Raw genomic sequence first — 288,358 nt, forward strand, 5'->3', positions numbered from 1 at the left:
GAAGCTTATGCCATTGCTGAAGACTTTGTGGTTTAGAAGGGTTAAATAAATTGTGCAAGGTTCATCATTGTTTGAGCAGGAGCAGAGATTAAAACCTAGCCTGACTTGACTTCAAAGCCTATTTTTTATTTTATTTATTTATTTTATGATGTCCTCCCATAAGCTTCTGATCTCTGATTTAGAACCATGCTGGGCTCTTTTCATGATTTAGGGATCAATAACAGTAGCTTTCCAAGCAATGTTGTCTGTTTATTGGTAATGTTCCTAGCTATAAAATACTTCGACATTTGTATTGCTGGAAGTGCTGGCAAAAGAAAAGGATGCAAAATGGTAGAGATCTGTTTTCTCTCTGTTTCCAGGTGAGGCAGAGATGGGTATCTCTTCCCCCAGAGATTTGAGCTCCCCCTTTGTGGTGTTGAGTTGTCATTGGCAAACCAGGACTGTTTCCCTTGTACCTAGCGAGACTATATGAAGGTTCTCACCATGGTAATGTGAGTGATAATGATGTGTGTCATCTCCAGGCATAAGTAGGTGAAGGCAGATGTTTCTTCTTATCCCTATTCTTTTTTTGTACAACAGGTAGATACAGAAGATTCAGTAAGGACCTTTGAATCCATAAGTGATGTTGAAGTCATAAGGGAGCCTGGGTCCCAAATCACTGCTGGAAGAGAGGAGAGCTACCTGCCATCAGAAATGTCCATTTGGACTTTGCATGAGTGAATGATAAAGTTCTATTGCATTAAGCTTCTGATATTTGGGGGCTTACGTGTTATAGCAGCTTGCATTATCTTAACTAATACACCAGGGAAGTCTCCACACTTATCCCACCATTTTCCCTGCTTCCATCATTTGGGTTCTGGTACTCCTCCCATGGCCAAAATCTTGAAGACTTACTTCTCTGCCTGTCCTTCCTGGCCAGGATCATAGGAATTAAATGCTCTACTTTGCAGGACCTTGATCTGATTATCTTTGTGAATCATCTTTAGCTCCATCATTTATAGCATGTGCTCTGACGATGGGATGTAATCTGAGCCTCTTTGTTCTTGTGAAGGAAGCCACTAAAGAATGGAAAAAGGCCTTTTTGTGGCAACAATGGAAAACTTAGTGGCACCTCTTTTTATATATAGCTATGCACTTGTACAACTCTTTTATGCTTTTCTCAAGCTTCAAGCCTCACAAAAGCTTTGTGACATAGGACAGGCAGCTTTATTATCTCTAATGGGCAGTTGAAGAAAATGAAGCGCCCAGAGCTTTAGTCATCCTGGACTAGAAACCCAGACTTGTGTCTCCAGTCCACTGTCCTTTTGGCTCCTCTCTGACACCCCGGTGTCTATGTCAGGAGTCGGAATTATCACAGAATTTACCAAACCACATTATAACAGGCTAGGAATCAGTAACTTAAAGAAATCAGTAATTTCTCAATAATTTCTATGAAGTTGCCTTCCTGTGGACTAATTTTACATGTTAGTTCCCCAAGCTTTATTATCCTATCACAGGGCTGCGGTGTACAGCTGGGTAGACTGATCACTCTGTAACCATATCTGGCAGCTAATGGATGATACAAATGCCACGGGGTACAGGTAAGGGTTTTGGCACATTTCCTTCTGCTTCAAGACTATGAAGCTAGCAAGTTTTCCAAATTCTGATGCCCACCATTTCTTCCTGCATGCCCATTTTCCTTATTTCTAGATTCTCTCTGGATGCCTGCCATGAAGTCTTATGCAAATGTTCTTTTCTTGGTTTGCCTGTCTAACAAGATTGGTCTTCCTTTCTCTGCTGGTCTTTCTTCCTTGTAGGTACCATTTCTTTTCAATGCCTTCTCATTCTCACCTTTCGTATGAACTTCAAGATGATTGTCCAAACTATGGAGATCTGGGTTCTCAGTAGTCTTCACACAAGCTGCACCTCATCACTGTTTTCTGTCACATAGCTCCCTCATGTGGAGTGCCTTTCCTGATCCCACCCACTCACCTGAGCCCTGCTGAAGCATTCCCTTCTACATTCAGGCTTCCCCCAGCCCTTCTCCTCTTCCTCTCCCCTCCACACTGCCAGGGGGTGCCATGGAAGAGCCCTGGAGTGGGAATCAGAAGCCCTGGGTCCTAGCATGACACTTCCATGGACCCTGTGACCCTGGGCAAGTCACTGAGCTCTTCTGAGCCTCAATCTCCATTTCTGCACAATGCAGGCATTTGGCTAATGACCTCTAGGTTTCTTTCCAGACAACAATTCTCCAAATTGGGCTTAAATTAGACTGATGGGATCCAACCAAGTTTTTGGCGCATGCTCTATTTAGTTCCCCACAAACACCAGAGCATGTTCAGAAAGTCTTGGACCATTTCCTGACAGTAAGTACCTAAGGGTCCAAATCAATTCAAATCTTTGGAGAATAATTAAGTCATGCCTTTATTCTTTCATTAGCATACACTTACTGATTATATTAATTATCCATTGCTGCACATTGCCTTAGAATTTAGTGGCTTAATAAAACAGACATTTCCTATTGCATAGTTTCTGTGGTCAGGGATCTGCGTGTGGCATAGCTGGGTTCCCTGGCTCAGTGTATCTACCAGGTGAAAATCAAAGTGTTATCCTGGACTGCAATCAAATCAAGGCTTTAATGGGTAGAGGTTTGTTCCAAGTTTATTTATGTGACTGTTGGCAGATTCAGTTTCTCATAGGCCTTATAGGTCTGATGGCCTCAGTTCCTTGTTGGGTGTTGGCCAGAGGATTCTCTCTGTCCCTTGACACATGAGATTTGCCATAGGGCAGTTCACAGTACTGCAGTTTGCTTCTTTGGAGCAAGGAGGCAGTAAGAGCTGGAGAGAAAGAACAAGACAGAAGTCACAGGCTCTTATAACCTCATCTCAGAAGTGACCTCCTATCACTTTTGCGATATATTCTGTTTATAAATGGAGGCCAATAAATAGCTGTCTAGCCTGACCAGGCAGTGGCACAGTAGATAGGGCATTGGCCTGGGATGCAGAAGACCCAATTTCAAAACCCCGAGGTCGCAGACTTGAGCGCAAGCTCATCCAGCATGAGTGTGGGGTCGCCAGCTTGAATGTGGAATCACGGTTCAGGAAAGGCATCCCACATGGTAGCTCCCTTGAGCCCAAATGTCCCTGGCTTAAACCCAGGGTCGCTGGCTTGAGCCCAAGGTCACTGGCGTGAGCAAGGGGTCACTGGCTCAGCTGGAGCTGCCCATTCAAGGCACATATGAGAAAGCAATAAATGAACAACTAAGGTGCCACAATGAAGAATTGATGCTTCTCATTTCTCTCCCTTTCTATCTGTCCCTGTCTGTTGCTTTCATTCTCACTCTCCCTCAAAAAAAAAAAAAATCTGTCTGTTTTTCCCATTTACTTGTGAACTAATTGAAAAATCAGACACACAGGTGAAGCAGATGGGAGGCCCAAAATGCAGACATCTGTTGCTTAGTGTTGGTTTTCTGTGAATGAAATCAGTTATTTTGCACAAAAGTGCTACAGGAGCCCTTTTCCAGTAATTTGAAGTGGGAAAAAATTATTATGCATTACAAATCAACCCCAAACCTGTAACTAACTGAACACACATTAAAATGCCAATATGTAAAGAACTGACTGTCATATCACGTGGTAAAATGCTTAAAACATTGCTTCCTTAATGCCACATACTTAGTATGTTTGCTATCGAGCGGTTGCTTTGTCTAGTCCTGTCTTTCTTATGCCAGCAGTGTCCTTGCCTCGGCTGGCACTCCAGAGCACTGAAGATAATTTGTGCATACTTCTGAGCCATCTACACATGATTAGCTCTAAATGGCAATTGTATTAGGAGTGAAACTTGAGATGTTTCCCCCACGCTCTTTTGTTAAAAAGGTTGTATTGATTTCTTAAGGAATAAATGTAATTTTTGCACACAACATTCATTTAACTGAAGATGCTTAGGTGAAGTTTGGGTATTAAAAACTAAGGGGAATTTTCCCTAGGAAACATTAGCTGAGGACCTATTCTATGTGCTATACCTGTTTGTTTTTTTGTTTGTTTTTTGTAAATAGCTGCTGTTAGACCATGTGATTTACCTCTGTGGGCAACCAAGCTCTAAAGTTCTGTGCTCTAGAATTAGTCAGACTTATCTGTGGAGTCGCAGATTGTGCTGGGTAACTGTGGGCTTTCCCTGAAGGGAAACATTGAAAACACTTCCTCCATGGGAAACATTTCTATTATGTTGAAAACATATGGCAAGACCAGAGCACAACATGCGATCTTGGAGGGTTGGCCATCCCCCAAGAAAAAGGAAAGTGGAGGGGCAGGAAAACGCTTTCCAGCTCCTCAGTGAGAGTCAGTCTATTTTCCTTCCCCAAGAGGTGCTGAGAGAGACCAGGAAGAATTGGTTGAGTTTGGGAGATATGACCCTCAGCACAAACCATGCAATGTGCTTTTTCACACTTTACACACATGAATCTAACAATGGCATCACAAGTCAAGTGCTATCATGATTGCCTTTACAGTGGCAGAAACTGAGACTTCGAGAGATTAAGCAACACATCAAAGGAACAAGAACATAAAGCTGATACATTTGAGACTTGAACCCGGGGCCTGCCCCATATTGAAGCCTGTGTTCCTCACCACACAGTGGTGATCCCTTACTGTTTGCGTGTTTAACTACTGACAGGAACCGAAGTGGAATGTTGCTGAATTCACACATAGTAATCTGGTGAATTTTGACAAATTTAAGTGGTAAAAATTTTTATCCATGTTTCTGGGGTTCATTTTGTTCCTGTCTTTGTTCCAGATAGCAGTTCTTCTCCTTTGCTTAAGTTATGTTCAGCAGTGGCTGGATCGTGTCAGGTTTTGACAGGAATGTTTAACTTAAAAACTTTAGAGATTATCCCTCTTTCCTCTCCCTCCGATTGCCTCTGTACTCTGTAGCCAGAATTATGTTCTCAAATGCAAAATCAATCTTGTCCTTTCCTGCTTAAAACCTTGTAACGACATACCATTACTTACAAGAGAAATCCCATGATCCTTAACCAAGCATTGACTTTATATTTTCATCCCTGCTTTGCTCTCCAGCCTCATTTCTCATTTCCATTCCAGAAAAAGATTGAACCATTTTAATCTGCAGCTGGCATAGTCTCTCTATGAAAGAGGATGTGGAACACCAAGAGTTTTGACTGAATGATTTAGTAAGCATATAACCATAGAATCAGAGATTGCCTAAAGGCCTCATATACATCGGCAACCTACCCCCTTTAACTGCCCTGAAGGACCCCAAATACATTTATAATGAGTTGTTGTTAAGACTGTTTCTTAAACACCCAGAATCCTCAGTCATCAGTCTTAAATTAAGGTTGTCATTGGGTTTAGAGGCAAACAGAGGCTCCTAACAAAACATTGGCTTGTGCGTTTGGCCAATCAAGTGGGAAAGATGACTGTTATTGCAGGATTCTGAACAGTTTGGGAAGGAAGGAAACTGAGGACGGATAGCTGGAACCAAAATAAGGGTCATCTCCTCAATGGGGCGAGACAAGAGAGATGGAAAATCAGCTTCACTTTATCTGTAACCTGACGTTGGAGGTCCCTTGCTCCCTCGGGCAACCCACAGGCTGGGTAGGGCTAGGACACTGTCCCTTAGGGTTGATTTGCAGCCTAAAGTAGCCTTGCCACTTCATAGACAGCTTGTTAAATCAGTCCCCAAACCCAATAAGAAAATTCCTGCCGGGCGTGGTGGCGCGCGCCTGTAGTCCCAGCTACTCGGGAGGCTGAGGCAGGAGGATCGCTTGAGCCCAGGAGTTCTGGGCTGTAGTGCGCTATGCCGATCGGGTGTCCGCACTAAGTTCGGCATCAATATGGTGACCTCCCGGGAGCGGGGGACCACCAGGTTGCCTAAGGAGGGGTGAACCGGCCCAGGTCGGAAAATTCCTGATAAGAGGAAACTAATGTGAGCATGTATTGAATGTTGCCACTAACAGGACCTTTTTGTGTGTCCTGATGTGTAATTCAGATGTTTATAGTCTGCAAACCCTTATATGTGAGCCCATTTTAATGATACTGGAGAGCAAAAAAGAAAAAGAAAATTAGAGTCATTCAAGGCTTTCCTGAGATCAATGCCATAATTGTATTTTAGACCCTTCAGGTATTAATCTTCTGCTTTGTTTCAGAAAAGCAATTCCATTTTCCTGGCATGGTCTCTTAGAAGTAATGCTCCTTTTGCATGGCTCTTTGGAAAATTTTCCCTTGAGGGAGAGAGAAAGGCAGGCTTTTTCCTTTTTCACTTCCTTTGCTCCTACAGCATTTCTCTCTTCTAAATGGAATGTTTATTGATGCTCTAAAAAGTCTATGCATAGAGAAAAGGCAGATGTGAAAATATTTTATAATAACGAACAGCTTGAATGTAAGCTGTTTTCAGTGCTTTCTGACACTCCTTGCTTTCCGTATTTTATTTAACAAATATCATTGTGTTTATCATCTAAAAATAATATTTTGCTAAAATAATATAATCCTAATGGTATTTGTTGAACACTTGTTATGAGCTAATGATTGTTCTAAGCACTTGATATGAATTGACTAATTTAAATCTCACTCGAATTCTGTGAGATAGGTACTGTTTACACATTAGGACTCCAGTGCCTAGAGAGTTTGAAAGCTTTGCCCATAGGCTCACAACTAATAAAGCAGAACTGAAATTTGATCCTAGGCAATCTCATCCCAGCAATTGCTTGTTCAACCAGTACACTCTATCTGGCTGAATCCTTGCATACCTTATACCTGGAAGGTTGTAAAAAAATAGGCACAATTGGTAACTAGACTGCGTTGAATACTGTTCCTCCAGAAATCATGTTCTCTTGGAACCTTGGAATGTGACCTTGTTTGGAAAGAGGATCTTTGCAGATACAATTAGATGAGATCATACTAGATTAAGGTCAGCCCTATAAATGTCCTTATAAGGAGAGGGAGATTTGGTAACAGAGACATACACGGAGCGAAGCTGGCCAAGTGAACATGGGGGCAGAAATGGAGCGATGCAGCTGCAAGCCAAGGAATGCCAGGGACTGCTGGCACACGCCAGAAGCTAGGAAGAGGCGAGGAAGGATTCTCAGAGGAAACATGGCCCTGTTGACACTTGGATTTTCACGTTTCTAACCTCTATAACTGTGACAGAATAAATTTCTGATGATTGAAGCTACCCAATTTGTGATAATTTATTACAGCAGGACTAGGAAACTAATGTAGCACCCTTGAAAGTCTCATAGGAAGGTAGGGGAAATGGATAAAGAAATAAATAATGAAAAATGATATGATAACATCTACAAAAATAAATATATAAAATGTGTATATTGTCTATCCATTATGACAATTGTATGTGTGTGTATCTATCTATCTATCTATCTATCTATCTATCTATCTATCTGTATATATATGCAATTGTGTATAAATATACTGCTTACAAAAATTAGGGGATATTTCAAAATGGATATGAGTGATAAAATATCCCCTAATTTTTGTGAGCAGTATATATATCCATCATGATAATTTTAGATTGATTGAAGAACCAATACAATGTGGTGACAAAGAGCAAAATATACTGCCTAAGTTTGAATCTTGACTATGATCCCTTGGCAAATTACTTTACCTCCTTATGCCCTGCTTTCCTCATCCATAAAATATTGATAGTTTTCAGGTACCTTTGACATTCGTGGTTTTATTTTATTCTCATAGCAGCCTTTAAAGGTGGGTACATGGTGCAAATATCATCATTCTCATTCTGCAAACATTGCCTAGTGTTTCACAGCTAGTACCCGATGGCTGGATCTAACTCTGTGACCTCTGTGACAGTGGTCTTCACTGTGCTTTGTTTCAGGTTTCTTACCCATAAAATAACGATCATGATGCTGATGATAATGATGGCTAGGGATGCTGCTGTTGTTGATGATGATGGTGATGGTAATGATGATGGTGGTGATGCTTCTGCTGCTGATGGTGATGGTGGTGATGATGATGGTGCTTCTGTTCATGGTGATGGTGGTGATGATGTTGATGCTTCTCCTGCTGATGGTGATAGTGGCAATGATGATGGTTATCACGCACTAAAGGCCTGCTTCATGCTAGGCTCTCTGATGGGAAACCATTATTCTTCTCCATTTTACAGGAGAATAAAGTGAGGTTGTGAAAGAAATTTGCCCAAGTTCTTCATTCCTGTGATCTGGCCAAATTGATGTGAATGTAATTTGTAAACTGTACTGCTCTATACCGTATTAGTTATAAATAGCAAACTCTCCCTGATAACTTCCACTGGCTCTGGTCATGCCAACTTAAGTTTTTCAATATTTAAATAAAACAAAATGTGTCCTTTCTGTCTGACGTCAGAGTGAGACAATTAAACCCCTATTGTCCCCTTTTACCAAAGAAGTGTGTTCAGACTCTCTCTAGATATGCTTTTCACTTTTGGCCTTTTTGATATTTAGATGATGATTTAAAATTACAATAGTTAGCCTGACCAGGTGGTGGCACAGTGGAGAGAGCATTGGACTGGGATGCAGAAGACCCAGATTCAAAACCCCAAGGTTGCTGACTTGAGTGCGGGCTTACCAGCTTGAGCCCAGTGATGTTGGCTTGAGTGTGTCTATGATCCGATGGTCACTAACTTGAGCCCAAAGGTTCCTGGCTTGAAGCCCAAGGTCGCTGGTTTGAGCCCAAGGTTACTGGCTTGAGCAAGGGGTCATTCGCTCTACTATAGCTCTCCATTCAAGGCACATATGAGATGCAATCAATGAACAACTAAGGTGCCGCAACAAAGAATTGATGCTTCTCATCTCTCTCCCTTCCTGTCTGTCCCTATCTGTTCCTCTCTCAGATTCTCTCTGACTCTCTCTAAATATAAAAAATAAAAATAAAATAAAGTCACAATAATTAAAAGTAGACCATACAGGAATTGACTCCATTCATAGGCAATAGACACTGAATAGTGTTATTATTAATTAAAGGTTGTTAGGAAGGGGAATGAGAACTAATATTTATCGAGTATCCATTAAGAGGCCAATACCAATCAATTTAGTCCTCACCTACAATTTTATGAGATAGATATTCTTATGTCATATTTTATAATATCTTCAGTCCTGGGGCATGAAAGCATTGCCCAAGAACACCCTGAAAATATGAGACAGAGGGATAATTTGACCCCACAAACTGTGCCTTTACAATCATACCACTTGCCTTCCGGAAGAATGGGCAAATAGCCATGTGCATGTTGAATAATTTAAAGGAGAGAAGCTGCCCTTTTAACTTTCTCTACCTGGGATACATGGGAAAAAGCTAATGGTGGTAGTGATAAAGGAACCAGGACAGAATTCAGGGAAATTTGGTTCTTTAAAAAAAAAAATTATTGATTGATTTTACAGAGGGAGGAGGCAGGGGACAGGGAATGAGAAGTAGTTGCTTTATTCTGGCTGTTCATCGGTTGCTTGCTGTATGTGCCAAGCTCAGGGTTTTGAACCGGCAACCTCAGTATTCCAGGTCGGCGCTCGATCCACTGCGCCACCACAGTCCAGGCAGAGACTTTGGTTCTGAACCCAAAGTTAAATGGACATGCTGTGTAATACGGGACATATCATGTTAATGTTCTGGGTCTGGGACCTGTTGAGGTATGATATTAATAGTAAGATATTAGTTAAGCATTAACTTTTAATGGCAATTGTCTGTCAGAAAAATTATCTGGACCCTGGCCAGTTGGCTTAGTGGATAGAATGTCAGCCTGGTGTATGGACATCCTGAGTTCGATTTCCAGTCAGGGCACACAAGAGAAGTGACCATCTGCTTCTCTCTCTTTCCCTCCCCCAGTTCTCTCTCTCTTCCCCTCCCATAGCCATGACTTGATTGGTTTGAACCTCGGCCCCGGGCACTGAACATAGTTCGGTGGGTCTGAGTATCAACCTCAGGCACTAAAAGTAGCTCAATTGATTGAAGCATCAGCCCCAGACAGGGGTTGCTTGGTGGATCCTGGTCCAGGCACATGTGAGAGTTTGTCTATCTCCCCTCTTCTGACTTAAAAAAAATAAGAAAAAGGAAAAAAAATAATCTGAAACCTGGAAATAGACATAGAAAGGATATAGGTGCTCTTTTAATGCAGTGCTGGGCTTTTCACTGTATTGTCTGGGCTGTTTCACCACTCTATAGAGGCAGAGGAGAACTTGGAGAAGTTTTTCCAGTAGAAATACAAATAGTACCCTGGCTGAGTAGCTTGGTTGGTTAGAGCATTGTCTGGAAGCATAGAGGTTGCCGGTTCAATCCCCAGTCAGGGCACATACAGGAGCAGATCGATGTTCCTCTCTTTCTCTCTCTCCCTTACTCTCTCACTAAAATCAATAAACAAACACTTTTTTAAAAAAGAAATACAAATGATTTCTTTCCAAATAAGAGATAACCCCAAACCTAACTGCTTGTGGCCCTGATGCTTATCAACTAGTTTTATATCTAATCCAGGAAATTTATCCTAATCTTCCCTATAAATACTTTCACTTCTCAAATATTTTTTGAGAAATATTGGATTTAGAATTTTATTATTTTTAATCAGTAAGTTAAATATAATTTTTGGCATACATTAAGTTTATATTTGCATCAAAGTCATGATTTTATCTTTTTGAAAATTATGCTTTAAGATTATTTAGATAGAAAGCCTCAAATCTATGACCATTCTGAAATCTCTGTCTTTGCTCTGTTCAAGTGACACAAAAATGAAACGGAAAGTTGAAACTGCTACCTAGTACATAGAGGTCCTCATGCCAGCAAGTTAGTAGGCAAAGAAGTGGGTTATAGCACTAGCTGGGGTCATTGATCCTGACAATCAAGGGGAAATTGAGTTGCTTCTACATAATGTGGGTACAGAAAAATATGCCTAAAATGCAAGAGACCTCCTGGGTTACCTCTCAGAACTCCTGTCTTGGAAGGCCTGTATCTTCTAACAAAAGTCAATGGGAAACTAAAAACAATTCAATCCAGGGAAGACTGCTAATGTCCTAGGCCCTTAAAGATTAGGGTTTTTCAGAACATTCTTTAGAAAATACTAATCTAGTGTAATTCCTTCATTGTTATACACTCAAAACCTGCTTAAGCTTTGACAGCAATTTTTATCAAGCTGAGTAGTAGTATGTTTCTTAGTTCTATCTCTACGTCTCACATGCAAACACTCAATTAGCTCCTTAGTGAGTATTAACTATTCATTATTCACTGAACAAATACTATATTGCTTGAACACCTACTAAAGTGTCAGGCTCAGATATAGACCCTGGGAATATAACAATGAACCTATGTTTCTACTTTCTCACATGAAGCTGTTCTTCAAAGTGTGTATGTGTGTGACAATAACACATACAAGCATTAATTGAATAGTGACAAATGCTATGAAAAATATAAGGCAGGACTGAGAAATAGATTATAGTGGTTGGAATGTACTGGTTTACATAACATGGTCAGAGAAGGCTTCTCAGATAACAAGACATTTGATCAGAGGCTTGAATTAATGAATGCGTAAGCCTTGTATGTATCTAGAGAAAGGGTGGCAAGTACTGTCCACCAGCCAAATCTGGCCTGCCATTCACTTTTGTAAATAAAGTATTATTTAAACACAGTCACACTCATTTATACTGCTCACAAAAATTAGGGGCTATTTTATCGCTTTATATTCATTTTTGAAATATCCCCTAATTTTTGAGCGGTATATTTACATATTATCTATGACTGCTTTTGCACCACAATAGCAGAGTTGAGGAGTTCAGCAGAGACTGTATGGCCTGAAAGCCTAAACAATTTGCTAGCCTATAAATGTTTGACCACTCCTGGTCTAGGGAAGGAGGTTCCATCCAGATAGAGGACACAGCAAATAGAAAGGCCCTGAGGTAGAAGCGTGGTCAGCATGTTTAAACACTAGCCAGTGTGCCTGGAAGGAGACGGGATGACAGAAAGTGGTGGGAAGAGTAGAGGTAAGATCACTTGGCCATGATGAGGACTCTGTAAGTAAGAAGGGAAGCCATTCAAGGTTTAAAGCAAAGTGACATGATATGATTTATGTCTTGAAAATAACTTTCTATCTAGTCTTTCTTTCGTCTCACTCTCTTCTCCACCACCCTCTCCCCAAGTCTTTCGCCATAGAAAGCAAAGATAACTGAAGAAATGATTGAATCTGATAAAGTCTTGACTAGTTTTGATACTTATACATGAAGTGTCTCCTAGCCCATGGTTCTGTCATTTTTGAAGACCTGGAGTCTCTCATGAGACTTCAGTCTGAATCAGGGCTGACCAAGCCATTCATCCCATGACCAGCCCTGGGTCCTATGAGGACAGTGCAATTGCTCCCTTTACAAAGAGCACCCCCAAGCTTTGCTCTCCTCTTTCAAGATTCATTTAACCCATTTATAAATCATTTGTGCTGAACTGATAATATACTTTCAAATGTTGGCTTGTGATCCAAAACATCTAATACACACTAACCTCAGCTTGAAGGAAATATATTACTTATTTTTAAAGTGCATTTGCACCAAAGTAGGAATATTGCATATTTTCTTATGTGGCGGCATGTGTGACCATGTGAAGGTCATTTTCTTTCCTTTAAAAATGGAAATAAACACTTTCTAAATTGAATTCCATTGGTCTTTTATCAATCCTACTATCATCTTGGCCATTCAGTCAATAAGATATTGACTCTATGAAGATGTTCTTAATGCTGTATCACAATTTTGAACTTTTCTCTTAGGCATTTTCAACAGAAATATTCTATTATATGCCCTCCTATACCTATTTGTTTTGTCATCCATGAGGGTAAGTTAGGGTAGGTTAGTAGTACCATGACTTCTTCCATTCCAAGCTTTTATTTTCCTAGACAATGTGGATATAGTGAAAAGCTATAGGAAACAAACAGTGCTGAATATTCAACCTCTAACATGATAGGAACTTTGATGAGATGTTGAACTCATAGAGTTTCGGTTATATATTGATCAAAGGATGGATATTGACTCTTTGTGATCTGGCCACCTTGGATGATTATTAGAATTGAATGTTGTAGACATCAAAACATGTTGATATGTGGAGAGCACTATATGAATATGAAGTTGTGGTGTTAGCTTTAGTTCTGCTTTGTGATCTATGAAGAACATGTATTACTTGAATCATTCAAAGTATACTTAAAAAAACTGAATAGGTGAAAATAAAGAAAAGTTTATAGCAAAGGATGAAAGATTAAAAAAGGATTATCTAGCAGACATATAACATATTTATTCCACAAATTGGCTTCACGTTTAAATTAGGAAAAAAAGAAATTAAAAAACTTTTTCCAAATATATTATTTTTTATTTTCCAAAGCAGTGAATCATGATATGGAATTTTGGGCTGTGTTTTGGTTAGACCTTCTATCAAGTAAGCAAAATGTAAAATGATATTCATTTAATCTTTATTGGGAGTTTTGATTTCAGAATTTGGCAGATCTGTGCAGCAGCACAGAGGAGGACATGAATGCTAATACTGTTTAGAAGGGTTTTAAAAAATCTCCAGCCAGTCTGGCTTGTACGTAGTATCTGCTTTGGGCCAAGCTATTTGAAAATGCCATAAAGTATCTTAAGCCTTAATTGAAAAGTGTTTGAAAGACAAATCCCCTAGGAATCCATTATCTGAAAAATGGTGGCAGTAGTTGTTTACCTCATATCTAGCTGGGTGGGGAAAACTTGCATAATTGTCAACAGGCACAGCATATCCTCCTTCACCAACTTTCTTCCTCATGATAGTAAGACTATTAACTGGGCATTTGAGCTTTGGTAGGCATTGTAGAGAGCCCATGGAAGCATAGCCACTTCTAGAAGCTTTCAATTTCATGAAAACAGGTATTACGTAAATTCTTTGCCTCAGAGCCATGATTTTACTCTTGAACTGTTTTCTTTTAACTACTATTGTGAAAGAAAATGTCCGAAATAAAACTTCCATAACATTTTAGAGGAATTATCTATTTCATCAGAATATGTGGCATTTAGCCTGCCCTGTGGTGGCACAGTGGACAGAGCATCAACCTGGAGTGCTGAGGTTGCTGGTTCAAAACCCTGGGTTTGCCCAGTCAAGGCAAATATAAGAAGCAGAATATGTGGCATTTAAAACCTTTTCCCTGAGATTTTATCTTATTTATATAACCCAAATCAGTACAGTCAAGAGTTTGTTCCACTGAACATAGACTAGAATTAGAGTAAAGCCAAGAATTCCTCTTGCCTTTGCCCACTTAAGTGACTGGCAGATACGTTTAGACATAAATCTTTTAGAATTTTTCTAATGTGGGGACCATGCTCTCCAAAAAAGTACGTGGTACACATGTTGATTAGACATGACCATTTAGCTGAACATCCCCCAGGCACCTCTTCATCTCACCATACACAGAATCAGAGCTCTTTCTTGGTCACTTTGGGGTCAGGCCCATTTGGGGAGGCCCTTTATCTCGATTTTACTGTTTTGCAGTGGAAGAAAGAGAATCAAGGCCAATCAAAAACTTTGCTTATTTATTTGGAAAGGAATGAGCAATAAGACAGAAATAATGTTAAGAAATGGTGCATAACACCTGGCATTAATCTTGCCAGGGTTAGACACTGAAGCTTTTTACCCTGTGGATAACCAAGACTATTTATAATAATAATAATAATAATAATAATAATAATTTTATTATTATTATTTTTATTTTATCAGTATCTACTAGTTATTGAAAATTTACTATGTGCTAGACCCTGAGTTAATGGCTTTCCTTGCATTTTTCTCAGTTTATCCTCCCAAAACCCTATGCAATAGAAACTACTTGGAAAAGTCAGGTAACTTATCCAAGATCACACTTTTGGGAGGTGGCCAAGCTAGTCTTTCTATCATCAAAATTCATGCTTTTAACCATTCTGCAATATTTCTTTCTATGGAAATGAGTTTCTATTTGAATAATTTTAAGAAGCCATGAACATTAACTTATGAATTCACACTTCCTGAAAATATTATGATGTATATCTTTGGTTAAGGAAAATCTATTATGGTCAAGATGAGTTAATTCTATACTTCACTTGCATTCTCAGAATTTTTTTTTCATCTTGGAACTTCATTCCTGATAAAATCCAGTAGGTGGACAGGTGGGCCTTCTGTACTAGATTCTGCTCACAATAACTCCTCATACTTCTACGTCACCATTTCCCTATTTCTACAATGAGGATAACATATGTTATTTTCTTCATGAGGATTCTGTAAGCTACTATTATAAGAATAATAGGATAGCTGTAATAGCTATATAATGCTTCAAGCTTATGAGGCAGACAGAAAACAAAAATTCAAGTTACCATCGTTATCAAATTAGTCACACTGTAGAGCAGAGACAGAAAGAGTCTTAGAGACATTCTGTGGCACACTTAGCTTTATTGAAATTGAACAAATACTTTTTCTTAAATAACCCCTTTTATAGCACATGTAAAATTTAATTTTTTCATTATATTTTTACAGGTTTTATTTTTTTATCCGAGTAAGCAAAAATACGTCTTTTTTTTTTTTTTTTCTTACTTAAAACATGTAGCCAGGATTCAAACCACGTAGCTCTGGTACCAAAAAGGCAACGGGTTATGAAAATCACAGTACAATTTTAAAATTCTTTAAGTTAGTTAAGGATATTTAAAATGATATTCACTTGGATTGACAGTAGAAATCATGGGTCAGTTAACATTAGGACTAGTAGTTACACCTACAATGAGAGCAGAAATGGGAGGAAGTTCAGGCTAATATGAGCTACACCATTCAGAACACAGCATCTCCATAAATACTGTGACCAAGAGGTTGCAATGACTAAGTCACACTTAAGCACTTCACACATAAATATAGTTAAAGCGAAAAAAATATACAGTGCACTACCTTGGAGCTAAAATAAAATGCCATTTGATTTTCTGAGGCTATTCTATCAAATCAATTACACGAGACACAATTTATACCCCAAAATTACATCTAGGAAAGAAATATCATATTAAAATGCACACCCACACAGACAGTAAAGTAGAAATCTGTTGTTTGTGATTGGTGTTTATTTTCTGTTGTTGTTTTTCTGATAAGTAGAAATAATTTATGAGCCACAAAAAGATTTCTCAGGTGAAACACTAATTACAGACATTGTAAAGAACGTATCTCAGGAGGCTTGTTTTAAAAATGAGGCAGTGTTTTCCTGAAAAAGGTTTGGTCCTCGACTCACTATAGGCTAATCACTATGGTCATATGGTAAGCATTTTCTGTGTGTGTATTTGTGTTTTAAGCTAATGTTTAAGTACCAGAATTAGTCAAAACCAGACCAAAAGACAAATTGCCTTCGAGAACTTGACCTTGCATATCATGTCTAATTGATGCATCATCTGAAAGAACAATGCTAAAGACGATGAAGGGAATTATGTTCACGTGATTCTGCAACAACTCAATTTTGTGCAAACATTTTCCTTCATTGCTGTATAACTTATCTTTATTCACGTAGGTGCCAGGAAACCCGCCCCATGTTCCTCCCGCCCCCACCCCCAATTTTCTCCTCTGTCAAAGTGATATAAAGACAATTTCACTGTGTATTTACAAGCACAACACTTAGGCAAGAAGATCCCAGGGTCTGAAGGGCACATCTATTTCTTGTGGACATCTTCATGCCGAATGATCTTGTATGTGATCCAGTAAAATATGTTGAAAATGAGGAAGGCCAATGGGAAGGCAGCTCGAGATATCGTGTCAATCCGTTTTGCCCGGTCCACAAACTTCTTCTTGATGGCATCTGCATCTTTGGGTGGTTGTGGGGTTGGGTTGGCAGGTGTGGTCTTGACAGCTGTTCCATCCTTCACTTGGAGGCAGTGACCCATCCCATAACCACTGAAATTAAAACGACTTTCACGAGTGACATCTTCTTCCTGAGAGAATCAACACAGAAGAAGCACAGATTGGTTGTCAGTCAAATCAGATGGAAGATGCTTAAAGGTCTTCAGAAGTAAGAGGATAAATCACAGTTAACTGGTAGCAGGGGAGGCTTTTGGAATGGGTGATTCACTTTCAAGTTTAATTCAATTATTCATGGAACAGATACAGTTCATTAACTTTTCAGGCTGAGAAATTAAGGGTAAGAATAATGACTTTGTGGTCATTTTAATTAATTAACCCACAAAAACACCTATCTACTGTACCTTGTATTCAGCACCAATTTTCCCCAAATCTAGTGTATTAATCAATAGCTTTGAATAGATTGTTTTAAAATGAAGTCTCTAAATCCCAATAGTAACTAAATCTATGAGGAAGACCATTTGTTCATTTACTCATTCATTCATTCATTTATTCAAAAAAGCATTTACCTCATTTCTGTTGCATACTTGTCCCTGAACTAGGAACTTCTAGTATTGTTGCTCATTAAACAGCCCAGTTCCTCCTATTGACATTGACTTTAATGTTAATGGGATATATATACATTTCTTCTCCAGTCCTCTAGTTCATTTCAGTTATATGGTAGAGATTAAATATTCATTATTTACTATTGGATATTTCTACCATAGCTATTTTCTCTAGTGCCAATTTTTTAAATAAATATATGCTATTTTTCTTTTTTTGTTGTTGTTGTTGTTTGTTTGTTTGTTTGTTTTACAGAGACAGAGAGTGAGTCAGAGAGAGGGATAGACAGGGACAGACAGACAGGAACGGAGAGAGATGAGAAGCATCAATCATTAGTTTTTCATTGCGCATTGCAACACCTTAGTTGTTCATTGATTGCTTTCTCCTATTTTTCTTTTTTTAAAAAATTTTATTCATTGATTTTAGAGAGAGAAAGGTGTGGGGGAGGAGCAGGAAGCATCAACTTGTGGTTGCTTCTTGTATGTGCCTTGACCCGGCAAGTCTGGGGTTTCGAACTGGTAATTTCAGCATTCCAAGTCAACGCTTTATCCAGTGCCACCACAGGTCAGGCCTAGTGTCAATTTGTAACACTGATCCTTTCGATATTTATTTCTACCATATGTAAATGTGTCATTTTAGCTGATGTCAGTGGGATTTTGTATTAATTATTTCTACATGATTTAGATAAGAGACTTAAAGTTGTATTTACTTTTCCAGGTAAAGAGTAAATAGCCTTAGTGGGGACAAATGTATGAAACCTGGGTGTGAGGTAGGTCAAAATGGTGGGGTTGAAAAGGCAGGATTGAATTGACCTGCTTAATAAAACTGTAGTTCTAAATAGCCATTGATTGACTCTTCTGAAACTAGATTACTGCCTTCCACAATATTGTGCCACCCCTTTCAGTAACCAGAGGCACTTCGCTCTTTATCTTGCCAAATAATAATAATGGTTATATTTCCCAGAAAACAAGAAAAAAATGGTGTCAATTTTGTTTCATCAATGTTTACTGCATGTCAGTAGTGCCTTCAGCCACATATAAAAGATATACTGAATGGACTATTAATATAATATGAATGACAGCCCAACTGTAGTCCAAATGACATGCAGGGACAAATGATATCTTGTATATTGAAATGAGTTTTGTAAGGTTTACAGGAGATCCCTGGATAGGTAAGGAAAGTAAGAAGAGTATTTCAGTTAATTACACTTTATCCCCTACAAAATAGGGAGTGAAAGAGCGTGTAGCTTATAGAAGTGCAAGGACTTCCAAATGATTAGTTTAGATTATAGTATATGTGCTCCGGTGGTGACTGCAGAACCCAGAAAGAAAGGTAGATTGACTTCCATGTGGCTTACTTAGCTAAATTAGTACTGAGGTGCCACTTCCCACTTTGGGAGGTATATGTGAGCTAAACATAAGAGGAGAGTCCAATAGAGTTCTTTAAGGCCTTTGGCTTATTGACACTGGCCCCCATAATATAGTACCTCTTGTAAGGCCAACCCCAAACATGGCTGGACAGCTAAATATTGTGTTGCAACCTTACAGTGACTGAAGGGGATTTGAGCTGGAGACATAGCTGATGTGAATAATTGCCAAACATTCCGTGTCACCCTTCACTGTGTTGATCAGATCTCTAGGAAAACCAGGCTAGAACACAGAAGGTTCATTTACCTGACGCATTAGTGGTTCTTATAAATGAATGCATGTGGTGCTACCAATACCAGAATGAATTATAATCTTCAATGAGCCCATTTATATCAGGAAAATCAGGCCAAACCTCTTATAATAAAATAACTGTAAAACTACTCATCTATAAAACCAAAACCATCTACCTACTACTTTTATTTATATGGATTGTCCTCTACAATTTGGTTCCTATTACTAATTAATAATTAGATCTTAACCAGTGTATGAGGGAAGAATAAATGGTGCCAATTAGCTTAGTAAAGAGAAATCCAGACTTGGAACTTGGGTATTTGGGTTCTAGGCCTGGTTCCAAAGGTTATAAGCTATGTTGATCTTAGGCAAGATATTTATTCTTTCAGAGCATCAGGGATCCCATGCCAAACATGTTGAGGCTGGACTAGATCTGTGGGTTTAGCTTTGGCTGCCGAGGAACTTTTATGAGTATATGTATGCTTGCCTCCCCTCTCAACCCCTTCTAGTCCAACTGAATCCAAGTCTCTGAGGAGGATAACTGAGAATCTATATTTTTAAAAATCCAGTGATTCTAAGGGAAGAAGTTGGAAACCAGTAGCCTAGATGAGCTCTAATGTCCAGCTCTAAAATGCTGAACCAATTCTATATTATTGAGTCTAAAATGACTTCTCAAATGGAAACAGTTCCTTAAAATACATTTCCCCATCTGCCTAAATTTACTGTGCTGTTTATTCTTTTCATGTCTGTAGAATCCTGAAAATTGCTGTTCTCACCTCTATAAACATTTAGAAACTCATGATTAAGCATATAATTTGCTGCCTGAGTGAGATAAAATTATTTGAATATCCTTGGGCCCCTGAAGAAATAGAAAGCATAGTTAGCTGGTAACCTGTGTTTAGCACATAACGCAAAGGAAACCTACATACACGCGTCCATATTTCTTTTCAGAATGATTAATTTAATTAGTATAGTCTTTCCTCACATACTGTGAATGGATACCTGAAGAGGTTAACTCACTTCACTATCAGAGCAAGAGGGGAATGATGTCAGGTTAGGTTATAATTATGTTGTCCATTGCCACACACACTGTGGCTGCTTGATAAATATTTGTTTGAATAATGAACAAAAGGCAACCTGCAAAGGGTTTTCTCTGTGCTTGAAAATACTTTCCTCATTCAGTCAACAGTATTTTAAATGATAATTCTTAGCATAGTTACAGCTAATTAAATCAATTCTTTACAATTCTCCACCATAAAAATAAATCTGTCATCGGTGGGAATTATCCATTTACTGTTTCATATGCAGGAGATATGAATGTTAGTTTAAGGGTCTTCTTATTTACCATCATGACTCATTCGATGCCCTTTTAAATGTAGAACCTTAAATTATCCACATAAAAGAGTATGGTTTTGCTTCAGCAAACATAATTGCAATCGATTTGAATATTTGTGTTATAATGAATGACTAATTGACTTTATTGCAGGTTCAAAATAAAATGTTATAGTAATATGTAAAGATTCCTATGTGAGGGCAAAATAGACATGAGCTTCAGTCATGGATAAGCTGAAGCTAAAATAAAGAACAATCTGTAGGCACAGCTTAGTTGAATGTATTCACAGGGAGAGTCAGTTTAGATCCTCTCAGTAAGACTAGAATTTTAGACATATATTATCCGTTCCTTCTAACTAGCCAGGAAATCAGTTAGTTAATTATTGTTGCCGGCCAGCCATCTTCAGTAACTTTGAGCAGAAAATACTTTGAGCTCACTGTTTTGTTATTCACTGATTACATTTTGACAGAAAATGAATCATCCAGTCCAAGTATTACTATGTACAGTTTCTGTGTCCCACTTTGAAATCTTGCCTGCTGTATGAAGCACAGCCATGATCCTATGCAATTTGTTTGAGACTTATTATTTTATCTATTTTATGCATCAATTTTACTTTTTGTAAAAATTTTCTCATTCCTATGTTTGAAATAACTCTTGTCCAGATGTGAAATTAGACCTAAAGCATCACCAGAACTACATTATAGTCAATTGCTTAAGAAAATAGTTTCAATATAATTAAAAAGCATGGTAATTCTAAAAGGAAAGATTTTGGCAGAGCCTATACAGTTTCAGTTAGTGGTCCCTCATCTATTGTGGGAGTTAGATTCCAGAACCCCCCACGATAGGCAAAAATCTGTGAAGTAGGGACCTTATATTTATTTTATATATATATATATTAGGCTTTATAAACCCTCCCTCCATTCTTATAAACCTTTTCAATTTTTTTGGCTAGAAAATACTTATTTTACTGCAAAAATAATTAAAATAATAAATATAGAAAATAACTATATACTGAAAAATCTGGCAATATAGTGAAAAATCTGCAATCCAAAATTAGATATATACAATTTAAAAATCCGCAATACAGTGAGACCACAAAAAGTGAACTGCGATATGGTGGTGAGGAACGACTGTATTCCTTTATGCCCTAGAGAGGAGAAAATAAAAGGACTCATAAAAGCTGGGTGGGGGAAAATTCTTTCCATCACATTTCTCACCCAGATCCTTTGATTGGATTGAGTCTCCCTTTTGTTGGAATAGGAAATTGCTCGGCTGGAACTGAGGATGTAGTGAGCCTCAATCACTGGGAGGACATATCGGGACCTCTAGTACTCCTTAGGACACAGTGTGAGTCCAAACACAGCAGGTTTTCACCAAAAAAGTCTCCTGAGCAAATGGAGGCTGGATGATGCTTAATTGTAGGCTGACAGATTTCTATCACCTGGGCTTGGGGAAGAAGGATGGCTTTGAGAAATACTCAGTACTTGTGGCCTCAATTCCCTCCTCTGAATACAGGGACTTGGGAATAGATATAAAGAATGAATAGATATTATTACAGATTATGACAGTATACTATGCACTTAATTAAAACTATGGTTAGTCCTATCACTAAACCGACGCTGCCAGTAACATACTTATGGGGGAAATTGAGTCTGAGACCAGTTTTGTGGCTTCCCAAAGTTATATTGCTGATGAATATTGAAACTGAGATTCAAATCCAGGTCTGTCACATTCCAAGGGCCTTGGAAGTGTTTGATTTTTATGTACTTGTCCCTATAAAACCCCAAATGACTTCCACTGAAGATTGTGGATGGAGACTCTGACTGAATTTGCTGAACACCAAAGTTGAAATAAATTTTAATATATATAAGCACTTGTTTCTTAATGACATGTGGTAAATGAATTAAAACTATCAAAGCGTCATTTTGGGAAGACAGTAAAACACAATTTTTCTAGAAGAAAAGCATTTCAATCAATCTTCTCTTTTGCAGTGAATCATATAATTATTATTGAATTTTCAAGAAGAAACTTCTGGTATACATTTCTTGAGTACTTGCATTCATGTATTTATATTTACAATTACTATTCATTGGGTGCCAATTATGTGCCAGGAATGGAGTGGAGACGCAGCAGTGAACAGGAAGACAAAGTCTCTGTTCTTACATTCTAGTGAAGAGAACATGCAGTAAGAAGTAAAGAAATTATACACAAACACACACCCACACACAGATATATATGTGTGTGTACACAGGACACTTCCACACACTTACATGCACACGCACAAATAATTATGGATGCTTTGAAGAAAAACAATCAAAGTAAGAGACTTAAGAGAAGTAAGTGGCAGGGAAATGGCTGTTGAGGTTGAGTGGTCAGAAATGGCCTGAGGAGATGCCAGGCACCGTGCCATGTGCTGCGGCTCCATTAGTGAGCAACTAGATCAGACGCTTGCCTTCAATGAGTTTTCAACCTTGAGGTGAAGCCAAAAATAAAGTGATCACATGAATACATAATTAGTAACGATCATAAGGGCTCTGCAAGGAAATTCTAGGGTGCTGTCAGAGCTTGTTAATGGGGGTCCACCTCTCATCTGACAAACAGAAGTTTTTCCTGAGGAAGTGATATTTCATTAGAGATAATGCCACATGAGAAGCATTTGCGAGGTGCGGGCAGGGTTGGGCGATGTCTGAGATGGGAGGGCGCACTGTGGTTGAGTGAAGGTAGGATGGCTCCTGCAATGCAGGGGGTACTGCATAGGGCAGTTTCAGAAATGACCAGGGCTGGATGGTGTAGAGCCTTGCAACCCGTCTGCCCATTTGGAGCTTTATTATAAGAGCCAAAGGAAGGAAAAGATGAATAAAACCTTGTTTTTTTTTGGGGGGGTGGCATAGAGAACTAAATAGAGTATAATATGAGAGATATTCTTGAGAGCTATACAAGGGTTTATTGGCATTCACATGCACCTGAAGTCTCCAAAGTCAGCGAGGTATTACTGCTGAGTTACACGAATCATCTATGATTCCCCTAATCTGAAAAGGACTCTGGGGATACCTACTGGTTTCCAGTATTCATTTCTACTTTTTGCTTTTTGTTACTATTTTTATTTTAAAAATGTATTTATTTGTCAACTTTCTAGATTTTTAAAAAGTGAATTTATTGGGGTGATCTTGGTTAATAAAATTATATAGATGTCAGGTGTACAATTCTAGAGTAGATCATCTGTATATTGTATTGTGTGTTCACCACTCCAAGTCAAGTAGGTAGTTAGGGACTCCACATTTTATAGCTGATTTCCACTCTTATCTTCACCAGAGGGTGAACTCCTGCGAGTGTACCAAAGTCATTTCTGTAGCCCTAGTAGTACAGTGCGGGGCCTTGTGATAGTTATTCAATAACTGTTTGGAATGATCCTCTTGATTCTTAGTAATGGCTCATAAAGGTCATGCTTCTTGTGTGAAAGGAGGGGACATCAATGACCTCCTGGCTGATTTCTGTCTTTCTGCCAACTGCAGCCCTTCGCATGACCCCTGGGCCAGTCTTCCCCAAAGAAGTTCCATCCTATTGCTCTCACTACTGACTCAGTAGCCTTGCATAGAGGAGCAGAAGAAAACATGGAGATAGAGCCTGAAAGGCTTGGGTTCAATTCACATCTTCACTCCCTCCTAGATTTGTGAGTTTAGGACATGCCCTCAAATTTCTTGCTCTTCTATTTCCTTCTCTTCAAAATGAAGAGATTAGCCATTTGGCCATTGTCTGAGTTTGAGTATAGGACTATAATGCTAGCTAGTATATTGCCTTGAGATTAACCTCTAGCTGGCTGATATGTTTTAAGATTTTTCTTCCCAGAGAGTAGACAGCATACTAATAAGGATCTTTTTTTTCTTCCATTGATTTGAGACAGAGAAAGAGGAAGGAAGAAGGAGAGGGAGGGAGAGAAAAAGAGACAGAAGCATCAATTTGTTGTTCTGCTTAGTTGTTCCATTAGTTGTGTATTTATTGGTACTTCTTATATGTTCCCTGACCGGAGATTGAACCCATGACCTTGGCACGTCGGGGCAATGCTCTATTTTCTCAGCTAACTGGCCAAGGCCCAAGTAAGGGTCTTTAAATTTTCCCCCCCAATAGTTTATTTGAGCCAAACTGATGACATATGCCAGGGAGCAAAATCTCAAATTCTCCACAAATAAGAGTGTTAATGTCTTTGTCCTACTCCTGCCCTGATACCTTCTCCCAAGGTTGGCTTCAAGGGCATGCATACTGTGCAGTTGCACGGGGTTCAATGCTTAGAAGATTCCTCTAACTGGTTTAATACTCTGTTGTGGCCATAATGATTTTTGAACAAGGGCTCCATGTTTTCATTTTGTATTGGGCCCCACAAATTTTGAAGTCAACCTTGCTTTCTGCTACAGTGGAATTGATGGAATGCCATTTGCTCATTGCTTCCATTCTTAGATTTAATACTTTCAACAGTTTCTCATCTCCTTAATGACCACTCCCAAGCTCCTTTGTGTGACATTCAAGGACACCTAGGCATTTTTCTTGGGATTTCATGATTTTTGACTCTAGTCAGCTGCTTCCCTTTGCGTAGAATGCTACTCGGCTCTTCACCTGGCAAGCTCCTGCATGTCATGTAAGACTCCGCCCTGCCATCATCCCTTTGGGAATGCCTTTTTTTGACCCTGAGCCTGAGCCATAGGTTTCTCCTCAGCTCCTGTAGCACCTGGTACATACCTCCATGATGGAACCTGCTGTTAAAATCAGCTACTTACATGCCAGCCTCTTTTATGTAACCTTCAAGTGCAGATGCACAGTTTTGTATGTCTTGATAGCCCCTGTACCTAGACCAATACTTCCAGGCTGAAGCTTCCTATGTTGAATATATATATAAAGAAAATTCTTCTTAAATGAATGGTAGAAGAAAGGAGTTTTGCAATATGAAAAATCTTTTTCTTGTTTATTTATTATGTGGCTAATTTTTGTATATTGAATTTATATAATATTAAGGCAAACCTAAACTCAACGATGCCACTCAGGTATTTATGATCTGCGTTTGAAACATTGTCCATTTTTTATGGCCCAGTGTTAAGCTAATGAGCAGCCCAGATAGTGTGATTATATGTACAATTAGATCCACTTCATTAGCACTCTTAGTAAAAAATGCATGCTTCTTTGCAAAGAATATAAATGGACTAGACAAACACTCCAGAATACAAAAAAAAAAATAGTTTTGTCATTTAAGTTTCTATTGGCAAATCAAAATAATAAAGCTAAGTAAATGAAAAGCCAGTATGTATTAGATATATGCAAAGATTCACCAAATAAAGAAGACCTTATCAGTTCTTACCCATAACAAAAGACCTAAGAGTGTTAGTATAACATTAAGGATATCTGAACCATAGGCCATCCATTTGGGTTTGGTGAAGAGAGTAAAATTCCTGTAAATCTATGGTTATCACCAAACATCAGTTTTAAGTCTTGAAATTCTAATTGATGAAATATTTTTCCTCACAAATCTCTTCAAACAAATTAATACCCGTACTGTGGTGCTGTTCGTCATTTAGCTATCATTACATAAAATTTCCTTCATTGCCCCAATCACACATATTAAATGAAGTTAAAATTCTCTTTCTGTTAAAATAAAAAAGCTAGCAGAGCCTCTTATTTGGGACAAAGCTTACCCCAATAACGGGGAAAGTATGTGGGTAAGGGTGGATGAACAAATTTAGCTGCAGTATGATCAGGGATTCAAGCACCGATGTTGCCACAGCCTACAAATACCTTGCAAGGGTTGGGGCATAGGCAGTTGAGTCGGCTACGATTTCTAGTTATCCACCACAACCCATCTTTCTTCTTCCAGTGGTGGATGTTAGCTCAGGGTTGCTTAATTGCAGCACTATTGACATCTGGAACCAGATAATGATTTGTTTTATGGCAGTGGTCCCCAACCCCCGGGCCACGGATGGGTACTGGTCCGCAGAGAAAGAATAAATAACTTACATTATTTCCATTTTATTTATATTTAAGTCTGAACAATGTTTTATTTTTTTAAAATGACCAGATTCCCTCTGTTACATCCGTCTAAGACTCACTCTTGACACTTGGCTTGATCACGTGATACATTTATCTATCCCACCCTAAAGGCTGGTCTGTGAAAATATTTTCTGACATTAAACTGGTCCGTGGCCCAAAAAAGGTTGAGGACCACTGTTTTAGGGAGCTGTGTTGTATATTTCAGGATGTTTAGCAGCATTTCTGGCCTCTACCCACTAGATGCCAGTAGCGTCTCCTGGGGACAAGTTTACTACTACTTAAGAAACTCTGCTTTAGCTGGTCACACATGTGCATGTGGGGAGACTGCATTTTCTAGCCTCCCTGCAACTATGTCAGGCTATGCAACACATTTAGTGTCAGGAAGTCCAATCAGCTCAATCTCCAAACCAGAATCTAGTCACTCCTACCATTACATGCTGGTCTGAGCCACTCGATGGTGACTCATCAAATCATTCCCACCAGAATTATTCTAGTCTTCTACATGGTCCTGTCTTCTAGACCAGTGGTCCCCAACCCCCAGGCCACAGACCAGTACCGGTCCATGGGCCATTTGGTACCAGTTCGCAGAGAAAGAATAAATAAGTTACATTATTTTCATTTTATTTATATTTAAGTCTGAACGATGTTTTATTTTTAAAAAATGACCAGATTCCCTAAGTTACATCTGTCTAAGACTCACTCTTGATGCTTGTCTCGTAAGTTCGACAATTATATTTAAAAATACCACAGTTTTTACGCTGGTTGCATAATTTTATTTTGTGCATTTATCCATCCCACCCTAAAGGCCGGTCCGTGAAAATATTTTCTGACATTAAACCAGTCTGTGGCCCAAAAAAGGTTGGGGACCACTGCTCTAGACCCTCCTTCCCAACAGTAATGTCTGTTCTCAACACAGCTACTAGAGAGATACTGTTAAAATGTGAGTCAAGTCAGATCTTCCTCAGCTCAGAACTCTCTGGTGGCTCTCACCTTCCTCAGTAAAGAGCAACTCCTTGTAGTGTCCCATTTACCTCTCAGACCTCACCTCCTCCTGCTCTCCTTCTAGCCTGGGTGTCAGCAAACATTTTCCTAAAACAGCCAGGTAGTAAATATCTTAGACTTCATAGGCCAGTCTCTGAAGAATACATCTTTTCAATGTAGATTTTGAAACAAATTTTCTAAAGTGAAATGCATACTTTCATTGTACTTTAGACCATACTTTGCCCACAGCACATTTTTAATGGACTGGAAGTGACTATTTAAAAATAATTGTTTGACTTTTGGCTCTAAATCTGTAAAGCTGAAATGTTTTTATTTAACCTGTATTCTTAGAGAGTAGTTTAGAAATCGATTACATCGTTGTGATGTTTCAATTCCTCAAGAGGGAAGCAATGGCTTGCATATGGAAAACTTTTTCAGGTAGCCTCTGTCAATTCTAGTCTATCTAGAATGCTCAGAAGACACACTAAATTCTAAGAAGCATGAAGGTGAACATTTTCCATCTGGAGTATGAGCTGTTCGATTATGAACATTGTTTGCCATCTGTTCAGGTTGCAAAGTGAACATTGAGACTGTACACATCACAGACTGAAGGGGACAGGTGATTAGGGGATAAGCCCACTGCCAAACTAAAAACAGTAATAATGATAGCATGTATTTGCTTTCTGATTTGGATGATCACAACTGCCAAGTTCTCCAGACTATTATTGTTACACAAACACACGCACACACACACACGCACGCACGCACGCAATGTCAAAGAGTGGTTACTGTGTGAGATTATTTATTGTTTACCTGATACCGCCACTCCTGTAGAAGTGTGTGCCTAATGCTGGAAAGAACTACATTTCCCAGAATTCCCTTCTTGATCAGTTCTTCATAAGGGTTTGCCAGTGAGGGGAACTGGGAGATTTAGAAGGTGGAAGAGAAACAGAGGCCGTTATTTTGGGGCATATATGGGGGTCAGATTAGGCTGCTTTGTTAGACACAATAGCATTCCAGACCTTTCTGTGGGACCCCATTTTATGATCTTGCTTTAGCAGCTAGACATAGTGGCTTGTCAGATTTCCCGATCAACACCTGATTTCCACTCAGAGCTTCAGGATGAAGTCCCATCCATGACTACAGCCTTCCATTCCCCCAGTTACTCTAGTATTCATATAAACAGTAATTTCTATATTAAACCCCTTATTCTGGTAGTATGTTTAGTGTCTCTGTTTACCTGACTAAACCCAAAAAGATACAGGTATACAGGTACTTCAGATTTTAAACCACAAAACATTTTAATGCATTATTATAGTTTTCTTTAATTAAAATGTATTGGGCATCATAATGTACCAAGGATTAGAAAGAAATAGAATAAAAAAGTCTTGCCCCTGAAGTCAGTATGGGATTGGGAAGAGTGTCAAGAATATGTAAGCCAGTGGTTCTCAATCAACAGTGATTTTGCCCCTGAGGGAACATGAGGCAATGTTAGAACACATTTTTGGTCATCACAAGGGAGAGGGCCCAGTTGGCATCTTGTGGGTAGAGGCCAGAATAGTACTGCTAAACGTCCTACAATACACAGGACAGTTCCTTTGGAGAAAACAGCTGTGTTAGGCTTGCTTGCTGGTTTCCTGGCTGCAAGCACTTTGCACAATTAATGTGTGAGCTCGTGGCAGAAAGCCACGTGTGTGTCTCTACGAAAAGCTACTGGTGCTTTCCCTCGGCGGCGATTTCCCCAGCTCACTCCCCTGCGACTGCGAGGTGCGGTTCCCTGACTCCCTCAGCCACCACCGCCACCATGAGGGGTGCTTTTCCTCATCCCTTGCCCTCTGCTGCAAAAAGCAGTTTTCCTTTGTTTATCTGCTTGCTTGTCTCTGCGAGCCTCCAATAAATGAGTATGGCCTGACACTTTCGGGCTCTGCAGTTCCTCTACCGTCTGCCCGAATTCAAAGCAAACCTGCCTGGCCTCAACCACCAGCATTCCAGTCCCCCACAACAAAGCATGGGTTATTTCGCCTCAAATGTCAGTGATACTGAAGTTGGGAAATCCTGATACAGACAAATGATTCTAATTAATGTGATGCGTACTATGATAAAGGAATGCACAGGCCACAGGGTAGACAGATTAGAAGCCATGTTATGCTTGAGTAATTAAGGAAAAGCTAGATGACATTCGCTCTGTGATAACATCGTGGAATGCACTGCTTCTGGAAGATCTGCATGAATATTAATTGCACATGTTACAGAAAAGCTTCATTTTGTTCCCCAAGCTTGCATCAGTGCAACTACACAGCAGCTCAGAGGCACTTGCCTGTGCCATTTGGCCGGGAGTCAGTATCTTTTAATCTTCCTGTATCTTAATCAGGGAGGATTTGTTACAAAGGGCAGAATCCTACTCATGGTAGCTTAAATAAATGGGAAGTTTCTTTTAAAAATCACTATAAAAATTATTGTAAGAAAATCTCATGAGTCTCCAAGAATGGGGAAGCCGTGCCCTGCACAGGTAAGAAGCCTGGGCTCTGGACCCGGAACTCCTGCTTTCCCACTTCGGCTCTGCCTCTGGCCAGTATGGGAGCTGGGTAAGTCATTCCCACCTCTACATGCCTGTCTCTTCTGCAGTAAAAATGGAAATAACGGCCCCTTCCTTATAGGAAGGATTTTGGAAGGATTCAGTAAGATAATGCACATTTAAGGGCTTAAAACAGTGTCCGGTATATAGTAGGTATTGGGAAAACAGCTGTGTTAGGCTTGCTCACTTGCACTTTCCCTGATTAGTGCGTGAGCATGTGGCAGGGCCACATGTGTATAGTCTATGTAAGGCTCCAGGTGCTTGTTCTCAGGGACGATCGGGGATTGTCTGCCCACCAGTGCGAGGGGTTGTTTTGCTGTTTGTTTGCCCGTTGCCGTGAGAAGCTGTTTTCCCTGCCTGTCTGCCATTATGAGATTCTATTAAACAGGAATGGCCCAATGATTTCCGGCTCTACAGTTTCTCTACCATCTGCCTGAATCCAACATGAACCTGCCTGGCCTCGGCCGCCGGCATTCCAGTAGGTATTAGTTAGTAATGATCACGATATTGACGATGACATAAGGAGGATTATCTAGCCCAGAAGCTCCAATGAGCAAGTCAGCAACTGAGATTCTTCTCAGTTTCTCAGAGTGTTATTCTCTCCCAGTTCTGCTTTCTTCCTTTCCCCTTCCTTTAGTGACACATGTTCCACCTGGGCCACCTGAGCCTTAATTCTTGGGAACCTTCTCAACTCAAGTCCTTATTGTCATCTAGTTAGAATAACAGAAACTCATTTAAATTCTTGAAAGATATTCTCATTGATATGCCAGTTTATGGACTGTTGTCCTGGGGACACTGGAGAGAAAAAGGGGTAGGGGACAAACAATTAGGACAGGGTGAGGGGCAAGGTGCTCCTCCCAGGGTGGTGAATGTCCCTGAAAGCACACCAAAGAGGATCTGTAGAAGAAACAAGGAAGTCTGGCCTTGAGAACACATGAGCCTGGCTCACATGGAAGGTGTTTTCAAAAGCTTGAAGAGCATTTGTACTAATGGCTTCAAGGTTGCTAGGCAGAAACAACTGGTTCACATTACGGGGAAATACGGTATACCTATATGAGGGAGAACTTTAAACAACTCTGACTGAACATGGAGCACTTAGGAAGGCAATGAATTCTTTGTTACTGGAGATAATCAAGTGTTTAGTTATTTGTTGGAGATGTTGGGTATTATGTAATATATGAGTTCAAGGCAGATAACCATCTATGTACCTTCTAATTGTGTTAGTTTCTGTGTATGAAAATTGCTAAGGGAGAAGTCAAGAAGGGCAAACCACATTGAAGGTGACAACCCAAGTGAAGGCAAGATGCGTCCAATAAACTGTCCTGCTGTGACCCATGTAGATCCTAGACATTTCTAGTCCTTCTAATCTCACTTTGAGAAACCCTCAGCAACAGCTTGGTTCATGTGTGTTTTCTCTTTCATTTATCTTTGACTTGCAAAATATTTTATTCTATTATTTGTAAGGGTGTCATTTGGACAGTAAGTCCCTTGCTGCTGTTATAATTTTGAAGAAAATTCTAGAATAGAGCGTATAAAATATAGGATATAGAATAATACAAATCCTAAAGCAGTAACCTGTAGCCTCACATTATGTAAATAAGTCGGCACTGAATGGATGCCATGTATTTTAGAGATCAACACACCATGCTCGTGGAAGCCTGTATTTATTATATGCAGTTCTGACAGCCTATGCTTTCCAGGCGTCCCCAAAACTACGGCCGGCGGAAGGGGCACCTCTTTCATTGGTAGTCAGTGAGAGGAGCACTGTATGTGCTGGCCCTCCAACAGTCTGAGGGACAGTGAACTGGCCCCCTGTGTAAAAAGTTTGGGGACCCCTGCAAGTTTAAGCCATAGTATCAACATTCCAATAGCTACTTGTTTCTTTTCCCCTTTCTTTCCACTGCTCAGTGTCTGCTGAAAGGAGCTCAGAGTGGAGAGAGTCGATGCTCTTGGCCATCAAACTTTGGTGATCTGGTTATTTCAATAAGCAAAAACTGAGAACTCAGTCAAGAGGATTAGATTTGTGTTTGGTCTTGCCCTTGATCCCTTCCTAGCCCCTTTAAAAAGGCAGGTTAATGTCATGACAAAATCACCCAGATATGACTTGGGCAAGCATTGGGAGGTTTTGAAGGAGAGACAGTGAGACATATCCTGAGGGAAGGAAGAGAGAGCAATGGCCGTCACTTCACTGCTTTCCACAGCTGCAGAACACACGCGGTTTCTCCACGTGAAAAACTATAAAGCTGCTCCCTCTGGCCAGTCTTTATTTCCTTCTGAACTGGAGTGATCCCGGTAAGTTAGGTCTCTCTAATGAATATGGACTGTTAGTTCTGTTTAAAAATTAGCAGTAATTGAAGCAGATGAACTCTGTAAACCATCAGGAGGCACTTTCCTATTGCTTCTCCCAAGGACGTTCAAAGCAGCATAGTGAACCAGAAACAGCCTATGCTTCATTATTCCACCTTATTACCTAGTGTCACAGATCACCTGTCCCCTCGCTCTCTCCTACCTTCCCTGCAACCATTTGTTCATGAGCACTTCAACTATTGCTTCTTGTAAGCAATTCTTGCAAAAAAATAATTAGGAAAAGGCAAATAGGTAACAATGGATAAAATGAAGTGTTGTTTTTCTTTTTTAAATAGAGTATCGTCAGTATATTTCTAAGATTTCACCTTCTCTCTGCTTCATTACTATGCTGACCAGATTTAAGATTTCAGACAGAAACTTGTCTGTAGGCTCAGAGGGAAGATTGATTGCAAATATTGAGCACAATTTGAAAATAATACCAGTACTGTTGACCTAATTGTTGGCTGAGTTTCTAGTTTAGAAAGTGCATGAAGGTACCTAGCATTGGCACTTAATGGGGAGTCTGCCTCATTTTCCTTCTCAAAGATGTCAATGCAGTAGTTATAATCAGAGAAAAGAGGAAACCTATTGTCCTAAGAAGACATATTGTCATAGAAAATAGACTTAAGCCCTGGGTAGGTGGTTCTTTCTTTGCCCCAAGAAGATGGGGCAAGGCAGATGTCATGCCCAGCTGAAAATGACAGCTTCCACACTGCCAGCACAAGTCAATGCATGATGAACCCAAGTCATGGGCACCCCAGGCCTGAGGTCTGGGGAGATGTGGATGTGCACTGGTAAAACAAGGGCAAGGAGCCAGAGCCGGAGCCGGAGCCGGAGCCGGAGCCGGAGCCGGGCTCAGTGAGTTTCAGGCAGGTGCAAGGTATGCCTCCTATTCTTATTGTCATAGCAATCAAATAAGGACCACTTGCTACTATACTGGTGACTTACTTGTAAGGGTATATGAGACAGTTTAAGCCATAGAAGCTTAAGTGGACTTGTTTACCTTACCTGATACACTCCAAAGCACTTTTTTTTTTTTGCCATGACCCAAAATAGAAAACATTTTCCATTACTGACCAGCTCACTTACATACACACACTCCCACCCACATGAATGTCTAACAGAAAGAAAAGTTTCACACAGCGGTATTTACTTTTCCAAAACAGAATGGGCATTCTGATATTTTCTAATTTTTCCTTTTTATTTTTCAAAAAAGCTGGTGGTGAGTCACTGAACTGACTTCATGACCCACAAGTCAATCACACCTCACAATTTGACAACTACCGTGCTTAATGGCCTTGATTGATTTCTTTGCTGTCGGTATTCATTCATCAGATATTTACTGAGCATTTACCATGTGACAGGCATGTGCTAGTCATGGGGAAGTCGGAAGGTGGGGCTTCAAAATACATAGGAGAGTCCTGAGGAACAGTCAGATGTTGTGTTTAAACTCATTGCAGCTCTCATGAGTCATGCTTGAGACAGCGCTGGGAGACGGCTGCTGTATAACGGGCACTGTGCTAGGCCCTGAGGCATCCTGCACTCTTAGCACAAATTACAGCTCCCTCTGGGGGCTCTTTCCTCTCGATTTCAGCCACCGCTGTTTAGCAGTAACCACATTTTTTTGTTTTCTATTTTCCCCTAGATGTCTGCACTTATTACGTTGAATTTTGATAATATAGTTGTGAGTCTCTTGTGCACTAAATAGTGGGCAATTTTTAAAGAGTCAGAGGCCATTTTGTATGAGCACGTGAAGATAAGTTTACACAGAGCTCGGTTCTACCATTCCAGGAGCTAGCCTTTTCTTTTCCCATAGATGTGTGTCTTGGGCTAGAGGACAGATGTCAGTGGGCTGGCTCCTTTAAGAAGAAGTTGCTATCTACGTTTCAGATGCTCCATATGAGAAATGGCATGACTTCTGATGACTTAGTGAGGGCTGGCTTTCTACTTTCAGACCACTAAGCTAGGAGGCCTGAGTAGAACCCACAATTCATTCAGCAAATGATACCTAGTATATACCAGACGATGTGACAGGCTCTTCGGATTGAAAGATGAGTAATAGCCTTTGCCATTAGAAGATTTCTGAGATTTTCTGAGGGTTTTTACAAAAGGTGGAGGGAGAAGAAAGGAAATATTTGATGAGTGTTGGCTGTGTGAAAGGCACTGCTGTTCACACGCATAATCTTGTTTACGCCTAATAGTAATCCCATGAGAAAGGGCTTTAGACCATCCCTTTACAGGTGAAGGAACTAAGACCCAGAGCGATTAGACCATGTCTCCAAGTCACCCTGGCAAATATAGTACCAGCCAGGACTCGAATTCAGTCACCTGGACTCCCGGCTGAGACCTACTTCACTATGTCATGCTTCTCTCCCATCCCTTTGTTTGTATGATTTGAAGAGAAAAGGCATATATATTATATATATATAATATATATATATAATATATAATATATTAAGAGCACAGAAATTCACGTGGCAGACTTATTCCAGAAAAGGGTGCTATAATCTATGAAACATGTTGACAGGGTACTTGGCTAGCATGAAGAAAGCTGGCTTTATGACAGGGATTTTTCTAAGTTTTTTTTTTTTTTAATCACAGAAAGTGTGAAAGAGCATTCGATGGTTCTATAATGAATTGAGGCATCTGAGGTCTGGCAGCCTGAAACTGGCTGTACGACATTTAGCAAACCTCATAAACTCCCTGTGGAGATAGTACTGCCAAGTTCCCTTAATTTGAAGCATTCTGCGCCTTCCAGAATAAAGGCGGATGACTATTTAGAACAATTGTTCTACTATGACACGTGTGTGCGCAGTGGAGTCCTGTGAGCTAAGGTGAAGCCCCTCACCCCAGCACAGCTTCTGCTGGATAGCGTTTCCGGTGGTCGCCCCCTGTGTGTGAACACGGGGCTGAGAGCTCAGTGACAGGCAAGGGTGCTGGGTCGAGTTCCCCTTGGGCTCCCAACCCCAGAAGGAACACCCTGGGCCACTGAAGAGCTAGTGCTGCTCCTCTTAAGAAAAACAACACGACAAGCAGCATGGGAATACATTATTCTGTATGGTGGAAATCTTCCGTAATTAAAAAGGAATTAAATTTACTGGGAAAAAAACAACACAAGCAGCCTAGTGATAGACTTAATGTTTTTCATCAAACGAAAATTAATTTATTGAGCGCGTTAGGGCACTTTTGCGTGCGTCAGTAGTGTGCTTTGTTTTAGACTGCATATTGCAGTATGTGTACATTTTCCAATGGACTGTTTGCAATATGCTCCAGTGCAGCACTTCTCAAGTTGCAGCGTGCTTATGCATCCGTCGCTGCAGGGATTCTGATTTCCTAGGTCTGGGGTGGGGCCCGAGAGTCTGTCTCCAACAAGATCAGGCGCTGCTGCTCACCAAGTGACACTTGCAGCAACAAGGATGTAGAGCAGTGGTTCTCAAACTCAGATGCACATTGAAATCAGCTGGAAGCCTTCAAAAATCAAGACTTCTTGATTTTTTTTTCTAGCTCCAGAAGTATTCTGATTTAATTGGCCTGGGTGGGGCGTGGACTTGAGGAATCTTAAAAAGTCCCCAGATAAGTATAATGTGCAGCCAGAATTGAGAACCTTGCTCTCGCCGGTTACCTTGTGTCTAGAATATGTGAGGACTCATTTCTGGTGTGACTTGTGTTGCTCTTGAATAAATCAAGCAGCAGACAGAGTGAAATGAAGTGGGAATGTTCAATAACTGAGCCTGGTAATGTTTACACCCATGTCAACTTGTTGAAAAGCAATTAAATTATACAGCCAACAAAATTCATAGTTCTGTTACCAGTGCTAAGAACCGGACTTTGGATCCCTTTTATACTCGGCAGTGTAAATAAGAGAAACTCCTATGGAGTAGAAAGCTAACTAACTAAAGAGGGACTTTCTAATTTAAAGGTTTTTCTGGACGGAAGACAATTTGACTTTGGGTGAGGGGTATGCAGCATAATCAAATGTCAAAATAATCTGGAGATGTTTTCTCTGAATATATGTACCCTGATTTATCAATGTCACTGCATTAAATTTAATAATAATAATAAAATTTTAAAAAATAAAACACTGTGGAAAAGAAAAAAAAAAAGGTTTTTCTGGCTATATCCTCTTTTGAGTTATACCAGCTCTAATTAATTACTCCTGCCAGGAGTAATATGTTTGTTCATAAGCAAGTTGTAATTACAAAGCTAAGCTTTTTAAAAATCCCTCACAAAGCTCAGTCCTCTGTGTGCACAGCAGGTCTCTGTCCCTCACATGAGGGTTTCTCAGGCTCGGCGCGCTGGCTGAGGGCCTGTGTCCTGTGCATTGTGGGATGTTGAGTGCGTTCCCAGCCTCCAGCCACTCGATGCCAGTAGAACGCACACCTCCCAACCTCCTTGGCTGAGAGAACCAGAACTGCCTTAAGACAGTGTCAAATGTCCCCAGGGGCAGGGGACAAATAGCCCCTGCCTTAGCTTAAGGAGGTTTTCATGTCACTGACATCACTTTTGTCTTGACTATCTCAGTGTGGGAAGCTGTCCAGGATTTTCTGATGCAAATGACAGGTAATCAGCAAGGTAGGATGAGGCCCTTTTCTGGTGGGCATTGAATGCCACCTTAAAGAGTGCAGTTTTCATTGCCTATTTCATTATTTCTGTTTCACTGATTCATGCTTACAAGAGGAGGTTAGAATAATTTACAGTTAACATTCCAAGACGAAATGAAGTTTACAAGTGCCACAGCTCCAACTGTAACTATGATGGTTAATGTTACCTAGCCCATATTAGAAACATTGCACTATGGAACCACCGCCTCAAGCAGTTTTGTAGCCTTACTCTCCCTTATCTGAAACAGAGCTCTGTACAAAGGGAGCATTCTACAAAACATTCGGTGAACAAATGAATGCTAGCATTGTCCAGCCGCTTAGAGTTATAACTAAGAAAGTGGGGGCCATTTCTTTACACTTCTGAACAGAGCCAGGATCGTTTATTTTCTCAACGGCTACACTTGCTTCTGATCATGATATATCAATTAGGTGGGAACTAACTCCAGCTTCACTTAAATGTTTTGTTTTCAAATGAGCTTGTTACAAACAAGAATAATATTAATAGAAGACAAATTAATACTGTGACTGGGCAAACCCACATCTCTTTAATGTTACGAAAGCACCAGACTTCTCTCTTACTCAGTTTGACTTTTTATGAGCCCAGTTGTGTTGAAATCACTACAGCTTTTTTCACCATAAGAATTCTATAGCAATTAAGAGCTAGCCAGTTAAAGGAGAGGTTTAAGATATCTGCTTCATAGGCTTACCAAGGTCATAATAGAGCTGAAGGACAGGCTTGATTTCAGGCACACAAAGAAGTAGAAAGTATTAAGAGATCTGTCAAGTTGTTTGGGAAACCCAGTAGCCCAAAAATATCTTAGGAAAGCCAGTGGAAGTTGCAATCAATGAAATTCAACTGTTTATCTGTAATTTGGAGAAAGTACTCTTCTGCCTTCAAGGTTGGCACTTGCTGCTCCTAGATCCCTGTGCACACTTTGGAGGCAAAAGGTACCCTGGGGTTTGTTTGGTATTTGGTGAGGAGGCAGTGGATGGGGTTCAGTGGGTCATCAGGCCCCTGGCCCAGGAGGCATTGCACCTTAGTTTGCTTTTGTTCTCTTTAAAAGAACTCCGAGATGAGGATTGGTGTGCAAGGACATAGCTTATTTGGGAGTATCAGAGTGCAGCGAGGGTGTGAGGATGTGCACAGGGCAGGTGGAAAGTCAGTGAGCTGTGTGGATGACCAGTGGATTAATACTGTTGGCAAATAGGGCTCAAATCTCCGAGACTCAGACTCGATCTACCAAGGGGTGTGAGGGCACTGGGTACTAGGCCACCAACCAACCTCCTGTCTCCAACTGGAAGAGGTTCACTCCTGGGGCATTCACTTCCTGGCACTTTGGGCCTGCCTAGAGCATGCATGGAGCAGGCTTGAGTGGTCTGTGGACACTCTCAGATGGTCGCAGGAAACCATTGCTTTGTATGGCAGTCAGGATAATAATGGCTACCAAAGATGCCTGTGTCCTAATCCTTGGCACCTGTGAGTGTGCTATTTAACAGGGCCGAGGGAGTTTGCAGGTGTGGTTAAGTTAAGGAACTAGCTAGAGATGGAGAGAGAGGAGCCAGGGCTACCCAGGTGAGCCCGGATTTAATCACGTGGCTCTGTAAGTGGAGGCTCTTTCTCAGCTGCGGTCAGACGGAGACGACTATGGAAGAGGGGTCGGAGGGTGGCCACGTTACTTGTTTAGAAGAGGGAGAGAGGGCACTGTAAGTCAGGGAGGGTGGGTGCCCTTTAGAAGTTGGAAAAGGCAAGAAATCAGATTCCCTTGGGAACCTTGTTTCAGAAATGAGACAGGTGACTACTGTGTATTGGTTCACTGCAGGCTGAGACCCATTAGCCCAAAAGCTTGCTGCCACCAAACTCAGATCTTACACATCAGGTAATTTTTTAAATGACACAAACAAGCAGATTTTTAACTATCTAGCTGCCTGCTTTGCATACGTTCTGAGACTGTGCCCAGCATCTGCTAGCGGGTGATGGGATAGAGCCTTGTGGTTATAAGCCCCCGAGCCACTGCTCCCCTTCGGAGCTCTCCGAGACAGACACTCCCTGCATGCTGCTGAACAATGTCACCTCGCCAGGTAAGCCCCTCTCTGACACTGTCTTCCCTTCTGGGAGGTAGCGCCTTCCCGTAGCCTCTGGACCATCTCATGCTGTGAGGGACTTCCACGTCATGCCACCCTGCCAAGCCCACCCGACACGGCTTGTGTGTGGCACTGCCTCTGGTGAGTGTACCTTTGTCCTTGACCAGCCCCTGAATCCCAAGAACTTCTATAAAGCCTCCAGAAGGAACATAACCTTGCCGACTCTTTGATTTTTTGCCCAGTGAGGTCCGTATTGGATTTCTGAGCTCCAGAATGGTAGATAATGAGTTTGTCTTTTAAGGAACTAAGGTTGTGGTGTTATAGCAATGATAAGAAGCATTTGTTATTGCAAATGAATTCAAACCACAAAGGCATTTTTGTATTTATGATTGTTCGACAAGCTTTGCTAAGGTCATAGTATGTATCCCAGATTTGGAAAGGTCACTCCAGCAAAATTACAAAAAGCTGATCTAGCGTGTATTCATAATGAGATAATGTATGCCTCTTGGGGGGGAAAGGGCTTTCAGGTAAATATAGACTAATTATACAGTTATAATTTAATTATACAATTAAAAGTGTGTTTAGAAATGCTGAAGCCACATTTTTCTGAGCTTATGCCTCATTTCAATCTGAACCTTTCTATACAAAGTAATATTTCTATAGTTCAATTCTGATTATAGCATCTTTAAAACCTTTTGGTGGCTCCCACTTCATGAGTAACTGAGGTCTTCCTTCCTTTCAGGCCCTGTTGGCACATGTCCCCGCAGCTTGCCAGACCCAATTCTTTATGATTGTCTGAAATCATCACGTTGTTTCTTGCCTCTTGCCTCTGAGTCTTGCATGACTTCCCTCAGCCTGAACACCCTGTGCACTCCTTTCAGCTGTCAGGTTCCCGGTCCTGTGTCAACACCTGGATGAATGGTCAGGTCTCTGGTACAACATAGGGCAGGCGATGCTTCAGCTCTGGTCACCACTGAAGCTTGCACTTGAACCTCTCAGGTAGCACACAGCATTTTGTATGGAAATCATTTCTTTGTGAGCCTGTCTATCCTATTCCCCTGCCCCCCCAAAACCACAGAAAGACTAGTTGATACAAGTTTTTCTTTTCATTTTAACGTTGAATTACCTTTAAAAATGTATAGAAAAAATGGTCTATGTACAAAACTAGAACTTCAGCTAAAGGTAGTAATTAGAGAATTATAAAGGATCATTGATGTGAAAGGCCCAACATAAGTGTTTTATTGAAACAAATAAGCAGGGGCAACTTGTATTGATCACATTTTCATTGATATAGAAAGTGGTCTTTCATTCTTATTCTCCTCCTCTTTACATTATATCTGTTTCTGTAACCTTCCCCTCCACCCCACAGTCCATCACATGAACCATACTTTTGGAGTTTGTTCATCCATTCTGCCCAGCGACACCCTCACCCTTCATGGGCACGTGACCTATGCGGACCCATGGGAGCTCGTGCTCAGAAGTGTCCTATTCTTATTTTTATTTATTTATTTTTACAGGCTCAGAGAGAGAGGGACAGACAGGAACACAGAGAGATGAGAAGCATCAATCATCAGTTTTTCGTTGTGACACCTTAGTTGTTCATTGATTGCTTTCTCATATGTGCCTTGGCCGTGGGCCTTCAGCAGATCGAGCAACCCCTTGTTTAAGCCAGCGACCTTGGGTCCAAGCTGGTGAGCTTTTGCTCAAACCAGATGAGCCCGTGCTCAAGCTGGCGACCTCGGGGTATTGAACCTGGGTCCTCCATATCCCAGTCTGATGCTCTATCCACTGCGCCACTGCCTGGTCAGGCAGAAGTGTCCTATTCTTGCTGCAGTGCTCTGCTGTTGTCATCTTGACAACAAAAATTGTGGGGCCCACATTTTTATTTCACTTGACCTACTGGACCAGTTCTGGAAGCCCCCATTTTGTTCTCGTTTCAAGCTGCTGAGGCTCTAAGAAAGCTCCCATGATCTGGCACATTGATCCCCCTAACAGATTAAACCTCCACCTCAGCTGGACCGTCAAGCTGTTCGGAAAACTGGCCTGCGTTTCTGTATTTCAAACCATTCCCGCTGTTTTCTTCCTTCCTACTCTGTCATTTCCCTATTTACTTTCTGAAAAACAACGTGCTCTCTCTGTGATGGAGAACAATTAGATGCCATCATGTATGGATTCCTTCAACATCCTCCTTGCCCCTCCCAAAAAGTACTGTCTTCTTTCTTCCTTTCTCCTCTCCCCTCAACATTTAAGTGCTCTTCAAGTCTCTCACTAAAAACAAATGTAAAACAAACCATGGTCTGTGTGCCTCCTCAGTCCCTTCTTTTTCTTTTTCTTTTTCTTGGAGAAGGTGGCTATACTCGGTCCTCACTTCCTTCACCCCCTTTCATTACTGTACTCCCTGAAATCTTGTGTCTGCCTCCGTCTCTGTACTTAGCTGATTGTTGCTGAGGTTACCAACATCCTCTGAGTTTCTGAAAGCCGTGGCAACCTCTTCAAACTCTGCATCTTTAGACAACGTGAACTTTCTTCCTGGCTATCTTTCTTCTTCTGGCTTCTGAGTGATCACACACTGCTGGTTTTCTTCTGATCTCCTTGAATGTTCCTTATGTGTTTCCTCGCAGGCTCCTGTCCCCTACCTGTCTTCTGTGTGCTTTCACCTCAGCCGCCTCCCCTTCCCCACCCCACCCCTTCCTTTTCTTCTCAGTCTTTGTATTTCTACCGGGTCATCTCCCCCACATACATAGCTTTAACCTCTATCTGTACCCCGGTGAGTCCTCAATGTGTCTGTCCAGCCACTCTTCTCTCTTGATCTCTGTACCACCTCATGGACACCCTTGCCTCCGTATCTCACATTTTGGTACACTGTACATTGAGCTGGACATCTGCACCTGCCCCAGCCGGTCTTCGTCCCAGGACGCCACATTCCCCTTCCGGATAAAGCCATACTCCTGGGTGTTACTTAACACTTCTTCCTCTTCACACTTTCTGTATTCTATTAGTATATACTCTACTGATATTGCTTTTAACATTTTTTAGAAATCGTTTAATTTCTTAAAATGTTAAGAAATTAACATTCATGCCTACTATTCATGCCTTCATCATCTCTGGCTTTGGTTACCAGAACCTTCTCCTGTTCCTCCTTCCTACCATCCTGTTCTGTTTCTATCATCGTTTGCAGTGTCCAACTCAATTGTTTTTTTGTCCATAATATAAATTTGACCACACTACCCCCCCATTTAAAAAGCCTCAGTTGTCTCTCCATCGCCTTGAGAAGGAAGCCCAGCCTCTTCAGTGTGGTGCAGAGCCTTTCTTTGCCTTCCTCTCAGCCTTTTGTCTTGTTACTCAACTTGGAGGAAGCTCAGGCGTTGACCTGGTGCTTGTATTCATTGGCTTTTTCTAGAAGGCTCCAGGACAAGGATTTGAGTGCAGATGGTTTATCCGGTAGGTGATCTCAGGAGGCACCAGTAGAGGAGTGGGAAAGTGAGGCAAGGAAAGAACATCAATTCAATGTGCCTTGTAAGCAGGTTACAGTGTGGGCGGCTGGGGCTCAGGCCAGTCCCACTGGGAATCACTGGGAGACGGTAAAGAGCATGCCTCAGAGGGACAGGGAAGCTGGAATATTTATTGCCAGCTCCAACTATTATTGGCACTTGGCTGTTCTTGGAGCAGTCTTCAGGATTTTTAGCTTGCACTGCAAATCTGAGCATGCTTCTGGGGCCTGAGAAAGATCCCCTCTTTTTTTCAGCACCAGGGCAGAGCGGAGCTTGTTGTAGGAAGCCATCATTGTATGTGGAAACAATGAATGCCCTGGGGGTATAGGTGCGGCATCCACAGTGTTTACAACTGTGTCCCTTGGGTGTGTTCCCATAGCACTCCTATGGCCTCTCTCACAATGTATGTCACATGTACACAGAAAACGTGTCTGCTTATTAGTCTAACTTTCCCTGAACTAGGTGCATCCCAAGAACCAAATCTATTGTGGGTGGCTTGTAGTAGGTGTGCAGTACATTTGCACTGAGTATATGAATGAACAAATGAATGAATCCAATGAGATAGTCTGAAAAGGTAAGATTGAAGGTTTGGGAAAGAGAAAATTATGAAAAGATGAAAATTAGAGATAGAATAGTATGATCTAGCAGGAAGAAAGGTAGAAAAGAAAATAGTGGGAAATAGCCTGCCATGCCAGGAAGAACTGGAGGGAGACACTGAGAGGACAGGGCTTTTACACACAAGGCTGCTGCTGCAAATCACCTGGCAACTTGCAAAAGAGAATTCCATATCGCAAGCCCTAAAACAATAGTCTGTCATAACACCTAGCAAAATGGAACAACCTTGGAAGAAAAAGACTTTAAAAATATTTCAGGCTCCTATGCCCCTGACAAGCACCAGCCCTCACCTTGGTGATATAGCGAAATCACAGAATACCCAAAACATTTATTTATTCTTGCTGGCATTCACAATTCAATCCAAATTCCTAATCCACACAGGTTTGTTAAAGCCTCATTGAAACCCTTCCACCTTTAAGACAAAAAACAAACACGCCTTTGCCTCCCCGGGGGAAGCAGTTACAACCTCTTCAACATCCTGCTTGCTAAGGCAGCAGTTGTTACCTTAACTAATGATCTATGAAATCTTCTTTAAACACCTTGTGCAAACATGTAGCCGAATATGAAAACATGCTAAAATGACAAAAGAGAACACATACTATTTCACTGTATTCTTCTTGAAAGAGAGAGAAAGGAAAAAAAAACAACACTAAGATTATGGAGTTTTCTTTCCAAGGACAAGGAAAAAGATCTATAGGAATTTCCAGTCTAAAATGTCTTTATAGAGTACCTTCTCTTCTGTTTGTTAACCTTTCAACGGCTGATTTCCCAACATGGAATCACTGTGGTTAAAGTCCTCGATGGGACTATGGGCACATTAGTAGCAAAGATATGAAGTAATCATAGCACTGTTTTTACTGAAAGCCAGACTTTCTTGGACTGGGGCCCACGAATGTGTTTTACCTAGGCCTCCAGCTAATTCTCACGTGCACCAGTTTGGGAAGTTCTGATCTAGAGTAGAAAGATCAAGATGTGGTTTATACGCCAATGCCACTCTGTAGACTGTTGCAGTCTGTACCAGGACAAGTACATTTGATATTGGTTGTTCTCAGTTCCTCTGCTTATTGCTAGTCTAACTAATGAGAATTCTTATATGCATTCTCCCAGAATTAGTAACAAAACCAATATAAAATTCCTACAGCATTCTTTCTGGAATGGATGAAATGGTTGTTTTCTTTAACACTTTTTCTTTTTTTCTTTAACACTAAATATTGTGTGCGCCCGTTCAACCACACATGTTTAGTTGTTAATCCTAAAAATAAGCTTTCATTATGACTCTTCACACCTAAATAGGTGTGATAAAAAGCTTATTTTTTTCTGCCCACATGCAAACATGTTCATCTCCCAGAATCTGGATATTAATTCTGACTCTGAATCTAATGTTTCCCAGATGTTGGCTCTACCTTACTTCATGCATGAAGCTATGCATAGCATCAGCAATCTTAGGTAGGGCTAGTGGTGTGTGCATCCAAATGATTTATGTCTTTACCTAATGAATGAAGCCAATCACATTTAGTTTTTATTCATACTCAATTGAGCGTGAATTGTGAATAAATAAATCAAATTGTCAAAGATAAGCTGCTGGTAGAAGTTGCCATTTTCTGATATAAGGGTAAGACAACTGGCCATCACCACTGGGCACTACCTATATATGACCTGTCAAGGAATTGACTCGACTAGGGAGACACAATTTGCATACAAGAAAATAAGACAATTTCATATTGAGAAGTTTAGCCTAACAATATTATAAACTGGAGGTTTTGCTGCAGGAGCACTGTCAATATTTAGGGCTGGATAATTCTTTGTGGTGGGACTGTCCTATACACTGTAGGATGTTTAGTGGCATTTCTGGCTACCACCAACTCGATGCCAGTAGCACCTTTGCTTATTTGTGACAACCAAACATATCTTACTCCATGTCCCTTGTTGGGCAGAGACAACAAGGTTGAGAACCACTGCTCTAAGCCTTCGGAGAAAACCTTAAGTGAGATTCTCAAAGGTTGACCCAACTTTGATTATAGTTCAATGAGTTCCTCATTTGCTTATATTTGTTTGGTTGATTAGGCTTAGTGGTGGTGACATCTGCATTTCAACAGCCTTTTTTCAAAGTCGGTTTACATTCTAATTGAGTTGAAAGTGTATTTTTTAAATGTTTATTGTATTGACTTTAGAGGGAGAGGTAAGGAGAGAGACAGACAGACAGACAGGAGCATCAATCCGCTCCTGCATGTGCCCCAACCAGGGATTGACCGGGCAACCTCTGCACTTCAGGACAGTGCTTTAACCAACCCAGCCATCCATCCGGTCAGGGCAATTTGGAAGGGTCTTAATGGCTTTTCTACTTTGGAGATAAGTGTGCTCGTACTTAAGATGTTGACAGCCAAAGCCAGAATTTGTGGGAGGTAAAATGAAAGATTTCAGTTTGCCCCTAATTCTTTCTGCTTCTCTTATTTAGACACTGTAGAGTAAAAGCATGAACTCATTATTTCAATTGTGTGATTATAAAAACAGCTGTACATGGGTCACATCTTGCTGTGCAATCTAATTTCTCTTTGTAGAAGAGAGACAAGAGGAGTAAAATAGGGGAGGGGGTATGGAGGCTGCCTATTGCAGCTGTGCTAAGATACTTGGTTTTAATTTGCAGAACATGTTCCTCAATAAATAGAACAAAAGCTTTATGACTCAGTGTCTACTACATACCTTTGTGGTAGAAAAAGTAGGTAGTAAAATGAGCAATCACTAACCATAGAACTTCCATGTGCCAGGGCCTATTGTATGAGCTCTACCCATGGCACTCCTTTTTTTCTCACCACACTACAATGAGTAGTTTTTTCATCCATTTTATAGATGAAAAAACTGAGGCACAGAGAGGTGTGTTTTTTTGTTTTATTTAATAACCTGCCCAGGTCACAGAACCAGTAAATTATAGAGCCTACAGTTGAATGTTTGCAGCTTATCCCCTCATTTTAGGAGGCAAGAACCACAACTCCCAGGATTTCAAGGCATGTCACAGAATACCAGCCTCAGACAAGGTTAATCTGAGACCATGATAAAGTGAAACACAACAACTCCACTTCATAATTTTGTCTAAACGTTGGCAAAAACAAAGTCACTGTGCCAGCTACAAAATACTAGATATCTTTCTTTTGGTTAAAATGAATGCTGCTTACTTATCAATTATAGTTTTGTCCTTAGCCTGTCTTGTCTGCCCCTTTATAGATAAGATTTATTGAGATACCCAGTCATAGATTTTCTCTTGCTTTCTGATAGTGTCTAGTCTAGACCCAACTCCTACTTCCTTCAACTCTCCCTTCAAATCAGCCAGTGTACAGTGGCACCCTCTCTCCGGTTCCTGGGGTGTGCATTCTCCCACACTACAAAGAGTAGTTAACCCAACTTGCTTCACTACATACAGGCTTGGCTCAAGGGCATTGATACCTAGTTGTCCATGTTACAAAGCTAGTAATTTTCTAAATGAGTATCAAAAAGATTCATACTATCTAGAAAATGGGCCAAATACAATGAGGAGAAAACTTACAGGAATAATGTATTAATAATAGAACAAAAGACTTGGGAAATTAATAAGCATCAGCAAGGTCAAAATGAGCCCGTAGTGGAATATGACTACTTAAAAACACTACTGTAATGTAATGCTCTATTAAGAAGCACATATAAAGAGGGGAAATTGCTGCTCTTCTGTGTTGCATGTTGGTCAGGTGACTATCTCTCGTTTTCTGTGACTCATACTTCAAGAGGTTCACTAGCAAACTAGAGGAAGTGTGCTGAGGGGCTGTACGTCATGTCACAGGAAGGACTGGATCTGCTTATCTCAGGATATTTGAGAAGATGTTGTAGTAATATAAGGTTATAGTAATTAAATATATAGAAATATAAAAATATGGAAGATATATAAAAGTAATTAAAATGATATTAAAATAATTATTAAAATTAAATAAAGTTATGCCATTTGGATAGGAATTAATATAGTGGCTTAGTGCCATAACTCTGTAATGTGATAAACAGACTCTGACTTACAAGCAGAGCCCAGTTAGTATGTGTGTGAAGTTATACATAGATAAGAACTGGCTTGGTGTTATTTACATTAACTTTGTAAATTCTTTTTTTTTAATTTATTTTAAAGACTTTATTCATTTTAGACAGGAGAGAGAGAGAGAGAGAAAGAGAGAGAGAGAGAGAGAGAGAGAATGAGAATGAAAGAAGGGAGGAGCAGGAAGCATCAACTCCCATATGTGCCTTGGCCAGGCAAGCCCAGGGTTTTGAACCGGCGACCTCAGCATTCCAGGTCGACGCTTTATCCACTGCGCCACCACAGGTCAGGCTTAACTTTGTAAATTAATGAAAACAAGAACATCTTAAAAGTGGTTTAATGTAAACATTTCAGTAGATTGACATAAAGGGGGTTCCCTGCAAGGAATTCCCAAAGAGGTGGTTTGAGGTGATAATCCTGTAGATTGACACCTGTTAGAAGGTGTTGGCCAGAAAGGGTACTAAAGCTGAGGGGCCCTGTGCTGCAGTAGTCGCCCAGACTCCAACGTTGATGTGGACTGTCTCCACGCCACTCTGAGCTCTGACCAAAGTCAGCCGAGCAGAGCATGCCGACGGGGCCCCCTTAAGCTGTACCCAGGCACGCCAAAAGGATTTGTGAGTAATAAATTGCCTGTGTGATTATTGCAACTAATTTGTGTGTCGGTCGTGTCTTTCCTCTGGTGGCATTTAATAGTAGCATCCTCATAACTGCCTCAAGAGTAGTCTCAAAGAGGCTGCCAGCCCTGCTGATAAGCAGGAGTGTCCCACTGTATGGGGAAGTCGATTCAGGGATGCCTGATCGACGTAGAGCTTGGGCTCTCCTGGGACAGAAGACTGGCCAGCTCACCATCCAGAAGTGGTCGAGGAGATACCTTCAGGATGAGAGGAAGACATTTTTACCCCAAAGGAGGAGGCGTGGCAATCTTAACTGGGGACATTCCAGGACCCCATGATTTTAAATAAGCCACTTTCAGGTGACAATTTGCTCTGAATGGTTGGTTTTTGCCCTTCATCGATGGGGCCTGGTGTCCCCGTTGTTACAGGAAGCTCTAAGACCCTTGGAATGTTGGGAAGGAAATAGTGCAGGGCTTCTGAACCTACCTACCAAATTAATGGACAAGGACATTAAGCTCATCTCCTGGGACATTGCATTGGGGTTTGAGGCTGAAAAAGAAGGTAGTTCATTGTCCTTGTGAGATTATTTCCCTCCAGCAAGTCAATGGAAGGATGACCAGTTGAAAGCAGGGTTCAAGTATTAGTAGGTAAAGTGTCCTAAATAATGCCTCCCCTTACCATTTCAACTTTATATTCACATACAATAAATGAGTAGAAGTGGCACATGTTCTAAAAAGGAACAAATTCGGTTCTATGAGTGCTTGAAAGAGTGGGATTATTTCAGCCTTGTGTAGGATCAGGAAGTTATCTTTTGAGGAATTAATAATTTAGCTAAGATTTAAAGGCTAAACAAGGAGGGGGAGGGGAGAGAAAAATCATGGGAAAAAATGAGTACTGAATTCTTCCTTTCCCAAATTTACCATCATCTGAGATATTTTTATCAGGGCCTCCTTTTCTTCCCCTATTGACTAATCAGGGAAAGGGCCCCATATCTTCTTTCATGGGAGGTAGGAGTCTAAACAGTGTGTTAACATCATTCCTTCTAAAAGGTGGCTTATCATTAGATGGCCACCATCTAATAACCATGTTCCCAAGAAGGCACAATATCTGTTTAGTCACTGAAAACAAAAAAGGGCTATGTGGGCAGCTGGGAATATCTGGAATCAGGCACAATGCCAGAAGTCAGGTCGGTTGTAGCCACATATAGAGGGAAGGAGAGAAAGACATGTTAAGGCTCCAAAGTTGTGGAAAAGTTGTTATAACATCACATGGTGTGAAAATTTATTGGAGCCGAGGACACAACATAAAAATAGGATTTTAGCACGTAGACCTGGGGCATCAGCTTCTAATAAACTGGGTTGGCCCAACCACAGGGATTTGCAAGTTCTGTCAGTGAGAATCTAGACTTAATTGTTTCTGAGAAACTCTGCTTTGATAGAATTGACAGTGACTGCTTTTTAAGACGTAGAAAAGATATTCAAAGCAAATGCACCGAGTTGCGAGTTGCCTGGCCCCTCCTTGAATGAGACCCCATTTCATAACTTGATCATTCAGTAAACAGAGATCATTCAGACACTCTTCCTAGGCAAGTAAGTGTAATCTCAGGTATTTCTCGATAAATATTGTCCTTCAATAAATCTTAATGCCAGTGTCACTTGCAGAAGTCATCTGCTCTTGGTGTTACTCATACCTTCTAGAGAGTCGACCTGTCTTGTATTGTGGAGTCAGTTTCCCAGTGGAAAAAAAATTTTTTTTCAGAGACAGTGAGTCAGAGAGAGGTTTAGACAGGGACAGACAGGAACGAAGAGGTGAGAAGCATCAACCATTAGTTTTTCGTTGCACGCCTTGTGACACCTTAGGTTGTTCATTAATTTCTTTCTCATATGTGCCTTGACTGCAGGCCTTCAGCAGACCGAGTGACCCCTTGCTCAAGCCAGCCACCTTGGGTCCAAGCTGGTGAGCTTTGCTCAAACCAGATGAGCCTGCGCTCAAGCTGGCAACCTCAGGGTCTCGAACCTGGGTCCTCCACATCCCAGTCCGACGCTCTATCCACTGTGCCACTGCCTGGTCAGGCTCTCAGTGGAAAATTAAAGCAGTGACTTTTCCATTGGGAATATTAAACACTTTTAAATGGTGGTTATATATTTTTGTTTGTTTTGGTTTTTTGTTCTTAACTCAGGCCACAACCGATTAGGGTCTCTGAAAATTTAGTAATTCATGGCAAGCTGGGCTAGAACTAGGGCAAGGTAAGGCCTCATGTGCAAAAGTTAAGGAGATACCAAAATCCTATCACTCAACCATTTTAATACAATATTTTAAAAAATCATCATCAATGCAAAAATCCATGGTAAACAAAGTATCTATTTAAAATACAAGTAGGATCTGACACTGCACTTGTGTGTCTTCCTTTAATTGCCTTACCCTAATCTCATCCCTGATGACCAGCATTGAAAACACAGAACAGAAAACATCAGAGTGCATTAGCGGTGTTTCAAGTGTGTGTGTGTGTGTGTGTGTGTGTGTAACAGAATGAGAGAATGGATCCTAATGGGAGATGTAAAACATGTTCTCTGAGCAGCAGCAGTTACAGTCAGGGTCGCGGAAGCCAGAGTGCCCGCATGCAGGGCTGTTGGGCATTTGACTTAACCTCTCGGCTTTAGTTGCCTCATCTGTAAGATGGACATAGGAAACCATCTTCATCGTTGGCAGGGTGACCACTTAATTTATCCAAACAGGGATACTTTTGATAGTGGGAAGTGGCACTAACAGACAGTACAGCTTTGTAATGTTAGTTATTACAAAAAATTAAAAGGATTACCAAGCAATAAAACAGTTACAGATCTTTATCATGCAAAGAGAATGAAACCTTTCAATGATGAACATTCAGATGTTCAACAGCAACACTGCTTAGCCTCTATTTTATTTCACATTCATGGAATTTTCCATGTTTCCTATGATCCTTATCAAGTGGTGGCCTAGTGGCTTCATGGATTAGCATGCCATGCCATGGACCAAAGCTGGTACCCCAAGTGGCCAGCGGGACAGGAGAGTCCCACCACTGACAGAGAACAAGAAAAAAGAATCATTTATCCGCAGCCTCTTGTATCTGAGTGCCCTGCAAGCCCCTTCTCGCTGTCCTAGAAAGTGTCAGTTAGGACCCTGCTTCTGGAAAGAGCCAGGAAAAGAGGCTGGGGATCATGGTGGTGATTTTCTAGACTTCACACATGTTCAAGTGAGAACTTTTGCACTGCGCATGTACACCCCCACCCCAGAAGACTGTTCCGTGACAGAAACCAGATGTACAAAGTGGAGGTCCATCAAACCCATCTAGTATATTTTAATGCAAGTGTTAATAAGTGTATTATTTAAAACGAGTAATCCAGGACAAATGCTGCCTCACACAAGGCATCAGGAAGTAGGCAAACCCAGGTCTTTCCATGGCAAGCTAGGCTGTGTGATCACACTAGTCACACAGTTGTGGGATTAAATCAATTACTGTAAAGGGAAGTGCCTAGAAGAGTGCCTGATGTGTGGTAAACGCAAAAGCAGGGTTAGCTCTTGTTACCATTTTATTTTTCTTACCATGGTTCAGACTCAGAAGACTGGAAAAGCACGAACTTAAAAAGATGCCATTTCCTAAGGGACAAATAATTGGAAATGTCTCCTGCTCTTTTTTCAAAATTCAGTTGTCAATGACAATAACTGTCTTGACTGCAAAGGTCAAGCATGATTTGTTTTGCTCTCCACATGTCTGTCAAGTCTTAACTTTGTCAATTATAAACTTCATATTCTGAACAGTCATTTTGAGATGCACAGTCAAACTCAAGAACATCTCCATATAAAGCATGTAAGTTTGGCCCTTTCAAATACTGTTTATAAGAAAACAGAGCAGTGACTACAACCATATGAATATATGGCTAAGGTCGAATAGAGGAAAAATTGCCATCATGGCTGTCAGGAGTTGGGAAGCCAAGATGGGGTCAGTTTTCTGTATGGATATTGAAGACCCTCCAGGAAAGGTAATGTTAATAGAATGTTGGGTTGATGGTGGAAAAGGTGCTGAAGTCATGAACTAATAAGGAATGTGGCTGGAAGCTGGTACATAACAGCAGTAGCAGGCGAAATCGGTGATGAAGTTGAATGACCTGAACTTCAGAGGCTCCAGTAGAGCTGGGATTGAGGAAGGAGGAAAGTGAGCTGATAGTTCAGGCATCACAACCAGGAGCCAGGAAGATACCTGAGATGGCTGATAGTGGAGGCATTTAAAGGAGACTCCTTAGAGATGCCACATAATTTGTTTGCCAGCTCTAGTGGCATGTCTCATAGGCATCTAAATTTAACAGCATCAAATTATGACTTGAGTTTTACCCCAAATCTGCTTCTGTCACAGTAGTCCCCATCTTAAATAGTGATACTGCCCACCCAGTTACTGAAGCCAAATATCTGAGCCATAGTTTTCTTTTTCTCTTTCCCGCATCCTATGCGTCAGCATGAACTATGGTTTTACCTCCAAAGTATAAACCACTAGAATGTAAGTTTCATCAAAGGATTGTGCTTTGTCCTGCTCAACAGGGTATTTTAAGGATGCCTGGCAGATGATAGGAAGCAAATATTTATGGAATGAATGAATGAATCTTGAATCTGACCACTTGGCTCTGTTCCCATGGCCAGTACCACAGTTGAAGCCACCAACATCTCTCACCTATATTTCTACAACAGCCTCCAAACTGATCCTCTGCTGCTACTCTTGACCTCACAGACTGACTGTGCAATAGCCTGACACTTGCTAAGTTGAAACTAACCAGTGGATTTTTATCAGTTAGAATAAAATTCATACCTTTATACTGGTCTGCAAAGTCCTATATGAACCTGAAATTAGCTATTCCTCCGACCTCATTTTTTTTGAATGTTTATTAAAGCTGCAGACAGTGAAACAAGGAAGGGGCTAGAATAGGGAACCAACCTTATGGGAAGGAAATGTGCCTACACTGGGAAGTTGGGGAAAAGGGGGCCTTGGAGAGAGCTTCAGAGTGTTCGTCCAGGATGTGCTGCCACTGCCCATTGCTCTCCTGGTGGGAAGTCTCACGAGGACCCTTTAAGATTAGAAGATGCATGCCTGTGCGGAGGGGAGGGGGGAAGGGTGGTACAGGAAGGGAAAGACACAGGCATGATCCCTAGATGGAGAGTGTTGGGGTCCTTTGTTTTGAGGGTTCTTAAAGACTGGGAGTTCAGGGGTGGTCTTAGGGGAGGACCCCAACAGAACATTCATCAGCTTTATGCTGATGTGCCAAGAGGAGATTTATTCCCTTACCTTCATCCATCCTTGCGTGTGCTTGGCAACCTCATTTTCTACTACTTTGTCTTTCTCATTTGCTACTGCCTGCTCTAATGCTGCCCACCTTCCCCCAGACTTACCTTATCATAATAAGACTCACTGGGACTCTTGTGAAAAATACTAGAGTCATTCACAGTGCCTTCCCTGTAGATTCTGACTCATAAGTTTGGGGTGGAACACATGAATCTCTACTTTTAACAAGCACTCCAGGTGATTCTTATAATAAGATTAGCTGGAGATATACCCTAAGAATCCTTCCCACGCATTCCAGTTTTTCAGATTTGAGAAGCAAAATGAAACAACACAATCAACAGTTCAAATACTGTAGAAATGTTCGCCTGAAACCTGTGCACTCTTATTGATCAATTTCACCCTGTTAAATTTAATTTTTTTCTTTTAAATGAGAGGAGAGGAAATAGTGAGATTCACTCCTGCATGTGCCCCAACCAGGATCCTTCTGGCAACCCCATCTGAGGCTGGTGCTGAAATCATCTGAGCAATTTTTAGCACCTGAGGCCTTTGCTCAGACCAACTGAGCTATCCTCAGCACCTGGGGTGATGCTCAGACCAATCAAGCTCTCCTCAGTACATGAGGCTGACGCTCAAACCAATTGAGCCACTGGCTGCAGGAGGGGAAGAGGGAGAGAAGGGGTAGAGGGAAAGAAAGAGAAGCAGATGGTCGCTTTTCTTGTGTGCCCTGAGCAAAAATCGAACCTAGGATATCCACATGCCAGGCCAATGTTCTATTCACTGAGTCACTGACTGGGGCCAAGATTTAATTTCTTTATAAAAAACAAACTCAGGCCCTGGCCGGTTGGCTCAGTGGTAGAGCATCGGCCTGGCATGCAGAAGTCCCAGGTTCGATTCCCGGCCAGGGCACACAGGAGAAGCACCCATCTGCTTCTCCACCCCTCCCCCTCTCCTTCCTCTCTGTCTCTCTCTTCCCCTCCCGCAGCCGAGGCTCCACTGGAGCAAAGATGGCCCGGGCGCTGGGGATGGCTCCTCGGCCTCTGCCCCAGGCGCTAGAGTGGCTCTGGTCACAACAGAGCGACGCCCTGGAGGGGCAGAGCATTGCCCCCTGGTGGGCAGAGCATCGCCCCCTGGTGGGTGTGCTGGGTGGATCCTGGTCGGACGCATGCGGGAGTCTGTCTGACTGTCTCTCCCCGTTTCCGGCTTCAGAAAAATACAGAAAAAAAAACAAAAAAAACCCAAACAAACTCATTTTCTACCTGTGGTCTAAGAGGCCATGCAGTTCATGGCCACCTACTATGCTATGCCAGGAAATTCTGGGAATACAGAAATGTATATGTTGAAATACCCTCACATTCTAGTAAAATTTCCTGGGTAGCATAAGTGACCTCAAACTTGTGTCACTTTGTGCTATGCTCCTGTGGATGAGGTTGAAGGAATGGTTATCACCAGCAGGGAGGAGAGATTTGAGAAAGGCTTGATATTCAACAATTTACAGCAATGAGAGTATTTGTGTGTGAGTGTGTATGTGTGTATTTCCTTAGGCTGTGTCAGGAAAAAAATATTCCTGAGAGGTAGAGAAGAGAAAGAGAAAGGGCAGTCAGCAGGAGACCAGTCCAGAGTATGTGCAGGAAACATTCTGTAGATTCAGTGAGCTCATACACATACATGCTCCTCAGCGTAAGCAACATCTAAATCACAACAGATGCTCAGTTTTGCATCTACATCTGGAAGCATTAAGCTTGACAATGAAAGATTTTTGGTTTTGTTCTGTCAGGGTAGCATATAATGACGGCTTTGCCAGCATGTTTAATTTATTGATTTGTGGGTGGGGGGAGAAATTTTGAAAACTATCTCTTATCTCCTGCACATAAAATATTAACTTTCATTCTCTAGTGATATTATTACAGGAACTAGCATTCTCCATGTCAAAGGGCATGTTTCTGTCCCTGAATCTGAAACTGAAAATAAGCGGGAGCTTTCTGGTGTCCTATGTGAAACTGGCTTATAAACCAGAGCAGTGCTTCTCAAAGATGTCCACACACCGCAATTACTTGGGAGGTCGGGGGGCTTCAGAAATACTAATTCCTTTGCTCTATCCCAAGACTGGATTTAATTGGTGTGGGGCATGGACAATATTTGGGACTTTTGAAACATCCTCAGACCAATCGAATCTGCAAGCAAGTTGTTTGGGAACCGCTGAACTGGAGATGTTAAGCCATGCATCTCAAACCTCAAGCTTCTGGATAGTATAAAGTTCAGGTTTCTGCATTAAAGTCTAAGTCGAGGTGATAGGTGCATCTGACTGGATTTATCAGATCACAGTCAACATGGGTAGGAACCATATTTACATAAAGCGAAAGCAATTGATGAAAAAATTAAAGAAGTTATGTGTATAGAATCACGCATACACATACATACAAATGATCAATGTTCAAAACAGTAGGATATTAAAGTAGTTTTGTCAGATTGAGAATATATCTGCAATTAGAATTGTCAAATAAAACACAGGGCTCCTGGTTAAATTTGAATCTCAGATAAAGAATGAATATCTTATTAATATAAGTATGTCCCATGCAATATTTGGGACATACATACACTAAATAGTGTTTATTGTCTGAAATTCAAGTTTACCTGTGTGCCCCGTATTTTTATTTGCTAAGTGTGACAACCCTACCCCAATTGTAAAGGGCTAACCTGAGCAATAATTCAGTATAGTAGCTCAGATCAGGACAAAAGTTAACCTTAGCTACTTGCTCATTACGTGTTCTTCTGTTTTCTAAATTACATTGTCAGGTTCACCACCACAAGTGATCACTGTCTGCATGATGCTCAACTGTACCTTATTCTGTTTCTTCTGTCTTTTTCGGAGCCGCAGGAACTCCTTGTGCTGCCTGGAGACAAAGTTCACTGCTGCGTATTCCAGCAAGGCGGCAAACACAAACAGAAGGCACACCGCCATCCAAATGTCAATTGCTTTGACATAGGAGACCTGAGAGAGAGGGAGAGAGAGAGCACTATGAAAACCTGTGGGGAAGCCCTGTTCCGAATGTTGGGAGAAGCAGAATAATCCCCTTCGCGGATTCTGGGCAGAGCAGTGAAAGGGACACGCATCCACCCCTGACACCCACACAGTGTCCTGAGCCCTTGTCCATCTCTCTCCATGTAGCACACCTGCTCAAGTAGCCTTAGCCCTGAGAACAGCTCCAAAGATGACTGCAACGTTTCTTTAATGAAGAGAACTAAAAAGAAAACTTCGAGGTGAAATAGACTAGATACTATTTTCGAAATGGCTCATTTTTTTCTATTTTTTTTCTTAACATTTAAAAATGAATATAATTAAAATTATTTCAAAACTTGGATGAGAAATACACTATCTATGGTCTGGACACTTCAAAAACCAATTTTTAATTTTCATTCATCCGTTGACCCTAACTGGCATGAAAACACATTTCTTTTCTTTTTTCTTTTTTTTTTTTTGAAAACATATTTCTTAAATGATTTGAAACTATCACAATTCAAGGATATTGAACCAAAATAAAACATCAGGGCTCTAGCCTTGTGGAAGGAATTTGATTAAAAAGGAAAATATTATAACCCCCCAGTGATTGGTTGATTATTTAGTACATTTTATAATTTAATAAAGTGTATTTCCAAGGCAAATACTTTTTACTTGCAATGGAAAGTTCCCCTCATTTCTCTTAACACTCAATTATTTTTTTTAAATATAAGAGGGAAAGTAACTAGGTAAAGTTGCAGCATATTGGACCCTGGACTACATGCTTATCAAACTGCCAGCTGAATGTGTACTATCTAGTTCTGATTTTTAATTAGGTTTTCCTGTTTTTTGATAGTTAACACTGAGTTCTTGCCAGCCAATACTTTAAACATTTTACATGTATTCATTTTCTAACCATCGCAGCAATTATATTGCCCCCATTTTCTGACGAGGAATCTGGGGTACAGAGAGGTTAAATTATTATCTGAGGTCACAAAGTTAGTAAGTGGCAGAACTAGGATTGGAATTTCCTTTTCCGACACACACAAATACTACATTAGTAGGATTATACAGTTTGTATCTTGCATTTCCATTTGACCTTTATAGTGAAGCATTTCCCATGTCATTTAACTTTCTAAATCACAATTTTCAATGCTTGCGTAATGGCCTGTAACATGATTAATTACTCTGTATTATAGGACATTTTCGTGATTTTTAGTTTTATTTTTTGCTTATACAAACTTGGAGGCTGTGAAAATTCTTCCCCCCAAATATTTGACAGTATATTTATATGTTAGCTCAATTTTTAGACTGGTATTATGGGAATAAATACTCTGAAAATGGGCTCTTGACTTGGAAAGTAAGTAGCAGCAGAGGGGATATATAAGCAGAGACTCCACAGTGAAATGCTCCAATAATACTGCTCTTTTCCTGTCTCTGTAACTTTGCCAAGTTCTTTAACCTATATTTGGCCCCCTTCCTCATCTATATATGGAATAATAGTACTTGTATTACAGAATTAGATAGACAAAATCACTTAATATATGCAAATTGCTTAAAATAGTGTCTGGCACAAAGTAAGTGCTATATAAATATTTACAATTTGGCTACATAAGGGTGTGACTTAGTTAATGGAGAAATTTTGGAAGAGGCAGAAAAATCAACAAGGAAAAAATAAATTTCTCACAATCCTAATATATTCCAATTATTTTTAAGGCTACCTTCCTTACACTATTTGTCTCTGTTGATCTGAACTACATGTCAGTCCCACATAAGTTGTGACAAAGTAGTCCAGCACTTTGTCATCTTCATCACTGTGAATTATCACTCTTCCTACCTGGGATACTCTTCTCATTCTTTCTGATTAGTAGACTCAGAATCCTTCAGGATTTGGCTCAGATACCAGCTCCCCTGAGAAGCCTCCCAAACCTTCTCGCTTTCTCCCATCTGGATTAGGGGCCACTTTTCTCTCCTCCCTTACCACTTGCTATTGAAACTGTCTGCTGTTCCTTAGTCTACAAGCTTCCTTGACACCCCACCACCAGATCTGTAAGCTTTTCTTTCTTCTTCTTTTTTTTTTTTTTTTTTTGGACAGGCCTTGTAGTGTAATTACTTTTTGTATTACCAGCACAGGACCTGGCAGATAGCGAGTAAGTATTAGATATGTGGAATGAAGGAATAAATAAATGATTGAATGAAGGAAGGGAGGGAGGAATGAAGGAAATAATCTGGCCATATTTCCATTTTTGTGCTTTAATTTCAACAATTCTACTCTCTATAACATTATTCACAATTTTGTACATTTGATATTTTTAAGAGTGGACTATTAGCTCATTTCAATTCTCTCAGCACACCTAGGATTCCTGGACTGTTCCTTTCCTTAATAAGCAATAATTTGTCTTGTATTTGCTCTTCTGTAGCAGTCCTATTCTCTAGTAATAATAGAACATTTCCAATCACAGCATTCCCAGTTATATATTATTCAGATGGCCCATAAATGTTTTAATACCCAATAATGAAAGGAATTTGTCAATGCCCGAGATATATCCATACCAAGAGCTGAGTCCAATCGAGCTGACTATCATTCCTCCCCTTCCTGTTGTTTACAACATTCAGTAATTTGTAAACCATTTCTCCATCTCTTTCTGGCCATCAGCAGGCCAAGCACGTATTTGGCTTTTTTTTATAGCTGCTCATAAATGAATCCTTTCGGTCTCTTAATCATTTTGGTTGGTCTCTGAGTTTCCTCCAAATCACGAACATCTTTCCAGCATTGAAGTGCTGGTATTAAATGCATTATTCACATGGATTTAGAGGGTGTTGTGAGACAGCTATTACATATGGTGTGATGTCCCTTGGTGCTAGTCTCTCAGGACTGAAATACCTTTTTGTTTTGTTTTTACCCAGCTCTGATGTCAGATTCCCTGTCTTTGGCTGCTAATCCTTAGATGTTTTCAGCTCACATCTTCTCCTGTCACATTCTTTTTTATTATTCTTGGGCTTACATGATCCCTTACTGAACTACTTTACAGTCTTGCAAAACAGTTTTCAAAGGCAGTTAAGTGCTCAAAATGCTATTAGGATTCTCTGAATTCCAGGCGTATTTACTTAATACACACACACACACACATTGTGGGCCTACTATGTGGAAGGCACCATACTATGTGCTGGTGGGAGCTGGGACTGAAGATCCAAGGATAACTAAGATGCACATCAATTATTCCTAGGACTTCCCAGAGCACACTGCATGAAACCTCATTCACACCGTGCTCTAAAAAGTGTCATTCATATTGTGCAGGGAGCAACAAATTATTGCCTGTGGATCAAATCTGGCCCACCACATGTTTTATAAATAAAGCTTTATTGGAACACAGACATATTCATTTACATATTTTCTATGGCTGCTTTTGAACTAAAACGGCACGGTTGCATAGTTGTAACAGAGACTGCATGGCCTGAGAAGCCTAAAGTACTTACTCTGTGGCCTTTTACAGAAAACATTGACCAGCCCTTAACCTAGACTTCAGTGTTGTGTGGTTTATCCTGGGGTTGTACACTCCAGTGGCCCTCCTGATACTTGTGAAACCCATGTTCCATTGAAGGACAAAGTCAAGTGCATATATAACTGATAGATACAAAATGGATAGTCCCATGTGCTAAAGTATAGGAAAGATCAAAAGTCTAATGGAATATGGGGAGGTTGAAATTGACAGGGAAAATCAGGAATGGCTTCATTCCTGGATGGGGTGGCATTTGACATAGGGCTTGAGGAAAGTCAGGCCCCTGATGGGTGCAAGAAGCTGTAAAAGCAAAGCCATGAAGATGGGAGAGAAGAGGTGGGCTTGGGGACAATGAATAGTCCAGGGAGCGGGATATGGTGGGCACCTGGGAAGTGTATGGTGAGGTTGTGGACAGGGAGGATGGGCCAGTGCACTGAAAGCCAGGCACAAGGGTTTGAGTTTCAGCCTGCTTGTAGAGATGAGCCGGACTTCCCAGAACCATCCTGCTGGTGGTTTTGAGGTGGGTATTGACATGTAAGTCCTTTTATAATATTTGTAAATTTCTTTGTCTCCATAAGCAAGAGTCTTAGCCAAAGTAGACGTTTTCCCTCCTTGCAGAAGTTTACCTTCCCTTGTCTTGGCACCGTCAACTCTACACAGGTCTGGTTCTCTTCTAAGCTTTCCAAGGTCTCAGAAGCCTTTGCTGGTTCTTCTTTTGTTTGTTTTTGTGTTCCTTGAACTCTTTTCAATTTCACTCCTTAATCTTCATGTCCTTAATTAATTCATCTACTCCTATACTTTTCTTCTTTGTGTGTATGTGTGTGTGTGTGTGTGTGTGTGTGTGTGTGTGTGTGTGTACACACACACGTGTGTGTGTCTTATAGCAGAAATTGCCTATGTACTAATGAATCCTATTTCCTCTTCCTGGAACACCAATAAACTAGATTTTCCAGTTCAGTTGGATCCCCACATCAAGGCTTCTCAAATCTCCAATAAGGTCCTTGGGACTTAGCCCTTCTGTAGCTACCTTGGATGTCACCCATTTAAGATGGCAGTGCCATAAAATGGAAGAAGTCAGGATCCCTGAAAGACCTAGGGCCACCCACTCCACAGTGGAGTATAATGTGAATGAGAAATTTTTATTTTGGTAAGCCACAGAGATTACAGAATTTTGTTTTTCCAACACTCCCAAATTTATCACTCAGACCTGAGCTCTCATCAGTGTTCCTATATTAATTCTAAAATACCTGCAATTAGCATTTGCAAAATCATACTCATGAAATGCTCCTCCTCCTCATTATCTCATTTGAATCTTTCTTGCCACTAGCAACCCTATTTTCATCATTGGTTTTTCCCTTGCTTTCATCTCTAATATTCAGTCTTTTGTAAAAGCTCACCCTTGGGTTTACTCTTTTGTCTTATTCCAAAGATGTCACTACAACTCTGGCCATCAACATTTACACCTGGTTATTATAACAACTTCCTAACTGATCCCCCTGTATTCAGTTCCTCCCTGTGGCACTTGATCCTTTTGCTTCTGCAAGATTAAATTTATGATGCCAATTTAATTTTGCAACACACCTGCTTAAGAATTACTCTGGCTGCCTATTACAGGCTCTAGTATTTAAGATTTCTCACAGCATGTGTCCAACATAAACCATGTACTTTGTTTAAGCAATTATACTTACTACCCCCGAGGAGCCAAGTTCATTCCTGCTGAGAATCCCAGTGTTTCTCAGACATGAGTGATTTTGCACTTCAGGGGACATTTGGCAGTGTCTGGACATATTTTCAGTTGTCACAACCAGGGGGAGGTGCTACTGGCATCTAGTAGGTTGAGGTCAGGAATGTTGTTAAACACAGGACAACACCCATAATGAAGTTATCCAGTCCCAAATGTCAATAATTCTGAGTTTGATGAATTGTGATATTGAGAAAGCAACCTTCCCAAACCCAAGAATCAATGTCTACTCCAGTGGTTCTCAATTGGGCATCATGTTCCCTCAAGAGGACATTCCCAATGTCTGAAGATGTCTTCTGTTGGGACGTGGGGTTTTACCACGGGCTTCTAGTAGGTAGAAGCCAGGCATACTGCTAAATGTCTAACAATACATAAGACAGCCTCCCATGACAAAGAATTGTTCAAATTCTTTGCCCCAAATGTTAATTGTATTAAGGTTGAGAAACCCTTATACTCTTCTCTTAGCATAAAAATTCTTCCTACCTTTTCTATATCTTTATTTTTAGAAAGTTCCTCAAGGAGTAGCTCAAATTCCATCTCCAGAGTGATACTTTATTCTAGCTAACAGTGGTCTTACCCATCTTTAGAATTTGTAATGCACTACAGTTAGGATCATACAATTTCATGTTTGCTTCATGTCTGCATGTTTTATTCATGAAAGTATAGGATACTTGGCAGATAAAGACCCAGTAATGCCTTTTATATCTGTGTGGCTGATGATGTCTTTGTGCATATAGTAAGTATCTCATAGTTTCTGTTGATGGACATTATTCAAGCCATATATAAATTCAGTTTATTTTCAAAGTAACTACTATATATAAAGGCTTGAATGCAGAGAGAGAGAGAGAGAGAACTAAAAGGAAAAAATAGGTCTTTTAAAGCTGATAGCTGATGATATCCGAATCAGTTTTGATTTATTTTTACTGAGGGAAAGAGGAATGCTTATTATTCTCATGACTTTCTAATTTATGTAGTTTATAAACATATCTGGTGAAGAAGTAGAGCCAGTCAAGTAGTTTAGGTTTCTGTGATGCTAAATAAATAGCAGATATTTGAACAGATCAGGTAGACGATGGAGTTGAGCTCATTGCTCAGTTCTGGAATCATGTTGACATTTCCAGTATTGTTCTAGCAACACAGTCTTGACATTTTTGATAACTTTGGTGAGCTTTCTTGGGTCAGGATTTTATTAATTATGTACTCAGATCAGTTTCAAAATGGAAAATGAAGCCATGAATTTTTTATTTTAGTTTCATCATTTGTTTTGTCTGGGTTAAAAAATTACATCATTTCCTGTGACATGAAGCCTGTTTTTCATAGGTTGGGCCGTTTTCTACCTGGTGTTTATTCCTAGCACAGAAGAGTGGATTGTTGAATAAGGATTGCCTAATTGTTCTTACAGCTCAGATCCCCTCTCCATCTCTTATGGACAAGGTGCTTCTGTGTGGCAATTTGCCATCTAAAATACATCCTCAATCCTAGCCCTCAGGCTGACCCCAGAGAGCTGTGATATTCATTCCTACAGCAGCCAATAAAGGAGGATTGGTTATGAACATGTATAGAGAAGGTCTCTACAGTGGAGAAAAACTCCTAATGATTATAATCAACCAAGTATTATTTTAATAGAAAAGTGACAAAATGGAATTTGTAGGACAATCCCAAAATACAAAGATAGCTTTTCTGTCTTTAAGTGGAGTGATCTGTCACACCCACCTGCTTGAGTCAATGTTTACTTATTCTCAAACTATGCATGTAAACCATTGCTAAAGCAGGACAGAAGCTTTTCTTCTCTGTATAGTACAATACAGTATTTTTAATCTAACTTAGAAGGAAAATAACCCTGATTAATGCAGCTGTTGAAAGGAAAGGTACCTGTTTGGTCTCAGGAGCCTGACTTGTGCTTCCCTTACATGGAACAGAAGCCTTCAGTAGCTCCAATCAACGTTTTTTATTTTTTTATTAATTATTTTTATTTATTCATTTATTTTAGAGTAGAGAGGCAGAGAAAGAGAGATAGACGGGGGAGGAGCAGGAAGCATCAACTCCCATATGTGCCTTGACCAGGCAAGCCCAGGGTTTTGAACCGGTGACCTCAGCATTCCGGGTCGATGCTTTATCCATTGCACCACCACAGGTCAGGCTCCAATCAACTTTTTTTATTGAGTGCTATGAAGTATATCACCATCCTCTCCATATTCATTTTGTGGGAGAGAAAAATAAGTTTATTGAAGATGGATCTAAATGTTGTACAGTGGAAATGAGAATTCTGGCTTTGATTTTCGGTTTTGTCTCTTACCTACATTCAGTCACTATAAAAATATCATGAGAAAAAATATAGACTCTAAAATTGGTCCTAGTGCCAAAGATTCATGGTGTTGTACAATTTTATCTTTACAGTTTCACTACCAAGTTGCCATTTTTGTTGCCTAATTTAAGAGCTCACATCTGTTAAATGCCAGGAAAATCAGATTTCCTGGGCAAAGAGGGACAGCAGTTGCACTGACTACATGGTTAATCCCAATGTCACCACCACCATCTAAAGCAAAACCAGTGTCACCACCACCACTCCATTTTCTATGTCTCATGCTCCCATTGGGTTGTGGGTAGGGTATTGAGTAAGCACCACTCTTACTAAGGTGCTATTTGCAGAAACAGCCATTGGGTGGCAGTGTCTCCAAGCCTGGTATCTGCAGAAACCAACTAGTTACAAATGGTACTCGTTAACAAAACTTCCAGCAGGACAGGAACTGAACAACCTTCTGGGACCACTTTGTTGGGTGTTGGGTGGTACATAGGCCTAATTAACTGATATTGTTTTCAAATAGGAATAGATTTCTCTTTGTTATGTTGCTCAGAAAACTTCAAAAGTAGCTTGTCAGAGCTCACTATCCACGTGAGTTTTGTGAGAGGTAAGAGGAGGGCAGAGCTCCTAGCCCCAGAATCTCTAGGGAATACTAGGTGATATCCATGGTTAGAAATACCATGGGATAACCTACAGAAAGTGTCAGCCTTCTGTAGAGGTAGGCAGGTGGGGGAGGGAGCCAGGCTGAGGAGGGAGGGCATCGAGAGGAAGGGGAGGAAGCAGGACTAGGGGCATCTTCTTCCCTGTTTGCATGCGCCACGTGTCTCATCACATGCTAAGCTGATGGAAAGGAATACTGATTCCTTCCATAGTCTACTTCCTCCAGCTGTACCTTCAGTGACAAAGCAAGTGCAGTCTATTACTTCTCAAACAGGAGCAAGAATAAGCATCGAGTGGGAGTCAGGAGCAAATTGCCCACTAGTGTGAAAAGAACTCGAGTGAAGAAAAGAGTCAATTGGGTCATCTCAGTGTTGGAAAGACAACCACAGGCTTTGGAGAACAATGAAATAACATTCCACATAATAGAGATTTGTGTATTCAGTGTGTGTGTGTGTGTGGGGGGTTAAATTGGGGAGAATATGGAGATGGAAAAGAAAGGAAGGAAATAAACAGCTTTGAAGCCAGGCTATCTTGGATTTGAATCCCAGCTGAATGGCCAGTGGATTTGGGGAGATGACTTAACCTTTTGCAATCTCAGTTTCTTAATATTGAAGTAAGGCCCAAGGATTACAGTGAAATGGTGTTGTTGAGGGATTGAATAAGATAGTTTGTGTAAATCTTAACAGTCATTTGGCAGATTGTAGACACTCAGTCACATCGGTTTGCCAGGGATGAGCTCTTGAAGACATTGCGTGATTCAAAATTTGCATAATTCAGGGCAATTTTCCCAGAGGAAAAAATGCAAAGTAGAATTTGTTATATTTCACGTTCTTTGTATGCATTAAGACTATATTAGTATTTTTGTATTGCCCTATTTCAAACCCACATTAGCTAAGTTCGGATAAAATGGAACCTCATTGTAGTGAGCACTCCTGTATGTCAGGGAGGCTGAGATACACTGTTACCAAAACAAAACAACAAACAACAACAAACCACTACCACCATTGTAAACAGAAAGCTTGCAGCAGCACAACCCTGTGAGTTATCTCCATTATTGATATAAAAAAACCGAGTTTACTCATTAACTTTACCAAGCTCACACAGAGAAAAAGAGTGGTTGAACTGCTCTTCACGTCTGCTCTGGCTTGGTGCTTTGGTCTGCTTTTCTGGCTCACTGACCTCTGGGAACCTACCTCCAGGGAGTGAGTCAGGACAACTACTCACAGACAGTGGTTTCACCAGATGACAACACAGAATGTGAAGGAGAGGTGAGAGAGTACATGCAGTGAGATGGGTGAGTAGGGGACAGCAGCATTGTCACACCTGTAGCCAGAGGGGTCCAATGAGGAGCAATGTTTGTTTTTGTTTGTTTTTTACTTTTCTGAAGTGAGAAGCAGGGAGGCAGAGAGACAGACTCCCACGTGTGCCTGACCAGGATCCACCTGGCAAGCCCAATAGGGGGCGATGCTCTGCCCATCTGGGTCGTTGCTCCCTTGCACCTGGAGCCATTCTAGCACCTCAGGTGGAGGCCATGGTGCCATCCTCAGCACCCGGGCCAACTTTGCTCCAATGGAGCCTTGCTGTGGGAGGGAAAGAGAGAGAGAGAGAGAGAAAGAGAGAGAGAGAGAAAAGAAAAGAAAGGAAAGAAAGGAAAGAAAGAAAAGAAAAGAAAGAAAAAGAAAGAAAAAGAAAGAAAGAAAGAAAAAGAAGAAAGAAAAAGAAGAAAGAAAAAGAAGAAAGGAGATGGGGAAGGGTGAAGAAGCAGATGGGCACTTCTCCTGTGTGCTCTGGCCAGGAATCGAATCTGGGACTTCCACACGCCAGGCCAGTGCTCTACTGCTGAACCAGGGCGAGGAACAATGTTTAAGGATGACAGAAAACCACGCTATTCTTTATTTGCTTTTGTAGTCAGCACTGAGTGCTGTTTCCGCTTCTTTATGCCTCAACCATCCCACTTAGGTTCCATTTTATACTTGTGAGCAAGGAAGGGGAGGAGAGAAGTTTAATGAAGACAGTCAGTCTTGTTTCTTGGACGAAAGCTGACTGAAAGTCCTTGCAGTGGTGGATAGGAATTACAGTGATGACATCGGTTTTCTCCTGCTTTCCATCGTGGCTCCTCAGACAGGGGACTTGGTGGGAGGGGAGTATCAAGACACTGAGGTGTTCCCACATCCTGGACTGGGCTTACTGGCTTCTGCCCTTCAGTTTGGCTGTCCCTTGGAGTAGGATGAGGAGGTCAGATCAGAAGGCAGCACGGGCCAAACCTCACACCCTGAACCAGTTTTGAAACTCAGAACCTTATCAGAGTGGGTGGGAAGGCCAGGGCTGAGTGAGGGTGTGCAGGCTCCTTGTCATCAGACAGCAATCAGGGTGGCACATCCTGATGCAAACTGGACTCTGAGGTGATCACTGGGTAAGATAGGTGGGGAGTGGGGGATTCTGGGCTACAAAATGGTGGCAGCCTTTAGGAGCCCAGTTCAGCCAGCAGTGATACAGAAGTCATTTCTTCAAGAATACCGAGAATCTTGTGATGACTCCAGGGTACAAAGAGGTTTCTCCAGGCATTGAGTTTTCCCGCTATGCACCCGAAGCCTCTGAGCACTAGGATGCTACATCCTGGGGATGGATACAGGTGTTTCTTTGGTGTAGGGCCAAAGAGTATTTCACAACTGAGAATATAGCAAGAAATATTAACTCCACTGAATGGTATAGTCGATGGTAGCCAAGAAATTTTACAGCCCAACCCCTAGCCTGTGGCCTGGTTTAGCATCATCTCTGTGCTTTCATGTGAGCTCACAGCGAAGGCAGCAGGTTGGTGAGGTTGTCTCCATGGGAGCCACCTTGACAGGAACCTTCCGTTCTTGGCAGTAGACCTTGGGCACTCGGGCCTGGTGTGCGCTAAAGCTCTCGAAGCTAATCAGCTACCGCCTAGCTCACCCCATCCAAAGGAAGTGAAATAGAAAAATTCTAGGCCCCCATCATGTTTCAGGTTCCATGTAGGGAGGAGAAAACAGGAAAAGGAGCTGCAGGTCAATCAGAGGTTGGGAATTAATGTGATACAAAAGCCTCTGACTGGGCTGGTGATCTCACTTTTTGTTACTGCAAATTACCAAAGAGCTGGCCTCCACTGTGTCCATTTCCTGTAGCTGAGCAGCATTTTGATGCAAGTCAGCTCCATGCCTTTCTCCTCACCTCGAAAACCAGAAGCACAAATCACCCACTAATAATTACTTATTTGCAATAGATATTAGCCTGCAGGAGTTTATAATTAAAAAGAAATCCTACAGCCTCTTGAATAAAATGACACAAATAGATGTGCAAACTCTTTGAAGAAATAAAAAAGGCCATACCATCAGGAGGCATTATTATATTTCAATATGGAACTGTGCAGACTGCTAAAAAGATAAATCGTAAATGTGAAAAGATTTGGGTCGGGCTCATTGAGCACATCAGTTTCTAATATATCAGTTGCATATATGTGCTTCAGAGAGATCAATCTCGGTCCCTTGGTGGAAATCAGTCCTGTAGGTTTATATAAACTAAGAGGAGGCAGCAGGGCTGTGATGGAACGAGCTGTGAGAAGAAGTCTGGGATGTGAGTCTTGGCTTGGCCACTGACAGAATTGGCAGAACTGGCCACATTGTTGTACCTTTCTGGGCTCAGGTTCCTTCTTGAAAATATGAAAGGCTTGTATTATTATCTGTAAGGTTTCTGCTATTCTCTGATTCTATGAGTCAAGAGAAAGAGAAAGTGATGAGAGGAAACTAAGTCAGTAGGAGGATGGCATCGCAATCTCAAGGTGATCAGAGCCTTGAGTCCCAGAAGTAGCCTTCTGGCCATCTGCCTTCTCAGCACCTTCAAAGTCATCCAATAATGCATATTCATTGAGTGCCTCTGTGTGCCAGGCCGAGCTTACCTAAACCAGTGAATTCCTTGCTTACAGACAAATTGTACTGATGAAAAATGTTTACATGTGTAAGACTATGTTTAGCAGATGCATTGAGTCCACTTTGCAAATTTAGTGGGAGCGTCTCCTATAGACCATCAGCAACTCACAAGACCTTGAATTCTCTCTGCTCTTCTGTGTCAAAGATTTTTCTGGCACTGTAATAACTTTCTCAACTTGCACACAGGGAAGCCTAGCGCACTCCCAGGGGTAGCCCTCATCCTTGAGGGAATGGGAGCTGGGAGATGAAGAACCCAGACTGCCAGGTACTTGGTGGGGCAAGTCTGATGAGCATTCCGCATGATTTTCCAGAGAATCTCCAGTGGGATTGACCCCTAGTTGCCCTCCACGGTAACCAACTGAGCAATGTCCTTTACTGGCTTTTGTCCTTTCCTTGTTTACACTCCACACACTCCCACTTGTCCTTTCTGAGACCACATCCTAACTGAACCATTTGCATCCAAACACTTGGTATGGGATTTTGCAGTTCACTGAAACAAATGACCTGAACCTAAAATAGATCAGGGAAGCCTGACACAAAAATGATGCCTGCCACATCATTCATCATTTAGAACCAGGAGGGCAAACAAACCAGCCATCCTTCTGAAATTTTTTCTATTGACAAAAGCCTTGTATTTCGCTGGTTTGCACATCGTCAATGAGAATCAAGTGTTGACAGGGTTCAAAAACCAATCTTGAGAAGTAAGTAGAAATCAATTTGAGATCTATATTACCCATATAATTTAACACTCACAACCCCTCCTTTTGCTCTGCACACCTAGTTTTAAATTGCTGAAGTTAGAATTATGTAACTATAATAAAAACTAATATTTCCTATCAAATATGAGACAAGAATTATTCAGCATATAACAACCTTCCTGGGAACAGGGAAATAATGAGAGCACCTTATTTTCAGTAACATCATATAAATAATCTGTTGTCAGGTATGAAGTTTGTTAGGGACACTGAGTTACAATTATCTTTTGAGCCTATAATAATGTAGATATTAGAAAGTACAAATTACTTCTGCTGACAGGACATCAATGAAAAATGTTAACAGCATTATATTAAAAGATCAATACAGATTTAGTGTTAATAGTGCATGGTAGGCAGCCTTCTAAAATGGCCCCCAATGATTCCTGCCTCCTATTATTCATACCCTTAGGTAACCCCTCTTCCCTTGACTATGGGCTGGCTGAACCTAGCAGCTTGCTTCTAACAAATACAATATGGCAAAAGTGATGGGATTTTACTCACATAATTAGTTATAAAAGAGACTTTCCATCTTGCTTGCACTTTGTTTTGTTTTTAATGAATTATTTTTTTTAAGTAAGAGGAGGGAAAGATAGACTCCCGCATGCTCCCTGACTGGGATCTACCCGGCAACCCATGTCTGGGGCCGATACTCTGCCCATCTAGGGCTGATGCTTGCAACCAAGCTATTTTTAGCACCTGAAGTGGAGGCTCCACTTAGCCATGCTCAGCACCTGGGGCTGACATGCTCAAATCAATCAAGCCATGGCTTCAGAAGGGGAGAGAGAGACAGAAGGAGGAGGGGAAGGTGGAGGGTAGAAGCAGATGGTCATTTCTCCTGTGTGCCCTGATCAGGAATCAAACCCAGGACTTCCACACCTCAGGTCGATACTCTGCCACTGCTACAACTGAGCCACCCGGCCAGGGTGTGTGCTTGCACTTTCTTGCTTGCTGGCGTTTTTGCTCTGGCTCTTCTCTTGCCACCTTCATGGCGAGGACTACTGGGCAAGGAACTGAGGGTCACATTCAGCAAACAGTCACTGAGGAACTGAGACCTCAATCCAACAGTCTAAAAGTAAAAATCCTGCCAACAACCACATGAGTAAGTGTGGAAGTTGACCCTTGTCTAGTTGTGCCTTCATGTGAGGCTGCAGTCCCAGTTGACACCTTGATTCTAGCCTCCTGGGAGACCTTGGAACAGGTCCCAGTTAAGTTGTACCTGGATTCCGACCCACAGAATCTGTGAGGTTAAAATGTTTCAGCCACTGAGTTTGGGGGAAGGGGTGATATGTTATGCAGCAATAGATAACTAATATATTATGTCTTTAGGAAAGGGAGGGAGAGAGCTGGGAGATAAATTGCTTATTTGGGGCCTCACAAATCCAGAACATGATAAGATTTGATTACTTACTTTTGGACTTTTTAAAAAGTAAAGTTTAGTTTAAAATAACAGATAAAATATCTGTGAAGATAATTAATCAGTACAACAAAATAAGAATCATAATGTATTCATTTTTTTTTACAATTTTTTTTAATTTTATTTATTCATTTTCATTAGAGAGAGAGGAGGGAGAGAGAGAGAAAGAGAGAGAACAGGGGGAGGAGCTGGAAGCATCAACTGCCATATGTGCCTTGACCAGGCAAGCCCAGGGTTTCGAACCGGCGACCTCAGCATTCCAGGTCGACGCTTTATCCACTACGCCACCACAGGTCAGGCTGTATTCATTTTTAATCTACACATTCAAGTAGGTTCCCTGCTTTAGCATGTATAAAATAACTATTAAAAATAAATATACGGTCCTGTCTGGGTAGCTCAGTTGGTTAGAGCATTGTCCTGATACGCCAAGGTTGCAGGTTCAGTCCCTATCAGGGCACATTCTAGAATGAGTCAACCAATGAGTGCATAAATAAGTGGAACAACAACCAATCAATGTTTCTCTCTGTCATTCTCTCTCTCTTTCTCCCTTTCTCTGTCTCTAAAAATTAATTAATTAAAGAAAATAAATTTACTTATGCGGGAGTCCCAGTCAGCAGACTACTGCACATGGCGTAAATCTGTCCTGCTACCATACCTATTTATAAATGTTGTCTATGGCTCTCTAGTCTCTGTTTACAATGGTAGAGTTGAGTAGTTGCAACAGAAATCTTACAGCTCAGAAACCTAATACATTTACTGTCTAACCCTTTACAATATTTTTAACTACTGATATAATCATATATTGTAATTCAAGCTAACCACCATCTGAAGTAGTCTAAATTAATACATTTTTCTACATTTTGATCAATGTGTGATGTAAAACAGAATAAATTGTACTCTAAAACATTTCATTGTAAATTTTTTTCTTTCTGGAATCATTTAAATTCTTGATTTTTTTTGTTGCCATTATATATACAGATATATGGTCCCAAAATGAATGTATATTTTTAGCAGTAAATCATCAAATCATTGTAAACTGTTCCTCATGTGTGAGATGCTGAGAGATAATGTTTAGTTCCTGGCCTTGTGAAACCTGTTTTACAGTGGTAAAGAAAATAGATGATGGCCAAGCGCTCTCTCAGTGTTGGGTTGAAGTGGTGGTAAAACCCATTAGCACCAACATTCAAAACTTTCAGGATCCAAATCAGATCATGCCTCTTCCTAGCTCTATACCTTGGGCAAGATACTAAATCATTCTGTGTCTCAGATTTCTCAGCCCCCAAACTGATACATTGATGGAGCCTATCTCATAGGTTTGCTATAAGGATTGAGAGAAACATGAAATAATAAGTGGGTAGTGCTTAGAACTGCGCCTGGAACCTTGTCAATGCTCAAACATATTAATTCTCATCATCATGGTAGAGTTGACCTCTTGTACTCCCATCCACCATTACAGTTAACGCCTTGACTACTACAAATTAGTTAGATTAATTAATGGTTTTATCCAATTTAAAATCCTCATTAAAGTTAAATGTGGGAGTCAATCTCACCTGACTTTCCTAAATGGAAGGTCTTGAGAAATTTCAGGCAACTACTGTACTTGAAATCAAAGCCATCAGTGAAGGGCTAGTTTTCTTGAGATCATTCTTGTTTGAAAATTATCCTTTGTCCTGATATGGCCCAGCTTTACCTTTAAATCTAAAAATGTTAATTTCAGGAAACTGGGTGAAATTATTGCTGTGGAATTTTAGATAAACATGATGCACACTATATTATCTCAAATGCTACTTAGAGATTCATTTATGCTTTTATAACTCATAATTGAATTTGATCTTTTCCATAAACTTTTGTTGAGCTTTATCCAATATGACTCATGGTGGTAATATTGAAGGCATTCTGTTTATGAATAACATTATGAAAATAATAAATTTGCATAATTTTGCCCAATTTTTTCTTAACATTTAGAAGCACATTGACACCGTCAACAATTAGTATTGTGTGTGTTGTATAGACTACATTGATCTTTCAAAAATACTTTAATAAATAATTCATTCTATCTCCATATATCACAGTTGTGCAGATGCTGAGATCAGAGAGCATGAGAGATTTTCCTGAAGCACAGAACCAGTTAAGAGCAAAGCCAGGCTTGGACTAGGATTCTTGGTCCAACTTTATTTCTACTATGACATCATATATTCATTCTACTTTTAACACTTGGAATATTTTTATTGTACTTTAATTCTTTCAACATTAACTTTTCTAGAATCTTAGCTCTAACAGTTAGAATATTTCATTAACCAGAATGCTTCCTGTAATAACTCTTTCCAGGTGATTTATGCCTACAGAAAGGGTTGGTACCAAATGATCTCTTATACCTTCTCCTGTTCTTTTGTCTTTGATCATTGGTAACATTAAAATTAAGAAATTTATTGGGGTAACACTAGTTAACATTATATAAATTTCAGGTGTACAACTTTATAATATAGCATCTACTCTATTGTGTGCTCTCTCCTGAACTCTAGTTTTCTATCACCATCTATTTGACCTCCTTTACCCTTTCCATCCTTCCACATCCCTTTCCCTCTGGTAACTGCCATTCTGTTGTCTGTATCTATGATTTTTTCATCAGAACTTATAACTTTACTTATTCACATAAATAGAGTTCTTCATTGTTTTTTCTAAAAAGTTCAAGTGTAGCATGTTTCTATTTTTAGCAGCTTGAAGATGTATAATTGAATCTTCAACATAGTTCTTATTTGGAAAACTCTTTGAAATATTACTACATTGCTTTTAAGGGCATACACAGAAATTAGACATTCAAGTTCTATAAATAAACAGAATTTTAGAAAATATATGAATAATAGTCTAAATCCCTGGTTGGCAAACTGTGGCTCGTGAGCCACATGCAGCTCTTTGGCCCCTGGAGTATGGCTCTTCCACAAAATACCACGTGTGGGCACTACCTTGATAAGGAATGTACCTACCTATATAATTTGAGTTTAAAAAATTTGGCTCTCAAAAGAAATTTCATTAATCGTACTGTTGATATTTGGCTCTGTTGACTAATGAGTTTGCCTGCCACTGGTCTAAATTATGCCATATAATTCTGTTTTTGCTCCAATTTGTGTGTGTAAGAGAGAGAGAGAAAGAGAGAGAGAGAGAGAGAGAGAGAGAGAGAGAGATGGAGTACAGGAGCAAGAGAATATCCTTGTGTGTTTTTCCATCAGTGAGAAAGTCTTGGGATGGGTGAATCTCTTGTTTCAAAGTTCATTGGCCCTGGCCAGTTGGCTCAGTGGATAGAGCATTGCTCAGCATATGGACATCCCAGGTCAGGGCACAGAAGAGAAGTGACCATCTACTGTTCACTCCTTTCCTCTTCCACTTCTCTCCCCCTTCTCTCCCTCTCCCCCTCTGTAGTCAATGGCTCAATTGGTTCTAGCATCAGTCCCAGGTGCTGAGGATAGCTCAGTTGGTTTGAGTGTCTTCCTCAGGTGCTGAGGATAGCTCAAGTTGGTCCAAGCACATCAGCCTTAGGTGCTAAAAATAGCTCAGTACTCAAGCATCAGCCCCAGAGGGGTTGCTGGGTGGATCCTGCTAGGGGCTCATGCAGGAATTTTCTCACTTCTCCCCTCCTCTCTCACACACACACACAAAGTTCATTTACTATAATAAATGGAGAACGCAAATCAGCAGGGGACACAGGAGAGTTTGTTACAGTTTTGACTTTATCTGGTGAGTTACAAGGAGATCTAGACTGCTGTTGTTTCCATCAAGAACATCTGAACAGATGATAGACACACATTCATACCAGAAGAAAACACGTTGGTTGTGTCTTAGAAAAATCTCTTTGGCTGATCTTTAAATACAATTTCACCTTTTCTTGATAATGATCCAAGGGTACTTGATCTAATAGTGTTAGTAGAACTTTGGGAATAGGACTTGCAAGCAAACTGGTGCAACTCACACAAGTTTGTAAAGATGGAGAAACTGCTGGTGGGAGAAACTGCTGAGGATACTAGAATTAAATCAATACCATTTGGAGATGTTTTCTCTAAATTGTCACTCAAGTTCAAACTTTCTTCCCAAGTTTGACTTATCTGTATTGTACTTTGTACCACCCATTCATGCATTCCTTCTTTATTTATTAAATCCATGCCATTTTCCTGTTTGATTTAATGAAGGTGACTGATAGAAGTATGCATGGGAGAAGGTGGCAAAAACAGTGTTATATAATAAATGTACTGTTTCTTTTAGTTCTTAATGTGTCAGCTTGCAACACCTGTGAATTATCACCAAGCTCATTGATCAAAGGAGTGCTGTTGGATCTTCTTGGACGTTGCCATCAGCTAATGAAATTTCCTAATTTTTTTAGATAAGGAAAGGAAAGCAAAAGGGCAAGATTATTTTTTTAAAGGGCAAGATCATTTAAATAGTTATTAGTATTATATTTATTTGGACAGTTTCAAATTTTAATAAATCATAGGCTTGAGATATTATTCAGCTCAAAAATTATTAGTAATCCATGGAAATGTGCTTAATTCAGACTGGATGGTATTGACAAATCTTTTCTATTTTGGAAATAAATCTTTTCTATTTTAAAAATAAATTTTAGCCAAGTTATCTGCTTTCTAGAATTTATTATATTTTTCTCTTGGCATAGTTTCAACTATAATTTTTTTCCCAGATAGATTAATTTTTCCTGGCATTTTTCTTTGGAATTTAATTTCTCTGATCATTCAGCTTATCCAGAAATTGACAGCTCTTTTTGGATCAGTATGAGTCATTCTCGTATATCAAGAATAACAAGAAGTAGGATTGCCAATGTGTTTATTATCTCTTCATACAACTGAAGTGATAGGAAAGACAGAACATTGCCACTAAAGGGCTTTTGAAAATGCATGTATGGACCTGGATATTATTATGCTAAGTGAAATAAACCTGGGAGAGAAAGACAAATATTATATGACCTCACTTATACATGGAATCTAATGAACACAATAAACTGAGGAACAAAATATGAACAAAGGCAGGGTCACAGGGAACAGATGGACAGCTGTCAGAGGGAAGAGGGATAAGGTGATGGATGGGATCAGAGAAAGTGAAAGGATTAGCCAATTATATATGCATAACACAGATACAGATAATAGGGTAGCAAGTCCATCCTCTCTCACTTGAATGACTATAGGAGCCTCCTAACTAGTATTTCTGCTTCTTCCCTTGTTCTTCCAGAGTTTATCATCAATAAAGCAGCTGAGGTAATCTTTTAAAATATAAATCGTATAATGTCTCTTCTCTGTTTGGATCCTCCCACGGACCATGTTTCACTTAGAAAATAAGCTGGAATCATTCCAATGGTCAACAAGGACCTACATGGTCCATCCACCATAATAACTTTGACCTCATATACTAACCTTCCCTTCCGTCTTTACTTCAGACACACTGTCCTTTTTGTTGCTCCCACCTTAAAGTCTTCATACTGTTTCCTCTGCCTGTAATGCTCTTTCCTAGATGTCTGTGTACCTTTCTCCTTCCTTAATTCAGTCTTTTCTCAATAGCATCTTCTCAATGGGGTCTATTCTGATCACAATCTTTACAATTGTATCCCTCCTATTTAGGCTCTCAATCCCCTGTTGACTCTTTTTTTTTATTGCATGGTACATATTCCTCCCAAAGTACAACACAATTTTTTTATGTTTCTTGTTTATTATCTGTTTCTCTTGCCTTGAATGTAATCTATAAAAGTATGTGGGAATTTTTCACTCATAAATTCCAAGATAACCTGGCACATAGTAGATATTCCATAAATATTTCTTAAATGAATTTGTTGACTGAAAAAATTTTCCAGAACCTAGTTTGCAACAAATAAATTCATTGAATGACCAGTTTACTATATTTACAATTTATCAAATTACCAAATTATTTTACCACTATTTGTAGAGAATTGGCCTGTTTCCAGTTAACTGTTGGATGTGCCAAGAATCATCTTAGAGTAGGAATCAGAAAATTTTTTCTGTAAAGGCCCACATAGTAATTATTTTAGGTTTGGACCATACTTTCTCTGTTATAACTACTCCATTCTGCTTTTGTGGTACAAAAACAGCCACACACATTATGTAAATGAGTGACTGTGACTACATTCCAATCAATCTTAGTTATAAAAACAGATAATGGGCTGGATTTGGCCCATGAGCCATGGCTTGGTGATCGCTATTCTAAAGGACACTGGACCCCTTAAGGGAGATTGAAGGGATTACGTCACATACCTAAAGTCAGGTCGGCTAACCTCAAGGGCTCTTTATCTATTCAGACTGGATTCAATTTCTGAATCTGCATGAACTTACTCTATCCTGTTGGGTAAATGAGTTAATGCTCATTTTTTAAAAATCTTAAAATTGCAAAAATTTAAATCCATCTAGAATAGTGGTAATAAATTGAGAAAGTGTATATGACAAGGACAAAATTTTTATATATAGTTGGGCACTGTCTTTTTTTTCCCCCTTCTGAGAAGAAGGCTTCGTTATTGCTGGGGCTGCTGCCTCTGTGATGAGATCGGTTCATTGAGCATTCATCCTATTGAGTATGTAGAAACAAAATCAAGGCAAAAGAAGCCTAAACCATAGTATATTGATTGATACTGGAAAGGATACAAAGCTACTCTAGTGAGAACAAAAAATTAATTTGGAAAGGAGGAGGAGGAGGGGGGAAGGGAGAGCACAAAAGCCATCCTGAGATGGGTTTCAGGAAGAGAGTTCTAGAAGTTTGGAAGAAGTAAGGTGAAGGCAGCTCTCATGTGCTGCTTTGTAGACTGGAGGGGGTGCTGGAGGGTGCATGGAGGGATGGAAGGGGAGGGAAGGAGGGATTCTAAGAAGTATTACTCTGTGTTATCAATGTAATTCTCCTTCTGGAGTTTTTAGAGAGAATGTAGTAAAGGTGAAAACTACAATTTAATTTTACAGTGTAGGACTTGGAATAAAACCATTTTATGGCTTGGCCTGGAGGCAATCTAACTTTGTTAGGATTACATAAGTACAGCACTAAGCAGAGCCTGACACAGAACTTAAAATGGTAATTATATAGTTTTTGCTATGGTAGTTATACCTGACGAGGGGGAGATAAGGGAGAGCTGTGTAGAGAGTAAACTCTTAAGTTGAATTTTATAAAATGAGTAGCTGTTTGTCAGACAGGTAAGTGACATGACTATGAGCTCAGGCTTTGGAACGAAAGTCTGGACTTTGAAACATGCTGCGGTCACTTCTTATATGCCTTTGGATAAGTTACACCAAATCTATGTGATTCAGGTTCCTGGGAATGAAAATGACAATAACTAAAAGTATAAGGGAATTGTAGAAATCAGATTTGATAACCCATGAAAGGTATTTAGAAGAGAGATGACATGTAATTAAATTTATCTTGTGTTAGTCAATGTTATGAGTTTTCAATCTTCACTACTGGAACCAAATAGCATGTGAAAAAGAGGAGGGCTGTCATGGATACATTCATCCCTAAGACCATGACCATAACCATAGTCATCACTATCTTCGATCATCATCATCAAGCACTGTTTTTTTGAGGGCTTATATTCTTTTTTTTTTTATTGAAACGATTAGGGTAACACTAGTTAATATAATTATAAAGGTTTCAGGTGCCCAATTGTACAACACATTTCTGTACATCATATTGTGTGTCCACATGCCCTCCCAAGTCAAGTCCTCCTCCATCACCATTTATGCCCTCATACCTTCCTGCACCTCCTCCAACTCACAGCGGTCACCAGTGTTGTCCATTTTGTTTGTTTGGCCCCCGATTTCTTTTTCTCTATCCTTCATTTCCCTCAGAAACCTTACCTTTTGAGACAGCATAGCTGGACCTGGAGAGCATTATGCTAAATGAAATAAGCCAGTTGGAGAAAGACAAACACCACATGATTTCACTCATATGTGGAATCTACAGAACAAAATGGACACTTACATTCTTACTTCAAGATTTTGCACTTAGGAGTCATAATTGAGACATAAATCCCTGAACCTAGGATGCACTTCAGCAGTTGAATTTTATAAATAAAACTATGACATCTGAAAAAGTGGTTCAGAAAGGAAGAAAGCAACAAAAGAATGATGTTCTGCTTTTTGGCTGGAACTAAAGACTCATACAGTCTGGAACCAGAGCCATGCTTCAGGACTCTGGACATCGGGCCCAGAGGATGGGCATTCTCCTGGTCTGGTTCTATGAGAAGTTCATAGACCTCTGATAATCAAAGGGGAAGAGACAAAATCGCTAAAGTGCGTACCTAAGTGGACCTTTTCATTAACACCAGAGAACAGGACTAAAGTTGCTGAACTCAAGGCACGGCCTAGAGTAGGAAATACTATCTCTGCACGTGTTTGGAAGCATAGTCCTGCAGATGCCAAAGTCAAACTGCTATGTGGAAAAGTAGAGAAGGTAAGTCAGTGATGATGGTGCTCTGGCTCTTTGTTACTTTTCTGCTGCCCCAAATATAAGATGTGTTTGCCTTCAGGTAAATTACATTTTCCATATATGCACTTAAGCTTTGATAAGTTCAAGACTTTAATAAATCTACCTGATCCTTCAATAACTGTACAGAGAATCCTGCTGCAACTGCCCTTGCACTCTGTCTACCCCTTGACCACTCTTAGTTTGTTCCTGCCTGGGGATTTTATTGTTGCACACTCTCTGCCTATCTTTGGCTTGCTTCTTCCGTCATTCAAGTCTCTGTTCAAATGTCCCTTTTCAGAGAGGTCTTCTCTGATCACTTAACTGAGTTCTCCTCATTCGCACCTAACATTTTACCATTCCAACACTTTACTATGCTTTATACTTTTTCTTAGCACTTATTGCTACCTATGCATCTATTCTGCTTTAATTTTTGTTCACTTGCTTGTTTGTTATTCATATGTTTCCTTATAAGAAAAGTTCGCCTGACCTGTGGTGGTGCAGTGGGTAAAGCGTCAACCTGGAAATGCTGAGGTTGCTGGTTCAAAGCCCTGGGCTTGCCTGGTCAAGGCACATATGGGAGTTGATGCTTCCAGCTCCTCCCCCTTCTCTCTGTCTCTCTATCCTCTCTAAAAATAAAAAATAAAAAAAAAATTAAAAAAAAAAAAAGAAAAAGAAAAGTTCTATGAGGACAAGAGCTTTTCCTGTGTTAATTATTTACCACTGTATGTATCCTCAGTACTTGGAATATAACCTGGAACAGAATAGATGTTCATAAATATTTGTTGAGTGAATGAATAAATGAATACTAGAGTAGGAACTCATTTCCATTTGACTGACAAAGAAATTGAATTCCCAATAAGTCCAGTGATTGTCCCAAGGTCAAAGATGTCATGACAGGAACCCTAGCTGTCTGTCTCCTAGCTTTAGTACCCTATCATGTATGATGAACATGTATTTGAGTGACCACCATATGCTAATCATGGTACAAAGGATGATCTGGAAGATATAAAAAGTACAAGAGGTGGATTTGGCCCTCCAGGATTTTCTAGTCTAATACTGAATGAATATATGTATAACATATACAGTTTGAAGGATACAAACTTTACTTAATAATGCTTATTCTAGAGATGTATTTCTCAGCTGTGACTGCCCTATAAAATAACTGGCTGGACCTGGAAAACATTATGTTAAGTGAAATAAGTCAGAGGAATATAGTACCATACAATTTCATTCATATGTAGAATCTAATGAACAAAATAACATGTAAAATAGAGACAGACTCATACCTACATAGCAGGCTGACAGCTGTTGCTGGGGGGTGAGGGCAGTGGAGGGATTGAGCAAAAAAGGACAAAAAGAAAAGAAAAGAAACTCATGAACATAAGACAACAGTGTGGTGATCTCCAGGGGTGGGGAAAGGTGGAGGAGGATCTAGGGGGTAAATGGCGATGGACAGAGACTTGCCTTAGCAAGTGAAACCACAACACAGTGTACAGAGACATGCTGTAGAATCGGGCACCTGAAACCTGTATACTTATGTTAACCAGTGCCACCTCAATAAATTCAATTAAATATAATAAATGTGAAACTTAAAAACAATACCCATATTAGGACCTCACCTCATACAAATTAAATTAGAATCTGTAGGAATGGGTCGCAACTTTGGTATTTTCTAAAGTTCATGTGACTAATATGGAATCCCTGCATCAGAAACCACTGTTGTGGCCCGATGTGTCTCAAATTGTGAAGTGCACACGAATCACCTGGGGATCTAGTTAAATTGCAGATTGTGGTGCAGTACAGCTGTGAAAGGGCCCGAGATTCTCCATCTCTAACAAGCTCCTAGGTAGGTGATGCTGACAGTGCTGGTACTCAGCTATAATAAAGAGGTTCCCGAGTGTAAGACGTGATCCGTGTTAGAGAATAAAGTCTTTGTACAACCATTGTATAAATATGCAGAGAGCCATGTCATAACACAGTTGGACCCCATGTTTCATAGGGAGGTTTCATTGAACTTGGGGAAAATTGAAAAACAACAGTGTACAAATGCAAGCAACTGAACCCGGTATAAAACACAGCCCACAAGTACTGGAAGGGTGCAGAGGGAAGCAATTAAGAAAATATCCTAAGAATAGAAAATGAGTAGTGCCAAGCTATAGAAACCTCCTTCTGGACTGATTCTAAGAATGAAGCAAATCCAGAAGTGCAGCTGTGGGGAAGAGTGGTCCTTGAAGAGTCAGAAAGAGTTTGTATAGGAACCCTCCGCTTGGATTATTTTCATCAAGAATAGCAGATTTTGGCCTGACCTGTGGTGGCACAGTGGATAAAGCGTCGACTTGGAAATGCTGAGGTCACCAGTTTGAAACCCTGGGCTTGCCTAGTCAAGGCACATATGGGAGTTGATGCTTCCTGCTCCTCCCCCTTCTCTCTCTCTCTGTCTCTCTCTCCTCTCTCTGTCTCTGTCTCTCTCCTTTCTAAAATGAATAAATTAAAAAAAATTTTAAAAAAAGAATAGCAGATTTCTTAAGGGAGTCTGACCTGGTCATCACCTTTCCAGGACTATAGCAAGGAGCAAATTAGGGGTGGCTTAAAGGAAATGGAGTGAGGTTCATTCTAGGTGTCCTTTTCCAGAGCACAGGAAGAAGAAGGGGAAGCCACCATCACAAGAGTAATAGAGGCCCTCTGCTCCCCGCCTCCCAGACGATCCCCACATCATTGATGCTCCCAACAGCCCAGCACGGCTTTGGTCTCACCTGCCTGTTGTTACCCAGCTTCTCCCATTTACAAATTGAAACTTCAGGATTCTGAGGATTTACCCAAGTAAGCCCTTACTTCCATTTTCAGAGAATTCCCAAGTTCAGATAACCCCTGATCAGTGTGGATAGCACACCTCACTTGCTTGTTTCTAGCCAAACAGCTCTCACTCTCCTCCATTTTGGAATACTTTGAAAATCCAGGGGACTGTGTCCTTCACTACCAAATATTTTCAGTATCTAATATGCTGAGGGCACTTCATGTGAGTATAATTTTACCAGAAGTGGATGCTTATTTCAAAGACTGAAAATGGGTTAGGGGTGGAAATGTTCACGTACTAACGATGATGTGTGGCGAGACAACTCCAAGAGGGAGAACAGAGTGGTGTCTTTCTTCTACTTCAAGGACATCAGGATGACCCTGCCCTCATTTATGTCCGGGCCTCCATATTTGATTTCTGTTCAGACAAGTGAAGCAGTGACTGGATGACAGCTTTGAGAAATCATGTTAAACAAAGTTCATCACATATGTTCCAAGTTAGTTATGTTCTTTGGAGTTTTACATTTCAACCCACCTGATTTTATAGTGGGATATCTGAATATAGTAACATGGAGGTAAACTATAACTGAGTGAAATGTTCTAATATAACATGTAAAATTATATTTTAATATAGTGTTATATTTTAATTATATAATTTATAATATAAAGCAATTATAATATAACATAAGGCAAAGCTTTACTTTGAAATCTCTCAACACTCTGATCCTTACACCTGAAAAAGCACATTGTTCCCTATCCACAGGTTTAGAATTACAAAGTGTGGGGAAAATAGTGTCTGGAATGATTTAAAAGTTCCTACTTGAACTTCATTTATTACCAAATGTTTCCCTCATGAAACAGTAATACTATTTTCACACATGATTAAGGTGTTGGTGTTATTCAATTTAAACAGAAGAAGAATAAAGAATAGATTCACATTTGCATGTAATTATCTCAGAGACAGTGTGTTCTACAGTGAATGCTACACTATGATATTTAAACTGTTGACATGTATATTCAGGAATATAGAAAGTGTTACTGATATCATTATGAAGATAATAAACAAAAGGGGTATAGGAAAAATTATTTCTTCTACTGTCTACCCAAAAACACACTTCTCAGAGTCAGCATTCACAAAAGAATATTCTTTTGATTTTTAGTTAAGTAACATACCAGAGAATTCTCTATTCTCTAATTCTAGAATAAGTAAAATAAGTCCCATGTAAAAGAGAACAAGCTAGGGATGCCACAGTTAAGCTTTTTTCAGACTTACAAATACAGGCAAATATGGCTCCTGGTTCCTCTTTTGGGGAAGCAACTGAAAATGAGACCCTACTGTGCTTGGGGACATTGGGTGGACCTGAGGAGATCATGGTGAAATGCAAGGCAAAGGAAAGGCTGTTTAAAGTTTAATTTTTAAAAATGCAGTGCACAATCTATTTATTTTGTCCATGCTGAATAGATTGCTATTAGAATTCCTTAATGAATAGAAGGAGATTCACTCCTTAGGTCATAATGGCCAAGCTTCATTAGGGAGGAGGCTGAAAGGAGTGGTTGGAGGTTCTCTCTAATGAGACACGAGACATTTTTGTTTTCCCAAGGTGAACGGTAGAAGAAACATTTAGATGTATTTTCCCTTCCTGCCATATTTACTTCGTTATCATGTCCCGGAAGAGCAAAAGAACCCAAGGGAACAGGGATTTTGTTAATTTTATTTTTCTGAATAGAGCTTAATTTGCACACCACGAAGAAAAATTGATTCTTTTTTATGTCTGCTACTCTGTTGAGTGTGTCCTACACAGATAATCAATTCCTTGTCTCAAGTTGGTTTGCCTATTTAATTAACTTAGAGGTTTAATGGAGACAAACATGATTAAAACACAGTTTGAGAAAGCTTTCAGAATTGTCATTTATTATATATAATAATATATCATCAGAGATTTCCCTGTAGTAATTATGGTGTGTTTAGATTTTGTTTTCATTGCCCTCGTGTTTTATTAGTTCTTGAAGGTGATTAGTGCAGTAGTCTTGTGATAATCAGAAATGAAAATATTGTTATGCTTTAATATATGCAATATAATATTACTGGGGTTGGTATATCATGTTTCATATGAATCTATAACTTGGTGTTCTATTTGGCATATTTAGAAATTGTGCATTGAACAATCATTACATATCAAGTAACATTCAAAACAATGAAGAGTTTTAAAGACTGATTTTTGGATATCAATTTTTATATATGATTAATATTTTAGCATGAATAAACAAAATCCATATATTTCTGATGAGATAGAGGAGAAGACAGACAGGAATATATATTTGGGATTAGATTGGTTAGGTCAGAGAAAACTTAAGTATGAGGGAGAAAGATATCATGTTGCATCTTTGAGTGTATTTAAACATTTCTTTTTAAAGTTTTTTAAATCTCAGCATTAAAATAACGCTTATTTAAAGTTAAATATTAATTTGTTTTAAGTATTTTTAAATAATTCAGTAGTGAACTTATTCTTCTCATTGTCCTCTTTATTATTATTATTATTATTATTTTCCAAAGTTAGAAGCGGGGAGGCAGTCAGACAGACTCCTGCATGCACTCTACCTGGATCCACCTGGCATGCCTACCAGGGGGCAATGCTCTGCCCATCTGGGGCATTGCTCCATTGCAACCGGAGCCATTCTAGTGCCTGAGGTGGAGGCCATGGAGCCATCCTCAGTGCCCAGGCTAACTTTGCTCCAATGGAGCCTTGGCTGTGGGAGGGGAAGAGAGAGATAGAGAGGAAGAAGAGGGGGAAGGGTGGAGAAGCAGATGGGCGCTTCTCTTGTGTGCCCTGACCGGGAATCAAACCTAGGACTTCCACACGCTGGGCCAATGCTCTACTGCTGAGCCAACCGGCCAGGGCCTCATTATCCTCTTAGTTTTGCTAACGGTGCTATAGCTATTTTGTCAAAGCATAAAGCCATTATGTACTGTTTTCTCCTTCATAGCCTTAATTTAGTTTTAATTCTACAGCTCTTTAAGTACTACCAGTCCTTATACTCTTCAAGTTTATAGTATAGATATACTACAGTGTGCTTATTCATTCAACTATTGATGGGTATTTGTTTTGAGTTGCGTTCAGTTTTAGAATATTGTGGATAATATTACTAAGAACATTTTTATATACAAGCTTCTGTAGACATACGCTTTAATTTCTCCTGGGTAAATATTTAGGCGTAGTGTGGTTGTGTTATATATGCTAAGTGCCTTTTTAATTTTATAATGCAGTTCCATATTATTTTCTTTTTTAATTTTAATATTTTAAAATGAATTTTAACATTTTTGAATTCCTACCAGCAGTGCATGGAGATTTCATTTGCTCTACATTCTCACCAACATTAGGTTAAAATCAGTGTTTGTAATTTGAAGCATTTTGGCTGTTTAATGGTATCTCATTGTGATTTTATTTTACATTACCTTAATAACTAAAGATGTTGAGCATCTTTTCTTGTGGTTATTGGCTATTTGTATATTTTCTTTGTAGTGTCTGCTCAAACTTTTGATTTATCATTTTATTGGGTTGTTTCTTGTTATTGACTTGTAAGAAGGGCTCTTTTTATATTTTGGAGATAAGATTTCTGTTCAGTTATATGTCTTGCAAATACTTTCTCCTAGTCCATGGCTTGCTTTTTTATTTACTTAAAATCAATTTAAAATTTAATAAGGTCCATGTTAGCATTTTTTTCTTATATGGTCTGTGCTTTTTGTGATTTGGCTGAGAAAACTTTGTCTAATCCAGTATCTCAAATATTTTCTTCTATGTTTGGCACTTGGAGGTTAATAATTTTAGTTCCTACATTTAGATGTATGGTTATTCAAGATTCAATTGAGATATCATTTCCTCTTGACTCTTCCTAGAAGTGTTCATCACACCTTCCTTCTGTACTGTCCCAGCACCATATGTACGTTGACCTGAGAGTACTTACTTGTAACTGTTGAAATGTTCATTTTCCCCAGTAAACTGCAAGGTTCAGCGCATAGTGATAGGTCTTGTTCATTTATGAATACCAAGTGCCTACACAGACCATGCCTGATAAGAAACAGGGCCTCTAATAATACTTGTGAACTAAATGAATGAATGAATGCAATTATATAATATTAATTCCTTAAATCATATTTTTACAAGGCACTTTTGCATCAACATTTTATTAAAATCTCACAAAAACCCCATGAAGCAGACATTGTGTTACTTCCATATTTATAAACTTTTATTGGTTCTCCAAAGCCTACTGAACTAAGATCAAAGTATTTAGCTGGACATTCAGAAGTGTCTATGATATCATCTCCCCCTTCCAGCTTTATCTTCTGCTATTCCCTTTCACACATTCAATGCAGCAATTGCACTGGGTAATGCATTGTTCTCCATCTATGTCCTTGATTTCTGCCTCTTCATATTTATTCAAATTATCTGAGCCACCTTAATATTCTGTCCACCTCATTTCTGCTTGAGAATCTCCTATCCATCTCAAAAGCCAACACTTTTATGGACCTTGTCATGATATGACCAGATAAATAACCAGGTCAATGTGAGTGTTCCTTTATTTACACAACCACAAACCTCCATCTACCTTTTCTTAAATAAAATAAATTGTGTTTGTCCTTAGCTTTCTACCATTTTTTCCTTGATAGTTTTATCTCCTGGCTGTGCCATGCTTCTTCTATTAGCAGGCTCTCCTGTTGCTCCTTCCTCCAATTGCCCTGTTCAGCCTCACATAACCTCAGAGCAGGAGTCATGAGATCTGAATTTCAACTTAGGCTTTCACACACTGGCAGCTGGGCTCAGGCCTGTAGTTGTTTTCTTTGCAAAGGAGATCTAGTCCTGCCTGCTTTCGAAGGCTGCTCTGGAAATTAAATAATACAATGGATGGGAAAGTAACATGTAAATTTAACACATCATACAAGTATAAACTATTATGATCATTATTGAAATCAACCAACCCCACTGCTGAAGGCAAATGTGTTTGGGAGGAATGTTTTAGGGCAGGTATATTTTTGGCATTTCCTCAAAATGGTTCTTGTCCCCTGAGTCTCCCTATAACCAAGGCAAGCCTAAATACCACCTTCTTTTTCCTCCCTGCGTTTTGCTTTCTGATTAAATTAGACGGTTTGGGATCCCTGTGTGCAATGTCCAACATCTATTCATGCTTCCTTGTGTCAGGTTTTCTAAAGTTAATATGAAGGAGAGTGATGACTTTTTTTCCCCCAATTTACTCAGGCTTTTGCAGTTGTGAAAACCTGGCCTAAAAGTGGCCGTCACTGTTTTTTTTCTTATGAGGTCCAGGATACAGATGGCAGGAAAGGAAAGCTGAAGCTGAGTAGGCAGTCACTTTCTATTTTCACCACCATCAAAGGGTTTTGCCTCCCTACACAAAACTGTGCGATTACTGCAACTGGGCTGCCCAGCTTCCGTTGCTAATGAACCCTCCCCATCTTTGTTAAACCTTCTCCTCTGGACTCTGTCCCTCTAGTCTTCTTTGTTACGAGTGCACCGGCACATCCCAATTATCCTCTTCCAAGCCATTTGGATTGGTCTGAGACTGAGTCTGGGTCCTCAGATTCAATTTACTTTCCCAACTCCCTCACATGGGGAAAGTTCAAGTTAGTAATTTAATGACAAAAGGAGAGACCATGGTTAAAAGCACAGCCTACAGTAAACAGTTTTTTTTTTTTTTCATTTTTTCTGAAGCTGGAAACGGGGAGAGACAGTCAGACAGACTCCCGCATGCGCCCGACCAGGATCCACCCAGCACGCCCACCAGGGGCGACGCTCTGCCCACCAGGGGGCGATAATCTGCCCATCCTGGGCATCGCCATGTTGCGACCAGAGCCACTCTAGCACCTGGGGCAGAGGCCACAGAGCCATCCCCAGCGCCCGGGCCATCTTTTGCTCCAATGGAGCCTTGGCTGCGGGAGGGGAAGAGAGAGACAGAGAGGAAAGCGCGGCGGAGGGGTGGAGAAGCAAATGGGCGCTTCTCCTGTGTGCCCTGGCCGGGAATCGAACCCGGGTCCTCCGCACGAGTACAACAGTTTTTGAATTCAAATTCCACCTCTGCCATACTTCCTTTATGATGATTGCAAGTTGTTGAACTTCTTTTTGCCTTAGTTTGGAAAACTGTGAAATAGACTACTGAAAAGCCTTACTTCATTTGTTGTTAGATTAAATTAGTTAATTAAAGGGTTTAATGAGTTAATCACTTACAGAATTTATTACATTGCTTAGTACCAAGTATGAAGTCAATATAAGTACAGTATACTAATTAACTGAATTAAAGGAACCTAGAACAGACCCAGAAAGCATGTGCCTTTAGACTCTTACCTGTCTAAAAAATAATCTTGTCTCTGTCACTTACTGGCCAGTCAATCTAAGTCTAGGCAATAAATCTCTGTAAGCCAAATTTCTTCAACTGTAATAATAGTGCCTTCACCAAATAGGGTTGTGTTAAGCATTAGATAATATAATATGCATATAAATCACTTTTGGCACAGTGCTTTGTACACAATAAGCATGCAATTGAATCGGTTACTTTTATTTCTTGTTACTAAAATTCCCCTCCCTAATTCTTCAATCATGATCTTCTGGAGCACTGTCCAATTGTCTCCACTTATTCCAGAGGGATGGCTTTAATGGCATAGTTCTAAACTCAAGTTGGAAGGTAGAGGAACTGTTTTTCAAAACACATCTATCTCACTTTATGGGAAAACCAGGCACCTAATATTGCACCAAGTCCAGCAAGCCCCAGGTGGACTTTGTTCCAATAGCTGTGATCAGTTCTTGTTCTAGTTTTTCCTTTAGCTAATTACAAAGAGGCAAGATAATGGATTGAGAGCTGTGTTCTGTTTGGATCTAGTTCAAAGTACTTTGCTTTGAAAAAAATGAACCTGCTATTTGCACACATGTGTGCACAGTGTCTACTTAGGGTTCAAAGAAGAAAGACAAAAAATATAGTTTAGTCATTTCTCCATATTTTTCTCAGTTTCCTATTGCCAAATATATAACTTAATTCCCATCCCAGAGAAAGAGCTTGACAAATATAACTCAGTAAGAATATGAAGCACATATAGCCATCAGAAATGGAGAAGAGAAAAATGGAGGCATTAGTTGTTTGTCTTTACTAGTATAAGAAAAGGAAGCGTATTTATTACTTGCCTCTGTGGTTGAAGAAAATCTGTGGTTCAAATCAAGGAAAATATACATCTTCTACCTTGCAATTATCTTCTATCTGCCCAAGCCTAATAATCAAACCATAGGCAGAGCAAGCATGAAATTTGCTGTTCACTTTTATCTCTCTATGCTATTGCTATGTATCATGGAAGTAATATCAGTTGTATAAAATCAATATTTCTCATTAATGTCCATATAGGAAATTTGTTCAGGTCATTTTTACTTATGCCACTATTAAAATTCTTTACATGAAGATGAAGGCTTAAGCACTAATATGTTTTCAGAGATTGAACAATAAAAACCACAACCCTCATTAACCTGTTGTGATTAGTACTAGAGGTTAGCCCTAGAAAGGTATGGTATAAACAAACAAGAAAAAAATTGGTTTTATCAAACTATAAAGCCAAAAGTCAACACTGAATGGAATTATCTTCTCCTGTCCTTTCCCTCAAATCAGCATTTAGTATGACTAGTTAAAATGTTTAAGGATAGAGCAATACTTGAAACAATTTAGAACCATTCACTGAGGTAGGAAATAAAATTGATTGTTTGGTAGACCAAGGATACTTCTAGTTTCTTTTTTAAGCATACTAATTAAAAAAGATAAATAAAATCCATCCTCTGAAGTCTTATATCAGCAAAAGCCCCCACTAAGTTATGACTGTAAAATAAATTACACTGGTTCAATGCCCTCGGCTTTTCCTTTTGAGATATTGGCTGTAGGGAATGCCATACTCTTTTACCTTGCTTGAACTAACAGGCTTTGATTCCATATTTGTCCCCATTAAAAAAACACAGACATACGACAGTGTATATTTTTTAGAAAGCTTAGAATATTATTTGAAAGAGGAACTTTCCAAATATCTACATTGTCCCCATTAGTTTACTAAAATTCATGATCCTCAATTTCTCTATTCCTAAAAATAATCCACTTTATTTCTTTGATTATCCCATTAGTCTATCGAATCTCCAGTTTTCCATTAAACAAAGCAAGAGATGAGTTCTAGTGAGGAGAGGACTCTGGAAATCAGAAAGAAGAGTGTCATTTAGGTACTATCAGGGGAATCTCTGAAAAAAAGTATCTGTGCTGAGAACTGAAAGGGCTGTCCTGCTGGCCACAGATGAGAATGGCAGAGGAGGTCAGGAGTATGGAGAAAATCCAGCAAGACTGGCGGCACAGCTGGGAAGCGGAATCTGACGGGATAGTCCACACCAGAGTAGAGGGTGGGCAGGGCTGTCCCTAAGTGTTGTAGAGAGTGTAGAAGTAGATCCCACACATCCTACTTTAACGGGACTCATACTTCTATCCTCTTTCTCATCCAAGATTCCTGAATCCACATCCACATATTGCACTCTGTTGTAATTCTGGAAATTTCAAAAAAAATTTTCTTTATCACCACTTCCCACCTTTCACTTTTCTAACATGTGACACCTATGTTGTGTTTGGTGACAATGATGCACAATCCCAATTCACTTATGGGGCTGTCATGGCACTTCTGACCTTGGCCATATAGTTTGACTTTCTCTACAGGAGAAAAGGGAAGCACGAAAAGCAAAATGACATTCCTGGTATGATTCAAGTTTGAGGACAAATGATGAAATGATTGTCAAACCCAGGACCTGCCAAAGTCCCTTGTGCTTCCACGGAAGACTGTTTTCCTTGCCCCAATTATATTATAATAATTACTATCAAGATGGTGTTAATTGGAGCCTCTTCTTCTTCAGATTACACCATGACCTCTAATAACTTGAATTAATCCATAGGTGTTTCTCAGGCCTTTTCATTTTCTTTACCCAATCCTCCTCTATTGCTCATTTAAAAGAATGTAAAGAGAAGAAATCAGGTATATTAGCTTTCTATTTTCCTGTAACGTGTTATCATGAATTTAGTGGCTTAAAAACAATACCCATTTTATTAGCTCATTCTGTATGGTGGTTGTCGGATGTGAAAAGGCGTTTTTAGAATTCTGCCTACCACACCATGTCAATAAGTATATGGTAAAGATCCCAGGAATGTCTTTCATTTGAACCAAGTAATTTTCAAGGATCATTTTTTTTTAAATCCAAGAAATAGAAAGTTAAAAAAAATCTTAGCAAAATAAAAATGATTACCTGCTCAATGGACTTATACATAGCAAGAAGTCCATGTAGCCATAACTTAACAAATTGTACAATAAAATCACAACTGAGTGCAAATCATTGCACACTGTTATGTGAACATTTATAGGAAGCTAACATCCTGATGGTGGTGAATACTGAAGAATGTGATTCCCTTCTGAATCTAATGAGTCAGCAGGAACAGTCAGTCCATCACCATTGCCCCTGTTCTCATTGCATCAGATGACTGAAGAGCTGCGTGACTGAATGATCATACCTGATTGTGCCTTGAAATGTCTCTTTCCTGAAAAATTGTTTCTGACATGACACTGACACATGCAAAGGGGTAGGGATAAAGACTTACCTATTCCAGTATTGGGAAGAGCAGATTCTCATTAGTAGGGGAATTGCCAGGTACGTAACCTAGGCAGATGAACTTAATGAGAAAGAAAGCCCACTGCTCCCTTTAAACCATTGAGTGAGAGGAAATTCTCTTACTTAGGCAGTTTCTCCCTGTTCACATTTGATGTGTGCTTTCTGGCTACTTGAATGTCCTTGAGTATATAACCTTTATAAGAGTACATTATAGATTTTATTAAATAATCTTTGTGGCATCCTTTTTATTAAGTGTTCCTGTGTTCTGGGCTGCCCGGAAGAGGAGCTTCTCTTTTTATCCTAAATCTTTTAGTTCCTGTTCAGAGCCATACTGAACCATTTACAAGTTATAAATATTTATAATTTGGCCTGAGCCCTCCAAACTCATACACCAAAGGATCCATTAGACATATGCTGGGCCCTCAAAGCCCAATGGACCAGAAAGAACATTTCAACAGGCTTCAGTAATCATTTCACACAGCGAGTTGTGCAGATTCCCACCCAATCTCCTAGTTTTTGTTTGAGTGGTCAAGATCCACATGTGAGTGCTTCCCCCAGTTCATTAGATAATGTTTTAACCTTCTCTTGATTAAACAGACACAATGAGGGCTTAATTTGGCACAAGAAATGTTATCAATAACCAGTCCTTATTCGGGGCTTGCTGAACATTATACAATACTCTAAGAGCTTTATATAGGTTAACCCAATGATCTCCACAACACTATGGGGCAAGTCCTGTTCCCATTGTACAAATGAGGTATCAGAGGCAAGTAAATACAACCAGTATCATATGAGCTGAACCCAGTCTATGCTCTGAACCACTATACCATAAGGGATTTTACTCACTTCTGACAATATATGCAGGATAGTAATCCTCCTACCATGTAGGATTACTGCACGTGAAAAAAAAAAAACACGGTCATTTTGAAATCACTGTTTTTGAAAACAGAACCGAGAACTTCTAAAAAGACAAAAATGATCACCCCTGAGAAACCTCTTTAAGTTGGTTTACTGAAATAATGTAGCACTCAATAGAGTACTTGGATAATAGAATTTAAATAAAAAATTATGCTTGAGTAATAACATAATGGGCAAAAATTTGCAATAACCACTTTACAACAACAACAAATAACTAAATGGCAAATGAGCATATGAAAAGTGCTCATCATCCTTACTCATTAGGGCATGCAAGTTAAAACCACAATGAGCTACCTTTAACATCTGAATGGTCAAAATGAAAAAAGACTGACAATAATGAGTGTTGACACCAATGTGGAGCAACTGGAACTCTCATACATTGTGACAATCAGTTGGGAACACTGTCAATATATATTGGAGCCAGCATATTCATACCTGTAGTCCAGAAATTCCACTCATCAATATATGAGAAATTCCACTCATCATATATCAAGATAAATGTCCGTGAAAGCTATGTATCAAATGTTCATAGCAGATTTAACACATAATAGCCTGAGACCTGGAAGTGATGCCTATCAGCAGGAGAATGGACAACAAAATGGAACAAATTATAGCAATACAAACAACATGGATACATCCCACAGAAATTAGGATCTGTCAAAGAGGCCAGTCATAAAAAATACATAATGTATAATTCCATTTATATGAAATTCAAGAAGAGGCAAAACTAATCAATAGTTAAATAAGTCAGAACAGTAGTTACTTCTGGGGAAAGGTGTTGACCATGAAAAAAATAAACTTTTAGGGCACTGGAAATATTCTATATCTTGACATAAAGTATGTATATATGTAAAAATTCATTGGGCAGTATACCTAACAGTAGGGAATTTTAAGCATTTTAATGTATGTATTTTTTTTCTCCAATAAAAAAGAAAGATTTCAGCCTGGGAAAGTTTTTTACTTGTGATTGAAGAGGACATTTTAGCTTTTTTCCCCCCTTTTCTTTTTATTTGCATGCTATTCTTTTCCTTATGGTGCAAGCAATACACTTGTTGATCATTTCTCTTATGATGAGTTTACCACATAATTCTAGGCATCTTCCAAACAAAATGTGGAATCATTGAGTACTTCCTTCCTTAAAAATGCCTGGTATATCGCAACAGAGTGACGCCCCAGAGGGGCAGAGCATCGCCCCCTGGTGGGCAGAGCGTTGCCCCCTGGTGGGCGTGCCAGGTGGATCCAGGTCGGGCGTATGCGGGAGTCTGTCTGACTGTCTCTCCCCGTTTCCAGCTTCAGAAAAAAAAAATGCCTGGTATATATTGCCTATCTCTTGGCAAAGCAATGGGCAGTTTGAGGCTTCCTTCTCTTTCTCCTCCTTTCCTTCCTTTCCTCCTCTCCATCTTCCTTCTTACCACAAACAAATCTTCAATGAAAGCAAGCATTAGAATGTATATCCATTTAAAATGTGCACACTGTGGTTTGGGTTGGGTGTTACTAGACTATGAGTATGCAAAGAGGAAGACACCATGGAAACAGAGTTGCAAAATGTTCTTCCAATTAGGAGCTAAAATTGAACTTCAATATTAAAATAATGATAGGATACCAGATATGTGGAATTCATATACAGAATATACTTGTTCGATTCATCATACTAACATGTTTTGCTGTGACTATTTTGACACCTGTTTGAGCTTCAGCAGTTCTTTTTATTATTACAAATACTCTGCAAAGTAATACAAGTTTTTTAAAATCTATATAGAAGCATTCAGATTAAAGATAAAAAGAACAAACAAACAAGTGGGGATTTATTGAAATAGAATTGAGCTCTCCTCAAGTTTAGACTGATTTCAATCTTTTTTGTGGGGCTTTGGGGCATTTGTGAGAATTTAGAGTCTTACAAAGGCAACACAAGTCTCATAATTGCTAATGATGAGTAGCACTGAGGACTAGAAAGCAGAGGGGAACAGTTCTCAGAACTGAAGAACTGGCTTTAACAATTTTCCCCGGGCTTCCTATACTGACACTGAAATAGAAAAAGCATTGTCACTGAATAGCAAAATCCATAAATAATTGCAGTGCATGAGGGAATTTTCCCAAATGTGTTAAATCACGTAATTCAATGTTGAGGCTTTCCTGTCTCTGATGTGGGATACCCTGCTGTGGAAGTTCCCACTCCTCCTCTAGTTATTCATTCTACAAATACAGATTCAACAGCTGCTTCATATGCTGGGGACACGGTGGGTCTCTGCCTTCATGAGGTGTATGGTCTAGAGTTTCACATTTCTGTCAGTATTGGGGGTGTGATTCCCATTAAGAGTTACCTGGGAAGGAACGTTTGACTTCCTGAGAAAGATAGACAAGGAGTTTGAAGGAAAAGAGAACGATCTTTTATGGAATGTACCATGTAAAGACTTTACTTATGGACTATATTATGAAAGACCCTACCACAGCCTTAAATGGTAGCTATCATCATAACTGGCTTGACCAAGGGCACATACACTCACAAGGGATTCAGAGCCAAGGAAATCTGAACCTGTTTTATCCTATTGCAGGTGACTACCTCACCACTACCGTCCCCAAGGATCCTTGGGAAATCTTCATTTTCATAGTCCTCAAAACGTCAAAGAAATCACATATTAAATAGCTGTGGTTTGCTTTTACCTACACGTGCTGAAAATGCCAACTCAATAATCCCTTTCCATCTGACACAGAGCACCAGAGTTCAACGGCATTGAGTAAGTTGTTAGGAGACATGCAACTGAGACCCTACACTTTCTCTAATAAACTTTTTTTCTGAATACCTCTCTCTTATCCACAAATGGCCACAATAGTATTTGCCCTGCTTATGTCCTAGAAGTTTTGATAATTAAAAAAAATAACATAAAATTGCTTTGAAAACTGGAAACATTGCATATAAATGAAGTATTACTATTAATAGAGTTAGCCTGTCTTCTAAAACTCACATAGATGTTGCGTATTTTCCTTTCAGTATTTTTAAAGGGTTTTTTTCTTTTTCATATGGTTTTTATTTTTGTGACTCTTGTTTCCAGAACTACATAAAAATTGATATTTATGTTTTTCAATATATGTACTATTATATGTGTATCCCTTATATGAAACCAATGGGTACAATTAAGCACTATAATTCAGACTTTTCCAGGTCTTTTTAATACTATAACATATACAATTAATTACATATTACTTACTCCTAGTGGGGCTTAGGGAAGACCTTATAATCAAATGCATTAACATTTCTTTGGCAAATAATATGAATATTCACACTGAATATGTAGAGCCTGTAATTAGCCTCCCATCAGTTCAGGACAGGTTTGCTGCCAAATGAGCTATGAAAACCTTTTGGCTTTCAGAGCTTTGGGGATTTTGCAAGTGTGGATGAGGGATTTTAGATCTGTTCATTTTCAAATATGCTGAATATTTATTTTTCATATTGTTTGTGCCCCCCCCCCGTCGACCTCAGGCTTAGATGCTTTATGTCCATTTCTTCATTGGTTGGGAGCTCCCCTGCCCTGTCTTCTGCTCTCTACCTGGTGAGAAACTCCTCTTCTACACCCCTACCTCCCTAGGGCTCTCCATCATCCATGAGGGAGAGTCTCTGGGCATGAAATGCTATTTCCTTGGTAGAACTTGATTTGTCTGGGTGAACAGACAGACTAAGCTAGGCTAATCAGAGGCTTTTCCCTGAACCTATCTATCACAACTAATGGAAAGAGAAGTGGAATTTTGTCCTGAATTCCTTTCCTCTGGGAATTTACAAATAGTCTAGAAGAGGAGAGAGCAGTCCCTCCTCAGGTCCCTAAAATTATACAACATGAACATCCCTGCACTGTCTATGGCCAGGTTTTGTACCCTGTGTTGATAAGAGACAAAAAAGAGTAAAGGGAATAGAATAAATTAGGTCTCTAATTTCGATAGAGGATTTCCATATTCTGTCCATCTCTCTAATCCAGGTTTGATGCCCAGGCACATATCCATTCTTAGATTCTATAAGACATTTTAGTTGCTTTAAAATAGATATCACTTTTTAAAATATTTTTAAAAGTTTAGAATACTTTTGGATTTATAGAAAGCAGCAAAGATAACACAGATACTTTCCATACACCCTATGCCCAATTTTCTGTAATGTTAATGGCTAACTTTAGTATGCTACATTTGTTGCACCTAATGAACCAATTGTGGTACCTTAGTTTTGACCTAATTTTTTTGTTCTTCAAGTGTCCTATCCAGGATACCATATTACATTAAGTTACCATCTCTCCTTAGGCTCCTTTTCGCTGTGACAGTTTCTCAGATTTGTTTTCTATGACCTAGATCGTTTTGAGGCTTATTGATTAGGCATTTTATAGAATGTAAACTCAATTAGAAACTATCTGATATTTTTCTTGAGATTACCAGTGTTACGGGTTTGGGGAGGAAGACGACAGAGTTAAAGTACCCTTCTCATCATATCTTATCGAGGGTATATACCATCAACATTACTTATCACTGTTTCCTCTTTTAGCAATAAATGTTTTTCTTTTAAAAAAATTAAATTTATTAGGGTGGTACCATTTAATAAAATTATACAAGTTTCAGGCATACAATTCTATAACGCATCATCTGTATATTTCATTGTGTGTTCCCCACCCAAAGTCATGGGTCCCTCCATCACCATCTATCCCCCGTACTCTCCTCCACCTGCCCCACGCACTTTCCCTCCTGTAACCCCCACATTCTTGATGTTGACCTTTATCTTCTGGCTGAGGTAATGTTTGTCAGGTTTTTTCACTGTGAAGTTATCCTTTTTTTCCCTTCCTATTCTGTCTTTGGAAGGAAGTCACTAAGCACAACCTGTATTTAAGAGAAGAATTGTAAAATATATACATAAATTATTGAGAATACTTCTGCACAGGAAATTTGTCTACCGTCCTTAACTATTTTTATCCAATCATTTATTTATATCAATATGGACTCATGGATATTTATTTTATGATATGGGCTATAATCCAATACTACATTATTTATTTTTTTGCTTAAATTGGTCTAGCTTTGGCCACTGGGAACTCATTCAGTTGACTCTTATGTCCCTCTGACATAACCCTCTCATTATGATTTTCTTTCTTTTTTTTCTATACCCAGTCCTAATATGGACAGGGAAGACCAGGAGCAGTGATTCTACATAGGCACTAGGTAAAAGTATCTCTTTGCTTCCAATTCAAATGGCAATATTTGATTCCCATGATTTCTAGGTGGGAGACGTATTCAAAACTCTTCCCTAGGAATTGTTTCCAATAGAGATAACAGACACACATTTTGCATGACCTGTTTAATTTCACATAAAGAACAAATTAACACTTCTCCAGAGACTGTTGAAGACCATGACAGAACTTGTCTTATATTCTGATATTTTGAAGTATACATTACCCTTTCACAGTCCATTTTCTTCTGAATAGTTACACGGACTTTGGCCCTCATATTTCTTCCCTTAAATATTTGCTTATTGGTGACATTGACTAGCAAAAGAAAGGTTCATGCTCATAAGCCACCACCTATGCAATCTCCCAGACACACAGCTGTATTATATAAACAGATCCTGCTGATAGATGGTGTCACTGTTTGCACAGAGAATGTCTTCATTAAATGATTTTGGGCCTCTTCTCTCAGCCACATCTGTGTACTCAGATTCTATTTTTGCTGTCTGTCTTCATTTTCTTAGTGGACATGACAAAGTTGATGTATGATTCTACAGTTATTTACTGCCATTGTAATTCAGAAGGTTAATTTAAATGCTAACTTCTTAGTACTTTTCTTTGAAGACATGCTCAAAACTATGTCTTCATGGAACATTGTACATTTTACAAAATGATTTCTATGGAGATATAGCAATTTTAGGAGGATTTGCGAATCTTTATCAGCTTTCCTGTCTTCTCAGGTTAAGCTTGCTGTAGGCAGTTTTGTCTGCTGTTGCATAATTAATAGAACACATAAGATTCTTATTCATTTCCTAAGCTTTATTATTCATTTTAATACTACACCAATTTGATTTTAACCCACTTAAATTATTTATTTGAAATTCCACATAAAAATGCATTCAAACATAAAGATTAATTCACTTAATTAACCTTTTGATTAAAAAATAAAATCCCAGTACTTATCTGTATGGATTTTCCCCTTGAAATAGACTGTGGAGAATTAGAACTTAGAAGCTGTATTTCAAGTGGCTACTAATTATGGTCGAATTTACATGATGAAGGAATAAAAGGAAATAACCTATGAACAATTGCAAGATTTGTTACCAAAACTCTTGTTGTTGAAAAATAAAGGTGCTACTGTTGTAACAAGTGAGCATTTCACTCCTTGTCAGTCAGCTAGGGTATAAACTATCTCTGCAGGGCCTTACGGTCTAGTTAGTAAGCCCAAAAGGTCTGGGCTGAAGTGGATGGTTTCACTGATTAATTCTACAGACAGTATTGCTCGGCTGTTGGGTTCCATCTCTATGCTAGAAACAGTGGAGGTTCAAAAAGGAGCCGTATTAATCATTGCCCTAACTGTGAGGATTGTCTAGTAGAGAACAAAGAGAAGTGAAAAAATAACCATAGTATAAGACAGAATGAGGTAAAGGACTGAAGGAGGGAGCTTAACCACTCTAGAAAAAGAAGACATTATTTCTGTCCGGGGGAATCCAAAGGACTATTTCCCACCTCACTTGTATATATAATCCACATGCCAATAAATAAATAGGACTATTTCATCCCTCAAATCTGCAGTGCTGACTCATCTCTGATAGTTATTTCAGGCCTTCTGCTGTCATTTCTGCTTATTTTAATGCTATCAAATGTTAACACATCAACTCAATTATTTATTTATTTTTTATTTTTTTAGAGAGAGAGAGAGAGAGAGAGAAAGGGGAGGAATAGGAAGCACCAACTCCCATATGTGCCTTAACCGGGCAAGCCCAGGGTTTTGAACCTATGACCTCAGTGTTCCAGGTCCACGCTCTATCCACTGTGCCACCACAGGGCAGGCTAATATGTCAACTCAAATATTGCTGCCTCTCTTAAATCATACATTGTTTTTTATAAAACAGGTATTAAGATATGAATCTCCCTTCACTGACAAAGACTTGCTTCTGGTTATCTTTGCAACACATATACAGGATGAGGCAAAAGTAGGTTTATAGGCATTCCTATGGCAAATAATGCAATAATTAATAAATAGTAATACAAGAATAAACTGTGTGTTTCATGTACTCACAACTCTAAATCTGCTTTCACCCCACCCTGTACTATTCTATGTACTTCTCTGCTTCTTCATGTTGGATAGGGATTTCATTGGAACACAGCCACACTCTTGTTTATATATTCGTCGGTGATGCCTTTGCACCACAACTGCACAGTCAAGTAGTTGTGACAGAGACCGTCTGGCCCACAGCACCTAAAATGTTTACTATCTGGCCCTTTGTTGACAATATTTGCTGACTCTAGTACTAGATCATAAATTCCTCAAGGACAGGGACTACTTTACTATCTTTTCGACCTACTTAATGTCTAACATAATAGGTGTGCCTTGAATCAAATCTATTTAAAGGAAATAACTATGTGATTTAAGTGAGTGCATCCAGGGTGGCAAGCTGAAACCATTAAGGTAACTTGACATGTGAAGAGGAGTTGCTGAACAGGAAATAAGGCCCCTTCTTCCCAAAGTAGTCCAGAGTAGGTTATAAAAAGAAAAATTAAGAATACAGTAGTACTTGACGCTCGAGCACTTTAAATCACGAGCAATTTGAGAGACGAGCAGTCACTCGCGGGATTTTTTGCTTTAAGTCATGAATGGATATTTGAATCACGAGCTTCTGCCACACTCCACTAGATTTGACACACGAGCAAATTGAGGCATAAGCCGGCCATGAAATGAATTAAACTTGTGTGTCAAGGTACCATTGTAATTAGTCAGTTATAAACCTAAATATGTTAGAATATAGCACTTTGAAGCAAAACTTTTGATGAAGCATTTTGTGGAGAAAAACTGATTTTCCCATTAGGATATTATTTGTGTTCATACATACCAATTATTAATTATTTTTACTAATGTGTTCTCAGTCTCAGAGTTTATTGACCATTTATTTAATAAATGTGGTCTTCATTGATTAGACTGACTGTATTCTTTGCATTTATAAGCTAATGCTCGTTCTGATAATTATGTAAATTATCTAAATTGTCATATTCAATTTATTTACATTCCATGCCAAATTTTAAAAAGAAATCAAGGATTCAGAACCATGGCATTAACTTCTACCTAAGGCTAAGATGGAGTAACAGGGACCAGATTTACCCTCCATCCTGAATTACCTTAAAAATAAGTGGACAAAACATGAAAAAGTTGTTTTCAAGGTTTTAGTTCATTAGGCAAAAATGGCAGTGATTCTCTGACACATGAAAAACAAATTAGGTCAGTCGTGCTATTGATCTGGCTTCCTGTCTTTAGAGAATCTTCAGGTCATTGTGCAGGGAGGAGGAACCTAAGCAGAGCTCCACAAACTCCCAACACTGACAAGATGGAGCTGAGAGTCTGGAGAGTCCACAAAGACTAGAGTCACAGGGTAGACTCTGAGGTTGGAAAAAGCCAATAAACTTCAAGGAATTAGAAGAAAGGTAGAAAATAGGAAAAAGCTTAAAGAACAAATAGGACAAATAAAATGGTAGATTTAAACCTAATCATATCAATAGTCATATTAAATGTAAATGATCTCAACATCTCTAAAATCCCTGGGTAGAGTTTTCTCCCAAAGGCTAATAGTCATGGACCCACAGATGGTAGGGCCAGAAAAGTGTGGCTGCCATTACCATTTTTTGTTGACACCAATGGACTCTCCCATGACTTCTCTGGTTCAGATGGCACTACTTGATCCATTGTGGTCTGCCAATAACCCTGAGTGGGGAAGCATGCTTAAGCACCCAGTGACACTATTCTTTGATGCATAAAGTACAAATCAGTGCTTTTTTTGTGTGTTCCCAGTGCTTGGGGAAGGTGCTTTCCATTGCTCCTCACAGCCTTCCTCCCCAGTACTTAAGTCGAAGTTGCAGAACCCAGGTTATACTCAGAATACCTACTTTTTTCAATACTAAGTTGTCTTCCACTCAACCTATGAACCCTCATTTTAAAAAGATTTTATTTATTCATTTTTTGGGAGGAGGAGAGAGAGAAAAAGAAGGTGGGGAGGAACAGGAAGCATTAACTCCATATGTGCCTTGACCAGGCAAGTCAGGGTTTTGAACTGGTGACCTCAGCATTTCAAGTTGATGCTTTATCCACTGCGCCACCAAGGATCAGACTTAACCCTCATCTTTAATTCCCTTAGGATAAGTTCTTCTCCATTAGTTGACTTTGGCTTCATTTCTGTCTCCAGCATTTCTGTCTCCAGCAATTCCTTACATATAGTCAATCCCTATGCCCCAGTCTACCTCCAAAATTGATCTCAAATGTATCCATTTCTTTTCATTCCCATAGCCACTATCCTATCCAAGCCCCCTCTCCCTGTTGTTGCTGTAGTTCGGGAGCTAGTCTCCCTGCATCCACTCTGGCCTCTCTCAAATCTTACTCCACACAGTGGTAACCATGACCCTTTAAAAAAGATAAATCAGATCATGTTCCGTCCCCATGCTAAAACACTAATATCTTCCTGAGGCCCGCAAGACCCTAAGGTGGTCTGGGTATCTTTGTCCTGGACATTTCTGCTCTATTCTGCATGCTAGAATGCTTTCTTTCTAATTCCCTGAAGTTTCCTGGATCATTCCAACCTCAAATCCTACATACCAGCTTTTTTCTCCTCTGGAGTCATCCTCTGCCACCTTAATCTTGACACCTCTTACTTATACTTCAAGTCCCACTCAGACTTCAGTTCCCTGGGAAAACCTCTTTAATACTTGGACAAGTAATGCTTTCCTTGTTATTTGCTTCCTTGATACCCATCATTACTTCTTAATAAGTAATAAGAGTACATGCTCAGCATTTGTCACTCCAGTGGGAGGTGAGCTCTCTGAGTTCTGGGAGCATGCCTGTTTTATTCACTCTGTATGCCCAGTACTGAGCACAATGGCTAGCTCTAAAGTAACTTATGTATAGTAGTTCACCAAATCTAAGATGCCAGTGATTGCAAGATGCACCATGATTTTATACACCACTAAGGAAGAAAAACATCTTCAATCAAACCCTGATTTGTCTTCAGTTTTAAGCAGCAACCCAAACTGAGAGCTTATGAAAATAGGAAAAAAATATGTCTTAGAATACATATATACTATGAACATTAATCATACCAAATGAATGAGAAAAGACTAATCCTATAACCCATATGTACAGACTTGTAGAGCCTACATTCTATGGAGTCCCACCAAAAGAGAATTCCATGAATGCAGTTTGGAACCAGTAATAAAATGTAGGGTAAAAGAGAATGATCTTCTGAGTCAATTGCAAAATGTCAATTCCTTTTTTTAAGGGATCTTTTAACTAGGGTTACATAGGGCGAAAAATATTATTGAGTACTAAATTTTGTTTATTATCTTATACCTTCAGATTGTCACTAATGACATAAAACTGTTCATTTTTATTCTGGAAAAGGAAGGAGAGTAAACTGCCTAAAGTGTATAAGTATTCTCTGTTGTTTATTTATTATTAGTGCAATATAGTTTTTTTAAACTTCTTTATTAAAATATTTAAAAGTACCAGGATCAAAGTACCAGGACCAAAATGTTCCTTTAAGCTTAATTGAGGAACCTATATTTCTTTGCTTTACCAGAGAAACCTAATCCACATTTTTATAAACAAAATGTTCCATTCATATTGCAAAAAGGGTACCAGGATCACAACTGTATGGTTCAGTAAATCACCACAAAGTAAACATGCCTATATAACCACAACTCAAATCAAGAAAGAAAACATTATTTTTCCTCTGAAGCTTAACATCTCATAGTTTCTCCCAATCAACAGTCCCTCTGTACCTTCCAAATGCAGCAATAATTCTAGTTTGAATAGCATAGATTAATTTTTGAATATTTTGTGTGGTTGTTAACTTTTCCTCTGCATTTGATTTGAGGTATTCATCTCTGTTATGTGTAATTGCAGTTCTTAACTTTTGTTTCCATCTAGTATTTCACTGTATGAATAGACCACAATTTAGCCATTTTATTGTTGCTGGTCACCCAATCTGCTTTTGTTCAACCTTTTAGTTGCCATTGAATGATACACAGTGGCTTATATCTGATTGAGCTCTTAACATAATCAAACATGTGAGTTGATGAAAATGATGGTTGAAATGGCTACAGCTGATAGAAGCCATAAACAACTGAGTTCATTTAGAAAGTCTGCTGAAGGAGAATGTATAATGCAAGCATCAGGAACCATTATAAGTTATTCTTAACATGAAAGAGAAAGGGCAATCAGGCAAGCATTATCTCATCGCCAAAATCATGAATGGAGGTGGCTACTGCATGTGATCCACAGGGAAGGCAATTCCTGACCCAAGACAAGGACATCAGAGTCTCGAAAATACCTGATCTCTTAGTCAAAAGCTTCCACCTGTAATTAGCATGGTATAGACCAGTGGTTCTCAACCTTTCTAATGCCGTGACCCCACAATACAGTTCCTCATGTTGCGGTGACCCCAAACCAAAAAATAATTTTGGTGGCTACTTCATAACTGTAATTTTGCTACAGTTATGATTCGGAATGTAAATACCTGATATGCATTATGTATTTTCCGATGGCTTTAGGCGATCCCACCGGAGTCGTGACCCACAGGTTGAGAACCGCTGGTATAGACAATATGATGGAACTGAGAAGTCTTAGTTCTTTCTTTGGGAGGATTTAAATTGATCAGTGGTTTGAATCTTGATTCTTCACCTTGTAGAAACATAACTGTGGGCAAATTGCTTAACCTCTTGAAGCTTCAATTTCTCTACCTGTAAAGTAGAGAGCTTAGCTCATAGGTTTGCTGGGAGATAACCTATGTAAAGTGGTTAATACAGTGCCAGGTACACAGAAGGAACACAGAAGCTGGTAACTAAGAAAGGTGCAGTGGATAGTGATTAATCATACCAAGTCAGGTAGACTGCCTGCAGCAAGGTCTAGCTCTGTGTGAATGTAAGCAAGTTGCTTAGCACCTCTGTGCCTTAGTACCATCAACTACAAACTGCAGATAATGATAGCATCTAGTTCATCATATGTTATGGAATTTAAATGAATATATATGCTGCTACATGATAAACATAGTGAAAATACTTCCCCAGACAATAACAAAATTTAGAGTCACAGTTCTCAGCCCTGTCTACACATTAAAATCACCTGGCCCACTTTAGAAAAATATTTTGATGCCTGGACCCTACTGCCAGAGAGTTGATTTAATTTGTCATCTGTGGTGAAGTCTAGGAAAGCCTTAAATCTCCTCAGCTAATTGTAATGTGCAGCAAAGGTTGGGATGCTCTGTTCAGTGACACTTCCTTATGAGGCCAAGTAAGCTCCAGCACTAGTTCTTGCGCTGATCACAGAATATCAGGATCCATTAAATATGGTCCCCTTACAGTACTTCACCTATATCTTCTATGTAAGTCATGTGGGTCATGCAGAGTTGAGCAATACTTGGCTCTTTATGCAAGGAGTTTACAATACATTAGGGCAAGTACACATGGGCCCTCATCACTAAGCCACATGTTGGAATACAGTGATTGATATAAGGTGAAAAAGTGCCTTGGAGGCAAAGAAGCGAAATAGACCATTTACGTTTGATGGAGATTCATGAGGGCTTTCTGTAAGAAGTGGCATCCACTTCAAGCAGATCTTCAGAAATGAGAAGTAAATTAACTTTCCTAATCATTAGGTTCTCCATCCCTACCAGGTTTAATGACAGCCCCTGTTCTGCTAGCAACACAAAAGTTGAAGATCTTATAAGATCAGTTCATGTGTAGTTAGAAAATACTTGGACATTCCAGTTTTGTTAAGGCATAGTCAATTTTGGAAACAAAACAGAGTTGCCTTTTTTTATGTGAGAGGTGGAAAATCGTTTGCTTTAGGCATATCATGCAGTTTGCTTCAGATTGGAGCTTATGGCTTCTCGAGTCCAAAGAAATTCTAAGGTTCAAATGCACAGATGTTCTTTGATGACACATGAAAATCAGAGGAAAAAAAACCACTTGGTTTTTGTTACATAAAGGAAAGGGGGTCTTTTCTAATGTTTGGACCCCCATCGAAGAGCATGGAACTGCACTCTGGCCTGAAGTACTGTAGAGATCGCAGATGAGGAGACCCTGGATGCCATTTTCAGAATTTAAAAGTACGCCTGCATCCTGACTACCTGGAGGATTAAAGGGGAAATGGACCCTGGCATTGGCAAACTGAGAAGCCTCTGGTTAGTGTTGACAGTGCTGAGGAAGCAAAATGGAAATCAGCATCACCTGTTTGGGTGCCCTCACCTCTAAACCATGGCTCTTTGATTAGTAATGTCTTTGGTTAGATTGCCTATAAGAAATAGCTATCAAAGACAACTGAATAAAACACTACCTGATACAGTCAGAGAAATGCAACTTTAGAAAAGTATCATAGCCTGATCAGGCAGTGGTGCAGTGGATAGTGTTGGACTGGGATGCAGAGGACCCAGGTTTGAAACCCTGAGGTCAACAGCTTGAGCGTAGGGTCACTGGCTTGAGCGTGGGATCATAGACATGATCCCATGGTCACTGGCTTGAGCCCAAGGTTGCTGGCTTGAGCAAGGGGTCACTTGCTCTGCTGTAGACCCCCAGTCAAGGCACATATGAGAAAGCAATCAATGAACAACTAAGGTGCCACAACAAAGAATTGATGCTTCTCATCTCTCTCCTTTCCTGTCTATCTGTCCTTATCTGTCCCTCTTTCTGTGTCTCTGTCACAAAAAGAAAAGTATCATAATCAGGATTCTCTGTGATAAAGAACAGCCAATTAAGTTATTCTACAGAAAAGTTATGTGGATTTTTCTCAGTGACTAGACTTTAGAGAGAGATAAGTTCATTCATTCAATCAACAAACATCTATTGAGCAAATACTATAGGCGAGATGCTGCTATAGGGGCAAGCCAGATAAAGTTCTTTGCCTTCATGGAGCTTAAGCTAAGGGAAACAGACAATATACAATAAACATATTCCATAATAGAGTGGTATAAATCATGGTGTTACTATGAGGTGATGACATGCTGTGGGGGAAAAAATTGAAAAGTTGAGTTGGGTCAAGGTGTTGATGAAACATGATGAGGTGATAACAACCAGAACAGGCTTAATTGAGAAGGTAAGATTTGCATAAAGACTTGGAAAAGGTAGAGAAGTTAGTATGTGAATATCTGGGGGAAGAGCATTCCAGGTACAGAAAGCAGTCATTGCAAAGACCCTAGAATGACAGCATGAGCCTAGCATATTTGGGAAACTGCAAGGAGACCAGCGAGCCAGGAAGTGGTCTAACTGGCTGTCATCTTGGTAATTGGAGTAACAGGGCTATGTGTCTCTCATCATTTAACAGGCTACGCTGGCCTTATTCACCAAGCTCCCTTGGTGTTTATGGGATCTCCAAGAAAAGCAAGAGAAAGCTAACTACAATATATAAGCATTTTTCAAGTCTCTCTTTATGTCATTTTTGTCATTGTCCCATTGGCCATGTTAAGTCATATGGTTAAGCTGGCAGTCAATGGAGGAGGGACTTATTACTCAAATGGTATGGATACATAGAGGAGAAATTGTTAGTCATTTTTGTATAAAAAAGTACTGTATTGCCCTTATTTTACTGAATTAAAATCTCCTCTTTTATGTATATGCCACTCTTCTTAAGGACAGAAGTTTTGTTTCTTCATGTCTATATCTTGCGTATATAATACAGGATCTATTTTAGTCATTTTTTCTTCACCATTTGGTGTTTGTAAAAATTGAAGACACTGAGGCTGTATGACCCAGAGAGAGTTATCCATTTTAATGAGATGGAAAGGGAATTCACAATTATCCTGAACTTCAAAATGCTATTTCCCCCAAGTTTATGAGCCTTACCAGGATTTGAGCAAAAACATAGCTGGGGTAGCTCCTCTGACTGTCAGCTTTCCTGTGAAGGCTGCCAACAACATTCTTGAACTAGCTCTTTCCTGAGAGAATTCACCCACGTCATCTCTGCATATTTTTATCACACACTCACTACATCAATGACTCTTCAATTTGCTGTGACTTTGGTAATGTCAGAGGGAAAGATTATGAAGTCTCCCACACAGGTGGACATCTGGCTCCAAAGCGAGCTGGCCTGCAGATCAATTTGCCAAAGCTTGAGCTTTCTGACTTTTTAATATTTTACCTGAGAACTTAGTGAAATGCTGATTTTACAAAGCAAAAAATTCCCCAACCCTTTTCAGAAATTTCAATCTGACCTAGGAAATTCATTCCAATTAGCTGGAGATGTACCTGATTCAAGGAGCAATTATCTTTAATTTTTAGTTAAAACAGACATCCAAACAAATCCTCACTTTAAAACATCTAAAGCTATCAGTCTTACTGCTTTCATAGTTTCTCTTACTGCAGTCTCTAGTTAGAAATATTCTTGTGGAGAATAAAGCAAGACCAAATGTGGCAGAACTATGGCCTCTTTTGTTTTCAGTTCCAAGCTGTCCTGGATTTGGTAGTTGCTTCAAATGGTCCAGCTGGTCCTAATTGACCAGATGGCTGAAAAGTAAAGGGACATTTCTTTCTTTCTTTCTTTCTTTCTTTCTTTCTTTCTTTCTTTCTTTCTTTCTTTCTTTCTTTCTTTCTTTCTTTCTTTCTTTCTTTCTTTTTTTTTCAGAGACAGATCGAGAGTCAGAGAGAGGGATAGATAGGGACAGACAGGAACAGAGAGAGATGAGAAACATCGATCATTAGTTTTTCGTTGCGACACCTTAGTTGTTCATTGATTGTTTTCGAATATGAGCCTTGATCGTGGGCCTTCAGCAGACTGAGTAACCCCTTGCTCAAGCCAGCGAAGCCAGTGACCTTGGGTCCAAGCTGGTGAGCTTTACTCAAACCAGATGAGCCCATGCTCAAGCTGGTGACCTCGGGGTCTCGAACCTGGGTCCTCCGCATCCCAGTCCAACACTCTTTCCACTGAGCCACTGCCTGGTCAGGCAAGGGACATTTCTTTTTACATATAGGAAATAGGGCATTTTTGGCTAATAATGGCTAACAATATCTCTAAGTCCTTGTTACAGGGAGATGGTTATGGAACTGTCAGTCACTTGTGTCATCCCACCTGTCCCCTACCAATGGTTGCTTTCCCCTCTCCAGTCTCTGGGCTGCAGCCACAAATGAAGACTCAAGACACACCTAGAAGTGCCCGCGACACATCCAGCTATACTAACAAACAGAGAGCAAAGGAATATAATTGTTTAACCCTGTTTGGCTGCACTCCAAGCCTGCCTGATGTCTCACAGCCTTCTATTCAATTCATCCTGATATTTTCCGGCATGTCAGAAAGACAACAATACACTCAGCCTTTAGTCTGACACTTGGTTTTTTTTTGTTTGTTTGTTTGTTTGTTTTGTTTTTTTTTTACTGCAAATGGTTAGCACATTATCAGCTGAACAGTTTCTTGGGTGTTGGCAGAGATGTATATTTTAAAAACTAGTTTTACAGATTCAAATGGGATGGTATGTATAGAACAGATACTATGCTGGTATTTCATTTTCCTGCATTTGGGGAAGAGATTGAACCTCTGAAAACCAAACCAAACAAAACTAGACCAAACAAAGCAAAAACCACAAAAAGCTTTGGTGGGTAGGAAGGCAGGAAATTAACTTGGAATTGATAAACACAAGTTTCTTACTTTAAATGTGTTTAAAATTTGTGAAGCATGTTGGACACCTGCCCAGACTGTCTTATAAGTGTAGCCCAAATATGAATAGGAAGTCATTATTTCCTGGAATGACCTTTATCTCCTACTTCACCTATTTAATCTTCTTTATAGATTCAGCTCAGGCTCCCTCCTTCAGGCCTTTTCCTTAACACTGCTCTTTCTCTCCCTCCTTCTCTGGCTCCCTTTCTCTTCCCTTCTTCCTTCTCTCCTTCCCCTCCAGTTCTCCCTCCTCCATTTAATAGTTTGGGCATCTTTCTTGATGTACTTATATAGTCATGTGTTGCTTAATGAGAGGGATACATTCTGATATATGTGCTGTTAGGTGATTTCATCATTGTGTGAACATAATAGAGTGCACTTACACAAAACTATATGGTACAGCCTACTACACACCCAGGCTATGTGCTCTAGCCTATTGCTCCTAGGCTATAAATGTTAGTGTACTGAATGCTGTAGGCAATTAAAACATAATGGTAAGTATTTTTGTATCTAAACCTAGAAAGGGTACAGGAAAAAATAAGACATACTAGATTAAAGAATGTTATGCCTATAGAGGACACTTATAAACGGAGAGTGCAGGACCAGAAGTTGCTCTGGTTACCTCAGTGAATGATGAGTGAATGTGAAGGCTTAGGACACTCCTGTATACTACTGTAGACTTTATAAACACTGTCCCATATGCCCCCCCTTCCTTCTGACAGGGTCAGACATAGAACACTGAAGCTTCCAGTGCTCCTCTATAAACAGGGATGTGGGCTGCATTGATTAGAAATATCGAAGAGAAACTGGCTGGGTAAGGCGGGTTGCTCTTATGTCAAATTGAGTTGATTCTAACTCCTGGGGACTCTATGAATGTGTGATGTCCACAATATCCTGACCTCAACAGCGCTGCTCAACTCCTGTAGACTCATACCTATAACTTCTTATATGGAATTAATCCATCTCATATTTGGTCCTCTTTTCCTGATGACTTCTTTTTTCTCAGCATTACTGTCTTTTGCAAAGAATCCTGCTTTCTCATGATGGGCCCGAAGTAGGACAACTTTAGTTCAGTCATTTTTGCCTCCAGGGATGTTTCAGGTTGAATTTGCTCGAAGACCCATGCTTTTATCTTTCTGGTGGTCCAGGGTATCTGTAGAGCTCTCCTCCACCATATTTTAGATGAATTAAGCTTTTTTTCCATCAGCGTTATTCACTTTCCAACTTTTACATCCACACATAGTCATTGAGAATATGAGGGTGTGGAGGACCAGCCTTGGTCTCTAATGACACGTCTGTGCTCTTGGTGATCTTTCTTTTTTCTTTTTCTTTTTTTTTGTATTTTTCTGAAGTTGGAAATGGGGAGGCAGTCAGACAGACTCCCGCATGCGCCCAACAAGGATCCACCCGGCAAGCCCAACAGGGGGCGATGCTCTACCCATCTGGGACATTGCTCCATTGAAACTGGAGCCATTCTAGCACCTGAGGCAGAGGCCATAGAGCCATCCTCAGTGCCCAAGCTAAATTTGCTCCAATGGAGCCTTGGCTGTGAGAGGGGAAGAGAGAGACAGAGAGGAAGGAGAGGGGGAGGGGTGGAGAAGCAGATGGGCGCCTCTCCTGTGTGCCCTGGCTGGGAATCAAACTCAGGACTCCTGCACGCCAGGCCAATGCTCTACCACTGAGACAACCAGCCAGGACCCTTGGTGATCTTTCTTTTTTTTTTCAGTTTTATTTATTTTATTTATTTTTAATTTTTTAAATTTATTCATTTTAGAGAGGAGAGGGAGAGACAGAGAGAAAAAGAGAGAGAGAGAGGAGAGACAGAGAAAGAGAAGGGGGGGAGGAGCTGGAAGCATCAACTCCCACATGTGCCCCGACCAGGCATGCCCAGGGTTTCAAACCGGCGACCTCAGCATTTCCAGGTCGATGCTTCATCCACTGCACCACCTCAGGTCAGGTTTGATGATCTTTCTTAATTCTTCCATTGCTGCCCTTCCCAGTCTCAGCTGTCTCTCGATTTCTTGACTACAGTCTCTATTTGAATTGATGACTGAGCCAAGGTAAACAAAACGAACAATTCAGACATCTTCACTGTCTTTGTTAAAGTTGTGTATGTCTTTTGTAGTCATGATTTGTGTTCTTGATGTTTAAATGCAGTCCTACTTTAGTACCTTCTTTCATTTTTGTGAGTTCAAATCATTACTGCTTTCTGCCAGTAAGATGGTATCATCTGTGTAACTTAACTTATCAATAAGGCATAGATGACTGTAATAGTGACTGTCAGGAAGGAGTGAAAGGTGGCCTGAAGATCAGTACGAATAAGAAAACCAAGATGGAGAGATAAAGGAACATGAGACTGTCATGGCCATGTGGTTTTGGCTATTGTGTTTTAGAGCAGTGGTCAAATTAGGGAACTTTGTGGTATTCATAAAAAAATACTACATAACAGATGACGTCAGAGTAATGGCGGAGTAGGAAGCGATACCGATAAATCTCCCCCAAAACTCAACAAGATCTTCAACCAGAAACAGAAAAACCTATACTTGGAGCCTCCAGATGCTTCGCAATACACCCGAAGGTATGGTCGAGTGAAAAATTGGCTAAATATATAACCAAACCCTGAAGGAAATAGGGAGTAAGAAATGCTCCACCTTCCTCACTAACCTAAACAGGGCGGCTTTCTCTGGTAACTGTGAATATAGAAACTGAGGCGGGCAAAGGGGGTGAATAGTTCCAGGCCGCGGCACAAACTGCCGAACCAGGCTGTGGCACGGAGATCCTAGCCAAGGAAAAACCGATCCTGTGGCAAGCCAGGCAATACAAGCTAACACTCACGCCAAACCCAAACAAAGAAAGACGAGCGGAACGGCCATTTTACCCGATCCCTGGTCGGTGCGCAGTTAGTAGGCGAGAGATTTCTTCCTAAGCCCCGGAAGTGGGTGTCCGTGTTACCCCACAGAGAGGCAGGGTCAGGGGCCTATCTGTGGGCCGAAAGCAGAATCTCTGGGCAGCCCCAGCGCCCTGGGAAAGCCACGCACGGGAGGGAGCGAGAACTAATTCCAACAGTGGAAATTTTCCGTGCTGGTGAGGGTTTCACTCAGAGGGAAACGCGGCTGGCCTCATATCCTGGTGTGCGCGCGCAGATAGGAAGTGAGCGATTCCTCTGAGTGCCTCGGCAGTGCGCGCCCATGTTATCGCACAGAGGGGCAGAGTCAGGGGCCTTTGTGTGGGCCAAAGCGGAATCTCGGGCCGCCCCAGCACCTTGCAAAAGCCGCGCACGGGGACGGAGAGAGAGCGAATTCCAACGCTGCAACTTTTCCATGCGGTTGGTGGTTTCACTCAGAGCGTGAGACTGCTGGCCGGATATCCTGGTCTGCGCACGCAGATAGTGAATGAGAGTTTCCTCCAAGCGCCCTGGAAGAGGGCCCCCACCTGTGTTACCGGACAGAGTGGCAGAGCCAGAGGTCTTTGAGTGGGCAGAAAGCCCGCCTGATTATGCTAGCAGCTCTGACTGACTGAGCCTTACCCAGAGCCCTGTGCTGAGTGGGAATAGAGTGGGGAGTTGCCAGCTCTTTGAGCCTCTTACTATCCAGGCAGAGGCAGCAGCAACCCCATAGCTGGATTATTAGGCTACTAATTGAGGAAGGAAAGACTAGGAGAAAGGCTCCAGGAACACGGACTCTCTCACTGTTAGAGCCTATAAATGCTAATGAGCTTCGACTGCCAAAGAGACTAAAGCACAATACATGACATTGCCATAGAGACTTATCAACTGCAAACCTCTACCTGAGCGTGCCAAAGGGGCAGAACCTGGGGTACAGAATCACCGACCAGGAAGAGGGAGAGAAAAGAAAAAGCAAGAAGATAACCTCTCAAAATCAAGAATAATCTGCAGACTTTATAACCTATCCCATTTTATTATATTTGTTCGTTTGTTTCTCTTATCTTCATTCTTGATACTTTTTTTCCTCCTCCAATTTGGCCGATTAACTCTCTACCGGTCTTACTCTCTCCTCTCCTTGAACTACACTACCCATAAGTGTTACCTCTCCCATTATCTTTTTTCTCCTCTTCCTTTCTCTCTATGAGGGTTACACTCCAAAACCCTTAACTCTCTCTCTCTCTTTCTCCTTTCTTTTTTCTTCTTTTAGTGGTTCCCTCTTTTTTTCTCTCTCTCTCTCTTTCTTTTCTCCCTCTATATTAGTTTCTTCCTTTCTCCCTTACATCTCCTCTCATTCAAACCTCAATAACAAACAAATTCTCTTATCTGGGACTCAAACTTATGTTTGTGGCATTTTGGGGGTTTTTTACTTCACCTTTTTAACTCACTAGCAGTGCTCCCATCCCTGGCTCTCCATTTTATCTAGTTCTTGTTCCACTAAATACAATAGTATTTTTTTAATTTGTCCCCCCATTTTTCTGTTTTCCTCTTATTCCTCTCATCATAACTCTTAGACAACCAACACCTAAAAGCAAATCATTTTATTCTTGACCCAAATTTTTTCCTTATTTGCTTTTTGTGGGTCCATACCCCCCCTTTTTTTTCTTTTCTTTTTTTTTTTTGCCCCTTTATTACTTTTCCCCAATTCAGGCCCTCCATCACAGGCATTGTTTGTTATAATTCACAGTTCACCACAAGATTTTCTCAAGAAAAAGGGGAGAGGAGAGGAAAAAAGGAGGGGGGAATAATTTCCTTTTTTTAAAAATTTTTATTTTATTTTATTTTTTTTATTTCATTATTAATTTTTTTAAAAAAACAACTCTTTTTTATTTTTTATTTTTTTTAACTTTTTATTCTTTATTAAATCTCATTAATACTCTCAACAAAACCACCCTCAGATGCCATTAAGGAAGAGAAAATCAAATATCATGGATACAAAAGAAAGAGAGGTAACACAGCTAGATGAGGAAAAATCTATGGAGAAAAAATTTAATATATTGGAAACCTTGGAGTTAAATGACAGAGAATTCAAGATAGAAATCCTAAAAATCCTCCGAGATATACAAGAAAACACAGAAAGGCAATTTAGGGAGCTCAGAAAACAACTCAATGAACACAAAGAATATATGTCCAAAGAAATTGAAACTATAAAAACAAATCAAACAGAGATGAAAAACTCAATTCACGAGCTGAAAAACGAAGTAACAAGCTTAGCTAATAGAACAGGTCAGATAGAAGAGAGGATTAGTGAAATAGAAGACAAGCAACTTGAGGCACAACAGAGAGAAGAAGAAAGAGACTCAAAAATTTAAAAAAATGAGATAGCCCTACAAGAATTATCTGACTCCATCAAAAAGAATAACATAAGAATAATAGGTATATCAGAGGGAGAAGAGAGAGAAAATGGAATGGAGAACATACTCAAACAAATAATAGATGAGAACTTCCCAAGCCTGTGGAAAGAACTAAAGCCTCAAATTCAAGAAGCAAACAGAACACCGAGTTTTCTTAACCCCAACAAACCTACTCCAAGGCATATCATAATGAAATTGACACAAACCAACAGCAAAGAAAAAATTCTCAAGGCAGCCAGGGAAAAGAAGAATACAACATATAAAGGAAAGCCCATTAGACTATCATCAGATTTCTCAGCAGAAACTCTACAAGCTAGAAGAGAGTGGACCCCAATATTTAAAGTCCTGAAAGAGAGGAACTTTCAGCCACGAATACTATACCCATCAAAGCCATCCTTCAAATATGAAGGAGAAATAAAAACATTCACAGATACAGAAAAGATGAGGGAATTTATCATCAGAAAACCCCCACTCCAGGAATTACTAAAGGGGGTTCTCCAATCAGATACAAAGAACAAAAAAAAAAAACAGAGCCACAAGTAAAAGCTCCAAGAAGAACACAATAAAACCAAATTTAAACTGTGACAACAACAAAAAGAAAGAGGGGGAGAAGATGGAGATTAACAGTAGCAAAGGACGATGGAGTGCAAAAGTACTCACAAAATAGTTCGCTACAATGAACAGGGTAGGGACCCTTTTCATTACTCAAAGGTAACCACCATTGAAAAAACCACCACAGAAGCACATGAGATAAAAAAGATAGCAACAGAGGAAAGATGTATGGAATACAACCAAATAAAAACAAAAGATAGAAAAACGAAAGAGAAGGATCAAACAAGACACAAAACTAACAGAAAGCAAGATATAAAATGGCAATAGGGAACTCACAAGTATCAATAATTACACTAAATGTAAACGGATTAAACTCACCAATAAAAAAGCACAGAGTAGCAGAATGGATTAAAAAAGAAAATCCAACTGCATGCTGCCTACAGGAAACTCATCTAAGTAACAAGGATAAAAACAAATTCAAAGTGAAAGGCTGGAAAACAATACTCCAAGCAAATAACATCCAAAAAAAAGCAGGTGTAGCAATACTCATATCGGATAATGCTGACTACAAGACAGGAAAAGTACTCAGAGATAAAAATGGCCATTTCATAATGGCAAAGGGGACACTGAATCAAGAAGACATAACAATTCTTAATATATAGGCACCAAACCAAAGAGCACCAAAATATATAAGACAGCTACTTATTGATCTTAAAACAAAAACTGACAAAAATACAATCATACTTGGAGACCTCAATACACCGCTGACGGCTCTAGATCGGTCATCCAAACAGAGAATCAACAAAGACATAGTGGCCTTAAACAAAACACTAGAGCACCTGGATATGATAGACATCTACAGGACATTTCATCCCAAAGTGACTGAGTATACATTTTTCTCCAGTGTACATAGATCATTCTCAAGAATTGACCATATGTTGGGCCACAAAAACAACATCAGCAAATTCAGAAAAATTGAAGTTGTACCAAGCATATTTTCTGATCATAAAGCCTTGAAACAAGAATTCAACTGCAAAAAAGAGGAAAAAAATCCCACAAAAATGTGGAAACTAAACAACATACTTTTAAAAAATGAATGGGTCAAAGAAGAAATAAGTGCAGAGATCAAAAGATATATACAGACTAATGAAAATGACAATACGACATATCAGAATCTATGGGATGCAGCAAAAGCAGTGATAAGAGGGAAGTTCATATCACTTCAGGCATATATGAACAAACAAGAGAGAGCCCAAGTGAACCACTTAACTTCCCACCTTAAGGAACTAGAAAAAGAAGAACAAAGACAACCCAAAACTAGCCGAAGAAAGGAGATAATAAAAATCAGAGCAGAAATAAATGAATTAGAGAACAGAAAAACTATAGAAAAAATTAATAGAACAAGGAGCTGGTTCTTTGAAAAGATCAACAAAATTGACAAACCCTTGGCAAGACTTACCAAGGAAAAAAGAGAAAGAACTCATATAAACAAAATCCAAAATGAAAGAGGAGAAATCACCACGGACACCGTAGATATACAAAGAATTATTGTAGAATACTATGAAAAACTTTATGCCACTAAATTCAACAACCTAGAAGAAATGGATAAATTCCTAGAACAATACAACCTTCCTAGACTGAGTCAAGAAGAAGCAGAAAGCCTAAACGGACCTATCAGTAGAGAAGAAATAGAAAAAGCCATTAAAAACCTCCCCAAAAATAAAAGTCCAGGCCCTGATGGCTATATCAGTGAATTTTATCAAACATTCAAAGAAGACTTGGTTCCTATCTACTCAAAGTCTTCCAAAAAATTGAAGAAGCAATACTTCCAAACACATTTTATGAGGCCAACATAACCCTCATACCAAAACCTGGCAAGGATGGCACAAAAAAAGAAAACTACAGACCAATATCTCTAATGAATACAGATGCTAAAATACTAAACAAAATACTAGCAAATCGAATACAACAACATTTTAAAAAAATAATACATCATGATCAAGTGGGATTCATCCCTGAATCTCAAGGATGGTTCAACATACGTAAAACGGTTAATGTAATACACCATATCAACAAAACAAAGAACAAAAACCACATGATCTTATCAATAGACGCAGAAAAGGCTTTCGATAAAATACAACACAATTTTATGTTTAAGACTCTCAACAAAATGGGTATAGAAGGAAAATATCTCAACATGATAAAGGCCATATATGATAAACCATCAGCTAACATCATGTTAAATGGCACTAAACTGAAGGCTTTCCCCCTTAAATCAGGAACAAGACAGGGTTGTCCACTCTCTCCACTCTTATTTAATGTGGTACTAGAGGTTCTCGCCACAGCAATCAGACAAGACAAAGAAATAAAAGGCATCCATATCGGAAAAGAAGAAGTAAAGGTATCACTTTTTGCAGATGATATGATCCTATACATCGAAAACCCGAAAGAATCCACAAAAAGACTACTAGAAACAATAAGCCAATACAGTAAGGTCGCAGGATACAAAATTAACATACAGAAGTCAATAGCCTTTCTATATGCCAACAATGAAACAACTGAGAAGGAACTCAAAAGAATAATCCCCTTCACGATTGCAACAACAAAAAAAATAAAATACTTAGGAATAAACATAACAAAGAATGTAAAGGACTTATATAATGAAAACTATAAACCATTTTTAAGGGAAATTGAAAAAGATATAATGAGATGGAAGAATATACCTTGTTCTTGGCTAGGAAGAATAAATATAATCAAGATGGCTATATTACCCAAAGCAATATACAAATTTAATGCAATTCCCATCAAAATTCCAATGACGTTTTTTAAAGAAATAGAGCAAAAAATCATCAGATTTATATGGAACTATAAAAAACCCCGAATAGCCAAAGCAATCCTAAAGAAAAAGAATGAAGCTGGGGGCATTACAATACCTGACTTCAAACTCTATTATAGGGCCACGGCAATCAAAACAGCATGGTATTGGCAGAAAAATAGACACTCAGACCAATGGAACAGAATAGAAAGTCCAGAAATAAAACCACATATATATATAGTCAAATAATTTTTGATAAAGGGGCCAACAACACACAATGGAGAAAAGAAAGCCTCTTCAATAAATGGTGCTGGGAAAACTGGAAAGCCACATGCAAAAGAATGAAACTGAACTACAGTCTCTCCCCCTGTACAAAAATTAACTCAAAATGGATCAAAGATCTAAACATAAGACCCAAAACAATTAAGTACATAGAAGAAGACATAGGTACTCAACTCATGGAACTGGGTTTTAAAGAGCATTTTATGAATTTGACTCCACAGGCAAGAGAAGTGAAGGCAAAAATTAATGAATGGGACTACATCAGACTAAGAAGTTTTTGCTCAGCAAGAGAAACTGATAACAAAATAAACAGAAAGCCAACTAAATGGGAAATGATATTTTCAAACAACAGCTCAGATAAGGGCCTAATATCCAAAATATACAAAGAACTCATAAAACTCAACAACAAACAAACAAACAATCCAATAAAAAAATGGGAAGAGGATATGAACAGACACTTCTCCCAGGAAGAAATACAAATGGCCAACAGATATATGAAAAGATGCTCATCTTCTTTAGCTATTAGAGAAATGCAAATCAAAACGGCAATGAGATACCACCTCACACCTGTTCGATTAGCTATTATTAGCAAGACAGGTAATAGCAAATGTTGGAGAGGCTGTGGAGAAAAAGGAACCCTCATACACTGTTGGTGGGAATGTAAAGTAGTACAACCATTATGGAAGAAAGTATGGTGGTTCCTCAAAAAACTGAAAATAGAACTACCTTATGACCCAGCAATCCCTCTACTGGGTATATATCCCAAAAATTCAGAAACATTGATACGTAAAGACACATGCAGCCCCATGTTTATTGCAGCATTGTTCACAGTGGCCAGGACATGGAAACAACCAAAAAGCCCGTCAATAGATGACTGGATAAAGAAGATGTGGCCACATATACACTATGGAATACTACTCAGCCATAAGAAATGATGACATCGGAACATTTACAGCAAAATGGTGGGATCTTGATAACATGATACGAAGCGAAATAAGTAAATCAGAAAAAACCAGGAACTGCATTATTCCATACGTAGGTGGGACATAAAAGTGAAAGTAAGAGACACTGATAGGAGTGTGGTGGTTATGGGGGGGAGGGGGGAATGGGAGAGGGAAAGGAGGAGGGGGAGGGGCACAAAGAAAACAAGATAGAAGGTGACAGAGGACAATCTGACTTTGGGTGATGGGTATGCAACATAATTGAACGACAAGATACCCTGGACTTGTTATCTTTGAATATATGTATCCTGATTTATTGATGTCACCCCACTAAAAAAATAAAATTATTTTAAAAAAAATACTACATAAAAAAGAGGGTGTTTAATATGGAGAGGGTATAGAACTGAGGACTCAATATTGGGACATTGGAAATTTATTTTTGGTTCCATTGACCCTCTCTGGCACAAAGGGCTCTCTGTGGCATAAAACTGATGGAAGAAATAAAACTTATCTGTGCTTTACATATTTGTATTTCCAAAGTTTAGGTACAGGCTGGTTCTACACTACCACAGAAAGCTGTTACTAAAGTGGAAGTGACACTTAATAATTATTAAGGTAGCTCCTGTAGTCCTGTGTCCTTCTATAGAACCCTAGTTCCTCAGCAAAGACTTTACCACCATGTACTCTGAAGAACATCAAGCTAAACCTGGGAGGCTTATAGCACCCTCTGAATGTATACTGCTAAAATGACAGGCTCCTCTATGCTGAAACAGGTCAGTGGCTGACTGATTGGGACATAATCTATGCACTCAAAATTGAGGTGCTGTAAGAATAAATTGCGAAGCCCCACAGAGCAAACTGTTGTTATGTACTGCATGACTGTACTACATAACATAAACTGTTGAACACTGTTTAATCATCACCATTACAAGTATTTGTCTCTGGCATATCAGATTACAAGCCCCTGAGGGCAAGGACTATGTTTTATTTATCATTGATTTCCCCAGCCCCTAGCATAATGCATGGCTCAGAGAAGATACTCAATAAATGTTAATTGAATAAATGGATGGATGAATGAATTACCAATTAAATTATATGTGAAATAACAGTTAACTATAAGTCTATGCAACATTATTTTTTCATTCACTAATCAACTCTTTACTATGTAGTTACTATGAGTAACTACTATGAACTAGGTGTAGTGCTGGTGGTGGGTATGTAAACATGAACAAAATCATTGATATCCTCGCCATTCTAGAGATAAAAATCTAAAATGTGATTGTTTATGAATTTAACAGTATGGGGATGGGGATATTCTTGTTGTCTCATAATTTTGACTAAAGCCTCACTCTTAAAGGAGAATCTGTACATATACCTGCAGGATGCAGGACTTTCTAGAAGAAAGAATAAGCTATATAGAGACCATTATACCCAGACCCTTGTTTTACTACAGAAGACTAGAATTCTTGTAAATAATTCACTGAAGTAATGGAACTTGTGGATATTGACAGTGCTATGGCATTTCTCCTATTCTCTGAAAGATACAGAGAAGGTGATGTATTTGCCCCTACCCTTGTAAGAGAAGAAACTGGCATTTCTTCCACATGTCGTAAATCAGCTATGCTTCTGAAATTCCAACAAGTTGCCTTGGATCAGAGAGTAAAAACTATCTTAGGACAACCTGTCATGTGTCCTCAGTAGTTTGTGTTCTGTATGAAAACACAAACACCAGTATTTATTTCTTATCTGGATAAATTCTGAAGGAAGTAAGCTAGCTGGAAGATCCAAAATGATGAGGTGAAGGTAGAAGGGTTAATAATTATTTAAGTTGCATTTCCACTATTTTTTTTCTTTTCCATGTAATTTATTGGGGTGACATTGGTTAATAAAAATATACAGGTTTCAGATGTACAATTCTATAACACATCATCTGTACATTGTATTGTGTGTTCACCTCCCCAGGTCAAGTCTCCTTCCATCATCACTATCTGTCCTCTCTTTACCCTCCTCCACCTCCTCCACCCCTATTCCTTTTCCTTCCTGTAATCACCATACCATTGTCTGTGTCTATGAGGTAATTTTATTTATTTGCTTAATACCTTTACCTTTTTCACCTAGTCCCTCAACATTCCTCCCTCTGACAGCTGTAATTCTGTTCTCTATCTATGAGTTAGTTTCTATTTTGCTTGCTAGTTCTTTTTGTTCATTAGATTACACATATGAGTGAAATCATATGTTACTTGTCTTTCTCTGACTGGTTTATTTCACTTAGTTTACTGCTCTCCAGATCCATCCATGCTGTCACAAAGGATAAGATTTCAGTATTTTTCATGGCTGAATGGTATTCTATTAAGACAAGAATGCATGTTCTTGGTGAACCAAATAAATGGTGTGGAAGATAGCCAGATGTGAATCATCTTGAAAACATATCAACCAGGAGGGCTGTCTACTTGGGTGAGGAGACCCCAGGAGTAAGAAGTTGCAAGGGATTTAGTGCTACGAAGTGATAGCTTAGATGTGATCATATCAGCCAGCGAGTGTATTATTCATAGAGGAATAGTGTGTGGTATCCCCAGGAATCTTGAAAGAACACAAGTTCAGCTCAGAAGAAGGTTGGAATTTGGAGGCTTGCCATTAGAGAAAGCAAGACTTAGAATATAATAACAGTGTCAGTTACATAACAAATTTTTTCCATCCTTTCACCCTTAGCCCTCAACAGTAGTGAAGTTAGTAACAGGCTTGGGAAGAGATTTGGAAAAGCAGGAACAGGGATTGCGAAGGAACAGTGTGCCCACCTCCCTGCGTATCTTCAAGCCAAAGTCCAGGACTGATCTGGGGCCAAAGGCCATTGAATTGATTGTGAGTCTGAAGTTTTGTTTCAGGATAAATGATTTTTAAAAAATCTGGTAATGGACTGTCCAAAAGTATTACCAATACTTTAGCTGTCTGTTACATTGTAAAATACACAGTTGTTCATTTGGGTCTAATGGCCTGTCACTACAAGTAAGTGAGAATCTGTGGAATTTTCCTGAAGTGTCCTCCAGGGGCAGGGAAAACAGAACCAGCTGAGGGTGTTTAATGGCAGTGATTGGGAAAAAACAAAGCCATTGCTTACTCAGACCCTCTGGAGCTTAATTCATTCAATAAACTACCCACCTATGAAAATCACTTACATGTGCGTACACACATGCACATGAGAAACTTTGGCTTCTCTCATTGGCAGGCTAAATATAACCAGACGATGGATCATCCAAAGAACATAGTGTCTTCTATTCATAAGACCCTTCATGAGTCTTTTAATGTAACCTCCCAGAACATGGAACAGTCTTTTCTATTACATATGGACAGGGAAAAATAACAATGAAATGAATGGGCTAAACACTTTATATTGGTAATGCTTCATTTCATCCTTATTTAATTTTTCTTTTTAGATGAGAGGAGGGGAGAAAGGCAGACTTCTGAATGTGCCCCAACTGAGATCCACCTGGCAACCCCGTCTAAGGCTGATGATTAAGTACTAAGCTACTTTTAGTGCCTGAAGCTGATGCACTCCAACAGAGCTATCCTCAGTGCCCAAGGCCATGCTCAAACCAATCAAGCCACTGTCTGTGGGAGGAAAAGAGGGAGAGAATGGAGTAGGCCCAGGTGGTCAGTTCTCCTGTGTGCTCTGACCAGGAATCAAACCCAGGATGTCCATATGCTGGGCTGATGTTCTATCTACTGAGCCACTGGCCAGGGCAGGAAATTGGTTCATTTTATTGAGTAAATAGGTTTTGAGAAGATGAGTGAAATGAAGGTTCTAAGTTTTAGATCTCCTATGTTTCAGAATATATCTCTGTGGTTATATTCTTAACTTCCCAAAGTTAATTTGTGAACTTCTGGAAAGAGAGACATACTTCTTTAGAGAAATTCCATTCCTTTATAGTATATGTTATTTTATTATAAGATTCTTTCTTATATTCAAACTCTAATATTTTTTCTTTAAAACTTTAATTCATAGATTCCGCTTCAAGTCTATTCTGTCTTCTACATGGCCTCACATGAGAAAAAAAGACTGTTCATTAATTTATTATCCATTAAATGAGGATATATTGATCATGTGGTCTAAGACACTGTTTTACATACTGAAGTTAACACAAACAAAAGTTTTGTCTGAATAGAACATACATCTCAAAGGGCATCTTACCACAGATAATCCCTCATTCACACTAATCATCCTCAGTTGATTCTTTTTTTCCACTACAAAAGCTTTTTAAAATATAAACATATATCTTCTAGAACACAGACACATACACTCATATACAAAAATGTTATAATGGTCATACTTACAAAAGTAAAAAATAAAATTCTAAGTATCCAAGACGGTAAAATAAATGATGATTAATATAAATGATGTTTAATATATCAGCTAGACTATGAAGTCATTGCAAATTATGTTCATGACAGATTTTTAATGCCATGGAAAACAGTATAGAACTGTGTAACAATTCTATCTCTTTTTTTCTGTGTGTGCACCTATATAGGTTTGCCTCCAAGTGTGGGGGGAAAAAAAGGCTGAAAGGAAATAGACCAAAATCTTACTAGTTATTTACTAAATAGTTAACATTAATGATATCCTCTGTGTTTTCTATCTTTTCTATAACAAGCATTCTTACTTTTAAAGTGCAGTGTGCATGCCTCCTTTGTAAGGGGTGTTGCCATAGGCCAGAGCAACTTTATGGTCAGCATAGTAGTGCATATGCTCAGGGACTAACCTGCAGTATTTATAAATAAAATGAGTATCTTATATGTATGTGTATGCGTGTGTGTGGGTGCATAAGTGTGTGGTCAATCCTTTATTTTCCATGACTCACTTTTCACCCCATTTTTCTTTCTCACTGTCATCCGTATGAGTCACATCTCTCCACAGTCAGCTGAGAGTCAACCATGTTTAATAATAGCCTAGGAAAAATATATGTAGGAAGATAAACCTGCTGATGGAAAAGGATAAGCACTAAAAGTTCAGAGCCCCAGTAGGAAAGGATTTTCGATGATACCCTTTTTCATTCCCGACTCTATCTTCATACAAAGATCACTGATCAGTGACCATTTGTTTGGCAATAGTTTTGACCACTGATGTAGAATCATAATAGCTAATAAGAATGAATAGTAAATTGATAAAAACTCAAGCTCCCATTTTGAAAATAAATGGCTACTATTTCCATAGCAATAAGCATTTGAAGGCTAAAGATCTTATTTTTTGACATTATCTGCTTACAGTTTGTCTCCACTACTTTAGCTGTCTATTAAATTGTAAAACACATGGTTATGCACCCTGGAGTTGAATGGCACATCACGGAGCGATGACAGTAACTAAGAACTAAAGAGAAATAAGCAAATGAACCTGTTTGGGAAAGGGCACAGTGTGGATTAGAATTTTTATTACGTAAAATTGATTTGTAATTATGTAGCTGAAAAAAGGCTGTTAATATTTTTGATATCTGTATTCCAGTAGAAATAGAACAGATATTTTGTACTATTCTAAACAGAGACAGATCTATTCCCTTCTCTTTTAGCATACAAAAATCTAATATTTATCTTTGGAGGCTGGCACTTGAAAAGTTTGTAGAACCATTTTCCCAGTTCCAGTCCATCTCCATTATAGTCACAATCTCCTTCACATGTCAACCTTATCTTCCAACGTAGGAGATAAGGTGGAACACAAGCTCACAGTTCTTAGTATGTGAAATGCAGCAAACTGAACGTGAGCTCCAGCCAGCAAAGATAATGGGATTACATCTCAATTCCTTTCTGGAACTGGGTTTTAGACTGCTTAACCAGTATGAGGTAGTATACACTGAATACTAAATTGAGCTCACCTTCCTATAAAATTGAAGCCAATGGCTTCATGTACTCAGTGGAAAGGGAAACACACAGGTGCACTTTTGGGGAGCTGAGGCATTGCATAAGTGGGCTATAGAGCATTACTTGCTTAAGCAATATTTGCAAATGCAGAGGGCCTGCCTTACATAAAAAGAAAGTATGCAGGCACTATGGATTGTTACTTGATTAGACACAAGATGTCTACATGTCCCTGGTTCCACCTCACACTTTTCTGTCAACCTTCCACAGTTGCCGGAATTTCCACCACCTTGGAGGACTCCACCGATCCTTCTCTAGGGAACTGTGTCACTCGAAAACAGTAGTGTGTCAGCCATTATGGTAAATAAAGGCACAATAAAGATTCCTGTATCCTATTTGCTGCTCCCGAATATTATAATTCATTTCTTATATATACACTCATTGAGATGGCTTTTCTGTGTAAACTTCCAGGAACTTAATTCAAATTTTTATCACTGCAAGTGACTTTACTGAGCATATGAATCACAATAGCTTCCCTAATAAATAGTTGACATACAGAAAAAGTTGCATCAATCTTATTTCAATTCCTGTAAGCTTCATAGCTCATAAACAACACGAGGTCAAAAGCACTCAAGGGCTTCTTAGAACTCCTGAGCATTGTTCCCGCCCCCACTCATTCCTCTTCTCTCTCAACCCCGATTCCCCTTTCCCATAATTGACCTGACTATGAAGTTGTCCTGCATCCTCAGAGCTCGAATTATCACAAATTCAGCTCTTCATCTCTGGCAGTGCTACAGAAGGGCAAACATTTCTCTCTTCCCAGAATTCTCCAGCCTACAAACCTTTTGACAAATTTCTCAGGTCACTTGTTGTCCAGTGAGGAGGTTTCTTACCTTTGGCAGCGATGCCCTAGATCCTGAACTCTGGGTGGTCATCGTCAAAACCGTGGTGATGCCCAGTGCAACCCTGGCCGGGGCTGCATCCATGTTAATCCAAAAGGAGACCCAGGACAAAATGACTATCAAGAGACTGGGGATGTACATCTGGATCAAATAATATCCCATCTGGCGTTCCAGGTGAAACTTAACCTCGATGCAGGTAAACTTTCCTGGAAGGCAAGAAATGATTATTTAAAATATGATTTGAATTTATCTTTCCTATTACAGACTCCCATTTTATTTAAAAAATAAGAGTATTACATTTTACAAAATGCTCACCTTACATAAGCAATCGAACCCTTTTCCATCTTAAGTAATGGAAATGAGAGTAAGAATGAGTGAACTTGAAGAGTCACTGGACCAAAACCATGTGGGATATTTCATTTTCAAAATCCGTCCTTTATGCAGCTTTATTACTTAGAACTTTAGAATTTGCAAGACTATCATAAACTGACCAATGGAAATCAAATATTTATGTTTTGTGGGGTTATAACATATAATATATAACCTATAGAATATATGTATAGCATATAGTATATAGCATAAAAGATATAATGTGTAACATGTAATATGTAATTTTTGAAACCATTCCTTCTCAAGTAGTAAAGTTCACGAAGGTCTTCCAAACTATTTGAATAATTGAGTATCAATTTTTGTGTTATCAATAGCAATAGAAAAATATATATTTGTATCAGCCATGCATATATCTAGTCAGTGTAAAAATTTCCTAGCCTTTTGGGTAATTGCTTGAGGACATTTAGAATATTCCTAGACCCTCTTTATAATGTTACAGTGCCTATATAAAAAAGAGTGCACATAAAGATAATAAAACTTTTAACATACTACTAAGAGATAGTTGTTCCTTCTCCTTGCCACCTCTCCCCTCTTTACCTAGCTTGGAGTTAGAGCTCCAAAAGGAAATTTGGCTTAGTCCACACAAGTGATAAGAGATAGAGATAGAGTTGGAATCTTCTTGGTCAGGAAGAACACCTTGGAATCAGGTTTTCGTTACTTCATAGGCAGCACTGTTGACTGCCAAAACATGTATTCATGGGCCTTTCTACTCAGGAAGGGGCCTGGAGGAGTCACAGAACAAACCATCTTGTCTCCATTGCCTACCTACAGTCAGCATGTGTGGTATCAAAACTGGGACATTCATATAAAGAATCATCAACTGTATTGGGCAGTTACAGTTTTCCAGGTAACAACAGATGCCACTGTTGCTACCAGCTCACATCCTTCCCTCCCCCATATGTCTGTCAGCACCACTGACAATGCATGTCTTTAGAGCCAGCTGAATTCCCGCCAGTTGATTTTCATCCAAACTCCTATTGTCCAGCCCTGAAGAGCACAACAGCTGTGTTTCTGGGTTTACAACGATTGATGTTATTCCTCTCTTCCACTAATACACGGAGTGCAAATTGACCTGAAGATCCCATTTTAAAAGAGGATGCCAGGAACTGGCCAGAACTTATATGCTTCCTGCACTGCTTATAAGGTCTCATACACCTGTTCTCAGACTCATAGGATAGCAGATGGTCAGCCAGAGAACAGCAGAAGATTCCCAAATCTCTTTCCTTCTCTCTCAGTTTTGGAGAAGTTCGTTTTTGTGCTCACTGACCTATTCTAGAGGGTACAGGTATATTATCTGTTGAGGAGGTTTGGAGCCAAACCCATGTCCTTGCCTTGTAGCTTCATTTTCTTGTTAAATATACAGTGATCTAGGCAATGGGATATATAAGCTAAACTATAGATGCAGCCCACTTGGGTTTAGCAGCTGAATGAAAACTTACCAGTGTTGTAGTGTTTTGTGCAGTAGCCGAGTTCCTTCTCTTCTTTCAAAATAAACTGAGGCAGGGTCAGTCCTTCAGCAACTTGAACTGGGCCATCGCTTAACCACTCAAATATCAGGTCATTCATCGTGTACCCAACTGGGGTAAACAAAGCACAGTGAAAAATGGAATGCATCTTTCCAAGAAACCTTGAAATCTAGTCATGCAAAGGAACAAGAAACTTGTCTAAAGTAGACTCATGCTCATCAGTTCAAGAACATTTTTAATAAAATAGCTGCAATTATCATGACAGTTATATGTTATTAGAGCCAAAGAAGTTGAAGACAACAAACTGTTTTTGAATAATATTTTTCTGTTTAATGGCAAAATGGAATCTATAAAGTCTGTTTTCATCTGCCTTTTTCATTAAGTCTTGCTGAAGAACAGACAAATAAACAAACATAAAAACCCTTTGGAGAATGTCTTCACACTTGGAGCTCTATCTGTGGCAATCTAGTAAGATAATACAATTCATGGTGCTAGTCTTAGTATTTCAAATGAAGAGTCTTTTCCTCCTCCTTCTCCTCCTTTTTCTTCCTCCCTCTTCTCTCTTCTTCTTTTTTTATAATGATGATTTTATCATAGGCCTAAAACATTCCCAGTGCAACTTGGCCTCTTTCCTAGGGTCTATTAGCTTTGTTTTTATAGTTTATGTTAAAGTCCATATGGTCAATCTTTAGTTACTTTAGCAAGTGGGGAAGTCTAGAGACAGATAACCTAAAAGGCAGTTGCAAAATATGCAAATGAAGCATATTCATTTGTGCTAGTGTCTTGTTAAATAGGTCCACCCATCACAATGATTAATATGAAGTAAAACATTCTCTATATGTAAGATTATATTGTTATATGGTACTTGGACCATCTAAAGTAAAGCTCTTATCAGCTTACTAAACCAAAGTTCAGTCTCCAAACTTCTATTAACTAGGTCATTATCCAAAAAGTGCTTCTGGATCTTTTTGTACCGCAGAAATGAAGGTTACTCTTTGGATGTCATTTCTTCTCTCTTCTTTGTGATATTTGAATTTTAAAATGAGAGTGGGGAGGACAAAGAATATTATGTGAGGTTTTTATTAGCCAAAAACCTCAGCATATTTGTTAAGTTTGTAGATTCTTAAAGATTATTTACTGCAACTTATGATTCACCAAGACTACCCAGAAATCAATGGCAAAGTCCTTGGAATCTACTTTCCTTTTTCTTTGGACCACCTTTTCCATTCAAAGCTGAAAATAATATGGAAAGCAAGGAATTATAAAGAGGACCCTGTACAAGCATTGATGGTCTACAGAAAGAACAACCAACTCTGTTTTTATTGAAATGCTGTATAAGTAGTTAGGTATCTCCAACAAATACCGGAAGCTCATCAAACACCCCATATCCTTGGCTTCTTGCTGGCCACCACAGTAATAGTCCTTGTCAGCCATTCTGAAGACCCAACCTGGGGCAACAGAAGAGGTAAAGAGATGGGGAAGGAAGAGGGAATATGGGGGTAGAAAAGTAATGAGTAATTTCTACTCTTTAGATTCTAACTTAATGGTAAACCCATCACTACTTCTTTGATTTTTACTATTTCTAGCTCCTGCAAGGACCAACCACATTTACTGATTGGAGTCTTTTAAGCCTTGGAGGAGTCTCAGGATAGCTATGGTTGCTGTTTTATAGAGAAAAATAACTGTTGAGTTAAAAAGGGGCAAGATTTAGAGCAGGAAAGAAGACACAAAGAAGGAATCATTATGTAAGAAAATGTTTTTATTAACTTTCTTCTCAAGAGAAAGGGTTATAGAGGAAAATAAGCACAGTTTATTGTTGATCAGAAATTCTCATTTTATCCCTGACAATGTCTTAAAACAAAGACATTTCATTATTTTGTTTATTTCTTGTAGGAAGTTTCAAGGGAAATCTGTGGTGATTTTAAATGATCAGAAGGAAGCCCTGTCACTGCCTCTTTTTTTTTAATAATAGTTGCTGTGTCTTTTTGATATTTATTATTTATTTTTCTAAACCAAGAAGTTAAAGGTATTTCCTTGATTTTGCCTCATTAAATCTCTTCTAACATCCCGTAGGTCAGTAGGATTTATTATTCTCTACATTTTACAGAGAAACCAGAAAGAATTTCATGTATCTTAACTGAAAATCCCATTACCTTGGAAGCATTAGTAGTTTATGGTATGTAGCAAAGATTTGAGTGGCATCAGGGCTAGGGCATAAACAGGACAAAGTAGACAGGATTTTCTTCTTGCTTTCCCATGCCTATTCGTATCCACTGCCCATTGAAGGGAGATGCCTCTTACCCCATATCATCACATGCCCCTCAGTTTTGCATCCTCCTCTGACTAAGGCTCCTGTATATTGTCCTCAAATCATTTATGCTTCCTGCCATAATTCATTTAGGGTGATGGTCTATGTGAGCATAAGATAAAAAGAAATATGATTTTCTGAATAGAGAGCAATTCATTATAGAGATCGAATGACTAATAATCTTAATTTTCCCAGGAGACATGTTTACTTCCAAGAAAAGCTTACTCAATCAGGCTTGTTTTTTGAGGAAGGTGAGTTATTTGGCATTTTACTTTGAAAGATTGTCTATTAGATATGAGACATGCACACACACTTTTGCTTGTCCTTTCATTAGGACCCTGGGGGTTACTAAGTAGGTAGAGAACGAGACTATGGGTCTTTTCTCTTTAATGACACAGTAAAAGAAGCAGATTATTGATTAAGACAAGCAAGCAGGATGCTATTTCAACAGTGGTGACTTACAGCTCTCCAGCTGCATTGTACAAGTCTGGACATCCATTGGGAAATTCTTCAAGTCCATGGGACAGGATAAGGTCAAAGTGAGCCTTTGAAAAAAAAATTATCATTAAAAGAGCGAGTTTTAATTCTTTGAGGTCTGATTATTGAGAAACAAGCCAGAAATACATCTGCTATTAAAACAAAGTGACACTGATTCAAATAATGAAACCTAAGCTCTCAGAGAAATGCTTTTTTATTTTGTAATGCTTTTCATTTTTAGAATTTACCAATGGTGGCAATTTTTTTATTTAGAAAATTAACAGGGTGATATTAATCAACAAGAGTACATAGATTTCAGGTAAACATCTCCCCATCATTTGAACAGTTGATTATGTTATATACCCATCACCCAAAGTCAAATCATTTTCCATCACATTATACTTTTCCCTCTAGTAAATTTTAAAAATGGTAGAATTTCCCTATAACCTCATACTCTTTCCCATCCTCCAACCTCTGTCTCCAAGTCTCCAGTCCCAGTCAGGTCACAAGTTTATTTTAGAATCAATGAGAGCACTGAGAAATAACGTAATGAGGATATTGGGCTCTTACCCATACTGCTGTCCAAAAGGCAGTAAGTGCATACTGTTGTAGATTTATTCTTTGGACAGGTGGACTTGCTTCAATGATAATAAAGGATGTGATAAATATATTTGGTTGTGATAGTGCATTGGTTCTCCATCAAATGAGCAAATGTTAACTCCAATGTCTTTTCTTTATTTCTTTTTTATTTTTTTAATTGCCCAATGTCTTTTCATTTGCTAATCTATGTGAATAGGTTAACAATATATTGTAGCATTCATTCTAGAATGTTGACAAATCTGGAACATGTAATCCTTGAGTTGAAAGAAAAAATTTAAGGATAGTGGCTTGTACATAGTCTTCAGCTCATTGCATCCAAGAAGGTTACCCTGCTCCTTTTTACCTTTTCCTTCACTTTTTTATTTGTTTTATTTTATTATTATTTAAATTTTTATTTAGAAAAATAAATTTATCAGGGTGACACTGATTAATAAGAGTACATGGGTTTCAGGCAAACACTTTCATAGCATTTGAACTGTTGATTACTTTGTATACCCATCACCCAAAGTCACATCATTTTCCATCACCATATATTTGTCCCACTTTTACAGGCTCCAGCCAACTCCTGACCAAGCCTTATGTCATCGGGATATTGTTTGAGCCACCATCTCTTTCCTGCCATTTTCTTTTTTTAGTCCTCAAGGAGATGGTGCATAGCTATTGCTCTTCAATTTTTCTATATGTTAAAGATTCAAGAAAGAAATTAAGATAGAAAATTAGCATATCTGGGTTTTCTTCCCAGTATTGCCTCAAACTATATCTGTCCTCTATGCAAGACCTTAAACTTGATAAACATTTATGTCATCAAATGATGGGATAGGATAAAATGATGCTTATTCCCAGTTAGCTCCAATATTAGAATCCCTGTTATTCTCAAGTTCACTGCTCCCATTTCTGTTTATTTTCTATCCTTTTCTATTCACAGACCCCTCTGAGACTGGCACTGTAACTGACACTCCCCCTTGCTGGTGTGCTCACTGTCATGCTCCCCTACTGGTTCTCTTTTATCTTTCTCTGCTTCATTTTATACGTTCTATATAAACCAAGACAAAACAAAAAGTAGTGGCACTTACTTTAAAGAAATAAAAGATTTGGGATCTGAAGTGAGATTAGACAATGAATCTATGCTGACAATCTGCAACCTGGTTAAATACAACAGTGATTGGGAAAAGCAAGATACAAACTAGTACAGTTTAATCTCAGTTATGTAAAAATATTTTTTCATTCCTGGAGATAAGCACAACACTATATTAAGAGTTGTTATTTTCGGTTGATAGGATGACCCATATATATTTTTTTAATTTTTATGAAGTGAGAAGAAGGGAGGCAGAGAGACTCCTACATGCACCTGACTGGGATCCACCTGGCAAGCCGACTAGGGAGTGATGCTCTGCCCATCTGGGGTGTTGCTCCATTGCAACCGGAGCCATTCTAGTGCCTGAGGTGGAGGTCCTCAGTGCCTGGGCCAACTTTGCTCCAATGGAGCCTTGGCTGCAGGAGGGGGAGAGAGAGATAGAAAGGATAGGGGAGAATGGAAAAACAGATGGGTGCTTCTCCTGTGTGCCCCGGCTGGGAATCAAACCCGGGACTTCCACACACTGGGCCCAATGCTCTATCACTGAGCCAACCAACCAAGGCCAGGATGACCCATATTTTTTTTTTACTCTTTATTCTGTGTTATCTGTATTGATAAAGATAGGTTGTTTGAAGATGTCTTCCATGTAATTAAACACATCTTCAAACAATAGCTGAAAGTTAAAATGATAAAATTTTGTTTTATTCAGTAACTTTCTGCCACTGGTATTATTATTGGTATGTAAAATTGCCATAGACTTGCGGTACTATAGCTTCATTCCTAAATAAGTTACCTAGCTTTTGTGGACTATTTTGAAAACACTAATACCATGTTTCTAAAAGGAAAAAGAAATTAAGGGTTCTGAGTTCTCAGCTACTGACTTAATAACATTTCAGACAGGAAAAATAATTTCTGTCAATCATGGAGTTCATTTAGATTTCTTTTCCAGTATAAAAGACTCTTTTTTAAAAAAAACACAGTTTTATTGAGATTAATGCTATGAACTTGTTAAAAGAAAAGCAGAATGAAAGGACCAAGATGATAATCTCTAGTAATCAATTAAAAAATATGACATTTTATTGGGGTAAAAAATCCCAAAAGAATCTGTGGGTTTAAAATTGTTAACACAAAGAGAATCTATTTATTTTTTCTTGTTTTTTAAATAGAAAATATTTTCATCAAACAAAAATATGTTCATTATACAAAAAATCAGTGGGCATTAATTAATTAATTTAAGTGAATCAAAACCAGAAAATCTGGAAATTTCTTACTTAGGAGAAATTAGAAAGTAATAATAGTGGAAATAAATACAGTTTAAAAAGCATGCAACATGGAATTCAACTGTGTTTTGTTTAGTATTGGAAACAACCCAATTTTAATATTCTTAATCATAGATTTGCTGAATATGATTGTTCTGTGAACTTTTTATATTTATTTAGGGAGCAGAGACCTCACACACAATTATTTCTGCCTTTGTGGTAGATCTAACAGTCCGACAGGAACCCGAGTTTCTTGGATCAAAACTATTACCAGCCAGGAAAACCCCACTGAAAGAAATCCCCAGCAAACCTGAAGCAGTCTCTGCATTTTGTCTCATCTGAGAACTCATGGGGTATTTCCCTTCTTTGTTTGTTTTCTGATTTCCTATCTAGATAGGCTTAGTATTGGAACCCAATGGGTGCCAATAGCAAGGAGAACAGTTGCCAGCTCCATGGTTTGTTAAATGATGTCATGAAGTGAGCAGTTGTAAAAATCTAAATCAGTCCCTTCATGGGCCATGGAGCCCATAGTTTATGCTGTTCAGTTTACTACACATCTGCAGGCCAAAAATGCAAAGTTGCGCTTGACTTATTTTTTCCCCTTTTTCATTGAGGTTACTATAAAACACAGTAAAATTACATACTCAGTTGTACCATGCTGACTTTTTATAACTCTATCCACCCATTTAACAAGCACCCACAGCCAGATTTAGAATATTCCCATCACCCGAGAATGTTCCATTGTTCACTCTTCCCAGTCAAGAACCCAATAAAAATTTAATAATAATAAAAAAGAGCCTTTAAAAGTAACTACCACTTTTATATTTTTAAAAACTAATTTTTATTTAAAATATTTTGGGGGAAAATTAGCTTGTTTTTTTTGGTACAGATGAAGAAAATTGCATCCAATAAGACTGACACATGCAGCCATTACACTAAAATGTGAAGTTTTTACTTCCCGGACTCTGGATCTCCATCTATTTCTGATGGGTCTCACAGAAAGTATTTTAATTGAAACAGACTACTGGCAGACCCTGCCTACAGCACGTCAGATTTTCTCTCTGCTCTTTCCCATAATATAAACTATTATGGCCATTGCACCTGAAGGCAGTCAACTGAGGCTGCTCATCTTCCATTTGATTTTTCTTAAAGAACTAATTTCCTGAAGCATTATCACATATTCCCCCACTGTGATTGTGGCCAACAGACAAGCTCGTGTTTGTGCAAGTGAAGGAATAAAATTTCCTGATAGAGGCTCTGCTTCTTTACTGAGAGTAAGAGCTGAGCAAACATTTCGATCTTAAAGATGAGAAAAACAAAGCATTGGAAGTCAGTCTTCGAAAACCTCACTTCCCTTCCTTACTACTCTCCTATTCAGTTCACCTTGCTCATAAAACCAGTTCTTGGATTTATACCTTACTTAAAGTTTAAATGACTGATAGATGCAGACATTGTAAATTGTTTTGGTTCTTTTTATTTTTTTAAGTTTTTAATATATTTTTTTCATTTTACTGAATTTATGGTGGTGACACTGATTAACAAAATTATATGTTTCAGTTGCACAATTCCACAACTCTGTATACTGTATTGTGTGTTCACCCTCACCCCAAGTCAAGTCTCTATTCATCACCATTTATCCCCCGTACCCTCCTCCACCTCCTCCCACCCCGGCAATCACCACACTGTTGTTGTCTGTGTCCATGGGTTTTTTTCTTTTCTTTTTTTCTTTTCTGTTCAGTCCCTCTACCCCCAGCCGCCAACCCACAACCAATACCCTCCCAGCTGTCAGCTCACTCATCAAACATTCTATTTTTATTGTTTTATTTGTCTCCATTACAGTGCAAGATCCATGAAGGCTGGAACTATGTTCTTTACCACCTATAACAGTGCCTGGCAATAACTATGTATTGAACAAATGAATGAATCAGTGTCCTAAAGCTCTGTAGAAGAGTTTCAGTCTTTTATTCTACAGAAAAGAGAAAGGACAAAGGACTTAGAAGTGAAGAGTCTGGTCATTAAAGCCCATAGGGCGTTGCCAAATTACAAGACAGGTAAAGGAAGACAACAAAACTTATCTGGCCCCTTCTGTAAGTTACTAGCAGAATCCCACTAGATATAAAGCAAATCATGCTGATTGAACGCCAGGAAGTTTGGTCCACCTGTCTTTGAGCCTTGGCCAGGTCACTGGATGTATAGCCAGGACTCTTTTCACATGGCTAGAAGGAGACAAATTAATTATTTAAATTCACAACATTATGGTGGAGAGAGGCACCTTGATTCCTAAAGGAACTATAGTTTCATAAGAAACTTAATATAAGGTCTAGCAGAAAGTTCTGTCCGTTTCTATCACAAGTTTCGACACTTAAGCACATGTTTATTCGGCGCATGTGTGCCTCTCTATTTTTATCATTTAATGTATACATACTGATGTAGCAAATTAACTAAAAGTTGATTCACGTTAGTCTTATGTGTGAAGCAATAGTGTACCCATGGCTACTGATAAAGTTCATTGACGCCACTGTAATTTTTACGAATTTCAACAAGAAAGAAATGCTACAGAAGCATGTCTGTCGCATCCACCATATTCACCAGACTTAGCATCCTCCGACTATCACTTGTTTTTGTCCTTACAAAATTTTTTGCAGGGCAAAAAATTCAAAAATGAAGAAGATATCAAAAAAGCACTGGTTCAATTTTTTGCATCAAAAGATAAAACATTTTTCAAAAATGGGATATACAAATTGCCCTCATGCTGGCAAGAAATCATTAATAATAATGGCAATTATATTATTTAATAAAGTTTATTGATGGTAAGAAAAATTTGTATTTTGTTTTATTCCAAAAACGGACAGAACTTTCCAGTAGATCTTATATATTAGAATTGGGAGTTCATTCCCAGGGAAAGATTCTTGAGGAAAAGAAAACCATTTGAAAAGAAAACAAATTTTTAGGTAGAAATACAAATTTTAATGAGGGATCTGCTTGCCTAAAGCAAAGATTGTCAGTGTACTATTTTGGGATAATTCATTCTAATGGTTACAGTAATCTGTCTTGTTTGGAAAGTAAGGACAAGGGGATGCTTCTGTGTTTTTCAGGAGAAGCAAGAGAGTCTCGAGTATATTGCTATTGTTTCTTTGGAGGGCACATTTAGCACACTCTGTGCAGCATACTACATACCCTCTGCAGTTTACGGATATATCAAAAAGGGTAGAACATATGGTGTTCTTTTCGGATTAAAATACTTAATAAGAAAAAAAAGTGTTGATGATGATTGTATTAATAATCACGATTCTCTGAGAACCTGCTATAGGTCAAGCACTCTCATTATTTTACAATCATGGAGTACAGTCACACAAGGCAGATAGCATTCTCACTGTTTTTGAGATAAGCAAATTGAAGAGGTTAAGCCATTTTCCCAAAGTCACAAAACCAGTAAGTCAACAAAGCTAGCATTTGAACCCAATATTAACTGACATCAAAGTTCATTTATTTTCCACTATACCAAATTTCCTCCTTAGAAAAGAATATTATTTATCATCCTCTTTTGTCTGTGAAGCCAGTAGAGTGGGTTATATCCTCCACCAAAAACTGCACGCTGCTCAAAATTTCTCTGTTTCTAAACTGTAAGTGAAGCAGGCTTTCCTCTTGCAAGTGAATTTACACTCTTGAAAATGATGAAAGACCTAAGTGCAAGTTATAATGCTTCTTAAGGTAAGAACTTTTTGACAATCTGGGTATATAGGTGAGACATTTATTGTCCCCATGTGGCTTTGTCATCCAACATCCTAGATTACACTTCATTCTTTCCCCAAGAACATAAGGACAGCTTTTCTGTATAATGTAGAGTTGTTTAATCTTTCCTTTCAGTTGTATCTTGAGGTTTCTGAACCATGTGACATGCTAATGCCAGAGAGATTTGACAGGATACATCAAGTATCAAACAAGAGTGTCATCTTAAAAAATCTAGACATTAAGTGAAATTAGCCTGAGATAAAGTTAGAAGTCAAGTTGAAAATGCATCATTAATGTAACTCATGCAGCGAAGAGGGATGGAAGAGTTAGGGAGTCAGTGGAATAAAAGACACAGTCAGTCCTGACCAGTGGTGGTACAATGGATAGAGTGTTGACCTGGGACACTGAAGTCCCAGGTTTCAAACCCCAAGGTCACTGGCTTGAGTGTGGACTCATCCAACTTGAGCATGGGGTTGCTGGCTTCAGTGTGAGATATCAACATGATCTCATGGTCACTGGCTTGACCCCAAAGATTTCTGGCTGCTGGATTGATCAAGGGGTAACTGGCTTGGCTGGAGACCCATGGTCAAGGCAGTTATGAGAAATAGTGAACAACTAAAGTGCAGCAACTGTGAGTTGATGCTTCTCATCTCTCTCCCTTCCTGTCTGTCTCTCTTGCTTAAATAAATAAAATAGTAAATAAGTAAGTAAATAAAAGACACTGCCAGTCTGGTTGTCTCATCAAGATATAGTCTTTAATTTTCAACAAAGATACCAAAAGCACACAATAGAGAAATAAATGGTGCTGGGAAAATTGGAAAGCCACATGCAAAAGAATGAAATTTAGCTACAACTTGTTCCCAAGAATAAAAATTAATTCAAAGTGGATCAAAGAATAAGATCTGAAACAATAAATTACATAGAAGTAAACATAGGTACTAAAATTATGAACCCTTAGCCATAGAGAACATTTTGTGAATTTGACTCCAAAGGTAGGAGAAGTAAAAGCAAAACTAAATTAGTGGGACTATATCAAACTGAAAAGCTTCTGCTCAGCAAATGAAATTGACAACAAAGCAAAAAAGCAGCCAATCAAATGGGAGATGATATTCACAAACAACTGCACTGCTAAGATGTTAATATCCAAAATATATAAAGAACTCACAAAGCTCAGCAACAAATAAGCAAACAATCCAATTAAAAATGGGGAGAGGACCTGAACAGACACTCTTCCAAAAAGGCATACACATGGCCAACAGATACATGAAAAGATGCTCATCTTCACTAGCCAATAGAGAAATGCAAATCAAAACTACAATGAGATACCACCTCACACTTGTTAGATTGGTTATTATCAACAAGATAGGTAATAACAAGTGTTCGAGAGACTGTGGGGAAAAAGGAACCTTCATTCACTGCTGGTAGGAATGTAAACTGGTAAAGCCATTATGGAAGACAGTATGGTGGTTCCTCAAGATATTAAGAATAGAATTACCATATTACCTGACAATCCCTCTACTGGGTATCTACCTAAAAAACTCAAAAACAATGGTACACAAAGACCCATGCACCCCTATATTTATCACAGCATTATTCACAGTGGCCAAGACATGGAAACAACCAAAGTGTCCCTTGATAGAGGATTGAATAAAGAAGATGTGGCACATATATACAATGGAATACTACTCAGCCATAAGAAATGATGACATAGTGCCATATACAACATGGATGGACCTTGAGAACATTATACTGAGTTAAATAAATCAGAAAAAATCTAAGAACTGTATGATCTCACACATAGGTGGGATATAAAACTGAGACTCATGGACATAGATAAAAGTGAAGTGGTTACCAGGGGAGGGTGGGGGGAGGGGAGTAAAAGGGAACTAATATACAGTGATGAAAAATGATTTGACTTCAATGACGGGCACACAATGCAATCAACCCTCCAAATGCTGTGGAAATGTTTACCTGAAGCCTATGTACCCTATTACCCTATTGACAGTATCGCCCCATTAAATTTAATTTCTAAATTTAAAAATATTTAAAAAGGTATAATTTTTAACAGTGAGTTTCAAACTCTAGTGGACATAAGTGTCATCTGAGGGGTGAAGTAGTAATGCAGATTCTCAGACCCTCTTGCTAAGCAGCCCAGGTAATACTGACACTGGTGTCCCGGAGTACATTTTAAGAAGTACAGTTTCAGCATGTTCTAAGGGATTACTTTAATTCCAGTCTACATCATTAGTTTTCAACCTTTTCCATCTCTTAGCACACATAAGCAGCTAAAACTCTGTTTTACACCCCAAAATATATTTTTTGCTGAGCTGAAAAAAAAATAGGTGTAATTTTGATTCACATACCAGATGGTCATTGTTGTGTTGGCTGTTGTCATTTTTTTCTTTGACAATCTAAGGGAAAAGAGGCCAGTGCCCCTGACTAAGTAGTCGAGTGTTGCACATTTAAAAAAATCTTGTGGCATACCAGGTGAAAATTGCTGGTCTCTGTGATAGACTAAAAGAAGAAAATCTTGGATCTGGCTAGGTGGCTTAGTGGATACAGCATCATCCAAGCACACTGAAGTCGTGGGCTTGATACTTGATCAGGGCTTGTAGAAGAAGCAATCAATGAGTGGACAACTAAATGGAACAACTAAGTGGGATATCAAGTTGATGCTTCTCCCTTTCTCTCCTCCACCATTCTCTCACTTTCTTTCAATCAATAGAAACATTTTAAAAATTAAAAGAAGAAATAGGAAAGGGAAATAGGAAAGGAGATTGAGCAAAGGCACTGGCACTCTTTTTGGGAAACATATTACTTTTTACTTGAAAATAGGGTAGGACAGTTAGGCTCAAGGAGGCTTCTAAGTGACTAGACCAGGGGTAGTGACAGGAGAGGTTATTAAAAAGCCTTGGTCACAAAGGAGAGACATGTTGGTAAAGTGAGGGCCACCAAGAATATGGTGGGTGTAGCTAGAAAACTGGGGTAGCTGCTAAGAGAGGAGGAGGACACTTTCCTGGTGCTGCAGAGAGGAAACCAAACCAGCATGCTTATTAACATGTGTGAATGGGCAAAGGTAGGCAATGGGACTCTACTTGGAGTGGTGGCAGTGTATCAGGGCACTCTGTCTCTGACCTCTGACTAGAAAATCCTCCATGGAGACATTTCAGAAGAAGTTGGGAGGTGACTTCAACATGCATTGGATTAACCTCAACTAAAAATTTACAAAAGCTCATGGTGCTGGCTAGGGACAAGGGCAGAATGCAGACGAGGAATAGTTCCAGATCCTTAGTGAGGAGGACTAGTTTTAAACAGAACTCCTCCTGAGCTGTAATCTAGTACATCCAATCAGCAATTTTTGGCAAGCATTTATTGGCTCCCATGCATATCAGATACTTGAAAGAACAGTATCTCTCTTGGAGGAGATCATAGTTTAAAATTATTAATATGGTATTTATATATTATACATTAGTACATATTATTTTAATGGAATATATCTCAATAGTACACTTATTCAAATTTTTAAAGTTGTTTCTGAATCTCCACTTAAAGAATCATTCCAGATTATGTATATCAGACACATGAACTGAATCAAGAAAACGACTTTTAATTACTCCCTTGGTGCCTACATAAGTACTCACATTGGTTGGGTATGTAGATAATCTACACTTATAAACCTGGATCCTGCGAGCCCATTGGATTTATCAAGGAAGTATGACTTTCAATAATCATTTGATAGTCTTGATTCAAAACCCACAGTACCCACAAAACAATCTTGATCCACAAAGAGCAAAAACCAAGTTTGGCTAGACACACAATAAATGAAAAAATTTAAACTCATGTTCTGAAACCTCTAATTAAATGACCAGTTTGAAGTCCCTCATCATATAAAGTACAGAGCAAGTCCTGCTCACTCCAGCCCTGAGCCATTCGCTGGGCCCATGGGCAGGCACAGATGTGGCTGCACCTGGGAAGGCTTTCCACATAAGTAAAGGTTGGAAATTCATGCTGTGTTAATTATTTGGAGTTCCAGAAGTATCCCAATGCAAGCCGTTGCTCAAATACCTTTCAAATCTTAGCTGCTATATATAATCAAATAATAGACATTTAGCTTAAAGCTCCCATGACTATTAAGATGCAAATATAGGGAGAGAATTGTGTTTCAAGTACTATTATTCTCCTTTGTGTATATGAATTGATAGATCCCCAGATTCCCTACCAATGTCCCCAAGAGCAGACTTTGATATTGAAAGTAGCAAACAGGAGGGTAACATTGGATGGAAGACAGGTTCAGAACAGTGTAACAATGGCACCAGATACAATGTTTTTCAGTATTGTCTCAGGCTGAATCTAAACCCCAGGTTGGTCCTAAACTGTATGGTACGACTCTGTTAATTCGAAACCAGAAAATATAAGACCTATTTTTCCCCACTGACCTTGGGATTTGGAAATGAATGGCAGCACTGCTGATTCATCAGCTGCTCTACCCCTCCCCCGTGACTGACATGTCAGTCGCTGACTAGGAAGGTCCATGTTTACCAAACATTATAAAAGCATCACAGAAAATACCCATATGCATTGAGCAATACTAGCTAGGAAGGACAAAAATACATGATCTTCTCCCATCTGTGCCTGTTCCCTTCAGAAAACGTGCTCGCATATGGTATGCCCATGTTAATTAAGTCCAACCATGGATAGGATTCAACTTGGGAGCACAGCTGATATATCTGCAGCTATAACTTTTCCAAAGACTTTGATATTTCCTGAACGAAAATGTTTCAAAGGTGTTGAACACCACCAGAACAAAGAGCTCAAATTAACGAAGATTCAAATAACCAATACTGCCTATATCTTAGTTACATTTTAAACTTGAAAGTCATTTTACTTCTAGTATGACTTATACATGCAAGCATCCGTGAAGCTAAAATGTTATTAGACTGAATGTTAAAATAATCAGGACTATACTCTTGTTTCTCTTCATATTGTATAAATCTTTCACCTTTTAAAATAATCAGGACTGACTCGTCCACCCTATGGTCACTGTGTGTCTAGGTTCACAGGGGTTTAACAGTGCTGTTGAAGCGAAGAAAGAAAAGCGCTGTATTGCAATTTTCTTAATGTTTTGTTTGGAATCATTTTACTTTTGGCAAAACAGAGAGAACATATACCTGTGCATATAAAATGTGGTTTTAAGAAAACTAAAGTGCTTGACCAGGCAGTGGCACAGTGGACCGAACACTGGCCTGGGATTCTGAGAACCCAAGTTCAACACCTCGAGGTCGCCAGCTTGTGTGCAGGCTCATCTGGCTTGAGCGTGGGATTGGAGACATGATGCCATGGTCACTGGCTTGATCCTGATGTTGCTGGCTTGGCTGTATCACCCCAGTGAAGGCACATATGTAAAGGCAATCAGTGAGCAACTATGGTGCTGCAACTGTGAGTTGATGCTTCTCATCTCTGTCCCTTCCTGCCTATCTGTCTCTGTCTCCAGCTGAGAGCAAGATTATATTATTTTGCTGGGGTTTTGCTGCACTGAGACTTCTATTGTAACTGGAAGAGAGTAGGTGGCCATTTTTCTTGTGGCAAAGTTTTTTTTTGTGGCAGAGACAGAGAGAGGGACAGATAGGTACAGACAGACAGGAAGGGAGAGAAATGAGAAACCTCAATTCTTTGTTGAGGCTCCTTAGTTGTTCATTGATGGCTTTCTCATATGTGCCTTGACTGGGGAGCTACAGAAGACCAAGTGACTCCTTGCTCGAGCCAGCGACCCTGGGCTCAAGCTGGTGAGCTTTGCTCAAACCAGATGAGCATACGCTCAAGCTAGCTACCTTGGGGTCTCAAACCTGGGTCCTCCACATCCCTGTCCGACGCTCTATCCACTGCGCCTGGTCAGGCCAAAGTTTTGAAAGAGAACAGAGTCCTGGTCAGATGGTAGGATGGTCCATCCTTGATTGGATAACACATTGAAACTAGGCACAATCCCTCAGTTTACCCTTATCAAGCAGCTGAAGAGGAGGCCCAAGCTGTTACCTGAAAGAAGGTACTTCGTCACTTCTTTTCTGAGCTACATGAGACTCAAGGCGAGGCAACCCATCTGCTTGCGGCTAAGCATGGAAGGGGAGTGGAGTCTGAGTGTAATGGATACCAAATAAGGGGATGTCCATGTTTATGGGTTAGGAAGAACAGAACTGTCTCCACCATTTCCTCCCCCTCTTTATCCTACAGCTAAGCCAGGCTGATTACAACCTCCATTGAACATTTACTATGCATATGGAACTGAGGAAAACTGCAGATCAATGCATGATTAAGTGACTTTTCATGGTCACTTAGTAAGACTGAAAAAAAGGGGGGGATTGAATTTGAATCCAAGTCTTCCTAAATCTTGCAACTGACATCTACCCTACTGCCATAGCATCTGTCTTTAACCTCCTAGCTCACTTAGTGTTTTCTATCCTTCACTTAACTGCTCAGATTTAGCCAAATATCCCTACTAAAATGAAATATCAGGTAAAGCATTTGTTTTGTTATACATTGAAAGGCATGCTCAATCAGCTATGGGGTGGGCTGACTCAGAGTGACTGTTGCCAGTGGAACTTCACATAATTATATATGTCCTTCACTGTCTTTTGACGACTATCCAATAACAAATGTTGTATGCTCTTTAGTATAGATGTTGGTTTGTAATTTTAGATGCCACAAGCAAGTATAGCTGAGCAGTGATGATGTACTTTTTTTTCTATTTTAAAATGGAGTACCTTTCCTTAGGGTTATATGCCATGAGAATGTGCTAAAGTAATTCATATCTCGTAAGAGCCACAACGATAATATGTGTGTTTATTTTGGGATTAATGTCATCTAGGGAGCCTTTCAAAAGCAGCACTATGGACCAGGGAGAAGCCCATGTAAACATAAGTTGAGCAGGCTCACCAGGACCTCTGAATTTCCTTTGGCTTCCAGCCAGGAGAAAACTCAGGAAATGAATAACAGCAGATTAGCCCTTCAACTGCTGGCTTAAATCTGCCATGTCATTTCCTTGAGCTTCCATATCCAGGTAATAATTGTCCCAGCCAACCATTTTCGTGCTATTGTGTAAAAGTATATAAACCTATAATTCATGAACACATTCAGTGTATCATGGATACCCTGCTGATTGAATCAGAGGGTACAAAGAATCTATTTGCAACTGGAAAATTTCTCACTAGGGAATTCAGTATACAGTACTTGTCACTGTGTAAACTATATGTTGAATATTAGGCTGCCTCTTAAAATATGGATTGTCCAATCTTCCCTACCCCACTCCAAAACCAGGTTCCTCTCCTCAGTAGTTGGATATTTGGTTCGGGAGAGCAAGGTTCAAAGATTGCCAAGCAGTTTGAGATAGGCACCTTAACTTTAAAACCTTCTCTTGCTGACTCCTAAGATCTAAAGGATATGAGGGATTCTTATTTTCTCATCTGGGAGGAATCCTGTGGTTTGGGAAGAAGAAGATCATTTTAAGTTATAGACTTATGATAACACTAAGAGGAGTCTTAGACTTCATCTAATCTCCTGGTTCAAACTCATTTTATAGGTAAGGAAACTGAGACTCAAAAGAATAAACTGATGGGGTTAGAGAAACTGTTCTGTAAGCCTGGAGGATACAGTAATGATGGACATGTAGAGTCCCTGATGCCCTGAGCTACCTCCTTGGTATTCTATTCTTTGTAATACCGATGACTATTAATGCAGTAGGAAGTTACCTCCAAAGGGAGGAAAACCTACTGGTCGCTATTGCTGCTTCAATCAGATAAACAGTCAAGGACAGGTGGTCATGCCAGCTGCCATGTATTTCTTTGCACAATTTCCTCTTTTCCCTTACTCTGTTGTGTTTGAACCATGATTATGCCCTTGAATGTGTGTATGTGTATTTCTGAACCCAATCAGGAGCTGAACAGAGTTTTTCAGCACTTTGAGAGTCTGTCATGTATAGAACAGACTTTCTAGACTTTAATACTTCTACTCTCAGCCATGCCTTTTTTTGAAAAGTACTCTCCAAAAATACCCCCTCCATGCCATTTAGCGCAGCTCTTGCTGAATCCACCAGCGTATGTGCATGCCAGCACCTCCCACCCTCCCGATCTTGCGTGCCTCTAGGAAGAATGGAATCACTGTGGTTTCCATGGCATTTCCCACTTCTCTGAAGCCTCGGTGCTTAATTCTGATGTGGGTGCTTATGTTACAGTCATTAATTACTGCATTAAATCAAGTCACAAAACTAATGAGGATTTGAACATAGAGTTGGAAAATGAGAATGTAATTTTGTCTGGATTATAGGATATAAAGATAAACATAGTTCAAATAAGCACGAAGAGACAAAATCACAGCTTTTTATAGTCACTTTTTAACAGAAAATCTGAGCTTACGTGTCTCATCAAAACTGAGAGTAAGATAATCACCGTTGGTAACATTTAAACAGGGTTTAGTTCACTGTGTATTTATTTTTGGCTCTGACATCTAAATAGAGAATGTTCTTTTTTCCTCTGCTATAAAAATCATGTTATGACTAAAGTTAGAATCTTTGAGTTCTTGCATCAGACGAGGATGAGTTAATGATGAGAGGCTATGTGAGAAAAGTTGTCCTTTCATGTGTGTAGGTAGAGTCGGTCATTAGATATGATTATTTGGAGAGCACCACTGGATATCTGTCTAGAAAACTGCACCTACTCTCAGTGGTGCCTATAATCTATCATTTGAGAGAGAAGGCGTGTCGATCTCCAAGAGCTTGCTATGTAACTCAAATACTACTGGGAAGGCTGAATCAGCAATAACTGAAATTATGAATGGAATCAAAGGGATTAACAAGCAAATCACCTCCAATGTCATAAAGGAATACTTTTCAGTTCAGATGGTTTCATGATGAGGGTAGCAGATACCTTGAAGATATGAGATACTGTTGTGGAGGGGCAAGCCTCTAATTAGTTACAGTTTGGAGGACTTCCTGCAGCTGGAGGGTGGCCAAGGCCCCCAGGTACCAGTCAGTCAAATAAAAAGACACTGAAGGCAAAATATTCCTTAACATTGTCATAAACATACTAGAGGCATACAGTAAACCTTGAAGCAATTGTTAACAGTTGGAATTTCATAGCCTCTTTAGGAAAGATAAGGATATTTTTCTCTAAACAAACAAAGAGTTTAAATAACCTGATAAGCAAATATGCATACAATTTTAGAGAGATTTAAGGACCCCCTGGAATTTTCATCCAGCCCTCAGATTAAGCACCCCTCAAGGAGCGGGTCAGTCCAGTCCTTCATTTCTGGAGTTTGTAGGAATCTGTCTTGGTAATACCAAGGGGTCCTAGATATATATGGCAATGCCACTTTTGACTATCTACCTACATAACATATATTGTATTCTACTAATGCTCTTAACAAAATCATCTCTTTTTCAAAGCTGAGAAAATGGAGGTTTAGAGGGATGAGAAATTTCTCTAAGTCACACAGCTAGTTTTGAGGCCAGATACTCAAACTCAGGTACATTTGACTTTTAAACCCATGTCTACTATAGTATCAGAAGTAACCAGGATAACATTCATTATCATAAGGTTCAGAGTAGGGGACCTAAACTATACTACAAACTGAAAATTGCAAGATGAAGAACACCTTGGTGCTGAAGTGGAACACGCAGTAACCAAACATGCCCACTAATTCTGGGGGACAAATTTGCATGAAAGGAAAGCAAATCCCTGCATCTTTCCAAAAATGGTAGCCATTTATTTATCACATAAACAAATGTAGGAAAATGACTAATTTAAGTAGTACTAAATGTGATTTCTGATAAGGAAGAATTTCTGCACAACGTTAGAGTAACATTATTGTTATAGAACCCAAAGAAAGAATATAAAATCTTCTTTCAAGGTTTTAAAAAGTTTTTAACAGATTGACTGAATGTAGGAAGTTGACTTAATGAGTCTCTTCAGCCCTTTGACCCCTTGGATAGCAAAATTTGCTATATAAGCTATATATGCTATATAAAACTATTAAATATATTTTCCTATTTGAATATCAATTATTGCACATTGAGTTTAAACAGTCTGTTCACACATTTGCAAAATTTGAAGATACTTTATGTTCTCACTCTAAATCTTACCTTCTTCCTCCAATAGTCCTTTAAAAAATAGTGGCAAAAAGGTTGGTTCCAAAGTGACATGTCTTGGAATTCTATTTGTTTGTGTCTTTGGACTTGAGTTGAAGTAAATAAAGAGCTAATATGGGCTGGGAGATGATAGCACTGAAATAGAAGTCAAAAACTTCGCTTCTTGCCCTAACTTTCCTTTTTATAGGCTCCAGTAATTTAGCTCTCCTAATTTCTGAAGGAAGTCACTTCCTAATCAGTAAAACAAAGGTGTTAGATTAGCTATTTTGCAAGGTAATACTTTCAAATTAAAAAAAAAACTTTATGTTTCTATAAAAGACAGAAGTCTGGTAGAAAATTCTTAGAAGCCATAGGAAGTAAAGGAAACAACAAATATTAGCAGAGACATTGTGGATGTGTGAGACAAGCTGCTTTCCAAAATGCTCACCTCTGTTTTTTGTATTGTGCACCGTATGGCATGATGCCTTAACTTTTACTGCAATTTATTATATTCAATTCAACAAATATTGTTTGAGCAATAATATATACAAGACTCAAGGCTCACCTCATTGTTCCACTATGGAGCTAGGCATTTTTAAGTAATATGGATTCAGAATTTGTCTCTGAGGGTATGCAGAGCAAGATGTGTGTACTTATTTACACTTTGGTCAGGGATAATCATTACTTAGTGAAACCGGTCAACAAAAACTTAAAAAAAAACAGAATAAGATCAAACATATTAGGGAAGTGAATATTAAAGGAGAAATCAGAAGAGGAATGAACAGAAATAGATTTGATACTTGTTCATCAACAAAGACTACCCTGCATCACTGGATAGAAACTTTGTAACTGAGCTAAGACGTTTGGTTCCTATTTGAAAGATGTTTTCGAATTTTACTTAGGTACCCAAGTTTTAATCTATAAAACACTTATGGAATTCTGGTGTAGTGTCCTCTTTTTTTTTAAGAAATATAAAATCTTTATTTTTATTTTTGAAAGAGTGAGGGAGATGAAGGTTGAGAGAAGGTGAGAAGCATCAACTTGTAGTTCCTTTCACTTTAGTTGTGCAGTGTTTCTCATATGTGCCTTGACTGGGACTGAGCCAGTATCCCTTTGCTCAAGCCAGCAACCTTGGGTTTCTCATGCCAGAGACCTTTTGTGCTCAAACTAGTGAGCTTTGGGATTGTGTGGATGATTCCTCTGGTCAAGCCAGTGACCCTACGCTGACGAGCCCAAACTCAGAACCGTGGTTGGGTCTTTGAACCAGTGACCCCACCGTTCTGGGTCCACACTTTAACCACTGCACCAACACCGGTCAGGCATGAACTTTGTCTTTGCTTCTTATGAAATCAATGGACTACATTGACCTCTCTGTGTTTTGTTTGGCCAGCAAATCTTTGGGCTTTTGTTTCCATGCAGAGTTAGTTTTACCTCTGCTCCTACAAAGCTTTAAGCATGGAATTGTGCCTGGATATAATGCTGTCATCCATTTGCTTTAAGTTTTAGGAATATGCAACCATAAAACATCACCACAGAAGTTTTTTATTATTATTGAAAGTCAGGGAGTCAGAGACAGACTCCCGCATATGCCCTGACTGGGGTCCACCCAGCAAGCCCCCTACTGGGTGATGCTCTGCCCATCTGGAGCCGCTGCTTCATTGCCCAGCAACCGAGCTATTTTAGTGCCTGAGGTGAGGCCATGGAGCCATCTTCAGTGCCCAGGGCCAACTTGCTCAAACAGAGCCATGGCTGTGGGAATGAGAGAGAGAGAGAGAGGGTGGGGGGGGGAAGAGAAGAAGGAGGTGGTGGGGTGGAGAAACAGATGGTTGCTTCTCCTGTGTGCCCTGACTGGAAATCGAACCTGGGATTTCCACATGCTGGGCCAACGGTCTACTGCTGAGCCCGTTGGCTAGCGCAGAATATATTTTTTATGTGGACAAATGTTTAAGAAAGTATTTAAATGTGTAGGATGGAGATAATTCATTAGTTTACATGAGTTTATCTTTGGTACTTCTGTTGTATCCCTTCCTTAAATCTTTCTTAACTCTCTTTGTTCTATCTGATTTCTCTGCTCAGGTATCCAAAATGCTAATTCTTACTATTCTTTGTGGACATCAGGCATACTATCAGAAATAAATTTTAATATCAGCTCTTTACAGCTTAGTATGAATTTAGGACAACAAATTTCCTCTCCTAGGGATATATGCATTGTAAAACTGAGAGTAGTGGGAAAATCCCTCCTAATGGAATGTTAGCAGGGACTTTCTAGCATGTTTAAGAAACCAAAAACTGCAGCCCACTTGGCCTTCAACTTGGGTTGGGCCTGGGCATATGCACCTTGGCATGTATTACCCCTAATTATACCATGCCCTCTAGTTAAATTGAGTCCAGCGAGTGACTCAAGTAAATAAGAGTATGGATGCCAGCAACCAGATTCTAACAGTATTTGAGTAACACAATTCACTCGTAAATTTAGAGCCACTTTTCCTTGTTTTCTGTTCTTATTATTTATCTTATGTCTGCCTGCCTTGTTAGACTGGAGCCCTTCCAAGACAGGTACCACATCTGACTCAACTCCAGGTCTCTAGGCCCAGCATACTATCTGGCTCACTGCAAATCCTTCTAGGCAAATAATTGGATTCCTGCCATGCAAATCTGCCAAGAACTGTGTTCTAAAATGGTGTGTCCACTTCTCTTACCCCAACAATTTTTTTTCCTTCTAATTTCATAGAATACCAACAGCGAAGGAAAAGCTAAAGCAGCCTGCCACGGGACAGACTCCGTTCAATCCAGAACAATTGTTAGGGTATTGCAGAGCCTGTAATATGCTACAAGGAGAACTGGAGACAGAAGAATTGCCTATAGATCTAGGTTTGGGGAACATTATATTCTTCATGGTTCTTGAATAGAAACGCCTTCATGGAACAAAAGAAAAAAAGCCAGGTTTGCTTCAGCAGTGCAAGATGCCAGGTATTTACTACAGCCAGTGCCACCCAAAGCCCAGAGGGTTAGCTGGGGCAGCTGATGCCCCGTGCTGCTTTTTATAACTCTCCTTCCCTGTACCGTGCTCTACATATGTCCCATTTCATCAGGTCACATCCGCTTAGCTTGTGCCCAATACTGCATCTTACGCCAAATTTATGGCCATGTGAAACATTCGGTTTTCCTAAAAATTTTTAGAAAAGTAAAAGTCAAAAGTTTTTTAACAATAAAACAAGGGAATCTCCTGGTTCTTTGTGCAAGCAGTGACTTTGCTACTTTTTACAAATGAACAGCCTCTTGTTCCATGAGACATCAAAGCTGTCAGCCATTAGCAAGCTGTGAAAGTACTAGATTAAGAATGGAATGTACAGTATAGACCTAAGTTGTAAATAGAGGTGTGAAATGAGGTTTTTATGGTGGTGAGTCGGTAAACTTGAGAGAAGTAATCACAAATACACTAGCTGTCCACAGTTTGGGGGTAATAATATTGGAGCAAAAGGGAGAACTTTATAAAGGATTTTAAAGAGTTCATACTTATTCAATGTATTAGATATTTCTAATATACAATACATTGTCTAGGGCCTTTAGAGGGGATACAGAAGATGCAAAATGAAAATATCTTGGCATTAAAGAGCTTACTGATTCAAAAGAATATTAACTTTAAGGTACAGGCAGCCATTATTTATTCATTACATCCTCTGTGTCGTGTTCTGTAGCAAGTTTTTTTAATGTGCTCTATACCAGGGGACAGCAAACTATGGCCAAAGGGTCAAATCTGATCCACTGACACTTTTTGTGCATAAAATTTTATGGAAATACAGCCACACCCCATTGCTACAGTGGCACAAAATAGTTGTGAAGCAAGTGAAAGAGTCTGGCCTGCAGAGCTAAAATACTTACTATCTGACCCTTTACTGTATATATATCTGTGTTCTATATCATCCAGTGTCACAAGAATAGTCAGAAACAAATACTGTATGGTGTTTCCCATTTTACAGTTAAGGTAACTGAGAGTTATGGGTTACGTTATTTAGTAACTAACAAAGCTTGGTTTGATTTTAGATTTTTTTTTCTGAAAAATCCATGTTCTTATGCTATATTTGTATACACAAATAGTCAAAATATGAGGTATGAGAAATAAAAGCTTTACAGATTCACAGAGAAATTGTTACTAGAATTCAGAAAAGAGAGATTATTTTGAGCCTGGGGTGATATAGATTCCAGAGATCATATTCAAATATAAAAACAAAAATGGAGTTTGGGAATTGTCTATCCCTAGCTCAATCCCAAGAAAAGTTCAGAGATCAAGTTCACATGTTTAATTAGAAGCAAGGCTGGGATTAGAACTAGTTTTCTACTCACCAAGCCCAAAGTATGCTGTCAGTGACCATGCTGAGCAGTTGAATTTGTATGTGTGTATGTGTGTGTGTGTGTGTTAAATGTTATAGAAAGACAGAATTATTTGAAATGAGACTTTGTACATTACGTTCAATGGAAATTTAATGAAAGGGCCTCTATTTCCTTTATTGAATTAATCACAGCATTTTGTGCAAGTATTTACACAACACCATCACCCGTCCACCATCCTACCAAATATGTTTTTGTTTTAGAGAATGACACTTCTGAAACCATGGGAACCTTTGACACTATCACCAACTTTAAGATTCAAATGATAAACAAGAGACCACAGAAGGCGAATATTCACTTACATCTTGTCATGCAGAATTAGGCAGCACTAGGCCAGCAGAAAAATGGAGATGTGAACAGGTGCAGTCAAAGGAAGCTTACCTGATACTGTAAAGCACTTTGCCATTTTTTGAAATCCGAAGCAACTTGTTGTCTGTGGTGACATCATGGAAGTTGGCACCTTTCTCATTGGCAAAGAACAAATCTGGTTTCCAAATGGAGTCCAGCATCGATGGGTCCAAGTCCAGGGAATCATCAGGGTACTCACTATATGCCAACCGTGAATCATTCCACTGTTGTCTCAGAAAAATATTCACTCGGTAGTCCTACAGAAATGTCATGCATAAGAGTTACTTATCACCCATTCTGGCATATGAGGTCCTCTACATTTCCCCCTCACCCTTCTCCCTGATTTGGTGCAGTGTTTGTGTCTAAGTAAACCAGGCTGTGCATACCTTAGTGAAAAATAAACCACTCAGTTCTATTAGGAGTGGTAACAGAGTGAACAAAGAAAGAAGACTTCACCATGCCAAACTGACTTGGTTGAAATTTTTGTTTAAATTATTCATTCTGGGAAGAAATAATACCAACTCAAGCTGATTTTGCTATAGAAAAAGGTAATGATGATTACAGAAGACAGTCTGTGATGGCAGATTGTCAAATAAAACTGATTCATTTTCCAAATCAGAAATAACATGATCTCTTTCCTCATTCTGCTCAGATGCTCTGGGCAGAAGCAAACCCACTCTGTACTTTTGGTAGTGAAAATCTTTTTATAAAACTCTTACATCATGGGGTAATATTTTTTTAATTCATCAACATGAATATTAAGATGCTTCATGTTGACAAGATAATTCCCTCATAGCTACTTACTTTTGAGATTCTTAAATATTTTATCAGTTCTCTGAATGGGTTTTATCTACAGTAGTCAACTTGATGCTTCATCAAAACAGGGATCTTTTTATGTTCTTCCAATCTGAGCACCTTCTGACAAAGGCATTCCTCCGTGTGGGAGCCTCAGGTACATCCTTTTCTTCTGATTTGGTCTGGGAATTTCTGTGCTAATGAGTAAGCTCTGGGCAGTGACTGCTGTCCTGGGGATTTCTACTGAAAGGTCTAGGTTCATGTAAGCTGTTAACTTCTCTTGATAGAGCAGCCCCAGATAGAGGTTTCAACAGTATTATCTAGTCATGTGGGACTATGGTTTAGAGCTAATAGTTGTCCATCCTTGCCACTTATGACCATTTAGGGTGATATATACTCATTCCTACTCTCTTTCCATTACCTTTTAACTCTCATATTTTCTATTTGCATGTCTTTGGAACCTGGGTTTTGGTAATTGTTCACATTCTTCTAATGGTGACCAACTTGTCCTAGTTTGCCTGAGAACTTCCCAGTTTTAGCCCATAAAGAAACCCACTCAGTCCCAGGCAAAATTGGGATGGTTATTTACTCTAGTAGATATAAGGGAGACCACCACCTCAGGATGGTCAGTTTTGGTTAATTACCTTTAGGGTCAAAAGAAAAAAATGACTAAGTTATAAAGATCAGGGTGTATGGAAAAGAGTTTCAATCTAGTTCTTTCTACCTATTATTAAACTATCCAAATTTTCATGCCTTCTTTTCAAATATAGCCATTTTGATGACCAGGCTGATGGAGTATTAAAACTCAGTGGCAGTTTTTACAGAGTGTGCAATGTAGTTGACCTAATGAATGCTAATAATCATATAGTCGTTGCTAACTTCTGAAAATCAGTCATCAAACCCCAGCTCATTTGGAAAGGCTGAAATATTAAAAAAAATAACCTTAAGGTTTTCAATTGTACAACCTAAGAACTTTCTGACTTGGAAAATTTTATCAGCTGACTTTTATTTGAGATTATCCCAGGCCTTCATAGCAAATTTCCAGATCTGTGAGGGTACTGCTATGGGCCCTGTCATACTTCCATTCCATCCGGTGTGTTCATTGTGTATTTCCATCCCAAATGATTGAACCCAGGGAGTAGAAGAACCTCAAAGTTTTCCTCAGCATATAGTCTAGAATTGTCCAAAGGGACTAGAAGGTAGTAAATGGAAAGAGATTAGCAGGTCTATGTTTCATTAACAACAGGAGTTACTAGAATCTTTGGAGTTTTGTATGAGTAAAGACCAGAAGGTGTGATTTGTAGGAGGAAAAAGGGGGCTGTTGAAAACATAATAATTCAATTTAAGTATGTATTAGATCCATCAACTGAGATATTTTAAGGTTTCCTAAGGGAAAAAGTGCAGCTTCTTCAGTGTTTGACATCTACCCCTTTTATTTCCCTTATTGAGAGAACCAATTATTCATAAAATGTGTGTGTGTGTACAGGGGGATGTATAAGCTTGTTTCAATAGGAAGTGTGAGAGAAGAGGAGCTCATCCCTTAACCAGTTCTGGAGGCAGAGAAACTAAGTACGGGAACATAATGACAGCTGAAAATAACAGAAGTGAATGGGTTAAATACTTCAGGCCATTGGGAGGTCAACAAGGGCCCCCAAGAAGTAATCATAGGATGGGAGAGACCATAAGAAGCCAGATAGAGAGTATTGGGCAGCAAAATCACCAAGAGAAGTTGTTGCTATCCTCCCTCGAACTGAAGTACTTAAAGGTGCATACTGAGAGACTCCAGAGAATATTACATTAGTAACATACAACGTGAAAACATTGACCTTAAAAAAAACTCAATATAAATTTTCACAGCTAATGTACAGCTTTTAAAAAGTCTTTCCCATAAGTATTCTCCTATGTTTCCTGGTTTTTTATTTTGAATTTTATATATAGAGAAAATAATAAAAGCAATTCTCCCAATATGAGAACTTTTAGAAGATCACTGAATCAACCACATCGCAATAGAAACATTAAATGTCTAAGAATTAATTTAAAATATATTAATCCTTGTATTTGTAAATAAGAATAAATGGGAAACTAAGAGGAGAAAATATATTTTATGGGACAGTTACAGGAATTATATTAAATAAGGTCTTTATTGATCTTTTGGAAGTAGTTTTTATTTCTAATATATAAGATTTTAAATTTTTGGTAATTTTGTTTATGATGACATACACTCTTCTAAAATAAGCAGTAATTCTTAACTCCTATTAGAATAGAAAAGGACACTGGCTCAGTGGAGAGAGCATTGGCCCAGTGTATGGATATTCTGGTTTTGATTCTCGGTGTGGGTACACAGGAGAAACGACCATCTTCTTTTTCCCCTTCCCCTTTTTCTCCCTCTTCCCCTCCCACAGCCAGTGGCTCCATTGGTTTGAGCATGGCCTCAGGCACTGAGGATAGCTCCATTGATCCAAGTGGGTCATCCTCAGGTGCTAAAAATAGCTCGATACTCGAGCATCAGCCCGATGGGGTTGCCAGGTAGATCCCAGTCAGGGCATATGCAGGAGTCTGCCTCACTATCTCCCCTCCTCTCACCTAAAAAAAGAAAAGAAAAGAAAAAGAAAGAAAAAAGAAAGAAAATGACACCCAAGGATCTAGAGAAGTAGATAGCTAAATAAAAGATTTTTCTGGGCCTATGCCTCTAGAATTTTTTCAGTTCTCTATCATTTTCAATGCAGGGTAGAAACTTGACATATGTGATTTATCTGTGCATCATCTCTGCCTATTTACAGGTAGGTTTATTCTCTCATGAGATTCCAAACCACAAGGAGTAGTTATATTGTTCTGTAGTCTTTTTTTGTCTTTCTTTTTGCTTCTAGGTTTAATGAAATATTAAAGAGAAAGTAAATATTGAGAGACATGCTTAAATGTAGACTGAATATTCTTTTATACTGTCATCTCTCTCTGGAGACAGATTCTACTTCAAATAAATACTTCCTTGTATTAAAATTTGTTTTCCTATGATTGAATATCTGGGTGTTGAGTTAACTCAGCAATTTTAAATCTTTTTCATCTCATGGCACACATAAACTAATTAGTAAAATTCTGCGGCACACCAAAAAATACATTTTTTGCTGATCTGACAAAAAATAGGTTTAATTTTGATTCATTCACACTGGACTGGTATTGTTGTGTTGGCTGTTGTCATTTTTTATTTGACAATCTAAGGGAAAAGAGGTCAGTGCCCCTGAGTAAATAGTCAGATATTACATGTTTTAAGAATTCTTGTGGCACATCAGTGTGCCTCTTGTAACAGACCAACTGAAAATTGCTGGGTTAGGTAATAGAAACATTCAAATAATATATATATATATACACATATATATATATACACACATATATATACATATATATATGTATGTATAAATACAGAAATACATATCTTATTTTTTCAAAAGCTATGTGTAAGTCATATAATCTTTATTGTATGCTTAACAGAGGTAATAAAAATATCTACACTCCATACTATTGTTTCACTTTTTCTGGTAACTGCTAATATACCCATGGCACAAAGATTGTTTCCTTAAATTGAATTATTTGGGTACTATTATATTTAGTCTGATTTGTACATACAGATTGTCACTCTGCCTTATACATATTATTATTAAACTTTACTGTTACTCTTTTATTATTTTTATGTGTATAAATTGTTAATCCAATTATATTAAAGAGTTATCAAAGATAAGAGTATACTTTGTTGATTCCCCATAGTGCCTATGTGGTACTTAGATTTTAACTTCTGGCTGCACAGCAGTACAGTTTTCATCATTTCGAGTCTGTGCTAGCTTTGATACAGGAAGTTAGCCTTGAATTTGAAATTATGGGGCAGCAGTTACTTTATGATGAATTTGGGCTTTAACATCACATTGTTAATTTAGAGACTGAGGTCACTTTATATCTCAGCTTAACAAAATGCCAGGCTTGTGGTAGATTCTTAGTTCATCTCTAAAAAATCAGAAGTAGGAAATGTAGCGACCTGCTATTCCTGATAAGTTAGCATCTCCTTATGAATTGCTTATGCAGCTATACAATGAAAAGGAGCGCATAGTGTCATTTCAGCAGTTACAGCACAGCATGCGTTCTTATAAGGAGCTGTCTGTCTCTGAGCCAGTTCCTCAGCATTGTGAATTCAAATCAGATATATAACAACTCTTCAGCCTGCAGCAGTGATCAACAGAGCATGTGGACTTTGTCCTCTGGGACAGAATTTTGAGGGGGCATGCTAATATTCTGAAGATACTCGCTGAGTGGACAGATAGTGTGCACTTTTAGCTCTTGCCCCTCCCCCCCCCAATCTACTAAATGAGGAGGGTGCCAGGATCTGATGCTGTGGCATGGGTAGTGTTCCAGCACCTACAGGTCCAAATCACACTCTTTCTACCCACATCCCTCTAGGCCATCATTAGGTAGGTTTGAAGGGACTATCTCTTCTCCATTTTCTGATGGCCTATCCCTGCAGAGAGTTGCATGCAGATAGCATGCAAATACTGTTGACCTTTACTGACATTATTGATAATCCCAAACTATGCCTTTAAATCAGGAAAGAGGGTGTTGCAAATACACTCCCTATCCTGTAAATTTAATTGCCATCAGCAGCTAAAGAAAAAGGGGAAAGAAAAGGAAATGGTAAACTGACATTCCAAAACCAATATATAACCTGTTCCATTATACATCCCTTACTAGTCTTTTGGAACCATATATACACAAAAAATTGTTCCACTGGACTATTCTTAGCAGAGGGTCAATTAGTAATAGCCACCGATAGATCCCTGTGGCTCCTAATAAACAAAAGTAAGTATTTGGGAATAATGTATGTCATCATAATGATCCATAAAAACATTCCTTAGAATAACACAAATACGTTGTTCTGTGAGCCGGCATCTTCAACACTAACATATCAAAGGAGTGAGTTAGAGGGCATATGGGGTCTGTAAGCAAGCCTATACTTTGTTGGAAGGCAGTACCAACAATTGTTTCATGGGATTTCATCACAGGGGCAGACTGGATAGCACCAAAAAAAAGTCATATTGAGTTTTTAAAACTCATAATCACTGCATCTTATTTAGAAACAAACACCTAAACTAAATCCGCCGGTGGTGTTATTGGTGCCATGGGGTGAGAGTGGCACATGGGAGAGAAGAAGAAACTCAAAAACTCAAAATTCTGAGGTATTCATGGAAAAATTTATTCCAGGAAAGTTAGAGAAACAAAAAGTATTATCCCCCAAATAACACTAATCAATGTCCTCAATGACCACATACATTACTGGGCTTGAAAGGTAAAGGTCTGATGTTTTCACTCCAACTAAAGATAGTTCAGGGAAGAACCTTGTTCTGTTTAACTATTTGACCAATTTTATTGAGTTGATTCTTATGAATCTGTGGGCATATTCATGGGTGGTAGAATCTCAGTGTTCAGCTAAAGGAAGCTCAGGCTATGAGGACACTATAGGTATATCCGGTAGATTCCTAGGCAGGGCCTTAGGGATGTGGGAAGATAAGACCCTTTCAAGGTGGAGCACTTCTCACATTCTTATGAGCATCTGAATATTTTAATATTAATGCTTTAGATCTGGGATTGGCAACTTGTGACCTACGGACCCAATTTAACCACAGCCTGATTTTATAAGTAATTTGGGGGGGGGGAGTACATCCGCACCTATTTGCTCACTATTGTTTATGACTTCTCTCATGCCAAGAGGACAGAATTGAGTTGTGCCTGGCCTTCAAAGTTTTAAATATTTGCATAATGGTCTTTTATAGAAAAAATTTTGCCAGTCCCTACTCGATATGGCATGAGGATTTATTCTTAGCTTTAAGCATGATAGTGTTTCAAAAATATATTTTACCTTCACACAAAAGCCATATTAAGGAAAATAAATGTACTTTTTATTGTTTAGAAAATTTAATGGAATGACATTGATTAATTACAGTACATAGGTTTTAGGTAAACGTTTCTATAGCATTTAAACTTACTCTCAAATGAAGTTTGTCATTACATCAAAAGCTAAGAAATAAAATGGAAGCATAATATACATTACTCTTCTGACCATGCGACTCAATATATCTCATATAGCACATAGACAGGCCGTTGATATTACACTTGAGCAGTGACTTCCAGATTTTCTTGTAGGAAACATGGCAAAGAACACTTTAATAAATGACCAGGAAACACCGAAGCAGCCCATTTGTTAAACAATTTCAGTAGCTGCTAAAGACACAGGAAAACCAGCATATCCATAGTTTCCCTTTTTATCTCCTGAAATACTAAGCTTTTTTTTTTTTTTTTTTTTTTTGCATTAGTGAGCATCAAAAAGGTGAACATTTGCATTTCTGATTGGGAGTAAAATGCAATGAGGATATTTAATCAAAGCAACTTAGGATCTAATTAATGCAATCAGCATTAGGTCGTGCAAATATTGTCATTGAATGCCATCGTGTAAAGCTGGTGACAGCAATTTGGGCTGCTGGGAGGTTTATCAAGATAAAAACCAAGAGAAGAGAGACCGAAACTGAATGCCAAGCTCAGAGTTGCATTACCTTTTCCATGTTCAGTTTTTCTTCTGAGTCATCTAATAACCCTATCAAAACTATCTTATTTGGGTGAAATTATTTATGCACTACATCCTGTCAAAGCTCCAGAAGTCTCATTTCTGGACAATGCTGTGTCAGAGTAATATTATGACAGGTAGTGGGGTTGCATTATGCTTAATTTTGCCGGTGAGAAGGACTGGTAAAAGAGAAATTATTTCTTTCTAGCATCAAGGATATCAAAAAAATACAGAAATTTGTTAGACATGATCCTAGTAGCCTAGAAGAGAAAATTCATAAAAACAGGGGAACACTATTTTTTTTTTTTACATCTCAGTGGCATTGTGCTCATTATTTCATTTCCTGAGTGTTTCTAGGACATCGGCCATCATAGTACCTGGTCATGCTTAACTGTATTCTATCATATTTTGATCTCATCCAATAGTATGGCTGTATACTGTGTATAGTCATGAAAATAAAAGCAGCCAAATGATTAAGACATAAAATAAATTTTACAGGGACCAAGAAAATATTTCACACCAAATGCAGTCTCCACACTATAACTTAGCACTGTAAGGCTACTGACCTAATTAAATAGGCTGTGTCAAGGCAACACCGTCACCATGACATTTATAAGGAATCCAGTCAATTTTCTAGTATCTAAATCTTATGTACATGAAACATGTTTGCATGTACATTATGATGAGCTTTTGATAGTTCTATTTTTGTAAAAAATTTATTTATTTTTTGCAGAAGCCATGCATGTGTTGTAATGACTGTGGACTTAGGACTACTTTCTATTGTTAACAAAATTGTGTACGCGTACATGTGTGTGTGTATTTATTGTAAAGTCAGCCCCTTGGTGTATAGCTTAAATGCTGCATATATGTGGCTTAACTAGGTTAAAACCTATATGAAAAAAAACTGCCTATAAAAATATTCCCCAAACTTTGAAACTTATATTTCTGAAACATTGGAGATACAAAGATTTAAACATCCTTAACTATATTACCATGTTTATTACTGATTATTTTACCTAAATCTAACCAAACATCAAGTGATTCCAAAATTTCTCTGGCATAATGGATAAATGATTATTGTATTTTAAGTAATGAACATTTGATTAATGACTTCCTGAAGTGAAAGAGTATAAATAATTGCTTTCTAGAGGTGAGTGAACTTAGAAATTGGCACTCAGTAAATGTCCCCCAAACAGTCAATGGTACTCTTCAATCCCATGTCCCATTCCTTCACACCATGGCTTCAATGCTCAGTCCCACTCACCATTGTAGTTTCTGCTACTGACCCAAAGCTGTTGATAAATATGTTGCAGGTAACATTTACAGGAGGCCCTGCAAGTTGAACAATAAATAGAAAATTTGACAGATTGTGTTCATAGCATAATCAAGTCAAGTTTTTCTCTTGCCAGTGGCATTATAGCACTTACCATGGTGGTTTCCGTGACTGATCCAAAACTGTTGATAAAAATATTGCAAGTAACGTTTACTGGAGGACCTGCAGAATGCAATAAAAATATTGCAATAGACATTGAAGCAAAATTACAGCTTCATCAACATCTGTGCAAATGACAAAAGATGCAAACAAATTAAAATGATGGTGAGATTGCAAAAAAAGAAAATGTTTTACCCAGATGTTCATGGTGATAATATTCCCACTAGAATTTTGAATAATGACAGTTAAGCCATGATAACTTACCCTGAGGAGCTTTGGAAAATATAAGCTGAAAACTATTAAACTGAATTCATTGTCAACAGTTGCTATCAAAATAGCCTTTTGGGTGGGTAGATTTCTTTGACCTTAGGCTCAATGATACTGTAGATGTCAACAGTGGACATCCCAAGGTGATGAAATTAGCTTGGGTCATGAGTTTAAATGAAGCTGCAGTTTGAACTGTGAATGGGTCAGGACCATTCACCTTTCACATGATATCCTTTAAATCAGTAGATCTAGTTTGAGTCTCTTGATACCTCTGAATTTATCCCATTCTTTCTATAATTCTTCGACCCTATCAATGAAAAATGATGTAAAGAAATACGGAAACAATGGACATTAACTTCTTTTAAAAAAAAAAGTCAGTTAATATCCTGATTGTTGCCTCAGTAAATATGTAATGTAAAGCGGAGTTATTAATGCTAGTCCCAGGGACTAGTTCTCTTTTCCCTTGCCCTTTGACTTGGGATTGGATAAGATCAAGTGTGTTCAGGGGGTATGGCCACAGACATTTTGCTCTTTGGCAATTGATAAATCACTCTCTGATTATTTTTTGTTTCTTGTCTTACTGAGGAACATGTTTATTACCTCCATGTAGTTTCCCCCAGATGCTTTCTGAGATAAGAACATACTGCCACGAACCATCTTTGCTTTTCCTAGTGACATTTATCTTCACTCAAAAAAGGCTTAGCAACCTGGTGTAAGCCACACCCAGGTGGCTCTCCATACCCAACAAGCCAGTAGGATCTGAATGAGGAGGAGTTTGGCTTGAGGCTTCCCTCAAAAGCTAGTCGTAAAACACAGTAAAACACAGCTGTGGTGGCACTTGAGCACCATGTCTTTAAACTCTCCAGGCCTGTGCTGGGTTCTCAGAATGAGGAAAGGAAATTTGAGCAAGACAGCTAATTTAAATCCCCAGGCAAAGAGTATTGGTAAAAGAAGGAATAAAGAGTTTTGGTAAAAACAATGTGTTAAGCTCTTTTTATTTTTAGCATAACTAACTTTTCTGATTTAAAAAAAAAAATGTTTGCAGACATGGATTCACAGGCATCACCATATTACCAAAACATTATTCAACCCGCAAGTCTTGTGGTTCATCCCATTCCCTGTTATTTCGGCATCTGCCAAGCTGACTTCTCCATGGTCACTTCCAACTATGCTTGATTTGTTTTTCCTTTTTGGTTACTCAGAACAAAACAAAAATGAATCTGTTTCTTGGCTATAAAATTGTATTTTAAAATCACTATTTTTTTCTGCTAATAAATTATACAAAGTAGAGGCAAGTCATGATGAATTTTGTATGTTTGCTCTTCTGTTCTTACAATAAAATATTTCCTTTTAGGTAGTCTGATTCAGAGTGGAAGACTTGAAAATGAATGATGGAGGAAAGAAACAGGAAAAAGAAAATGTCTTAACAGGAGGAATTTGAAAACTCAAATGTAGGTTTCCTTGTATTGTACAGTACTTGTTTGTCTGGCCTCCCCAACTGAGTTGGAAGCATTTAAAAGGCTGGGCCATACCATCAATAATTTGTTTTTATCCTTCCCAGTAAATGGCAGTGTGAGTATGTTGCTAGAACTCAAAATAATTTTTAAGCTACTGCATACTGACTCACTGTAGTAAGCATATTAAAAATTATCTAGTATAATCCTTACAAAAGAGGAATTATTTTACTGCTGCAGGACATGTATTCATATGGGGGGACTGCAGGGTTAGAGAGGTTAAGTAACTTGCCTAAAGTCCTGCCCCAGTTATTAGAAGTGGAAGCTCAATATCTCATCTTTCTGATCCCCAAACCCCAAACTTTCCACCACTTTGCTGCACTGCATTCATTACACAGTATCTTCTCTCCCTTCTGACCCACCAACCATGGCGTTTTCCATTGGTTTGCACATTTCTGGGAAAATTTTATTCTTTCTATCTGACCTCTTTAATCTTGGGCATTGTCTCAAGGTTCATTTGCATTTAGATATAAAACCAAGAGGAAAAAGTGAGTTTTTTTCTAAATATGTATGTTGATTCTATTTCTAGACTTTAAGCCACATAATATTGCAGTATCATAGACAACTTATTCCAGCATTTATATAGATTGTCAATACATAAAATGGACTAAAATAAAAGAAATTGAAATTTAAAATAAATTTGGTTTGAGTGGCAAGTGAAATCCACAAACTATTGGATTAATTCTCTTTTGCAAGTAAGTTTGTTTTTGGTGTTTTTTTTTGGGGGGGGGGATGAAGGATTAGCACATGCATATAGTAAGAGCTGACATGTTAACACCTCACTGTGAGTCGGTAAGTGCCTTATTTCATTCTTCAGTAGTTAGGTGCTACATTGTCCCCCATCTTATGGATAAGGAAAATGAGGCACAAAGGTAGTTAATTAAGTTTTCCAAGGTCACAGAGTTTTTAGGAGGCAGAAATTGCCTAACCTCAGGGACACTTTTTTTTTTTTTTTAACTACAGGAGTAAAATGCCTGAGGCCAATATAATTATCCTAATAGTTGAAGTTATGAGTCTTTCACCTCTTTGGCTTAATTTATTTTTAGGTATTCTTGTAGATGCTATTGTAAATGGAATTGTTTTCTAAATTTCCTTTTCAGATTGTTCATTGCAGTTGTGTAAAAATACAACTCATTTATATATGTTGATCATGTATGCTGCAATTTTGCTAAATTAATTTATTAGCTCTAGTAATTTTCTTTTGAATTGTTTGAGGTTTTATATATAGAGGACCATGTCATCTGCAAATATGGTTCTCCTTCTTCCTTTCAAATTTGAGTGCTTTTTATTTCTTTTTCTTGTGTAATTGTTCTGAGTAAGACTTCCAATACAATGTTGAATAGCAGTAGTGAAAGCAAGCATCCTTCTTTTGTTTCCAATCTTAGGGGAAAAGCTTTCAGTCTTTTACCACTAAATCTGCTTTCTGTAGATGGCATATAGTTGGAAAATGTCAGCTTTGAATTTTTCATAAATGGTCTTTATCATGTTGAAGAAGTCTCCTTCTATTCCTAGTTTTTTGAGTAGTCTTCTTTCCTGTATTGTGAAAGGGTATTGGACTTTGTCAGCTGCTTTTTCTGTATCAGTTGAGATGATCATGTATTTTCTCTCCTTCATTCTATTATTGTGGGGTATTTCTTTGATTTTATCATATTGAACTGCCTTACATTCCTGGGATAAATCCCAGTTGTTCATGGTTTATAATTCTTTTATTATGCTGTTGGATTTCTTTTGCTAACATTTTGTTGAGGATTTTTGCATATATATTCATAAAGGATATTGGTCTGTGGTTTTCATTTCTTGTGGTATCTTTATCTGGCTTCTATATCAGAGTAATGTTGGCCTCATAAAATGAGTTAAGTATTATTTTCTCTTTTATCTCATGAAACAGTTTGAGAAGGATTTGTGGTAATTCTCACTTTACTGTTTGGAAAAATTCATGCTTAAAACCATCTGGTTCCTGATCTGTGATGGTGCAGTGGATAAAGCATTGTCCTGGAATGCTGAAGTTGCTGGTTTGAAACCCTGGGCTTCCTTGTCAAGGCAGATATGAGAAGCAACTACGAGTTGATGCTTCCTGCTCTTCACCCCAACTCTCTCTCTCCCCCCTCAATAAAATCAATAAATAAAATCTCAAAATTAATTGATTAATTAAAGAAATTTATTGAAAAACCATCTGTTCCTGAACTTTTTTTTGTTGCAAGATTTTTGATTATTCATTTAATCTCTTTACTTGCTTCAGGTCTGTTAAAGTTTTCTATTATATCTTTAATTAGTTTAGGTAATTTGTGTGTTTCTAGGTATTTCCTATACCATCAAAGTTATCTAATTTGTTTATAATATCTTCTCTTTCAATTTGTTCTTTTTAATTTTTATTCATTGATTTTAGCAAGAGAGAAAGGGAGGGAGGGACACACACACACACACACACACACACACACACACAGAAACATTGATCTGGTCCTGTATGTATCTTGACAGGGGGTTGAACTGGCAAACTCTTTGCTTCCGGATGATGCTTGAACCAACCAAGCTATCTAGACAAGACTGTAATTCTTTTATTTCTGTAAAATCAATAGTAATGCCTCCACTTTAGTTTCTAATTTTAGTTAGTTGAGTCTTCTCTTTTTTTCTCTGTCAATCTAGCTAAAGATTTATAATTTTTTTATCTTTTAAAAGAACCAACTTTTGGTTTTGTTGATTCTCTAGTTGCTGTTCTATTTTTTTTCTCGAACCTTTATTATTTACTTCCCTGAGAACTTTGGATTTAGTTTTCTCTTCTTTTTCTAGTGCCTCAAGTTGTAATATAAGGTTATAAGACTTGAGATCTTTCTTGCAGGCATTTACATTTAAAATTACTCTCTGAGCACTACATATACTGCATCCTATAAGTTTTGGTATGTTGTATTTTTGTTTTTATTCATCTCTAATTTCCCTTATAATTTCTCGTTTGATCCATTCGTTATTTAAGAGTGTGTTGATTTCCAAATATTAAAATTTTCTGGTTTTCCTTTTATTGTTGATTTTGAGTTTCTTTCCACTATGGTTAGAAAATATATTTTTATCACTTTAATCTTTAAAATCTATTAAAATCTGTCTCGTAATCTTATATATCAGTGGTCACCAACCCCCGGGCCGCGGACCGGTACCGCGGAAATAATGTAAGTTATTTATTCTTTCACTGCGGGCCAGTACCAAATGGCCCATGGACCAGTACCGGTCCGTGGCCCGGGGGTTGGGGACCACTGCTCTAGAAGGTTTATGATTATACTTAACCAGAGACAGCTAATCATTTAAGAGATTTTGACTTAAAGTATATTTTGTCCAATGTTAATATAGCCACCTTAGGTCTCTTTGGGTTGCTGTTTGCATAGTATATATTTTTCCATCTTGCAACTGTCACTCTACTTGTGTCTTTGGATCTAAATTGAGTTTCTCATAGATAGCATATAGTTAAATCATAGTTTGTTTTATTCTCCTGATCTATGGCTTTTGATTAGGGAGCTTAGCTCATTTACACTTAGAGTAATTGCTAATAAGGAATGACTTCAGCCATTTAGAATTTGATCTTTGTATATCTTACAGCATTTTTTGTCTCATTTTCTCTATTACTACCCTCTTTTGTGTTTAGTTGAACCATTTTGATTCTTTTACATTTCCTTTTTTGTATATATTTATTCTTTGTGGTTACCATGAGGATTACATTTGACACTGTAAATTAATAACTATCTACTTTTAATTGATACCACCTTCACTAAATAGCATGTAGAAACTCCACTCCTAAACAGGTACAGTCTTCTCCCTTTATGTTGTGGTTTCAAATATATATATTCACTGTGTGCTCAATAGCATAGGTTAAAACATTTTAAAATATATTTTCTTTTATATTCTGTAGGAGACAGAAAGTAGAGTTACAAACCAAAAAATACAATAGTACTGGTTTTTTTTTTATATTTGTCAATGTATTTACCTTTACCAGAGATACTTATTTCTTCATTAGGTTTAGAGTTACTGTCTAGCATCCTTTCATTTCAACCTCAAGGACTCCTTTTATCATCTCTTGTAGAGCTGGTCTACATATAATAAACTAATTCAACCATTGTTCACCTGGAAATGTCTTAATTTCTCCTTCATCTGTGAAAGACAGTTTTGCTGGATATAAACTCTCAGTTACAGTTTTTGTTTTTAGTTTTCAGTGTTTTAAACATATCCCACTGCCTTCTGGTCTTCAAGGTTTCTACTGAAAAATTGGTTAATGATCTTCTTAGGGATCCCATGTAAGTAACATGTCATGTTTCTCTTACTATTTTTAAAATTATTGCATTGTCATTGGCTTTCAGCAATTTGATTATAGTTTGTCACTGTAAACTTCTTTGGATTTTTCTATTTGGAGTTCATTGATGTTATTAGATTTGTAGATTTATAGATTTCATCTAATTTGGGAAGACATTATTTCTACAAATATTCTATTCAAATATTCTTTCTACCTCTTTCTTTCCCTGTTCTCTTTCTGGGACTCCCAGAATGTATATGATGGTCCATTTGATGGTGTACCATTGGTTCTTTAGACTCTGTTTAGCTTTATTTATTATTTTTCCTTTACGCTTTCCAGACTTAATAATTCAATTGTCCCATATTTAAGTTCACTAATTCTTTCTTCTGCTTACATAAACTTATTTAGCTCTTCTAGTGAATTTTTCATTTCTGTTCTTATAATTTTCAGCCCCAGAATTTCTTTATGTTTCTTTTAGGTAATCTCTATCACTTTGTTGATATTCTCATTTTATTCAAGCATTACTTTCCTGGTTTCCTTTCATTCTTTATCCCTGTTTTCCTTTATAAGTATATTTAAGACAGTTGTTTCAAAGGATTTATCTAGTAAGTCCAATATCTAGGCTTCCTCAGTGATAATTTCTGTCAATTTATTTTACTCCTTAAGCTGGGACATACTTTCCTGGGTTGTTTTTTGTTGTTGTTGTTGTTGTTGTTTTGTATGTTTGTGATTTTTATTAATAATTGGATATTTGGATATTATAATGTGATAACTCTGGGAATCAGCCTCTTCCCCTTCCCCTGAACTTTGCTGAATGTGTTTTGGTTGTGGAAGGCTATAATAGAATGCCTGTTTAGAGACTTTCCCAAAGTATTTTTGCGAAGACTATATGCCTTCTTATGTGTGGCCAAGTAGTCTGTGTTCTTTAGCTTGGGTTGAGCTAGATCTTGAACACCAAGAGTTAAAATATCAACCAACCAAACAAACAAACAGACTGACAGAGAAGGTGCACCTTTCCCCAGTGTCTGCAGAGTGTCTCTAGGCTGGGGCGTTTCTTTAGTACTTAGCTAGTCTTGAACTTAATTAGGGATCAGCCTAAGATGAAATCCTAAGATCTAATCAGATACTTTCTTAACATGCATCTTCCTTGAGAATGAATATGGCTTTCTAAATTACCTAATTTTCCTAAGAACCTCTCCTCAGCTTTTGCTCCCAGGACTTAATCCATTGTATATTTCAACTGTAATCTTTTGCCCCAAGTATGTAAGGATTTTTTGTGTTGTTTGCAGTGTTTTGGATCAATACTGCTGCTTTTAATCCTGAATTCCAAGGTAGGTAGAACAGAGTTGAGCACTGTTATGGGTTGAATTGTGTCCCCAAATACATACGTTGAAATCCTAACCCCCAGCAACTCAAAAATGTAACCATATTTGGAGAACAAATCTTTAAAGATGTAAGAAGGATAAAATGAGGTCATGAGGGTAGGCACTAATCTAATACAAATGATTTCCTCTGGAGAACTGAATCTAACACCTGAATCTTGGATTTCTAGTCTCCAGAATTGTGAGCAGGTAAAGTTCTGTTATTTAAGCCAACCAGTCTGGTATTTGCTTATGGGAGCCATAGCAAACTAATACAAGTACCTTGCATCAGTCCTTCTGGTAGCATACAGATACTGTATTTTCCCATGTATAAAATGCACCCTTTTTTGAAAAATTTGGGGTCTAAAAACTGGGTGCATCTTATACAGTGGTTGTAGATTTTTTTACTTGCATTTCCTGCTTTTTCACGCTTGTTGAGGAGTTGTATGAATTTTATGATGAATAAAACTGGAGTTCAATAACTTTATGTAATACATTTTTTTTTCAAATTTTGGGCCCCCAAATTAAGGTGCATCTTATACATGGGAGTATCTTTACATGGGGAAATATGATATGTTGCAATAGTTGAACAGGATAATTTGTGAGTAATCTTTTCTCTGCATCCTCTAGAACCAGGATCAGGGTTTCACACTGAGAATGTAGGCTGTCACTGATTAAAACCCAAAGCCAATGCTGGGAGAGGGGGGCACAAGAACAAGTAAAACAACCACTAAACTTTTTTTTTACCATTTTGAAATTGGCTTTTTCTTGATTCACTTAGTTGCTCTAAACTTTTTGACAATTTTCTAGAGTCCTAACCTACTTAATTCTGACAGGTTATATTTACTTTTTTGCTCTTTCTGTGGGGGGAACAAGAGCTCAGTGCTACCTACTGTACTATTTTGTTGATGTCTTCCTCTTCCTCCCTAAAACTTTAATACACTTACATGAATTATGGTGCTCCTAAAAACCATAGTCCATGTTATTTCCTAAATTTATTTGACTAGAAGAGCTTTTTAAAAATAGACTGTCATTTTCATGGTGCACATTACCAAGATGGTAAACATTCAGCAAAACATGATTTTAAAAATGCTGATCCACATTATTGATTCAGTTAACAAATTATTGTTGGAAAATAAATTTTTTCAGTGATAATAACAGAAGTATGAATGAAACTGAAAGAAGTTATAGGGTTAGAAAACCCTGTGCTCCTGCCAAGAAAGGAATGTTTTATTGGAGGCTGCAGGGTAAGTGAGAGGTAATGGAAGAGGAACAAAGAAGCAGTAAAGCTCAGTTTAACTTTTCCAGTTTATTTGTCTAAGACTAAATTTATATAATGATGTTCGAGTCTAGAGATATAACTCTGGGATGCAAATGAAAAACTCTGCTAGCAATCAGACTTGACAAATGTATTAATTCCTAGATGTGTTCTCTTAATAACTCCCCCAGTGAAAACCATCAAGTTTGAATCTGTCCACTGTGTTATCACAAGAGCTAGGAGGCTATATGTAAGTAAAATGGGACCAGGCCAGATAATATGGGCAACAAATACTTAACACATTTGACTCGGTTATTGTATTTAATATGACTCAGGCATTGCTCATAAAATGAATCAATAGTAAGAGCGTTTAGTATCTTGCATATTTAAAACCTGGAACCAATATTTATAACTTTTACCATGGTAACAAAATTTTAGCTATTATTTCTAGTGACTATATTAAAATGAACAAATATATATACATACACAGCAACACTTTCTAAGTTAACAACAAATATTTTTTTTAAAGCTTCATGGTGGATTCAGTTTAAAAATAAGCATCAGAGACAACTATTGCATGATAACACATTTTTGGAATCTAAAAGAGCCGAATTTTTAGAAACAGAGATTAGAGCTGTAGGGGGTGAGGGAAATGGGAAGCTGTTGGTCAAAGGGTACAAACTTCCAGTTATAAGATGAATAAGTTATGGTAAACGTAGTTAACAATACTATAGTGTATACTTGAAAGTTGCGGAGCAGATCTTATATGTTCTCACCACAAAAGGAAATTGTAACTATGTGACATGATGGAGGTATTAGCTAATGCTACAGTGGTGAACATTTTGCAATATTAATGCTAGGGTAGTAATTATTTTGCAATATATAAGTATATTGCTCAACATATGGTATACCTTAAAATTACACAGTGTTATATGTCAATTATATCTCAATAAAGCTGGAAAACAGTTAAAATGAGTGCTGCAGCAAAGATTTAACAAAATGAACATTAGGGAAAATAGGGGATCTTGTATAATATCAAAATGACTAGTCAGTATTTGTTCGTTTTGCCTCAGTTGATGTTATTTTCCAACATCATTTTAAGGTAAAAGACTAGAGCAGGGGACATTCTTTCAGTTCCCAGATGAAAATGTTATTTTTTCCCCTCTCTTCTCAAATAGACAAGAATGGTGTTTTCATTTTGCATTTTATTCTTCGTAAATAATTTAATGTGTCCTCAAGTACTACAATTGCTTTAGTACGGATGCTTGGATGGGAATGGAATATTAAATATATGTGCTTGATGTATACAGAAAATAAATTTCCTTTGGCATAAGAAGATTTTTTTTTCTAGTAGAAATATTCTTGCCATTAGCTCAAGAGATAAAGGGGAAAAAAACACATAGAGGAAAGAGGAAGACGTGTAGCTAAGGGTCAGAGCCTTACTATTTGAATGTGGGGAAGCACTGTTTCTTAGGATGGCTTTCTGTGTTGCATGGTGCTTTGATGCCCATGAAAGAGAGAGCCTTAAAAGATGGAAGGATTGCAAAGGGGAGAAATGGCTTTTCATGGTGATACTCCTTTTGTGAGGGGTGATATGAGGCATCTAATCAGAAAGAACAGAGAAAGTTTTTTAAAGGTTATTATTATATAGTCACACAAACTAACCCATTGCATTATTTTAATCTTAAAAATTCACCACAAATGAGTTATATATTATTGATTTTACTTCCTAATACAAGGCCAAAATGGTTTTTACCAGTCCTACAACATTCAATGTGGTTGCTGACATCCATGTTTGTGCCAAGAGCAAAATATTCAGAAAAACAAAGAAATCGGACATTGACTGATTTACACAACTTGGTTAGATTGTCCAGAAAGCCATTTGCTTTGGACCTGCCATGTTGATAAAGTGATGAAATTGCCAAAGTGATGAATGAGCACCTAAGGTAGCTTAACTACCGAGAGCCAAATGGCAGGCTCTGTGAGTCCCTCCTACTAATGGCTGCCAGTTGTCAACTGCTCTCCCACAAAGATGAATGTATGGACAGATACACACAGCTCAGATCCATATCAGAGGGCTATGAGAATAAATTTCTACCTTTACATGCTATGGATTTTTTTCAGGATTTAAAGAGAAGGAATAAGACAAGAGCCATTATCTCTTATAGGAGAATCACTTTTATGAGAGAAAGTGGGTGCTATTAATAATTACCCAGGAACACCAGTCATAAACCAGGACTGTCTTGAGACTTTGGGTCACTCTATTCAAAGATGTATTTGAAATTGGGTGATTACCAATCTACCTTGTTTTTGCCACTAGTTCTAGTTATTACCCCCATGAACAGATTACAGAAACTCTCTGAGCCTGTTAATTCTTCTGTAGAATGACAATAATGATGCTAATTGTGAGAATTAGTAGTAATATATGGAAAGCTCATAATAGTTGTTCAGTAAATTGTAATTTATTTATAGTAATAGTAGTGGTATTAGTATCATTATTACAAATTCAGTGGATTATCAAAATATGCCTATGCAGGAGGTACATCATTAAACACATTTTAATATGGAGTAAATTGAGATGATGAGATTATAACTTAGATTTACCAATGTTTTCTATACTAATCTCTACTGAAATAATGCACATCCCATTCAATTTACTTCCTCTTCTCTCCATAAACTCTGCTTTGTTCTCAGCTCTAGAATGTTTTAGCAGGATCCAACTACCTTTTATAACTTTCTTGTTTCCAGGAATGATGTATAAACATTTTTTTCCTGTCTGAACAACAATGTAGCATTGTGGGTTTGAGATCATTGCTGCAAGCTTCTTTATTTAATATAGGATAGAGCAAAAAAGAACAAAAAAAACCCCTTATGGATTCAGACAACTGTGGGTTGACTGCTGAGGGAGAAGAGGAGGAGCGTATAGGGGAGATAAATGGAGATGAATGAAGACATGACTCGGGGTGGTGAACACACAGTATAGTGTACAGAGATGTGTTGTAGAGTTGGGCACCTGAAACCTGTATAACCCTAATAAATTTCATTAAAAATACATACATACATACATACATACATACATACATACATAGGGTTTCTCAACCTTAGGACTATTGGCATTTTGGGCCAGATTATTCTCTATTTTGGGAGCTTGTCCTGTGCATTGTAGGATGTTGAAGAGCATCCTTGGTCTCTACTCACTAGATGCCAGTAGCCTCCCATGGCCTCTGTTGTGACAACCGAAAATGCGTCCAGACATTGCCAAATGTCCCCTTGGGGACAAAATGTCAGCCCTGCTTGAGAACCACTAAATTATAAAAAGAAGGTAAAAATGGCAGGATGAATAGAAAGGTTATTTAACGCAGATTACATGTTATGTAGTAATTAAATGAGCCTCAGATTATTCTTGAGCTCAGCCAAACAAATTACTAATTTATATTAAGTATTATATTAAAATATTTTGGTCATATGACTTTCTCATAAGAAAGTCATCTCTCATATATTTCAGCAAATAATGTAGATTTAAAAATATTTAAATAAACTTTAGTTGAAAACATAGAAGTATTATTGCATTTATATTCCTTTGTTCATTAGAAAATTTAATTTGCCTTCTCTGCAAGCTTTTGCTGAATTCTGTTCATTTCCATCTTATAAATCTTCAGTCATTCATTAAATCAACAAACATTTATTGAGAGCCCATCATGTGGCTAGTATATGCTTGGTCTTCTAATTATTATTTATAATGAGATAATGAATTATAGGACTAATATAAGAAAACCAGGCATTAAGGACAGTTTGCTAAAAAGGCCTCGAGTCATTCTGCAAGAAATGTCCAATGAAATAAAAAGTGTATACCCAACCAAGCATCACGGAGAGGACATTTTTGTTAATTCTTTTTCTAATACAAGTGAACTGCTGCTTTTCTGCTTATTGCAAGATCATAGTAACCTTAAAGTGTGCAGTTCATGTTCTGGAAGATTTAGGGCACTTGGCTTATGGTGACAAAGTTCATCTCACATTTTAAATATCTCAGACTAATAGAAACCTTCATGTTAGGCGTAATTTGTAAGCGTAATCTACATATATTTCTATTTATGCTATAATGAAATGTCATCAGATAGAGAAATGCTGGAAAACACAAGATTCTTGCTATCTTGGGAATTCAGTGAATAATAAATTAAGGCCCATTTGAACTTAGAAGAAGACAATTTTAAATGCCATTTGGAATTAGTTTTGAAATGGAAACTCTCATGAACCCAAATGATATTTTCTTTCATTATAGGAAGTAACCAAAATAGAATTGAAGATGACTTTCTCTCATATTAATTGAATCCTCTACTATATTGCAAAATAAATAGAAAGTTCACCAACCTGTTAGGTTGGAAATTAAAAAATTTCATTAATAATTTTTAAAGAAGGAACTATGCTATATTTTGGGGTTATAATAATGGAATTAGGTACAGTATACATATATATACATATGTATCCATGTTCAAATCTTCTCATCCTTATAAGTCCCTTTCAAATGACACCTACTCAATGAATTTTTCCATGATTCTCCCCACTTGACTATCATCTTTCTTGGCACTCTCATAGCTGCATAAACTTTATCATGCTGTATTATAGTACATTTTTCAAACGTGTCTAATCTTTTCTAGTATGCTCTAGACAGGGTGTGGTTCAGATCTGAGTCATTGCAATGTTTCCCAAGGATCTCAGTATACTACTGAGCACATGGTAGACATTCAGTAAATGCCTAATGAATCCTACTGATCAGAATATAAGCCTCCTTAGGAAAGGAAATGCCAGTGGCATCCCAAGAAATAGGTTCATTTCCATTTCATTTCAGAGCAACTTGCAATACAAGGCATTCTAACCCCATCAGCCATTCTCCATCTCTTTAGGTTCAAAGAGTAGTTCTTTCAAAAGATCTTTTATTTAAATCAATTGTCTCATCTCAGCCTGTGAAATCAGAAGTGAATTCTGTTTATCTTTCCAGAGCACTCAACAGAATGATAAAATCATGACAAAAACAGGACAATCACCAATGAGCAGCATTGCAACATGACTCTTTGAAACTACTACTGAATTGTCCTCCTCAAGGAGGGAGTTGGGCAATTTTTTGACTGTTGCCCTCCCATCTGAGATCATCCTTGACCAGTGAAGCATGGCATAATGGAAAAAAAACTTATAAACTTCAGAGCCAGAAGAATTGGATTTAAATCCTGGCCCTACTACATAATATTTGTGGGACCCTCTGTAGGTTATTGAATCGCTCTGGGCTCTAGTTTTCTCATCTATAAAAGAACTAGGCCCTGGCCAGTTGGCTCAGTGGTAGAGAGTCGGCATGGCATGCAGGAGTCCTGGGTTCGATTCCTGGCCAGGGCACACAGGAGAAGCGCCCATCTGCTTCTCCACCCCTCCCCCTCTCCTTCCTCTCTGTCTCTCTCTTCCCCTCCCGCAGCTGAGGCTCCATTGGAGCAAAGTTGGCCCCGGGCGCTGGGGATGGCTCTGTGGCCTCTGCCTCAGGCACTAGAATGGCTCTGGTTGCAACGGAGCAGTGCCCCAAATGGGCAGAGCATAGCCCCCTGGTGGGTGTGCTGGGTGGATCCCGGTCAGGCGGTGAGGCACATGCGGGAGTCTGTCTGACTGCCTCCCCGTTTCTGGCTTCGGAAAAATACAAAAAAAAAAAAAAAAAAAAGAACTATCTTCACCTAATTCTCAGGTTTATTGGGAGGACTTGGTGTGATAGTGTGTGTGAAATGCCACCTATTTCTTTCCTCTTTCCATCTTTTTCCTCTTTCAAGGAAAGATCTTCCTTCTGAATCTTGACAGTTTCCCCTTTATTTAACAATCACATGTACTTTTCTCAAGCACTATATCTCTGTATTACATTTTACTATGCTCACATCTACTCACAGTGTTAAGAAAAAGACCTAGATTTTAAAAGTATAAATAGGCTCTAGAAAAAAAAGTGATTTTTAAAATTATTATTGGCAGGGGATTATGTTATTAAATTTAACAATTGTGAGTGTAGAGAATAATTGTACTTCAATGAAAAACTATGCATTGTTGATAGCACACCCTTCCAAGTTATCTGATTCTGCTTCTATTGGAGCTCCATTCTATCTCTATATATTGTATAACTGATAGAACTGTAAAATATCTGTTGCTTATTCTGGCAAAATCTGTCCTGTACTGTCAAGGTTCCAGTGACTTCCCTCCCCTACTGTGGAAGAGACTAGTTTTGTGCATTCATTTCAATATTTTTGATCTATAAATGTCTGTTTTTCATCTTTTCTTTTAAACTAGTTAAACCATCTTCCTGGTCTCCTCACTGTTTAATGAGTTAAAGAAAAACTTTAACACATGTAATTTTATATCTACATGAGAGTAATTATTTCACCTTTTCAAAAAAAAAATATCTTTTAATGTGAGGTTAAAAAAATAAGGAAAACAATTGTTAGCCTCTGGAAATGTTAGACTCAGAGTCAGGCTTTGAAAGGTCAGAGACCTAAATCCTGCTCAAGGCCATAGCACTGCCATGCAAGTCAGCACTTGCTGTTTTGCTGACAAAAGAGATCTTAGAGTACCATGTTTGCCAATGAATGGTACCTAACTCTCATTTCCCTCCTCTGTTCCTCTGCAGCTTCCACAGATGGGGACTTGTTTCCTCGTTAGCCATTCTGCACCATTTCTCTGAGGTAGGAAGGTCACTATTGTACTGTTAGGAAACAGGTTTTCTATGTCAGCGAGAGACCTAAAAATAGAAGCTAGAGTTCCTGACATGCACTCTTCTCTACTAACAACTAGGACAGCCGCTTCCCTACTGCAGAGGGAAACCCTGAAATCATGATGCTTGTTGTGTTTACATGTGCTCAAATTTGACTGAAGGGCCTCTAGCACTTTTGTAGCATAGTGTTTTTATGTCTCTTATCTCATGCTACACTATGCATCTTTGTAACTCAGTTTAATTAAAAAGGTCATTTATTGGAATTCTGCATATTGAGAGCTTACTTGTTTAGGTTTACATTTGAGTCGAGGATTCAAGTGAAAGTAGTCTATTAGAGAACTGAACAGCACGCCAGTTGGGAAGTGGGGAACAGTCAGGGTAGGGAAGGAAACCGAGAAAAGGTAGGTTAGCAAGTTCATTATCTTCTGGGGCAAATGAAGCTTTATCTCATGAGCAACTCTGGAAGACACCCTCTTCTGAGCTCCTCTGCCCAAGGGAAGAAGGAGCTAGGATATTTTATATCCACTCCCATCAGTCATTAGATGAGAGTATTCTCAGGGGGCATTGGTTCACTACTTCCGGTCTGCCACAAAGGTGGATAAGGTGGCTTGGGTCAGAGAAAGTCCTCAAGCAAAGAAATGCAACTACTGGCATTTGAAAGTCAGATGATGCACTGATGTGTTGAAGGATGGGGATGTGGGCTGGGCACTGCCAATGGTGCCTGGAAGATGCTGGGAATACCAAAATGTATTCGATCCTTGCATTCAATAATTTCACAGTCTGTCATGGCAGTAAGACATAAATTAGACTAACTATAATGTAATGTGATGGTAAAAGTAATATTTTAAGGGAATACAGCAGAGATAGCAACAAATTGTGTGCAGGGAAAAGGAGACAAGGAAAGAAGAGGGGAGATTCTTTGGAGGAAAGTTTATCTGTTTCTTTATATACAGAGGAGGGTAAAACATGGCTCTCTTTTATAAAAAGTATGTATCACTAGCCAGGTTGTATAATCATCAATTTAAAGGTTGAACCTGCATTATTGCATAACCTCCTTAAAATTCAAAGGCCCCTAAATTTTGCATTGTTTGAGATTTTGTAGGAACTGTCCTATGCTTATATATATATATCTCCACCTGTGTTTCAGTGTGACAGGATCTCTGATACTGAACAGAGTAGAGCTGTTCCTCTAAGAGTGAAGAAGGCTCTTAATTTTGTGGGTTGTACCAAACACAATAGAGCAGCATTGTAGAAATGAAAGTCCTTTACTGAGAAATGGCCCCATTCCCAAACTCTCAGATAATGGAGGCAGAAAGTCCCCCAAGTTAAAATAAGGCAAGAATCTAAGAGAGTCTTTTTTTGGGAGGATTAGCTTCTTTTGATGCCTAACTCTCCCAAAGGCCCCTTCCAGTCAGATGTGCTGGGTATTTGCAAACACAGGAACCCTGAGCCTACCTAGGCCACCACAAGGAACAATGCAGTGGGTGTGTGGGCTCCAGCACCAGATAGCCTGGATTTGACCAGCTGCTCTGCCTCTCACAGCTGTGCCAGCTGTAAGGATTCTGAACATCAGTTTCTGGATCTGAAAAATGGAATTGGTAACAATAGAACTTTTCAATATTATAGGGAAGAAATTAGATCATGCATGTTACACATGTAACACGTGTCTGGCACATCTGAAGCACACACTGTCACTGCAAACCTTACTTATACTTCATGTCCTCATTCATTCTCCACCTCTTTCTTCTACTTCAGCCATCATCAACTCCCCTTACTCAGACCTAGCCTCCATGACATAATTCCAATCAAAGCTGCATGTTTTTACACACAAGAACTGCCTGGTATTGCTCAGACTTGTTTTATGTGTGTTATTTCATTTGCTCAGCAAGATAACACATTGCTGGAAGATAGGAATTAGCTGTTACTGCTTTCAGTAAGTTCCCTGAGTCCCTACAAGTTATGCAGGCATGGTAAATGTTTCTCCCAAATACTTTGTGATTTATTTGTACCTTGATACAAAGTAAAATTGACTTTGTACATAAACAGCAAGTGCTTCCTTTGCTTAAGAAAAGACCACAGACATTATTTCAGAGAGCAGTCTCCTTATTCCTTAAATAACCCTACCCTGGGAAGCAGCACTCAAAACCTTCCCTCCACTGTTCATTTTCAAGCGTGGGCTTTTTCATACATGTTGTAAAGGAGTCATAAAGAGAATCAAATTGCAGACTTCAGCCTCAGACTTAGCATTTTCTCCAGCTATGCCCCAATGACTGAGATTATTGAATGAAAATATTCCAGAGCCAAACTAGTAAAATACACTAGGAAGTAGACTATAGGGCTAGAGAAAAGGCCAGATGGAAGAGCATACTTTTGATATGTCATAGTCAGTATTTTCCTGAAATCTGTTTAAATATATCACAAACTTGTATTGAAAGAAGATGTTAAAAAAAAAAGACTTGCCCTGGCCGGTTGGCTCAGTGGTAGAGCGTCAGCCTGGCATGCGGGGGACCCGGGTTTGATTCCCGGCCAGGGCACATAGGAGAAGCGCCCATTTGCTTCTCCACCCCCCCCCCGCCTCCTTCCTCTCTGTCTCTCTCTTCCCCTCCCGCAGCGAGGCTCCATTGGAGCAAAGATGGCCCGGGCGCTGGGGATGGCTCCTTGGCCTCTGCCCCAGGTGCTAGAGTGGCTCTGGTTGCGGCAGAGCGACGCTCCGGAGGGACAGAGCATCGCCCCCTGGTGGGCAGAGCGTCGCCCCTGGTGGGCGCATGCGGGAGTCTGTCTGTCTCTCCCCATTTCCAGCTTCAGGAAAATACAAAAAAACAACAACAAAAAAAAAACTAAAAATGCCATTAGCCAGAGAGAAAATCACAGGCTGTGTAACCCAGGAAGGTAGCAGTCACTGTATCCCTCCTTTCTTCAGCTACTAACTGCCTGTCTCCACAATCTACAAGCTGGTTTCAGTATTTTCCAGAAAGAGAGCTGTTGGGTGATGGGAGAGAAAATACCTAGGCTCATTCATTTATTTATTCATCAAATATTTATAGAAGATTAATGTACTTGAATCTGTGGATGAAAAGTTGAATAATAAACAGATTCTGAGACAAAACATTCCAAAGGTTCTTGCAGGCCTCCAGACTCGCAGCCCCTAGCATGGCTCTGTAATTAATAAATGGATACAGCCTGACCAGGTGTTGGCACAGTGGATAGAGAGTTGATCTGGGACGCTGAGGACCCAGGTTCGAAATCCCAAGGTTGCTAGCTTGAGCGCAGGGCGGCCAGATTGAGCATGAGATCATAGATATGACCCCATGGCCACTAGCTTGAACCCAAAGGTTGCTGGCTTGAGCCCAAGGGCACTGGCTTGAGCAAGGAGTCACTGGCTCAACTGGAGCCCCCCATCAAGGTATGTATGAGAAAGCAATCAATGAACAACTAATGTGTCACAACTATGAGTTGTTGCTTCTCATCTCTCTCCCTTCCTGTCTGTCTTTCTCTGTTTCTCAAAAACGAAGGAGGGAAGGAAGGAAGGAAGGAAGGAAGGAAGGAAGGAAGGAAGGAAGGAAGGAAGGAAGGGAGGGAGGGAGGGAGGGAGGGAGGGAGGGAGGGAGGGAGGGAGGGAGGAGGGAGGAAATGGATACGAATCTAACTCATGAACTTGGTATACAGTACAAACCTTCTAGGCCTTTACTGTCCTACTAATGGTAACAGGGTGGACTCATACCAGACTGACCGAGATTGAAAGCTGACTCTGCACTTTTACTAGCCATATGACCATGAGTAATCACACAAGCTCTTTTTTCTGTTTTTTTTCTTTTTACCTGTAAAATAAAGATAATAATAATATTCATACACTTTGTTATAAGGCTTAGGGGATTAAATGTATTAATATATAAAATACCTTAAAGAATGCATGATACATGGTAAGGACTCCAGTAATATAAACTAATGGTTTTATTATTAACTCTTTATGGCCCCTACAATTAAAGTGGTGTAAAATGAATGAACGGATACAGTGAAGAGTAAAGGGTTTGCCAAGAAGATGAATGATGAATAACTTGAATACTGAACCCCTTTACTTCCCCTCATCTTTGAGTATTATGCACCATACCTCTGGCTTCATCTTCTGGTTTTATGTTTAAAATACATTTTTAAAAATCTCCCCCCTCAATAAGTGTACTGAGAAGTATATTTTTAGGGTACTTTTTGGGATATCTAGATAGTCTATCCTGATGGTAAAGAGGTTCATCAGGACAAAATATCAAAGCCTGGTGATTTCTTCCAGCTTCACATACCCAGTAACTGACTACACCCCTGACGAGGCTATGCCTGAGGCAGTGGCCCCTCTGTGGCTGATGACAGAGCACTACTTCACCAAGAAAATAGAGGCTATTGGATGTGAACTTAGCTGGACTACCTTCCCCTCTACCTGTAAAACTTAGTGTCAGAGTAAGGAAATGATATTTCTCTTCCAGTGCAAGCATCTGTCCATTATCTTCCTGAGATTGCTCCTTCCTTCCCCTTCCAGAACTGCTCCATCATTTATCTTCGAGCTCTCTTGTCCTTTTCATCTCCCCTTTATTTTTTATACTCTTCTCATCTTAGCATAAAAATAAAACAAATCAAAACAAAAATCCTACCTTTCTTCAAACTCTTAAAGCTAATATCTGATCTCCCATTTTCTCAATAGCATTAGTCCTTTAATGAGAAGCCTACATACTCACTTTTCCTCACTGTCTCAAATCTCACTACAACCAGCTACAGCCTCGGCTTTTGTCTCACAACTCTAGAGAAATTGCCCTTGCTGATGTCAAAAATGTCCCAATGGCCAAACCCGATGACCTATTCCTTTGCCTCTTTCTACTCAGCATCCCTGCTGCACTTGGCATAGTTGATATCCTCATCCAAAAAACTCTATCTTCCTTAACATCAATGACTACATTTTTTTCTGGTACTCTTCCAAGATTTTGTGTTTTGTTTTTTTTTATTGTTGTTGTTGTTTGTATTTTGTATTTTTCTGAAGTGAGAAGCGGGGAGGCAGACAGACAGACTCCCGCATGCACCCGACCGGGATCCACCTGGCATGCCCACTAGGGGGTGATGCTCTGCCCATCTGGCCCGTTGCTCTGCTGCAATTGGAGCCATTCTAGTGCCTGAAGCGGAGGCCACAGAGCCCTCCTCAGTGCCTGGGACAACTTTGCTCCAATGGAGCCTTGGCTGCGGGAGGGGAAGAGAGAGACAGAGAGGAAGGAGAGGGGGAGGGGTAGAGAAGCAGATGGTCACTTCTCCTGTGTGCCCTGGCCAGGAATCAAACCCTGGTACTTCCACATGCCGGGCTGATGCTCTACTGCTGAGCCAACTGGCCAAAACCTCTTCCAAATTTTTTAATCACTCCTTCTTGTTGAGGTCCTTCCCCCCACCATGAATGTTCACATTCATGGATGTCTCATCCTTATTTCTCTTGTCTATTCATTCTACACCTTTGCACTGAGTGATTGTAGTTAATACTGCCACCACCTGGTGGCTCCCGTTTCCACATTTCTAACTGCAACATCTCTTCTAGGTCCCAGATTAACATATTCAACTGAAGATTAGGCATTTCTATGTGGATTTGTGGCAGTCATCTTAAAGATATGCCGAAGGCTGAACTCATTATCTTCCTCTCTCAGAATTTTATTTCTCTTACAGCTCCTCTTTGAGGCAAGAAATCACCATCTGATTAAATGCCTAAACTGGAACTTTGAGTGGAGTATTATTCTTTCTATTATTTCTTCCATACCTTGTCTAATGCAATTTAATCTTAAATTTATCTTGTTAATCTAACCCCTGCTTTCTAATCCCATTACCACTGCCTAAACCTAAAACTTCATCATTTCTCTCTTGTGGGTAATTGTTATGGTACCATAATCCCAACCTTTCTATTATGTCCTTTGAAAGGCATCTTGAATTATCTTCTTATAGACCATATCTAATCATGCCCCTTCTCTGCTTTAAATCCTTGATTGTCTTCCTGTTACCTATGGTTGAATCTTGATGCCTTAATAATCTTCTTGACATTCTTGTGCTAACTAACTTTATTCTCTAGCCTCATCTTCTATGACTTCCCTCCTTTTACTTCATTTGGTTGTACTGATAATTTGTTATCCCCCAAATTAGCCATATTCTTTCTAGACATGGAGAGTTCTTTATCAGAAATTCCCTATTCCATTCATTGAACATCTACTCATCTGTGAAGACCTAATTCAAGCACCACCTCTTTTATGAAGCCTGGAGCTACTTCTTTCTCTCCTCTGTAGATTGAGGTCTCACATATAAGGGATCTCCAGAGAAATATAAAGGTGATTATTAGTAGGTGCCTTAGTTGAGCCTCCCAGGCTTTGTAAAGATTTGTAGTCCACTGACTCATAATCTGGGAGAATCTTACACCTTGAGAACTACTCTTCAATTCTTAGTGGACCTGGAAAATGAGGCTCAAAAGGAGAATTTTAGAGTAGAATTAACTACAGGCTCACTGATTAGAAGGAATTAAGAGCTATAACCATGAAGTGAATCTGATATTACTTAATATTTGAAACTTACTGGTAATTTAGATATATCCAATATTTACAATGAGTATCATTTGTGTGCATTGTTTTTATTTACTAAACACCACATGTATTGAATAGAATTGCTTCAACAAGTTTATCCATGTTGTTGCAAATGGTATGATTACCTCAATTTTATGGCTGAATACTATTCAAATAAATATAATTTTACTCTTATGTTTTTGTTGTTGTTTTTCCCTAGGAATTTTGTGGTTGCAAGTCCTACAGATTCAATCTGTAATCCATTTGAGTTAATTTTTGTGAGTGGTGTAAGATACAGATCTAGTTTCATTATTTTACATGTGCATATCCAGTTATCACAGCACTAATTACAAGTGTATTCAATTTGGATAAGTTTGATGCCACCATACATTCCTCTTTGGTATTGGGCATGGAAAATAGAGCTTTTTGTATGGGATGCTTGTCCTAGAATAGTGGTAAAGTAGAAGGATGGAGGATAAAAAGGTTGAAGTTTAGAACACTAGTATGTTAGCAAGTTTTTAAAAATTCTCCTCTACTGGTACTTACTACCATGCCATATGCATATTAAATGGTTGATATATATCTACATAGTACTAAATCCACTCATTCAGCATTAAACATTTATTAAGCTCTACAAAGACAGTAAGTGTACAAAAACCTGTGACTTCAAAGGTTAACTAGACTCACTCTGTTGTGAAAAGGGAGAAGAGCTATATTAAAAGAACAACAACATCCCTGGCTGGTTTGCTCAGTGGTAGAGCATCAGCCCAGCATGTGGAAGTCCTGGGTTCAATCCCCAGCCAGGGCACACAGGAGAGGCGCCCATCTGCTTCTCCACCCTTCTCCCCCTTCCCCCTCCTTTCTCTCTGTCTCTCTCTTCCCCTCCTGTAGCCAAGGCCCCATTGGAGCAAAGTTGGCCCGGGCACTGAGGATGGCTCTATGGCCACTGCCTCAGGCACTAGAATAGCTCCAATTGCAATGGAACAACACCCCAGAGGGGCCAAGCATCGCCCCCTGGTGGGCATGCCGGGTGGATCCAGTCTGGTGCATGTAGGAGTCTGTCTGTCTGCCTCCACCTCACTTCTCACTTTGGAAAAATACAAAAAAAATAACAAAATAACAATAACAATATTCACTAAAGTATTGGAGATCAAGAATGAATGTCCTTGTCATCATTCTCTAAATGATGACCTACATTTCTCTTTATCCTAGGCTTTATGTAGCTAAAAATTTAGTGTTGGTCTAAACCTTCTCTGGCAGAAAAATAACAGGAATAATGAGAATGCTAAACAAAATTCCAACTATTTTTAATTCTGAGAAATCCATAAGGAGTCAAATGAAATAACACATGGGAAAAGACCTCATTCATTTTTAAAGGAATAGCAAGTAGCAGCAGATAATATTTTATTTTAGTTTGGTTGTACATATCCAACTTTCCATTAGTAAATATTCTGGGGTTTAAATATTAGTATTATACAAAATTTAAAAATCAGTAGCTTGTTAGTTCATTGTGATTTTTAGAAGAATTGGGCACCTGACACCTGTATAATTATGTTAATCAGTATCACCTCAATAAATTCAATAAAAAATTCAAATCTGTAGCATTTCTTCTATATACTAACAATATATTTCTTGAATAAGAAATAAACAAATATACCCTATTTAAAATAGCATTAAAAACAATAAAACACTTAGGAATAAATTTAACTATGTATCTGAACCCTAAAAACTTTAAGAGATTGTTGAAAGGAATCAAAGAAGACAAATAAATGAAAAGTTATCCCATGTTCATGGATTGGCAAAATTAATCTTGTTAAAATGTCAGTACTACCAAAATCCATCTATAGATTCAGTGTAGTCCCTATCAAGATGGCAATGACATTTTTTTAAACAGAAGTAGAAAAAACACTTTTAAAATTTAAATGGAGCCACAAAAGATCACAAATAGCTGGCAAAATCCTGAAATAGAAGAACAATAGTACAGGCGTCACACATTTCCTGATTTCAACCTATACTATAAAGCTATTGTCCTCAAAACAGTAGATTTCTAGCATAAAAGTAGACAAATAGACTGACGGAACAGAATCAAGAGCTGAGAAATAAACATGTATATGCAGTCAATTAATATTTGACAAGGGAACCAAGAATGTCTAATGGAGAAAAGACAGTCTTTCCAATAAATGATGCTGGGATAATTAGATAGTCACATGTATAAGAATAAAACTGGATCCATACCTTTTGCAAAAATTAATTTAAAATAGGTTATAAATTTAATGTAAGACCTGAAAACATAAAACTCTTAGAAGAAAACATAGAAATAAAATTATATTTATTTGTTATTCAACCATAATCATTGTGACAACTTGGATGAACTTTGAAGGTATTATGTTAAGTGAAATAAGTCAGACAGAAAAAGGCAAATACTATATGATCTCATTTTCATGTGAAATCTTAAAAAAAAAAAGATGCAAAAAGAGATCAGACTTGTGGTTACCAGAGGTGGAGGGTTGGGAGGAGAGAAATTGGAGGAGGTGACCAAAAGGTACAAACTTTCAGCAGTTATAAGATAAGTAAGTACTAGGAATGTAATGTACAACATGATGACTATAGCTAACACTGCTGTATGCTATATAGAAAAGTTGTTAAGGGAGTAAATCTAAGAATTCTTATCACAAGGAAATTTTTTTCTTTTTTTCTCTTTTTGTTGTATTTCATGAGCAGATGGATATAAGCAGAACTTACTGTGGAAATTATGGCACAATATATATAAATGAAACCATCATGCTATGCACCTTATACAGTAATGTGTGTTTATTACTTCTCAATGAAAGATGAAAAATGATTAGTATTATACATTTTTTATTCACTTGATAAATGTTCATTGGCTGCCTACCCACTGTTAGATGCTAGAGAGGTACAATGGATAATGAGATAAGCCCAGTCTCTGGCCTCCTTGAACTGTCTAGGAGGGAAAGAGAGAGGGAAGCAGCCAATCATAGAAGAAAATATAGCCCGAGCATATAGGAAAGGATAGACTTAGTAGTTTAAGAGAGACTTTCTAGACAAATAATGTTGATGCCCAGGTCTGTAGGATGAGCAGGCATGTGGCTGGTAGAAAGGCAGGTAGGGTGAGGGGAAAGGAAAATGCAAAGCACCAGAAGTCAGTGGTTTGAGAAACAAGAAGCAAGGCATTGAGGCTGGAACAGAGTGGGAGGGCATGGCTAGAGATGCGGAATGATGATGTTAATGTGACAATACTGATGCTTCATGCAGGTTCCTGGGATCTCACCATTTTGTGCCTCTCACCTTCGTGTGCTTTTGATTCCAGTAACCATAGCATGTGTTGTTTCTTTTTATAGAGAACTGGTCTGGGGCTATTGGAGCTCATTTTGCCCACATGGAGAGACAGAAGCATCTCAGAATTTACTCTCCCCACCTACCCATAAATACCCTGAGGGTAGTCTTCACCCAATGACTAACAGAGGAGAATATGAAAAGCCAACTTTCCTGCCTGCAGTCAGGAATTTCTGGCGTTTAGCTTACACTCCAAAGTTCTCCTGAGGGATTAGGTCAAACCCACCCTCTGTTGGACTTTGCCAGAGAGCTCACCCATACTGGGCTTTCCTGTCCTTGTCTGATTTCATCACTCTTCTATACACCTCCCTTGTTCACTATCCTTAATAAATCGCACACAGGGCCTGCTTCTAAGAAACCCAATCTCAGAAAGATATAGTAAAAAACCTAATCACCAAGACCCTTGTGAGCTATTTGCAGGTGTATGAACATTATCAGAAAGTGATGAGAAGTCCCAGGAGAGTTTCAAGAGTCATGAGAGGCCTAGAACAGCCAGGATACTAGTATTTTGAGCTCTGCACTCCCTTGGGTGACAGCTCAGCTTGCTCTTCCTGTGCATTTGGATAAAGATATAGCCAATCAGGCTCCCAGAGCAGCTGCACTATGGATTTTCTAAAAAAAGTATAGGAGGTTATTTCTGATCTTAGCTTGCCTTTGGGATCTATTTATTATACACTCGATATTTCTTTGCCTTTTTTGCACCTGCCACCTCACCCCTCAGAAGTCAAAGACTTTGTTCGAAGGAGTCATTCTGTAATTTATATGGCATCTTGCACCATGTCACGGATGGACACTTTTTGTTAACATCCTCAACTGCTTTGCTCTATCACTGAAGCACATAATTAGTTCCGACATTTATATGAAAACTTAGATGCTGAGGGGATACCTCTTCACTTGAGACTTTCCATGTGCACAGTTTATTATGGCACATATTGCTACAACCTGGTCCCAGATTCTTATATAGTAATTAGTCCTTCAATGTATGGAGGGATGAGAAAGTTCCCATGGTAAAGGACTTATAATTCACATGTCAATCCACTCCCACTGAACTCCACAAAGATTCCTTTACCCAAGTAATATTTTTGTCAACTACATATTGACACCTCTTAAATAAACTGAATTGGGGTGAGTGGGTACTATGAAAGTTTCTTTACCCAGGGCTCTGCACAAATCCAGTTTCAAAAGTAGGCAGGAAATAAAAAATGTATGTGTAAGCATGCTATTTGCACAGTCTGGTTCTTAGGTGAAGTGTGGAATATTGTCCTTGAGATAAGTGTATTCTCTCAGTGAGGAAATCCTGTTGTTTAATGGGCTTTGGGATATTTGCCTCAAGTCACAAATTTGTACATTTGCTGAAAACCCTGCATATTATAAACTTGGTTGGCACAAAAAAATCTATGGAACAGGAAGTTTCCTGCTGGGTTTGAAAGGGGGTTATTTCCTCAGAAGATTTGAATAAAGGATGAGCTTAAATGAGGCATGTGTGCACAATAAACAAATGTGAATATTGGAAATGTAGGTGCTTGGGGGAAATAAAAGGAACACATAGTCAAGATGGTTGGTAATTCCTCCTATTTTTGGACAACTAGAGAAAATCTGTCTGAGAATATAGGGTGAGTTTGGTAAGTATCATGTGAAATATGCCACTGGTCACAGAGTGGTCACTAACTCCTGAAAATGAATTAGGGATATTCCAGAGAATATAAATACTGAATAATATAGCAACTTCGTTGCTAACAAGCCATGACCTTGAGTTTTAAAACAAGAAGAATGGCATTTTATCTATAAAAAAATCTTCCTAAAAATGCAGTTTTGATATCAGGGCTTCCTATTCACAAGGCATGGTATTACACCTATGTGACATTTCCTTTCAGACAGGGATAATCTCTTAAATTTTTATATTTTTGGAAGACACTATATACTTCATTTTGAAAACAAATCTTGGAAACCTGGAGATAATGTTATCCTAATATCGTATTCCATGACTTCTGTAACTAAGGATTCAGCAATGCCATCTTCCCATCCCCCAATATTTAATGCCACCATCTGCCTTCTAGAAATGGAGAAGCAGCAGTGATATCAGAAGCAAATGATAACAAGGAATATGAGGCAGGCACCCAGACTGTATAAAACAAAATCTGAAGACAAAGTAAGCAAACAGTGTGCATTCCAACTTCTTTATAGTTAATCTTCACTTGGTTCTTCGTCAAGGTCTGATAATCTAAGACTACCAACCCCCAATCATCAGAAAAGCTTAAAAATTGGTATTCCATTATCTGTAAGTGGTACAGTAGAATATCAGCAGTGCTAATGCCATCATTATGGATACTATGAAGCAATGTTTAAATAAAGGACTAGTTTGATAGAGTGTGTAGTGAGTGGCCTCTTCATCAATGTGTCTTCATCTGCTGTGTGAGACAAATGACTTGGGTCATGAGGTATTGATTGAGTCTAAGATATCTTTCATATTTCCTCACCCCCTACTTTGTTCTGTATATTTCCCTAAGACCCCAGAGTAAGAAACAGGAAGAAAAAAAATCATGCTAGCTTATTTGACAAACTCTTTCAAAGGAAGCATGAGGAGATAACTAGAAATAAAGATTACTCTCTCTCTCTCCCTCCCCCCTCTCTTTCTCTCTTTTCCCAAGACATTTAGTGATATTTCAAAGACATTTCTCTTACTGTATCTACCGATTGAAAAAAATTTCAGTGTTTTTTTCCTGGGTATTTATATATCTAAGTATATGAAACATAATCAATTTTGAGCAGAATATGTTTTTATACTGATAAATAAAGACCTAATCTTAAATCCACACAAATTACTTAGGATAAGTACTGCAAAATTTCAATTTTAAATTAGTTTTTTTTAATATAGATTCAGATTTTTAAAATTTCATTTCAAGGAAGTAATGGGAAACAAATTTTTAACAAACAGTTGAATAGAAATTGTACAACCACAGGACTTATTCATGCAAGAGAAGATAGCAATCTAAAGGGAAATTCTTCATACAAGCATGAAACTTTGTCACATTCTCCTGAAGAAATGGCTTTAGTTTGTCAAAAGGTCACTTGTTTAAATGTGTATTTGTCACTCAGCCTTCAAGAATCATAAAGACTAAAACAGAAGGTGATTATCAGATCAAAGTATTTGCTGTATTGACTAATGTCTTTTCTTTTGTCTTCAATGTTTGGGTTTTTTTTTTTTCAGTATGCCACGGTTTGCTTATTTATTCATGTAAATAATGCAGGAGATAAATAGCCTGCAATAATAATCCAACTTGTAGAGTAATTCTCTTGTGGAATTGGAATGCTAATGTTGACCATGTATCAATAAGAAAGCCACATTTACTGAATGCATGGCCCGTCTCTCCCCTGTGATTATTATCTTTCTAGAAGATCATCGTATTTTATGTATAGTTAAGTTTCCCATCATCATATATTTTCATGGGAGACATTTTTTAGATCTATGGATTTTACAAAGACCACATTTTCTAAAGTGTATTCCATAAAACACCAGCTCCCCAGCATGTTATTCATTTAAAGACTCTATGATCAAATAAGTACAGGATAAGCCCCTGTGTAAAAAAGTTTGAAAAATATTTATTTGTGTATTTTTACTGCAGGTTTTCTCAAAACCTTTTAATATGCTAATGAACATTGGGACTCTCTCAGGAGGTTTTGTAAAATTTCCCATTCTTCTTATCCATTTCCAACCTTATATCTAAGAACAATTTCATGGGACTGGTGTTTTGAGAAACATCTTTGGCCAGATGTTAAATTGAAAAAGCATCATAGCTGCTTTTCCCAGATAGCCTCTGTACATGGATTTGCTATCTCCAGATCAAAAGCAAGGCAAAGAGATGACGTCAGAGTAATGGCGGGGTAGGAAGCGATACCGATAAATCTCCCCCAAAACTCAACAAGATCTTCAACCAGAAACAGAAAAACCTATACTTGGAGATTCCAGATGCTTCGCAATACACCCAAAGGTATGATTGAGTGAAAAATTGGCTAAATATATAACCAAACCCCGAAGGAAATAGGGAGTAAGAAATGCTCCGCCTTCCTCACTAACCTAAACAGGGCGGCTTTCTCTGGTAACTGTGAATATAGAAACTGAGGCGGGCAAAGGGGATGAATAGATCCAGGCCGCCGCGGCACAAACGGCCGAACCAAGCTGTGGCACGTAGATCCAAGCCGAGGAAAATCTGATCCTGTGGCAACCCGGGCAATACAAGCTAACACTCGCGCCAAACCCAAACAAAGAAAGACAAGCGGAGCGGCCATTTTACCCGGTCTCCTGGTCGGTGCGCAGTTAGTGGGCGAGAATTTCTTCCTAGGCCCCGAGAGTGGGTGCCCGTGTTGCCCCACGGAGAGGCAGGGTCAGAGGCCTTTCTGTGGGCCGAGGACAGAGTCTCTGGGCAGCCCCAGCGCCCTGGGAAAGCCACGCACGGGAGGGAGTGAGAACTAATTCCAACGGTGGAGATTTTCCGTGCTGGAGGGTGTTTCACTAAGAGGGAACCGCGGCCGGCCTCATATCCTGGTTTGCGCACGCAGATAAGGAGTGAGCGATTCCTCCCAGTACCTCGGCAGTGTGCGCCCGTGTTATCGCACAGAGGGGCAGAGTCAGGGGCCTTTGTGTGGGCCAAAGCGGAATCTCGAGCCGCCCCAGCGCCTTGCAAAAGCCGCGCACGGGGATGGAGCGAGACGCAATTCCAACGCTGCAACTTTTCCCTAGGGTTGGGGGTTTCACTCAGAGCGTGAGACTGCTGGCTGGATATCCTGGTCGCAGACAGTGAGTGAGAGTTTCCTCCAAGCACCCCCCCAGAAGGGGGCGCCCGCTTGTGTTACCAGACAGAGTGGCAGAGCCAGTGGTCTTTGAGTGGGCGGAAAGCCCGCCTGATTATGCTGGCAGCTCTGACTGACTGAGCCTTACCCAGAGCCCTGTGCTGAGTGGAAATAGAGTGGGGAGTTGCCAGCTCTTTGAGCCTCTTACTATCCAAGCAGAGGCAGCAGCAACCCCATAGCTGGATTATCAGGCTACTAATTGAGGAAGGAAAGACTAGGAGAAAGGCTCCAGGAACACGGACTCTCTCACTGTCGGAGCCTATAAATGCTAATGAGCCTCGACTGCCAAAGAGACTAAAGCACAATACATGACATTGCCATAGAGACTTATCAACTGCAAACCTCTACCTGAGCGTGCCAAAGGGGCAGAACCCGGGGTACAGAGTCACCGACCAGGAAGAGGGAGAGAAAAGAAAAAGCAAGAAGATAACCTCTCAAAATCAAGAATAATCTGCAGACTTTATAACCTATCCCATTTTATTATATTTGTTCGTTTGTTTCTCTTATCTTCATGCTTGAGACTTTTTTTTCCTCCTCCAATTTGGCCGATTAACTCTCTACCCGTCTTACTCTCTCCTCTCCTTGAACTACACTACCCATAAGTGTTACATCTCCCATTATCTTTTCTCTTCTCTTCCTTTCTCTCTATGAGGGTTGCACTCCAAAACCCTTAACTCTCTCTCTCTCCTTTCTTTTTTCTTCTTTTAGTGGTTCCCTCTTTTTTTTTTCTCTCTCTCTCTTTCTTTTCTCCCTCTATATTAGTTTCTTCCTTTCTCCTTTACATCTCCTCTCATTCAAATCTCAATAACAAACAAATTATCTTATCTGGGACTCAAACCTATGTTTGTGGCATTTTGGGGGGTTTTTACTTCACCTTTTTAACTCACTAGCAGTGCTCCCATCCCTGGCTCTCCATATTATCTAGTTCTTGTTCCACTAAATACAATAGTAAGTTTTTAATTTGTCCCCCCATTTTTCTGTTTTCCTCTTATTCCTCTCATCATAACTCTTAGACAACCAACACCTAAAAGCAAATCATTTTATTCTTGACCCAAATTTTTTCCTTATTTGCTTTTTGTGGGTCCATACACTCCTTTTTTTTCTTTTTTCTTTTTTTTTTTTCCTTTTTTTTTTCTTTTTTTCTTTTTTGCCCCTTTATTACTTTTCCCCAATTCAGGCCCTCCATCACAGGCATTGTTTGTTATAACTCACAGTCCACCACAAGATTTTCTCAAGAAAGAGGGGAGAGGAGAGGAGAGGAAAAAAGGAGGGGGGGAATAATTTCCTTTTTTTAATTTTTATTTTATTTTTCTTTATTTCATTATTAATTTTTTTTTAAAAAAACAACTCTTCGATTTTTTATTTTTTTATTTTTTTAACTTTTTATTCTTTATTAAATCTCATTAATACTATCAACAAAACCACCCTCAGATGCCATTAAGGAAGAGAAAATCGAATATCATGGATACAAAAGAAAGAGAGGTAACACAGCTAAATGAGGAAAAATCTATGGAGAAAAAATTTAATATATTGGAAACCTTGGAGCTAAATGACAGAGAATTCAAGATAGAAATCCTAAAAATCCTCCGAGATATACAAGAAAACACAGAAAGGCAATATAGGGAGCTCAGAAAACAACTCAATGAACACAAAGAATATATGTCCAAGGAAATTGAAACTATAAAAACAAATCAAACAGAGATGAAAAACTCAATTCACGAGCTGAAAAATGAAGTAACAAGCTTAGCTAATAGAACAGGTCAGATAGAAGAGAGGATTAGTGAAATAGAAGACAAGCAACTTGAGGCACAACAGAGAGAAGAAGAAAGAGACTCAAAAATTAAAAAAAATGAGATAGCCCTACAAGAATTATCTGACTCCATCAAAAAGAATAACATAAGAATAATAGGTATATCAGAGGGAGAAGAGAGAGAAAATGGAATGGAGAACATACTCAAACAAATAATAGATGAGAACTTCCCAAGCCTGTGGAAAGAACTAAAGCCTCAAGTTCAAGAAGCAAACAGAACTCCAAGTTTTCTTAACCCCAACAAACCTACTCCAAGGCATATCATAATGAAATTGACACAAACCAACAGCAAAGAAAAAATTCTCAAGGCAGCCAGGGAAAAGAAGAATACAACATATAAAGGAAGGCCCATTAGATTATCATCAGATTTCTCAGCAGAAACTCTACAAGCTAGAAGAGAGTGGACCCCAATATTTAAAGTCCTGAAAGAGAGGAACTTTCAGCCACGAATACTATACCCATCAAAGCTATCCTTCAAATACGAAGGAGAAATAAAAACATTCACAGATACAGAAAAGATGAGGGAATTTATCATCAGAAAACCCCCACTCCAGGAATTACTAAAGGGGGTTATCCAATCAGATACAAAGAACAAAAAAAAACAGAGCCACAAGTAAAAGCTCCAAGAAGAACACAATAAAACCAAATTTAAACTGTGACAACAACAAAAAGAAAGAGGGGGAGAAGAGGGAGATTAACAGTAGCAAAGGACGATGGAGTGCAAAAGTACTCACAAAATAGTTCGCTACAATGAACAGGGTAGGGACCCTTTTCATTACTCAAAGGTAACCACCATTGAAAAAACCACCACAGAAGCACATGAGATAAAAAAGATAGCAACAGAGGAAAGATGTATGGAATACAACCAAATAAAAACAAAAGATAGAAAAACGAAAGAGAAGGATCAAACAAGACACAAAACTAACAGAAAGCAAGATATAAAATGGCAATAGGGAACTCACAAGTATCAATAATTACACTAAATGTAAACGGATTAAACTCACCAATAAAAAGGCACAGAGTAGCAGAATGGATTAAAAAAGAAAATCCAACTGCATGCTGCCTACAGGAAACTCAACTAAGTAACAAGGATAAAAACAAATTCAAAGTGAAAGGATGGAAAACAATACTCCAAGCAAATAACATCCAAAAAAAAGCAGGTGTAGCAATACTCATATCGGATAATGCTGACTACAAGACAGGAAAAGTACTCAGAGACAAAAATGGCCATTTCATAATGGCTAAGGGGACACTGAATCAAGAAGACATAACAATTCTTAATATATATGCACCAAACCAAAGAGCACCAAAATATATAAGACAGCTACTTATTGATCTTAAAACAAAAACTGACAAAAATACAATCATACTTGGAGACCTCAATACACCGCTGACGGCTCTAGATCGGTCATCCAAACAGAGAATCAACAAAGACATAGTGGCCTTAAACAAAACACTAGAGCACCTGGATATGATAGACATCTACAGGACATTTCATCCCAAAATGACTGAGTATACATTTTTCTCCAGTGTACATGGATCATTCTCAAGAATTGACCATATGTTGGGCCACAAAAACAACATCAGCAAATTCAGAAAAATTGAAGTTGTACCAAGCATATTTTCTGATCATAAAGCCTTGAAACTAGAATTCAACTGCAAAAAAGAGGAAAAAAATCCCACAAAAATGTGGAAACTAAACAACATACTTCTAAAAAATGAATGGGTCAAAGAAGAAATAAGTGCAGAGATCAAAAGATATATACAGACTAATGAAAATGACAATACGACATATCAGAATCTATGGGATGCAGCAAAAGCAGTGATAAGAGGGAAGTTCATATCGCTTCAGGCATATATGAACAAACAAGGGAGAGCCCAAGTGAACCACTTAACTTCCCACCTTAAGGAACTAGAAAAAGAAGAACAAAGACAACCCAAAACCAGCCGAAGAAAGGAGATAATAAAAATCAGAGCAGAAATAAATGAATTAGAGAACAGAAAAACTATAGAAAAAATTAATAGAACAAGGAGCTGGTTCTTTGAAAAGATCAACAAAATTGACAAACCCTTGGCAAGACTTACCAAGGAAAAAAGAGAAAGAACTCATATAAACAAAATCCAAAATGAAAGAGGAGAAATCACCACGGACACTGTAGATATACAAAGAATTATTGTAGAATACTATGAAAAACTTTATGCCACTAAATTCAACAACCTAGAAGAAATGGATAAATTCCTAGAAAAATACAACCTTCCTAGACTGAGTCAAGAAGAAGCAGAAAGCCTAAACAGACCTATCAGTAGAGAAGAAATAGAAAAAACCATTAAAAACCTCCCCAAAAATAAAAGTCCAGGCCCTGACGGCTATACCAGCGAATTTTATCAAACATTCAAAGAAGACTTGGTTCCTATTCTACTCAAAGTCTTCCAAAAAATTGAAGAAGAAGCAATACTTCCAAACACATTTTATGAGGCCAACATAACCCTCATACCAAAACCAGGCAAGGATGGCACAAAAAAAGAAAACTACAGACCAATATCTCTAATGAATACAGATGCTAAAATACTAAACAAAATACTAGCAAATCGAATACAACAACATATTAAAAAAATAATACATCATGATCAAGTGGGATTCATCCCAGAATCTCAAGGATGGTTCAACATACGTAAAACGGTTAATGTAATACACCATATCAACAAAACAAAGAACAAAAACCACATGATCTTATCAATAGACGCAGAAAAGGCTTTCGATAAAATCCAACACAATTTTATGTTTAAGACTCTCAACAAAATGGGTATAGAAGGAAAATATCTCAACATGATAAAGGCCATATATGATAAACCATCAGCTAACATCATATTAAATGGCACTAAACTGAAGGCTTTCCCCCTTAAATCAGGAACAAGACAGGGTTGTCCACTCTCTCCACTCTTATTTAATGTGGTACTAGAGGTTCTAGCCAGAGCAATCAGACAAGACAAAGAAATAAAAGGCATCCATATCGGAAAAGAAGAAGTAAAGGTATCACTTTTTGAAGATGATATGATCCTATACATCGAAAACCCCAAAGAATCCACAAAAAGACTACTAGAAACAATAAGCCAATACAGTAAGATCACAGGATACAAAATTAACATACAGAAGTCAATAGCCTTTCTATATGCCCACAATGAAACAACTGAGAAGGAACTCAAAAGAATAATCCCCTTCATGATTGCAACAAAAAAAATAAAATACTTAGGAATAAACATAACAAAGAATGTAAAGGACTTATATAATGAAAACTATAAACCATTGTTAAGGGAAATCGAAAAAGATATAATGAGATGGAAGAATATACCTTGTTCTTGGCTAGGAAGAATAAATATAATCAAGATGGCTATATTACCCAAAGCAATATACAAATTTAATGCAATTCCCATCAAACTTCCAATGACGTTTTTTAAAGAAATAGAGCAAAAAATCATCAGATTTATATGGAACTATAAAAAACCCCGAATAGCCAAAGCAATCCTAAAGAAAAAGAATGAAGCTGGGGGCATAACAATACCTGACTTCAAACTCTATTATAGGGCCACGACAATCAAAACAGCATGGTATTGGCAGAAAAATAGACACTCAGACCAATGGAACAGAATAGAAAGTCCAGAAATAAAACCACATATATATAGTCAAATAATTTTTGATAAAGGGGCCAACAACACACAATGGAGAAAAGAAAGCCTCTTCAATACATGGTGCTGGGAAAACTGGAAAGCCACATGCAAAAGAATGAAACTGGACTACAGTCTTTCTCCCTGTACAAAAATTAACTCAAAATGGATCAAAGATCTAAACATAAGACCTGAAACAATTAAGTACATAGAAGAAGACATAGGTACTCAACTCATGGACCTGGGTTTTAAAGAGCATTTTATGAATTTGACTCCAATGGCAAGAGAAGTGAAGGCAAAAATTAATGAATGGGACTACATCAGACTAAGAAGTTTTTGCTCAGCAAGAGAAACTGATAACAAAATAAACAGAAAGCCAACTAAATGGGAAATGATATTTTCAAACAACAGCTCAGATAAGGGCCTAATATCCAAAATATACAAAGAACTCATAAAACTCAACAACAAACAAACAAACAATCCCATAAAAAAATGGGAAGAGGATATGAACAGACACTTCTCCCAGGAAGAAATACAAATGGCCAACAGATATATGAAAAGATGCTCATCTTCTTTAGCTATTAGAGAAATGCAAATCAAAACGGCAATGAGATACCACCTCACACCTGTTCGATTAGCTGTTATTAGCAAGTCAGGTAATAGCAAATGTTGGAGAGGCTGTGGAGAAAAAGGAACCCTCATACACTGTTGGTGGGAATGTAAAGTAGTACAACCATTATGGAAGAAAGTATGGTGGTTCCTCAAAAAACTGAAAATAGAACTACCTTATGACCCAGCAATCCCTCTACTGGGTATATATCCCAAAAACTCAGAAACATTGATACGTAAAGACACATGCAGCCCCATGTTTATTGCAGCATTGTTCACAGTGGCCAGGACATGGAAACAACCAAAAAGCCCATCAATAGATGACTGGATAAAGAAGATGTGGCACATATACACTATGGAATACTACTCAGCCATAAGAAATGATGACATCGGAACATTTACAGCAAAATGGTGGGATCTTGATAACATGATACGAAGCGAAATAAGTAAATCAGAAAAAAACAGGAACTGTAGTATTCCATACGTAGGTGGGACATAATACTGAAACTAAGAGACATTGACAAGAGTGTGGTGGTTACGGGGGGGAGGGGGGAATGGGAGAGGGATAGGGGGTGGGGAGGGGCACAAAGAAAACAAGATAGAAGGTGACAGAGGACAATCTGACTTTGGGTGGTGGGTATGCAACATAATTGAATGACAAGATAACCTGGACTTGTTATCTTTGAATATATGTATCCTGATTTATTGATGTCACCCCATTAAAAAAATAAAATTATAAAAAAAAAAAAGCAAGGCAAGATTTTTAAATGGCTGATTTCTTCAGTAATCCCCTTATAAGTTTTCAGAGTCTTCCCAAAGTATAACGATCACCCTTAACATATTGAGAGTTGAAATAAATTATGAGCAAGTGCAAAAAGAATTCTGGACAAAATTAAGGATTTCTCAGAGGAGAGACCGATTCTCTAGGAATATTGGATGCATCCAAGTTCTTATGTGGGTGAAATAGTAATTTACAAAAAGATATACCAAAGATATTAATATAGACTATAAAGACAAGGACTTTCAAAGTTGGAGATGACATAGACATATTGGTACAAGTCCTCTGTTTTAGAGATGACAAGAATGAATCCCAGAGAGCTACAGTGCCAAGTTCCAGGTCACAGCTGGCAAAACTAGAGTTAACACCAGGTCTCATGAGTCTCAGTTTAGTTTTAGTTATCTCATTTGGGATATATCCTTTTTTTGGGGGGTGAGGGTAAGGCAATACCAGCACACAGTATGTTGGGAGAAAATACTAAAAGGAAGGCAGTACCTTCAGATACAGGGGGAGATTTTTCCCCATTCTAGTCCTGTTGTTCTTCAACTACAGGGAGTAATGGATTTGTTCAAGTGACTATTTCAAGATCCCATCATTCAGCAATTGTGGGGAGGTGAAACTGGAGAAGGGCCGGGCCCAGGTGTGTGCCTTTTTAATAGGACTTTCAGATGGCTCTGAAGCAGGTATTCTAAAAAACGTGGTTTGACAAACACATCTGGTTGATTGCTAATTTGGTTTAGTAATAAATCCTAAGTCCTTTAACTTGGCATACACTATACAGTTCTCAAATACTAAAACCAGAGTTAATTAAAAGGAAAAAGTAGAATACAAGGATTTACTTATATGTAGAATCTAATAAACAAAATGAACTAACAAGTAAAATAGAGACAGTCTGATAGAGAGCAGACTGACAGTTGTGGGGGGCAGAGGAAGGGATTTAGTAAAAGTGATGGACACAGATAACAGTGTGGTGACTGCTGGGGGGAGAGGAATGGGGGAGGTGAAGGCGGGTATGAGAGGAAGAATGATGTTGGACGCAGACTTGACTTGGGGTAGTGAACACACAGTAAGATGTGCAGAAGATATGTGGTAGAATTGTGTGCCTGAAACCTGTATAATTATGTTAACCAGTATCAGCTCAATAAACTCAATAAAAAGGGGAAAAAAGAAATGCATTGTGTACATTGCACAGTACATCTATAAATTATTCTGAATCACATCATTCTTCTTGATTTGTTACAGAGTGGTCTGCCAAATGTGTGTATCATTTACTATTGAGAGACTTCAAGGTTCGAAGCTAAATAAAACAGACCCCTTGTTTTCTGAAAACCTTCTTTGGGGCGAAGAATGTTTTTTTCCTAAGATAAAGCCTGATAAAAGAAATCTCAGCTGCCTTGTAGGATATGAAGTGGTTTTTAGGAATCAACATCTTGAAGTATTTAAATGTAAATAAATCAGAAGAAGATAAATTATATTATCTTCTATGTGCACTCCGATTTTTAAAATGAAAGGAAATTATGTGGTAAAGTGGTTCTGAGGTTTTCTAAAGTAGCAGAATTGCCGTAAGTAGCTGTATTTCAGGTGCAGTAATCAAAGCAGCCAAGGCGTGGAAAGCAAGCAACTGTTCCTCAGACTCGCCATTTCCTTGAAGCACACGCTATTCTGCTCTGGTCTTCACACTCTTCTAGTCCTGCTCCCCAGCACCCAATCTTCTCTTCTAACACTCTTTCTTTTGCTCTTTGTAGAACAGAAGAGCACAGAGGGAAAGAATGTGTCTCAGCCGTGATGCCCCAAAGAGACTTCGCATTAAGTCTTGTGCTCAAATCTAAGCCTACAATGCATCCCTGTATTTGGATCTTGGAGGGGATTACTGTGGGACAAGGACAATGATATTAACAAACATATAAGCATATTAAATCCGATAGAAAGAAAACTATATTAATTATTTTCATATACTCCACAAGAAGACTTCACCCTCCCTCCAATACACCAGTCCATTGGTTGTGCCTCTTCCAATTGTCTGTTTAGGACATAGAACTATCATGTTACATTATCTTCTTCTCTGCTTTTGGAAGTATCATGTAGCCATTAGAGTAATATATGTAAATGATACTATTTTCTCACTTCCATTCTTTCTCAAGGCTGATAAAGGAAGGCTTACTGAAATGATAATGAGTTTTGGAGCTGTCTGCTCAACCACCTGAAGGTTGAAGTGTGGCTTTGCTCATAACTTGACCTTGTACTGATTATGTTTCATTTCTTCCCAGAGACACTTTCTTTTTTTTTTTTTTTTTTTTTTTTTTTTGCATTTTTCTGAAGCTGGAAACAGGGAGAGACAGTCAGACAGACTCCCGCATGCGCCCGACCGGGATCCACCCGGCACGCCCACCATAGGGCAACGCTCTGCCCACCAGGGGGTGATGCTCTGCCCATCCTGGGGGTCGCCATGTTGCGACCAGAGCCACTCTAGCGCCTGGGGCAGAGGCCACAGAGCCATCCCCAGCGCCCGGGCCATCTTTGCTCCAATGGAGCCTTGGCTGCGGGAGGGGAAGAGAGAGACAGAGAGGAAGCGCGGCGGAGGGGTGGAGAAGCAAATGGGCGCTTCTCCTGTGTGCCCTGGCCGGGAATCGAACCCGGGTCCTCCGCACGCTAGGCCGACGCTCTACCGCTGAGCCAACCGGCCAGGGCCCAGAGACACTTTCTTTTCTGTTCTGTTCTTGGCTGCGCCCTGGGAAGCTGACCTGCTGGATTTGCATCATTGACCTTGCCCCATGACTGCTAGTTGTAGTTGACCAGTGAGAGGCTGCCATAAGAAAATGGAAAGCAGGAGGAGAGTGAGGTCCATAGCTTCTTTCCTGCTAGGACAGCACACATTAACTACATTGCTTCACAGATCTCATTAGGTGGCCGCTGTGTAGCCAACTTCTTTAGGTTCTGGTAACCACTCCCTCTTGCCTCTTCAACTCTGCTGTTGATAGTCCCAGAGTACTATGCTCTCCCTCTAGTGATCAGTTTTTCGAACTCTGTCATACCCCACTGTAGTGTACCATTTCTTTCCTGCAAAGATCCTGCACGATGTCGCATTCAATTTAGATATTATATTCCAGCCCTGGCCAAGTGGCTCAGTGTATAAAGCATTGTCTTTGTACACTGAGGTCATGGGTTTGATCCTTGTTCAAGGCAAAAATAAGAAGCAATCAATGAGTACACAACTAAATAGAACAACTAAGTAGAACAACGAGTTGCTGCTTCTCTCTGTCATCAATGGAAAAAATTAAAATATTCCAGTTTTACTAAAGTGAGAACTGACATTTAAAAGCTTAGATTTCTTTGAAGAAAATATAATTAAATGAAAACACATACCGTGCTCACTGATAGGAAGAATTAATATTAAAATGTCCATATTTCCCAAAGCAATCAATACATTCATTGCAATTCCTTTCAAAATACCAATGCCATTTTTCACAGAACTGGAACAAATAATTCAAAAATTTATAAGGAACCACAAAAGACCCTGAATAGTGACAACCATCTTGAGAAAGAAGAACAAAGTTAGAAGTATCATGCTACCTGATATCAAGCTATATTATATTTTATAATAAATCAGCATGGTACTGGCATAAAAACAAACAAACACATAGATCAATGGAACAAAATATCTCAGAAACCAACCCATGTCTATATGGTCAATTAATATTTGACAAAGGAGGGAAGAATATACAATGGAGTAAAGATAGCCTATCAATAAGTGGTGTTGGGAAAATTTGGACAGATGCATGCAAAAAATGAAACTAGTCCACCCTCATATGCCATATATAAAAATAAACTCAAAATGGATTAAAGATTTAAATGTTAAACTTGAAACCATAAAAATCCTAGAACAAAACATAGGCAGTAAAATCTGACATATCTCATAGCGATATATATGGTGGTTATTTGCTTGGGCAAGGGAAATAAAAGGAAAAAAAAATCCAAAACTACATCAAACTAAAAAGGCTTTATACAGCAAAAGAAACCATCAGCACAATGAAAAGACAGCCTACTGAATTGGAGAACATATTTTCCAATGACACCTCCAATAAGGGGTTAATGTTCAAAATTTATAAAGAATTCATATAACTTGATGCAAAAATAAAAAATCCAGTTAAAAACAGGTGGAGGACTTGAGTAGACATTTCTCCAAAGATGACATACAGATGGCCAATAAACAAATGAAAAGATGCTCAATGTCACTAATCATCAGAGAAATTCAAATTAAAATCACAACAAAATACCTATCAGAATGGCTATCATCAATAAGTCAACCAACAACAAGTGTTAGCGAGAATATGAATAAAAGGAAACCCTCATGCTCTGTTGGTGAGAGTGTAGATTGATGCAGCCACTATGGAAAAAAAACTCAAAAAACACTGAGGCATTTCCTCAAAAAATTAAAAATAGTCTTATGATCTAGCGATTCCACTTCTGGGAATATATCCAAAGAAACCCAAACACTAATTCAAAACAATACGTGAACCCTGTGTTCAATGCAGTGTTATTTACAATAGCCAAGATATGAAAGCAACCCACATTCCCATCTATACATGAGTGAATAAAAAGTGGTGGTACACATATGATTTCACTCCTATGTGGAATCTAATGAAGAAAATGAACTAACAAGCAAAATTAAGGTAGACTCATATATAGAAAGCAGGCTGACAGCTGTTGGGGGTGGTGAATGGGTGGAGGGATTGAACTAAAAAAGACCAAGAAAACAAAAAGAAAGGAAAGAAAAGAAAGAAAAGTAAAGAGAGAGAGAGAGAGAGAGAGAGAAAGAACGAAAGAAAGAGAAAGAAAGAAAGAGAAGGAAAAAGAAAGAAAAAAAAGAGCTAACTTATGGACACAGTGTGGTGATTGCCCAGGCCAGTGGGGGAGGTGGAGGAGGGTAAGGGGGGATAAAAGATTTGACTTAGGGGTTGAACACACAATAGTGTATAGAGCTGTGTTGTAGAATTAGGCACCTGAAACCTGTATAATTATGTTAACCAGTGTCACCCCAATAAATTTAATAAAAATGTGGTGGTACATAAATCCAATGGAATATTATGGAATATTACTTGGCCATAAAAATGAAATTTTACTGTTTGCAACAGTATGTATCAACCTAGAGGGTATTATGCTAAGTGAAATAAGACACATATCCTATCATTTCACTTATGTGTGGAATCTTAAGAACAGAGTAAATGAAAAACAACAGCAAAAAAAAATAGAAACAGATTCATAGATACAGACAGGGGAGGGACTTGGGGGACAGTGAAAAAGATGAAGGGATTAAGAAGTACAAATTGGTAGTTACAGAATAGTCACGGGGACATAAAGTACAGCACAGGGAATAGAGTCAGTAATATTGTAATAACTATGTATGGTGCCAGGTGGGTACTGGAAATATTAGGGGGTAAACACTTTGAAGAGTATAAGATTATCTGACACTATACTGTATACCTGAAAATAATACAAAATAATATTGAATGTAAACTGTAACTGAAAAATAAAATTTAAAAATAAAATAAAAAGTCATAAATATTCAGGTTCTTGATGTTTTGAATCCCAATTAGATAGAGCTGCTTTATAACAGTCAAATCACATCACAGCATATCTTAGGTTCTGTGTCTCTAAAATCTGGTAAATTTAGTTCTAGTTTCATAAATAATAACGCAAATTTCTGAAAAGTGCTTGTTTTACGGAAACACTAAATAATAAGTGTAGTTCTTATATTCTGCCAATTAAGAAAAAAAACTTTAATATTTATCTACCACTGTACATTTAGCAAGTAACATGGCATCTGGCATATAGTAATTGTTCACTAATTATTAAAGGAATAAACAGATGAATTGTGTGTTTAGACTTAAATATAAAGATGTAAACCTTTACATATAACTTTGTGCCCATATGTGTGCTCCTTGTCACAAATTTATTGCTTCGACAATGCATGAGCCAATGTAGTTTATTTTTTTTCAAGAAAATAAAAACTTCCCTCTCATCAGAGAAAAAGAAAAAAAGAAATATAAAACAAGACTTATCCAGCCACAGTTGTGATAACTGCCTATTGAGTTTTTATATTTTGACTCGATTCAAGATTCTCTCTTGCCCACTTGAATAAATGTGTTAACAAAACAAAGCCACCATTTGGTATATTCATGTTTATAAGGGAATGGTGAGTACACAAGTCAGGCATGAGTCATAAAGAGTGTCCAACTTTCGTCCTGTACTTGCCCCATGACCACACTCAGTTGGCTAACCTGACTAGATTCCAAGAGGGCGACCTATTCTAAATGTCCTGCACACTTAAGAGTACCACTTAGAGACCTATTCCTTTTGCTCATGTCCTTCCTTTGGTGGGTTTTATGTGACTAAATGTGTCTGCAATCAGTCACAAGTAATCCTCTCAAAAAATAAGTCAATGAGCCAATGCCACATGCCAGAGTCAGGACAGCCTCTTAGGTGTTGACTGCAAGGGGCACCCAGAATGCTCCTCATGATCTTTTTGTGCTGAGGCTTGGTCAACTATATTTTCATTTTTAAGAACCTATTCCAAATGTGTCTGACCTAACAGATCAATAAAAATATCGAACACCACCAAGAAAAAAAACTAATGACAAATTTTTTGTCACTCTAAACCAGATTGCCCCAATTGGACACATTATAATAATCTGGTCATTAAGCACTAAGATATTCTGATAGTGATGCTATTATCTTTCTTTAAGAAATAAAGTCTCAGATTATCAGCAAAATTGGCTAAATTGTCATTCAGGAGGAATGGCAAGCACTATAGAATTCAGGATAAAATGTTTAGGCTCTTTCAATAATGAAAACTAAAGATATGAAGTCACCCAGAATCAACTAATTCTCAAAATGCAATACATTCTCAAGAACTAAATTATGGGCTTTTATTTCCAGTGCTTTTAACCTGCCATGTTGTAGAGGCCAAATATTCTTTTCAAACAACTTATTCTAAACTAGGAAATAAATTCAGCACATTTGTGCAGTGACCCTTACTGAAATAACTGAACAAGAAAATACATCAGAAATGACAGTTATATACATTCAGTTAAATTTAGGGTTCTTTCCATGACCAAGTGAAATTGTCCCATGTTTTTTACTTTGTTCATTTAAAAAGAGTGCAAGAAAATAATCAGGGATGGAATTTGAATAGATAAAGATCATTCTTTCCCACAAATGGCTTCCTCTTTGTTTCATATTTAGGAGTAGAAATAGCTTTTTCCAGTTGAAAATTTTCTCACCAAACAAGAGTAGAACTAGATGAGATACATGTTATCTCTGTTCTTGCTACTACAATTGAACTCTAAGATGCTAGAACTACTTTGACATTTTTTTTCTATTAAAAAAAGTCAAAAAATGATAAAGACCCAATCGCCTCAAAGGGTGATGTTTGATAATATCTAGTCAGTGTCAGTTATAAAACAGAAATGGAGGACTAGTAATAATTTAAATTATTTATGATGATCTCCTTTGATGCTCAGAACAACCCAAATAAGGTAAGAAGGGAAAAAGAAAACCAGAAGCATTAGAGAGGTGAAGATACCTTTAGTCAAAAGTGGCTGAACCAGGACATGAACCTCAGTTTTCTGGATGTAAGCCCAGGGCGCCTTCCACTGTAATCCTCTGTCACCATGGAATGGGCGACATATTCCAGTGAGGTGAACTTATTGAAATACATTTTACCAGAGTATGTTAGAATGCTGTACATACCTCCTTCTTGATTGCACCTTAAGTCCCTGACAAGCACCTTGTAGGCCCTAGTAGTAGCCTAGTATATACAAATGTGTTAGTTGGTGTCCATACAGCACCAAAAGCTAAAATAAATTGTGACCCAGTGGATTTCAGACGTTCAAAAATCTTCATCAATATCATCCCTGAACAAAACTGTCCTATATAATTTCCCTTTGTTACCTGCAGCCTTTCCTTTCAATAACCTTTTTCCCCCTTTTATCTCCTATTGTCTTGTTCTAAAATGGCTTTACTCTGTAAGGTGCCTGCAGGCGTCAGCTACTTTTGTACTCAGGTCAAATCCCTCTAATACCTGCAAGCATTCTACTCTTCATAGTAACCTGTGATGCCCGCATCCACCAGAGCGATCAAAGAAGGGATCACGCTGGGGCTGCATTAGCGCTGGGAAAATCAACCTTTCCAAGTGTCCCTGCTAGATGGACATTTGTGCTCCAGCCACCCCCTACAGGGTATGGCAGGCACAACATTTGAGCTTGAGCTTTACAGGGCTACAAACAAGAGAATTTCCAAGGAGAGAAATCTAAAGACCCCTATAGTTTTTTGGAAAGGGACCTATTTCTACTTACATCTGAAATACCTCTTGAGCTGATAACTCCTTGGAAAACGAAGGAAGCCATATTGCATGCAAATTTAGGTTTGAATGTCACACATCACACTTTTAAATTTAGGGCTCCAGACAGGGAAAAAAATTAGTGTGCGTGGCATGCACAAAGTTGAGTGAATAATTATCTCCTGGCATTATCTCTTCCAGATCCTCTCCCCAAATGAATGATATGCTGAAATGTATTTATTCACATTGGATGAAAAATTAGGCTATAACTCTAATTTTATTTTCAAAGAAAATTTCATTACAGTAGGTAAAGGCTTTGTTTCAGAGAGAACTAGAACTAGTGCATTTTGCCCAGGTTTGAGCATTTCATTTGGCTGGACATAGCTTGTTTGTTCGTCTGACCTGAGGATTTTGAAAATTTATGTTTTGACAAGATCTGGCCCAGGTCTCTATGTATCTTACAGATGTAATGCAATTGGCAAATCTGACTCATGACTTTGTTTATACACTTGTGTTTACATCAGAAAAGCTATTCTTTTCTTATAGCTTCTAAGAATGGCTCTCAATTATAGACCTAAGTCTGAATCATTCTGGTTCCCCTTTCTAGCTTACGTTCATCTTCCTTCTTGTATATAACCCCATTATGACATCTTCACAGTCTATCAGGAACATGGAATAGACATGAAATATTTTACTGACTTGAAAGTATGCAGGAAAATGCCTTCCAATAAGAAAAATTATGCCTATGCATTTCTTTCTCCCTTGCCAATGCATAGCAGCAAGGAAACAGAGAAATATGCTACTATTTCATAAGACTTGTAGAAAAGCCATTCCCTTTGCCTTAGCAGCCCATATCTGGCTCTTGCTTTTATTCTTATGGCCAAAATTTGCCCTTCCGTCATCATTATCATCGTCATTTTCAGCAACAGCAGCAGCATCATATTCACTGTTACCATAGTCAGTTTGTTTTTTGGCATTTACAGGGAACCTGTCACTATTCCAGATACAATCACATTTCCTAATCACCCTTCACTTCTACCTGCCAAATAAAATTTCTCACTGCTACATTGCTAATCAACTATGGTAAGTATTATAGTGTTCTTCCTAGCCACCTCACTATTACAAGTTCCCTATCATCTCTTTCTTGTGTTTCTTTCCCCACAGCTCAGCAAGATCATCTTTGTTAGGACCCTGTGGTCCCTTAGAAGTTCCCATCTTCAGTTTCTATACCTAGTTGGGCATGCTAATCTTCACAATTGATCTGTGTTTTTCTTTCTTGGCTCTTCTCATTCTGAAGAAAAAGATTACTTCCTTTTCCTCTACTACATATACAACTATATAGTATAATATATGTAAATAATAAAGTACTTCACTGCCCTTTCAGATGCAGTGTAGGGGTGGGCTGATAAAACATAAATATGCTAAAGAACTGTGTTGGACATACAAAGCGCTATGGGAACACCAAGGAGGGGAAATTGTTTTTGTCTATAATAAAGGAAGATATTTTACGTCAAGGAGAAGCCAAGATGCTCAGAATAAAGAGAACTGTGGGAGCTATTAGGTAATTGATCTTTTATAAATGGTCTGTGTAAATAAAATTTGTAAAAGAGTATCAGGATTCATTGAAGTATCAAAGTGAAAGTATAGTCCAATATCAGTGAGGTCCATAAACGATATCTACCCTGTTTCCTTTGTATGAGTGTTTAAAACATCCTGTGCTCAGATCTTCAAGTAGTGGATAAATCTCAAAACATGACCATACTTTGCTATCCTTGATATTCCCCTCATTTATTTATCCTTGAGAATCATGAGAAATGTCATTTCCAAAGGGTGACATCCCCATCAAAACCAGGAAAACTGTATATTGAAATGATGGTTCATTCTATATGATCACATAAAGCAGCAATGGCAACATGGATGTTTTATTACTCTTTGTACTCATATCTCCTTTTGAAAAATTATTCCTAGAAAATGATGACTAATAACTGCTATTTAACAGGATGCTCATGAACTTGAAACATTTTTCCATCTCTTGACCTTCTTCTCTATGAAGCTTTCTGTGAATAGCTTAATAGCAAATCATGTCTTCATTTGTTGGAACCCTGTAGTATTTTATCTGTTCTTTCTAATGTTACTTAACTATTAATGACTTCATTGTTATATAATAATATATATATTTGATAAGAGTCATGTAACATCTACTTTCCTCACTGACATTTTTGATGGCAGCACCCAAACCTGTTTCATTTTTCCACTTCTCAAAGCATGCACTTATTAGTATTTTGCATGTAGTTCAGATTCCAAAGTTACTGAATGGCTAAGTGAATAAAGGTATGAATGAGCAGCCCCATTGAAAGCTGATTCTTGACTTGTTACTCATAGGATTTTGTTTCAAATATTAATTTCCAAAGCAATGATCACAAAATTAGTATGAAATGGGATGAACATGAAAATTGCTTTCAGGAAAATCAAGCTTTGAACTTAGTTCTGTTGCCTCTTTTAAAAATACTCTATAATCAGAAACATTTATTTTGTCAAATTCTGATGTATTACTTTATGAAATGTGTCCTTAGCTGTTATATTCAGAGGTATAACATTTAAAGAAGGAATGAATTTAGAATTAGTTTTCATGCTTATGTTTGCCAATAATAAAAATTAATCAAAACTCAAGGTAAGCAATCCAATTAAATTGCTAATAAGCAAAACCAAAGCAATGCATGAATTATGATATAACATCTAGAATATTATGTTTCTCCTCCTATAAAATACTGTAATACAGTGCATTATATTAAATTACAAGATTAATGCAATTATCATTTAAAATATTTTTTAAAATTAAAGCATTAAATAATTATTAATATTTGGTTTTTATTACAATATTACAGTATTTTCTGATTCAGAATAAAAATAAACCAATTAATTAAAAAGTAATTTCTACAATTACATTTTTGTAATGTAAAACAAAAACACCAATATTTTTGGTTTGTTTCTAATTAAACAAAGAAAGTATCTACCATCTTTGACATATGCACTCTATAATTCTGTTATCTTCTTTGTTAATTTCAGATAAGTAACACCAAATAAACAATTAAAATGTTTAAACAAGAGGAAACCGAAATTTTTTAATGTGTTATTGGAGCCTCTTCTCACAATATTTAAAAATGAAGGAGACCTAAAAATGAGTAAAATTGCCATGTTCTATGTTGAGATATAATCTTCACTTTGGGAATAGGTATTTAAAACCCAAACCGAAGATTTTGGCAGTAGCCACTGAATCTTGTATGAGTCCTGGTAGGCATTCATACAAGTGAAGCCCAACATTTGCTCTCATATTCATTTCCAATCACACTCTCACTGAAGACAACATAGGGAACGTGACAATAATCTCTGTGGAATATTCTTTGTGGAATAGAGCACAGATGAAGAAAGTTTTCAAAAGTGGCAAGCAAAATGTAAAATTTAAGCTCTTAAATCGACCAATTCAAAAGAATGCCAAAATGAAATGAATACTCTATGTGTTTCCATTTTATAATAAAAAAACCCTGAAAAGTTTTTTTTCAGAATATTTAAATATCTAGGAAATTTCCTACAGGCTTAACATAAATTTAAATGAAACCTACCTTTAAAATTTGGCCTGATTCTTGCATCGTATCCTGATGTCCTTCCCATTAATTTGTCCAAGAAATCTGAAGGAGATAGGGTCTGCGAAGGTTGTTTTCCAGACCTGGAGTCATGGTCTTTGCAGAAAGTCGTCCTAAACACATCATTAACTCTTTTAGCAATAATTCCATTCTCATCACCTGAGAACTAATGCTCAGAGTGTTTGACATGTTTTGTAATATACTTGATATGTTGTTAAGAAAAAGAAAATTATAGACTCTTTGGTCAACTTCTAGAATTATGTTATGGTCTAGAGTTAACTTTAAATGATGAGAGGTATAAATCCTAAGTTTTCAAACTTCAGCCATGCATGATGTTTAAGATGAAACAATGTATATACTTTCTATTGTAGATTTTATGGATATATAGCTAAAGCTATTTCTTTCTAGAGTCATCAGAGAAATGAAAGTGATAATTTCTTAGATTTAGGTAATTATCTTAAAATCGTTTCCCCATGAGTTAAAAAAATTCTTCCAGCATTTAATCTCTTAATATAAGTCCCCAGATCCAAGTCAAGGCACCAACTCCCCCCCCAAAAAAAACTCAGCTACTTTTTATAAGAAATGTGTAGTGAAATGGGCAAAACAGAGTAAGCATGAACTAATTTTCCCATTGCTTATTTTCTCACCTGCTAGATTCTATTCCAGCTATCCACTATTAATACTTTTCAATGTGATGTCTCAAAGAAAATCTTCAATTGGAAATTTAACTTCATTCTAAAATAGGTCAACAATGAGCATGTCTGTACTTCTATTATTTTATCAGTTGCTATTTATATATTAACATTTAAATAGTTAATTCCAATGAATATTCACAGAAAAGAAATTATTTTATTTTTTGATTTGTCAAAAATACTGAATGTTGATTGATATATTTTTCAGATTTTTATTTCCTTTAAAGGGCATATAAAAAGAACATATTTAGTTTGTAGTGGAAATCAATTCTTTCAGAGCATATAGTGGTGACTGAATGTTGATTTCTGTCCTGAAGTATATATTTTATAAGTTTTGTTTTCAATAGTTTAATAAGTAATCTTGTTAATTCTATAACTAAGAAAATGCCACATTCTTTCTAGGTTTTCAAAGAAGTAGTATCAAATATAAGTGCAAAAATGATATAAACATTTGGTAGGAGTTAAAAAATATTGATACGACCATCTGGAAATACTCACATTCCCATATGCAGAATCATCTGATTAATCAAGTACTATTTGATTATGATGGTAGTGGTGGTGGTGAAGGTGAAGATGATGATGATGATGATTCTAATAAAACCCAGCCTATAATTTTTCTTAATCATAGTAGGAGGTGTGAACCTGAAAGGAACATAGTGGGTTTTCCCAGTACTCATAGCATTGCTGCTATATGTTTCATTTCTCTTGGTTCTGTGAAAAAATACCATAAAATTTGGTGAAAATTAAATGAAGAGTTCTATACCTTGTTGTATGAACATCTCCTATCTCTATCTTGTCTTAGAACCTCTTCATTAAGATGGCTATTTCACTTATTAGTAATAATCTGATATTTTGAAGTATCGATTGATTTGACAATTTGTAAATTAGGTAGAAAATGCAAGCATACAAATAATGATTTCTCACTTATTAATTATTCATAGTATATTTCTCATGCATACATAAATACAAAGATGTCATTTTAATTACATTTTGGTAGGCAATCAATTTCAAATATACTGAACAGTAGAATATAGTGCCAAATGAGATTTGAATGTTTCTGATGTTTCAAGAAATTTCCTGAATTGTAGTCCTCATTGTATGAATCTAGTTGCTGAAATACAATAGAAGTACCAAGTTGGCTAAGAATTAGGTATTTTTAATATCTTATAAGCATAGTTTTGACAAATTAATCCAGTCACTTCCACCATATGAAAAGTATTGCATCCAATAGTCCTTTTAAGTGACTTCTAGAAGAATTTGAAAGCAAAAAAAAATTTTCACCATTATATAGAAATGTAAAGAGCATGCAACTCATCAGACTACTCATTGGCTGTGAAAATGTGTTGGAAACGTAGAGTGAGGTTATGCATCATAAAACTTGCCTTTGTAAAAATTTGCCACCCTCCACCATAATTAAGCTTTTTTAAAGAACAAAAGAAATCTAACTCTCCTCCATAAAATTAAAATAATATGGTCTGGGGCATAGAAAATTGATAAAAATTGCGTGACACGTTATCTTTCAAACAGTTTTCATGTGGAAAATATCAGCATGCAAAGTCTTTTCACCTACCTGAAGTGGTTTGTCTCTAAGAAAAATGCAAACAAGGCTGTCAAAATGTTCACTAGCTGCCGGTTCATTCCTGTTTCTGATGCTTGTGGAAAATATCCCCGAAACGATTCCAGAAAGAAGCTAGGACAAAGTATCTATCTATTGTCCAGATTCAAAATCTGGCAGGGATCTAGTTTCCTTGAAAATCGAAAAGAGGTTTGAGTCTGTACAGTTTGCTGAGAAAAAACAAAAAGTGCCAGTCTTAGGCATCATGGTCAGGTCAACCCGGGGCTCAGGACCATCAGTTCACCAAGGAAAGACAAAGCCTTAGGACTGATGAATACCCCAGCTGCTCTTCCTAAATAATAAAAATGCTGCTACCTTAATCTCCTCACCATGCAAAGGGGGCTGGTGACAATGCCATGCTGGAAGTCGGGCTGCTGTGGCTTTTAAGTCCTTTCTGTTTAGCGAGTCCCTTTCCCTAGAAAATGTTCTCTTTTGAAAAGAAGTTGTAAATGAGGGAGAAGAAAGGACTCTGCGAGCTGGAGTGGGTAGGGAGAAGAGGGCAAAAAGGCTGAGATCCTGCGCTGGAATGAGAGCTACAGAAAGACGGAGACGTGATCGTACCAGCCTATAAATTTCAGCACTAGGACAGCTTCTAGCTCCGAAGTGCGCATGTTTCCTTTTTCAGTCGCTTGGGGCGGGGGGGGGGGGGGGGTCGGAGAGAAGCAATCAAGAGGGGACATGCCTGCCATTCAAAGGCAAAGAGTGGCTGGCTGTTCAGCTAGGGGTGCTGAAGGGGGTGCGACGGCGACCCGGGAAGAGCAGAGGTCAGGGTAAAAGGAGAGGGTGGAGGAGGCTGGGGTGTGAGCTCCTGCCACTGCGAGTATGTCAGTGGCTGGGGGGACAGGAGTTTGAAGCAGAAAAGAGAAGGGAATAAGATACAGCCATGGGAAAGCGAAATGGGGAAAGCAGGGGACAGGGTCTGGAGTACTGCACTTATCACAGGACAGTGGGTAGTCACTCCTTGTCAGTGGAACCTGGGGGCAAAGGGGAGTCCTGGGCTGAAGAGGGGACATTTCCGTAGAAGCCCTTGTGTGGGAAAAGGTTCACAAGGATCGATAAATTACTTGAGAAGCCCTTTCTGCCTTCCTCACCCCTTAAGTGTTTTTGTTTGATTTTAGCCGCCTGTTCCAAAGGATCTCTTCACCTCTCTACTAGGGAAAACCCCTTCCGCTGAGTTTTCTTCAGCGGCTCAAAATCCTTGGGCATCCTCTTCGAGTCGCAGATTTATAGAGGAGGAAAAATACAATGGGCCAGAAGGGGGCAGTAGAAATCTTTTCCTGCCCTGGTTAAAGGGTAGATAGAGTAGGGCTCCAGGCAACAAATGGAGTAAGGAGCAGTGAGATTGAGGGTTGAGTTTCATCTGTCCATTCCAGATGTTAATCACCAGGGAGGGTCACATAGGAAGGTGAAGTTCTTCTAAATTGGCTTAAAGAGAGAAAATAGCTAAAGTTGATAAATCCTTTACCAAAACATGACAGGTAAACTTGCTGTTTTAAATTAGATCAATAAATGTTATTAATAATAAAAGAGGAAGGAGAAATAGTTCAATGCTAGTGATTAGAAGCTTCTGGCCAGGGAAAATGAAAAATGCATGTTCACCCATGAGCTGGGTGAATAAGCTACTTTTTGTCTGTAAAATATACCTTGTTAGTCATGGCACTCCATGCTGATCTTAATTTTAAAATAAAATACAATGAAAATTTAGTCCGTAAATGACAAATCTGCTCCTGGATCAGTTTAAATATCACAGCAGAGTAACAGCGAATTCTGTTTTTAAAAAACAGAAAAAAATCTGAGAAAAAAAATCTCAAGTTCTTTTCACCTTTTAATGTTAATATAAATCACCTGAGAATCTTGATAAAATGCAATTTCTGATCTAGTAGGTCTGAGCTGGTGCTTGAGATTCAGCATTTCTAACGAGTTACTGGGTGAGGTCGACGGCGCTGGTCTGCTGATCACACCTGGAGTAGTAGCAATGGTCTGTACCCCTTTTGATTGGATTTCTATCCCATCAAGACGCTGAATATAGGAACTTCTCCTTAATGAAAAGCAGCAGTGCCCAAGCATTCTGCTTACATACAAAATCAATTTTTTGGATGTGTTCCTTAATTCTCAAAGCCCAGAAAAAGTTATTCAATTTGAAAGGCAGACAGTGTAGTGTAGTGTGAGACATCCCTGGACTGTAGCTTCAAATCTATTTACTTTTAAATTCATCCACGTGGAAACACTAGACCTGATTTTATCCCTGCAGTCCTGACCCCAAAGATAAAATCAGTTCCTAGAAATATATTTTTTCAATTGATGCAATGAAAAAATCATACAAGATTTTTTTCGTCCTCAATTCTTTCCTAAAGAAAAAATACATATATATGTAAAAGTAGAAGAAAATGATTTGTCCCGAATTTGTTTGAAGTTGTAATGCTGCTCAAAGTAATATAGTCTTTGCAAATAACTGCTTTCCACAGCAACACTGTTATTAACCACAAGTAGGGTGAGTAGGGAAACCTGTAGCAAACGGAGACTGGCTAACAGCATGAAAGTTGTTATTTTCGAGTTGGAAGGAATGTTAGAGAAGATCTAGTCTAGCCTCCTCATTTTACTGATCAGCCCTCCTCAATTTGGATTCCAGCTCTGTCAATCCACAGAAATAACTCTCACTAACTCTGCCAGTGAATTCCATGTAACTAAGACTAAAGGATATTTTTTTGTTGTCATCTTACTAGACAGTTCCATGACAATGAACACCATCAGTCTCTTTTCTCTTTTTAAAAGCATCGTTTTTACTTTCTTGTGGTAAGAACACTTAATGTGAGATCTATTTTCTCCACGGATTTTTTTAAGCATACAATATTGTTAACTATGGGCACAATATCATGCAGTGGGTTTCTGGAGCCTATTCATCTTGCACCACTGCAATTATATGCCCATTGATTAATTGCTCCCTATTTCCTCCTCTCCTCTGTCCCTAGCAACCACCATTCTGCTCTCGAAGCACTTTCCTCCCTTGACCTAATGACACAGTGCACTCTTGGCTTGCCTCCCATTGTCTTGTTGGCAGACATATCCCCCTCTACCTGGCTTATAAAAGTTGAAATTTTCTAAAGGCTATGTTCTAGGCCCTCTCTTCATGTACTACACTCACTATATAATGTTATGCACATTCATAACTTTCAGTATCCTTTTATGCAGATGACACACAAATATGTTATTCTATCCAGACTTATCTATCCAACTGCTTCCCAAAATTCCTGTTGGATGCCTCAAAGGTTCCTCAAACTCCATGTATCAAAACCAAACCTTTAATACTTCCTCCAAATCCTGTTTCTATTCTGTGTCTCTTTCATTGTTGAGAACCAAAAGCCAAAGCATTATCTCTAAGACTCCCTCTCCACCACCCACAACATTCAGTTCTTCAACAAGCCCTATTCATTTTATTTTTTTAAATTTTATTTAGAAAATTATATTTAACAGGGTGACATTGATCAGTAAGAGTATACAGATTTCAGGTGAACATTTCTATAGCATTGAACTGTTGATTATGTAGTATACACATCACCCAAAGTAAAATCATTTTTTGTTACCTTATATTTGTCCCTCTTTACTCCATTCCCCACCCTTCCCTCAAATCCCCCTCTCCTACATCCCCCTCTCCTACATCACCTACCCCGTAACCACTTCACTTTTATCCATGTCCATGAGTCTCAGTTTTATATCCCACCTATGTGTAAAATCATACAGCTCTTAGCTTTTTCTGATTTACTTATTTCACTCAGTAGAATGTTCTCAAGGCCCATCCATGTTGTCATAAATGGCAATATGTCATCATTTCTTATGGCTGAGTAGTATTCCATTACTACCCAGATCTGTCCACTTTCCCCATCTCAACATCCATGGCCCCAGCTGAACTGTCTTTATTTCTTGCTTGTATTACAGCAATAGTACCTTACTGTTCAACCTGGACCAACAGGTTGAACCACTGCAACCAAAATGATTGTTCAAAAATCAAAACCTGATTATGTCACACCCTCTGCTTAACACTGTGACTCTCCAGTGATCTTTGGGTAGAAAAAGAAAACTACATGACCTAAAAGTTCCACAAGGTCTGGCCTATTCTTACATTGTCCTTCATCCCATTCTCTCTTCATTCATTTCTTCCCCTCTCGCCATATTGGTGCTTGCCATGTTGGTTTATCCCATAACATGCTCATGATTCCCATTTTGTCTTGTTAACTTCAGCTTATTTTTCAAATCTCTGCTCAAGTGTTACTTCCTTAAGAAAGCCTTCCATGACCTGCATGACTCTGTTAACTCTCCCTATTACATGCTCTCTTAGTACTCAGCAACTCTGATTCAAAGAGCTTGTCACCATTGCCTGTATACATGTATTGATAGATGTTTTAAATAATGAGCTTTTTAATGGACAGGGACACCATCTGCTTTGGTCCACCATTGTATTCCCATGCATTCAGTGATTATGATGATAATCAAAATGGTATTGATGCTGATTAAAATGCAGTATTTAAAATGCACCCAAAAATGCTACTTAAAAAATTATACTTAAATATGTGTAGTTCTGTCAAAAATTACTTGTAGGGAAATTAAAAATTTTAAGAACTGTGATCATTTAGAAGCAAATCAAGCTCAGTAGCTCAGCAACATATAACATGAAATGAAAATACAAATAGGAGACTATGAATCTGATGTCCTGCATTCCAAGTCCACCTCTAATACCAATTGATTATGTGATCCTTATGCAAGCTGTATAATTCCACTAAGCCTCATTTTTATAATATATAAATAAGTGGTAATATTGCTACATAATATACTTTTACATGGGAACAAACAGGGATATCCACTATTACTTCTCTTATTCAGCATAGTACTAGAAGTCCTATGCACAGCAATCAGACAAGAAGAAGAAATAGAAGGCATTCAAATTGGAAAGGAAGAAGAACTGTCATTATTTGCAAATGACATGACTCTGTATATAGAGAACCCCAAAGATTCTATTAAAAAATTACTATAACTAAGAAATGAATCCAGTAAAACAGAAGGGTACAAAATAAATATCCAGAAATCAGTTGCATTTTTATACACAAATGATGTTCTATCAGAAAAGGAAATTTAAAAATACTATTCATAATTGCCTCAAAAAGAATAAAATACTTAGGAGTAAATTTAACCAAGGGTGCAAAAGACTTGTATTTAGAAAATTGTAAGACACTGAATAAATAAATTGAAGAAGATACAAATAACTGGAAACATGCACTGTGTTCATAGATAGAAAGAATTAACATAATTAAAATGTCCATATTACCTGAAGCAACCTATAGATTCAATGCAATTCCAATCAAGAGACCATGGTGTATTTTACAGAACTAGAAAAATATTCCAAAAATTTGTATGGAACCATAAAGTACCCCGAATGCCACAGCAGTCTTGAAAAAGAAGAACAAAAATGGAGAATTATACTATCTGATATCAAACTATACTAAAAAGCCATATTAATCAAAACTGCATGGTACTGGCATAAAAAAACAGACACATAGCTCAATGGAAGGGAATAGAGTACCCAGAAATCAACCCACACCTGTATGGTCAATTAATATTTGACAAAGGAAGCAAGAACATGCAATGGGGTAAAGACAGTCTATTCCATAAATGATGTTGGAAAAATTGGACAGATGCTTGCAGAAAAATGAAACTAGACCACCATGCACAAAAATAAACTCAAAATGGATTAAAGACTTAAATATTAGACTCAAAATCATAAAAATACTAGAGGAAAACATGCAGTAAAATTTTCACATTTCTCTTAACAATATGTTTTCTGATATATTTCTTCAGCCAAGGGAAACAAAAGAAAAAAACAAATGGAACAACATCAAACTAAAAAATCTTTGCACAGCAAAGGAAACCATAAACAAAATGAAAAGCCAATCCACTGAATGGGAAAATATATTTGCCAATACATCTGATAAGCACTTAATATCCAAAATTTATTTAAAGAAGTTATATAACTCAACACCAAAAGAAAAAAACAATCCATTTAAAAATGGGCAAAGGTCTTGAATAGACACTTTTCTAAAGAGCACATATAGATGGCCAATAGACATGAAAAGATACTCAACATCACTAATCATCAGAAAAATGCAAATTAAAACCACAGTGAAATATAACCTCACATCTATCAGAATGGCTATCATCAATAAATCAACAAATAATAAGTGTTGGTCAGGGTGTGGAGAAAAGGGGACCCTTGTGTGCCTTTGGTGTGAATGAAGATTGATGGAGCCACTGTGGAAAGTACTGTAGAGTTACCTCAAAAAATTAAAAATGGAACTGCCTTATGACCTATCAATTTTACTTCTAGAAATGTATCTAAAGAAACTCAAAACACTAATTCAGAAGAACATATGCACCTCTATGTCCATTGCAGCATTATTTACAATAGTCATGATCTGGAAGCAGCCCAAATGTCCATCAGTAAATGAGTGGATAAAAATGCTGTAGTACACTTACACAATGAAATACGATGCAGCCATAATAAAGAAAAAATCTTACCTTTTGTGAAAGCATGAATGGACATGGAGAGCATTGTGCTTAGTGAAATAAGCCAATCATAGAAAGATAAGTACCATATGATTTCACTCATATGTGAAATCTAATGAACAAAATGAACTAACAAGAAAAATAGAGACAGACTCATACATAGAGAGTAGACTGACAGCTGTCGGTAGGGGCTGGTTGAAGGGGTGGTGGGATTGAACAAAAACATAACAAAAATAAAAGAGATGAAAACTCATGGGAAGAAAATACTTGTATATGGAATGCTTTTGAAAATCATATTAAGTCATAGCTGAGGATATGTTCTATGTTTCTAATCTCAGTTCTTAGGATCTATTGACCGCTGAAATTCATGTTTTGATTTTGTCCCTTGACAATTATACTTGCAAGTACACTGTGTCTCAGAGCTTGGAAAGGTCTTATTTGCAATGCAATTGAATCCTAAGTCAAATCCATCTATGGTTCTAATTCATCAAATTACAACTAATTGAGGCACATGGCACCCTTGTTTTGTACTCTTCTTCGCAGAGAAATGAGAAGATTCTGACCCATCCTATAATGTCATAATGATCAGTTCACAAAATTTGGTTTATATGATACTAATACAAAAATTCTTAATAAATAAACACAAATACTGTCATTTCTTATGTTAATAAGTATAATTTGAAATAAGTATTTTTTAAAGACACTGATAAACCTCTAACATATACATAATGCTTTATAGTGTTCAAATACCCACACTATGTGGTAGGCAGAACAGTGATTAATTGCCATATTATTTCCAATGAGGAATCTCAAGTTTGTGTTAGTTGATCAATTTTACCAGGTCCACATGTTTATTAACTGACAAAGTCATACTTTTTATATTTATTATCCAAGTGAATAGATTTATTTCTTATCCTATGTATGATTGATGTTATTTTTCAAATCACTGAAAACCTCTATGCCCACAGTATTTTTTTATTTTTATTGAATTTATTGGGATAACATTTGTTAATAAAATTATATAGGTCTCAGGTGTTCACCACCTCAAGTTAAATCTCCTTCCATTACCATTTATCTCCCTTCTACCCTCTCTACCTAGCCCTACCCCCTTCCTTTCTGGTAATCATCATGCTGTTTATGTCTATGAGGGTTTTTTGGAGTATCTAATGAAGAAAATAAACTAACAAGCAAAATAGGAACAGACACGTAGATAGAGAACAGAATGACAGCTGTCAGAGGGTAGAGTTGTTGCTGGGCTGGGTGAAAAAGGTGAAGAAATTAAGCAAAAAATAAATAAATAATAAAAATAAAAATAAAAAATAAAAGAAAAAGACTGCCCACAACTGTTTTTAATAGCTATGTTTTAATTCCTTTGCAGTAAGTGTCCCTTTCTTGATGGCATTTTGTTCTCCATTACATTGAATTCCACATGCATACAAATGACAAATGGAAAGCACATTGTTAAGAGCCTCAAAGTCAGTTTCCTTAGGGAAAGAGTTGAAAGATGTCTAATATGTCAGCATCCTGTATCAGGTCTCCTTGTGACTCTTATAGGTCTTCCTGTAGAGAGATGGTCCTGAAATACGAGCATTCTTTCCCCCACTTGAAAAGATAAAATATGTACAATCTTGATGTTCAAATTTGTGTGTAATCATTTTAGTTTTTATAAATGGAAGGTTTTTTAATCTTTAAAAAAACAAGGGAAAAAAGGTAGAGATTAAGAAAAGAGTTTTAATGTACAATTGACACCAACGAAAAAATAGAGTTTTAACGCAAATCAGAGAGGGCAAGAAGTTGTTTTACTAAATCTTTGGTTGAAGATGCTTCCTCACAGAGAACAATAAAATCAATTTCATCCTGATAAATGAGGGGGAATAAAAGGGTGGGGTGAAATATATTCAGTGGGACACTGAATCTATGTAAACACAAATTAAAATCATAAATTTAAAAAAAATGCTCTGAAATTTTAAGAGAGAGTCTTCTGTCTCAGACACTCCTCTTATTGGAGGGTCCAAGCTTAGAATGGATTTCTGGTTGAAAAAACCCTCTGACATGGGGATATGTGGTCATTATGATATTTGTTAAAACATGTGGCATGTGAGATTAATAATTCATGATTGCCATTTTTGACTATGTATAATATTTCATAGACTAGGTAGAGAGTCTATCTCTCAAATCTGAGATCTCTAAGCTACTACTGCAGAGTCAATAAATGGCTCTCAACTTTCATGGCCACCCACTGAGCCATATGTTCTTTATCTCCTTGCAGTGGTTGTATTGGAAATAAAAGGCACACTATAAAGCCACTCTGTTGGATTAAATAAGTTGCCAGGAGGGCAGGGATTTAAAAAGAAAGAATGAAAATGAAGCATAGCTTCTGAATGTTGATTTGTGTGGGCTGCTGCAAGTACTAGTACTAATGAATTTAAAGCTATTTTCAATGGCCAGCATTGTCCACAGAGCAAGGATGCCTAAAGAGCTGATATCACCCTGCATTTATTCTCTTTGATTTTTCAAAACCCAGTTTGCTTCTCTCTTTTTTAGCTTGTGGAATGAATAAAGATGCACAGCATGCAGAGAGGCAAGCTGCAAGGCCATGAAGTCTAAATTGTGAAATCACTGTTCTTCCAGCTTCCATGCAGACAATTGGATGTCTGTCCAAAGCATTTCTGGGTTAAATTACTTAGAAGTCAGAAAACTCATTTTAGGATTGGAACTCATATGCTTATTAGTGTTCAGTGTTCACAGACCACATATGTGTCCAGTACTTGAAAAAAAATTGATTTCCAGCGTTGATTTATATAAATGATTGCTTCTCTATTGACTACTGTGAAAATGCAGCATTTTTTTCATAAAGATCGAGTGGCAAATATTAATTTGGAGAGTAAAGCAAATGTAATATCACTTGCCTGTATTAGAAAGCTTCCTCTGTTACAAATCTAAGAATGAAAATAATGAATAACAATAAGATTGATTGTTGTATATCACTTGTCTTACAATCCCCTAGGTTTGGTTATGCAACTGACATGGAAATTGCCTTGGCATCACCTTCACTATCATAGTTTTGCTGAAAATTTCTTTTGGAGAGTTCTCACAAATTAAGATTTTGTTATTGTCTTAAATAATGTTTATTCTCCTCATAAAATGCCTTTTCTTGGTTCACTGTAGGCTGAAAAGAAGCTGATTTTGAAAAAATGAATTATTTTCATTTGAACAATAGCAATAGTTTTACATTTGCAAGTAACTAGCACTTGTTAGCTAAAGTGAAACTCCATTTTATTCAATGATGACATTTTTATTGTTCTAAAGTATAGTATAGATGCCAAGAGGATAGTGTATATGTAATCAATAGTCCCGCCAATCAACTAATCAACTGATATTAATAGAGCATTTACTATATATAAAATAAATTTCTCTGAAGATGAGGCAAAGTAATATGACATAATGTTTGCCCTTCTGATCTATATATTAAAATAAAATAATAAATACAGAAGTATGGCTCTAAGTTATAGTATCATCTGGGAAGATCAGCTTACTGACACGCAAGAGCTTCCAAATGTGACATCTGCCTGTGTATTCTATGTATGCACAGTCTAAACTCTGGTTCTTAGCTTGGCATGTTCACCAAATTAATCTTGTAGGGGTCCCAAATATGTTACTAATCAGGGATGTGACATACTAACTCTATAATTCCTATGAGCCTGACATATTAAACAGAATGTAAATATAGCTATCAGTAACTGCCAAGTAACCCACGTAGGCTGAGCATTGTGTAAGTTTATTGCATATACAATACCTGGAAAGATTTCATGATAAACATGGAATTAGAATAATAGGGTTTTTCTAATTTTTTTAAAATTAAATGTGTTAAGGTAACATTAATGACATTGTGTAAGTTTCAGGTGTACAATTTTTAGGATTTGACTATGGTTAAAATATAAAAAAGTTGAGTAGATCCTATCTTAAAAAGACTGAGAGAGCCACCTCCAACTTTATAGCACCCATGCGTGAAACTGAATATTTATATTATCTGTCTTCATTACTCAACCCATGGGTGGGATTTGATTTATCTCTCACTTTCTCTTTTTTATGCTCTATTTCAAATCAACACCAATGCTAATTGGCATATTCATTACTTTTGAAAAATTTACATTCTAAAATACTACATACTTATAAAATATACATGTGGAATATATATAAAGTATACATAATAATAATCAAACAAATTCTATGTAACCACATATAACATAAACCAAAACCTCTGAAGTTTTCTGAATGCTAATCCACTATCCCACCTCTTAGGTTAACTTCTTATCCTGAATATTTTGTTATCCATTTTCTTGCTTGGCTTTATTATTCTAATCCACACACATATTATTGAGTTTCTCGTGTTTAAAACTGTACAAAAATTGAATGAGATGGTATTCTTTTGTGACTTGCTTTGTTTGGTCAATATGATGATATTTCACATAGTAAGAATTCATTCATTTTCACACTATATTGCTCCATTTGATAAGCATTCCAGAATTTATTCATCTTATTTGCAGCTGTTGGGATTTGGATTGTTTCCAGGTTTCTTTTTGTAATGATAAGTAATGCTGCATAATATTCTTGCATATTTCTTCTGCTGTACACGTGCAGATTTAGAGGAAGAATTATTGAGTTCTAAGGTATGCATAGCTTAAATTTTATTAGATAATGTCAAGTTGTTTCCTATAGCGCTGTAATAATTTACACTCCTAGCATAGTATAGAAAAGTTCTAGTTTCTTTATATCCTCCCCAACAGTTGTTGTCAGACTTCTTAATTTCTGCCAGTCTGGAGAATGTTAAATAGCATCTCATTGTGGCTTTAGTTTGCATTTATCTAATTACTTATGACATGGTCATCTTTGTTCTATTTGTGGCATACATGTTTATTTCTTTTGAAAACTATTTAATTAGGTTGGTTCCTTTTCATTATTTATGTGTAGAAACTATTTCATAATAATCCTTTGCTAGTTGTATGTTTTATAGCAATCCTTTGCCTGGATTTTTTTCCCACTTTGTGTATTTTTACATCCTTGATCATATTTTTAATATGATAAAATTTATTAATTTCCCCCTTATGGTTTTTTTATTTTTGTCTTGCAATATTAGTATCATTGTTGAGATTATGAAAATGTGTTCTTATACTATCTTCTAAGGTTTTCAAAATGTTCACATTTAAGTAATTAATATCTGGAGTGAACATTGTCTATTTTAGTTATTTATTCATCTTACCCTTAGAGTTGTTCATTTATATGTGTAGATCATTTATGAAAACAAGAGTTAGGTGATCCCTATCTAAGAGTGTGGAAATTAAAATACACTATAATATCAATATAGCATATTAAAGCATAGATTTGCAAAGTTACTTCAAAGAGATAAAATGGCTTCTAATTTAAAAAGATTACTATATTTCTGGTAATGTATGGCTGTATAATAAACTATTCAAATACCTTTATGGTTTAAAACAAGAATTTATTACTATCTTTCAAGGCTCTGTAGGTTGAGTGGGTTCATCTGGACATCCTTATTTGGGAATCTCTCAAGCTGTTATATGGAAGTTGAGGCTTGTCATTTGAGAAGGTGTATTCCAACCATGAGTATTCCAAAATAACAAGGAAGATTCTGCTGCAAGGATTCTTATGATATATCCTTGGGAGTCGTGCTGTGTCACTTCTGCTGCATTTTGTTGGTTACATATGGCCAGCTCAGTTTCAATATGGAAGGGGACTTCTCTGAGGTGTGAATACTGGAAGGTATGGTTCATTACACAGTCATCTTTGAAAACTAACTATAAAAGCCATGTCAAAGGATTTCCAGTATTAACATTCACAGATATTGTTGTGTTATTTTCTAATTCAAGCAATACATAATATTAGATAGAATGAGAAAATGTCTGGATATAAAATACATAAAACTTGTAGATTAAAAAATATATTTTTAAGGCAAAGTTGAATTGACCATGAAATAAGATACATTCACAGAGACCCCAAACAAGAAAGCATGAATACAGAATGAAATTCAAATGCTGAATACGAGCAGTACCTTAGAGTATCTTTTAATCCCCAAGACTGATGACCTCTCTTTTAATGGCAGCCTGGTGGGGGGGATAGCAAGAACAAAAGAAAAAGCTGAGAGCCCAGGCAAGATGGATGGTTTGTTTAGAGACCTTCTGTGTAAGCTGTACAAAAGGAAAGATAGCACAAAAGCATTTACCTACCCAAAACTTGACTCTAAATGGACCTAAAACATAGCTAAGGATTTGAAACTACAGGAAAACATCATATGGACTTGTGATCATATTGTAACTAAACACCTCAAACCAAGAATTTATGTCAAGTTGTTTTGAGTTCATGACTCAAGTATCTCTGGTAGAAGTAATACTAAGCCACTTAGGTGGAACAAATTTAACATACACCTCAAAGTTTTTCTTCAGCTAAAGTTATAATGGATATATGATCGATTAACACAAATTGCAGAACGTATGACAAAGCAAGACCCCTATAAGTAAGAGGCAAGAGAAGCAATAGGTAATAGAGTAGGATACTCAAAAACCAGATATTGGAATTATCAGAGTTAAATGTATTAATTGTGTTTAACAATTACAGAGGAAAGAAATGAGTAAGAAATAAGTGACTCAAAGTACCAAATAGGATATCTAGAAATAAAAGCATAATAATTTACACTGACATGTCAATGAACTACTTAAATATTGTGTTAGATAAAACTTGTAACTATTGAACTGGAAGACAGACCAAAAGTATTATCCAGAAAATAGTGCACAGAAACAAACAATTGAAAAATGAAAGGGAGGTCAAGAAATATGGAGGGTAGAGAGAGAAGGTATAATACATGTCAAGTAGAAGTTTAAAAGAAATAATAAATTTCAGGACCATTGATTCTTGAAAAAGTAATGGCTAAGGTTTTTTAGAATTGATGAAGACTTGAGTCATCAGAATCAGCAATTCCCAATGAATTTCAGGTAGAATAAATGAAAATTATCACACTTAAATAAATTGTAGTGAGAGCAAAACTAAAAAACTAAAGACAAGGAAAAGGCCTTGAAATCAGTCAGAAATTGATTTTTTAAAAAATTACTTTGTGACAACAATTAGATGGACAGCATAATTGTCAGTAATAAAGGACAGGATGAAATGAATTACTAGTCAATGTACTAAGGGAATATAACTCAACCTGGAGTAATATATCTGCAACGTTCTTTTAAAGAAATGAATAACATAAATATATTTCCAGGCAGAAAACAAAACAATAACAACAACAAAAACTGAGAGTGTTTACTAACAATGGAACATCAAGAAAGAAATAAAAGAAAAATAGAACTCTGAGTAGGAGACTATTTCAGGAAAAAAGAACAGTACTCCAGAAAGAAGGTATAAGATGCAAGAAAACGTAATGAACATAGAAATTACTATACACATGGCTAAACAGAAATAAATAACAGTATGTATTAATTTCAGAGAAAAGTGAGTTTTAAGGCAAACAAAATTTCTATTAGGAAAAGCCAGGAATATTACCTAGATCAATCTAATTAAAGCTATACTATGATACCACATTGGAATAGAGCAAAAGGAAAAATCAGGGAAGATGAGCAGAGAGAATAATAGAGGAAGTAGAAGTTCACAGGGGCATTCTGAAAAGTTTTTATTATTATTTTTATTATGTGTCAAGTATAATTTAAAAAGAATAAAAAGGTGTATAAAATAATGATTTGATATATGTGTATATTGCAAAATAATATTGAATGTAAACTAATTGAAAAATAAATAGAAAGTTTTTAAGAAAATAAATCTTAAAAGTTCTTATCACAAGGAAAAATATGTAATTGATAAGGTTTTTAAAGCTAGAAAGAGTTAAATATGATTATCAGTTCCAACTGGAGAATCAAAGGCTGGAACTACATACATGCTCTCCCTCCTTCTCCCTGCCCCCTCCCCTTCTCAGTGACCAAAATGCTAGGATTAGTTTACTTTATATTAGAATGTTAAAGGACAATCTAATTGCTGCCTTCAAGAGTATAAGCTATTTTTAAAAAGTCCATTTTCTGAAATACACTAAAACCAGCTTACCTCCATCCTCTTTCAGGAGAGCCATATAGAAACCATACATCTATAATCCATAAATGATGGGAATTGTTGCCAAATGGTTGACTGTTGGACCAGGCAAGAAAGAAATGGGCTGAATTTCCATGAACAGCGCTTAAAAAAGAAAAAGAAACAAAACATATGAGCCTGTCATAAAGCCACTTGCTCCCCTCCAGGTTTCTGCTTCTGTGGCATATGATATTAATTGAGAAGTTAAAAGATGTATGTCCAAGTTCTAGATCCCTTGTTTGCTAGCTCTACAATCTTGGACACAATACTAACTCTCTGAGCTCCAGTTTCCCCTTCAGTAAAATGGGAGATAATATTACCTTCCCTGTCTGTCATTCCTGGTCGTAGCAAGGATCCAATGACAGTGGTTGCATAGCTATATAAATGTCAAGGTCTCCAATAGATATAAGTTGTTGTTATTCTAAGTAAATGCTTTCATTAATCCAATCATATGAGGCTGTTATGTAATAGCCTCCTTAATCATTTCCTTAATTCTAAAAGGAGGGTTATAATTTGTATTCAACATTTCATATTAAGTTAAGGAAATAGATAAAAGAAATGTATTTTTCAATGCTGATGAGTTTTATATGCAAAATATGTGTGGACTAAAAAAAACAAGATCAAGTTATTTTTCAGTTGGGCAATTATCATATAAGCTTCTGGAAAGAAAGCCTGATTCACTTTTTAATTAATTTAATTAATTAACTAACTTTAGAGAGGGCAGAGAGAGAGAGAAGAGGGGAGCAGGAAGCATCAACTCCCATATGTGCCTTGACCAGGCAAGCCCAGGGTTTCGAACCAGTAACCTCAGTGTTCCAGGTCAATGCTTTTATCCACTGCGCTACCACAGGTCAGGCCCCTGATTCAACTTTTAAGTTACTAACTTTAATAATAAAAAGTATGTGTAATGGTCATGCCAAATGACTTGGATAAATTGCTGAATATGAATAGGGAGAGAACTCATTTGACACAAAGGAAAGATCTTCTTGTCAGAGAAAAAAGAATTATGGGAGCTGGAGGTAATTTAATGTAATCATAAGACCAACTCTGTGGAAAATATTGAGTTGTGTTTGCTTTTTGAGCAGGACACCAAGAAATATAATCAGCTAAAGAGACTGAAACAATTGAGTAACAATTCATTTTTCTCCTTTTAAAGACAACTATTTTTTTTATTATGGCTTGCAATTCCTCAAAGATAAGGCCAAATTATATTGCAAAAAGAAGTAAGATTTTAAGAAAATATACTAGACAAATATAGTTGTACAGGCTCCCATTATAAAATTAGAAAATGAGCTTCTGTATTTATTTATAGGTTAGCATAAAGAAAGGATAAATGCAATTCTCAATGTCATGTATACAAAGTCACATTGATACAGATAAGAATGAAAATGAAATATGAATAATGGATGATGAATCATTTTCTTGGATCTCCAGAATCCACTTAAAAATTAAAATGAAAGGATGCCGTGATTAATATTTTGTTACATAAGGACATTAAAAACAATCTTACTGTGGCCATCAGACCCCTTGATTTTGTTATGTTGAATGGATCCATTGTCCCCAGTGGTATGTCCTTTCGCCATGGAGTCCCAGCTCCTTGCACCAAGATTGCACACCTTTTCTACTTTCCACTTCTGTCTGTCATCCATTATCCTTCTAACATCTTCTCATCAAGAATCTGTGGGGCCCTTGGGCATTTGATTTTTCCTGTCCCTCAAGACTCCCCTTCCACCCTTCATCCTTCTCTGTGCCTCTCAAGGCTGACATCAATGGGCTGCTGCACAAATTAGGCTTTATTAACATTTGGCCTCAAGATGAGTTTAGCCAATAGTGGGAACAAGCAGAAAAATCTAGAAAATCAGAGTTGGGAAAGAAAGAGAAGCTAGAGTATTTATTCCAATCAGCTGCTTCCCAGCTAAGCAAAAATTTGGTAGTGGCTTTGTTCTTCTGTTGAAAACCAAATTCAAAGAGACAAAATAGATTTGTGGTTTCCAGCTACTTGGGGGAATAGGAAAATGGGGAGTGATTTTTCATGGATATGGGGTTTTGATGGGTAATAAAATGTTCTTGAATTAGTGGTGATGGTTGAAAAACTTTGCAGATACACTAAAACCATTTATCTGTGCATATTAAATGGATGAATTTTATGATGTATGAATAATAGCTCAGTTAAAAATAGATAGGAAATATACAATGAAATATTATTCAATGAAATATTATTCACCCATAAAAGGAATGAAATCTTAGTTGGACTTTGAAGGCTTTATGTTAAATAAGACAGAAAAGGACAAATAACATCTGATTTCACTTATATGTAGAATTAAAGAAAAAACCCAAGTTCATGGAAACAGAGAACAGTCTGGCAGGGATGCAACATACAGCATGGTGACTACAGTCAGTAATAATGTATTGTATATTTGAAAGTTGCTAAGAGAGTAGATCTTTAAAGTTCTTATGACAAGAAAAAAAGGTAACTGTATATCGGTAATGGATATTAACTAGACTTGTTGTGGCAAACATTTTGCAATATATAAAAGTATAAAATAATTATGTTGTATACCTGAAACTAATATAATGCTATGTGTTAATTATGCTTTGATTTAAAAATGGGTAAAAAAGTTTCAAATCCAATTTTTATAGCACAAACCAAAGAAAACATGGATAAATTAAAAAAATACTATTAATAAAAAGAGAAATCATAACAAAAATACAAGTCAAGAAAAATGTGTCACTTGTATCAATTAAAGTAAATAGACGAGATGAGAGAATTTATCAACAGAAAGCCCCCACTCCAGGAAATACTAAAGGGGTTTTCCAACCAGATTCAAAGAACAAAAGAAAACAACACCACAAGTAACAGCTCCACCAAGAACACAATAAAACCAAACTTAAACTGTGACAACAAAGGAAAAAAAGGGGGGAGAGGATGGAGATTAACAGTAGCAAAGGATGATGAAGTGCAGAAATACTTATAAGATAGGGTACTATAATGAATATGGTAGGTACCCTTTTCATTACTTAATGGTAACCACCCTTAAAAAAACCACCACAAAAACACTTGACTTAAAAAAGGTAGCAACAGAGGAAAGAAGTATGGAACACAAACAAACAAAAACAAATGATAGAAAAACAAAAAAGAAGAATCAAACTAGATACAAAACTAACAGAAAGCAATTTATAAAATGGCAGTAGGGAACCCACAAGTGTCAATAATTACACTAAATGTAAATGGATTAAACTTACCAATAAAAAGACACAGAGTAGCAGAATGGATTAAAAAAGAAAATCCAACTATATGCTGCCTACAAGAAACACATCTAAGCAACAAGGATAAAAACAAATTCAAAGTGAAAGGCTGGAAAACAATACTCCAAGCAAACAACACCCAAAAAAAAGCAGGGGTAGCAATACTCATATCTAATAATGCTGACTACAAGACAGAAAAAGTACTCAGAGACAAAAATGGTCATTTCATAATGATTAAGGGGAAGTTGAATCAAGAAGACATAACAATCCTTAATATATATGCACCAAACCAAGGAGCACCAAAATATATAAGACAGCTACTTATTGACCTTAAAACAAAAACTAACAAAAATACAATCATACTTGGAGACCTCAATACACCGCTGACGGCTCTAGATCGGTCATCCAAACAGAGAATCAATAAAGATATAGTGGCCTTAAACGAAATACTAGAACACCTGGATATGATAGACATCTACAGGACACTTCACCCGAAAGCGACAGAGTATACATTTTTCTCTAGTGTACATGGAACATTCTCAAGAATTGACCATATGTTGGGCCACAAAGACAATATCAGCAAATTTAGAAAAATTGAAATTGTACCAAGCATATTTTCTGATCATAAAGCCTTGAAACTAGATTTCAACTGCAAAAAAGAGGGGGAAAAACCCACAAAAATGTGGAAACTAAACAACATACTTCTAAAAAATGAATGGGTCAAAGAAGAAATAAGCGCAGAAATCAAAAGATATATACAGACAAATGAAAATGAAAATACGACATATCAGAATCTCTGGGATGCAGCAAAAGCAGTAATAAGAGGAAAGTTCATATCACTTCAGGCCTATATGAACAAACAAGAGAGAGCCGAAGTAAACCACTTAACTTCACACCTTAAGGAACTAGAAAAAGAAGAACAAAGACAACCCAAAACCAGCCGAAGAAAGGAGATAATAAAAATCAGAGCAGAAATAAATGAAATAGAGAACAGAAAAACTATAGAAAAAATCAATAAAACAAGGAGCTGGTTCTTTGAAAAGATCAACAAAATTGACAAACCCTTGGCAAGACTCACCAAGGAAAAAAGACACAGTACTCAAATAAATAAAATCCAAAATGAAAGAGGAGAGATCACCACAGACATCATAGATATACAAAGAATTATTGTAGAATACTATGAAAAATTATATGCCACCAAATACAACAATCTAGAAGAAATGGATAAATTCCTAGAACAATACAACCTTCCTAGACTGAGTCATGAAGAAGCAGAAAGCCTAAACAGACCAATCAGCAGGGAGGAAATAGAAAAAACTATTAAAAATCTCCCCAAAAATAAAAGTCCAGGCCCAGACGGTTATACTAGTGGATTCTATCAAACATTCAAAGAAGACTTGGTTCCTATTCTACTCAAAGTCTTCCAAAAAATTGAAGAAGAAGCAATACTTCCAAACACATTTTATGAGGCCAACATAACCCTCATACCAAAACCTGGCAAGGATGGCACAAAGAAAGAAAACTATAGACCAATATCTTTAATGAATACAGATGCTAAAATACTAAACAAAATACTGGCAAACCGAATACAACAACATATTAAAAAAATAATACATCATGATCAAGTGGGATTCATCCCAGAATCTCAAGGATGGTTCAACATACGCAAAAACGGTTAACGTAATACACCATATCAACAAAACAAAGAACAAAAACCACATGATCTTATCAATAGATGCAGAAAAGGCTTTTGATAAAATACAACACAATTTTATGTTTAAGACTCTCAACAAAATGGGTATAGAAGGAAAATATCTCAACATGATAAAGGCCATATATGATAAACCATCAGCCAACATCCTATTAAACGGCATAAAACTGAGGACTTTCTACCTTAAATCAGGAACAAGACAGGGTTGTCCACTCTCTCCACTCTTATTCAACGTGGTGCTAGAAGTTCTGGCCAGAGCAATCAGACAAGACAAAGAAATAAAAGGCATCCATATCGGAAAAGAAGAAGTAAAGCTATCACTTTTTGCTGATGATATGATCCTATACATTGAAAACCCGAAGGACTCCACAAAAAGATTATTAGAAACAATAAACCAATACAGTAAGGTCGCAGGATACAAAATTAACATACAAAAGTCCATAGCCTTTCTATATGCCAACAATGAAATATTAGAAAACGAACTCAAAAAAATAATCCCCTTCACGATTGCAACAAAAAAAATAAAATACCTAGGAATAAACATAACAAAGAACGTAAAGGACCTATATAATGAAAATTACAAAGCATTGTTAAGGGAAATCGAAAAAGATACAATGAGATGGAAAAATATTCCTTGTTCTTGGATAGGAAGAATAAATATAATCAAAATGGCCATATTACCCAAAGCAATATACAAATTTAATGCAATTCCCATCAAAATCCCTATGAGATTTTTTAAAGAAATGGAACAAAAAATCATCAGATTTATATGGAACTATAAAAAACCCCGAATAGCCAAAACAATCCTAAGGAAAAAGAATGAAGCTGGGGGCATTACAATACCTGACTTTAAACTATATTATAGGGCCACGATAATCAAAACAGCATGGTATTGGCAGAAAAATAGACACTCAGACCAATGGAACAGAATAGAAAGCCCAGAAATAAAACCACATATATATGGTCAAATAATCTTTGATAAAGGGGCCAACAACACACAATGGAGAAAAGAAAGCCTCTTCAACAAATGGTGTTGGGAAAACTGGAAAGCCACATGCAAAAGAATGAAACTCGACTACAGCCTGTCCCCGTGTACTAAAATTAATTCAAAATGGATCAAAGACCTAAATATAAGACCTGAAACAATAAAGTACATAGAAGAAGACATAGGTACTAAAATCATGGACCTGGGTTTTAAAGAACATTTTATGAACTTGACTCCAATGGCAAGAGAAGTGAAGGCAAAGATAAATGAATGGGACTACATCAGAATTAAAAGTTTTTGCTCAGCAAGAGAAACTGATATCAAAATAAACAGACAGCCAACTATATGGGAACTGATATTTTCAAACGACAGCTCAGATAAGGGCCTAATATCCAAAATTTACAAAGAACTCATAAAACTCAACAACAAACAAACAAACAATCCAATAAAAAAATGGGAAGAGGACATGAACAGACACTTCTCCCAGGAAGAGATACAAATGGCCAACAGATATATGAAAAGATGCTCAGCTTCATTAGTTATTAGAGAAATGCAAATCAAAACTACAATGAGATACCACCTCACTCCTGTTAGATTAGCTATTATCAACAAGACGGGTAATAGCAAATGTTGGAGAGGCTGTGGAGAAAAAGGAACCCTCATTCACTGTTGGTGGGACTGTAAAGTAGTACAACCATTATGGAGGAAAGTATGGTGGTTCCTCAAAAAACTGAAAATAGAACTACCTTATGACCCAGCAATCCCTCTACTGGGTATATACTCCAAAACCTCAGAAACATTGATACGTGAAGACACATGTAGCCCCATGTTCATTGCAGCACTGTTCACAGTGGCCAAGACATGGAAACAACCAAAAAGCCCTTCAATAGAAGACTGGATAAAGAAGATGTGGCACATATACACTATGGAATACTACTCAGCCATAAGAAATGATGACATCAGATCATTTACAGCAAAATGATGGGATCTTGATAACATAATAAGGAGTGAAATAAGTAAATCAGAAAAAAACAAGAACTACATGATTCCATACATTGGTGGAACATAAAAATGAGACTAAGAGACATGGACAAGAGTGTGGTGGTTACCAAGGGTGGGGGGGGGGAGGGAGGACATGGGAGGGAGGGAGGGAGAGAGTTAGGGGGAGGGGGAGGGGCACAGAGAACTAGATAGAGGGTGGCGGTGGACAATCTGACTTTGGGCGAGGGGTTTGCAACATAATTTGATGACAAAATAACCTAGACATGTTTTCTTTGAATATATGTACCCTGATTTATTAATGTCATCCCATTACCATTAATAAAAATTTATTAAAAAAAAAAAGTAAATAGACGAAGGAAGGAAGGAAGGAAGGAGGGAGGGAGGGAGGGAGGGAGGGAGGGAGGGAGGGAGGGAGGGAGAAAGTAAAAGGCCACAGTTTCTAAAAAGTGGCTTCGTGTATTTGTTTATTTTTTCTTTTTCTTTGTTTTGAATTTATTGGGATGACACTGGTTGACAAAATTTTACAGATTTTAGGTACACAATTTTACAACACATCTTCTGTACACCATTTTGTGTGTTCACCACCAAATCAAGTCTTCCTCCATCACCATTTACTCCCCTATATCCTCCTCAACCTCCCTCCTAACCCCCCCAGCAATTACCACACTCTTGTCCATGTCCATGAGTTTTTTCTCTTTTTTTGCCCTTTATGGCTCAATCCCTCCATCCCCCCACCCTCTTATAGCTACACCTCTTTCCATTTTCCTGTAATGGCTCCACTCTTGTGCCTTCACACCTAGGAAGATAACAGCTCGCTGCTGTTGTTGGCTACTGGGTATTTCACCATCCCTAGCTGGCTTTTAATCCTGATCACAGACCTTTGTAAATAGTGCATTTAGTAAACCCTCTTCAGTTAACCCATTTGAGTACACCCTCTGTTCCCAGCCAGGAACCTTTCTCGTATAAGCCACCACTGCCCATGAAATTGGTCCAAACTCTTCTCTCTGACATTTAAAAAGTCCTTTTTTTATTCTTTTTCACCTCCCTGTTCTGTAAGCTGTGATACTTTCTCTTCTTCCAAATCACCTCTAGCACACACTTTCAATGCTCTATTTAGACTTTTCACTTTGTTTTAATTGCCCGTATGATTATTTAATTAAGTATAAGACCTAGTTTACCTAAAGATGACACAGGAATCCATTCTCCATACTTTTCATAGCTTTTAGCCCAGGAAGAGGCACTAGCTAGGAGCTGAGTTTGAAATTTTAATTCATTATTGCTTGCTTTGTTTCTCCTCCTTTGTAGCCTTTATTTTCTTTTCATTGTAACCCATGCCTTCATCCCTATTTTTTTCCTGGGCCCAAGTCTTATAACCCTATAATTCCTGACCCCTACTTTATAAAGATGCTAAATTAGATTTTTTTTCTTCTGTATTTTTCTGAAGCCGGAAACGGGGAGAGACAGTCAGACAGACTCCTGCATGCGCCCGACCGGGATCCACCCAGCACGCCCACCAGGGGGCGACACTCTGCCCACCAGGGGGCAATGCTCTGCCCCTCCAGGGCGTCGCTCTGTTGCGACCAGAGCCACTCTAGCGCCTGGGGCAGAGGCCGAGGAGCCATCCCCAGCGCCGGGGCCATCTTTGCTCCAGTGGAGCCTTGGCTGCGGGAGGGGAAGAGAGAGACAGAGAGGAAGGAGAGGGGTAGGGGTGGAGAAGCAGATGGGCGCTTCTCCTGTGTGCCCTGGCCGGGAATCGAACCCAGGACTTCTGAACGCCAGGCCGATGCTCTACCACTGAGCCAACCAGCCAGGGCCTAAATTAGATTATTGATGACAAATCAAAGGGCTCTGAGTTTATGGATCTGAAAGTCCTTTGCTCTCTCAGTAAAACAAAGTCTGAATTTTCCACCCTTCAGAGCACAATACAGAACTCATCTTCTTTTTTTTTTTTTTTTTTTTTTTTGGCTGATCAAAGAAAGGAGGTCAATTTACTTGGAAAGTGCTATCATGTTTACTTAAACTAAACACTGCTGGTAGTTCTTTTAGAGTTTTAAAAAATTCAGGTGAAAGATGCTCAAGGGTCATATAGGCTGTTGTCATGAGGCTGTTGGACCAGGGAAGATAAAGATGAGACTGATTGGATTATTATTATTATCATTATTATTGTATTTTTCTGAAGTGAGAAATGGGGGAGGCAGAGAGACAGACTCTCACATGCACTGGACCAGGATCCACCCGGCATGCCCACTAGGGGGCGATGGTCTGCCCATCTGAACCATTGCTCTGTTGCAACCAGAGCCATTCTAGTGCCTGAGACAGAGGCCATGGAGACATCCTCAGCGCCTGGGCCAACTTTGCTCCAATGGAGCCTTGGCTGCAGGAGGGAGAGAGATAGAAAGGAAGGAGAGGGGGAGGAGTGGAGAAGCAGATGGACACTTCTCCTGTGTGCCCTGGTCAAGAATTGAACCCGAGACTTTCACACACTGGGCTGACACTCTACCACTGGGCCAACCAGCTAAGGCCTTGGAATGGATTTTTAGAACCAGATTCCAGTTTGCCTTTATACGTTAATCTATTTCACTCTCCTTTTGTACCCTCAAGGGCCAGCTCGAGTTCTTCAAGACATGGCCAAAGCTCATTCCATAGATGATGATAGAGAGGGGGAGGGCTTCTTTACCCACAGTTGAAGAGTCCAATTTTATTTCCCTGATAAAAAACTGAAGGTATCACTATATGTCCCTATCCCTTTTTAGACAGGGTTGAGATAAGTGAGGGATAACTCAGCTCATGGTGTCAGGGTGGCCTAGACCAGGCATCCTGGAGCCACACCAATTGTGGAGGACATGGTGTTTGTTTCTGGTGTCATCTCTGAAGCATACTGTTGTAGAATGAGCATTGAACTGCAGTGTACAGGTGTGTTTTCATTCTAGTACTAGCATTTGCTAGGACCAGAGCATACTGGACTGACAGTGATGGAACCAGGTTTCTAGAGGGAATCTAGCTTTGGTGACCTTGAAATCATTTATTCATTCAACAGATATTTTATTGACTCCCTACTGTGTTCCTGGCTCTATTCTGAGCATGGAAGATATTAAAAATGGAAGGACTATGAAGTCCCTTATAGAGTTTAGCATGACTTATCAGGTTGGCCTTTTCTCCAGCTATCACTTGACCCTTAAAGGGCTAGATGCCACATTGCTGCTCCTGTGTCCATAGGCAGTCAAGCAAAATGCACTAATTAAATGTCTCCATAATGACTGTGCATTTCAGGAATGGCCTGGTGCCAACGCCTTGAAAAGACTCAGCTCCAAATGCTGTTTTCATCCTGAAGCTAATGGATAAAGTGACCACAGCATATTCCTACAATCATTTTCTTTAGATTTAATCAGGCACCCTCCTTTCTCCCCTGAAAATGTTAATGCTTTCTTTCTGCTACAGCCACTACACCTTAACATGAAAAGAATTACATTTTCCCCTCTGACTTTTAATTATCTTCGGACAGCTTTGGGAAATGGCATGGGTAACACATATTAGAAATGCCAGTTGGCTTTGGAATGCATCCTGTGTGCTTTTGAAACAGATTTTCTGAGTTATGTTTTGAACAAATGTTAACGTTAATTTTTGTTTCCTTAACAGACACCAGCAGCTGAGCAGAAAAGGGAAAGAGACCCGTCACAGATGTGATGGTGTGACCGGAGGACTTTCAAGGATTAACAGTACCATGAAGGTAATTGGCTAGCAGAAATAGGAGAGATCATAGAATGTTTGTTTTTCACTTTTTAATTAAATTTATTGGGGTAACATTGGTTAATAACATTATATAAATTTCAGGTGTACAATTTTATGATACAGCATCTGTATACTCTATTTTGTGTTCACTACCTGAAGTGTTGTCCTCTTCTATCACCATGTATTTGACTCCCTTTACCCTCTTTGTCATCCCCACCTCCTCCCCCTCTGGTAATCACTTGGAATATTTCTTAAGAATGTTTTTCCAGGTGACATATGCTAAGCTGTACCTCAGACTTTCCTCAACTGAGGTCCCATTTATGTCAGTGCTTCTCTAACTATCTTTGGGAAAGGACTAGTTTTCTAAAGAAAATTTCCAGGATACAAGTTTTTAAATGCCAACCCTCAATTTCTGTTCTTTTATTTTGTCATAGGCCAGTAATGAACAACTAGGACTGGTCCATGAACCACCCTTTGAGTATCTTTGGTTTATATAAATAAAAGTCATCACCTTTTAAGGGACAGTTACTATGCCAAATATTTTATAAATATCTTATTTTAGTCTTTACAACAATTCTATGAGGCAACTCTTCTTTTCTGTTTTACAGATTTAAAAAATGAGATTTAGAGAGTTTAGATAATATGATGAAACTCACAAAATCAATCAGTGGTGGAAAGTTCTCTTCCTGACACAAATCTATCTGCCACCATTTTTTCTTAAGGACCAGCAAGCAGCAAGGGTAGATAGCATATAATGTGCAGGGTTACTGACAGAGAATGACATCAAGCACAATCAGATATTGTAGTCCAAGGTCATAAATTAATGCTAGAAGCAAAAAACCAGGAGAACCAGGCCAGGCATTAGTCAGGTACTAGGTAACTCAAGATAAGAATGGTTGAAACAGGGCTGGCTGTGAGCCTATGGAATATTCATTGTGACCAACTACTTCAATGAAAAGAAAATGGAATAAAGGATTTTGCTTTTCTTAATCATCTATTTTCCTAAGGCAACCAAAGACCTGATGCTTCCATCACTTTTCCAATGTACTGTCTCAGCCTCACTATAACTCAGTGGACCTGATCCATTTAAGGTGATAGGATCGTCCATATCTAACTATAAAGCTTTGGTGTATATGACAAAGGAAAGGATGTATCCTTTGGCCTTATTTGAGGCTCAGTTAGAGGGTATTTATCTTCAGAGACCAAATCGTATACCATCTGAGGTCATCAGATTCAAGGATCTGTCTCTGCTTTGTCAGAACATCCTCGTCTCAAGGTAGCACACCCTGTGAGGTCAACAGAACTGCAAGTAGGTCACTACCTAGGGCTGTGAGTTGGGCACAGGTTGATTAAAGCTATTAGCAGGGAGAAAAGAGGATTTTATCAGGGAATTAGCTCCTAAGGGAGACTCAGTGGAGGTAAAGTGTGGGTCTTAGGGCTAGATCAGTCTCTTGGGAGCAGGGAACATTAAAGCTAATACTAGAAACTCACATTGGAAGCTAGAATAGGAGGAAGAAATACAAGGTGGTAAATGATATAGGAGAAACTGAGGGTGGGGGGGAGTGCATTGTCAAAGCAGGAACACAAGGCAAAAGGGAAGAGTCAAGAAAAAAGAGTCCAAGCAGAGTAGGTAGTAGGTCAAATGTAACAGATAAGGCCATGTCTAAGCCCCAGGGTTTGGCACCGATCAAATTAGCATTTCATCCAAATTGTAGAAAATATAGAAAAGCACTAACAGACACACACACACTACAAGAAATTAGTCACCTATATTCCCGCAACACAGAGATGATCATTTCAGTGTTTTCTTTACATGATTTGACTTTAAGAGTAAGCAAAGCACAACCAGGCTTGTTCTGACTGTATTCTGAGTAGCATGTGTGTGTTGGAGAGAGGGAACGATATCGAGTCCAGGACTCTGAAAATAGGGACAGCTAATCCAGTTCTGAAAAATAGTGATAATGTTGCAGATGAGCAAAACATTGTGGGATTTCTGCCCCAGAGAGAACTTGAAGATCATCCAGTTGGTGATTTTAGAAATCTGTTCTTCAGAGCTGTGTAGGTTTGGCGCAGATACGTCAGGGGCTGTCTAGGGGCAGGATAGTGGCTGGTCGAGTGTATAGCAAAGTGGTCAAGGTTATAGGTCCCCCAGACTAGCCTCAACACAACGCCTCTGCTTTATCTCGTGTATATATTCCTTTCTGAATGAGAGTTTATTGCAAGAAAGGATTCCGCTTTTAAAAGAGGAAAATGAAAATGATCGAAAGTCATTGTTCTAATACCAATTAGGGAAATTGAAATCCCAAGGGTGGAAAGACATTTAAAAGATCCTCTAGCCACATATGGTGGCTATAAGAAGCGTTTTTCCCCCCACAAAGAAAGGAGTAAAACTTTACTTTTTTAAATTCCACACACAAATGAGATGCTGAGGAAGCCCTTGCCATCTTCGACAGAGGAGAAAGCAGCTGTTTCATGAATGACAGCACAATAAAAGCTAAAATAATACAAACATAATTTGAAAAAATATCTTTTACTGTATACTTCCAAATAAAATGAGAAAGATAAATAAGTTTCTTTTCTGGAAGCCAGAAAATGTATTTCTGCTCATTTGGGCTTTGAAATTTAGTGGGCCCCACATTGTGTGCATACACGTGTGGTTATACATGTATAATCTAAGATGGTGATGGTGAACCATTTTATAAAAACCGCCCACTTTTGCAGTACTGGTCAACCTGGTCCCTCCCACCCACTAGTGGGTGTTCCAGCTTTCATGGTTGGCCAATCTTGGTGCCGTTTGGTTGTTCTGCTGCTGCACCCACTAGTGGGTGGGAGCGACCAGGTTGACCAGTACTGCAAGAGAGGGCGGTTTTTATAAAAAGGTTCACCATCACGTATCTAAGAGGTATGGTAGCCTCTAATCTTTTCAACTAGTTTGTCTAATCATTAAGCTACTTAATCAGTTAGAATACTTTTATAAGGAGCATTCTTGATTCCTGTGCCATTTTCTGACAACTCCTCAAATCAGCTACATCCTTTTATAGTCTTCTTCAATTGGCCTTGTCTTACTCAGAAAATGTGCGGTGTTGGCTCAGGATTCTACAGCAGATAGTCTACTGTCCCTGCCTTCCCAGGGCTGTGAGGTTGCCCTGGATGCAGGACTTTGAGTGCAAAGACCAAGTATATCCCAGACAAACCATGATGCTTGGTCAGCTTATCCATAAGCTACAAATTTCAAGATCTTTCCTTACTAACCACTCGGTTATTGCTGATGAAAGCCCGAGTAAGTTTCTATCTCGCTTTAGAGTCTCATCGTCTTTCAATCTTTGGAGCCTGATCTTTGAGCCTGGCCTCCTCATTTCTGCTTCCTGCCCCCATGGTTTCTGAGTCACACCTGTGTTGATACGTTCTATCTGCTTACTTCTCTACATTTGGACAGCACCCTCTGTCCGGCCTTGATGTCGCCCTGCCACCAAGGATCTGACTGCATGCAGTCATTGAAGAAGATAGCACTGAGTGCCACTTGCTGTCCGAGTTAATTGTAGTAACTGCTGCTGTCCTGATTGGTTCTGCCAAACTTCTGGGCCATTCTGGAAGCTTCCAGATTTGAGTTCAGATGTTTGCATAGCTTTTTTTGGTCAGCTTTCTACTTCACTGCTGACAGTTTTGAAAAATGTTGTACCTTGGCTGGTGGAGACCAACTATATACAGTGTGTCCATAAAGTCATGGTGCACTTTTGACCAGTTACAGGAAAGCAACAAAAGACGATAGAAATGTGAAATCGGCACCAAATAAAGAAAAACTCTCCCAGTTTCATACTTATTCAGTGCAGTTCAATGTGGGCTCACACACAGATTCTTTAGGGCTCCTTAGGTAGCTATCCCATATAGCCTCTACAGACTCGTCACTGACTGATGGCCTACCAGAACGGGGTTTCTCCACCAAACTGCCGGTTTCCTTCAACTGCTTATCCCACCGAGTCATGTTATTCCTATGTGGTGGTGCTTCGTTCTAAATGCACCGATATTCACGTTGCACTTTGGTCACGGATTCAAATTTAGTGAGCCACAGAACACACTGAACTTTCTTCTGTACCGTCCACATCTCGACTGGCATGGCTCTGGGCTGCTCCTCTGTATACACGGTGTTACGTCATCATCTGCACATGTACACATGCTGCCACATCATCCTACAGAAACTGGGAGGGTTTTCCTTTTATTTGGTGCAGATTTCACATTTCTATTGTCTTTTGTTGCTTTCCTGTGACCAGTCAAAAGTGTACCATGACTTTATGGACACAGTGTATTTTATCCCTCTATGCCAGGGGTCGGGAAACTTTTTGGCTGAGAGAGCCATGAACGCCACATATTTTAAAATGTAATTCTGTGAGAGCCATACAACGAACCGTGTATGTTACACATTATCCAATAAAAATTTGGTGATGTCCCAGAGGACAGCTGTGATTGGCTCCAGCCACCCGCAACCATGAACATGAGCTGTAGGAAATAAATGGATTGTAATACATGGGAATGTTTTATATTTTTAATGTTATTATTTTTTTATTAAAGATTTGTCTGTGAGCCAGATGCAGCCATCAAAAGAGCCACATCTGGCTCACGAGCCATAGGTTCCCAACCCCTGCTATATGCAGTCCCAGACCTATCAGATTAGCAAGGGATAATTATTTTTTAATTCCATTTATCAAACATCTAGAAAGAGTCTCTTTGGAGCCCTGATGATCAGTATATCTAAATTATTCTTACCAGTTAGTTTTACTTTAAGAGGACTTGTTACATATCACCCAGAGAGGGTTTTGTTAAGTAACTCAAGCGTGGAATTGTAGTGTCTCTTTTGACGAGAACTCTGCCCAAATGCTGCTGTTATTTCACTCAGCATTTGGCCTGTGGGGAGAGCCCTGTGGCCTCTGCTCTGTTCATCTGCCCGCTCGCATCTATTCCAGGCTTATTTCATAGATTCTGATCTGGACTATTTTTCAGAGTCCTAGACATGTTCTTTTTCAAAAACAAAAAACTGTCTGGCTCGGCTCTCTGTCTCTCCTGCTCTCTCCTGCTGTGCTGATGGCACTCAGACCTAAGTGCTCAAAGAATGCCATTAGTGACATGAAATGGCACTGCAATTCACTCCATAGAGCATTCAAGTTCGGCTGGCATGTGAAAGATCGTGGTGCCTTTCTTTCCATTCAGTGAACATTGAGTTGTATGTTTCCTACTTTTGTGTTATGCTGTTTTGAAGGGGGAAATCACTTTACTTCCTTCTACTTATAAATAAGAAGACAGACACAAATTATGTTCTAAATATGCTACAGAAAAAGTATGTTAATTAATGTACTTCCTATAGAAGCTACATCAATGGAAGAAAGACTAGAGAGGGGAAGCGCCCTGGTAGGTTTCAAATTGAAATTAGGATTGTAGCTCATAGCACATTATCTTGGGACTCCTCAGGGACCAGCATCATTTTCTCCAGAGGAGGAGAGGGAGAGTGAGAGTTAAAGAGATGAAAGAGGTACTCCTCCACTCTGGATGCACATTAAATCTGTCTGGGAGCTTTAGAAACTAGAGGTGCCTGGGCCCCACCTCCAGAGCCAATGTGATTGGCAGGGGTGGAGCCCGGCGCCGGTGGTTTGTTAAAAGCCACCCTCCCAGATGGTTCGCATACACTGCCAAAGTCCAGAATCCATGTTTTAAAGTTCAGTGACAGGGAGTAGAACAATGCCATGTAAGTCTCAGATCAGAGATGTGTCCCCTGCCTGCGTGTCACCACCTTGCATAATGCTGGCTGTGGCCACTGCATTGAGCACTGGGAAAAGGTGAGCCATGGGCATACTGGAGATGGAAATTGCCACAGCCAGGGACTGTTGGAGTGAGAGAGAGTGCTAGTCCCAAGTAAGTCAAGTACAAGCATTCCCCAGGAGACACAGAACACACAAGGACATGCTGACATACTCCATCACTCAGCTTGGACTTGAGTGGGGTCTTCCCCCAATTGTGGTACCCTCTGAAAAGAGATACAAAATGTAGTGATGGTGGAGCGCTGTTAAGAGGCAGATGCTTGGAATTCTTTTCCTTCTCAGGGTTTCAAGGAATAAGAACAGTCCTGCCAACTCCATGTCATCAGGTCACTCAGTAAGCCCCTCTTCCTCCACCCTGTCCCCTGCAAGACAGGAACTTCTTTGTTCTACAGTGTGCTCTAAAACCTAATACAGTGCCTGACACACATCAGTTATCTTTATTTGCTGTTCCATATTTGTAAATTCCCCCACTTACTAAAATTTGTAACTTCCAAATCAATACTTGCTGTACTTTCAAGGTCATTTGTGTGCACATGCAGGGTAACAAAAAAGATGTAACCTGCTGAAGGACATGCATTATCAGTTCTGAGGCCCAAAGAAATGCAGAAACTGCCTAAAAGCCTCTCGGCTAAAAAGAGCTGAGTGCATATTTAAACTCAGGTAGTTTGAGCACTGTTATGGGCTGAATAGTGACCCCCCAAATTCATATGTTGAGGTCCTAGCCCCCACACCAGTACTTCAGAATATGACTGTGTTTAGAGCTAGGTTCTTTAAGTGGTAATTGGATTAAATAAGAACATTGGATTTGGCTATAGTCTAATATGACTGGTGTCCTTATAAGAAGAGATTAGGATACTGACATGCACAGAGGAAAGACCACATGAAGGCACAGGAAGAAAACAGCCATTTATAAGCCAAGGAGAGAGGCCCTTAGAAGATAGCAACACCTTGTTTTAGACTTACAGCTTTTAGAACTGTGAGGAAATACATTTCTGTTGGGTAAGCCACTTAGACTGTGGTACTTCGTAATGGAAGCCCTTGCAAACAAATACAACTACAAATTTAATGCCTGGGTGATAAATAAGACATGGCCCAAGACTCCAAACCACTCAGGGTCTAGCCACTTGTCATAATCTTCTGAAGGCCATTTTCTTCAGGGAGGGAGCACAATAGTTTGTGAATGAGGCTATGACTAAATCTAGAATTCCAGGACTGCCTACAAGGATGGAGCAAGGGAGAAAATGTGCTGGATATTGGGCTGAAGCCAAGTAGAGCATAAAAGTGGCCAAGCCAGAACAAGGTACCAGGCTCAGTGCCAAGTCACAAAATTACAAGCAAAACAGGGAGGAGTTCTGCTAGATAACATGCAAGCCAAATGATCTAGTCCAGAAGAAGGATCAGGTCACAAAGGCCAAATTTTAAAAAGCAAAGCCAAAGGCATAAGGCAATGGGAAAAAGATCATGAAGAATGCTTTCTGAATCCATAGCCCACCTGAGACCCAACTGGCAGTAAGGTCCAGTTTTAAAAAGCTTAAACTCACTTCCCTCTCATACTCCTTTATCTGGATGAAAACCACAGAGAGAGAATACTGTGCTAAGTGAAATAAGTCAGACAGAAAAAGTTAAGGACCATATGATTTCACTCATATGTGGGATATAAAACTGAAAGCAGCCAGTGAACAAACAAGAAAAACAATGAGTCAGAGGGTTTTTAAGAGACATTTTGACAGAGTGGTTCTGCCTTGCTGTGAGGTTGATGGGCGGAGGCGGGGGAAGGGTGTGCACGGGGCATGCTGTGAAGCACTTTTCGGGTCAATTGCCCGACACAAATTTTTAGTAATTGTAGTGACATCTTTAAAAATTGAGATAATTTGACTTTCCCACTTTTTAGGTCTGGTTAAAATGCTCCCTTATTAAACAAAGTGGAACAAAGTGTTTCCATGCCCTGTGGGAGGCTGGGGGCTCAGCCGGCCACTCCCGCACTATGGTTAGGACTGTGCTGGCCTTTGGTGGTTCTGCTGCTGTTTGCACGGTGCAGGACCGCCTTTTACACCCTTCCCTGTCCTCCATGACAAAACCCACTGCACATAACCAGGCCCATGGGGACTCACACCCCGAGGGTGAGAAGTGGCTGCGCAGAGCTTGTTTCTCTCCTCTTGTTTTCCTTAGTTCTCATTGCTTTAGGAATAAGTCCAATAGCTGGGGTCATTTGCTTCGTCTGCCTTCACCTTCTCACTTTCCTGTTTTGAAATGACCACTCAAGCTCAGGGAAGCTGAGCTCAATTCGCCCTGCTTATCCGATAAACTCTCTCTTCTGTCTTGTCCACACACCCTCCTTTTTGCATCATCTTTCCATGTGGTGCAAGTATTTGTTTGAGTGCCTTGGGCTCTGTGCCCTGTAGAGCAAGCAGCTGTACTTGATTTTTCCTCTTCCATGCTCCAAGGCACCTGTAATAATTATCAGCCTAGAATTAACCCAGTCCATCAAATGCACAGTGTTAGGTCACCCTTCAAACCTTTTTTTAAATTTTATTTTAGTTAGTTTGTTTGTTTATTTATTTATTTATTTTCTGGCTGATTCTGGCTGGAATGGCACTGTACTAAACTACATTTAACATGTGTATAATGAGAAGATTTTGCCTCATTTTTCTATTTTGACTTTGATGCTCTTATATTTTGAACCAGCCTGTCTGTGATGGCTCAAGTTGCCTAGTAACCAGCTGAAGACCAGCACTAGAGGAACACAGAGAAGTCACATTCCCTAATAAACAGAGCAACAGCTAGGAACTAGCAGGTCTGTGGTCACGGTTGGGCTGGATCTTTATTCCTTTGAGGATGTGACTGACACGTCTCTTGTTAAACTACTCAAATCCTCCATCTTTAAAATGGGCTTGATATTTGACAGCGGGTGCCTCTGGCACATATTGTGAAAATTAATAAAGAATCCAGAAAACATTTTGAATGCCTCAGAATGAGTGTACTTGGGAAATGTTAGATTTATAATAATTTGGTGCTAGCACAAAGATAATGTTGGAAAGCGGCATTGGCTAAATCTCCAATTTCCAAGATTCTAAAACAAATATAGTAATATCAGCCTCTCTGCTTGTCTTATAGATGAGATAACTGGGTTTCTATAATTATCTCAAGACATAAAGTAGTGATAAATGCAATGAAAACTAAGGAAAACATAATCAAGATATTCAAAACAATCTCAGTTATATCTGAATCCAATCCAACACAGCATTAATTTGGCTAATCTTACTTAGAGAAGTCTGTCACTCCAAGGAGTAGAAACTGAAGCTACAAGGTGTATAGTGCCACACATAATACAAAAATGGCTTCATTGGGGTTTCGGTTACTTCCTGATGCTGCGTTGGAAATTTGGGTCACTTGAGCCAATACACCTTAGCCAGGGCTCACAACCCATTTTCACCCTTGTTGTCTAAGGTTCCTTGTAGTTCCCTCACCATTTCCCCACACATACCTGGCATTTTTCTCATGCTGTTTTATTTCTTCTTTCCCAAACACACTGAACTCTTCATACCTGCAACATGAAGGCGCACAGATTTCTGCCTTAAAATTTTTTAAACATATTTCTCTTGAATGACTGGAAACAAAATTATCCTGAAAGCTCCCAGCTCAAGTCCTTCTTTGTAAAATAGGCTGTTTCCTTTCCCAGGCCCACAGTGATCAGAAAGCCCCAAAGGTATCACTGGGCATACAGAAGGTTGGCATTTGTCTCCACTGTGTTCTGTGTATACTTAAGCAAGTTACTTCATCTCTCTCAATGTCACAGTCTTAGATTCTCTTCTATAGAACAGATAATAATATGCTCAAAAGTTGTTGAGAAGACTAAACAAAGATAAATATGTATAATATGTATGTATGTATGTGCGTGTATGTATAAGGATAGATAACTATCTCTCCCCAGAAATTTCATAAGTACTCAAGTGCTTGATAAGCTTGTTATTTCACATTGCACTTGCTCTCTCTCTCTCTCGCTCTCTCTTCCCCTTTTCTAGCTCTTACACTAATCATGACAACTTTTTAAGAGGACACAGTAGGATCGTATATCACCTAACAAAATAGATGTGTGTGTTCCCTTGGAGGAGATTTAAAACCAGGTTAAAGGGAAGACATATTGTCCATGAGCCTGCATCACACTTTCCTACATCATTTAGAAAATGCAGCTGTTTGGCCTGTTTTGCCTCTTTCCCCACTCCTTGTTGAGGTCATTGGTTGACCACAGGTGCAAACAGCATGGTTGTTAAAGCAAAGAAACATTCTAAATTTTTTGAAAAAGCATTCCTTGGTTGTTTCTTAAGAGAAAACTTTTAATTGTCTTCTATTGAATATTTTTTAAATGGTGTTCACATATACTGCTCACAAAAATTAGGGGATATTTCAAAATGAACATGAAGCGATAAAATATCCCCTAATTTTTGTGAGCAGTATATTATTAGAAGAAAACATGAAAAGCCACATCCTATAGCAAGAAACTGCTGTATACTGAAAACTCTCAAGGGTTCCTGGGCCATTTGTGTCTTCCCTCTGGGCATTCAGAAGCTCATTGTACAGAGACAGCATTGTCTTGGCTAAATCTGATCCACCAGCAAGGACTCTGAAGGACATTCACATAATCACTTGTCCTGAAACTGTAGTTAAAATTGCGTCCAGTTGAAATGACAAAAGAAACCAAGTCCTTGCACTTAGCATGTGAGATGAAAGGAGGAATCATATAGCGGGTCAATGAAAGGGCTGGTGCTATGGTGGCCCTTACCCTCAGAACACTAGGGAATTTCTATACACTGCCCTGACCCACTTTCGATTTTGTTTTGTTTTTGTTTTTTACAAATACAGGAACTGCTGGAAATTCTATTGTTTCCCGCCCCCCCCCCCAAAAGAAACAAAAACCATTTGGGTGCCTCTATGGAGGTAGACAATTCCTAAAGCCCACTAACTTCAGTGACATGGGAATATGCAGATCTTTTCTTTTGAAGAGAACGGGGCTTTCTTCCACTTATGTTGTAGTTTGCCCAGGACTGTCCTGGGTTTAGCAGTGCATAATCCTAGGCAACCCTGTAGTCCTGAGAAAGCATAGAACAGCTTTTTATATATGTAGCCAGGAGTAGGGAATGACACATGACCAACAGCTTCTTTAAATAGAATAAGACTTTGACTCCATCGATTTAGAAAAATTTGGAAAAAACACTTCTGGTCAACTCACAATCCTAACAGCATCTAAGATCTGCTTTTTCTTTTCCAATTCAATGGTTGCTATTATTTTTGAGGCAGAAACCACTTTGAGAAATGAATGAAACCTTTGGAACCTCTTCCTGGAAAAATCTATGCATAGTCACATTTGTTGAAGTATAATATACATAAAGTGTACTAATCAAAAAATTGGGCCAGTTGGGTACTTGAAATATCGAGGGGACCACTCTGTAAAGTACATGATTGTCTAGCCACTATTACATACATTAAAATTAATACAAAATAATGTTGATTGTAAACTGTAATTGAAAAATTAAAAAAAAAATGTTTTTAAAGGTTACAGCTTGATAAATTTTCAAAAACTGAACACACCCATATCAACAGCACCCAGATCGAAAGTAGAATGTTATAGCACCCTAGCAGGACCACGCTTCTCCCTTTCACTCACTAGCCCATCTAGGGAAAATGCTACCCCCACTTCTAACACCTTACTTAGTTTCTGCTTGCTTTTGAATTTCATATACATGAAATCAGCTACAGTGTGCCCTTTTATATTTGGCTTCTTAAAATTTAACATTATGTATGTGAGAGTAGACTAGATATTATGTATGGCTGCAGTTCATTAATTCCCATGTATATATTTCATTGTATTAACATACCACATTTTATTTATACATTCTATTGTTGACGGACATTTGGGTAGTGTTTAGATTTGGACTATTGTCAATAGTATCATTGCAAACATTTTCATAGATATCTTTTAGTGAACAAATGTATTCATTTCTGTTCACTATAAAGCAAAAAATGGAATGGCTGGGTCCTAGGATATGCATATGTTCAGTCTTAACAGGTGCTCTTTTTTATTTAACTTATTTTTAAATTTGCATACTGTACATTGTGTTCTGGTGTAAAGTTCTGTGCATTTTGACAAATGCATAAAGTCATGTAACCATCACCACAATCGGGATTAAACAATAAAAATTCCTCAATTCCTCCAAATTCCCTCATGCTGTCTGTTGTATTCAACCCCTGACTCACCCTTTTTCCTGACAAACCACTGATTACTCTCCCTATAGTTTTGCTTTTTCCAGAATGCCATATAAATGGAATTGTGCAGTATGGAACCTCTCTGAGTCTGATTTCTTTCTTTCTGCACAGTATATCTGAGATTCCTTTTTGTTGTTTCTATATACCTAGTTCATTTATTATTAGTACTGAGCAACATTCCACTGTATGGATTGCAATTTGTTAATTCATTCATCTGTTGCAAGGCATCTCTTTTTTCACTTTAATGTTTCTATAAACATTCACACACAGGTTTGTGTGTGATTATAAGTTTTCCTTTCTCTAGGATAATTATTTAGGAATGTTGGTGTGTTTTGTTTACCTTTGTAAGAAACTGAAAAATTGTTTTCCAGAATGACTGTCCCATTGTGAGTTTTCATCTGTAATGTATAAGAGGCCCAATTGCTCTGTGTCATCACCAGCACTTGACATTATCAGATTATTTTATATGCCATTCTGGTGGTTGCATAGTGATATCTGATATGGTTTTAATTTACATTTTCCTAATGACTAATGATGTTGAACATACTTCCATACACTTATTTGCCTTCCTTAGATGGTAAATACTTTATGGATTATATCCAGGGTTTTTAGTTGTAATTCATTGGAGGATAGGGTACGTGTGTGTACTCTGTCTCAGCTAGATCCAGAAGTTCTCAATACCTTGGTAATTGAATTTTAAAATATTCCTCAGAGAATGTGATTTAGACCAGTGGTCCCCAACTCCCAGGCCGCGGACTGGTACCGGTCCGCAGAGAAAGAATAACTTACATTATTTCCGTTTTATTTATATTTAAGTCTAAACGATGTTTTATTTTTTTAAAAAAATGACCAGATTCCCTCTGTTACATCCATCTAAGACTCACTCTTTTTAAAAAATTTTTTTATTTATTCATTTTAGAGAGGAGAGGGAGAGACAGAGAGAGAGAGAGGAGAGACAGAGATAGAGAAGGGGGGGAGGAGCTGGAAGCATCAACTCCCATATGTGCCTTGACCAGGCAAGCCCAGGGTTTCGAACCGGCGACCTCAGCATTTCCAGGTCGATGCTTTATCCACTGCACCACCACAGGTCTAAGACTCACTCTTGATGCTTGTCTCGGTCATGTAATACATTGTTCCGTCCCACCTTAAAGGGTGGTCCGTGAAAATGTTTTCTGACATTAAACTGGCCCATGGCCCAAAAAAGGTTGGGGACCACTGATTTAGACAGCCTCATAAACATGTGGAACGTTAACAGCATGATGACTCCAGATGAGATTAATGCATCTCAGTGACATTTAAAGACATCTCCCTCTTTTGCTTTGAATCATGTCTCCTATTTGCTGAGAACCTGCTTGTTCTGCATGATAGACTCCTACAAAATTCAAGTGGGCAAAAGAAATTGTGTGAGTTCATTGAAAATGCCCCCCCCAGGTTGTTTTCAGACTGTCAACTGATTCTGCCTTCTAAAGACACCAATTTCCCTTGGGTTAAACGTGTTTTAACTGCTGTCATTGAAAGTAACTGGGTATGCTCTGTGCTTGCTTTCTTTCTCACAGTCCTACTGGGATGACTTGACTCGGTACTTCTCAGGGTGAGAAAATGGGCTTTCCCATAAAGTACCTGCATTTCTCAGCTACACTGCCTTAACAGCAAAATTGAGAGGCACTGGTCATGAAAATTAGCTATGACAGTACATTTGTCAAACTGAAGCTGGTCTCAAAACACACTATCTCTAGTGGAGCAAGAGCTTAAGTCTTAAGATGCCCACGTATTGACGTTCATCCTCATTTATTAGGCAGGACTACTTGAACCCACACATAATCCTCCAGGAGGATGCCAGGTATTTTGAATGAGTCCATTAACTTACCCAGGCCATTAGAATAGGCCACTCATTTTTTTTTTTCTAAAGAACAGCAGCATCAGCATTACTGGGAGCTTGTTAAAAATCCCAGTGCTCAGGCAACACTCTGAACCAGACCTCTACTGATGGGCCCAGGAGTCTGTATCTTCCCAAGCTTCCCAAAGCATTCTCATGCATTCTGAACTTTAAGAACCAATGACTATATTCCCTATGCTATACTTTATATCTCTGTGACTATATATTGTACTTCTTAATCCCTTCACCTAGTCCCCCAGTCCCCCAACACCCTCCCTTCTGTCAACCATCAGTCTCTTCTCTGTACCTGTGAGTCTGTTTCTATTTTGTTAGTTTATTTTGTTCTTTAGATTCCACATATAAGTTAAATCATGCAGTATTTGTTTTACTCCCACTGGCTTATTTCACTTAGTATAACGCTCTCCAGGGCAATCCATACTGTTGCAAAAGGTAAGATTTCATTCCTTTTTATGGCCGAATAGTATGCCATTGTGTAAATGTACCACAGCTTTTTTTTTTAATCTAAAAAAACCTTTTATTCATTGATTTTAGAGAGACAGACAGAGGAAGAGGGCAGAGCATCCATCTGTTCTTCCACTTATTTATGCACTCATTGGTTGCTTCCCGTGTGTGCCCAGACCAGGATGGAACCCACAACCTTGGCATTTCAGGATGATGCTCTATCTGACTGATTTTTTTTTTATTTTGTACCACAGCTTTTTTATCCACTCATCTACTGACGGGCTTTTGGCCTGCTTCCAAATCTTGGCTATGCTGTTATGAAAACGAGAGTGCATATATTCTTTTGAATTAGTGTTTTGGGTTTCTTTGGATATATTTCTTTTTTTTTTTTTTACCTTTTTTTTTTTTTTTTGTATTTTTCTGAAGCTGGAAACGGGGAGAGACAGTCAGACAGATTCCCGCATGCGCCCGACTGGGATCCACCCCGCACGCCCACCAGGGGTGAGGCTCTGCCCCTCCAGGGCTTTGCTCTGCAGTGACCAGAGCCACTCTAGCGCCTGGGGCAGAGGCCAAGGAGCCATCTCCAGTGCCCGGGCCATCTTTGCTCCAATGGAGCCTTGGCTGCGGGAGGGGAAGAGAGAGACAGAGAGGAAGGAGGGGGGGTGGAGAAGTAAATGGGCGCTTCTCCTATGTGCCCTGGCCGGGAATTGAACCCGGGTCTCCCGCATGCCAGGCCAATGCTCTACCGTTGAGCCAACCGGCCAGGGCCTCTTTGGATATATTTCAAGAAGTGGAATTGCTGGGTCATATGGCAGTTTTAATTTTAATGTTTTGAGGAAACTCTACACTGTTTTTCATAGTGGTTGTATCAATATGCATTCCCACCTATAGTGGACAAAGGTTCTCTTCTCCATATCTTCAGCAATTCTTCTCTGTTGGCTTATTGATGAGAGCCATTCTGACAAGTGAGGGGTGCTACGTCATTGTGATTTTAATTTGCATTACTCTGATGATAAGTGATGTTGAGCATCTTTTTATATGTCAATTGGCCATCTGTATATCCTATTTAAAGAAGTGTCTATTAAGGTCTTCTGTCCAATTTTTAACTGGGTTATTTGTTTTTGTGTTGTTGTTTTTTGAGGTGTTGAATTTTCTGAGTTCTTTATAAATTTTGGATAAAAAAAAGAAACACTGATTAGTAACTTATTCTTGTAAAGCTGAATTTAAACATTGGAAAAAGGAAATGAGGTGCCTTTCTCAGTATTTTAAAATTAAAAAAAATTATTTATCTTTTTATTCAGTGAGAGGAAGGGAGGCAGAGACAGACTCCTGCATGCACCCTAAGATCCACCCAGCAAACCCACTTGGGGGTGATGCTCTGCCCATCTGGGGTGTTGTTCCATTGCTCAGCAACTGTATTCTTCTTAGTGCCTGAGGCAGAGGCCATGGAGCCATTCTCAGCACCTGGGGCTAAATCACTGCAATAGAGCCATGGCTGCCAATCAAGCCATGGCTACAGGAGGGGAAGAGAGAGAGAGAAGTGAGGGGGGGAGTGGAGAAGCAGATGGACACTTCTTCTGTGTGCTCTGACCAGGAATCTAACCCAGGACATCCACATGCCAGACTGATGCTCTACCACTGAGCCAACTTGCCAGGGCCTTAAAATTTCTACTGAATATTGATCTATTATTCTTTTTAGGACAAGATTTCCCTAACCCTAACGCTAAACCTGAACTGGACAGAACTAAAATGGCTTCAGTAATAGCAGTGAACAAGACTTTCAGCTTCCAGGAGAGTGTGTGGCCTCCTTCTACAATCAGAAGGGGTAAAATCTCCTTGTGAAGTGTAGGGAAAAATACAACCCTATTTTGAACTATTTTGCAGGAAATGCATGCAATAAAGTCATTTTTAAATGAAGAGAGTTTCTTATGTTCCTTATAATTAATTTAAAAAACAATATTCAGAAAACATGAGGAAAAAACAAGCAGAGCTGTTTGTGGGGCATTTCCTGCAGGAAAGATACTGTTTTCTGAGCATAATACCAGGGTAAAGTAAGTAAATTTTAATAGTAATTCTGCCTATCATCTCAGTCTCAAGCCTAGTTAAAAGAATTCTGCATTTACAAAATTAAGCAAAATGGTAAACTGGCCAAAAAAGACAGAAGCTGTCTTTTAAATTGGTCTTGAATTGGTCAGATGCTGTTAATAAATATTTATTGGGTACTTATTATGTGCAGAGTGTGTGCCTCGTGCTGAAGCTGGCCATCATTATACCAATTTCGATGCATGATAAGCGAGCCTTGTAAAATGTCCACCAAAATCCATGTAGGCAATAGAAGCCGATGAAGTTTTATTTTTTCCCTCTAAACTCTCATTCCATTGCCCCACAATGTTCTCAACTCTTATGAAGGTGTTTCCTTTTTTTGTCAGCTGAAGCTAATACTACTGACTTAGCATAAGGGTCACAGGATTTCCATTGCTTTTTTGTTTTTGTTGCATCCAGCCATGAAGATTCTCTGATTCACCCTCCCCACTCCCAGTCATTATCAAGATCATGCATATTTCAAGCTGATGCACTGAAATCTGAGGTGCAGAGCGTGGCATGGAACTGAGCTGAAGGAGATTATTATACAGAAGGAATTTATTTTTTTGGAGAATTGTCTGTCTGCTGTTCAAACTTTAAGCAAAAGATACATATCATAGAATACTTTCAACTATTTTCTAATTAATTTCTCTATGAAAAATTCATTGGAAGTGAATTAGTGATTGCGTCTTATCTTGATCTTGGGACTGGAGCCCAGGTGCATCAGCAGTTGTGATCCCCACTCCGCTCCCCCAGACTTCAATGGCTGCTTATTGAAGAACAGGTAATTTTGGCTCTGTAACCAGAACTGCAGAGATATTTAACACATCTCACATGCAGCCCCTGGAGGGATCATAGCTGACTACCCATCTCCCTACAACTTGATTCCCAGGCTGATTAGTAGCCTTAGAAGAGGCAGATGATTGAAAGTGGATTAATTGGGCATGACCTCCATCCACGAACACCTAGGGAAGTCAAAAGCAAAACAAGGGAATGCTTGGATGAAATATTGGATGGCTAGATGTCTGGGATCCCTTGACTTCTCATCATGCTTCCTCTGATTCCTTATGTTTGAAAAGAAATTGTGGTATTATAGAATGTTTCAGAAAGAGGAAGGAAAAATCACCTTCAATAAGCAAAAGAGTTTTTTCTTTGGTTGTGAGAGAGCTTTATTCATTTTCCTTTGTGAGCATCCCAAGTATCTGCCCCATGTGCTGCTCTGGCAATATTCTGACATAGTCACTGCTCAGCAGGGGATCCTATTGCTCAAGGGTTTGAAAAGTCCATTTGCAGACATTAATTCTCAAGAGGAGAAGACCAAACTGTGAATGACTCAGACCAGAATTTCTTAACCCTTATGAGTTTGAGGACCCCTTTATACCATCAGAAAAATCTCTTTGGGGTGGTGAACACACAATACAATATACAGCTGATATATTATAGAATTGTACACCTGAAACCTATACAATTTAATTAACCAATGCCAGACCAATAAATTGAATAAAACAAAAAATATTCGAATCATCATATAATTTTACTTGTTTTTAGTACTAGTTGAGGGAACATTTGTGCTAGAACAAAAAATGAATAAGTTTTGAAAACATTTTCTAATGATTTTGTATTTTATTTATCGTAACTCCTGAAAACATTTGAAACTAGCAGTCCATATATAAGAGAGCCTGTTTTTATTTATTATGCAGCCAATATTTGGTGAACAGAAGAATTAAAGAGCCTTTTGCATAGTATTTAGAGTTCCTGAGTGCCTACAATTTATAGATTTGAAATCAGTGACTAAGACAATGAATGCTATCAAATAAATGAATGAATAAATACAAAATAAATAAATGGGGCAAAAACCAAACTTGAACTATATGTAAAAGAGAAGGAAGTAGACCTCTTTACTTAGTCTGGAATCATAATCACTTTGCTTGGTACATGGAAAATTATTATGTGATAATTCATGTTATTGCCATGAACATGTGTGATGAATTTAGGGGCACTTGTTGCATTAGGGTAAAGAAACTGTCAATAGAGCAATCAGATGAAATAAGTCTTCTCTAGAGGTAATTTTTAGCTATGATGTCTTTTTCTCTTTAGGGATTCAGGACTGCAGACCATGCAAAGATTCATGGCTTTGAGATGTAACATTGCCAGGATGAGTGGGTGTGCCCTGAGAGAGGGTGGAAAGTAACCTGAAACCCATAGGTGAGGGAAACACCTGTACAAAGTGGGATGTTGACTCCCAGCAAGCCATGCTACAGCTAAGAGTTGGCTCATGACTGCAGCTTCTCTAACTTCCCAACCAACTCTGAACTATGAATCCCCATCTAGAATTTCTGAGGGTGATGATGGGACTTTAAGCACAATTAAATGGAATTTTGAACAAGGGATAAGGCATCAACTGGATCTTATCTTGGTTCAGTCCCTCCCTTCTCCTTGAGTTCCCAGAATTCACTATGCCCACAGTGGACAATGGTAGGGAAGAAAGGCATCATTTCTTTTCAGTGAGCCTATGCCTGTAACTCCAAGACAGAGCTTTCTAAGCAACTGGACAAGAATCCATGGCTTAGACCAAGTAGGGAGGGAGAGTTCATTCCTCTCCTCATCCCAGACCCCACCTTCAAGATTTTACCAACTTAATGGAAACAGTATTAGGAATATGAGGCCAGGGTTTAGAACATCTAATTGTGTATAAGATAAAAAAGAAGGGAAGGAAGCCAAAGCTGAAGGCTGGATTTTGCTACATGGAGGCAAGAGGAAAAGAGAAATAAGCTCATATATTTGACCCACTAATGCACAGGGTCAAACACACTAGAGTGCTAGAATCTGAACCACTTAGATGAGCAATGCGTGCTTTGGAGAGGAGACAGTAGGTGGGAAGGAAGCAGAGATCTTCTCCTTTCTCTATAGAACTGAGATCCCATTCTGGAAGTCCACTCATGAATTCTACCTTGGAAGATACATAATTTTGGAGATCTTTACACAATGAAATTTTTTGGCAGATGAAATTCTGTTCACAATCTTGTTGGCACAAGAAGCTGCACAGAAGCAGTCTTTGAATTCCCAAAGCAGAAGAATAGTCAGGCTCATGCTGGCATTTGATGAGTTAAGTCAGGGATCGGGAAACTTTTTGGCTGAGAGAGCCATGAACGCCACATATTTTAAAATGTCATTCCATGAGAGGCTTACAACGACCTGTGTACGTTACGCATTATCCAATAAAAATTTGGTATTGTCCTGGAGGACAGCTGTGATTGGATCCAGCTACCTGCAACCATGAACATGAGCAGTAGGAAATGAATGGATTGTAATACATGAGAATGTTTTATATTTTTAATGTTGCTATTTTTTTATTAAAGATTTGGCTATGAGCCAGATGTAGCCATCAAAAGAGCCACATCTGGCTCACGAGCCATAGGTTCCTGACCCCTGAGTTAAGTGAACTGAAATATGAAGCCTGACAAATTTATTAATGGAATTCCCTCTAAGCAAGAGAATCAAAATCTATAGAAAGCATACTCTTGCTTCATCTCTCATTGCTGTTGTCGACAGATTTTTGGGAGACTTCATTCATTCATTTATTCATTCATTTGTTTATTTTTGCAGAGAGTCAATGAATTGCTTGATTTTATAAAAAGTGGATAAGAACTCTACAATAAGACTGTTTTGGCCTGACTACGCAGTGGCACAGTGGATAGAGCATCAGACTGGAACGCAGAGGACCCAGGTTCAAAACCCTGAGGTTGCTTGAGAGCGGGCTCATCTGGTTTAAGCAAGGCTCACTCCTGAGCCCAAGGTCGCTGGCTTGAGCAAGGGGTCACTCGTTCTGCTGTAGCTTCCCGGTCAAGGCACATGTGAGAAAGCAATCAATGAACAACTAAGATGCCACAATGAAGAATTGATGCTTCTCATCTCTCTCTCTTCCTGTCTGTCCCTATCTGTCCCTCTCTCTGTCTCTGTCACACACACACACACACACACACACACACACACACACACACACACACACACTGTCCTGGACCAGTTCTACTCAATAGTCTCCACTGTCTGATATAGTAGCCAGAAGCCACATATGGTTATTGAGCATTTGTAATGTGGCAGTATGGCTGAGGAATGGAATGTTTAATCTTGTTTCATTTTAATTTGATTAAAAGTAGCCATATGTCTAGGAACTACCATATTGGAAAGCACAGTTCCAGAAGAACTGTTCCTGTCATGGGTGCTATATTTTTATTAAATATGCCACAGGCCCAAAAGAATATATAATATATACAGTTTTCATAATAATAAAATAAGCCATGCACACTTCAACTCTTCTTAAGAAAGAGAATAGCACCCAAACCTCTGCAGTTCCCCAAGTATCCCGCCAGATCCCTTTGTCTCCCACCTCTCCCCAGGGGATGCTATCCTGCATTTTGTGTTTATAATTCTCTCATTTTGTTGTGCTCTTACCAAAAATTTTATTCATTTCTAAACAAAGTTTTATTTCCCATCACATGCTTTTTGGACATTGAAAAGCAGAATTGCGCTGTGTGCATTCTTTGGCAACTTCCTTTTTTTACTCAATGTTATGTTTCATAGTCATCATGGATGGCCATAGCTGTATTTCCTTTTCACTGATCTTAGAAATATTCCAACATTCCTTATTTAAATAGAAGCACAGATTAGGTATTCTTTTGTGCCCTGCTCCGGTATATTAATATGCTGTAGATTTTTAAAATTCATTTTCCAATGATAATAGTGTTATTTCCATTTTCTTGCTATTATAAACAGTCAGAATATTTTTCACATGTTTCTATGGTCAGATAAGAAATATTCTTTCTAGTGTGTCTGCCTGGACGTTAAATTGCTAGGTACTGGGAGTCCACATATTTTTACTTTACAAGGTAATGCCAAGTTGCTTTACAAAGTGGCTGCACCGATTTATATACCCACCAGTCATTCAAGAAATATTTGGTTCTCCACATTCTAGCAATAATTATCTTTGTCAGACATTTAAATCTTGTTTATCTAATAAACATAAAATTTCATCTCACTATATCCTTAATTAGCATCCTCAGATTATTAATGGAATCGGATATTTTTAATCATATCTTTTCTTTTGAAATGCCTGCTTGTTTATTTTTTTTTCGTTGATTTGTAGGATTTAAAAAAAACATTCTGGATATTGATCCTTTGCCAGTCATATGTACTATAGATATCTTCTCCCTATATGTGGCTTGTCTTTTACTCCTCATGGTCTATTTATTGAACAGGGGTTGTTCATTTTAATGTATTTCAATTCAGCCTGTATTTCCATTGCTTATGCATTTGTCATCCTTTTAAAGAAATCCTTCCCACCCAGAGTTTGTAATACTAGTCTCCTATATTTCTTTTAGTTTGCGTTTTGGTTGCCTTTAATTCTTTTATCCATCAATAATTGACTTCTATTTATAATATAAAATGGGGATATAAGTTCATTTCTTTTTTTTTTTTTTTTAATTTTTTTTATTATTATTATTCATTTTTAGAGAGGAGAGGGAGAGACAGAGAGGAGAGACAGAGAGAGAGAAAGGGGGAGGAGCTGGAAGCATCAACTCCCATATGTGCCTTGACCAGGCAAGCCCAGGGTTTCGAACCGGCGACCTCAGCATTTCCAGGTCGACGCTTTATCCACTGTGCCACCACAGGTCAGGTATAAGTTCATTTCTTTCCATATAGATAAATATTCATTCCAGTCTTAGTTGTTTTTTTTTAAGTTTTGTTTTTTTGTAACAGAGACAGAGACAGAGAGAGGGACAGACAGACAACAAGGGACAGAGGAGAAGCATCAAGTCTTTGTTGCAGCACCTTAGTTGTTCATTGATTGCTTTCTCATATGTGCCTTGACTGGGGGGCTACAGCAGAGCGAGTGACCACTTTCTCAAGCCAGCAACCTTGCGCTCAAGCCAGCCACCCCACGCTCAAGCCAGATGAGCCTGCTCTCAAGCCAGTGACCTCAGGGTTTTGAACCTGGATCCTTCGCATCCCAGTCTGATGCTCCATCCACAGCACCACTGCCTGGTCAGGCTCCAGTCTTAGTTATTGAATAGATGGGTTATTTACTCACTGATCTGCCATGTCCACTCTTATATATGTAGGCCAATTCTGGGCCCTCTGTTTTCATGTATCTTTCATCTTTTCATACATCTTTCCATCTCTCTCATACATATGTGGGCAGAATTCCAGATCTTCCCTTTTGTCTGTTTATCTAACTTGGAGATGGTACCACAGTCTCTAAATTACTATAATGTTGAAAGAAAGGAGCCAGACACAAATGAATAACTAATCTATGCTTCCATTTATATAAAACTCAAAACAGAATGGCCCGCATTCTCTCCAATGAGTATGGAGAATGGTGAGAGATGATGTCAGAGAGATACTGTGTGGCACAGCTCATGGAGTGAAACGGAAGCTGCTGGCAGGTTTTCAGCACAGATCACCTGTGACCTGCCTTATGTCTTCAAAGTATCACTCTGGAGCCTAATTGGGAATAGACCTTTGTGAAGCAAGAGTGGAAGCAAGGAGGGCAGTTATGAGAACAGTGCAATAATTTAGGTGAGAGAAGATGGCAGATGTGACCAGAGTGGTAGCAGTAGAGAGAGTGACATGTCGACAGATTCCAGGTATATTATGAAGTTAAAGATGATCATATGTGCTGTTGAATCCATTGTGAGGTGTAAGAGGGTAGGCATTGAATGTAGAAGAGAGGTATCAAGAGTGATACGTTAAGAATTTTGACTGAGCAACTGTAAGGATGGGGTATATAGTTTATGTGTGGGTGTGGATGTGGGTGATATATAGAATATATATAAGGTACATGTATATGTATAGTGCCCAGTACAGGTTTGGGACATGGTGTGTATATATGTTTAATAAATATCCATACTCATGAGGCATGGATATAAAGGACAACCTAGTTAAGACTTTAATATCTTATAGTTTCTTAAGCTAAGATACCCTCCCATTCACATGATGACCCTTGCCAGATAACGAAGTAGGGATGAAAGAGTAATGCCTGTAAGCCTTGATTCTTAGGCAACTAATAGGCACTAACACTGGCCATCTTGGGAAATAATCAAAGTAAACAAGAGTAGATGTAATGATGTCTCTTCTAAGGGGACAATTTTTAAAAGACCAAGTACTATTTTAACACAAGCCTAAGGGAGAATGTTTACAGTAGAGAGCTCTGAGATTGCTGTGTTGTCTGGATATAAATAAAACACTTGAAACTCTTGGAAGAAAGCTTAGTTATTTACTAAGATGACCATCATTTTCTGGTGCTCTGACCAGTGAAATGCTTTCTAAATGCTGTTCTAATTGCATCATCCCTTTATGATGGGTGGCTTGATACAACCTTATTAACTCCATAACTTTCAGAGATGACAGACCCCATCATCAACATAACATAGTGTTTCCCCGAACATCTCAGTCTGCAAAGCCAGTATCAAGCACTTGGTTTTTAGGTTAACATTATCAATACCAAATTAATGTATGTGGCTGCTACAGAAGTGGTGCTTTCTCTTTCCTTGGGTTTATAGTAGCGTCTAACCAAAAGATTTTGCCAAGGACTGCATCCCTTTGTGCCTCTCTTGTGCCTTCTGTACATAACAATACTCATAGCATTAAGGACTCATAAAAATACGCCCAAATTCTACTCTCCATCCACTTGGGTTTATTGCTAATATAAATTAAGCTACTTTACATGTTCTTGACTTGGTTTTCTTTCTTAAATAATAATAATAAATACAAGGCACTAACCAGCAGTAAAATTGAGTAGGCTGAAGCAAAACCCTTCCTTCAAAGGAATGTAAAGCATGGAAAAGATGCCTTAGTGTGATTTGAAGATCCCTTTCCATTTGCATCATTAGTCAGGTATACCAGCTATTTTTATATCATCATGAATTCACCTTTCAAAATCTGAAAAAGTATAGTGTAAAGATAGGCCAGGGTACAAAATAAAAGGACTTCCCTGTCACCCACACTTTTTTTAATGTAGTTAGATGCTATGGCATTCTTATACATAAAAAGGCAATTGTCTAGGCACCAAGTAGTATAAAGAGATGAACCTTGATAACATTATACGGAGTGAAATAAGTAAATCAGAAAAAACTAAGAACTATATGAACCCATACATAGATGGGACATAAAAATGAGATTCAGAGACATGGACAAGAATGTGATGGTAACAGGGAGAAGGGTGGGGGGTGGAGAGGGGGCAAGGAAGGAGAGAGAGGGGGTGGGGGAAAGGGAGGGCCACAAAGAAAACCAGATAGAAGGTGACGGAAGACAATTTGACTTTGGGTGAGGGGTATGCAGCATAATCAAATGTCAAAATCTGGAGATGTTTTCTTGGAACATATGTACCCTGATTTATCAATGTCACTGCATTAAAATTAATAAAAATAAGAAAAAAAGAGATAAAAAATGACCCCCAACATGAAGGAGTTATCATGGGGAAACAGAGTTAGAAGTCAGTGATTTTAGAGACAACCAAAACCCATGATCATTTCCATGGGAAAATTAGTAGTGAGTAGGAGGTGAATAATAGTACAAGTTAATGTTTATTGCATAGTTTTAGGTGTGTCACCTGTAGCTCTCATTTAATCTTTACTACAACCCTATTAAGTAGGTTAATTTTTTTCATTTCTAATTTTATTTATTTCAGTCCTCTCTCTTTTTTTCTTAGTGAGTCTGATTAAAGGTTCATTGATCTTCTTGACATTTTCTAAGAACCAGCTCCTTGTTTCACTGATCCTCTATATTGTTTCTTTAGCCTCTATGTCATTTATTTCTGCTCTGATCTATTATTTCCTTTCTTCTACTACCTCTGGGCTTTACTTTCTGTTCTTTTTCTAGTTCTTTTAGATGCAGGGTTAAGTTGCTTATTTGAGCTTTTTCTAGCTTCTTAAGGTGTGCCTGTAATGCTATGAACTTCCCTCTCAGCACTGCTTTTGCTGTGTCCCATAAATTTTGAGTTGCTGTATGCTCATTATCATTTGTTTTTAGAATTTTTTTATTTCTTCTTTGATCTCATTGTTAACTCATTCATTACTTAATAATATGCTATTTAGTTTCCACATGTTTGAGTATTTTTCAGTTTTTCTGTTGTGGTTGATTTCTAGTTTCATGCCATTGTGATCAGAGAAAATGCTTGATATGATTTCAATCTTCTTAAATTTGTTGAGACCACTTTTGTGCCCTAACATGTGGTCTATCCTAGATAATGTACCATGAGCACTTGAAAAGAATGTATATTCTGCTTTAGGGTGAAAGCTTCTGAAGATATCTATTAAATCCAGTTGATCTAGTGTGTCCTTTAAGTCTACTGTTTCTTTGTTAATTTTTTTTTTTTGAGGATCTATCCATTGATGTTAGTGGAGTATTGAAATCCCCTACTATTATAGCATTGCTGTTGATCTTGCCCTTTATATCCATCAAAGTCTGCTTTATATATTTAGGTGCTCCTATATTAGGTGCGTAGATATTTATAATGGTTATATCTTCCTGTTGGATTGCTCCCTTTATCATTATGTAATGACCTTCTTTATCTCATACTATATAGCCTTTGTTTTAAAGTCCATTTTGTCTAATATAAGTATTGCTACCCCAGCTTTTTCTTTTCATTTCCATTGGCATGAAATATTTTTTCCATCCTTTTACCTTCAACCTATGTGCATCTTTTGTTTTAAGGTGTGTCTCTTGTAGACAGCATATGTACCGGTCCTGTTTTCTTACCCATGCAGCTATAGTATGTCTTTTGATTGCATCATTTAATTCATTTACATTTAAGATTATTATTGATATGTACTTGTTTCTTGCCATTTTATTCTTTAAAGCAACATTCCTCTTTTGCTATATTCTTTTCCCCCTTTGATCTGTTTACAACAGGCCCCTTAACATTTCCTGTAGCATTGGTTTGGTTGTAATGAATTCCTTGAGGTTTTCTTGGTCTGAGAAGCTTTTACTTTCTCCTTCAATTTTAAATGATAGCCTTGCTGGATAAAGTAGTCTTGGTTGTAGGCTCTTGTTCTACATTACTTTGAATATTTCTTGCCATTCCCTTCTGGCCTCTAGTGTTTCTGTTGAGAAGACGGATGTCATCTTTATGGGGGCTCCTTTGTAAGTAATAGCCTTTTTTTCTCTAGCACCTTTTAATATTTTCTCTTTATCTCTTAGCTTTGGTATTTTAATTATGATGTGTCTTGGTGTAGAGTTCTTTGGGTTTCTCTTTAATGGAATTCTCTGTGCTTCTTGAACTTGTATGAGTTTTTCCTGCATCAATTTAGGGAAATTTTCAGCTATGATTTGATTGAACAAAGTCTCAATCCCTTGTTCTTTCTCTTCCTCTTCAGGAATCCCTATCATGCAGATGATATTTCTCTTCATGTTGTCACAGAGCTCTCTTAGAGTTTCCTCAGACTTTTTGAGTCTCTTTCTTTTTGCTGCTCTGCTTCTGTGCCTTTGTTTATCTTGTCTTCTAACTCGCTGATTCAATCCTCAGCTTCATACATCCTGCTTTCAATTCCTTCCATTGTGGACTTCATTTCTGATATTGTATTTGTCATTTCTTTTTTTATGTTTATTTTATATTTAATTAATTGTGTTTACATAGATTCTAGGGTCACCTCGAATACATCCTCCTTCCCCTATATTCCCATCAGCATCTCCTTTGCCCCCCTCTCAACAGTGCCCTCCCCTCTTTCCTTCCGGTTTATCCCATCCTATCATCCTCTTTCCCTCTGTCCTCTTTTCCTCTGGTCCCTTTGATCCTTCCTCTGTTCTGAGGAATTCCATTCCTCAGTTCTCATTATTCCTTGGATTCCTCAAATGAGTGAGGTCATATGATATTTTTCTTTCTCTGCCTGGCTTATTTCACTCAACATAATAGTTTCCAAGTCCCTTCATATTGTTACAAAAGGTAATATTTTCTTCTTTTTTATACCCCATAGTATTCCATTGTATATATATACACCGTTTTTTTTAAAGATTTTATTTATTTACTCATTTTAGAGAAGAGAGAGAGAGAGAGAGAGAGAAAGAGAGAGAAGGGAGGAACAGGAAGCATCAACTCCCATATGTGCCTTGACCAGGCAAGCCCAGGGTTTTGAACCAGTGACCTCAGCATTCCAGGTAGATGCTTTATCCACTGCGCCACCACAGGTCAGGACCTATACACAGCTTTTTAATCCACTCGTCCACTGACAGACTCTTGGGCTGTTTTCAGATCTTCACTATTGTGAACAATGCTGCCATAAACATGCGGTGCATTTCTTTTTTTCAGTCGGTGATATGGTGTATATTACTTGGGATATATTACTATAAGTGGGATGGCTGGGTCAAAGGGCAGTTCCATTTCTAATTTTTTGAGGAATCTCCATACTGTTTTTGACTGGCTGCACCAGTCTGCATTCCCACCAGCAGTGCAAAAGAGTTCCCCTTTGTCCACATTCTCACCAGCACCTATCATGTGTTGTTTTGTTAATGAGTGCCATTCTGACTGGTGTGAGGTGGTATCTCATTGTGGTTTTAATTTGCATTTCTCCAATGATTAGTGATGTTGAACATTTTTTCATCTGTCTGTTGGCCATCTGTATGTCCTCTTTGGAGAAGTGTCTATTCATTTCTTTGCCCATTTTTGATTGGATTATTTGTTTTCCTGGTGTTCAGTTTTATAAGTTCTTTATAAATTTTTGTTATTAACCCCTTATCAGGTGTATTTTCAAATATGTTCTCCCATTGTGTAGTTTGTCTTTTTACTCTGTTCATATTGTCTTTAGCTGTGCAAAAGCTTTTTAGTTTGATATGGTCCCATTTGTTTATCCTGTCTTTTATTTCATTTGCCTGTGGAGACAAATCAGCAAATATATCACTGCGATAGATGTCAGAGAGCTTACTGCCAATGTTTTCTTCTAGGATGCTTATGGTTTCACGATTTACATTTAAGTCCTTTATCCATTTTGAGTTTATTTTTGTACATGGTGTAAGTTGGTGGTCTAGTTTCATTTTTTTGCAGGTAGCTGTCCAGTTTCCCCAACACCATTTGTTAAAGAGACTGTCTTTACACCACTGTATGCTCTTACCCCCTTTGTCAAATATCACTTGACCATAAAAATGTGGGTTTATTTCTGGGTTCTCTGTTCTGTTCCATTGATCTATATGCCTGTTCTTATGCTAGTACAGGCTGTTTTGAGTACAATGGCCTTGTAGTATAACTTGATATCTGGAAGTATGATACCTCCCACTTTATTCTTCTTATTCAAGATTACTGAGGGTATTCATGTTCTTTTTTGGTTCCATATAAATTTTTAGAATATGCATTCTATATCTTTGAAGTATGTCATTGGTATTTTAATTGGTATTGCATTGAAATTATAAGTTGCTTTGGGTAATATAAACATTTTAATGATGTTTATTCTTCCTAACCATGAGCACAGTATATGTTTCCACTTGTTTGTATCTTCCTTGATTTCTTTTATCCATGTTTTAAATTTTCTGAATACAAGTCTTTAACCTCCTTGGTTAAATTTACTCCTAGGTACTTTATTTTTGTTGGTGTTGTTACAATAGTGAAGTGGATTGTTTCCTTAATTTCTCTTTCTGACAGTTCATTGTTCGTGTATAAAAATGCCCCTGGTTTCTGTATATTAATTTTATATCCTGCTACATTGCTAAATTTGTTTATTAGGTCCAGTAGTTTTTTGATGGAGATTTTAGGGGTTTCTATATAGAGTATCATATCATCTGCAAATAATGATAGTTTTACTTCTTCTTTTCCAATTTGGATGCCTTTTATTTCTTCTTCTTGTCTGATTGCTGTGGCTAGGACTTCCAGGATTATGTTGAATAAGAGTGGTGAAAGGGGGCACCCCTGCCTTGTTCCTGATTTTAGAGAAATTGCTTTTCATTTTTGCCCATTGAGTATGATGTTGGCTGTGGGTTTGTCATAGTGGCATTTATCATGTTGAGGTATGTTCCCTGTACTCCACTTTGCTTAGAGTTTTGATCATGAATGGGTGCTGAATTTTATCAAATGCTCTGCATCTATTGAAATTATCATGTGGTTTTTCTCCTTCCTTTTGTTTATGTGTTGAATCACATTAATTGATTTATAAATGTTGTACCATCCTTGCCTCCCCAGAATAAATCCCACTTGATCATGATGTATGATTTTTTCATGTATTGCTGGATCCAGTTTGCTAATATTTTGTTGAGGATTTTAGCATCTAAATTCATCAGGGATATTGGCCTATGATTTTCTTTCTTTTGGTTGTCTTTGCCTGATTTTGGAATCAGAATTATGTTTGCCTCAGAAAAGGAACTTGGAAGTGTTCCTTCCTCTTGAATTTATTGAAATAGCTTGAGAAGGATAGGAATTATTTCTTCTTTGAATATTTGGTAGAATTCACCATTGAAGCCATCGGGCAAGTAGGTTATTTTTTTATCACCATTTTGCAGACAAGGAAATTAAGGTATAGCCAGATTAAGTGACTTCCTCAAGTCACATAGGTAGCAAGTGATACAACCAGAATTTTGAATAATCCAGTCAGTTCTGTTCCAGATTCTGTTTCACAACCTCTGAGTTGTTCTGCTATTCTGGTGTTTAGGCAAATTGGCTCTACCACTTAATGTAAAGAAAAAGCATGAGTGAAAAGAGTGTGTCTTATTTTATACTCTTATCTGTCTGTGTACCACTTTTACCAATTTGAAAAAAAGAGTCATAATAATAAAACAGCTGTTTTGTTTTTTATTGATTTATTGGTTTTAGAGAGACAGAAAGGGAGAGAGAGAGAGAGATTTGTTGTTCCACTTATTTGTGCATTCATTGGTTGATTCTTGTATGTGCTCTGACCAGGAATCGAACCCACAACCTTGACAGTATTGGGAAGACACTTTAAATAAATGATCTACTTGTCAAGGGCCAAAATAGTTGCTTCTTAACTAGTGAGGTAATGGTAAAAGTATCTTATATGGCATTCCACTATCTGTCTCACACTTCACATTGGAAGAGGGTTGCCCTTCTGTCTAGCAAATGTTTACAGCATGCTTAAAACTTTAAATGTATTACCTTTAAAAGAATATCAAATGAAGAACACTTAGAGTTGCTTACTCTGTAGTGGCAAATAGCTCAATGGATAGTAGAATTGAAACTTTAGTGCTATATAGTCAGCTGCTCTAAGACTTACTTTGTTCCCCTGTAAAAGGTGAATAGTAATACCATCTACCTTATAGGGTCTATGTGAGGATTAAATGAACAATTGAAAGTTAAATACTTAACTTTATGCCCAGCACATAAAAACAATACTTCATAATAATGACATTGATGATGATGTTGGTTGTGGTGGTAGTGATGATAAAAAAAGCTATCTTCCATTGGTATACTGTTTTAGAACTTTCAATTTTAGATGCTTAGCTGAGATTTTCTGTTTTATACTTATGAATGTACTATATAGAATTAGAAATATTTTTTATTGATAAGTGTTTCTGTGGCTTCTTACTGGCTTTTATGTACTTCGTCTTTGCCATCTCTCTGTGACCTTATAAGAGCATTTGAAAGAAAGATTTTACCCATTTCCCTATAGCCAGAGTTCACTTGAATAAAACTAGGTGAAGGTTTTGCTTAGATAAAACATTCTTCCTCCCCTGACTTCCCACATTGCTCAAGCATTTACGATTTGCAGAACATGATTCTGAACAATCTTGTGAGCAGTACAGAGCATTCCCGGAGATGAAAGAAATAGTGTGGTAATGTTGCCTGTAAATGGAATATCTCACCTAATTCATTATGTATACTATACATACATCTATTTCCAATACAGAGTCTACTATAACCAGGCACACTGAATTTCAATGACTAATTCCTTGGGTATTTCATGTTAATTTATAATTGTGTTCATTAAGTATGTGCGTTCTTTGTGGTTAATGATGAGACATCAACAAAGCTTCAAATTCTGCAATTCCTCCCATTCAGTATCATGAGAAGTTTACCCTGAGTTTTTAGAATATCAACTGAAAGTTAAAACACATTTTAAAAAATCTGAAATGTATAATGAAATCAATGGTTAGTCCTACTTGCTATCATGTGTATATTATATATAAACATTTTAATTGTATTCAATTCTATAAAATAGAAACATTTAGTTGATTTTTTCTTTCACTTTGCAAAAGCAATATTTGCAGTGCATTCTTAGATGTGAGAGTGGATAAAACAGAGGTGTATAAATCATACCAAATTTCATTGAATTGGAAGAAAGTTACACTACTAAGAGAGAGAGAGAGTGTGTGTGTTTGTGTGTGTGTATTGATTTTATGTCCATGAATTATAATTACTCTCAGGCTCTGAAATGATGAGTATTTTTGTGGATATCAGGGAATTCATTTAGTCACACAGTGAAAGAAAATCTCTCCAGGTCACCATATTAGAAAATGTAGTAAGGTGAAGTCACAAAGCTCTCATTTCAGTAATGAAGATTGGGTGATTTTTTTCTCTTCCACTCTTTCTCTCTGCACAGGCCTCACTTCCCTTGCCAGTAAACATCCATTGTTAAAATGCCAAAGAGCTCCAGAGACAGACAGCTGGATTTTCACTTTAAATTGCTAGCTTGCATGCAGTGCCAGCTGCCAACATCAAGTGCTCAGATCCATCTCGTGACTCACCACTGATCTGAGCACGATAGACCATTGGATGCGGGCCTAACACTGACTTATCTCTGGCTTTGTGCTGTGCAGTAAATACCAAGGGCTTAGTGAAGGCTGGGATAGGCCACCGGAGGATTAATTAGGCCAGTAGGTGAAAAGCGGAATCTATCAACATAGATCAGAAGTAATGCCAGAAGGCCCATTGAAAACTAGTCTGGAAACAAAAATAAAAAAATACATCCTGGGTCAGTGATATGAAATCTCATTCAGTTATAGAAAGTTTTAAATGACGATCCCTCAGTGATGGTATAAAAACTGCAAGTGAACTCTGTCTCTGATGTCCTGCACTTAGCATACTTTCTTCTAGACACCCAACAAAGCTCTAGAGGACAAAGGAAAGAGTGCATGTGAGTGATGAAAGTGTTTAGTGTTGCATTCTCCACGTTGCTTCTCTGTTTTCCTGTAGGCCGACTTATATCTTCTCTCACTCTTCTCTTCTCTCTCTCTCTCATTCTCTCTCTTCCCCTAGATCCCCTGATATTCTTTCTTCCATCATCTGTGTGACAGAAAACATGGCCATATTATGACTTGACTCCTGAGTTAATATCATCTTCACTCTAAGGATCAACCCAAATGGAACAAATTTCTTTTTTTTTTTTTCATTTTTCTGAAGCTGGAAACGGGGAGAGACAGTCAGACAGACTCCCGCATGCGCCCGACCGGGATCCACCCAGCACGCCCACCAGGGGGCGATAATCTGCCCATCCTGGGCATCGCCATGTTGCGACCAGAGCCACTCTAGCGCCTGGGGCAGAGGCCAAGGAGCCATCCCCAGCGCCCGGGCCATCTTTGCTCCAATGGAGCCTTGGCTGTAGGAGGGGAAGAGAGAGACAGAGAGGAAAGCGCGGCGGAGGGGTGGAGAAGCAAATGGGCACTTCTCCTGTGTGCCCTGGCCGGGAATCGAACCCGGGTCCTCCGCACGCTAGGCCGACACTCTACTGCTGAGCCAACCGGCCAGGGCCAGAACAAATTTCATTAGTAGGAATTCCAAATAATCTGTGCCCACCTTCGTACAAAAATATTGGAGTCAACCTAAAATAAAAATGTGTAGACATGTGAACCGAGGATAGTCAAAATGAATTTAAATTGTGCTCGGGAATCATACTAAAAAAAAGTGAGACTGTAAGTATAACAGGAATAAAATAATAAAATTGTCACCATAGCAGACATGTAAGTTTAGCTGGGAGCTTGCTGGCAGGCAAGACAATTATGGAAACATTATAGATCATAAAACTGTCACCACCTAATAGAAGAATTTGCCATTGTTTAAAAACCAGGTCTTATCATAATGCTTAACACATAGTAGGTCCTCAGTAAACATTTGTCAAATGACTACAAGAAGGTAAGCATTTTCATAGAGAAAATGTAACATTATAGGCATACAGAAATACATTCACACAAATAAGATAAGTTGGTGTAATTTTTACTCAAGTAGCAATACAAAAGGGGCTACTTCAACCATGTCTCTACATAAAACATAGATGTCTTTTCTGTAATGATTCTAATACAAGCTAAGAGATAAAATTAGACAGTAGCTTATAGAAGGCTTAAGTTCTATTTAAAACTCCTTTAGTTGCATGTAACAGACATAGACTCAAGTGGATCCAAACTAGTGTAAACAAAAAAGCCACCATTTATTATGAAGATACAATAATATGGACCTCAACAATAGATAAGAAAGAGGGTATAAGACATCATCTGCACACTCTCCATTTCTCATCTCTGCATCACTCTACAAGTCATCATTTCTTTCTCTTTTTCTCTAAGTTTTTATCCCTCTCTCCTCCTCCTGGGTTTCTTGATCTCCAGTCCACATAGTGAAACACAGAATCACACTACCACTCATGTGCCAACTACCATGAACACCATAACACCATTCTGGCCTTGAGGAATATCTGGGTCACAAGTGAAGGAGAGAAAACATATGATGACATCAGATTCCCAGGTAGTTTTTTTTTTTAAGTATTTATGATGTAGGCGTTAATCAGCATACCGTGACCAAGAGAAGAAGGTCGCCTGTTGTGGCTCCAGAATGCAGTGTTCTCGGGACAGGAATGTGTCTCCTATTTCCTGTATTAAAAAATTCAAAGTTGGTCCATTCTTATCATGGCTAATCCAGAATTTCTAGGGATGTCTAGACTTATCTGTGTCATTCTTCCTCTTTCCTCACACTTACACATTAGGAAAAGAGAAGGCAATATAATAACTCATTACTTTGTCCAATTCCCAGCAAACATATGAAATTTCCAAAAATATTTCACTCTGTGCTTGTTGTATTGAATTTCCAATAGCATAACGCACAATAATAAGCACAGGCAAGTAGACTCAGGCTAGGACCTAGCAGAACTTTGAAGGAAGAAATGATTAATAGTATCAGTGCCATCCTTGAGGGACTGATCTGCTATCTCTGACATGATAGTAATCTATCTTTACAGAACAAACAGCACTGCTAGACTGGAACATGAGCCACCTTAGTGCACTCTGAAGAAATGGAGGAACTAAAAGAACAGTTTTAGAATCATAGAAAACATGCCAGCAAGATAATGGTTAGAGTACACTTGTCAGGTGTTAGGAATATGCCAGCTGAATCTAATATGTTCATTACACAATGCAGAGCTAAGTCTGAGTGAGTGGAAATCCAGTTGAAGTAAATGTAGTTGGATAGCAGTAATTAAAAAGCAAAATGTATAAAGAACTTAGGAAACTCAACATTAAAAAATACAATCCAATTAAAAAATGGGCAAAGGACCTGAATAGGAACTTCTCCAAAGAGTACATTCAGATGGCCAATAGACACATGAAAAGATGCTCAGTGTCACTAATCATTAGAGAAATGCAAATTAAAACCACAGTGAGCCTGACCAGGTGGTGGTGCAGTGGATAGAGTGTTGGCCTGGGAAACTAAAGACCCAGGTTTGAAACCCCAAGGTCACCAGCTTGAGCATGGGCTCATTTGGCTTGAGCGCAGGGTTGCTGGCTTGAGCATGGGATCATAGAGATGACCCCATGGTCTCTGGTTTGATCTCTGTCTCTCTCACTTAAAAAAGAAAAAGAAACACAGTGAGATATCATCTCACACTTTCAGAATGGCTATCTATTGATATAAATTCAACAAACAACATATGCTAGCAAGGATGTGGAGAAAAGGGAACCCTTGTGCACAGTTGGTAAGAATGCATATTGGGGCCCTGGCCGGTTGGCTCAGCGGTAGAGCGTCGGCCTAGCGTGCGGAGGACCTGGGTTCGATTCCCGGCCAGGGCACACAGGAGAAGCGCCCATTTGCTTCTCCACCCCTCCACCGCGCTTTCCTCTCTGTCTCTCTCTTCCCCTCCCGCAGCCAAGGCTCCATTGGAGCAAAGATGGCCCGGGCGCTGGGGATGGCTCTGTGGCCTCTGCCTCAGGCGCTAGAGTGGCTCTGGTCGCAATATGGCGACGCCCAGGATGGGCAGAGCATCGCCCCCTGGTGGGCGTGCTGGGTGGATCCCGGTCGGGCGCATGCGGGAGTCTGTCTGACTGTCTCTCCCTGTTTCCAGCTTCAGAAAAATGGAAAAAAAAAAAAAAAAGAATGCATATTGGTGCAGCCACTGTGGAAAATAGTATGGAGTTTCCTCAAAAAATTAATAATAGAACTGCCTTATGACCCAGCAATTCCACTTCTGAGAATATATACAAAGAAACCCAAAACACTTAATTCAAAAGAATATATGCACCCCTGTATTCACTGCAGCATTATTTACAAAAGACAAGATTTGTAAACAGCCCAAGTGCCCATCAGCAGGTAAATTGATAAAAAAAAAAAAAAAAAAAAAAAAAAAAAAAAAAAAAAAAAAAAAAAAAAAAAAGCTGTGGTACATTTACACAATGGAATTTACACTACTGGAATTTACACAATGGAATTTACATTTACACTACTAACTCTAAAAAAACAAATAAATGAATAAAAGGAAATCTTCCTTTTTTGCAACACCATGGATGGACCTGGAGAGCATTTGCTAAGTGATATAAGCAAGTCAGGGAATGATAAGTACCACATGATTTCACTCATATGTGGAATCTAATGAACAAAATGAACTAACAAGCAAAATCGAAGCAGGCTCATACAGAGAGCAGACTGACAGCTGTCAGAGGGGTGGGTCGGCTGGGAGAGGGTGGACAGATTGACAAAAAAGAGAAAAAACTCATGGACATGGGCTACGGTATGGTGATTACCAGGGGAAGAGGGGTTGGGGGAAAGGTGAATGAGTGTATAGAGGGATAAATAGTAGTAGATGGAGGGTTGATAGATTTGGGGTGGTGAACACACAGTGTGGTGTAAGAGATACGTTGAAGAATTGGACACCTGAAACCTGAATGACTTTGCTAACCAGTGTCACCCCAATACATTTAATAAAAATAAATTTTAAAAAAAAACAGGAGCCCTGGCCGGTTGGCTCAGTGGTAGAGCATCGGCCTGGCGTGCAGGAGTCCCAGGTTCGATTCCCAGCCAGGGCACACAGGAGAGGCACCCATCTGCTTCTCCACCCCTCCCCCTCTCCTTCTTCTCTGTCTCTCTCTTCCCCTCCCGCAGCCAAGGCTCCACTGGAGCAAAGTTTGCCCGGGTGCTGAGGATGGCTCTGTGGCCTCTGCCTCAGACGCTAGAATGGCTCTGATTGCAGCAGAGCAATGCCCCAAGATGGGCAGAGCATCGCCCCCTGGTGGGCATGCCGGGTGGATCCCGGTCCTGTGCATGCGGGAGTCTGTCTGACTGCCTCCCCGTTTCCAGCTCCAGAAAAATACAAAAACAAAACAAAACAAAACAAAAACAAAAAAAAACAGGAAATGGTGCAAATATAGTTAGAAAAGAGTAATAAAGGTCAGTCATGAAAATTAGGAACTTCTTAGGGTTTGCGGACCAAATAAAAGAGGCTGGAATATTATGTGGCACTGGTTCTCAAAGTTGGTCCCTGGAGGAGCAGCATCAATATGGAATTGGTTAGAAACACAAATTTTTTACCTTGCAACCAGCTTCCTGACTTCGAAGTTCTGGGGGTGGACCTATGAAAGTTGTGAATTAACAAATACAGACGCATACCAAAATTTGAGAACCACCAGCACAGGGGTATGGACATTAAGAAGCAGTTGTTAATTACAGAGGGAGAAGGAGTATATATTTTTCATGGATACCTGGGAGAAGAAAAAATACATGGACTACGACAGGGGTCGGGAACCTATGGCTTGCGAGCCAGGTGTGGCTCTTTTGATGGCTGCACCTGGCTCTCAGACAAATCTTTAATAAAAAAATAATAACGTTAAAAATATAAAACATTCTCATGTATTACAATCCATTCATTTCCTACCGCTCATGTTCATGGTTGCAGGTGGCTGGAGCCAATCACGGCTGTCCACCGGGACACCACCAAATTTTTATTGGATAATGGTAACATACATGGGTTGTTGTGAGGTCAGGAAATAAACTTCCCTCCTTTTAATCAAGTAGTCAGCTAACTAATTGCAGAAACCCTTTTGACGAAGAAGATGGCTAAAAGAAAAAGAAATGAGGAGTATTGTACTTTTCAGCCGGAATGGACAGAGGAATTCGCCTTTGTGGAGAGAGCAGGTTCTGCAGTGTGTCTAATAGCAATGATAAAATTGCATCGATGAAATGGCCAAATATAAAGCGGCACTTTGACATACGCCATACTACAATACTTTTGCATCGAAATATCCAGCGGGGGACAGCAGGAAGAAAGCATGTCAAGAGCTACTGTGCAGAGTGCAAGCTAGTCAGCAGCAACTCCGTGTTTGGACCCAATAAGGTGACTGGAATTCGGCTAGCTTTGCTGGTGCCTTAGCAATTGTGAGAAATGGAAAGCCATTCACAGATGAGGAGTATGCCAAAACATTCATGCTTAATGTTGCCAATGAACTTTTTGACGACTTTTCAGATAAAGACAAGATAATCAAATGAATAAAAGACATGCCTCTGTCGGCTAGAACTGTTCACAATTGTACCATCATGATGGCAAATCAAATTGAGGCAACACAAGTGAAGGATATAAATGCAGCACCATTCTTTTCTCTTGCTTTGGATGAGTCAACAGATGTAAGCCATCTATCCCAGTTCAGCATGATTGCAAGGTATGCTGTAGGTGACACACTACTACGTGAGGAAAGTCTTGCTGTTTTGCCTATGAAAGAGACAACAAGAGGGGAGGATTTATTCAAGTCTTTCACTGAGTTCACCAAAGAAAACAATCTACCGATGGATAAACTTATTTTGGTGTGTACTGATGGTGCTCCGTGCATGGTGGGGAAAAACAGAGGATTCATAGCGCTTCTTCATGAACATGAAAAGAGACCCATCCTAAGTTTTCACTGAATCCTACATCAGGAAGGACTTTGTGCTCAGATGTGTGGCGAGCAGCTTGGTGAGGTGATGTCACTGGTCATTCGGGTGGTCAACTTTATCGTTGCCCGAGCTTTAAATGATCGCCAGTTTAAAACACTGCTGGATAAAGTTGGGAATAATTATCCTGGTTTGCTTCTGCACAGCAATGTGTGTTGGTTGTCAAGAGGAAGGTGCTCATCCGTTTTGCAGCTTGTCTGAGCAAAATCCGAACTTTTCATGAAATGAAAAACATCAAGCATCCTGAGTTAGCTAACACTAAGTGGCTCCTGAAGTTCTACTATCTCGTGGACATGACTGAACATCTGAACCAGCTCAATGTGAAAATGCAAGGCATTGGAAATACAGTCTTATCCCTTCAACAAGCAGTGTTTGCATTTGAAAACAAGCTGGAACTCTTCATCACCGACATTGAAACAGGTCATTTACTACATTTTGAAAAATTGGAGAGTTTAAAGATGCATGCACAGCAAGTGACCCTGCTCAACATCTTGATCTCCAGCAGCTAGCGGGCTTCACATCTAATCTCCTGCAGTCATTCAAAATGCGCTTTGGAGAATTTCGTGAGCTCACTCATCATTTTAAGTTCATCACCCATCCACACGAGTGTGCAGTGGACAGTGCCTACCTGAGTTACATCCCCGGTGTCTCCATCAGAGATTTTAAGCTACAAGCTGCTGACTTGCAGGCCTCAGACATGTGGGTGAATAAGTTCAAGTCACTGAATGAAGATTTGGAAAGACTTGCACGACAGCAAGCAGAGTTGGCGAGCAAACACAAGTGGGGAGAAATGAAAAAACTTCAACCTGCAGACCAGCTGATTGTCAAAACTTGGAACGCACTTCTGGTCACATACCACACACTGCAGCATGTGAGTATTGCTTTACTGACAATGTTTGGCTCTATGTATGCATGTGAGCAGTCTTTCTCACATCTAAAGAATGTTAAACCAACCTATGATCACGTTTAACGGATGGAAGTCTCAATGCCTGCATGAAGCTTAACCTCACCACATATCAACCAGACTACAAAGCCATCAGCAAAACCATGTATCACCAGACGTCACATTAATGGTAAGAAGTACTTTACTCATTATTGGTTAGCAACAGCATAACAACATTATTAAAAAGAATTCAGAGACTTATTGTACTTTAAAAGTGTTGGCCTTACATAAAATGCACACATTTACTTGTATTTAGTGTTAAACATATTGTATGGCTCTCACAGAATTACATTTTAAAATATGTAGCATTCATGGCTCTCTCCGCCGAAAAGGTTCCCGATCCCTGGACTATGAGCATATTCCCTAGAGCTGTGTTTTTGAAAAGCCAGGTACTGATACATTATCAGGTCATGAACTACATCCAAGTCACTGATCAGCATTTAGAAAACTTAAATAGATTAGAAAATATTAACTCTACTTAAAGAATTTTCTTCCTCAAATCTTTTATTCAGTCATCTGCCTTTGTGTGTGCATGTGTGTGTGATTGGGCTGTAAAAATTATTTCTTACCTTGAATAGATTTCAAAACATTGCAAAGCCACTTCTCTAAGACATAGATTCTTAAACTTTAATGTACACAAGATTTTAAAATCTGGTGTTAAAGATACATTTTTGGGCCCAAAGGTGAGATTTTGGTACACTGAGTCTGAGTAAGGACCTAGGAATGTGCGTTTTAACAAAAACTCTAGGTGGTTCTTATTCAAGTAGTCTGCAGATCTACTTCAAGCAATATGTTTCTAGGGTAGATATTGTAGCTGCTATTCATGATAAAAATGGAACAACTCAGATTAAATATTTTTGAACCAAAATTAATGGTAGGCTGCAGGGTGTAGAATTTATAAAGTTGAATCAAAATTTGATCCTTCCCTCAAAGACATAAAAATTGAAAGTCTCTATGGTTGGGCCTGCCTAATTTGGAAAGTCTTCAAAGCAGAAAAAGGGTAAAGTATTCCCTGGGATGTTGTTCACCACTTACAGTCTAGTTAGGAAGACAACACTTGTATTGGGACAATCAGAGTCACTGCCAGCACATATGGTGCCTTTCTGAGTAGTGAAAAGAGATGCCCACTCTGGGAAAATGAATTAGGAAAAGACACAACTAATGGTTGGACCATCTTGGAAACGTTGCCCCTTTTCTCCATACTAATGTAGGCTCAGACCGATGCGATGGCTTTGAGTGGTAAATTGCAACAAGGGCCACAAAGTATCCTTTCTTTTCCATAATCTTTGGTACTGCTCACCCACACTAATTCTGGACTGTCATTAGTACTCGATTTGACCAATGGAATGTCAGCAAACATGATGTAAACAGAGACTTGAAAAAGGTTTATACATTAGGATTTTCCCTCTTGCTGCTCTCAGTAACCTTTTTTACCATGCAAACAAGGCCAGGTTAACCAGATGGACAATGAGAGTCTATAAGGGGAGAGGTCTCAGTCAACCCAGCCCTCCCAACTAAGGTCACCCTCAAGCAGCCAGCTCCAGCCCACTCACCAGCTTGCTGTAGGTAAAAAAGCAAGCTAGCCAAGTCAGCCCGGCCTAGAAAATCCACCCAGCTGAGACCAACCCAGATTGCCAACCTATAACACTCATAACCAAATATATATATTGTTTTAAGCTACTAAGGTTTGAGGTATTGGAGTAATTAGTGAAGGTGAATGAGGCACTTAGCCTGTAAGCTCTGATTGAGTTCCGTCTTTATTCGAGCACCCTTAGCCCAGCAATCTATGCCAGGCACAAGCTGCACCATTACACAAGGCAGCCTGAGGTGCAAGTATCTCAAGCCACACTGAGCTGTGTAGGTTGTAGGGTGACAACCAATAGAGCTCTGCTTGGTAGAGTGGTTGAATTTTGATTATCTGATCATACATGAGAGACTGAAGTGATTTGAGAGGAGCCTGGTGAGTTAGGAAATTGGTTGGTCTAATGGTAAGATAAGACTCAGTCAATGTATTGTACAGCATCACAGAAGTTCCAGATTGTCATAATAAAGGTAATCATTATATACACACAGCCTCTTAGGCCTAAGAATTGCTTTGCACCATTTTGATTAAGAAAATCATGTATGTTGAGAAGGTATAAGTACTTCAGTATTTCATTATTGATCTGGATTGTGTGCAAAACCACTCTTAAAGTGTTTTTCTATAAAACAGAGCTACAGGAAACATCCAGACAAGTGCCAGTGACAATTTACCCCAACTCTCTACTACTTCTCATTCCATCAAATGTGAAGGGGGTAAATTGGAACCTCTCTTCCATATTTTCTTCCATTTGGAAAGCTTTTCTTTGCCTTTTAAAATCTGAAACAGTTTCTTTTCATGATATCAACAAGTACCTGCATTGATCACAGAAAAAGGAAAGTCATATCGCTGCACAGTCCCCCGTGTACAGAAATGCAGTCTGGGCAGACTAGTTTATCATTCTAAAGTGGGAGCGGACAACTGTTGAATGAAAGATGAGTTCAGTGTATAGAAGCTGACAAGACACAGAGATGCCCACAGCACAAGGGCAGCACCTTATACACCTACTGGGGAAGGGAGGAACCCTGGAACAACACAGAGCAATCATCAGTGCTCATGTCTTAGGTGGGCTCCATGGATAGGCCATGGCTGGGATGCAAAGCATCGTGATTAAGTGCAACAATTCATCTATATGCATGTGTTTTTATCTGTGGAGGGGTTAGTTGCTTTCATCAGATTCCTAAGGGGATCTTTGTCTTCACTACCTTTTCCAAAAAGCCAAGAACCACTACAGTAATGGAATTTTAATTCATAAGCATCTCAATTCATTAGAGAATGACTTGGTTTTCCTTTCTTTTTTATGACAGCTTTGTTGAGAAATAATTAATATACAAAAACCTGCACGTTTAATATATACAATTTGATGAGTTCAGACATATGCATACACCCTTGATACTATCACCACAATCAAGGTGATGAACACATCTCATCTGTCACCTCCAAAAGTTTTCTTTTGTCCCTTTTCTGTGTGTGTAATAAGTATATTTAACATGAAATCTACCCTCTTAAAATTTTTTGAAGTACACAATAATATTGTATTGTTATCTTGGGCTCTATGTTGTACAGCAGATCTCTACAACTTATTTATCTTCCACAACTGAAACTTTATATTCATTGAATAACAACACATGGGGAGCTGTTATTCAGTATTTTTCTTTTTAAACCAGACCCTGATTGTCCTTTCCAAAGATGTACTTTGCACTGCATATGTAATGTGAACCTTTTCTTCCCCGTGTATAATGAAATTAGATGTGAGTTCCCATGGGGAAGAAAAAAACCCAATATTCCAATTGTTACTTTGGAATCTCTTGGCCAAAAAAAGTAGGGTCAAGCCAGGATGAATGATTCTCTCCCCCAATATCCTCACCAGTTTCCCTACAGCCTTCTTTTCATTTCTTCTTTGGTCCTTTCACCTATTTGAAAGTTTTTTCTTACTCTAGAACATACCTGATGCTCTCAACCTCTTTGCATGACCCGAAGAAATTGTTCTGGGTCCTGAGCATCCCTTGTGATCTGCTGGTTTACTTTAGGCTCCAGAGCTCTATGCTCAGTCTTTCTATACATGAATATTTAGCAGAACTGAGATACACAGTATATTAGTCTTTTCCTCACATCCCCTAATGCACAAATGATGCACCTGATCTGAAGTTTCTCAATCAAATGAGGGTATGGGATAAAATTAACTAGACTACCTCTTTCACAAGTTGTGCAACTTGGACCACTGTTTACCATCTATATGTATCCGTTTTTTCCTTATAAAATGAAGATAGTAATGATCCCTAGCTAAGTGCATTGTTGAAGAGTTAAATAAGACAATATTTTACTTTTGCAATTTTTTATTTATTGAGATAAGATCGGTTAATACAATTATATAGGTTTCAAGTGTACAATTCTATATCACCTATATACTGCATTGTGTTTTCACTATCCGAAGTCAAGTCTCCTTTCATCACCATTTACCCCCCTGCCCTCTTCTCCCTCCCCACCTCCCTTTCCCTCCTGCAGTCCCCACCCTGTTGCCTGTATCTGTGAGGGTTTTTGTCTTTGCTTATTTTCTTTACCCTTTTCACCCTGCCCTCAACTCCCTTCCTCTCACAGCTGTCAGTCTATTCTCTATATCTATGAGTCTGTTTCTAAAGACATTCTTTTAAAACATATAGCAGAGTATCTGGAACATAGTAAGTATTCAATAAATACTGGCTGTTAGTGTTAGAAATAGCCTACCCCAGCATTCATCGGTTTATGATTCCCACATACTGTTCACATCCCCTGGGGCACAGAGCCCCTGAATCAAAGCAAAGAAAGAGCACTATAATCACATTGTGATCTGTAGTTATCATGGCCATTTCTTAAATGAGAATGGAGTTCATGCATTTGGCTTTCAGCCTTATATTTGTTCGAGATACCAGGTCGGTGGAAGGTGCCCTTGTGAGCCTACTCAGCACTGCTGTGCTTTCCTTTCTATCACTATCAATCAGGCAACACATGTTAATTAAGTGCTTTACTATTTTTTCACATGATTTATTAGGTCTCTTTTCATTAATGTGTTTGATCAAAAAGTAAAGTAATTAAGTGGGGAACAGTAGTGGCAACACATACTCTGTCACTTATTACAAACAAAAGTTCTTAGGCTGAGTGCCTGATCATTCATCCTTAGCTATCCGAGGGTCTCGGCTCATGGTAAATCTCCTAAAGTATTCCTACCTCTAATTTTAAATTCATTATTATTTTTCTAAGAGTACTAGAGAGAAGTATGTTTTGATATTTATAATCAAAATGCCAGCAGCTGGCAAAGAAAGCCTGACATTGCACAGTCTTCTTTTTATCCCTTAATCATAGGAAGTCAATAAAACTCCTCTCTGGTCAAAAACCTGTGATTTGTCCCTTAAATATCAATAATATGACTTTGTAAGATAGACTTCTTAGAAAATGACTACAGAATTTTAAGGGGAAAACACATTTTAAGGGAAACAAACTCCTTTATTTCTTCCTTGGATAACTTGTTCTTCTAATGGAAGGATTCAAAACAAACTGGAAGGCAACATCAGAGATCGTTTTATGTATCCCTCAGTCTCCGAGAATTTGTTCTAGCCTTTTCAATAAAAGCATCTAATGTGAAGACTATTAGTCAGGTATTATGATTAATTCTGCTACTCTGATGAATCTATAAAATGAAGGTCATCATTTCCTATCCTCAGAAATATTTAAGTGGCTATGAGCTCTCAATATCTTAAAGCCAGTGAGGTTTAATTCTTGGCATCAATTTAAAGATACTTAGTCATCATAAATTATGTTCGCAACCAGGTAGGTTATAAATATGCCACTTCCAGGGAATATTCAGATATAACATGAATTCAGACTTAGAATATTGTAATGAGAATAATGTATCTGACTGTAATGATGAAGCTAATTTTCTACTTTGCAATTTATTACTATCTTTAATTCTGAGAATATTTTTAAGCTTCAATAGTCTGCCTTGTTTCGGAAAAGTTGTTTTAAGGACTTTTTTTTTAATGGGTCAAACGTGAAAGTGGCATGAACATATGCAAACTTGAACACGAGACCTGCTAAATGAAAGATTAAAATCTTGGCCTAAGAATAAAAACAATAAAGTTAGTTTAGGAGATTCTTTGATTTTTAGAAGGATCTCTGTGAAAATATTAATGGTTGTGACTCTCTTATTAATTATACAACATAATCAACAGTTCAAATGCTATAGAAATGTTTACCTGAAACTTATGTACTCTTATTGATCAATGTCACCCTGTTAATTTTCTAAATAAAATTTAAAAATTTTAAAATAAATAAATAGTTTTTATGCATTTCTCTACTTTTGAAATCCAATTTTACCCTAAAAATGCATTGATTTTGAAATCAGATTAAGAGATTATTTTTAAAACATATTTTATCAAGTTAAAACAGCAACTAATTAAAAATAGTATTAACCACTTTGTTTCTTTAATTGAAGTTTTTCATGTAGGTAGATATGTGGATATTCCTGATTTAACTTTGGTAGTAGGATAATATTGTGCTGGAATGGACGTAGCCCTAGAAAACATTTCCAAGAGTAAGATCCATGGAATATTAATCTTGTGAGATGGTCCTTGTGGAAAGGGTTCCACAATCAAATAAGTTTGGGAAATACTGCTCTCCATATTCAGAGTCTCCACGTAAACCATTCAAGAAGCTTTGCTAGCTTATTGTTGACTTTATTTCAATGGAGAATGCCTGCCTCAACTGACTAGATGGAGGTACATTTCTGTTCATCTCCTTCAGTAGATGATCCCGTAGCATTAGTGCTTTGACTAGATTGGAACACTTCATCCTGCCACCAACCTGAGCCCAACCTGAGGGTCATTATTGGGGAATGCTGCCAATAGCTGGCCTCAGAGGGAGCCCGGGTTTGGTAGGAGGAGGGACAACTTTGGAGAGACTTGCTGGGGACTTCTTAACTATGGTCAACTCTAATGAGTGTCCTTCACTTAGAAAACTCAATTCATGCCTTCAAAAATCAAACACAAAAGTGCCAATGCCATGGACTTGAGTTTTTTGTGACCTTCCTTTCCTTGTCAGAAAAAAAATTTAAACTATGGTTTTTATCAAAGATTGTAAAGCGCTAATGAAAATGAATGCTTATTGGAATTACTGAAGTATTAATAAATTAATGGAATAATAATGTAAAAAAGAAAAGCTTTGCTAATGAAACCCATGTAAGTGTATTTGACCCAATATCAGTTGCATTTTTGGAAATGCTAATTTAGCTGAATGCTCTCAAGAAGGGACTATTCCAAAAGTTTTTACCCACAGTCTAATAGCTAGTTAATAGCGATGTTGGCACTGGAACTGAGATACTCTGACTCTGCCTAGTGCTCGTTTTTATTATACCCAAGTGCTCAACACCTTCCATATCCATCCAATAGTCCTTTCCTCACCTCAGAGAAACAGAGCAGGGAAAATCCCTTCTGACATTTCCTCCCAAGATTCAAGTCAACCAAAACTGTGATACACCTCATGCCTGAGATTATGTGGATGATTATAAACTGACTTGAATAGTTCATTAACTGACCCACTTAAGAAAGAAAATTCTGCCTCATCACTTGCTATTTCCATTTCTGCTAATTTGAAATGCTCCCCCTTCCCCACTGTAACCTTGAGGTAAAGGTTTTTTTTTTTTTTTGTCTTTAAACACTAAGGCCTCTTGAAGGCCATTTCTGCCACACTTCAGGAGTTTTTCCTCATTACCTGAGGAATCATGAGAGAGTAGAAATCTCTATCTTTCTGGGGACTGAAGTGGAATACATGTTCAGAACAGTCACTGCTGATCATCACTAGCTCTATTTTCTGCTTGTGCAGAGCTGAAATGATTAGGTATGCAGGCCCATCACATCACACCTCCAAGTTGGAATGTTCTTCCCATTCGTAGTAAATTACTTATTGTTTACTTATTGTCTGAAAATCCAGACTTTCTCATGTTTTCTTTATTACCTGTTTACTTTCTCTTTTTCTATTTTTATATTCTAAGACATTTAAAAAATTGTTAATATCTCTGGATGACAGTATAGCTCCACTCCTCATACTGTGGTCTGTGGATGAGCTGTTTGGCCATTATTTTGGGAATTGTTTAGAAATGCAGAAGCTCAGGCCCTGCCTGGACTGACTGAGTCAGTCCCTGCAGTTTAACATGATCCTTGTGGGAGTATGTGCACTCTAAATCAGGACAACTTTGGTCCAGAGTTTATTACAAAGTAAGAATTTAATTTGTGAGGGAGAAGCAGTAAAGAATTACATTTACTTGCCAACACTCCTTCTGAACTCAAGCATTCTTTTTTTTCATTCTGAAATAAACACCAAAGATAAACATTAGGTGTGTGAACTTTTGATTTTGTGAAATAGAGACTAACCTGGAGTCTTTCTGAAATATTTGAAAGGGAATATCAAACATGACCATGTGACTAATTTAGTCCATTTGATTTTGATGTGAAGTAAACTAACAGGCAGCCTTCTTCCCTCTAGGAACAGACAGCTGAAGCAGGATAGCACAGCTCAGCATCAACCAGAACTGTAGAGGGGTGTGGATGGGACAGATGCATCCCCTCACTTCCCCGTGGGAATGTCTGAGGGAGGCATCTGCACACACAGCAGAGATGCAACCAGTCCCGGGCTTTGTCCGATCTGGGTACTTCCACTCTGATTTCTCTATAGCTATCTTCTTGGGACTAGTAGCAAAAGGGAATCAAGTCTTTAATGCTTCCTTGATTTAAACAACCCCCCCCAAATGGGACTCTCCTCAGGATACTGAGAGGTGGTGTATGTGTGTGACTGTGTGCTAATCTCATTTGACAAGGCTGTGATTGATTTCTTTTCCATGCATTCTGAAGTGCTGTATCTTAGCAGTAGCTTTCTCTAAGGAGCAGTACACAAGCAGCTCATTACACTGAAAAAAGAAAAAAATCCCTGTGAGGTAAAGGGATCAATATTTATTATGCTCAATCCTAGAGTAGATGGAGACAATGCATGGGGAGAGCGAAACGTGGTGAGTTCAATTCTAGACGTCTAGCTCTTAGTTAGTTAAATACCCTCTGTAGTGGTGTCCCCAGACTCTATACTTTAGAATTAAGGAAACTAACTCCTTAGTTTCATTAGGTTTAATATTATGTAGTCCTGGCTATCTTCTCAGTTTATAATAAGGAGTTAAATGAATGCCAAGAAGCCATGAAGATACCTCTTAGTCAATACAAAGCTCAAGGGTAGTAAATGACTAACTTTCCTAGTCATTGCAACCCAGGGTTAAACATGCAAAATCAAGCACACAAGCAAATCTGAGGCAGAAATTAGGTTTAAATTGCCTGGCATGGAGTAAAATCTAGAATACAAAGTCTGGAATAAAACAATAAGCATTGCTCTATTTCTCAAGGGTAAGTACTTGGAGCCATTTATATTTCAAGCTGAAAACCATGAGTGTACATCACAACAAGATGTCCAAGGACCTGTTAGGGCTGAACAAAATTGTAGTAAGGTAAAATGCAGAATGTGACACTCCTTCTGTAAAGCATATTTTTCCTTAACCTGGAGTCTCCAAAATCTTAATCTAGAGAAGTGACTAATTAATGCAATTTCTCCATATTGTGAACAAGGAGTAGTAAAGAATTTGGGACAAAGAGGCTTTTGGTTCCTTTCGATACATGTCATCCAGACAACTGCTGATACTGACTGTGTTTAAAGCAAGGCTTAATGAAAGTAGAGCACGTTTAAGAAACTGAGACCTAATTTTTCCCACAAACAGATCAGGATAAAAGTCCCTAAATCAAGATTTTTTTTAATTTTTATTTAGAAAATTAAATTTAATAGGATGGAATTGATCAGTAAGAGTATATATATAGGTTTCAGGTAAACGTTTTTATAGCAGTCAAACTGTTCAGTGTGTTGTGTGCCCATCACCCAAAGTCAAATCATTTTCTGTCACCATCCCTCTTCACTCCCCTCACCCCAAAACCCCAATCTCTGAATCTCCCAACCTCCCAACCTCCCAACTTCCTAACCTCTTCTCCCTGATAACAATAGTTGGTATAAAGAGTAAGTATTTTCAAATTATACTTTTCCCAAGTTATTCAAAAGCATGCAAGAAAATCCCACAGTTATATGCTGATAGCTTTGAAAGTATACATGATTAGAATACTTTTCAAAGAAAATAAAAATTATTAAATCTGACCCAGGTAGAGTTAAAAAGACTGAATAGACCATACAAGAAATTATTTTAATTGTCAAAATGTTTCTTCCCTCACAAAAGTCATATAGCCACATAGTTCTATGGAACAGGGATATCATATCTTTAAGGGAAAGATAATATGTATTCTATTTAAAATGTTTCAAAGCTAAGGAAAAGATAAAACTCCAAATTTATTTCTAAGAGACTAAGCTATCTCTAACACATTAATTAGATAAGGGTAGCTCTAGTTCCCAAAAGAAAACTATCATCCAATCTCAATTATGAATATACGGAAAAGACTAGCAAATTGAATATTAAAGTGGATTTCAAAATAATAATTCACCACATAGAAGAAATACAAGAATAATTCAACATGAGGAAACAATTTATACAATTAAAGAAAAAAAAAGCTATATGATCATCTTATGTGCTAAATTTAAACAGAAGTTAAAGATAAAAATTATTAGTAAGTGATTAATATAAAAGTATGTCTTTAGCCTGAGCAAGCATATTTATCAAGGACCAAGAACAAAGTTCTTACTAATTGTAGAGGCATTTCCATTAAAAACAGGATGAAGACAATGATCCCTATCTACAGACAATTTTTCAACACCTTCCTCATCAATAAGAAACACTCATTCAGTTTTCAAAATCATTGTTGAAAGCAAATATTACTTTTACTATATTGCTCTCCTTTCATAGGCATACAATATTATTGTCCCATGTGATTTTCCAGATGTTTCTTTGAAATTATGCTGACACTCTGATTCTATCTTCTCCTGACATATAGGCTATGATTATCTACTCTTTGTCAAATAAATCAAACAGAAGAGAGTTGAAAGACCTAACCTCACCTTTTCCTATTGCTTTCTACCTTCCATAGATGCAGAAATAGTAATGTCCCTCATTTTACAAAGCAGGCTTTACATCTTTGATCCATCACTCTGAATTCTCATTAGTACTGGAGGTACAATAGTGGCTCTGGTTTAGAAGCAAGGATATTGTCACCACTGTGACAGGGAACTGGTTTGGCAAATCACTGTTTATTCTGAACAAAAGAAACAAAGCTATGTTCTTAGCAGTCACAAATTAACAGAAGAACAAACATAATAGGCTCAACATTTACATGAGTAATGTCTATGGAGCTAGACATATTAGAATTAGAAACATATTAATTACCATATTTCCTCATGTATAAGACATACCCTCTTCCGAAAAATTTAGGCTCTAAAAACTGGGTGCATCTTATACAGTGGTTGTAGTTTTTTACTTGCATTTCTCGCTTTTTTGTGTAGATGAGGAGTTGTATGAATTTTATGATGAATAAAAGTTGAGTTCAATAACTTTATGTAATTTTTTTTCAAATTTCGGGACCCAAAATTAAGGTGTGTCTTATACATGGGGAAATATAGTAAGAAGGTTGAGTAAATAAAACTTAGAATGAAAAGGCTATTTTGAAAACCTCATTTTCTTTAAAAAAAGTCACTCATATTTGTAATATCTGATGAGATTATTTAGAAAAAATTTTTAAAGATTTTATTTACTCATTTTACAGAGGGGAGAGAAGGAGAGAGGGCAGGGAGGAACAGGAAGCATCAACTCCCCTATGTGCCTTGACCAGGCAAGCCCAGGGTTTCAAACTGGCGACCTCAGCATTCCAGGTCGACACTTTATCCACTGCGCCACCGCAGGTCAGGTGAGATTATATTTT

General features: G+C 38.4%; 1 protein-coding gene and 1 pseudogene across 2 annotated transcripts; both read right to left on the reverse strand.

Moving 5' to 3' along the window:
• Positions 1 to 16,528: 16,528 nt before the first annotated feature.
• Positions 16,529 to 212,490, reverse strand: GLRA2 (glycine receptor alpha 2). Of its 2 annotated transcripts, none has more exons than XM_066248945.1 (9): positions 211,924 to 212,490; positions 209,641 to 209,774; positions 160,490 to 160,557; positions 151,866 to 152,089; positions 130,304 to 130,386; positions 127,507 to 127,644; positions 125,669 to 125,883; positions 55,888 to 56,037; positions 16,529 to 16,897 (listed from the first exon to the last, which is right to left on the reverse strand). In XM_066248945.1, exons 1-9 carry the CDS (start codon positions 211,989 to 211,991, stop codon positions 16,619 to 16,621), a joined length of 1,359 nt encoding a protein of 452 aa, XP_066105042.1. In that variant the 5' UTR covers positions 211,992 to 212,490; the 3' UTR covers positions 16,529 to 16,618. The 2 variants fall into 2 exon arrangements, with proteins under 2 accessions (XP_066105042.1, XP_066105041.1); XM_066248944.1 differs by lacking the exon at positions 160,490 to 160,557 and adding an exon at positions 160,653 to 160,720.
• On the reverse strand, positions 74,112 to 81,750 carry LOC136317305 (P2R1A-PPP2R2A-interacting phosphatase regulator 1-like; annotated as a pseudogene).
• Positions 212,491 to 288,358: the final 75,868 nt, after the last annotated feature.

Source organism: Saccopteryx bilineata, chromosome X (genome assembly GCF_036850765.1).
Source record: "Saccopteryx bilineata isolate mSacBil1 chromosome X, mSacBil1_pri_phased_curated, whole genome shotgun sequence".
Lineage (NCBI taxonomy): Eukaryota > Metazoa > Chordata > Mammalia > Chiroptera > Emballonuridae > Saccopteryx > Saccopteryx bilineata.

Excerpts from the sequence above, each read along its gene's own strand:
- GLRA2 (XM_066248945.1), bottom strand. The coding sequence starts at position 211,991 with ATGAACCGGCAGCTAGTGAACATTTTGACAGCCTTGTTTGCATTTTTC. Across the intron at positions 160,558-209,640 it reads AATCAGGCCAAATTTTAAAG|GGCCTCCTGTAAATGTTACC; the intron begins GTAGGTTTCATT and ends TTCAACTTGCAG. Across the intron at positions 56,038-125,668 it reads CTAGGGCATCGCTGCCAAAG|GTCTCCTATGTCAAAGCAAT; the intron begins GTAAGAAACCTC and ends CCTCTCTCTCAG.